Here is a 283,738-nt window from a genome sequence, read left to right as displayed (position 1 = left end):
TGAATATACCTTGCGTAGTACGACGTAGTGAAACTAGTTGGGATGTGTGTATCCGGGCCGCAAAATTAGGCTGAAAGGGAGGTCCCTGGGGACGTTCCATTAACTTTAAGGTTTTCGGAATATTGTTATTGTTATTAATATCAAGTGAGAAGGATGAAGGTTATTTAAATTACAAAACGCCTGCCCTATTAGAGCCTATGGTTTTGGTAATTGTCCAGTGTTGTGGGTGGTTTTGTTTCAAATCGTTCGAATCGTTGGTTTTTTTAATATTAAATAGTGGATTCACGAGAAACTGACTGTTTTATAGTTCAATTGGGTAAGTAACTTTAGTAACCTTTCTTGACTTTGATTACCCTTACCAGGATAGTCAGTCCTACATACGGGAGTTTAGCCCAAATGGGATTTGATTCTCCGACTCTGTCATATAGAGACCGGTACCACCATCTTCTCCACCACTGGCTTTTAGTGCGTAATACTCACAAATTTCATTTTTAAATTATGGCTTAACTAAATTATGGCTTTGAAGATTAACTAAAAATATTTGACGATTGTTAATGGAGTTCATAGGAGATGAAATGTTAAGATGATAGTAGCAAGTCGGCATGGAATGCTGTTAATGAGCTTCTTTTGTCTTCTTTCATGGTGCTACAATCTCCAGAGGTCTTGGTTTACCATTTCTGACCTTCCTTGAATTTAATTTATTTATTACTATTTTCTAACTTTCCCGGTCCTGCCGCGGAAAACACCCTGTTCAAAACGATGGTTTTGAGAACTTTAAGTATCAATTCTAGAGACAAGAGCTGGTAACAAAACTCAATCATTCGCTCAATATAACACAACGATTTCCGTGCCATGATTAAATTAATCTGTTTCATTTACTTCACCTATCATCATTACTGCGTCTTCACCATTTCCATCACATTATACCAACAAACTCTCGCCTAATGAAACGGTACGGTTTGCTAAGAAACACTTACTTACCTACCATTCAATAACACATTTACCTACCGTTCCACGTCCAAAATAGCTGGAACACTAACAAACAAACAGATTGCAGAACACAGCTTCATTTCGGCAAATGATAATGGGTTCGATATCGTTTCGCTAGTATCTAGTGTGATGGTACGCTTGTTTGCATCAACATTGACCTCCATTTACCGGATGATGCTAAATAATGCTTATTGCGTTGGTGACCTGAAACCTCAACCGTTGGCAAATCAGGCGTGGGATTTGCACGAAACGGGATGGGTTGAACTTCCCGGGCCATAGATGAAGTATGTTCTATGCCGCGCTAACATAAACAGCGGCAAACAATGAGTTCTTATAGAAAGACGGTTTTATAATTGTTATTTTAAGAATGAGAAAAAAAGCCTTAATGCGTTAAATTGCTCAGCTTTTCTACAGTCTGTAATAAAGACTAGAATAAAAATGAAAACTTACGCAGATTACAGTCTTTTTTTTGTAATGAAATTGTTTATTTTCTTTTGGTAATATTTTGCTTCGTTAACCAAAAAAGAGAAAAAAATGTAATAAGCTACGCGACTTATATCAACTTTGCCTGCATCTGCTCATCTCAATCAAAATCCAGTGCTCCATTTCGATCTTTCTGACAGGGTTGGAACATTTATTTTCACTGTCCGGAAAATATGACCCGAGCGTTCAATTTTTGGATGGATGAAATAAGTAAAAAAAAACAAACCATCGCTTGCTTTTAGTACACACCGGTCTGCCTGTCATGGCTGCAAGAGCAATTTACGCACACTTGACGCTAAATTTGGCCATCCCGTACCCGGCGTCAGCTGTTTCGAGATTCTTTGGAACGGCATACTAACACTACCGCAACCGTTCCGTAACGTACGCTGTAACGTTCACTCCGTTTGCCGTCAACCTGATGCGCACCGTGTAGCGACGCAAGCGCAATGCGCTTTCAACGGGCAAACGAAACGCAAACAAAATGCAACGATCCAACCAGACGGACGTCATAGGGATGGAAATGATCACCTACTGCCCCGTACTGCGGTACGCATCATAATGTTCACGGGGCAGTATTTTCGTACACCGCACACGAAATGCGAAATGCGAGAAAGTCTAACAGTCGGTCAGCAGTCCGGTTGGGCATTCGTCCGGCTTGGTAGTGCGTGTTCTAACCGTGCAAGTAAAGGTGAGCAGTGTGAAAGGATTTTTTATTGAAAATTTTTGTGAAAATTTGTGCTATTTCGGGACAGAAGATAGGGTTTTTTTCTGGTAGCGAAAAACTGGAAAATTATTTAAATTATAAAACAGTGATGGGAAGAAGAGGTTTAGTGATAGAACAAAAAAAAGGCCAAGTGTTATGCAACTACTGTCTAATCGTGTGTGCGTAAGATAATGCACCAACTTCGTTTGTGTTACTTTGCCTTGGATAAATTGCAAGAAAAACATTAATTCTACTGGAATTAAACAACACAACACAAGTTGAGCCTGTGGGTATTCTTTTCGCCCTGTGATTGAAACGAAATATTACATATCTTCTAATAAAAGAATTAAATTACTTTTTATGACTTCGCAGGAAAATATTTTAAAAAAATCATAAGATCATGCATACTCCGCACTGGATGCTCTACGTAAAATATACGCACGAACAGGAAAAAAATCGAGCAGAGATATTTGCAATTTGCGCACTTAGTGTTTGCCTCCTTCTTCCTTCCTACTAGCTCTATTTTTCCTCCTTTGCTAAACTGCCGGCAGTTTCTATTTCCATCATCCACATTTTAACCGCTGACAGGCTTTAAGTTGTGAATTGAAAGCCGCCAAACGGTATCTTTTCCTCCCTCCCCCCGTAAATCCGTTTGCGGTCGCTGTTTCCATTTTGCCCTTGTGTGGCCCACAGTTGGGTGCATCAACAAATCCGTTCCCAAAACAGTAGCATTTCCGTTGAAACGTCATGCCTGTATGCGTGATGCGAATGAAGGTCGTTCGTTAGGCCGTTTTTAGGTAGAGAAATAAAACTTTCCTTCTTTTGGGTGGAAAGTTTTAATTGCGTGTCACACGGGTGGCGCTGTGCGCGTACGTTTTTTTTTTGTCCACGCACAGGGAAAGGTGTTTCCGATAGCCCGATGGAAAGGTTGTGTCGTTAACAGAAACTTTTTGCGAAGTAAGAAAAATATGTGTATGGAACAGAAGGTTGACACAACAGGATAACAAATCCTGTACTACCAAGCGTACGAGATCATTTTTGAGGAAACATTATAATATTTAGCATAATTTCAGGCTTTATTCTTATCAGTAATTGTGACGTGCAAGAAGCAAAAGACGTGCAGCCATGCAGCCCAACTTAACGAACAAGGTAAGAATTATCGAAGGGAAAATTAGTTTAAAGTTTTGTATTACATTTCTTCGCCCCTTTGTGGAACGATGAAAAAAGAAGAAAAGAGCTGAAAAGGAAAACAAAACAAATCTGTCTTTTTTATATAGTCGAGTTTCGGTGTGAGAGGAATAGTATTTACCATTTTTATCTCGTATGAAGAGATTAAATAGTTATTAACACGTCACGAAAAAAAAACATTGATTTTCCATATTGACGCCCATATATGCAGCTGTTAATTAGTAAATTATGTATTTCATTTCGAGCTTAAATTCAAATTTATTTCTTCTATTATTTAAACAGATTGAAGCAATGCAATCAATTATCAATTATAAATTATAGCAGGATTCATTTAAAAAAAAATTTCTATTGATTTCATTTTCAAAATATAACGTGTTGTTCGTAATATTTGACAAAATTTATCAAAAATGACAACGTAATTCTTTACATCTTCAAATCCATTCAATAAGAGCTGGTTAGGAACCTTCAAATAAACTGGTTAGGAACTATTTATTTGACCATGTTTTTGCTATCAATATTAAATAAGAATTTTTAATACGAATTATGAATAAAAACGAAGGACAACTGGTAATCTATTTACGTTACTCTACTATCATTAGTATTCAATACGTTTTCATTAGTACAAACTCAGTTTTGCTTAAATTTTTTATGTCATCTTAACCGTTTGTCTCACCCCCCGTTTCAGCGTTTGTCCATCTGCGGATGGAAAAAAAGTGGCAACGAAAAATCGAAGCTGGTACCGTGGGACGTGATCGATCGATTGGTAGTACCGATTATTTGCTGTCACGCTGCGGCAATTCTCATTTCCGGTGCGCTGAATCTGCTACGAATTTCCCAAGTGTCCGCATTGGTCCTGTTCATCCTGTTCACCATCCTGACCGTTAGCGGTGTGTTCTTCTACCACAGCCTTACGGTAAGTACAACGACCCTTACCAAGAAATACAATTTGCTCCGGTTGCTTCTGCTTATTGAAGCATGCGTTGGGAGTTTACCACCGTTGCATTTGCGCCTCCCTTGGGGGGGAATGGGTGGTTGCAAGAATATATTCACCTGCTGGCAATTGCACTAAAGCTACTTCCAGAAATTAGCGACTCGAAGGTGTGCTGGGGTGTAGACAATGGAAGCCATGTGAATTCTAGCAGAAAACAAAGTCATGCATAAAACTCAAACTTTTAAACTCGTGCTACGGTGCAGCTTCTTTCCCGAAAGCATATCTTCAGGTGGGAATTATATGAGCTAGAAAGAAAACAAGAAGAAGAGTGTACATACAAACAAGTCAAGCACTGTAACTGCTTCGTTACATCAAAGTGTACAGTTGTTTGCAGTGAGTTTTCCAGGATCTGTGCAACATTCGCCAAACGTTGACTAACATACTGCTTTGTGCTGTTAAAACAAAGCATTAGTACATGGAACAGAAGTTAAAAAGCGTGTATGCTTTTTTTAACGTTATAAACTTTTTCTTCACGAACAAAAGGATTCATCAAGGATTTCAGTTGTGCTAGCTGCATCTTGAGATCATTGTAGTTGTGTTTTGTTCTAACCTCAACAATTTCTCACAAGCTTTAAACAACCTTGTAAAGGGCCTTCGGTATGTACTTGGTGTGTTTTTGCCTTCATTGACGTCAAATTGTTTCAAAGTTTTGTAACATTCGCTGTGCTGAGGAGTTTTTGTGTTTAGCACTTTGAATACCTCACGTTTACTGTGCGTAATCGTCTTTGTGTTCGCATGATTTGCTTCAGGGAGATATACAATTTTATGACTCAAGAATTGAGATGGTATTAGTAATTAAGGGAAGGTATTTTTGTTTCTTAAGTGCAATGTTTTTCTTTCTTAAACGTAAACGCTACATTTGTATCGCATAATTATCTATGCGTTTTATTCAAAGTGCTAATGATTTAATTCTCTTACAAGTACTTAGTATTGACGGATAAAATAGTTATAGAAAATTTATGCTCTTTCGTAATTTCGGTTCGAATCGTCTTTAATTCACATAAAAACAACTCAGCTACATTAAAAATAAAATCAAATTATGAGCTCGCATGCGTTTATGTATCTGTCTAGTAACCCTGCAATGGTTTCCCGTGCAAAGCGTGTTACATACTTTTAGGCTGATTTTATCGACGCGAGTCGATGCATTTGAGGTCACTATAATTTTGTTGACGGAACTACAATCATGCTAACAAGCTGTTGATAAGGTTTAGCAGTAGAACGTCGATCAGAAAAAGTATTTAATTTAAATTTAATTTCTATATTTGTAATGGGTTATATTCTTCACGAAACATTATCGATATTCATAACCTATACTTGAGTAATTTTTTTATAATTCGTTAAGAAAGAATAATTCCAACCATTGAAATAGAGAAGAAAACGTTTAAAATGCCTAAAACAACAGTCTTTAACCGCTGGAACGACAGCCACGCGAACACGCATCAGAAAACAAATGAAAAAAAAACATCTCCCAACTCGAATGTAACGGTCCGTAACGCTTCTTTTTCTGTCTTAACGATCAATCTGAAAACACAGCTGTGATTCGCTAGCAGGTGAAGGTGCTACGTGGCATACTAATTGTTTTGGTGATGTTATGTTTATATATCTTGCAATAGTTAGGTATCTTAAACATATTCTAGCAATTAGTTCAAAAAAAAAATCAAAAAACAGTAACCCATTTCGGATGCTACTTGAAAGTTTTCCCAAAAAGACAACAAAAACACCGCTTTCGTACCGTTTCTCATTTCCGTGTTTAAATTAAATAATCTAGCAAAAAAAATTAATAATGTACATCGCACGCGTCGGTTTTAGCTAAACATAGTATATAAAAACAATACACTGCTCCCGGAAGGACTAAACTTCGGTTTGAATGGAGGCTTCGATTTCGACCATCTTTGCTAGTACCCAACTGTAACGCTGTAACGCACAACGATGGTGCAATCATAACGTTGACGACCTAACACGTGTTCGGACATACGTGCGTCTCACAACTGCAAATACCAGTCCGTCGAAGGGTTCACATCAAGATCTTGCTTGAGATCATGAAAGGCATGGACCGTGATGGAGTGAATGTGTATGATGGTGCTGTTTCTGATTTACTTCCCTAAGTGATATGCTTCCCAGCTATTAAGCTACAGATTTTCTTTTTTTGTTTTAGTCCTACACTCTAGCAAACTCCTGCGAGCTGTGTGGAGCTTGCAGAATTAGGCCGTGGTGGGAAGATATCTGTTGACTTTGAGCTAGCCCTTTCATTCGTTTTTTTTTTGCTTCTCCCCATCATTCTTTGGATCCCTTTCATGTATCCACGATCTGTTCCGAACTCCTACTCCAGTTCAATTTTGCCACAACCCACCCTCCTGAGCCAGCGTGAGTATACTCGCGCACGCAAGAAGAAGAGAGATTATCTTACGCATAAAACTAGCCTACAGCTCCTTCTTAATCTCGCCCGTCGCCATTACGGCTGTCCGCGTGTTCACCTCGACGGCGTCCTTTGGTTTGCACTCCAACTGGTTGTTGTTTTCCTCGCCGGGCTTTGCGGTGCGCTTCGCGGCCGCATTCGTTTTGCGGATGTACGAGTGCACGTAGAACGAGCTGAACATGTAGATGAACAGGCCGGCGTTCAGTGTGAGCAGGGCGGCGATTGATTTCGGATAGGAACAGTTGGGCTGGAACTGTACCTGAACAGTGTGGAAGAACACGATAATGAACTGAACCTGTAAAGTGAAATCGGAAGCAAAAATGCAGAATCAGCATTAGCAAACCACGGCACGGTAATGACAGCATAGGGCGAAAAGCCTGGTAGACAAGAACCCGTTTCGAGTGTTACACCATTCAGGGAGAAAGCCTAAATGGATCAATATCCGAACATTTTCATGTGGAATTCCTTTCAAAAAAAAGGTACGTTTAACACTCGAAACAAATACTTTCCACCAAAAGAATGCTCAGTCTACTTACGATCTGCATTACGGTCAGATAACGTTTCCACCACAGATACTTTTGGACCTAGTGTTGTGAAAAGAAAGTTGTTTAAGTGGTTCAGTTATTAAATGTCTGACCCTTGTCTAACTTGTAACCGTAACAAGGAGCACAACATACCTTAGGGCCCATTGCGGCCAGCATATAGTACGCATACATGCAGACATGGATGAACGAGTTGATGACGCCCAACAGCGTACCGTGGCCCCCTGCAAAGAAAAATAAAAGACGACAGAAGACACATTTATAGTCAGAACTTTCCAGCAGATTAATGACATTAGAGACAAGGTAATTGTGTTGGCTGTCCATTACATCCAGGAAACGGCATTAATGTTTTGGTACGATTATTCCGTAATTTATTTTATTTTTAAATCACTTCACAGTTTGCCAGCGGAACATCCTGCACGTGTCATTCATATCGGATGTGCTAATCAAACGTTTGTAATGGCATTCACAACGTTCCTTTCAAAAAACAAAACAAGTGAAAAGGAAGTCTCGATAGTTCTGAACATAAATAACATGTTTTGAAGAAGGTAGAGAAAAAACAGCCACACACCATTCATTTATTAGATTATTCTGCACCTCGGAGGCCAACAAAACATGTGTGCCGTTTGTTTTGGTGTTCATGCTACAGTCAGTCGCTTCAATCGAGGCCCAAATGGTGGGGACTAAACTACGCGTTTTGTGTTATTTCCACCAAACGTCTTGATGACGTTCGATTCCACCCGTTTGGCGTATTTCTCTTTTATTCGCTTGGTTAAGAGCACAACTAATCACCTGCCGCACGAAACCGTTCGCAGGCTGGAGGTCGTCGGGAGGATTTTAGTCACCGATTCGATCGCGAGCCGCAACGCAAGCGGGCAGATTTGCAAGCGACGCTGATTGCGTTACAAAGATTAAGGTAGCGTTAGTTTAAGTTGGAGCTGAAGCGTTGAGCAACTGTTGCTGATCCTGTCAGCTGTGTCACTATAAACCGTTCGATAGCATTATTGACTAAGATTAACCCGTAATGACAAACAACAAAAAAAAAAGCTTTGAAGAAGAAAGCTTGACCAGCATGGTGTTTTTGTTTGTGTAACTTTGCCGCATCATTCATCGAGACGCTTTGCCAGTGACAGATGCATTTAACTAAAACATGAAACTAACGAAGTGTTGAATGATTAATTGATATTATAATACCTCAACAAAAGCCTTGATTTACAAACATTACGGTATATAAAAAGAGAGTAAAACTAAATATTTTAATTGGGCAACAATCAAGAAAACATATTTGTAATTTGAATCAATTAACTACTGGCATCTGTATAATATTATACTTTTCACGTTTCACTTAATCAATTTGGACACTTTAGAAATAATAATTTAAAAGCTTATCAAAATTTTATTAAAAACACTTCTAGCAAATTTTAGGTGAAAACGTTGTCTTCCTCTAGCTCTCTTTTTGCATACCATGGAGACTTTTGTAATAGTTTCACTTCCTTTTTAAATACAAAACAGGTGGGTAAATAGTAAAACATTAAAATCATTACAAAAACCTGTCTTATTACAAAAATTATTACAAAAAATAAAACATAAGAGGTTATAAATAGATAAGAACAACAATTTAGCAACTTTGTGAACACTATTAAGCAAGAACAGTGCAAATCTTACCCAATAGGAGGGTTTTTCTCGTTAAAAAACGCCTTCCCATCTGCAAACAATTAAACACTCTTACAAAAAGATGATAATAAAAATGCACCTGCTTTCCAGCAAGCTACTTTTCAGCAGACCCCGATTTTGTGACGAAACCGAATGCCGGTGGAAACCGAAATAATGATTCAATCTGTTACGTCGTCGTCGCCGTCGTCGTTGGCATCCACGATGATAATAAACTGAATTAAATTGTAGTCACTTGTATGGAACTGTGGCATGAAAGCGGTGAGCTAACAGCAAGCATTAAGTACCTGTACTGCCAATTAATTATTGATTTTGGGAGATAAATCTTTTATTCATCCCTCAGCATTATGGGGTCGCGTTTCCGATAAGCTCTGCACGATTGTATTGGCATGATGGGAGTTTATTATTTGTTTGTGACGTTCCGTTTAATGCCCATGTGAAGTAGAGTACGATGAATGTACTGTTGACATTCTGGTTCCAACGGACAACAACTCTACTAACCTCCAACAATCATGCATGAAGTGGCCTTCGAAAACGCGAACGCATTTTTGACTAACTTCATTCACGCAAAGTGTCAATGCATCCAAGCGAATCCCCAGTAGAGGAGACAACAATTAGCACGACGACACTATGTTGACCATCAAAAGCACTTCACTGACGCCAGCTGATCACCGGCAGGAAGGACAATCCTTGTGCTTGATGTTTGTGTTTTAAATGTTTCTAAGGTACATCTAACATTGGTCACAAGTTTTATAGTTGCTACCGGTCAATGCTATTTGTTTTTCACACCACGGCGTGAAAAATGCACCCATTTGGGGTGAGTTTTTTTGGGAAGATATGATTGACACTGACCGCTTCCTTGATGACCTTCTACCAGTACCGGGTCAGTGTGGAGCAGTGTGATATGTTCCTAAGCTATTCCGGCGAAATGACACTTACCGGCAAAGTACTTGACGCCAATGAAGCCACAGATTGGCATCAAGGTGTGGTGGTAGACGTGCAGGAACGAAACCTGGTTCTGTTTCTTCCGCAGTACGAAGAACACCGTATCGAGCAGCTCCACGACCTTGCACATGTAGTACATCCAAACGGCACGAGCCATCTGGAAGATGAGAATGCGACGGAATGGGTTAACGGTTAGGTCGGATGCATTAGATGCAATCGGAAGTTTGTACGAAAAGGCATACACACCCTCATTGCTACCGGGTTTCGACTGTAGTCCACAGGTTGACACGAGTAATTGTAATGTTTCCTCCAACCGCCTTCAATACCCTGAAGAAAACAAAGCTTATTAGACATCTCAAGAAGAAAATTGTTCTATAATATTTAGCGAAGTTATATTATATATTAGAAATACATTTTAATTGTTTGATATATTGCCATTGGAGTTAACTATAAAGAAGAATAGAACGGATGGTCTATACACAAAAAGAGGCGAATCAAACCGATCAGCAAGAGTTGTTAATTGCTAGACAAACAACTCGTCTCCTTCAAAACGTACCTTGGAATCATCTGATCATCTTAAAATGAAGATGTCAAACTTTTTTTTTCACAAAAGTCCTACCAAAACACATTTTTTTCCAAACAATCATTGGCGCCTTTTTTCGACCAATTTACGATCAAATTACCTCGAAAGTGTTGTGCGTTGTGATTTTATTGACCTCAGTCCACTTGATTCTAACCATCGTAAAAAGAAGATTTATTAACAGAAAATCATCTTCAGATTCAGATGGAAGGAACAGATTTTTGAATAATATACTAATTAGCGTTTCTCACACATTCCTGCATTCCTGCCTTTTTTTTTTGTATCATTATGGTTGACCCCAAAAAACATAAAGCAAAATCAGCATCCATTTGCATAAACGTTAAAATTTGTTTCACCTGTCGTCTGCTTACTGTTCTTTAGCTCTCTTCCTACTCTGTTAAAAGATACACGAAAAGTTCATCAAAAGAACGAACGTTCGCACATATCACCGAGCCAACGAACCGAAATTAAATTTCCTGATCGAAATGTTACCCCACCAGACCGAAACAACATTTAAGTCACATTTTAAACTATTCCGTTTTACTGGTCGCTTGTTTGTTTGAAAACACTAGAGCGTCAACAAGCTACTAATGCTGGTAGGGTAACCTGTTGGTAGGGTTAAGACATGCAGACATAAGACGCGAGTCACTCTTAATTTTGACTAGAAATTGTAAGCTGGATGGATTTGGTGACGCCACTACTGGTCGGTTGTGGTTGTGATGAAACGTATCAAAGAGATTGGGCAGTGTTTGGACAGTGATTTCGATTATATAAGCACGACATACTAAAACAAACGAGGAGAGAGAAGCGAATTTAAGCAACAAAAAAAGACCAAACCCATTCGTTAACACAAAATCAACTGAAAAAAAAAACAATTTTTTATATGTTTGTAACAATTGCTATCAATTTGCTGATTTGAATATTTCGTTCTTTCGCACACACTGAGAAGATAAAACGAAAAGAATGGGACAGTAAAAAAACGAAGCTATTCACTCACTTCATACACTAACACGATGCTGAGCAACACCTGGACCGCATTGTACGCAATCAGCACATTCTCCAGCTTGAAGGGCTTTCGCTTCGCCATATAGCGGGGACCAGCGTACAGGCAGAAGTACAGGTACGTCACAAGGATCATGATCAGGGGGGTGATCGATCCAGACAGGAACCACTCCTTCGTGCGCTCATCTACAAAGGAAACAACACAAACGCACAGTTATTGATGGAATTTTGCATGCACTTTAACTAAATGTGAAACCAAAAAAAAAATAACCACACCAACACACGCACACACACACCTTGATTATCAACGAAAAACCTCATCACACGGTCCAGGATGCCGTTGCTGGGTTCACTTATCTGCACGTCTGGATTCATTTTGGTGAAGCTGGTTTGCTCGTTTTTTTGGTGTTTCACTCACCACGTTTCACCTGCACTTACGGCTTTATCTTGTGCTTGCTTTGTGAACTCTTCACTGGACGCTCTTTTCAAAGGCAAGTGACAGAACAGAACGCTTGTTTATTGATTCTTTTTCTCTAGTGAGAAAATCTGCAAATACGAAATGAATTTAGAAATTATTATTTATTTTATTCACACAGTTGTCTTTTATATTTATTAGCTATTGATTAGCACGCTTTTGCAACTGAGCATAAATTCTTCCTTTTTATATGTCGCACTATCACTTATGCTTGGTACGCTACTTCTTTCTAGTGGTTAAAAGGTAAATTTTGTTTTCGTCGAGAATGATCGAAAATACGAAGAGCAAACTATTGGGAATATCTTTAAATTCCTATTACCACTCGTGATCGCGTCAGGCGTTGTCGAAGTAGCAGCAGGTACTGTCGAGTCCTGCCACACCGTTCAGTGCGCGTGTCCGAATCGAACTGATCGTTTCTGGCCAACAAACGCCGGAGAAGCTCCGACAGTCTAAAACCTAATCTATGTACCAAACAAGCGGACAGCGGAGCCAAAAACTCTACTGAAAACTGGATGAGCTTTATTGCAGCGATCACCCCACTACCATCATTCTTCACAACCGTTGTCTTTTACGATGGTGCGAAGAGTCTTCCTTCCCCTACCAACCTCTTACGATCAAGCACGCACACACACACACATATCCACGCACGCACCAATACACGTTTATTATCAACGAACGTGAATGATTTTCGCGCCGCCAAAGCGAGACAGATTCCAACGAAACAGACAAAAGACCGCAACAGTGGCATAAGCGACGAACCGGCAAAATCCCAACCCGAAAGGCTCGCTCAGTGCCATTTGGCCTGCAGTTAATCAACATGCAGACGACTTAGGGTGGGTTTCGTACAGCTCGCCAGAGTGTGACGAGGGTAGCCCCGGCGATGTAGGGAAGTGGTCGGCTTTTCGTTGGTGATAAAAGCGGAGCGATCTCTCCCCCTGTAGCGGAACAATGCCGACCAGTCTACTTCTTCTCAGGCGTACTTCTACATTTTATCTCACTTACCATGGGGTGACTAGGGGGTTTGCTTATACCTAGTACTATATCACTATCGTCACACGCTGAACTTCCCTTTCATGGCTGGTTGTGCGGTGCACAACGGACACCAAACCCCAACTATACCGTGTCGAGGATAACACCGTATGGTCACGCTAAAAGAGGTCAATCTTCTTCATCTTCATCTGGTAGTGTTGCGGTTGTACGCTAGCATCCGGGGATATGCGGGGACGAACAAGTCCATCGGTCGCTGTGTGTGTGAGAGTTTTGTGGCCATTACATAAGGAGTGACCCTCCCCATCTACCGGTTGCTATATAGCGATATGCGACACCAGTTTTTGAAGGTCGCGACCCGGTCCACGTAGGCCCACTTTTGCTTGCGGTGAGGTCGTCTGCACTAGCGTATGTGCACGCGCCCACTTATGTGCGTGTATTTCCGAGGTTAAATCGCAGAAAATCCCAAACACTATCTACTGCCAACCCTTTTCCGTCCGAACCGGAATGCGTTTTTCCTTGCACGACACGGAACGTCCGTTTGGGCGTGAAGTTCAACCAGACAGGGTTTTTCGTTTGCATTGCGACTCATCATCAGCTGACCAACGGGTTTCACTTTCCGTGAACAAAACAATCGATGCCATTGAGGAGTTGTTGGGTAGATTTTATCTATTTTCACGGAAATAAGTGGTATTTTTCATGATTGTTTGGCTTAAACTTTGGCGACCTGTTCAACGGTTTCTTGCAGCTTGCATTCGTTGGAAAGTACACCAAAACCTCCATTCCAACTGTTTGAACTGTCTTTCTCACTCGCCAGAGTTGCGTAAGATCTAAACGCTTTGCCCACGATAGTTACTGTTGTTCCAATTTCTATTTCTAGTCTGTCAAGCGAAAGGTTGACAAGGGAAACTTTAACCTCGAACACGAACCACAGCAGATTATCTATTCTTTCAGCTGACAAACAGAACGACGATTACCTCGTGCTATGCATCGAATTATTAACAAAGGTTGGCATGTTTTTTTCTTACAGATTGATAAACTGGTTTCATTGGGATTGATTTGTTTATATCTGTTGCTTTTTTCACCTCATAATCCACACTCTATTTTGCTACTCGTCTGGACAAGACTAGGCTAGTGTGAGCTGCGGAAGTGTAAATTAGATTTCAAATTCATTTTTCTAGTTTTTTTTTCTTCAATGCTATCCACCTAGTGTGCGTGTCTGTCAGCTAAATGCGTCAACAAAACCTTAGTAAGGCGCGAGACGTATTTATTTAACGCATGACTCTATCAGCTATTGGGATTGGGTTATGAACCATTCACCAAGTAATGTTGCCTTCAAAATATGTCAAAAAAATTCATAGAGAAACATGATCGAACGATCTTTAGGTACCAGCTATCGGATTTTAAATTAAATCATACTTTAAATTTAAGTAGATTTATCAAGTTACGATTTTTTTGCGAAAACTTTGAAAATAATTGAATTGAATAATGAATGAAAATTTTCAAACATATTTTTGTTAATTATATTACAATTTCTGTTATTGATTTTTTTTACCTTACCTTATCAAACGACATGAAAACGTATCAAAACCTATCAAAATGTAATGTTAAGATCGTTTATTCATCTCACAACATTAGATATGTTGAGTCGCATTTTTTAAATATAATTTTATGCAAAAATTATTATCCATATGCAATTCTAAATATATTTCTTGAAATTCTTGAAAAATGTCCTCTATCATGCATGCCTCCATGACAAGCTGTTCAAAACCAGCAGGTTTTTTTTGTTCAAGGTCTTCTTCTTCTTCGGAAGGTTATGCTAAATATCACTTCACGCACAAAGCTTCTGTAAACAAACATTCGGACGAATGATATCGTTATGATTCAGCTGGCCTCATGCACCACTGTCGGCAAGCAACAACAACCAGCCACAGTTCAACAACCCAGACTGACCCGTACCCGTAGCGTGTGACGAAAGTGCATTCGATGCACGATGCTTCAAATGGTGCGACGTTGCAAAGTTCAACTAGTCAGCACATCGGTGATTTGCCCTCGATTTTGCGGTGTTTTTTTTTTTTATTAAGCCACGACAGTAGGTCGGACAGTAGAAATAAAACGCCAAACACCAAACAGCGGCTCGATCTTCCATTTGCGTGGAGGAGGATGACTTAAAGACATTTACCCAAGTGCAACTCGTTTCGTACCAACATGAGGGTGGAGTTGCATTGAAGTCCTCTGCCTGTCGACTGATCTCTTGTTGCAGTGCTTACCTCAACGAACAAAACTCTTCAAGATTTCTTGAGCTACAGACGGTTGTGCTGGGTTATTGATATGCAGGGGGAGGAAAATATTTTATTTTATTACAACATCTCCATCTATCGACACTGCCTTCGGAAGGATCTGTTGCGAAATGTTCACACAAATCGCCCGCAGCTAGTAACTACTGCTATGCGTCTACTACCACTCAGTCAAACCGCAACCAAGTGCAGTGTAAAATAGAATGCAGCGGACAGTTGTTGTTTTGTTTTTCCATTACCGCCGATTAATGAACAACCTGTCGGCGATCGCATCCACGAGCACCACCAACAAAGCGCTGATCGGACGTCTCGTGGTAATAACAATTTCACGCTTCTTGCTTGCATGCAAAGCACGCGCCGTTTATGATCCGTTGATTAGTTCGCATATCTTTTCGATCATGCTCTGCTGCTCGGTAAAGTTATTAGAACTTTAAACGTTATATCGACCAATTTTATCATGCCAGTTGCAATACATAATCAATTTTCCTTCATCACGAACAGGATACCGATCGCATCAAATTTAACCTAAAATCGTTTTATGATTTTGTGAAATATTTTTCGCAACAACAAAAAAACACACACACGATTGCAAACAATACGCTTCCAGCACACGAATTTAGCGAACAAAAACTGGATTGACTGGATTTTTTTTGCATTGTGATAATGTCATAAATCCAATGCTAAAAACACAACAAGATCAGGAGAAAATTTGGCACAACCTCGATCGAAAGGTGCTCCGAATGATGATCTAGGACTTGAAGCATATCTATCGGTCAATATATGCAGATCTGATGCATAACGATATGCGATTGGCGATGATTGGAAAATGAGCTTGTTACGTGAACGTTTGGAAGCATTACAAAACATAGTTTAACTAAAGATGATGCATTTGATATTAGCAGATAACTATACCCTTTATATGTGCCTCTATTAACCTTGTTTAAACCTTTTCAGCTACTAGAAAAAATGTAGCTTCTCTTTTTTCTTTAAGTAAAGTGTAGAACATTAAGTTTACAACATTCTTAAAATAGTGTTTAGTTCCTACTACATTAAACATGGTGCTAAGTTTCACTCACTGTTCGTCGACTGCTACATTTGATATTGTTTTATAGTTAACTTTTATTGCGTTATCCATAAAAAGTGTCCGCACTGTTGACATTATGACAGGCAAGTACACGCTCAATTAACCTTGGTTGTCCTTTATAATATCATTCATTTCTTTTAAAACTGAGCTTTTGAGCTAGAGTGTTTAGTAATGTTTTCTGTTAGATTTTCTTTTATAGCATTATGGCATTCTTTGAATGGAATCGTCTCATTCTTCAGTATGATGCACTAAAAAAAATAGCTAAAAGTGAAGAATAAGTATAACAAACGAATGTATTACATTAAAATTCGCAATTGTTCTGCGCATGAGACAAAAGTATCCAAAAGTAGCACAAGTTTGGTACTACAAACATTCGCATATTTGAAAAAATTGAATATATTGCATTGTATTTTCACAATTCTTAGAGATTTATTTATTTTTATTTTATTGAATTTCGAGTCTGATACATTGCTAGGGTTTCAATTACATTCGGTTAAAAATTTAAACCAAATAATCGATAATTAACCTGAGGATCACATCCCATTCGGACCGTCTCCCCGAAGCATACATTGACTGTCCTGCTACGTGGTAAAATAAATCTTAATACGGCCAGGCCTTCCTAACCGAGCAACAAAAAAAAATCGATAACTAACGAAGTTTGAACGAGACGTCGTTGAACTTTAAACGAAAGACAATTTTACATTTACCCAAAAAACTCAGATGTATAAAGTATTAGATTTATGTCTCTTCTTATGAATAATTTTTGAAATTTAATATTTTGATGACTGTATATTTAATGTTATAAGAGCGCTAAAAGCTTTGAAATGTTTTTTTTTAATTAAACTGTAAATGGTTTTGAATTTGTATACCTTTAAAGGGAAAAATATCTCATCTGGTAAAAAAGATAGTTTTTCATTATAAAATCACAAAATGATTCTTTTATGAGCTTCTAAATTTGTAGATCGACGGGATGTGTATTTTTTAAAAGAGAAACATTGGCCTTTATGTATACATAAGTCCATCACAAGTGCTATAAATTTATAAAACACACATCTGTCTAAGAAAGAATTTCATTCATCTTGAGGCAACATCAGGAATAGACAAGGGCTGAATACATTTTCCTACGACCTTGCAAAGGCTGTGCACCTGTCCGTGACTCTAGCGCACTCGCAAACCACAGCTTCCATGACAAACAAGCGTGTATTGTGCCGCACAGTACGAAGAAATAATTTCCACTCATATTTGTTCATGCGGCATGCGGTTAATGGCCCGATTTCCCACCCATTTTTTTCTTCTTCTCCGTATCATTCACCAAACATTCCCTAGCAAGACCCTTTCGTTTACATTTCTACTAATTCCCTTTGTTGCATTTGTTTGTCTCTCAATTGCCGTGTCGCGGTTGAGATTGTGGCCGGTGTGGTTTCAGTAGTGAAGAAAAAGAGCTACGAAAAGGTAATTAATGAGCTTTGCGTAAGGTGTCTGGGCGAGACACTGCTCTATGGCCCGGACTGCGGGTGTGTAAGCGCCACCGACCGGCAGCATTCGGCAGCACATCGTGAGCGTTACGCGTTCACGATCGTTGAAGCACGCGAATGCCACTAAGGGGAACTGATCGAATTTCGGGAGGTCTGTAGTTAGTTAGCTCTTGGGGGAGGAAAGTGAAAAACTGTCCCGTGAACAATGCTTTCTATATATTCAATCTCGGTTGGAATCGTGACGGAAGCCTAGCTGAATCTACCTTTTTGCCGCCACGTGTCGGGGATTGGTGAAGAGTCGTTTGCTGGAAGCGATCCCGCTGGGTGGTCAGGCGTGGCATGATGGCACAAGTGGCAGATGAAAGTAAAATTAAACCACCGAAAAGCCACAATGATGCGAGACGAACTATTTAAAGGGTTTTTTTTGTTGTTGTTGTTATTGTGGTTTGTTTAGCAATCGTGTTTGTAGGCCAGCGTTTAAATAGATACGGTTGCTTGTAGGTGATGAATTCATTGCGTTTCTAATAACCATTTTTTTTTCTTGTCTTGCATTCCGTAAGCAATTGCATCATTCGCTCTTTAGTAAAATGCCATCTGTTTGTTCTTAAAGGGCGGACAAGGTTTTATGTGGGATAAAACTAACATAGCGCTCATGAAGTAACTTTATGAAATTGTGAGACATTGTATTCCATGTGAAATTGTTTTGAAAACTGTACTACAAATTATGAAGATCATATGTAAATAAAATTCACTCTTGGAAAGAGATCATCCTACCGAAAAAAAAAATACTTTAAAGTGCTCAGTTTGAGGTTAGGTAAGATTTGCTGTCTTTAAAAAGACATTTGTGAATGTTGAAATGATTAAAGCTCAATATCTGCTATTAATCAGAACTTCATGATAGGTAATAGATACACTGAACAATGATCAATTACCAAGCAGATGAGATAAGACAGCAATTGCGATGCTGGTAAATGGCCACGAAATAGGTTGTAGCAGCACTACACATCAATTCCCTTTCAATTCATTCCCTTGCCAGTGATAGACAACGTCCATTCACTTGTCGCGGAAGTAAGAATCGAATTATTTGTCAAGCACGGTTTCACCTCGGTACGATCGCCGGCATATGGGAAGATGATCGCTCGTGACTGCGTGCGAAACATCAGCAGCCGACCCGCAATCTAGCAAATTCAATATCGCCACACTTTATATGCGCATATACACGATTGCACCCCGAACGGATGTCCTTCGGGGAGGGTGCAGCTTACGGAAGGCGTTACGCGTTAGATAATAAATATTTCCATCCAGCCGCACAGTTTGCGCTCGTAATGTCACCCGCTCGAGCCGCGGCGATGTGTGCGAGCATGAGATGTATTGCACGGCAGTTTGACGTCATTCACCTGCATCTGCAAGGGTTTTGAGTTACCACCAGCAAAAGGTTCTGCTGGTGGCGGGCCATCATCGGTACCGCGGTGGACGGTGGATTTAATATCATGCAATTTCTCGAGGTGCGTTATTTGCATAACGTCTAGCTGCAACACTCCAACATCGAGCGAGCGCAATCAATGCGCCTCCGAACTTGATCGGAGCGCAAAGCGGGATACTGACACTTCGTACCGGTTCCGAAAAACCTGACCTTAACCGAAGCGTTCCAGAGCGTGTTCCGATATCGGTACTCGATGGGCCGTGCCTTCAATTGCTCGGTAAGCTCGGATAGCTCGGCTGTACGACCTTCATCGAAAGAAGCAAAACAAAACACACACAAAAAAAGAGCAAACCTAGCTTCAAGGTTACTTGCCAGCCGCCCATTCAAGTTCTCCCAGTACCGACCATATTGACACACGTGCGGCTCCGTAAGCGACCATGAGATGCGTGTACTTGATTTTCATGTACACACCGGTTCCATGCTCCACATCTTTAGGTGGGTGATTTGAAGGGGGCAAGGTGGGCTTTTCGAATCACATTTCACTCTTCAAAACTTTCACACACCAACAAAAACCGGCGAGAGCACACATACCACCATATGCAACGCACGCAAACGAATGCGTCGTATTATGCGCGTGTGCCCATTTCGAAGCGTCTCCTCATCTCGGCAGGGATGATGTAACTGGCAGGCCTTTTAGTCACTGTGACTCCGAAAACGCAAAGCATCACGCAAACACCCAGTTTCCCATCTTGCGTACCGGTTGCGGCTCGGTTGCGGCGCACCAGATTACGGAATCGCCGAGGTCTCCGAGGGTCTCCCAAGTCCGTTGCAGTATCTGGTCAAAAGCCGCTGCAGAAAAACTTTCACACACCCCGAGGGTGCTCAGATAAACGGAAGATAAATAATCCTTCTTTAGATGAGGTGTGATGAAGGGGGTAAAAAAAATTGTTGTTCAGTTTTTAATAGGGGAATGACCTCAAATATTCAAAAGGCAATCATGAATTTACCATTCGATCGTACCCTCGGTTGGTGTGCTTTATGCAATCATGAGGGAGCTGTTTGCTTTGCCTTGGCTTTGGTACATGACCGTCTGCAATTACTCGATCATACAGCAATTTAACATTTTTAGTGACCATCGAATTTCTTTCATGGTCAATAACCGAAAACTGGCGTAAAAGAAGGTTCCGTGATCGGGATCGGGAATAGTAACCATCCCGAAGACGTCCCCAAAACTGGTTTGCGTGCCAGATTATGGACCGGTTTTCTCAATGTTTCGTTCTAAATCAACCCACGGTGTAGGTAAAGGGTAGATCATTGAAACATTCTCCTCAGCGTCCTGTTCAATAAGGTCCAATAATACCAAGATCGCTTGATGCAGGTGTACGATCGATGCGGATGTTTGGCGCGAACAAATAAACTGAAAATCGAACATCATTTGATCGCTTCATCGTAACTTGCGTCACTCCAATATACTGCCTATGAATCATTTAATCAGAGGTAGGAAAATTTGTCAAGTTTCAACTTTCCCCGATTATGTTTTTGAATAGAATAAAAAACATGTTTTTTTGCTTGCCACGTAAGATGGTTTGAAATTTTGTTTGTTTCTCTTATTTCAAAATGTTTTTAACGCTTTTTTTTAAATAATTTCTAGGTAATTTTTCATAACCCATAAATTTAAAATTAACTACGTTTATTGTATTATACCATTAATAGTTAATTATTTTTTCTCTGAATTTTCTAATAGTTGCAATTTTTGTAAAACTTCCTAAAGCTAAACTAGATTTCGCAAATGCGAATGTCACAAACGATCGAGATCGAGAAGGATCTACAATCAAACATATTTGAAGCAATATTTCAAATGCTCAAAGCACACAAAATCAGACTTCCAAATGAGCTTATTTCATATGTTGGCAATTCATTTTCTTGCATTCATCATTAGTTCCGCTCGGCAGACTGAGTTGATCCATCATTAGCACACACCAATGCCCTAAGCATTTCTTTGCTACGGTAGGGGGGTACGGGGTACACCCAAACTATAGAACCGCTACCGTCGTGCATAAAATGATGAGCTTAATGTAATGGTCGTTTTTGGGCGTAAAATGTATTAACTTCCAATTAGCCTTCCGGGTGACGCACAATATGTATGATTACATTTCATCATCCAGCTGCTGACGGTTTGGCATCGCAAAACAAACGTCCGGAAGCCGAATTTTGCCCGTAATACTCTTGTCGTCGCTTAGAACAAAGCGCAATATATTCATATGTCGGCAAACAAATCAATTGCCTTAATTGAAATTGGCACGTTGGGCAAACATGGCTGGATGGTTCTGTCCGGCATTGAACCGGATTTTGTTTCGGTGAGAAAATCGTTTAATCAATCACCGTGAGTTGGCTGATTGTGAAGTTGATTTGAACGTTTTTGGGGGTAATGGACAAACATTATGATTCTAATGGTTGGGTGTAGTTTATTTGCTTTTAATATCTTTTTTAAATCACTGTTTTTACTTTAAATTGATATAGATTTTCGTTCCACAGTTTAAATAAATTGTTTGTTTGATTTTATGTTTAATAATATAGAACTACCAAGCGTTTTAAGCGTTTTTTTGTTGGTGGTTAATTTTTAAAAAAGTTCAAAGAATTGGAATATATGTTATTTATTCCATTATTGGAGATCATACTATAGATAATAGATGAAAAAATATGGTTCAACTACCATAGGATTGTTGAAATCCTAATGAAGTAATGAAATGAAAATGAAGCGTTCTAGTCAAAATGACTGGTGCGGTAGTTCTAGTGTTAATGCCTTTTTTTGTTAATAAAACATGTTTTTAACATTTTAAAATTATGTTTTAAATTGACAATTTTAAACGATGATTTTTCACCAATATTGAAACATTTTCTTTTTCAAACAATTTATGCTTCTTACCCTGTTATGACATTCAAAATTAGGCGACCAATTGTCTCGGAAGATCAATGTTCGCAACAGCAATACATCGTTCTTCGAAAAAAACATGCAAACTCATTAGTAATGGAACCATTAAATTGCCGACAAATCTTTCAATTACGCTGCATGCTCCCTTGCGCAACCCGGCTACCTTGTTCTTGCAAAGAAAAAAATCTAATACATTGAGCGTTACGCCGCAATTATCCTACACCTTCGTACGTGTGCCGATGCGTGAAGTCGCGTGGGAAGTAGTTGCTAGTATCTTTACTTAGCTCACCGCACCACCGGACCCTGTAAAACCGGCAAACAATCATTGAAGCGGTTCAATTGCAGGAGAGAAAAATTGAACAACAAAAAAAAAGGAAAACACCGAGAGTAATACTAAAGCTAACTACCAATGTTAAACAAAACCGAAAGCCCTAAGTGTGGCAAAGTGGTAAAAAACAAGTGTAAACAAACAGTACAAACAGCAAAACAAGCCGGAACGAACAGTGGACGGATCGCGTTTTAAGGCACGATCATAAAATTCAATCATCTTTCAGGCACTTGTTTCGGTTGTTGACCATAAGTGTTTATGAGTGGATTTTTTTTTTTTGGTATCATTTATCACCATTGATTGGCGCCACTTTACCCGCTTCAATAGCTCATTTTAAGAGCTGTGAAGAAAAAGATAAACGAAGTGATGGGAAAATGGAACTCATTACGGTCATTATGTGTACATGGTGCACCGTAAAGCCACCTTCTCACCTACACTCTCACACAGGCGAATGCACAAATGGAAATAGTTGTTCCGTACCTGAAGTGACACTAACGACACTATCCGGCTGGGTGAATACATTTTCTCTGCGCAAAAATGGCAAACCCCGTATAATCGACTGCAAACCCGAGTGTAGAAACGATTTGCATTGATTTCCGGCAAAGTTACATACCTTCGCGCTTTTCTGATGGGTTTTATGTTACTTTAAATTCATTCATTCTTCCGCCGACTGTTCCGTACCGAGTTGATTTCCGACCGCATTGGCAGAGAAAACGCACGGCAAACGACGCCCAGGGTCAACCAGTTTACGGTACGATGCACTGACGGAACCGACACCGGCTAGACCGCCCAAATTGCGCTCATCGGATTGTCTTCCGGGCTGAAGGTCGGACACAAGTTTTGCACCCATCATTCCACAGTACGTCGCCGAAAGTAGTAATGATCACGCGTGTGTCTCGCGAGTCAACTTTTCGGTGCATTCGAAGTGCAATGGAATGCAACCCGGAACCGCTGATGACCGTGACTGGATAGGGGAAATTATTTTTATCTTTGCTTTTTGTACTTCATAAATACAGGTTTGCTGCAGTCCGTTCAGGATTATTGGAAGTGAATGTCATTGCAATAATATGGCTGTTAAAAGATCGTGCTATTGGAATTATTGACACGGGTTTTATTTTCTCTTACATATTCTTATACGCTTTTGAGCTTTACTTGGTGAATATAAAGATACAAACTATATGCAATTTTCAAGATTTCACTTCTCTCCACAACTAAAGAAGGTAGCTCAAATTTCATTCGTTTACATTTGACAGAATATTTGATCATTTTTTTATTTATTATTATTTCAATTTATTATTATTCAAAACTTCTTAAAATTTAAATAAACAAATTATAATAATAGCCCCTTCTGCTTTCATAAAAATATATCCTAAAAATACCACTTTCCGGGTGTTAACTAACAAACCGGAATGGATTTGCGTCAAATGGAAGAACTTTACTGTTCTAGGAAGGTGTCAATTAGCACAGCACTATAATAAAACAGAACCAGTGACAGCTAAACATACTGTGAATACAAAGTTCTGCATTGTTGTCTTTCCTTTAATTCGAAAATATGACGCAAAACGGTCCGGAAAGTTGCGAAAATTCCATGGGAAGCTAAAAGAACTCAGTCAAATATTGTCTTCAGAGTTAGCAACTGAGTAATCGAAATGATTCTAATTTACTTTAGAATAAGTTGTAGTATAGAGTTACGGTTGATACAAAATTGTGAAGAAAAAAAATATGTTCAATTCCTAAAAAAAATAATTTTTCATCAAATGTACATTCCAACCCTTCGCGAATGACCTTAAATCCATATCTGAGTTCAATATCTTTTCGGGTTGATAATCTGGAACCCGTGACTTTACCTCTCACTTTCGTTTATTTAATGTGTGACTCGATCAAACATTTTGAGGATAATCGAAAGTCCGATGTTTGATCGTAACTCAACTTCCATTCCTGCAACTTCATCATACATGCATTAATTCTTTCACCATATTGCAGCAGCGTACAATCTAAAAACTTAATCACTAACGGATCAATCTAATTAACCTAATCATTCCGAAGATTTTAGTTTTTCCTTTAAGCAACGTACACAATCATAACCTTCACTTTTTCCAACGACGCCTTTTTCGCTGCCGATCAACAATTAACCCTGATCTTCATCGAATGCTCATTAGCACAAATATTGATCTCAGTGGAATATATTACTTCATTGAGCAAAGAAAAAAAAACGTCAGAAAAAAGCACATTACGATATGTCGTCGTATCAAGCGTGCAATCGTGCAATCAAAAAATCATCCACTGCACGTGTCTATCAATCATGCCCTCACATTACTCACATTCCCGTTTACCTGGGATGCCTCTACATCGTTACTGTAACGATAAAAAGGAAGCCATATCCCGAAAGCTGCACAATCAAAACATCCTTCTCTCAGGCCCGTTCACAATTCGTTTTCGGCAAGACGCGTTCACGAAATGGGGGCCTATAAAATCGCTTACCTAAGACAACGCGTGCTATCGTGCGCACTTCACGGCAAATCATTTCTCTCTCACACAACCGTACCTTTGCACACCGTTGAGATGGATGCAACAGGTCGCCAACAGGTTACATAAGCACTCGAAAAAAAAGGTTTTTTGGTGGTGCGTTAGTCACGTTAGTACGCTTGTTTTTCACAGGGTTTCCTTGTTAAAACTGTGGCACTCTGTGCATCGTGCAATGGTTGGGTGTGTGTGTGTGCGTGTATTTCTTTTTCCACGTCGCTTTTAGGGTCGCTTGCTAAATATCTTAGTCACACCGTTTTTGTTTTCTTCAACACCAGAGCCCTTGGCGCATCAGCGTATCTCACCATTTTGTGGGTCATGTTTGAAAGACACTACAAGATGCTTAATTCCTTCTCGATTGTAGTAAAGGAGCTCAAATCGGCAGAGAAGGAACGGATCGCAAATTAATCGCTTCCTCGGACGCTCGGAATCGCTTGCTTATCTCCAAGAAGCTTTGAATTAGAAAGTTCATCCCGAGGTCGACGATGAGTGCATTTAGATTGTTTTGTATTAGTGTGCGGATCACTAGTAACACAATTTCGAGCTTTAAATGTGATCTTGCACAATGCTATCGTTACAAAACCGGATGCTGCCCCTAATTCAACATGTTTGAATATTTGCTACCAATCAATTGATAAAATGAATCCCCCACTTAAACCTTGACAAACAACACGTGGGATAGAACAACAACAAGAAAACAAGTTGTTTTTCAAATGTTTAGCTTTCTAAAACATTGACATTGGCTCGATTTGGTCCCTAATTTAAATTGTATGGTAATGTAGTATACAAAACCCGAAATGTTCGAAATTCACGTTTGATATGAATACATTTGGTAAAAATATATATATCTGCACATTTGAATATAACGGTACGGATGTTTTAAAAAGAAGCTTACCATACTCACAAACACCACTCATTTGGTTTTCTTTGCGGCTGATAAAACTATGCCAAACTTGACCAAAAGTAATCCAAACCAGTATCACTCTTTGAACCGGTTTTTAAGCATCCCTTCGATAAGGGGCAATACTGGTGAGATTTTAGCGTTTTTGAATTGATTTCTTCTGAATTGAATTTTAGCCAAGGGATAGTTCGGATCATTGAACTGACGATTCATCACCGGACAGGCTTTCTAACGCGATCAGCAAACGTTGGTGTTCCGAGCTCTCCCAGTGTTCCATTAGCATTCGCCAGTTTCATCTGCTAATTTCCCATGTAAATTTGGAACGATTGTTGTTTTGCATATATATATATGTATTTACACATTCTTCCTCTGGAAGAAGCTTTACGCGTGGGATTTTATTTGATGATCCACAAGCGAAATCCAGACCCTTAGCTAGAGAAATTTGAGTTCCAATGTTTTAGGGAATATTTCCATATATTGCTGTCGTTATTCTGGTTGCCTTCATTTAAATTTTATAATTAATGTGTCTTTATAGGTTTGAATAAAAGATTTTTGTTTTTACATAATGCCCTCTTACAAGAAACTTCTCGAATCACCACCTAAGGTGGTGCGATCGCTTTTCCCTTTTAGAAATTGTTAAGAAAAATATCAATAGCTGGTGTGTGAAAACCGTTGCCCTCGAGCGTCAAGACATGAAACCAGAAATCAAATCCCCTGAGGTAGTTGTGCGATTTTGGGAATTTCCATTGATTTTGAAGAATCTTATCCGGTGATCGACCGATCGAACGCCGAATGACATTGCAACATTTGCTCCGGTTTGACGCACATTTTTCCGGATTAGTTATGGGGGTCATCCACATTTAGCGAACGATCGATGGAGGCGTGTTAAAGACGTCTTACATTTTTCTTGCTTTTTTTCCTGTGAAGTGAAATTTTAGCCAGATGCAGTAAGAAACGTCGAGAAAATGAGTGTATCTGCTATTGGAAGCGTCATGGTCATAACGAAACAGGTGACGATTTCTTTCCCAATTGCTTTTTTAGCGATTTCCGGGTTATTAACCTGCCCACCATTTTGAACAATCTGACGTCCAGATCTCAACAGATCAACTAAGAAGGTAGCATTTGGGGTAGGCGAGATATATCGGGAGAAGGTACTGGAAATCGCATGGTTACGAGGGCCTTCAAGGTTACAACGTAAATATTGGGCTTTCCGGCCAGATTCAAAGCACATGCGATCGATCGCTTGCTCGATCGGTGCAGTACCGTCTCACACGTACACGTAGCTGACTTTAATCATAGGAATTATGCATCCGACTCCTCCGAGACAGTGTGTGTCATCAACTGCACACCATAAGTGGGCGATTCAAAACCTTGAGGGCTCGATGCTTGGTGACGCCATTCCGCGCCTTTTTACTGCCCGACTGACTTTGCCCGCACGTTCTACAACGGGAAGATTCGGAAAAGTAAACAAACGACAAACTGTCCACAAATCGGTAACGAATGGAACCGAGTGGGAAAAAATACGATACAAGCATCTTCATCCAGTCCGCGAGACCCGTGATTACCTCGATGACAGTTCCGTTCAGCGGTAATTATCGGGTTTTCATGATTACGGTGCCGGTGACCACGGCCCAAGAATGTATGCCCCGGTTGAATAACTTCTTTCCAGCGTGCGCACTCAGTGCATTTTGTGTGATGTAAAAAAAAAAAAAAAACAGTGTGACGTATTATGTGATGTGATCGGTAACGGAACTGCCGCGAATTGCGAACCGTTTCAATGAAAATGGGAAGTAAGGTGTTGATGATACTTTGTGTATTTTGCCATTGTAACGGGGGTTTTCTTAAAGAGGAAATTCCCGATTCCAATTACAATTCCAGGTGATGTAATTTAATTAGTAGTGACGATAATAATTCATTGTTTAATGTATTTGTTTTGCTCTGAGACGCTTGTCTAAACTATTATTCATGTTATTATGCCTAATAAAAAAAGTTTAATTTTTTTTTTGAAAATTTTTTACGACCTTCCTTTTTCGTTTCAATTTAAGATACTACGGAAGGGAAATTCTCCTAATGTTAATATCTGTTTTTGTTCTTAATATAATATGTAATAATTTATAATTTCAACCAAATGGTTAGTGTAATAGGATTGATTCAATGCGCGCCACTAGAACTTCATTTGTAGAAACATTCACTTGAAATTCTTGATTTTTCACCCTAGTATTGTCAATAGTGCGTGTGCTAAAATCTTGAACATTCCATTGTTGATTTGCGTTTAATCCACATAAATTATTCGATATAATTCACTCGTATTCAAAAATCAATTCACACTAAAACCGGTGCACTAGAATTAATTAAAATGCTTGTACTCGGCACTCAGTATCACTGTGACTACTTTTGAATTATTGTTATCATTTATGTAACAATGAATATTCCATGGTAGATCTCTCTAGAAAACCCGATTTGTTGAAGAGTAATAGCCCTAGATCACAGCTCTAGCTCTGGACATCTTAACAGTAAATACTTGCAATTCCAAATTTTAGCAGCTTCACTTCAGTGGCCACTCGATTCACGAAACACACTTACACTTTCCAGTGTGACTTATGACACCTTGCGTCGGATGGATTTTCTTTAAAGTGAATTGAATGCTTCCTCCAGCTTCTGGGACTAAACAGCCACACTAGTGTCGAAACACTCTGCAGTCAGTCTGTCTGTTCTCCTGGACAGTCGGGTGTAAACTAACTCGATGCGATCGCCACAACCCGCTATCAAAACCCTCCACTGTATCGCGACATTACCCTTCGACAGGCGTACAATTTGCAAGTACAGAAACCGCAACGACAACGACACCTTCACGTTCACCGGGAATCTTGTGAAGGTTGAGCCGTTTCGTAAGCGCACAGAGAGTTGAACGAATTGCGAAGGCAGATCATTCGAATATGTTTTATCTTCTTGCAATATATCCTTGCCCTTGACGTTGAAAAGCCGTTCACAATCGATAGTGCGAGAGCTGGATCTAAAAAAAAACTGTTCATACGATAGGAAAAACCTGGACCATAGCCTCCGATATGAAACTTCCTGGATGCCATTACCTTGAAAATGGAGGTCAAAAATAAGCCAAAAACAAAATGCAAGTGGCTGGCATCTTGTTCGAGGAACAACAGATCTGGAACAAATTGTAGGACAATTAACATCTTCCTCAAGCAATCGCTTAGGGAAAGTAATGTCAATGATCACCGGTACCATCAATGTCATGCAACAGAATGGCCTTAGCTATTCAGAGCAGCAAGGAAATATATTCTTTGTTTAAATATTTATTCATACCACACTATCAGGAAGCTTTGATAGTGTCTGGACGTATGTAGTTTTACGCACAGCGCACCTTAACTGTAGAAGTGTTGCTTTAATTACACAGCAAATAAGATTTGCACACTTTCGATACGTTTTTGTTTTGCTTACAAATCATTGCCGTCATCCTCTTTCTGCCTTATCTACAATGTCATTAAAATTCCTGCTCCCGAATAACACTGCCCAATTTGGATTCATGAGATAGCATTTCGTAGGCAATAGATAGAAGGATAAAAAATAAACAGAAACACATCTTCAATCAAATCTTCCCCGTTGGCTTCTACTAGCTACTGCGCCAATTTTTCTCTTCACTGAATTGCCGAGTCGAGGACACTTGACGCGTATTCCTCCAGGTGCGTTGGTCAGCATAAAACTGTGTCTGGGTTTGTGACGTCACATCCACACAATCAGGTCAAATCTGATTGACATTCGATAGCGCAGGAAGTTTCAAGTTGAACACCACTTGCAAGTGGATGTGCTCTTCACAAATTGTATTATTATATTCAATCTCCACCTTCACATTGAACGATGAATTCCATTCCCATTCGGTGCTAAGGCATGGAAATTGTTTTTTTTTTATTATAGGTATTTTTGTACAGCTAGACGAACGCCTAAAGTTATACTATTCGAAGCACACACGCATTGGTGTTATATTCAGTTACAGCACAATGGTTCGCTTTCATGGAAAATAATTTTTTGAAAACAGTTTTATGAAAATGTTCTTTATACTCACTCTGCAAATTGTTAATTAATTATTATTAAAGTTAAAATTATTATTAAAGTTAGCAGAACTTCTACAGGCAACTTGTTTATTTAGTTTTGAAAGATGTTTTTCTCATTTAACTTTATAAAACTCTGATGTTTGTGAATTAGTTCTCTCTTTGACTTACAAAACTTCCTTGATCTCTTTAAAACTTCAAATCTTTTGAAATTGTGAATGAACTCGCTCTAAAATTTGCCCAAAAATAGGAGAAAAAATTAAAAAAAATAAATAAAAATATATAAGGGCAAAAATTTATCTAATTTTAAAAATGTGATTTTTCTTACCGTAATTCCAATTTAAATATTTTCTAAAGTAGAGAATAAAAAAACATATTACAGTCAACCCTACAATCTTACTAACCTTTCCATCCCATCCGTGGCTCATTTTGCATAAAGCCGTATTATTAATCCTTTAAATATTCGATAATGGTTCAAAACCCCTGCGGGCAAAACCCAACCTTAACGGATAGCTCTCGAGCATCCTCAAAACGGATTCTCATTACATTTACATATCGATAGTGCGCAATCGTTCGTACATAATGGAAATACCCGTAAAACATGAATGATAAGCAGTGCGGCACTAGCACAATGCTCACGCGCGCTAAGGGAGGGGCCGACCAAAAAAAAACCAACAACAACAAAAAAAACGAAAGGATTTTCCAAACAGTACACCCACGTACATCCCAAAAAACTAAGAAAGGCCCCCACCAGCATGCATAATGTCCCGGCACGTGGGTGTGCAGCTACCCGAAAAGTAAAGCGCATGGATAGAAACTTTCGATCGCCAGACGCCAGATAGAGTGGCGAATGACAGAAAATAGAATCATTTGGTAACGGTCGAGCATCCGACATCGAAGTGGATGGAACAGACGGCCGGGAAAAGGGAAGAAAAATAGAAGCTGAATACACACACACAAAAAAAACACACAGCAATTCTTTAGTCTGACAATGTTGTATCGACCCATCGCGAAATGTTAGCGCGTCATGTGTCTGCCATTTCCAAAGCGATCTAAAAGCTTGCCTCAATTAGAAGTGCAAACGGAATGAAACTCCTTATTTTTTGTCGGATCTCGAATCTCAAGTAGTTTGTTTCGTATTCATGCAAAAGGGTAGATTCGGATCAGGGTGTGCTACGTGCCACAAAGATGACTACAGGACGTGCATAGTTTCACACGTCGTAAAGTTCTTGTTGTTCTTTAGATTTACAAAGATTGTCGTGTGTTGTTCCAATATACAACAGGCGTGATTGGAAGGCAAGGAATTTGGCAAAGGCATCGTTCGTATCGTCGTACTGATTTGCCACTTCCTGCTCGGTCGAAACTCATTCAAGACGCCGGTCACATTATGGCGCAGAGTGAAAATGCCAACCAGATCCCTCTTTTCTTTAGTATGCACTAGCCTCACACAGCCTCACAACGGCCCACACACACACACCAGGCAGTGCTTTGATTTTTCATTCCAGGGAGGTTTCGGCGTGGGAAATCTGAATACTGATTGCCAACACTGCTGACGATGTTTCGTGCGCTTGGGATGGATTTTATGTTGCTTCTTTAACTCCCTCAATGGTGTCCACCGCTTCGGCCACAAACATGTGTTTCATTTCCGTGCCCACTCCACTCCAACGAGAATGGTTGTTAAAATTGTGGCCATTTTTGTCGATCATTTCGGCAGTACTCCATCCAGTTGTCATCGTTGATAAACGGTTCACTCCTTGCGGCAAATATCCGCTAGATACGATGAGTCACCGCCCGTTTTCGGGGACATCATTGGCATTCATTGATGCGGCCTGTGCTGTGCGCACTGGTTGGCGCGTTGTTTTTCCCACGGGCGCGCACTTTTCATTCATTCATTCTGCGGAATACTCTGGGGCCAGAGAAAATGGAAGCTGCTGAGCCCAGAACTCTAGTGCAGAGAAGAAACGGAAAGCAAAATGGAAGATACCATAACCCGGGCATAGTTATGGCATCGCTAGTGGTGTGATTTTTATTCAATGAAATAGTGGAACCCATCACCCTCGAAGGGGGAGACCGGAATGGCTGTAGGAAGAAGGCAGGATGCCGTGGGTGATACCCGGAAAGCCCGAAAAACCCACGTCGGAATCTTTCTTCCGGCACCGGATATGAATGCTAGACAAGGTCATCACGCACGGTAGCAGATTCGGCAGACTATTCTTACCCGCACTGTCCGGCTTTATAATCCGTCATGCCACCGTTTATGCCGTTGAGTGAGCTCCTTTCCCTGTACACCGGTTGCCGGAAGGTTTGCCCGGAAAGATGGCGTCTGTTACGCACGCAACCCTGCTCGTAACGCTAACGTCCTGCCATTTGTCACGGTGTCCCAAAGTGTCTCGCTGCGAACAGAACAGACAAGAAGCAGCATCCAATGCTGTCACGTTTTTTTTTTTTTTCATGCGATTGTGACGTAGTACTCAGTGGAAGAAAGCCATGATCAAAGAGAAGCATCGGAAACGGGGTGAAGGAATGTTGTATCGGGAAGATCAAGAAGCAGCAAAGAGTGCTAAAATTGATTTGCCTCCTTTCCAAGATTATGCTCCATTTTTTTTTGTGGCACGTCTCAATACAGTGTGAAATAAAGATGAACTAACCAGAAGGACGGGGGAAAGCGACAGCGACGCTTGTCCGTTTCGATGAAGACAAGCGATTTTCACATAAAGAAGAGCAGTCTGTACAGTGAAAAAAAAAACACACAGAAGACCAAAAAAAAAGGACAGAAATAAAACGCGCGCGCGTATCATAAAACGCAATGTGGGAAGATTTGTGTAATGGCTTTCTGGTCGATATAGCGCCTGAATGTATGTGACGCATTCGCTTGTAGCAGGGATGATGATGTTTCTTACGTCGCCCGAAAGTTCTAAAGTTTGTATCTATTTTTTTTGTTTTCGTTGGTTGGAATTTTCTCGTTTTTTCCCAAACCGCCCCGCTTCAGGCAGGTCGCTATTGGCAGGTCGTCTGAAAAGGGTCTGATTCATCGTTCAACTCGTTCGCGTTGGCGTACTTAGAAGCATGCTCAGCACATCAAATCGGACCATTATTTCTTGCACGTTGCCTACAAACGGTGGCCAAGCAAAAAGGACCAAAAACAAATATGTCCACAGCCACACCGATGCAGTTGGTTGCACGGATATATTAATTTCGTCCTTTTCAATAGAATGATTCATATGCCTTCGATGAGGTAGCATTTCGAGATGGGACCAGTTTTTTTGCACCTTTCTTCAAACTGTCTTCATTCCGGGAGCACTCCCTTTCGGCTAGAAAAAGGGTGGGCAGTTCTTTCTCGCATTCGGTTTGGCATCGCTTCAAAAGCGTACCGGTTGGGTTTTTGGGAGGGGACAGTAGCTTGGGTTGAATGAATTATGCTTCCACTTCGGCCACCATTATCAAGGTTACGGAACATTGTGCCCATGATAATCACAATAAATTATCCCGTTTTGCAAAAGGATGGGTGGCGGCCTGGGGTTTAAACGAGTGCGTGTGAGTGTGCGTCCACTTTTGCTTACCGTTCAAGCAAAGGATCAGTCGGTCTCCTCGGCGTGGACCTTTAGCAGACATTTAGCGCGAAAGGAAGCGAAAGCGGTTTTAAGGCAAAGATTTCGGCCGTCCGTTTCGTTTCGTTGCATCTTTGATGCGACTCATTTCACTTAACCTTAACCGTGAAAGATGTAAGACAATGGGATAATTTCCCATCCCATTGTTGTTTTAGCTTTAAACTTTAATCATAATCAAATATAGTTTTTAGTGATCCATTACTTAGAGTAGACTAACATGTTTATTGCGAATTCAGAATACAGTGGAACGCCGATTATCCGTTTATCTTTTATCCGGCTGTCCCATTATCCGTGCAGCTCGGAAATGACAGTTCCAAAGGTGAATTGACATATTAAATGCAAAACCGATGATGTCAGGTAATAAAAGCTTCAATAGGGAATGATATAATTTGCTCAAATTCGAAAAAAACATTAACAGATTTACTTACAAAGTGTAAATAAAAAAAAAATCATCTAGCTTTATGAAAAATAGTCTACCCATTACACACTAAACACTAATGTTTATCAATAAAAAGAGTTGTGGCTAGTATCCGTGATATTCGCTTATCCGATCAGGACTGAGTCCCGATAAACACGGATAACCTGTATAAAGTACTGATAATAATCATTCAAATAATTTATAAGAAATATGTTTGTTATACTTCAATTTTATCTCGGCCAAAGACTGGCTGAAATTGGCTTTTAAAAATCAATTTATCCTGCTAGTAAAAAAAAACCAAACACCTATTATGCGAAGCCAAAAAATTAAATCGAATTACCCTGTAAGTCTAAAGTTTTGGTTTTAAGGCAAGTTATTATAAAATTTTCATCAAATTATCCCTAATAACAATGTTGCCATTTCCACCTGATGTTGTATGAGGTGCATCGATCAACTTTGCTCATTTTCTTTAAGTAAAAACGCGCTTCGCACAAAACTTTCCCAAAAGCATTTCCAAGAATGCACCAAACACAAACACCCCCACTGTAATTTAAGTACACAAAAAAGTTGGACATGTTTGCCGTACTTTATCTTCTCTAAAAAACATTAAACATTTCCCTTCGGATCACCATGCCCGATGGGCCGATACCCGATCACATCACGGCAACATCAAATGCTTCAAATTTGCCAAACATTCATGCCACCCATTTGGGGCTGTTTACTTTTGCTGCCTCTGCAAACCCACACACCCACCAAACATTAAACGATCGAAGCAAATTTTCCACCTACCGGGCGCTGGCAAGATTTGTTCATCGTTTCCAGTCCGAACATCCGGCATGCTGCCTGCTCATCGGCGTCATCGTCTTCGTTTTTGGCAAGCTCGCGGGAAAATTCGCGAAAGATAATAATAGCGTTTGAATAAAATATGAAACACGTTGCCACGAGACCGCCCAAACCGATGAACTCCTGGCAAAACCAACAAAGGCCTTGGTAGGTGCACACCTTCAAAGACAATCTGATGCTGCGTGCGTCTGCAGCATCATGAAGTATGTGTACCTGTGGGGAATATCAAGGCACGAGCCATGTTGCTTTTGCCCCCTCATTTTCAGATAACTACTTAATTGACATTGAAACAACGTGAAACGTTACGAAGCCAACAATGAAAAGCCCCTTTTTGGTATGCGTTCCTAGCATTTGAGCATTTATCTTTGCAGTGACTGTCGTAACTTTGTAAAGATGATTCCGATATGAGTGGTGCAGACAAAACAAATGAAAATTCTACATTCAAACAACGTACACAAATGTTGAAGCAATTTATACACGCATGTGTTACATGTGTTGTACGTTAGAAGTGCAAAAATGTCAGTGTTCTAAATAGACAAATGTTGAAATAATTAATTAATTGCGAAACTTGTCAACGCACATCTTCAAACTCACAAATTTTCTACAATACATAAAACCTTCAACAAAATACGCCTAAAGTTATGCTTTGCATGAATAAAATCTCTAACAAAATGCGCCTAAAGTAATGCTGTCTAGTAGCATTTAGTATCAAAAAGAGTAAAAATCGATTTATTTTGTACGAATTATCGACTTACACGGGTTTCGAACCCTATTTGCACATGTTTCAAGATTGATTTCAAGTATTTGGCCCACAGTTTCAGGTTAATTTTTACTGTCTGGCCCTTTTGGAGAAAACTCTGCCGATCCCTGCCCTAATCAATATCAACCGCTGCCATTTCATCATACAAATTACATCAAATGCTAAAGACAACATTCTGCACACATCCGCTGCATATAAGTAAAGCGTAATGAAAAGCGTCATTTTAATTGCTCGAAGCGTTCGTCGTGGCAAAAAGTTCGTTTTTTTCGTACCGCAAATGTGCGTGTTTATTTTCACAAATTAGTAGAAATCCAACCATCAAAACATTCCTTTTATGAAGGGCAAATACATTATGCAAAAAAGCGTCTCCCTGTTAAAACATACAATACGCATCGCTTTGGTTTTTTCTTTGTGTGTAAGAAAATGATTTTCATGAAATAAAATTCTGGTTTCATCAGAACCGACGATGGTTTTCCAAGATTTCACAAGGCGCATGAAAATAGATCGGTCTAGAATGATTGTACCATCCGGTAGAAAGGACTCTAGACAAGTTCGGCCACTCGAAGTTGAGTTCGTTTTTTGTAATTAAAAAAACTAACACCAAAATCGTACTTTCTCACCTTTCAAGCAATTTCATTGACTCAAGTTCATCAACCTTCTGACATTTATCGCACATTTCGAAGGATAAGAAGGACCACCAACCAACCAAGGTATATATTTGACCTTTTGGTAATGCTATACTCTTTTTCATCGGAAACTGCTTGAAGTTTTTTTTTTAATTGAATTGGAGAGAAAGTAATTATTGGAAATTGTTAAAGTGCTAAAACACATAAAATTATGTCCAGGAGTTCCTTAATATCCGAATGCTAAATATGCCCCCTATCGATTCGAATCATTACAGATTTCGCCGCTTGGAAAAGCTGTCCTCATTACCGGTTGTGAGTCACCGCTGGCTCGTGCCCTTGTCAAGTATCTGGATGACCTTGGGTTCACCGTATTTGCGGGTTTCAAGAAGCTGCAGGACAGTGACGATGCGATCACAATGAAGGAAACTTCCTCCGGGCGTCTCAAGCTACTTCAACTGGACGTGACCAGCGAGGTCGAGGTAAGTGGAGATTTCCCTGTACTATGCACTTTGTACAGTAGGTGCGCTTGATTTGAATATGATAATGAACGCTTCTGGGTGCCGGGTGTTGGAAAACATGCTTGCCACGGTTCACTGCTTGGTTTTATTTTTGTTCTACTCTCGGGAGAAAAAACACTTCAAAATTTCCAAAAACGAACAATCCGATATCGTGTGACCGGGAGTTCGCTTTCGTTGCATGCTTTTGTTACAAATTGTGCCATTGACTTTGTGGAAATTGCTTTGCAGAACAGCTGCAAATGCAAATTAATTTAATCTTCAAATGACACTGCACGTTATGACCTCTGGATTCAAAATGCGTTAGAAAATGAAAGCATCATTCCATTTACAATAATTGCATAGGTTTTTTTTTCTTTTTTTATTCATAAAGAACGGCCTGGCCGTATTGCTAATTGCATAGGTTATGGGTTAGAAAAATCCCGATGAAAAATATTACAAATCCAATCAATATTACATGCAATAAAAGTTTTCTGTTTTTTTAAGTGTTTTGTATATCCTTACAAAATTATTTTCCTTTGAATGATTTGAAACCGAAAGATTTGAAAATTGATCAGTAAGATCGATTTCACGATCGTCTTCATAACATGTATTTTACACAACCTTACTGGATGCAACTGGCAGCTTACCTCAGCTCCCTTTCAATTCTACAATATGTTTTATTTTATTGATTTAACATTAAAACATTTACACTTCACTACACTCAGGTGATTATAGAACAATTATCGATGTAGTATACTTTTAGATTTGCGCCTAAAACTTCCTACAATGTACGTAAAATTTAATATTATTCTACCATTAACATATGCGTTCTCTCGCATTCGTATTCATCTGATGAATAGTTGAACGTATTTTTTTTTTTACTCTGTACTATCCTACTAAAACGATCCATATCAAAAGCGTCACTTTTATGTTCTGAAATGCTAGCACATCAGTGGTATTATTTTTTCCCGAACACAAAAAAAAACACAACCAATCCTCCGTACCCGGCGATACGAATTCGTTTACCATAAATTGCTTTAAATTCATTCCACCCGTTCCTTTCGGTTTTTCTCCGGTACTCGGGTACCAGTCCATGATTATCAATTCCAATTTTCGGAAGGAACATTCCATAAACGAATACGACGAAATGCTTCCTGCCCTGGATTTATCACGCTCTTCCCACTACTGTGCGCTATCAAACATCCCCACTCCCAGTATTGCTTGCTGACCTAGTTTCAAGCTTTCGACCCATTGCGAAGATGCGTTCGTTTTCGTGGCAGTGAAATCAAACCATCCCAGAGATGGGTCATTTTTCAATTCCTCACTCCTCGTTCCGTTTTAGTGTCTCACCGGTCCGAGCACCGGTCAGCGTTGAAATGGGCAGGATCAAACGATAGAGCTGCGTAGGTGAGAATGGTTTATTATCAAGCAATTTCAGTTTGTTTCCAATTAAATTATGATATATCCTTTCCCTCCAGCTTGTTCTACTTTGTGTTTTATAAAGTGGAAGGATGTTATTGAAAGAAATTCACTGGGGAGACTAGTTTCCTCCAATCTGTGTAGGAGTTGTATTCCTTTCACGCTCCAAAAACTCAGAAACCGAAGTGAAATCGTTTCGTTACAGCATCAGCCAACCAACCTGGCCAAACAGCACTGGCACTGGTTGTCGTTGATGTGTACTATTCCTTTTTTATAGCAAGTATGTATATGTATGTATGGCAAAAAAAATTCTCTCACGGTACAGCAAGTAAAATGTGCAACTAGCTGTTGGCTCGTTTATTCAATCCCACAAATCGTGTCAAATCTTTAAAACACCCACAATGTCAATGTAAAGCTCCTATGTTCCTTCACTGCTTATATGCACGTTCGTCGCACAATGTTTTCCCTGCAGCAAGTAACCAAACAATGGTGTTCAAAATTTTGAATTCGTCCTGTGAATTGGAACCTGTCCAGCAACATCTTCTGACATTTCGCTATGGAGATTGTTTGCCTTTTCAAGGTCACCGATGTGCAGTACGCCGGATAGAGCATTCTTGGAAAATAATGCTCAAAACAGGCAACAATCAAAAGTAACACAAAACAAAAGTTTGCTCAAAAACATAATCCAGTGGTGTGCAAAAGAGGAATTTCAAATTTGGTTCAATGTGAACAAGATTGTGTCATATTGTAATTGTTTACTACTTAGATGTTCTTCTCTTAGAACTAGAACTATGAAGCGTTTTAAACGGTGATAGTTACTGTAGCAGCAAGTTGAATTATGTTTAGTAATCGTTTGATAGTAGATGGTACTATCAAAAAAGTCTGTTCAAGTCATACAATAATAATGAAAGTATTACTTAATCCCAAAAATTAATGTAACGAAAATGAGACGGTGAACGACCTGTGAAAATGACGGTAATTGTAGTTTTAATTTGATCTACAAGGTTGTTCTTGACAAAAAAAAACAACGTCGATATGACTATTAAGATCATTCGCCCAAGAGACCAAGAGATCAATTCTCTTAAATCATGATTCGTTCCATAAAATCCGTTTCTGTTTGAGTGCCATAACTTTAACGCTGGTAGTGATGTGTTTGATTCGTATGATTGTTTAAATATTTCGATAACGACAGCTGAATCGGTCTATAGTATAATTATTCTGTAGTTTATATTAAATAAAAATAACAAACAAATTGTATATCTTTAAAACTAAAATCAATTCATCCATCATAACTTGCAAATAAGTCTTGAACACATCAACACATAACGATCTCCATTCTTGCCCATCATTTATGTGATTGATCAGTTGTTAATACCAGGACTAAACAACTTCTTCTGCTCTCGTCGTTTAGTCTTTCTTCTGTAATATTGGGAAAAAGATTGCCAACCACTGTATAGTGAGCATGGAGATAGTTCCAACCATTGCATGACTTGAGCCATATTCTTGTTGTGGAAAACATTTGACGAGCTATCTTTCTCGGTATGCATATTTGTGGCTCCGGATCCGCTTTGTGCGGAATGTTCCTAATTTAGTAACTCAATTCAGTATAGAAGATTCCTGGAAATGCTTTGTTTTGTCCGCAGTTGCACGGTTTTCTGCCACATCCTATTAGTGCCAATGGAAAGTTGATTTGTGATGGTTTGTTTTTCGTGGAAAACCAAATGCATCACTAAAGAAACCGTAACCTGAACTCGTTCCCATTTTCCACCCTGCGTTTTTTTTTTGTTTTTCGTTGCAGATGTTGGAAGCTTCGCTTTACATCACCCAACATCTACCAGCCGGCGAGGCAGGTCTGTGGGCGTTGGTGCATTGCGACCTCTGGAATGCACTTGGCGAACTGGAATGGGTTCCATTTCCCGTCCTGCGAAAATCGTTTGACGTTAACGTTCTCGGTGGGTATCCCAATCGCACAAAAAACCAAGTGTGTTCAGCTAACACTGTCAGACGTTCTTTTGCCTTTGTCGCACAGGTGCCTCACGGTTGACACAGCTCATGTTGCCGCTCATCCGCAACGGAAAGGGTAGAATCGTGTTTCTGTCGTCGGCTCTCGCCCATCTGCCATCGCCGGTGCGAGGTGTGCTCTGTGCGACCCAGGCCGCTATTGAAGGATTTGCCGTTTGTCTGCGTAAGGAGCTAACGCCCCGTCAGGTTGGTGTGTCGATTGTTTGCGCTAGCGAACTGACGGCCGGTGATGCTTGGCTGGACGATAAGGATATGCGCGATCAGGCCAAAACCATGTGGGGCCTACTGAGCGAGGAGCAAAAGAATACGTACGGGGAAGATTACTTCGAACAGGCAATTCGTTCGCTAGAACCTTTCTGCTATGGAGTGAGTATTACTACACGAAAATTACCATCTGCCGTACTTTATTACAATTAAACACAAATTCTTATTTCCAGGATGGAGATTTTCAAGCCACCGTTCGTGCATTGTCCGATGCAATTCTGCGCACGTTTCCGGTGTTTCGTTACACACCATTAACGTGCAAGGAAAAGTTCCAAATCATTGCTGCCGAGTATATGCCAAGCTTGCTGTATGACATTCTGTTTAAAGCTTAGTCGCGCACAGGGTGTGTAGTTGGCATAGAGCTGTTTGTATTCGTTTCATTAGTCCTTTCGTGTTTCCTTCTAGAATGTGATGTAGCATTGCTAATTAAATAGAAAACAATCCACTGTAATGAACATGATTATCTTTATTTGCTTAGAAACTAGTAAAAATATAAGTGTACACTAAATTTGGTGGATGTTTTTCTATCTTCGTTTAGGAGGAAAGAAATTGTATAGATTATGAGTAGTCGAGGTAAGAGGCAGAAAGCGAAAGATTAACCAACTTAAAATTAAGTTTTAAATGAATCACCACGTGCTACCGTTTGGAATTTAAATCAAAAATCGTCCAAAAAGCTCTCAATCGTATTCGAAATTAAAAGCTTAAGCGTTCTAACGAATAGCTGTGCCCACCCGATGTGCGAAATATTTGGATAAATGAATGGATGATATAAATTTCTTCAAAAATGTTTAGAAATATTCATCATTGAATGATCGAAACATTTAATATATTATAGATTAACTGTTTATTCATTCAAAATTCATTTTGTGTGATATCTACACTAGCTAACCCTGTATTTTATTCGACAGCGCCATCTGTTGGATTATTTAAGACACTTTTCGCAACTTTCACATCATCGAATGTTTATAGTTGGTATTTTAATAGGATCAAAATCAATTGCATGATATTTACAATAATTTCAGTTCATGAAATAATGTACAATTCACTAGGAAGCACATATTTTTTTGCAAAACATTCTTCTTTCTTCCCCACAATTTCTGACCAATTTGTTTCGTTAAAAATCGTGTGGTGAAGAATGTGACATTTGTTTCGTTAAAAATTTCTCGCTTGTGTTCTTTTCGTTCATTCCAAAACAGCTGTTTTTGTTTGGATTTTATGCGTGTTTGTTCTTTTATTCAACACCCGGCTTCGGATTGCGGATGAATTAAACAAGCGCAATTAAACCTGAACGATGTAGTGTAAAAGGTGCGTAAAGAAGGTTCGAAAAAGTGGAATATATTTCTACACGGTACGATGATTTGATGAAAATGGTGCAAAGGCAAGCATCTTCCGTTCAAGTGAAATTTGAACGCGTTGTGTTAAAAAAGTTATTTGTGGAGATGTAAACGAAGGGAAGAAAATCACATGTAACCAGGCGGCACTGTTATCAGCCAGCTAGTGCAATAGCAAAAGCAAACTCGCAGTCGACTTTTAAGTGAATAATCCTGTGTCGTCATGTGTTTTCGTTGATCGTTTATGGGATAACATCGTGCATTTCTTTAAACGTATTGCTCATTTTCATCAGTTCCCAAATAAGTTTAGTTTCTTCGAAGGTATGCTGCACGAAACAAAGTTACTCTCAACAAGATCCCATGGCTATCGAAACGGAACATAGAAGTTGCAACGTCACCATGCAATCTCATCATCCAAGATACGTAAACCACGTTGCCTATACCCATAGAAATGAAGCCCACCGGTATAAAAACGGTTGTCTGGTTCGATGAACATACACCACCAGCGATGGAATGAGATTTTGATGTCAGTGCACAGCAAAAACAAAGTAGGCACACGGCTAAAAGTTAACCACCGTGAGTGCCGCAACTGACAAGCGATAAGACCGCACCATGACGCACCCCCCAGTTTCCTGACGTTTTGTTGCGTTTTAGCGATTTAAGCAAATCCACGTATAGAAACAGAAACTTAATCCAATGTAATGTATCACCGTCATCCATCTTCATGTGCTGTTGATCGTTTTAAGAAGTGATTTCGGTACTGTAATTGGCTTTCCGGCTGGATATACATTAGTGTGCGTGTGGTTGGTTTTTGGTTTGTTACGGTGAGATCTATGAAGGTAGGAGGTAAACCAAAATCCGTCCACCTACATCGGTTTCTTCGAATCGGGGGCCGCAGCTACCGGTAAATCGAGTACCACCACTGTACCATTACAATATTTCAACATGGGGGGAAATGATTCACGAGACATGGTTTCTCCAAACAGTTTTTAATCTATGATTTAAATGGTTTTGTAATGTAATTTTAGATAGCGAAAGGATAAAGGACAAATTTACCACAAACAATATGCATCCCAGTGGCTATCACAAGGCCGAACGTAATGGCCCACAATTCAATTCGATCGTACTGGACAGTCGATTCGATGGTAGCAGGAACATGATTACGGACGTAGTCGATTAAAGGTGTAAATCCAATTAATTGAATCCCTCGTACAAGCGGTAGCTGACGTCAAAGGTGAACAGAAAATGTCCAACAATTTGCTCAATATTCTGCTCAGTAATGATGATGCTAAGGCGCACCGAAAAGTATGAGGTTCGCGAATTGTATGTCTTTAAAGCCATGTACAACCCGTAAGCTTAATCCTCGTTAGTGGTTAATTTCATCAAAACATTCGCATTACATTTAATCGATATGGTTTATTGAACGCTTCCTTAAAGCCAGATTTGTATCGCTGGAATGTAACAAGCTGCAAAATATGTTACAATTAGGAATTTTGCTTTGTTTTCAATGTACAATTTACGTTAACTCTAATTTATGTACATTGCGTAACGACGGCAAGATTACAACCTCAAAGACCGCTTTGTGAATTTCAAATCTACCTGCATAGCGTAGCCGTTTCTTATCGGGGCTCTTTTAACGGCTTATCTGCTTTCACAAAATCGAACCAAAAGCCTTAACCCACCGTTTTGTGAGGATTGCGTGTGAAGATCACGGTCCGTCACCAGTCACCCAGCACGGTTACATCAGCGCACCAGCTTGGTATTGTTTATCTGGCACTGAAAACAGGTTCCAACGGTGCGTATGCAGCAGGTTATGGTAAATACAACAAATAGAAAACAAAAGAAAGAAAAAAAACGTCGTAACACACACGAAAAGACAGTAAAGTGCGCTCGAAAGTGTTTTGTTTATTGTTTAACTTATAGCTGTGTCTTTTATTTCCGTACGATAGCAAGCTAGTTGATTGATATATTTGTGAATCCCCAGGGAACGAATTTTGGAAGCCCAACAAGAATTGGCAAATGTTTGAAACTTTTGCCCGCAAGAAAACTGGCCCAAACAGGGTTGGGGGAAGTGAAAAAAGAAGCAGCAAGAAACTGTGTACCTCTATTGAATGTCGGCAACTCGCAGCTAATGACTTTAACCTTCACGCGGACGCGTGCACCTGAAAATCTCTCAGACAATAATTGTTCAATTGCGCTCCAAGCGCTGGGAAGGTTGCGTGAACCATGTTTCGTTTTGCGTTAATACAGAGTACAAGCAGAACTTCATACCGATCTCATCTACAGCTTCTTTGAGCTCCGTAAGGTGTGAGTGCCTTCTTCGCTGCTGATCTTCAAACGCGTGTGAAGTGTCTGAAGTAATAAGACGTTGGCCATGTAAAGCAAAAAATCAACCACGGTTTCGCACCTGATGAAGCCCGGGGTGTTCAGTATGATGCAAAGCTTTGTGAGAAGAGCTTTTTTTATTGGGACATAGTTCAAGGTTTTAGGTAAAAGATTTTCTGCACCAATGAAATGTATAATTTTCTAAATTAAAGTACAATTTACAATTGTTTGTATTAATTTGTTTTTGTAAACTTCTTCCATTGCTAAAGGGTAATATTCTCTCTCTCTGACGTCAAGTGTAGCACATTTATTTATTTACTACCCTCAAGACCCTGCCCAAATTGCGTGCTTTTAAGTTCATGTTCGTTTGCTTCCTGTTTGCTATTTTGTCAGACAGAAAACTCTTCTCATCATTCTCACCAAGTCCAAAGCTCATTTTCCATTCCTTGTTGCAAGAGACATCCATTTTTTTTTGTTGCTTTCATCGCCATTGTCTTCCGTCTCCGTTGTCGCGATCACGTTCGTCATTTGCGTCACGTTGAAGTCACCGTAGACGTGAGGGCAAACAAGAAGCAAAAAAAACACACACTACAAACGAACCGAGCCGTTGATGCTGTCCGAAAATCGAATTTATTCATCCCCACCACGACGGTTCGGAGCTCGATGTGCGATTTTTCATTCCCGCGTTCGGTTGTGGATCGCGCCATGTCGCGATCATATGGCGTTGAAACTTCGACCGCAACGGAGCACCTTAGATGCTTCTGCGTAGTGCAGCCAAGTGGGAACGTGTGAACTATTTCTTTGCACGTGTTCTTGCCGGTGGCGAATGGAAGTGGTGAGCGAATGTGGAAGTGTACCATTGTGTGTGTGGTTGTGTGTCTGATAAATTCAAACCATATTTCGGCAGGGAGTGAAAGTCAGAAGTGAAAGAAGAATTCAATCGTGCGCTAGTCGCGATCGCGGTCAAGCTAACGGGAACGTGAAATTTTTGAAACCAAACGAAGTGTTCCCTTTTTTGTTTCCAGCGTTGGTGGTTGTAGGAAGTGACCGAGTTTTGTGGTTTTTTTTTTGGTTTGTGCCCAGCTTAACGTAGTGTAAAATCAGCTACGATCATCACCGGTGAAACGTTAACCGTAGTTAAAAAGTGTTCCACTAAAATAAATCACAGCACAGCACAAAGATGAGCCTCGTGTTGATGATCGGTCTGCCCGTTGGGCTACTGTTGGCCATCTTTTTCTTCATGAAATCATCGAAGGAAATGCCAAAGAACTGGACACAGTTCGTGTGTGAGGTGCGGATGCAGATCTGCGGTTTCCAGGCCCTGCTGGACGATTTCATCATGCGGCCACGGAATAAAGTCGGTAAGTTAGTTGCCACCGAGATGGGAAATATTTGTTGTAGGTTCTATGCAGCTAAAGGTGGGTACGAGATACTAGACACTGCAGAAGAAACGGGTTTGGTATCTAAGAGTTGGTGGCCGACAGTGTGGCAATCGATCGATACTCGAAACTTCCATGCGCAGAAGTCGCAGAAGGTTGGAAACCTGTATTAGGCAATCGTATGCGTCCATGCTGCAGCATGAGCATTTGGGAATTTAAAATTAAATGTGCTTCATCGTCGCATATTTCGCAATGGTTGGACGTTGGGGGTTGGAAAAGTGAAAGGACCGATGACCTCCTGCAACGATCAGCAATGAGGTTAAACAGAAGAAAACTTATTGTTTTCTTTCCCCCAAGCACTAGATGATCGTATGTTATGACCTTTTGTCAGGGTCATAAAGTTGATGATGGTGTCGCTCTGCAATAATCTTCTCGTTCGTGTAATTCTTGTTGCAGTTTATTTATTGGTTGAAAGTTGTTAATTAATGTGTAAAAGTAATCGTACGTTATTGATCATTTATTGTTTTATTGCTCAATAATGGGCCATTTCAAGCGCATAAAACTGGTTTCCGTTGTCATGTGCTTTTGATATTGGAATTATTGAACGTGAACTGATTATATTTGGTCTTTACAACGTCTTTAGAGCAACTTGTCATATTAATATTTTGTGGTTAATCATTGAATGTTTTATGATTTCTTTCACATATACAAGTTTTATTACCTTCGAACATAGTTATCTGCTGTCATAATGCATGTGTCCAGATATGTGGAATGATTCCCCATCCATGATTTTCTAAAAGTGTATTTGTATATATACATAGGAAGATAGATTGATATTTATTTCATTGCTGATGCTAATTTACATTTTTGAAATTCATATTCATACCGGTTTTTACTTCTCTCACTTTAAGACAATACTCATTAATCTTTTTACCATTGACATTTTTTAAACATTGACTATGAAATTATGAGATTTACCAAATTGTCAAAAAATCCAGGATTTAAAAGTTCGCAATATATCGTCTAAACCTAAGTTTGGAAACCACACAAACAGGTTTCCAGTTTGACCACAAACAGGCCAAATTGCCGGCAATCTCTAGTGGAATGTAAAGACATTTTTTAATTATTTGTGCATCTCAAGCTTCAGTTTTTTAAAGCAAATAGAATATATTCGAAGCATTGAGAGATAACATTAAAAACGGATCATGTATATTATTGTCAAACCGACGACATTAGGCCGTTCAAGCTGTTGTTGTAAGCATCAATTCTCTGCTCCAACTGTCCACTAATTCTCTGCGCTGCTGTTTTTGGTTTAATTATTTATTTTATTAATTTAATATTTATTAATTATTGATTTAGTTAAGTTTTTGTTGATATATAAAGGTTTTTTAATGCTTTGTTTGAACTTATTCGAACTTGAAGGAAAGCATTTTTAATTATTCGATGTATTTGATCTGTTTTATACTGATATGTCTGGAGAAAGGCTAGATCCTTCCAATAGCACTCACATGCGGCGAACTCTAAACTCTATAGAGCAAACCTTTCATTTCAACACTTTACGTTTACCATTTCAAGCGATTTTACGTGACAATTTCATTCTACGCTTCTCGATGCGTCACAATGTGTATAGATATTGTACATTACCGGTTTTATAGTTCAAAATTTAGACATATAAGTAGTAAAAATGGGCTTAAATATTTTTTAATTGAATCGAATAAAGTTATTTAATATTTGCTAATGTTTGCTTTAGAAAATCGCCTTAACAGCGGTATAAATACATTACCAGTCGGTCCATAGTAGGGCCGCGATATAGATATGTTGAACATAATGTAGTCGAACATAATGTACTAAAAAGGTTAAGGAGTACTGTTTCTCAACTTTTAAAGAATTAAACCAAAAGCCCAACCATGAAAATGTTACTGTTAATATTTGTTAATGTTAATATTTAATCTAAAATGCATTTTAATATCAGACACTTACTCATCAGCCTCTACGCTTGAAATTCAAAATCTGTTTTCCCACACACTAAATGAAATATCGAAATCGCATTTTCTTATACACTCTACTTCAAATTACTGTGAAAACGCTAACTAACCATATGGAAAACGTTTCATAGTTTCATAGGTTTTTGTGGTCAAATTGTCAAGTGGTTTCAATTTGTAAAGCTGAGAATTCAATCGAATCTATCGTCGCGTTTTCCAGCGTATCAACGGATAGATAGTAGCATACACACACACACGCAGTACAGTACACCGAGTGAGAAGATAATTTGATGAACAATTGTAAACCCCAGCGAAGATTCACAATCACCATAAATTATCACCGTACTAAACCGTGTCCCGCGTGTGCCGGATCGGACAACAATCGGTCTCTATAATGATCTCACTCTCTTTCTCTCTCTCGCTCTCTCCCGTGCCCGTTGCATGTGGGCTGGTTTGGAAAACGGCCACGGGGAAAATGCATTGTTGCTAACTACCGGTTGCGATTGCATTTTCCGATAGTGTGCTAATGTCACAAAGGAGAACGTTTTAGTTACATGCGTTACGTGCGTGGCAAATGCATCAGGCGTCCGATCGTCATTTTGTAGCTGCAGTTGGTGGTACGGATTAAGTTTCCCATCACGAACCGTTGACATACGCTACCGTGGTAGGAACGGCTAGTGTTAATAGCTTTTTAATTAGCTGCTGTTCACAGCTAAAGCTGTGTATGGAGGCAGCACAATCGGGGAACTGATTTTACCCAATCACTTTCGCCGTGCGGGACATGAGTGCATTGAAAGCTTTTAGTGCATTTCCCCGTAACCTTTTAGCCGATACATTTAAAGCATTGCATTGCGAGTGGAGTGCGCACTTTAGGACACGATTTGCACGATGCACGATTTTCACCTTCAAATCGAACGATCTCAATCGGACGCATCCGGCATTGATGAACTCGGTAAATTCTTCCCGCACGTGGGTGCATAATGCATTCGGTTGAATGGGGGAAAGATGTGTATTTGCAAAAAGCCAACCAGCAGACCTAATCAGCGTCGATCCGAGATGCAGACGATGCGACACCCCACACAACACTCACTTTGTTTGTCGAATGCAATGGCCGAAGGTAAAACCGGGTCCGTGGAAAAGGTGAACGATGCCAGGTGAAGAAGTGCGCTGTTGAGAGCATTCTTGTTTGCTGTCGGTCAATAAGTATTGGCCGGTGTGTTTGCCTTCGAAGATGCACAAACAATCCATCCATTACCAATGGCCAACCAAAGCCCTTAACTCCATCTTGAATGGGTGTTTGGGGGGTTGTGTGTGTTTTGTATGTATGAGTGTAGAAGATACGCTATATACACGAGTGGCAAACAGCCATTGGGTTCGAAGGCCACATTGCCGTAAACGTCAATCGCAACGTACGTATCGTGTACCAAACTCAAATGCAATACATTCAATGCATTAACCTGTTCTTGTAGAAATTGTATTTCTACCACCACAGAATAAATGCATCTAGCATTGAATAACTTCAGGAACATAACAAACAGTGTTCAATGTACAAAATGAGAAAAAATACTCCAATCTATTACACAATTTCTAATTGAATATTTGAGAGATTTTTTGAAAATATTTTTCTTTTTTTTGTCTTTTCTGTCTGCTCCTTTAAGAGTTTTCGAGTCCTACTTACAAACTTGAAACTTTTTCGTGATTCTGTTCAAGTTGAACTAGAATGTGCTGAGGTTCATCTCAATTCTCAACTGATCTATGAAGGTTTGGATCAAGAAATAGTTATGATTTTATCAATTGGAATCGAAAAACCCTGTGAATGTCCTATGATTCTTCGTTAAAGAACTAAAGGGAGCTGTACTTAGCAAACTGGTCAATTGGATGTGACAGTTGTAGAGAAAAAGTATAATAAATACTAGTATAATAGATACTAGATACTAGTATAATAGATAGAAAATAGATGAGGAACAGATAGAAAAATACAGAGTTTCCGGGTTCATGGAGCAAAGTTTCATTTCTGGATTCTGTTCAATTTGAACTACACTAGATAGTTCTGGAACTCTTCGCACGTTCTTAACCTTTTTCAAAAGTAAGCTGATACTGTACTAATCTTTATCAATTAACAATATGGAATATTTGAAAATGTTTCAATGTGAACCTTTCGTTGTGTTGTTTTTCGTTGTGTCATACGAGACAACATTAAAGAGAATCCATTGCATATTAAAGAAGCTTCAGGAAGTGCAAAGGATTACAAATTAACATCTTCATTTTCATCCAAATTAACAACTCGGCACATTCTAATTAAATATGAACAGCTTCCAGAATTACCTTCAACTTCCTTAGTTTAGCTTAGAAATCCTCTGCAGCATAGGCTTGTGGATAATTTGGTGAAAATAACGAACCGACTAAACATATATGGTCCTCAAATAGAAAAACAAAAGTAATATTTTTTTTGTCAAATTTCATAGAAAAAAGTCGAAAAATAATTTTAGACATTAAACCACTAACAAATGAAAGTAAATGACAATAAATATTAATTTAATGAAACGAACTAGTAAAATTCACTAGTAGTAGAACTAAATAGTAGTAAACGAACTAGTAGAAATTTTGTTAAAAGTGTGTTTTAACTAAAGAATGTAGGTAGAATGTAGATATCTATATATATCCATAGTTATGTCTAAACATCCAGTACACTACCACACGATGTAAACCCGCTGCGTAGTGTATGAAAATGCGTGTATGTAGTAGATGCATGTCGCCCTCTTCTGTTCCAAGCATCAGCGAATAAAGTGTGCTTTGCAAGCCCAACTCATTATGCTATATTAAACTAATTTTTCAAACGTCGATCGGCATGACTGGTCAGTCTGGTTTAATTTGTACCATCTAACAGAAGGAAGGAGGAAAATAACTAAATATTTTCCATTGAAGTCACATGATTAGCGAATATATCGTAAAGTTCCAGGATGTATGAGATTGGATGTACAAATTTAGGCTATGATCCTGGAGTAGAATGATTCGTGTAATTCCTATGTTCTAAATATTTATTTCCTGGTGAAAAGTGTTGTTTGCTCTCGCAAAAAACGAGGTAAAGTCTTCTGTAATTATTTTTCAGATTATTGGAAATTATTGGACATTGGATTTGCACGATTCAGTATTGGCAGTTGATACCTAATATTGTATTGAAGTTTACCAATCGATGTTTTTGAATTACCTGTTCCGAAGAACTTAATTTCATCTTCAGAAATCAACGTGGCCTAATAATGTACCTTTTTTAAGTTGTGCTTATTTTTCACTCAACGAAAACTACGCCATAAGAACCGATGGATTCAATTCGTCTATATTTCATATCTGCAGTATAATCAAGTATACCCGCAGGCAATTGCAAACTCGGTAGCGTTTATCAGCAGCTGCTATTGGTCAAACAATTTACCCAGGATGGTTCCCACTATCATCCTCCGCACAAACACATCCCAATTATAGCCGTAACGTTCCTCTGTAACCGCAAATCTGATCCCGGGGTCCGAAATCTTCAGATAGGGGTGAAAATGCAGTCCTTATTGGGCCATTATTGGGTGACGATAGCCTCGATAAACACTAAGGGGAAACAATTTTCCGCCCTAGCTGGCGCACCGGCAAAGGTGCATGGGTAGGTATGGCGCTTCCTTTTCAATATACACACCCACACCCATATTCCCCCCATTCCGTGTGCCAGCGAAACCAGAAAATCTTGCACAGTTGGGCTCTGAATTATGACCGGCGCAACCAACAAAACCCGTACCCGTCAAGGGTGGTAAAAGAGCGTGATTTATCATTTTCCCGGGCCATCCACCCAATTGCGAAGCGTGCAGAAGCAAAGCGTACCCTTATCGGCGACGCAATCGACACGGTTATGCTAAATTGGGTTTTGCAAATGAGGTTAAGTCCATCGAACGATGCGTTCCGGTGCGATTGGGTGGAAATTTCCACCATCCCGTGGGTAGGGCACACACACACAGACACATGTGGGGCCTTACCAGTCCACGTACGTACAGGCCAAGATTCAACCGAAAAAGCACAACCAGGTTTTTTGGGGTTTGAGGAGGAAAAGGCAGGTTTGTTGGGTTCGATTTGCTGCCAATTCTATATCTAGCGGCGTGTGCATATCGTCGAAATGCAATTTGTGGAATGTTTTAGCATCGGTGGTTTTTCGACGGAAAAGCGCTCCGGTTTCCGAAGACCGGTGAGGCTGTGCAGTCAAGCGGTCAAAAAACCATCTCACCACTTCAATTGGCAGCAAAGAGCGGACAGAATCCACCCGCTGTGTGTGTATTTGAATGTGTTCAACTTTTGCGGGCAAATTTCTCTTTCATCCAAAAGGTGGAAACATTTGAATTGGACGTTTAACAGTTTTTTTCCTGTTTCACTTGCACCGGAAATTCTAGTTTGTGTTCAGGGAGTTGAACGTTGCATCACTTGAATGGCAAATCATCACAGTTTATTCGATGGCGCAAAGAAAGCTCTTTGATAGTTGATTGTATTTTTAGAAGGAAGTGACGAAAGAATGCATTTCATAAATTCGATATTATTGTTTTTTCTATACATCCTTTTTAAAAATTTAAGATAAATATACTGAGTATTATATTTTTGAGTATAGCTCAAAAAGTCAACTCGTTTCCATACCAATACGTGTATGTTAAATTATCCAAATTCATTTTTTTCTCAAAATAAATATTTATAATCCAGAAATCCTCAAATATGCAGTTAATTTGTAACAGCCACTGCGAAAAGAGTCAGGCAACAATTTTCGGATTTATGTTAACATGGCAGTAATCAGGCCGAGATGCAGCAATTTTACATGTTGTGATATTTCTTGTCGGCTTGAAACAGTCAATTTGATATTTATCTTATATTCACCTATCTGAAGAAAGGTCAGATAGTCAAACAGTAGCCTAGTTCAACGCCCAGACATTACCGAAAAGTACAGCAATATCTAAAGTTGAACATCGATGACCATAGGGTTACCATATTTGCTTTTTTTCTTGTCATGTAGCGGGTTTTTTTATAAGAAAAAAATTCCCGCCCAACAAAATTGCAAAGCTCAAATATTCAACAAAAATTATATATTGAGTAACTCAAATATCATTAAGATTATCCCTTAAAAAATATAACATTTTGATGTTGTAAATAACGTTATTACACTCAAGGGGAAATATTTCACTCAAGGAAGGGCGCCCCGCTGGTATGTGATAAACGGTGTCGCTTTCACACGACAGGACCGCGTTTCAAATCCCACCCGGACCGTCTCCCAGTAGCAAATACTGAGCATCCGACTGCGTGGTAAAAAGAAGTCTAATAAGGCCGGCGTAAACTTACAGGTCGTTAAGCCAAGAAGAGAGACATAGAGAGAGAGAGAGAGAGAGAGAGAGAGAGAGAGAGAGAGAGAGAAAGAGAAACAGAGACTGAAATATATTTTTCGATTATTGTTTTACCTTCTCAGAAACACATTTCAAATCCAATAATGGAAGTATTTGTGATTTTCACTCATTTTTGAGGTGACACGAATAAAAAAGTTTTATTTTTTTAACATCTGAAACTTGTTTCTAATTTACATTCATTCGTAACAAGTGTAAGGCAGGCCGTTCCTTACGAATAAAAAAAAGTTTAAGGCTTTATACAATTGTTGACTTGAAATATTCGCTTTCTGTGCTTGAAAGTAAATAATTTATTCATACTTTTGCAACATAAATTTAACGTTTCAATTATGTATTTTATCATTTTTAACAACATAACTCCTCAAAGCTCAATTTTAAAATCTGTTGTGAGTAAATTTTAAACCACAACAACCGATAAGCCAATATATAATATATATAAGCCAATAATGTTTAATAGGGTAAAGCCGATAAGCCAATATAAGCCAATATACATATTTTGGGGCGGCCCGGTGGTGCATATGAAAAACGGCGCCCGTCCACACGGCAGGGACCGGGTTCAAATCCCATCCGGACCGTCCCCCCGTAGCATGGACTGACTATCCTGCTACGTGGTAAATTAAGTCTTGATACGGCCAGGCCGTTATAACCGAACAAAAAAAAAAAAAAAAAAAAAAAAAAAAACGATAAAATAATATTTTTATTTTAATAATTAACAATAATAATTAAAAAAAATCATAATAAATTTAAGTAATAATAAATTAAATCTGTACTTAAAAGCTTATTAAAATTCTTCTTCTTAAATTTGACTTACATTTAAACAAACACATTTAATCGATGTAGATTGAATGTTAAAAGAATTTAGATATAACACACAATGCACATTTATTTCCAATAACAAAGCTTTGTTTTGTTTGTGATTGCTTGGCTAAGATTTAACTTACACCCTGTGCAATCGAATACAAATCGAACAGCAAGAATTGTATATTTTTTAATTCCAGTTTTTTCTTTAATTACACAAACAGGACAATAAAAAATAAAACTACTCCCTTTTTCTTTCCCATTTGCGGAGCTAAAGAAAAACGTTTGAAAAGCTAAACATACAAAGGGATGCACCTGGAGTAGATTTAATTATTCGATAGCGGTGGAGAGTAAATTCATTGGAATGCACGATTTGTTTAGTTCTTGGGTCGTTTCCGTCGCGCAGCTCGCGAGTTTATTTTGTAATTCCACCTCATTCCTTCGCCAAAAAGGTTCGACGATGTGCACAGCTACTGCATTTGCATCCTCTAATCGAAAGACTCATCGTCATTTTGTTTTGCTTACTGTTGCCGGAGTGCTTCTTCGGAGTCAGTTAAGTTTATTGTGCGATGCAAAAACCCTTACCGTTTGTTGGAATGTTTGTACATTTTAGCTGCATTTTACGGAATGCCTTCATTGTAAAAACCTTCGGTACACAGTCATTTATCGGATCGCGCAAATGCAAATGAAAGATCGTTCGGATGGTTCTTGATGAGATTTTTTTTTCTTTTGCTTTATTTTAATAGAATTGATTTCTCCTACACTGGTTTTCTGCTCATCAGTGTTGGAAACGATTAAAATTTTTTTTTTCGATTACCGAGAATCTTTTTTTCCCTCGCACAACCAGGTACTTACGATACCTCGCTCATAATTGATTGAATCAATTTTTCATCTCTATTCCGAATCGTAGGTCGTGTCTCACACCCTTCCTGGATTGTGCACATGTTGCCATGGATAAAGGCAAAAATCAAGAGAAAGAGAGAGAGCAAAAAAATCCCCCCGTCAGTTCCGAAATAATGACCAAAAACCTCAGTGTAAATCAGTTCCGTTCCCTACGGGGGGTGACATTCGAAACACGATCCCTTTTTCCGATTGGCGAGTTTCCGTTTCAGTGTGAGACATGAATTCCGATGATTAAACAATCATTTGGCGGACGCCGAGCATGAGCTTTTCCTGTACAAGCGCACGTTTGGGTGTGTGTGTCCTGTTAAATGCAAAATTAATTGTGCAATTTTCTCCCGTGGTTTACGGAATATGTGTGTGTGCCTGTGTGTTTTTATGTTGCGTTCAATTTGAAGCCAGAATATGGAACTGACTTTTGCCTTCATGTCATTCAGCGTGTGTACATGTTGGCGAATTGTTCAACCTGCCCAAGAGAGAAGGAGAACAGGATGCACGGGTTCATTAAGAGACGAGGTCACAACGCTCACACCCACACACCTGCACACGGGCGTACAGGAATGTCGAGCCAATTCCAAACGCGACAGCTCCAGGGCACATAACGAGCGACCGGGAACAACTGTACAGCACCAACCAGTATCGAAGGGAGAAAAAAAGTAGCAAGAAACGGAACGGAACCGAACCCTCTTTCGCTTTCCACAGCGGAACCGGAAACCAATGAAATGATCCTCCGCTCCACACACAATACCACAATCCCATGGCAATTTCCACGGTCGTCCGGATTTTCCTGTCCGGGGCAGGCTCTCCGATAGCAGAAATTATATGTATCTGTGCTGCGGAGGCAGCACTTTCTAAAGCAAATTAAAGCACTGCCAGCGTTGGCTTCCGACTCGTTGGTCGTTGGTCATAAATGGATGGACACAATTTGCCTCTTTTAAATACTTTGGTATGTGTGCATGTGTTTTTTTTTATATCCACCATGGTATGTCTACATTCGGGCTTATCTGGATATTTATTTTTTGCACTAGCATAGCCGTTAGGTGCAGTGCCGGAAATTGCAACCCAGCATCATCCAGGCGTCAACGGCAAGGATATTACTTTTCATCCAACCGTAGGCTGCTAATGCGGTACAGCCGATGCACAGGGATTTTCCCATTTCGGAAGCGGCTAATCTTAATCGAGAAGTGATTGGGAATTCTTTGCCATCGTTTTAATTCGTATGCAACCAGTTTTTTTGGTTTGTTTTTTTTTTACGTTCAAACTTCAAAGCCGTCCAATGATTACGCGAAATTTAGCTTTCAAAGGCAAAAGCAATTTTAGCTGCATAGATACTTCATCGGGCGGGATTTGCTATTTAATTGTGGTTGTATGCTGCTTTTGCCAATCTTTTTTTTTTTGTGCTACACATACGTGAGTGATTAGTGATAGGGCTTGATTGATGATATTCAATCGATCTAATGCCAGTGTGATATAGTACGGTGCAATCATTTTGAAATTTTCCCTTTTTTAAAAATTTATATAATTTTTTTTTATTTAAAGATTTTAATAATGACTAATTTTGGTAGTGCTACAAAAATTGCACTACATACATTTTTGTAAAAGAATTAGCTAAAATTTTTAGTCGCTTGAATTACTACTTTAAGTGATTAATAGATCCATTTTTCTTTTTTCAAAATATAAATAGCTTACAATTTAGTATATACATATACAATAGTAGCACGATTTGAAAATATAAAATGCATCAAACCAGAAACGTTTTTTTTTTTTCAACTCGCATGCTCCATCCGGGTCAACATCAAAAGCGCCCAATGTGGCCTGTGGCGGATCAAGCTTCTCGGAGGCCCTACGAGGAATGGTAGTTGGGATCTCAAAACTAAAGATGATCACACTGTCGAAAAACTTAAATCAGGCGGTGGTTTATTTTGCGTTGGTCCACTATGACTGATCGCGAGAAGACACCGAGCAGTGAACTGATTTCAAATGTGTTGACCGACAGGAGAGTCAGTTTTGAAGGCCCCCCTTTACGGCCGCCAAAAATACACTGACAATGACTGGTGGGAGGCTGGAAGATGGGACGAGGGAAGGGGAACTCAAATATATTAACGTATCGCTTAATCCACCCCTGGCCAGAACCGATTCGTTTGGTGCTTGAGCTCGAGGCCTCTTCAAGACGGGGGCTCCACGCGGCCGTTTAGTCTGCTTTTAGGAACATCCGCGTCTGCTCGTGGCACACTTCATGTCAGCCGGATATGATCGCGGAAACTTTTTAAAGATTCTGGCACCTCGGATATTGGGGAATCCATCGTTTGGAGACCTGGTTTCGGCCATCCGATCGTGTTAAGCGACTAGAGGAATCAACAGAGCTTCAGACGGAGAACTGATGTCAATATGGGCACCTCCTTGGTATGGTGGACACTTCTTTGGTAAAGTGGCTTTACATTAGGTCGCAAGGGTCGGTATAATCGACCAAACGCTAAAAAAATATTTGGCCAAAATAAATATTCGCCGCTGCCCGATGTGTTAACGGCGCCAGTTCCACACGACAGGACCGGGTATCAAATCCCATCACACGTAGCAAGGACTGACTATCCGTCTATGTGGTAAAACAAATCTAGTAAGCCAGAAATGGCCAACGTGACCTTAGAGGTCGTTAAAGCCAACAAGAAAGAGAAAGAGAGAGAATAGGCACATCATGGGAAGTATTAATATTTAGTAGCTGTAGTGTGCTTATTACACTTTTTTACATTGTTCTTTAGTATTCTGTATATCATATATTATTATTTTGAAAGTTATAATACTCCTAATTTTCTATTTTTAATATTACATATTTATCAACTTAGGCCTGCCATGTCTGATCTTCTAGGGATATCCGTTTCTGCAATTACTTATTTTGTGCACTGCTGTTCAATATTATAACGTGTTTTATTTGTTTTCGATCATGAAAAAGCATCATATTTTGAAAAAACAAGCTTTTCCTAAAAAAATTATTCCATAAATAATAATTGTTGTTTTGGGGCGGCCCCCCGGTGGTGCATTTGATAAACGGCGCCCGTCCACACGGCAGGACCGGGTTCAAATCCTATCCGGACCGTCCCCCCGTAGCATGGACTGAATATCCTGCTACGTGGTAAAATAAGTCTTGATACGGCCAGGCCGTTCTAACCTAAAAAAAAAATAATTGTGAGAACTCGAATGGGTAAAACCTGCAACGGGGCGAAACTGTGTCTTCTGTAGCTTAGTGTTACCCGCTTCGACAGAAAGGTTTTATACGCGGGTTAATACAGTAGTCACGATCGTTTATCTGACAATTTGATCAATTTAAAAACAAATAAAGAATATTAAGATAACTTCAAGCTTAGCTTTTGTAAATTCTTGTGCTGTTATTCATCTTCATAGAACTCTTTCCCTTGTATTGGTCCCAAACATTATCTTTAATATTAGCTTTTAAACTTCGATATGCATCTGTTGGAAATATGTCTACATGATCGTTAGAAATAAAATAAAAGTGTTTATTTTAAAATCCATAACCATTGCGAAAAAATATAATAAAAATTGGAAATTCAACCTCCTGCAATACAAAACAAGTAAAAAGGTTTTACAATGCACAACATTAAAGAGAATATTTTAAGAGCATTATACGCACTGGGAAAAGTATAGTTCGGACAATATTATTTTTCACTCCATTCTTCTACCTCCTCACGGTTTCATCTCTAGCAGACACCAAAAAGAAAATAGAATGAACACCTGCAACGCGGTGAAAATAATCACACCTTCGTGAGGCGATAAAGTTAATAAAGAGCCGCCATTTCCCAAACGGTAAAGTGGTATATTTTCATCCGAAAAAAAATTATCGTTGTTTTCGTTTCTTAATGCCATTCGCTTCTTTCTGCTTCGCTTGTATTGTTATGCAGCAGCAGCAGAAACAACAAAAAAGAAAGGAATATTAAGTTTCAAATAATGCAATATTTTCCTGTTTTTCACTCATTGCACGGCGATCACAACGAGCCTTCAAATAGGAACTTATTTTCACCGCACGCACACATCAACGATGAATGAAGCGAAATTGACACTGTGGTGCTATTTTTTTCATGATGTTGAAGGCAAAAACTCATAGGAGAAAAAGAGGAGAGAAAAAATTAACACTTTAAACCATCAGCAGATTATTTATCGAATGAATGAATGGACATTTCATTTTAGATTCGAAAGGTTTCCCGTCCATAGGTTTTCCATCGCACATATAGAAAAAAAGAACTCTTCCGTCACGCATGTGGTATTTTATTTCGTTCCGTAAAATCATCCCAAAAGTGACCATTGCAATTCACCAGCTCAGGCGCATCCCTCCCTTCATTTTTTCGCAATGCATTTTCAAAGCGATAAAACCCCAACACCTTTAATTTTTTAACATGATGGCTACCCTTCACCACTACCATTGGCCATACTGGCATTTCTGCTTTCGATTATTTGGTTCAATTACCATTTTCTCGACCAAAAACAAAAAAAAACTGTTCGGTGCAAATCTGTCGCCTGGTTCCATCGCCTTTCATTTGCACGTGGTTCTACTTTCACCCGATGCCACGTGTGCGCACACACTCTCTCTCTCTCTCCCTCGAACTCCCTCTTTGTGTATTATGGAATTAAAATTTTAATTTTCCTCGCTTCGTATCGATTGGGGTAGCGCTTTCAGGATGCTCGCACGATAAAGCATTGGTGGATGATAACAAACGACAGAAGAAACAAAAAAAAAAACTCCCCAAGAAAAAACGACACGAAAAACCATCACTCCAATTGCCAGCCGATTCGAGCGGGTGTTCGAATTTTTGGAAGCATTTATTTGGATTCAATTATAAAATGGTAGATAGCGTCGGTGACATCAGTTTTAGCACCATCTGGTTCTTGTTTTGTGGTTGCGTATCATCCCGTTTTGCCATCGTATGCTCGTGACGCTGTCGAACAAGGTGGAAGGTGGCAGTGAAGGCGTTGCTATTTTTAATCAGTGCCAGCAGCTGTTGCTATCTATATATGTCCTTCCTATCCTTACCTTGACGGGCAAATAAAGAATTAAAAAAACACACACAATACCGGTAACCCCCCCGACAGATAAAGACATTCTCGGGAATGATATAAATCCAAGCATCTTCTTTCGTACTCATAGTGGAATGTGTGATAAAACATTCGAGCAGTGTACTGCTCCGTATCAAAGACATATTTGTTGCTGTCGTTTAAAAGCTAAATCTCATCACACTTGTGTATTTTCTTCGTTTCATTTCGCAGAACTTTATAAGCAGCCGGGCAAGATTGCGCTCATCACCGGTGGTAATCGTGGGATCGGACTTCGCATCGTCAAGAAGCTGGTGGAGTGTGAAATCGAAGTCATTCTTGGTATGGCATCATGCAAACTGATCCTGACAAAGTTGTGCGCGTGTTCTAAACTGTTTGTTTGCTTTTGTTTGCTTCTAATCTTGCCCAGGTGTTCGCAATCCGATCGATTCCCGTAAGGCGGTGGAAGCCTATCTGGAACATGCGAAGATCCCGGTCGCCAGCTGTAAGCTACACTACGAACAGCTTGACATCGGAAACATGAAGTCGGTGCGGGAGTTTGCCGGCAAGATTAGGACCAAGTTTGAGAAAATACATCTCCTCATCAACAATGGTGGGTTTGGGTTGTGGTAGAAACCTCAAAACGGAACCATTAACCCTTTTGCATGTGCTTTGTCTTTACAGCCGGTGTTATGAGCGTACCGTTCAAGCTGACTGGCGAAGGTTACGAATCGCACATGGCCATCAACTATTACGGCCATTTCCTGCTGACACATTTGCTACTGCCACAGCTGAAGGCAGCCGGTACCGCTGAATGTAAAGCGCGCGTTGTGAATGTATCGTCCTGTGTGCACAAAATTGGTGAAATCGATTACAAGGACATTAACAAAGTGTAGGTGTTTTCTACCAGCAATCCAATCCAGTGTATGATTTGTCTGGCTTAAACGTACTAATTGCATTTCATTTCATCCTTCGGCAGCAAAAACTACTACCCGGCGGATGCGTACAATCAGAGCAAGCTGGCCCAGGTCCTGTTCGCAAAGTACATCAACTTAATTTTCGAAGAGGAAGGAATGCCGATCCTGTCCAACTCGCTGCATCCCGGTGTCGTTAATACGGATCTCTTCGAGCATTCCAGTACGAACTATATCCCGTGGGTACGGGCACTGCTGTTCAAGAATCCGGAGGAAGGTTCACGTACCGTCGTCCATGCGGCCATCTCACCGAAGCTGGAAACACGCGGTGGATGCTATTTGAGCAACTGTCGCGAAGCGAGCAGTCACCGCTATTGGAACAATTCTGTCCAGTGTGAAAAATTGTTCAACTTCACCTGTGATACGCTGCGTATCGAAGATTTCTTCTACAAGCGTAACTAACTTAACTCACCATTGTGCGATTGTTGACACATTCCCTCCATTTTTCCTCTCTCGCTCATTGCATAGCACTTACTACACCATCACAATACTGCTAAATGGGATGATTGTTTATTTCTTTTCTACAAATGAAAACTTTAACTAGAAGATGTAGCTGTAATGCAGCGATTATTCTTCGGCAGATGTTATATCCGATTGTGATCCGAAGCGCATGATGACAAACTTTTGCATAGATGTGAAGGAAAGTTGCTAGAGGAAGGATGAAGTAATTATCCAATTAGAGGTTTTGTAAAGGTGTAAAGATAAAAGACTATTTAATGGGAATCCTTTTCCCCTTGATTGCCAAATGGGATAAGGACTGTGGGTGTCAGAAAAACACCCTTCAAAGGAAATACCAATATTGAGCATTTAGCATTAAAGCGGTTTTAGAAAAATACATAATACCCCCAAGCAAATGTATTTTTCTAAATGGGAACTCCCTTCTTTAAAGTGATGGGACCCTTGAGGGGCTTACCTGGTTAGCGTGTTTGCATAGGACGTGTTCGGATTAGGGTTGTTGTTGTGAAGTTCGTTATTCGGTTTCATCTTACCTTTCACCAGCAAGCGCAACAAAGCTCGCAACCATCCCGAGAACTTGTCGATTTTCTTTCAAAAAAATATTTTAACAAATCCATATGGTTACGGTTTCGGTGCACATTCGCTATATTTTAACATCATCATCAGCATCGTTATTATTATCATCTTTCGTTTTGGCTTACCGACAAGCGTACGGTTTTAGTGTTTTGTTTTAGTTCTATAGACACGTTTTCTTTAAACTCTTCGTGAGCTTTCCAGTGTCCCGATTTGGCATCGTTCGTATTTATTTGTGTCTTAATAAGTCCGCACAGCTGTTTTGTTTTTTATTATTTACAAAATACTCAACATGATGCATTGTCAAGAAAGGAATGTCCAATTAGGAAAGCTTAGTGAAAGCTTCCATCATAAAGTTTGATTGACGAACAATATATAAATGGAGGATAGAAAACATGTTACAAAAAAAATTGTGCCGCTTTTCTTTATTCTTTATTGTGTTGTTCTTATACTTTAGGACTCGGTAATCTTGTTTTCTTTTTCATGCACACTCGAATACTACAGCAGAATGTGTGTTAATTATTTAGTGTTTTTGATTCCGAAACAACACCGTATTGTCTTTAGTTCTTATCGCTTTACAGTGCCAATCATTTGTAAAACATAAATGTAGACAAAATTATACAAATATAAACCTTACCCGATAGTTAATCAAATCATTATGAAAAGCCTTTCCGTTGCTGCTCCACTTTTTACACTTTTTGTCGTGTAAATTGATTACTATCTATCTGTACTGTTTGCTGTAATTTATCGAATGGGAAGAATTCACTACAATTCATTTCGACACCTAGTATGCTGCCCATGCGTCGGAATCGTTCTCCTTCATGGGGTTTTGTTATTTGGCAAAATAGAGTGAACGTTCCTGTCGATTTCCTTTGCTGCTTATCTATTTTTTTTTGGCAAAAGCACACACCTGCACTATTACACCCTTTTTTTCTTTTGGACTGTTTTGCATTGTCAGTAACACATCCCTAACAAACGAACAAACAAAAAAGTCGATCACATCCAGTGTATACGCATTCATGCTCCTTTCTTTATATGGGTCAAAGGGAGCATCTATGCACCTGTCCCTACATATTCGAGGCATCCAATTAAGACCGCTTGTTGATCGTAACGAGAAATAGAGGGATATAAATAGAAGGGGATAGATATTAGAAATAGAGTGAAAAGAAAAGAAGCGGCTCGAAGGGACTTTCAGCCGTCCAATCGGTTTACTCATGGGCTGTTAGTCTTTCGTTTTTTTTTTTAATAATAATAATACACCACCTCACTCGGAACTGATGTTTCCTTTTGTCTTTTCTTAGAACGTTCGAAACGGTACCATCATAAAGTGACTGCTAGCGTAATAAAGAAGCGTTCGGTTTCCGGGCTTTTGTGCTGCCTCACTCTGCTCTAGGCCGTCGTCATAAGTTTGTAGAGCCTTACCTACTTGCTGCTCCGGTTGGTCGGCAAAGGGCAGGATTACGAGCCATGCATCTGCCATCGTCGTAGCATTACCATTAGGTGGCCAGTAAGCAGCAACGGTATGCTTAAAACCAAAACCACAAACCGCAACCGGTGAAGTTCTGCGCATCAGTGAAAGAGCAAATGGAAAGAACAAGATGGTTGTTGTTAGTTTGAAAGAAACGGTGGTGACGTACGGTATGGCACAATACCCGGTAAAGATGGTAGCAATGGCTGCCACGTGAACGGTGTTGGAAGCGAATTATGTTACACCGTACCCATCGTTTCGAAATGAAGTGGAGATGGCTTTATTGGATTGGCAAGTAGCTTCGGATTGTTGCATGATACGGAACCACAGATGCGGGATGGTTAATATTATGTAACACGAGACGATGTGGCATAGAAGCTGCTTTTCACCGTTCGGAGGGTGGCCTGCAGTTTGGCTTACTACTTTTGAGGTGAACACCATGGTTCGTTGGATGCGTCTTTAGAAGCTTCGAATTTGTTGGTGCTAATTTCTTGGTCTTTTATTTAGCTATACCAACCATATCGAGTGCCATGTTAGTGCTAGAGTGCTAGATTGAAAGCCTCTTTTATTGTAACATGACTAAAAATGAACCCTTCAACGGCGCTACTTCATTAAGGTACGCATTCCTTCCGCATTCTGCAGGGCAATTCATTCGAAGCTTTACAGTCGACGTCCATCATTCATAGCAGAAACCACGTCTTGCACATAGCGTCGATTCCTTTACGCAAATTGAAGCACCTACAAATTACTAACGTGATGAATTTTTCACTACCATTTTGTGGACTACCCTAAGGACACATCATATAATGGGGGGTGTATCGAGATAGATGGCATGTTTTAATCAATTATTACCATCCACCGGTCGGTATGGTCAACGAGCTTTTGTGGCATCATTTTCCATTCCATAACAAAAACCAGGTTTTGCTGGTTTTGCGTCTGCTGTGTCCTCCCAAGAGTCCAAACAAATGTTGTCCCCGCAACAAAAGGGAAGGCGCTCTCCAGAAACCTGAAGGGCAATTAGGTCGATTGGTATGCAATTACCTTTTGCGTTTGGAGTGAAGAGATCGGTACAATATCCCAACGGGCATCATCGTGTCCACCGTGACGTGGTACGATTGATCCCCATCCCGGGGGTAGCTTATAAACTGTGCGGCCGCACACAAGTAGCCGTTTAATAATTCCCTGGAGAATCGTAAAGCCAGCCAGGTCCAGCAACAACAAAAAAAACAACTGCGACGTATCGAGCAATCAATCGTGGGTCCAGTGTCAACGTTTCAGCGGTACGTTCAATATTTGATCAACGGATCAGTTTTAAGGCTTACCTAACCGGTCGGCTCCACTGTTGTAGAGCAAGTTCTCGTTAAGCAGCTCCTTGAAGTCCAGCACATTCATTATCTCGTCCGAGTCGACCGAATTGGACTGCTGCACGGTCAGCACCCGGGTAGAGCTGGCCGTCGGCCGCAAACGTATGACGGACGGAATCTGTGGCCGGACGGTGTCCTTCGGGCTGGCAGTTCCCGCAACAGCGGAAGAGCTTGGCCGTTGGCTCACCGTTACTTTCGTGCTCGATGATGGTTCCGGCGTGGTCGTTGCCTCGGACGTCGTTGGTGTTGTGCTGGTCGATGGCGATATCGGAACTTTCGCCGTGCTGCTGTAGGACACCGTTCCAAACGGGTCCAGGATGGAGTTTGACTCCCCGTACGGTCTGTTATTTACAACTGCGTCAAGAAAAATGGAAAATCAATATTAACTCATTAAATTTCTTCATCTTTTCAGCGCTGGTCGTGTGGGGGGAGGGGACACACACCTACAAACACGGTCTCCTTCGTCCGTCGATACTCCGTGCCGGGTATGGTGAGCATACATTTGATCACATCGTCCGGTTGAAGCGACTCGTACAGGACCAACTGTACGGTGATGGAGCTATCGTACAGACCCTCGGTCACCGGGATCTCGTTGATGGTTCCGTTCTCCAGCCGGTAGTCGTTGATCCACAGTGACAGCTCGGGCGCTGGGAAAATACCGTACACGCTACAGATGACCGTCACCAGGTCGTTTAAGTTTTGATAGTTCTTCAGCACAAACCCATACTCGGGAACTGTGGGAGGGAGTGATACGAAAGAGAAAAAAAAATACACACGCACCCCCAACGTTAAATGATGTGCTGTACCGAGTGAAGCCCGGTCCACTCGTAGCCTTCGGTGGCACCTTACCGATGATGAACAGATCGGCCGACTTGATGTCGAACGATTGGAACGTCTGTACGGAGCAGCTGTACTTGCCGGCAAAGTCCTGGCTCGGATGCATCAGTGCCAACGCCCGGTGCTTGTGCATTGCCTCGTTGCCCACGGTGAACGTTCGGTTGACGTGGTCCCGCATGCGATTCAAGCTGGACGGACTACGGTGCGGTGGTATCCACTGGTAAATCGGTACATCGTTGTGTAGCCACTTCAGCACGAATCCCGTCTCGTGCGGTTCGATAACGTACTCACAGTCCAGCACTAGATGTTCGGCCGGATCGGGCACTCGCAGCTCCAGCGACAGTGGGTCCGGTTCCGCCGGATCAAACGGTATGTCCGGGTCATCGCGAGCTTTTAGTTGGCTTTGAGCGTAATGCTGGTGCTGATCGTGCCGCTGACGATGGTAATTATCTAACACGTGCACCCGTGGCACTGAAAGATGTGTTATGTGTACGGAATCGACATCTGCGAAAAAAACAAAATTAAAAAACACACAAAACAGGAAGAATGTATCAATTTTACTGAAAGCAATGAAGTGGAAATCATTTTAATAGGCTCCGTAACTTCGTTTCTGGTGGGAAATGAAAATTGAAAATGCTTATTGGTGTTTCGTATCTGTTTTTTTGGTATGTTTTATGAAAAAAGATGGAGAATCATCATACAATTGTGTTTATATTCTTTCATTTTAATTTGTTCTTCCATTTTCATGCATTTTACCACAAATAATTGTCTTTTATTTATAGTTTCAATATTCCCTCTGAAGTTTACTTACAGAAGTCGAATCGAGTTTATTTCCTGATAATTTTGGAAATGCGTCTGACTCAGTGCAAACTTCATTATATTTAGATATATCTTAACAGTTGCTGAACCATGTGGCTGAGCCAATTCTTTAGAAAGCTTTGCCTTGTTTTGTCACTGTTTTCCGTCTGTGACTGTTTACCTTCTGTAAATTTTTCATTTGGTTTTGGTAGCTCATAATAGAACACATCTTGTGCGTCCCACCGAAAACATACAACACGTCGTTCGCTTTTTTCTATTTGAGTAGTTTTTCACCCTCTTAAACCGTTTTAGCAATCAAACCACTTCCGGCAAAGTTTTGTTTCAACTAGTGCTAGGTTAACAAAAACTTCAACAACGATATTTAAACTTATTTCCACTTTAAAACAGCTTTAAAAGATGGTTTAAAATATTTTTTTCTTTCAAAAGCAATTAATCCAAGTTTGGAAACATTTTTAAACAATCGATGCCAATTTCTTATAGTATCTACGAGCATTTTTTTTTGCTCCTTCACTTACGCTTTCCGTAAGATACGCTTGTAATCCATTACAAGCTTAAGCACTTAGATTCCAATGATGAATGGTGCCTGAAAAATGTCTCCCCCCGGCGCGCAAATGAAGATCGTATTAACACGCGCCAGAAACTGCCAGAAACCTTATGGTGGTGAAATAATAATTCAATATAAACTCACACCTTTGCAGGCGGGGTCGGCTGCTGCTGCTGCAGAACCCTGGGACACACATAATTCAATCGACTCCGGTCGTAACCTGGTAACAGGTGAGTTTTATTATACTTCCTTCCTTTCAACTGTTTTTTTTACGCTCCTTATTTTTGTAAGCCACACCAAATTAAAAGTGAAAAAAGAACATACTTGTTAACGATTACGTTGCACAGCAGTAGTAACGGTAGTACCTTTACCAGAACCAGCGTCACATAGCGCCACTCACTTAACGACTTTTTCTCAACTGCACCAGTCCCATTTGTATCTGCTTGGCGGTAAGGTTAGCAGAACGGAAGAAGGTGTGTGTGTGTGTGTAACAAAAAAAAATAAACTCGACAAATTTTCACTTTCGTTACGCTCGTAATTTTTTTAATCACCTTTCTTTTACTTTCAATTTTAGCTCACCGTCACCATCGTCTTTAGGAAACGTACCCAATGGTTGGCACTGTACACAGACCAACAGTCTTCCCTTTGAAGGTGTGTATCATAAGAATTTGTATCACGCTTGTAAAATGAATAAAGCCACAAAACCACTCCGAAAGTGACAAACAAAAGTTCCGGACAAACGGAAACACTGTTCCGGTGCGGGAAAGCGTGGAAAAGCACCGTTTTCCTGTTTGGTCTTGCCTTTACTTCTGTTGTCCAAACGGTGTTGAACGAACCGGCGGAGGAGAATTGTGAAGTGTTCAACGAAAACAACACCCGACAGTCAGTGGTACATCCGGTAAAGTACTAGGGACATAAAAAAATACCACCCGAATGAAGCTACATGCCAACGTCAAGCGATGTTACCTTACCTTACATGCCGGTAACAGACGGCTACAAATAGGCTTCGTCAATTCATCGTCAAACGAGGAAAAACACGAGCAAAACAAGCCCATTTGACTGGCTCATTCATTTGTGGACAGCGCAATGGTTTCATGTACGCGATTGCCGGAATTGAATTGAATGGATATTGCTCGGCGAGTCGAAAAACAAGGGATTACAATTCGGACACAACAGCTTGAAACCGTTGGCAACAAGTAATTGCGTGCGAAATAACGGCATTGATTTAATAATAGCATCGGAATCGATTTGATGAATTCTGCCAACGAGCGCTACTTAAGAATGTAAAGTGAAGTCAAGTTTGTTTTGGTCTGTTTTATCGGTAGCTTGGGTTTTTTGCATGTTTTGTAAAATTTCAAAATAATCATTGACAGAATCTTATTTACAACAACAAAAAATTAGGAATTTTAAAAAACTGAAGAATGTTATTTCAGCTATGTATGAAATGAATGTATATGTTAAAAACTACATTTACTTAAAAACGGTGCCGGACCTCTTGAAATTGTATCAAAAGTACCACCAAAGTATGAACATATCTGTTTCATACATTCCGTATGATAATCTACTTCAAAAATCGTATTCCTTTCTATTATGGAATGATATGGAATTTGCATTTATAATAAGGAAAATTTAATCTAATTTTTTTTACAAATTTTATAACAAAAAAAATGTTCTAGAATTTTAAATATTATATAATAAGAATATTTAAATATATTCTAAAACTTGTTAGCACAAAATAATTACGGAACAAATAATGAACAATAGATATACAATTTAACTAAAATTTAAATATTAATAATAATGTTAAAGTAGCCGGCCAAAAACCGTTATCATCGAATATAAAACAAACATTGTTATAAAGTTCGTTTATTTTCTTACATACTAAAGGAAAAGAAGTCTGATTTCTGCATCTTATGTGCTTACCGCAATTGTAGTACTCTCCATACCAGAAATAATGTACAACCCACACTGTGGTCAATAACTTGCAATTGATATTGAACCCAAATTAGCCACAAGATGAAAATATCTGCTACTAACGAGATCAGCCACAAAGAGAATGGACAAATGAAACGATTCAGGCCCGTTCCGTAGTTGAGCAGCTCACATTGCCGCCACATTTTTACACCATCATTAGCAGATCACCAGCTGGTGGCAGTAAATAAGGTAACAAAGCAAAATGGCACTTTCTGGACCAAATTTTTACCTTGGTCGTTTGGTTTCTCTTTTTCCCATTGATGATGACATCATTAGCAGCAAATGTAGTTGGCCACATTTCACTTTCTTACGATGGCGCAGGGGAAACAAAATGGAAATTTCCTCTTTTCCTGTTAGTTCAATTTGTTCGATAATTGCGAACGAAAAATCAGTATAAAAAGAAGCACAAAAAAAAACATGAAAACAAAATTCAAAGTTTATGTATCGTTTGTAATAAGCAAAACAAAACTACCGCGAGTTCCGCGCCTAATTTATGGACCTACCAGTAATGACATAAAGTTTTTTTCCTCCTCCTTTTATTTCTTCTTCACTGAAGCCTTCCAAACGTTCGATCACTGGCGCTTACCAATGGGAAATGTAAAGTTATTGCTTTTATCGCGTCCTGAAGGCGGTAAGTTCGATCACGTTTGGGACGATGGGAAAGATGACATAAAAAAATAATCATTTCCCCATCATTTCGTGATCACTGCTGGGAAATAAATCTTATTTAAGTTTTAACAAACTCTACCTAAATCGGGCTGCGCGTGACGAATTGTTACGGTTCGTTAGCATTATTTGGGAGGCGGAGTGTGACCACGTCCATAACGCGTATGGACGACCTTTAACCATTGAGGGGAGAAATAACAGTAATGAAATTATAATATTTTCAAAGTTTTCCCCAATGGTTTGCATGGTTCTTTTGTTTTTTTTGTTCGCTGGAAACACTCGTTTGGGAATTTGGAAAATGGACCAACATGGCATAACATGTTTTGTTTAAAGTTTTCGATTGCAGATTCCGCCCTTTTGCACAAGATTGATTATTAAGTCATTCAATTTGTTTATTTAGGACATATTCAAAACATTGAAAATGGAAGGAAAAATTAAATCATCCTTAGGTTAAAAATTTTCTATTCCTGTTCGTAGTACAATTCGTTAGTTACAGAAACGCCAAAGTGGACAAAAAACGTTTTGCACCGGTTTTTAAAAACTTTTGAAACCATGTCTGAATATAACTTCATTTTTTTTTTGCATTAGACGTTTGAACGCAAGCAAGAATGGGCCACCAATCGAAAAAGGCATCGAAAACTCAATTTCCTGCACTATTGAATCCACACGAATGCAATCGGGACGGAAAGGTTCACGGGTCGTACCGCAACGTACCGTCCTCCGGAGCTAATGTTTCGAAAAATTGCACCCATTCATAGTGGAATTGGGACACGCTGTCCAATGTTGTCAAACGCATCGGGAAGGATACGAAATTCAGCACTATGACCGTGCCACTGTATGTGTGAGTACACGATGCGAAAAGTTTGCTGATTTTGTTAATGGCGAAACTTTGCTATCGTTGCAAACAGATGCGAAAATAGCCACAAAAGCATCGAGTGTCCTCGGGCAAAAAAAGGAGTGAAAATCATTGACATTGGTTCAGTGCCATGTATTACGTGCTGTAAGTGTTGTAAAGTAGTTTTTGCGGAACCATACCTTAGTACGTACTAGCTTGATGAGATGTTAATGAATTGTATTAATTTAAGGAATACATTGTTTGGTAGTTGAGAAGGTTTATTCAATTAAATTAATACTTCTCTGGTGAAATAGAACACCCCTTATGGTATGTGTTTGCACGTATCTAAATCGGTACTTTGGTCGGTACAGTTTTAATTGAATTCCTCACATCCAGTTCTATTGTAATAGACCACATACGAGTGGGGAAAAAAACTCTTATCTTCTGTAGAGTGCATTACGCAAATGCGTTAAAATTATCACCTTCAATCTTGTTTCCCATTATACTGCTTACATTTTTGAAGGCATGAATGCACTTCTCATCAGTCGCAAAAACACTCTGCACTACGGAATTCTACTCTCCATACAATCGATATGATGCAACAATTATAACATAAAAAACCTTCTTTTCAGCTGGGTTTAGAATTAATTGAATCTATTGAAGTTTGGCAGTGCGTGAAATTAAACACGTGCGGTGCGTTTCCGTCTTAGAAGTGAAGATTTTGCGTTTCGTTCATTTTAAACACAGACACTGTAGGGAATTGATGGAAGGTTGAAGCAATTATCCCTCACCAAAGATAATTTATTTTCATGAGTAAGATTTCTTCACATACAATCTGATTAAAAATCTGTACCCAACCTCTGGGAATGGAAAAACTAGGAAAAAATATAAAAAAATATGATTTTGCATGTAATACTATGTCCATCTGCATCATAAAATAAAAAGAATTATTATTTTTAATAATAAAATAATGAGTAATAAAAATACCTATATAATGAACTATTCATTTTCTATTCAAAAATGAGGCACGTTATAATATGCAATAAACAAACCATTAAAAAAAATTATGAAAACTAAAATCTAAAACGACATTTTCAAAACTTTCCAATGTAACCGCCATGGTGTAGAAGAAATGTCCCAAAGAATTGGCCATTTAGTCATGAAAAAACAATAACAATTAAGTTTTAGTGAGCTGATCACGACATTAATATGACACACGTTGATGCAGTCGGTCGGATAAGTCTTTGCGTCCAAGCGAAGAAAATAAATTTGACATATTAAAAAGAACTTATGCAGGTAATGAGTCATTTTCTTAACATTAAGGTCAAAATATGTAACATGTGATATCAATTGGGAAGATCTAAGAAGGTTTGCTGCTGATGTTTGTGAACACTAGTCTTACGTAGTAAACCTGTAACAACTCCTCTTTATCGAATTGATAGACCTAAATACGGTTCTTCATCGATTAATAAGGCCTGAAAGTGCGTAAATGCGTTTGGGGGCGGCCCGGTTGTGTATGTGATAAAGGACGCCGGTCCACACGGCAGGACCGGGGATCAAATCCCATCCGGACCGTCCTCCTGTAGCAAGGATTGAATATCCGGCTACGCGGTAAAAATAAGTCTACTACGACAGAAATGGCCGGGGAAGTGACCTTAGAGATCGTTAAAAGAGAGAGCGAGAGAAAGAGAGAGATAGAGCGTAAATTGGTTTTGATTGTACCGAATTTATCATATCAGCACTAAAGGCGTTCCACAAGGAAGGAAAAGCGATTTTTTTTCTGTGTTCTACCATGTGTTCTGTATTCTGACCGTAACTAACTAGTGTATACAGAAGACGTAAACAATTTTACAAATATACGTAAAATCCTAATCTACATAATATTCTCAACGTGTTTAGCAAATTGTGCATTAATAACAGGTGAGCCCTACGCGCCCAAAAACGTATTGGGTGGCATTCATAAATAACGTAACGCTCAGAGGGACAGAGGGGATTGCGTCTGGCGTTGCGATTTATTACAATGGAGAGGCGGTGGGTTAACTTTGTGTTGCGTCTTTCACCATGTCGTGTGACCACTTAATCGGATAGGTCATACATTTTGTAGTCGAGTTAGCTATTTTTGGATTGTAAAGCTTATATATTTTGATTTACTCGTCATCTTCTCCTTCTTGGCTTAGCGACCTACTATTTTACGCTGGCCATCGAATGGCTTACTAGAGTTGTTAATTTCCGGTCCTACCTTGTGAAGACCGGCTCCGATGTGAAGGAAGAAACCCCCTCTCTTCCAACGTTACGTTTTGTTACAATTGTTAAAATACGAGAAGAGGAGATCAAAAAATCCCAATTTTAGCGTTACTTAATTTATGGACAGCCCCTTGTCGTATCTTTCTCAGGCATTCGTACATCCATAAAAGTTAATTACACACTAACTGACCATGTCATCCAGAGAAATGTTGATGTTCGCTAATTAAGAACTCGACTCGAAGCATACTTTCGTGAACCACGATGTAACTGTCATTTCCTTAGTTAACAGAACATTAAGAATGTTATCCATAATCATCAGAGACTTCGACTATCCTATATGTATGCATAAAAGGTTGCGATAGTTTCATCAACTATTGAATTCACGTCAGTATGTAATTTCATGTTCTTCTAAATTAAAAAAATCAAAGAAAAATTACGTGTTAGGCTATAAGAAAATTACCTTCGATCGTAATTCATTGCCACCTTACAGATTGGGCTGTTATTTGCTACGTTTTGAAACATTGGAACACCATAAAAAAATTCATTTCTTTTCGTCGCTGGACTTCTAAATGGAACAAATAATGGTCAACAAATTAAAAAAATCTATACACCTATGTCCATACGATACGAAATGTCTGGCGAATTCAACGTCTGCATTCTACGATGCACATAATTTCAATCAATCGATTTCATCCTTCAATTCCCTGAAATATACCATTCATACGTGGTGAGCCATTCATAGTAGCTGGATGAGTACATTAGCATATAAATAAATAAATACGCATAAATAAAAAAAAGAACACCTTTACAAATCGCAATATTTTTTATTTCTAGAAATGAAGCACTATGCTCTTAAAGTGAAAATATTTATGTGCGAATACTAAGTTTCACACTATCCTGCATTCAGGGTTAAAACGAACGGAACTAAAAATTAAAAGCTTCAGCAAATCAGTTGAACACTACTCTTTCTCTGGGTAGTTCATTATTTATCACTTATAGCAAGGATGAAGTGAGGAGTACCTGCTGGGGTGTGAATTGAATTTACATTTTTGATTTATGGAATACCAATCACTAGAATCCTTGCTATTCATATACTTTCTCAAGCAATTTGAGCAATGTCGCATGAGAATGTTTTATAATTCTTTATCTACTTTAGTCTCTCTTTTTTTGGTATGTGTTCCTGGTTTTCGAATAAAAAGTTTTCTAAATAAGAATTGATTTTGCAAAAGTTACGAACAATTTGTTCATCAAGCTTGATAACAAAGATTTTTTTTCTAAAATTAAATATAGAATTAATGTGTAACAGAAACTAAAATGTTTACCATACCGGAAGCATTCCTTATCAGCACCATTAGCACACACACCTGAGCTCCATGACATTGTAGCAATTTAAAATGTTCCTTCAAGCAAGGCAAGGACTCTTATCGTGGAAATGAGATCACTAACGATGGATCATTGATAGTGTGCTACAGCTCGAGAGCGTACCTGAAACGTTTTGCCCTCATTTTCAAACCCTTCCTGTGCACCATTTGCATTCCATTTTTCATGAGCTTACACTCGGCATTTTTATGCTACAAGCCGTTTTCAATCTTGATCTTGGGTTCGCCGAAGAAAGATGCATATCGTCATGAAAACCTGATGATGCGTGGGTACAAGTGTGTACGATAATCTTCCGCTTGAACATACCGGGCCAGCAACATGCAAATTGTGATGCAGAAAAATGCAAATCCTCACAAACGCTTCGTTTGAGTGTCATGAACATTTCAATCCTTCGAAATGTAGTGGCCCACGTTTACTACATGCTTTCGAGGAAATAACTAACCAATTCCAAGGCAGCAACTTGAACAAATATGAGCTCCAGTTTTGGAATGTTTCCGTGCAACATGAAAGGCACTGATGCTTTTTTGTGTGTATTTTCATTTCACATTCTTTTCCAGGTTCAAGGCTGATGCAGAGTATTTCCCATTTTTGCCGTAAAGATTAAAACAAGAAATAAACCAACGAAGGAGAAAATGTTAGTGCACCTCAGTTGATCTTCATGATCGATGTAGGATACTTTGTTCGTTCTAAAAAGTTTATCGCTAATCATTGCATCACTTCTACAAAATGTAAACTAAAAGCAAATCACTCATATTTAAATTAACGTTAATTAAGCACTTATTACCGATTGTAAAATATTGAAACGCAAAGAGTTTTAAACCCATTTTATAATTAAAACGATCAACGTCTTCCGCGTGGCGCGTTAAATGGATTTCTGCAGCCCGGAAGCTTACGCTATAAATCCGGTAAATTAATCACTTAAAAACTAATCTCTGCTCTTAGTTGTGTCTACACCGCGCTTTCTGCTCAAGCATAATGCATTGTTCGCTAAACTTTGGTTGAATTTTCTGCAAGTTACTTGAATTTTTCCATGGTAAAATTATGCCCGCTAATGGAAGCTTGGGTCGGAGACAACCCTTCACTTCGTGATGAAGCAGTCCGTTGTAAAGGTAAAAGGATTAGTGTTTCGTAAGTTTTGGTGAATCTTGCCAACAAGTTAAACCATCACGAGTGCCCTTTTCCGACGAAACTTACAGCATAATTCTTGATAATCCTTTTAGCACAAGTGAGAAAGTTTAGCGTTTGTTCCTTATCAAAGCAAACAGTTGGAAGTAAACTTTTCCGTCGTTGCGATTCATCGAATGGTCTTGATACATAATGTCAAGATCCAATCTGTGCTGAGCGGTTAATCAACATGTGTACTGTGCATTTACTTATCAAACATTTATGGCTTTCGACTTTCAAAGTGTCAACTAATTCACTGCCCTGAGGATATTCGTAAGTAAGCGGTTTTATGTATTCATTTTTTTTTTTTGCTCGGTTAGAACGGCCTGGCCGTATCAAGACTTATTTTACCACGTAGCAGGATAGTCAGTCCATGCTACGGGGAGACGGTCCGGATGGGATTTGAACCCGGTCCCTGCCGTGTGGACGGGCGCCGTTTTTCACATGCACCACCGGGCCGCCCCATTATGTATTCATTTAATGTATGTACTTTTCACAATTGTTTACGTGTTTTTCAACGATTATTTTTTTATTTTAATCAATGTATGATTAGCTTTCATTCAAAACTACGCTCAGAAATATGAATCAAAATTTTGAGAACTTCCGTATTTTAAAATAAAAAATCTAAAATTCCAAAATAAAAGTTTAAACAACTTAAATTGGAGTAATAAGTTATAATTATTAAGGTTTCATTAATATAAAAGAACTTCCTTAAAAAGTATTTTCTAATTGAGCCTGCCACACTCCTTATGGTCAACATAAAATCTGTCCTATCGCGAATTTCACGAACGTTTCACGCAGTCACATTTTTTCTTGTAAATTAAAGATAAAAATTACGACCTGCCGTCGTATCTATTAGACGGCATGTATTGCGCAATTTATATGATGCTGAATATTAGTTTTCTACACCTTCTTCCGGGATCATCCATTTGCTGTAAGCTATCGGGTAGACCAGATAAAGATAACACGTTCCTGCTCTTGTTGGTATGATGATAAGTTTCTTCCGCTTCGCACCGATGCCTTTGCTCACGAACCGACAATAAAGTCAGATTTTATCGTCGTTATATCGTTACCCACCACCTGTCTGGGGAAACGTGGAAGGAAAGGTAGGTGCCTTCTTCAGTGAGGGATGGAAATAAGTGGCTAATAGAAGGAAATTCTTCAACGACTGATAATACCGCACATAGAGCAGCAGAGCCGTGAAAATGGATCGTTCGTGGAGAAAACTAAAGCGGTAAAAGTACGATTGCCTAGCTTTTGGGGCTTTCATCGGTCTCAATAATCCTTACGCTCAAGTGCTACTTTCACTATCATTTTGGTGGCTTTTCCATTCACACCGATTCCGCCGACAGGTTGCTGGAGACCTGCTAATTGTGGCATCTCCAACCCTAGACCCGTTTAGCAGCTCGTAAATCACGATCACTTTGTGAGCGAAAGCGTGTGGAACGATAAACGAAGGTGAATTAGTCAACCGGAAAGATGCCGGACCACCGGAATGGCAAGGAACACCGTTTTAGGGGGGGTTTGGTACTTGCAATCGTAAGAGTGATATTTTTTCTTTGTTTGAGTATTATTTTTCTTTCATCAGTCTTGTATAATTATTATATGTACTTATAATAATGCATGACCTTAGTTTTTAGTTCAGGGTTAAACACGTAATTACAAAAAAAAATTTTTTTATTATAATACTATTATTACTTATGCATTTAATTATGAATGAGAATTAAAAACAATGAATAAAATAGAAAAAATTGTTCTTCACATTATAATTCTCGTAGCAGTTTAAGCAAATCCTAGGCATCCCGGTAGAGATGGTAGAAGCAATGGTCTTTACTAGAGATGTGCAAAGTGAGTAAGAGTGAGATAGTGACTTGAAACGTTGTATTGAACGAGTTTCGTTCACTCACCACGAGGAGTTTTAGTGACTCTTTTTTCACTTACTCACTCATGAGCGTAAGTATGTAGCCGTGGTGAGACGAGTCGTAAAAAGAGTAAATAAGTGAGTTGAAACGAAAATGTGCGAGTGAGTTGAAATGAAACGTTTGAAACATATGAGTTAAAACGGAATACATGTGTAAAATACGAAAACTAGCCAAATTAATATACTGCTCGCTCTGTATAGAAAAAAAATCAAAAAATTTAAAAATTTCATAAGGCTATAAACTAAGCTTTTTTTTTGGGAAATTTAGCAAAATTTATAAATTGATTTATTCTAATGCAAATTTGTTGCAATAAGTTTCTTTTCACTCAAATATTGCTTTAAATTAAAAAAGAATAAAAAATCAGAAAAAAAATTAAAAAAAATTTTCAACTCGAAAATTTCATAAGGCTTACCCCTTACGATTTTTTTGGGAAATTTTGCAAAAAAATTTAAATTGTTTAGTTTTAATGCAAATTGGTTGCAATAAGTTTCTTTTCACTCAAATAATGTTTTAAACAAAAAAAAATAATAAAAAATAATAAAAAATTTAAAAAAATATAAAAATTTGAAAATTTCATAAGGCTCATTTTTGCACCAATTTTTGCCTATAACTCGGTCGCTATTCAACGGATCGCCAATCTTTAACCTGTGGTCGATAGATGGCACCAATGGCTACATTTTCTTCTTGGACGGCCATACCCGTAGATGTCTGTGCCAGAAGTTATTCGAGGAACCAAGTTCCATACCCTGTTTGAGAAAATGTAAAATTTTCCTCATTTTTGAGCAATGTAGCAAAATTTATAAATGTGATATATTTTAATGCCAATTGGTTGAAATAAGTTTCTTTTCACTCAAATAATGCTTTAAAGAAAAAAAATGAAAAAAAATATTTAAAAAATCTAAAAAAAATGAAAATCTGCTTGTTCGCTTATACAGGTTTGATAGTAAGGCAGAGCGAGCAGTATATTCAATTGGCTAATTTATTGTTTAGATGTATTCCGTTTCAACTCATGTGTACTCATGTACATGTGTATGTGTATGTAGGTTTTTTTATGACTCCGAAATGAGTCGTTAAACGATCTGACTCCTAATAACGACTCATTCACACTGAGTTGATTCACTAAAAAGAGTTGTTATTCTCATCGCTAGTCTCTACATCACAGGACGGTGTGTCGAATCCCATCTAGACCGATCCTGCTACAGATAGAGAAAGTCAAGTAAATATTTCTCAATACTTTTCGCTCTATAATTTTTTCTTCTATTCTGTGGAAATATTATATCGTTAAAGCTTGAATAGACGAGTGTGAAGGAATCTCAACTTCAACACTTTCAAAACGGCCCTCCAGTTTTCTTGGGACAAGTTGTACCAATATTTCTTCAAGAAGAACACTCAAACTCACGAGAAAGTGAAGAAAACTTTCGATGGCTTATTCAAATGTTTTAGTATTAATTTATCAATTCTTGTTACAATAATTCCCTAAAGCGCCCAATGTAACAGACAAGACAACATGATACAACCGCACGTAAGCCGACAGCAGCTCATATCATACGTACCAATCTCTGTTGATGACTTACATATCCCAGAAGTCTTGTTTTCGACGCCAGATAATCGACTGTCTCCCATGCTTTCTGCGTATGGAAATTTCTACACAATCTTCGCGTTGAGCAAAACCGTCCCCGGTTTGTAACGAAAGCAAGCGAAATCGCCGACAAAACACTACGAACCGATTACAAGATGAGCAAACCGGCAAGCAGACACAGGCAGGCGTCGTTCTCAGGTTTTGCATCCACAGTTCAAATGCAATTTGCGAAAATGGACATTCGGGGAAAACCAACAAAACATCCGACTAAATCATCATCATCATCGTCGCCGTCGTTCTACATATCACGCTCGGAAGCATTTCGACCAATCGCAACGAAACGGTGCCGCGCGACTCTTGACTGACGGGAAAAGAGCAATCGAGTTAAGTGGTTGTGTTAGGGTGTGCTTTTTGAGGACTCGAGGATGCCAAACAACAATTCCCGCCAGGGAATGATAAGAAGCAAAGCTTTGGTTACACGTATGAAACCCTTCGTACCTTCGAAAACAGCGACCCGATGGGCTTGGCAAACGATGATATGCAAATCGTTCATGGCAGGTGGCATTTGATGGAGGAAAATACGAAACAAAACAAAACAAAAAAATCGAGCCAAAAAAAATGCTCATTTCATCGTGACGAAGAAGAAGAAAAAAACAGTTGTAGCCTCAATGGAGCTGTGGATGGAAGGGTTGTCTGTTAATGCGCTTGTATCGTTGCTTCACACTCTATCCATTTCGGAAGGGCAATAAAAACACTCCTCACCTACTGGCGGCGTACGGTAATGGTCCACTTAGGATCAGCCGGCTCACTTTGAATGATAATCTTCAAAGGGAGAAATAATACTTGAGCTGATTGATAATTCACCACAACAGACAGAAATCCTTTTCAATCATATGTTAGAGATGAAAATGTTAAGCGGATCTTTTAGAAATGGACAATGTAGTTTAGTGTGCTAATAAAACAGCTTTCCGGTGTGTGTTATTTTTTCAAGCATATCTTAAAAACCCCCCCCAAAAAACCTGAAGCAATTTGGTACGATCAATGAACTAGTGAATGTCAGTTTTAAAATGTAAGTGAAATGCTTTTTCTGCGACAAAATGTCAAAAGATGGTAATTAAGTAAATAAATGCCTGTGTTAAAAACCTGAATAATTAGATTAATATCTTCACTGCAATATTTTTTGTTGGAAAATTGGAGACAATGCAAAAAGATTATCAGTTTTTATTAAAAACAAAATCTTTTTCTTACCGAAATTTTTAAACTTTATAACGTCCATCTTTACTTCCAACGAGCGGCTCAAAGATATGTGCAAGCAATATGAAGAATTTAAACAAATTGAAAAGGCTTTGAAATCAGTAACCTCCATGTTTTGTTTTCATACAAAACATAAAAGGAAACATCAAATTAAAACATACCTTGCATCTTGTTGCACGTTGTTTCTACTTTCAGCTATCCTTTTTATTAACCCACGTCGTACTAAAACAAGTCAGATACATTCCATGTTACGTGTTTTTCACAGTGAAATGTTTTCTTTCGCATAACCTTAGTACCTCAGGCTACGTAACAAACCGTAAGCTTTGTTTCTTGCACCTTACTTTGTAAGCAATACATTTGTAAGCCCCCGTCCTTAGGTTAAACAGCAAGCAAGCAAAAAGGCACAGAACACAAATCGGTGCTCCGATTTCTTTACCAATTTCTTCCAACTTCAATAGCGTTGTTTTAAAAGCAGACCCGACGCAAAAAAAGTATATGCTGCTGAGATAAGTTGTGGGTACCATTTTGACAGCCTGGTAAAATTAATTAGTTCTCTGCGAAAGTACTGAAACATCCGGCTGGTAAAGCGCTAGGTGTAATTCATTAACCAACGGCACACCACGAAGATGATAAGACTGCGGAAAGCAAATGTATATGCTTAACCGTTTCCAGCTTGTTGTGCCAGTCTTGAAAACATAGCTAAGGTATATTTTCACAAAGAGGCTCGCAAAAACACGAAAATGAACAGCGATAGAAGCAGAAGCAGTATATGGAACCAGAAAACTAGGGTATTACTTGTCTATTTGTATTGTCTATTCATAAACAGAGCAAATTGTGTAAACATTTATTTTACTTAATGAGGGAAAATAGCCCATGAAAGATATTTGAATGAAATTAACTAAATATAACAAGTTGCAAAACAAACATACGCTTCATAGTCTGTCAAGATATATTTAACAAGTATTTATAGAAACAGCGTCAAAATTTTCTGTTTAACTTTTAAGACAAATTGGAAAAAAGAGTTTGGTCCGATGGTAAAAATGATTTTTTTTTGTGCCACTACAAGGTCAAGAGGTCAACGTTTGCCTACCGTTTCAAGCTTTTCTTTATTTAATGGATTTTTTCCTTTACTCAAAGGACGATTGTCTGTCCTGCGTACAGCAGTATGGTCGGGGTGAGATTTGATACCCGATTGAACCGTGTAAGACAGGCGTCATTACCATTTAAGCCATCGAGCCAGCCACATATATAAAGATGACAATATCGCTGTACTATTATACTGTACTTGTCCTGTAGAAGACGATAATTTGTTTTCATAGAAAAAAAACCTTACCTTACGTTGAATATTTTCCTACTATCACTAATATAAATTTAAAAAATTGAGCATATGTTTGGCAATTGAAACATAGTTAATCTGATTGTAACATACTTTTCGCAGAAAAAGAGAGCTTGTTAAGAATACACAACAAATAAATGAGTTTATTTTTCGATACCTAGATGATCAAGAGTCGAAAAAACTGAAAAATTTTGTAAGATACTTAAGACGATAAGACGATAAATTATTATAAGACTTTTTAAGAAAACTGTACAATATAAAATTTCATTATTTTTATTTTTATTTTTTACATTAACAAATAAGTAGAATATAACAAATTTATTCGTCATTTCATAATTATTACCTTATATGCAATGGATTTGTTTGAATAAATATTTTTATGTTTTTTTTATAATATGCTGCTGCAGACTAGTTAGACAAATATATAAACAAACACTTTTTCATGGTTTATATTTAATTTTTTTTTTTATTTCTGTTAGGATGCCAAAATTTCTTTGAATCTATTTAATATGTGAAATTTTGTTAGAAATATTAATTTCAACTAGTTTCAAGTTACTAAAAATATCATATTCTTAGACCGTTTGGTGGTTTGTTTAAATTAAGTCAAAATCACACATAGAAAACCGTTCTACATTTTAAATCCAACAACGGATGTAGACCGAAATACGTAGATTAAAAATAATTGCAATCTAAACTATTCAAACTCTGTACACGCAGCAATGAAAGCAATGCAAACAAAAATTAGTACAGTGTACCACAAGTTTTCTTCACGTCAAAGCAAGATATTATACAAAACCACATGTGTACAACATGCAAAAAACTAAGATTCACCAGCACTGGTATGAATAAATTTCGAGCACAAACTTTCTACGTTCGCAAAATTGCAACCCAGCTGCAGCTCCGAAGGAAGGTAAAAAAAACACACCCAAAATTTGATATTTCGTTTCGTTCGCTACTCTTTACCGTCTCAAACGAGATGCATGGTAAGATTTGTTTCAATAAAAACGGGTCCAGAGCCACACAAAAAACACCTCTGTTCAGCCGCGACATCTGGTAAAACGACAACAATCTTGATCAACATTTTGCACACCGACGATGCACACGGATGCTGCCGTGAAGAGAAGGACGACACGGAAAGCGATATGAAAGTTTTTAAGTTTTGATAAATAAAATTTTCCTGCAACTATTCGCCACAGAGGTTCAAGGGCTACAGAGGAAAGGGGTAAAAAAGTTTATTCCGATAAAAAAGCAATGGCGATGCCGGTAAGGCACGGTTTGTAAGGTAAAAAGACGTCACAAAAGCGCTTGTTAGTTTGCTACCAGTATTGAAGACTGTTTCGTTATTGGTTTGTTAAGGTGAAGCTGCTGCATAATTAGAGGAAAATGGTAAACTTCCTATTTAAAAAAAGAGAAAAAAAATATTCTAACCATTTTAAAACTCTTAATCAAAATTTAAAACTTTAAAATCCTACAAAAATATTAAATAACAAAGTCGCCACATTTATGCCACATTATGCAGTGTCATAAAATAAATTTAAATTATTGTTACTAAATTTATTTATGAACCATTTACATTCCGTTGTTTATGTACGATGAAACAAACGAAAGATATAATCTGTATTAAACAAACAGATCACCCCTTCTAATGAGTCACTGTTTGATTGGTGCCAAACTGTCTGATGCTGGCCAAAACTTTCTCAAGGCGCCACACATTCGGCCAACATTCAAAGTCATTCAAACAGCCGGCAATGGTCTACAAAAAGGGAAAAACCCATCTTTGCTTGAGATGCTGCGTCTCGTTGGACCGAATCCAGGTCACGGCAGCACGAATTGTTTGTTGCAAAAATGTTTCATAACTCAACATAATTTCTTGTGTACTCCGCACTGATTCCAGCACGTGCCATCAGAACAGGCTTTCTATGGGTGATTAAATGTAGTGCTAGGATGAAACACACAAAACATAGAAAGCAAAAAACACACATAGTTTAACTTCCTTTCTTTATTGCCTCCCGACAGAATAAAAACCCGGCGCCAATAAACATTCATGGCGCCAAGGCGTTGGTATTGTCATGCCATCATGCGTCAAGCAATGGTGTACCGTAGCATCTTTTCAGCTGGAACAGATTTCTAGATTCGTTCTCTTCCCCCATCTTCATTTCGCATACTAACAACGGTCGGATGGTTAAGAAATGTTGATGGCAAGTTGTGCCAGACAGTCAGCATGGCGCCACCGAACAGACTAAAACCCGGAGACAGAATGGCTCTAAGCGAATGCTAAGACAACTATCGTCGTTTGCCGACAATTTGCGAATGAGGTGGCATAAATTAGGATTTTTCTTTGCGGTTTGCTATTTGTTTTCTTCAACTTTAGCTTATGTTTGCTAAGTTACGTATAATAATCTTTTGGTGTTGTTCTATATTGTTCATAATGCCTATAATGAAGTATGCCAACAAAATAATGAATTAAAAATTGTTTAATTGATCTTAAAAATAAAATATAGAAAATTAATTAATGAATTCTTCCAACAATAGAAGCTTCAAATATGGTTCAGAATAAGCGCTAAAAGTCATCAGATAGGTACTGTTGTAAATAACAAGGTGTCGTTGTCTGCATGATGACAGATAAATGCAGAATCAAGCTTGATAGCAAATTAGAAAAAAGCGCTCATCACCACATGAGCTTAAGTCGGAACATCGTCGAACAGGAGTCGACATAATGGCCGCAGAAAAACAGTGTAAATAAATGCGAAAGGCGCGTTTTCGGACCTCTGCGACCTCGGACGACCAGGAAATAGAGTCCAATTTGTGACTTCTTTCGTTATAGCAGATCAACAAAATCTTATGTCGTTTTCTTCACAACAAATACTAAAGAATTCTTATTTGGATTCTTATGTTCTATCGTGAAGATATAAGGAAATATTACACGTAATATCAATAACAATTAATAATATCACCTTTATTTTTTTCCTCTTGAATGTTTTTTATTGAACAATCCAGACCAACATCACCACCAAAACCCTTCGGCAGATTATGGTTGAGAGACTTCCGGATGCAAAAGTAACCATGGAGTCACCTTCCGTTACTTCGGTCATTCCGTAAATGATGGATCGAGCGTCTTCAGCTTGCTCAGTATGCTCCCAGCTAGAGACCCTGGAGCACAAATTTGCCAAGTGTCCTAGGATATATTATCTTTGGAGCATACTGTTGGAAAAAATGGCAGTCATAGTTCCGGACAATTCCCTAAACTTTCTTTCCCTCCTCTTACCTGTCCTAAGTAACATTAGTCCAAGTAAGATGACTCTCATCCTACGTTTGTTTGCAAATTATGTCATCCACATTGCTGAAAACAACAATGCTGTGATTGATGTAACAATCCTTAAATATTCTTTGTAATCCCTGTACGTCATAGCTTCATGTTTTCCATGCATTGTCAAAACTACTATTTATGTTGTTTTTTATAAACATTAAAAAAAACAACGGCAAACCAAGTCATATTGCTTAATTGTTACGAATTTAATATGTTTTATATGGCTTAAAAACCAAACCTTAAGTTTAGTAAAGAGTAGTAAAGTAAAGATCGCAACATTTTGTCTTGAATAATTTAAAGTACTTTAAATAAAGAATGATGGAGGACGATTTGTGGTATCTGTAGAAACGACGGCGATTTCAACGGACGGGACACTTACAAAATTCTATTCGAATTGGTCCTGTAACAAAAATTGACTATTCGGTCACAGTCAATTAGAAAGCTGTATAATTTTAGAACCCAACCTCGTTCTTTAAAATAAATGGACCAGGTTTCCAACATGGCCACAAACAAACCCTTTCTTGCTTACATTTATTATCACTCAAGGAGTTAGTACTTCCAATTAATGTACATAAATGTTGTGCTATACGTTAAAACCCCAAATCTAGAACATTGTGTTCTTTTCTCTTCCATTTTACAAATAAACAAAGCTAACGTTTGACGCAAACCTTTCACCTTTAAAATGTGACAAACGCATAATGGAACGGGCAAGCTACATTCGCAAAGATATTTCCAAAACTCAATTACGGTATGAAAATGAAAACATCAAAAACCAACATCCATTTTCCATTAAAACGAGTACCATGTGTGCTGACCAAGCGAAGGGAAAGTAAAAAAAACAAAACGCTATGATTTACTAACCATGTACAACGATAAAATATCGTAGCTAAAACAAAAGCTACCAATATCATCTGCTCCAGAAGCCCTAGTAGGAACCGGGAATTAATTTCAAATGTAACGGAGCACCGCACTGTGGGCGCGGTAGGGTAAGAAAAGATAAAGCAACAAACGAACAATTTGTTTCTATATCCTGTGTGGGTGCGTTTTACCACCCGTGCAATAGACAGTTTTCCATTCCGGAAAATGATTCACTGTCTGGTGAACCGGAAACCCCTGTACCTTTCGTACCATTTCCCACCGGTAACCGGTAACAGACACAGTGCTGGGAACTACCGGCAACAACAAGGGTAGGAAGAAAAAAAACCTCACACCTTGTCTAAAACGGTTGGCCCGAGACAGAAAAGAAAATGCTTTTCAAATAACATACGACTCGTTGGACCAATCCCAAGGGAATGTGAATTCTTGCTATTTTTTTGTTGTTGTGTTTTTACTTATTTTCCGCTAACCGCTCATAGAACAGTCGAAAAACAAATCTATCTTTTGATGATATATTTGTTTGTTGTTTTTTTTTCTTCGTCCCTTTGTGTTGTGTATTTGCTTGTTCCGTGACACTGCCGGGAAGTAGAACAAACCGATGACAACAAAAGTGATGCCAACGAATGAGGTCATGCACAAACAAACGGACGAAAACGAGTGTTTAATAACTACAGCCACATGTTGTCTGCGTGGTGGATGAAATTTGTTAGTCGTACAGTCGAAATTTTCCTGCTCAACGTATCTGGGGATCAATAGTACTGTCACTAACGCAACAGCACTTATCTAACGTAAGCAAAACAAAACCAGATGGATTTGGATTTTTTTTTATTTCGTTAAATTATTCACAAGAATAGATAGTACTTTCGACGTTCACTTTACTCAACAGATCTAACTGAGCAATGCGTAATTGTCATGAACAGTAACTAATTGGCTTTCAAGTTTAATGTTCAAACCGAACCCGCAAAGTTTCTATTTAATTTATTTCCTTATTCCACACCCGGGCGTAAACGAGTTCCTGTCAACCCGCTTTGAATTAAATTAATTTTGGCTACGAGTAACAAATGAGCCATCAATCGATGCCTATGCCAGCCTGGAATCGAATCACCTTCTTCCTACATCATCGCGTCGAAACACCGAATCCGAAATAGCTGCAAATAGGATGGAAATAGCTCTTCCCACTAGGCGTCTTAGTTGAAGCAACCAAAGATCAAGCCCTCGTTGCGCACGAAACCACTGAACGACGTGCAACGAATATATCGCGTCTTCGCACGTCTGTTTTTAAAAATCGATCCATCACCCAATACCTCCAGCGAACCCGAGGCAATGGGTTTGCGATCGAACCACAGGTACTCCTTTTACACAACATCGGATCTTTCGATATTTTGATGATACCCACGATAACCGGAGCGGGTGAAACTTTGGAAAAGTTAAATTTATTTTTGCAATTCTAATTTCCATGAAAGTGAAATGAAATCAATTTTCTGTTTTAGATTTTGTTTGGGGAAACTGGCGTAAGCGATATTGTAAACAGAACGCTCATTTAATCAAGTGCGATATTGCGAGCTAAGATTGATGAGCCGGTTAATTCAATCAGAAGGTTCTTTTGAATCGTTTTTATGTTTTCTGGTTGTTATGGGAGTTGTAGATTGTATGACTGATAATGTTTTGGCACAATTTTTAGAAATTATTTTTGAGTATAAAAATCTTAATTTAATTATTAAAATTAATAACTTCATAAATAAGTCACAAAAACCGAACACAATTATTGTTAGCAGATTTTTAAGTGAGGTGAAAATACTTCATACTGAAATTTGGAAATAAATTATAATTTTTGTGCTAAAACAAATAACTAACGTGCTTATCGTCAACAAAAACCAGCGTTCCTACAGCTGAGCTCTATACACAGTTGGTATTTGTATGTGCGCGCCTTTCAATCCAGATTGATGGCCGCAGCAGATTTCGTCCAGTCAAATATTCAATATATCACGCGATTAAATGGTACACAGCTGTGTGAATAACGAAAAAAAAAAATCTAGCCATTTACAAAAAAGGGAAGAAAATGAAATAAATTTACTTAAGCTTATCATTGTTTCAGTAATATGTTTTAACCTTTTTTTTTGTCTTAACTGAACCAATGCTAATAAATATAATACCCCGAAATGTTCCTTACCTTTTACTATTATCAGTACCAGCATCACTGTAATTGTTGCGCCTATCATGCTTTGCCTAGCGTTGGTAATACGTTGTCGAATCTCCATGGCAATGGATTTGGGTGTTTGTTTATTTTTGTACATTCACTAACACAATCACAGCTTTTGCAAATCTTTCTCGTGCTTCTTATTTATCCCACATGCACACTTACACCCCCGTACCCAACATAATCCACCAGCATAATCTTGTTCTTTGGAAAGCATACCCCATCCACACGATGCTTAGAAAACGATTAACCTTCTTCATCCATTTACCCGGTGGCACTTTCCATTCAAACACACCCGCTGTGTGTCATAAAATATTTAAACGCACTTTACCCGAATTTTCCACAACATTCCATAATCTATTTTTCACACATTAGTCTCATCATCACCATTGAGACCTGCTGCGAAGCAAGAGCGACACATTTAGGAACACATTTTAAGTTTGACTTATAGGGAGGCTGGGAAAGATTTAGGTTAAAAATTTACACTCCTAACAGGATTCACAAACCGGTGCAAAAAAAACCCCCCGATGATGACGTCAATGACTTTCTGGCTTCTTTGACAAATGTATGTCACCTTCTGTGCACTTTATTTATTAAGTGCTAATACACAATTACCATACAGCATCACACTAATCTACTTCGCTATTTCGCTATTGAACATTGCTTTCGATTTATCTTTTCACGTTTTTTTCACTAACGCTTTCTGCTTGATACGCACACAACAGCTGCACTGTCGTCCTTTCGGAACGAGCTCACGACAAGAACTGGCTGAAAACACGTTGCATTTTGTTCAGCTACACTCGAACCCGACACTAATCAGCTGTTCGTACAGCCGAACGACCAAACGTTTCACGAATGAACCAATCCGATATGCTGCCACGTTCGGGTTTCATTCGGGCTTTCCTGTATGAATGAATGTCCTTAACCCGGTTTTTTATGTGTGTGTATGCACATGGATAGTTGATGCCTATGTTTTTATGGCATTTTGTCTTACCTCGATTTTTTTTATGGCAGTACCAAATTATTTTTCTTTAATCATGCAAAATTACAATCCCAAGTTTTAGGGATAGATAAACAAGTTCTTTATTTGTAATTAGTTCTTAGTGGCATACATGAAATGATTAATTTATTAATACATTAGTACAGAGTACAACACCTGTTTAAGAGTCTCTTTAAGAAATGATTCACTTTATAATGATTTAAAATAATTAAGCGCTAATTAAAGAACATTGTATCATTTGAAATTATGGTACCAAAAAGGCTTGCAATTAATCGTAAAATCCGGTTTAAATTGTTACAAACAAATAACAATAGATAACAAAAGAGTAACAAAGAAAAGAATATTTGAATATATAAATGTTTAAAACAATCTCTAGAAATAGGCATTATAAAGTTTATATGAATGTCATCTTGAGATTATTAGTCCTGTCATGCACAATTCATGTGACAGGTACTAGGCGTCTCCATTAGCTATTAATAATTTTTCCATGATGCTTTGATCTTTTCAGCCAATGAAGCAAGCTCAAACTATTTCGTTTGAAATGTTTTGTTTGTTTAGTGAAATTATTTCCAACTATAGTTATATTAGTAATATGAGTGTTTCGCTTTTAATTATTAACATTAGCAATACGGCCAAGCCGTTCCTTATGAATGAAAAATAATTAATAATAATAACAATAATTACTTTAATAACATTAAAGGAAAAACAGTGAATTTATCGTTTTGTCGTAATTTGCCTAACAATTATAATGTCAAATACGAAACATCTTTAATGAAACTTTCTTTAACCTTTTTGTAATAAGTACCATGCGTCTCCACCGTTTGTTGAAAATTACTGCAAGATGCTACTGCAAGAAGTTCTACTGTATTCTAGAAATATGTTTACGAGAATCAGAGCTCTATTTTACGGAGTATTTGTCGATACTCGTGCTGATTTACAGTATAGTTAATATTTATTCTTCCTTATCTCATTAAGAAGCGTGTAGTTCAAAAACTATAATCGTCTTACCTCAGCTTGAGAACAGAAAAATATTTGGGGAAAGCCTAATTCAGTACACATATGGGACGAAACGTGCAGCTTCAATACATTGCGAAGCTTGAGAAAATAATTCCCCCGTATCGATAAATCTAATCTAAATACTATTCGCAGACCAAACTCTCTCAGTTTATTTTGTACCGACCAGTTTCATTCCAATTTGAATATTTGTAGGATAATCCACGCCTGTGCAAGACGAACGGTAAGAAGTAAAAGTGTTGGATTGATAAAATATTACAGTCGAATAGTGGTACGCTTTGCTTGAACCATTCCATTGCAATTGTCCCTTATGTCCCTTACATTTCAAATCCACATTGCCTCTGTATCATTCCAAAGGTGAGATGAAGTCTTGCTACTTCCGTAACTTCAGTGCTTATCTCTGTTGACGACTACAATATTTCTACAATAGAAAAAAAACTCCTCCCATCACTAATAAAACAAGTGCATTATTTATTCGATGTATAAATACATTACCAATATTAATAGTTCCTAATGATAAAACAACCCTTTACGTTTTAGAAACATATCTTGGCATTCAACCACAAACAATGAAGAGTATTGTTGTGAAAAAATGAATAAATTGAAACAACAAACAACTTTTCTAAGGGAAATACAAGGTTCATATCACCAGGCTAATTTTAATTAATAGAAGAATTCAATTGATCCTTTTCCTGGTAAGAGTCTTTATTGTTATTCAGTGTTATTTGCTTATAAAAATCAAGTTGATAGCACTGTAACCACATAGCAAATATAGAGGAATAAAGATAGAGTAAACAACACATGACCTGGGTGGTAACAACCAAACACACCAACTCATCAAACGTCACTAGAAAAACCCCACAAATAATCTAACCAACGACCACAACGGAACACCGCCACTCACTTATCCACACTTCCCGAGAAGTCTTGAGCCAGGATGAATGCCAGCTTACACAACTAACAAAGCGATGACAAAGTTGACTGCTTGCGGTACGGAAAAACTGTTGCTTTTACCACATACGGCGCGTACAGGTTGCTGAAATAGGGAGAATAGTAAGGGGAATGCTTACAGTAACAAACCACTACCTTCAGCTGACAACAGAGCTTTCCAACTTTTCGCTCATTTTAAAGCTTCTCTATCGTACGGTAGTGTGCTGGGAGAAGGTTAATTTGTTCGAAATGTACCATTCAACTATTCGCAATGTTGATGCAGAGACTTCCAACTTTATTACTCATTTTCTGAGCATCAAAACTTCGGGCTTAGCGTGGAGCACTCTCCCAACAATAGGTAGTACGTTCAAAACATGGAACAAACATTGCTGACAATCGAAAGTCCCAGTGCAAGGATTTAGGAAGCAAGTTTTCTGTCATGACAATTGTAATGTGGTGTTTTCTATCTTTTGCAATAGTACTTGGTGTTGTAGAAATATGTGAGAGTTTTTAATGAAAAAATATTAGTTTTGGTGTACTCAATGACATCTGAAAGTAAAAGTTATTATTTTATATATTTGTTTAATTCTATAAACAATATTTATAAAAACTTATGTTCTTTTAAGATTTTTCTAACTTTTGGAAGAATGACTTCGTTAAATGACTACAAATTATCATGCAAATTATTCCAGTCGACAAATAGACTCAAAAACACCACTGTCAGTGGTCACCAGTGTTGCCAATGCGAACAATCATTTATATGATACAATTTATTATTAAAAAATAAAATATAAATTTTCTCATCTTAAGGTGTCAAGTCTCTACTTGATGCATTTTTAATTAGTTTGATTTTCATAAAGACTTCCGTGGGTTAGGTCACGAGTAAGGCGAGTTGAATTGTATCACAACACTCATGTCGCTGGCCCAATTCGAAAAAGGAATCTTTTAGCACACTTCCACCAACATCAACCTCTTGCTGAAAGTGTGACCCGTGATCGGTTTTTCGTGTAGATTAAATTAAACAAATGTGAGCAGTCTGTGGGACGGGTTTCTACGGCACAGTGCAGCAACACACGGAACATAAAATATCGATTAGCAAAGCTTTTAGAGTTGCATACAAAACCTGGACCGGCTGACCGACCTTAATCTATCTTACACTTTATCCATGCTCTAGACCAGGTTTGGCAATGTCCCAAGCATCCAGCAACGGTTTCACCAGCTGAGATCGAATAATATATGTTTGCATCAGAATGCGTGGACGACGAGGCGACTACATTGGCCGATCGCAATGTCTAACATTAAGGAAGGCTTTGCGACATTGTTTGCTACCATGTTGCAATCTAGTAAAATGAAAACGACAGTACTGTACAATTGTGTAAGACGTCAATTCTACACACAATAGGACGATCAGAAAACTAGCAAACAGCGTTGAAAATGAAACAGATGCACTACGATAATGTTAGATGTAAATAAAAAACAACACAAAACATTCGTTAATTCGTTAATAATTTCAGTAGTATTAAATTTGAAATATCCATACACTAGGTAAATGCAAATGCAAATGAAGAAACACAACAGTATAACATAAAGCTGGGGATTAACTGAAATATTCTGACTTCCAAACAAAAGGCTTAGTTTTGCTAACAATTGTTTTATATGTTTCCTATATATATGGAAAATGCACAAATTAAATCAATCACCAAACTAGACAAAGATTTGACCAATCCCGAAAGGCCAATTAACTTATCAATCTGTATAGGAAATTTTCATACTCATAACTGCTTATAGCTACTCATAAAAATTCATACTGATAGGAAAAGTATGATCTCAAAATATTAATTCGGTTTCCAACTTGTGATGGGCACTCGGAATCGGAACCACCTTGTTCCGATTCCGTTTTCGTAATCGTTTCTAGTTCCAGAACCGATTCCGGAATCGATTACTGACCAAACTCTAAGTCAAAGAACTGTTTCTGTTTCCGTCAGATTTTTGCCAATGTAATAGCTTAAATACATGCATTAGCTTTGAAGTTACCTGAAAAAAATTTCCTGCATAATGGTGAAGAGTATAACACATAAACATAATCTAGGATCGTCAATATAATTGTCTAAACTGTTTCAAAACTGATTAACCGTCATATCCATTAGTGATAAGCACTCTAAATAGGAACCAGCTGGTTCCGATTCCACTTTCGAAATCGTTTCTGGTTCCGGATCCGATACCGGAACCGATTTTGAATCCGATTCCGAAACCTACTCTCCGGAAAATTTGGAAGAATTCGGAATCGATTCCGACCAAAACATTATCAACTTCCCACCAACTAGACAGGCTAACCAAAATTATTAAGAACAATAGAAGAACTCAAAATTCACTGGATTGCTACTACTAGACGGAGAAAAGCATTCGATACTATCTGGCACGAAGAATTAATATATAAATTTATCACCTTAAAATTTCCCCCTCTTTTCACGCAAATCGACAGAATAATGTGTAGCTTGGACAAACAAAGACAAAACTTTTGTTCCTGTAGCTGGCGTTCCTCAAGAAAGTACACTATTCCCATTATGGTTGAGTATTTATACATCTAATATGCCAGCAATGCGTAACTGTGAAAAAATGTATATACGCAGATGATTTTGCTATTTCATAATGGTAAATCCTAAAAGATATGAAAAGGTCACTGAATAGTTGTTTAAAAGCATACAGTAGTTAATGAGTGAAATGGAAAATGAAAATTAACGGGTACAAATCTTAAGCTATATGTTTCACGCGATACACAAGCACTCGCACTCTTCCACGAAATAATTTAATGATTAAGTCTACATCTATACCGTGCAATGGTTCACTCAAATATCTCGGTTTAACTTTCGACAAAAGGTTGACCTATATTTTTATTTATTTATTTATTTAACATGATGACGGCTTTAGCCGTATTATCAGCCACAGAGGGCTGAAGTAAAGATTGACCTATAAAACAAATATTGAAAATGCATCCATTACACGATCGAAATACACAGGAAAAATGCTAAAAATACTTTACTGTGTACGAAAAACAAATTTCTCTTATAGTGCGCCTGTTTCAGACCAATGCTCACAAATGCTGCAGCTATTTTTAAAAGCTGCGGTACAACCTACATTAAAAGCTCCAAATTATTCAAAACAAACTGCAGAAAATTATATTTACCCATATGGTACAGCACGAGAGCATTACATAAACCTGCAAATATATCTATGTTTGAAAATTTATGGCTAATGTAAGCATGAAATTTTATAATAACAGCCTGACGAACGAAAATCCGAAACTAAAAAGATTTTTGTAAATTTAAATCATTAAACATCTTTTTACTACCACTACTGAAATAGTTTACTTAAAGCTACGCTCATGTCTCAACAAAATAATGTTTCACATAAAGAAGACAAGAATAGAATGGAAATCATTATCAGTGTCTCACTTTTCATGTTACGGCCAAGAAAATATGCTAAACGACTACATAACTTAACAGGTACACTGCGGTCCGTCGCGTTACGAAAACTATCCGATCATGGATGTGATCTTCATAAATAAAGCACAAGCTTTAACTACTCTTCTTTCCCGATCTGTAGCACCCACGGATGTAAAGAAACCCCGTCTTTGACCGCAACCGACATCACGTTCTTCGATGCAATGGCACGTATACGAATTTATTTTCAATTGTTTTGCATTTACCAGGAACATTTCAAACACCGAGGACAACATTTTCAACCCCAATGCACTCGCACTGCTTCGCGAACCTATTATGTGCAGCAGCACTTACTTTCTTGCCGGTGTTCGTGTTCGCCCAAGTGTTCGCGGTAGGTGTTGAAAATGAATCGACGTCATTTTTTATTCTTTTCAACACTGCTTCAGTGCGGTACGTGCGATGAATGCAACTGCAACAATCATTAATGGTGTCGGTAGTGGTGGGTTGCAGACAACAACAACAACAACAAAAAACGAGAATAATATGCCATAGCAACAGCATATCGTAACCGGTGTGGACAAAAACCTTCCGCGCAGTAAATCTTTACAATGGTTCAAAATTACTTCCTTAAAAACCGGCTGCAAACGAACACTTGCGAGAAGATGAATAGGTAAGTTGAATGGGCAAGCTAGTACAGGGTAGTTTTTGCATTGCAATAACAATTTTTATTATTTTCCTTTACTGGATGCTGACACTTAGGTACTAAGATAATAAACAAATTACACATGCGAATTAGAAACGAATCTATTGCACTAAAATAAATTTTTAAAAGGCTGTAAGAAAAAAATCATTATTTTGTAAACCTAAAGCTTCAACTTCAATCCACAGTTCCTAGAAATCCTTAAATCCACAATCCACAAATCCTTGAATTTCTTACAAAACATTACGTTAAAAGTTTACCACTGTAGATAAAAAAGTTTCAAAAGTAGTTTATTGATATTCCTTCAATAAAACTGTATTAAAACTGAGTTCGTTTAGTTCTTCGCTTCATTAAGTTTCAAAACATGTCGCATTATGTAGTTCCTTTACAGGTAGCAAGGTTCCAACTCTCAGGGTGACATAGTACCAAGGTTTACGATTATAAGACTTATTCAATTGGTTTATAAATTGCTTTTATCACCGAACGAATTTTTATTCCTTCCACAAACTGTGATAGTTTGCAACAATTGAATAAAACAGAACTTCAATGTGAATGGCTTACTCTAAAGTTAAGATAAAGCCTAAAATTGGCGTAGCATCATGAAGAGCATATGAGACTTGCATTGCAGTTGGACAAAACAAATATTAAAGTTTTTAGTATTATTACACTTATCCTTAGTTCTTGGAGCAAAATGCTGTTTAAAAGAAGAACAAAAAGAAAATTTCAATTGTTCTTGTCTTAACGATTTTAGAGGCCAGAGTTTCTGTTTTATTAAAGTCTTTAATAAAGTGATATTTTGAGGGCTAAACGAAGTTTCGTATGAAATAATAATGGTGTAACTATTGACTACAAAAAAGTCTGATTTATTTCCTTTATTGCCCTAAGTTCTTTTTACTCGATTGTCTCTCTCTTTCTTTCTTTCTCTCAGTCTCTCTCTCTTTCTCTCTCTCCCTCTGTCTCTCTCTTTCTCTTCATATCTTTATCTCTCTATCTCTTCTTGGCCTTCTCAAGATTGACAATACCAATCCTTTTCCAGGAATCTTGATCTAGGACTGCAATTCTTCATCAAGGGTAGCATCCGATCTTCAACAGGCTCGACTCCATCTGACGAGGGAATGTGGGACATGTGTCCGGCATTACTCAATTATTTCAATCAAATGCTACCAACAATTATTCTAATGTATAATATATGTCTGAAGTAGTATAAATCAGTTCCATTAGTACCAGTATTTGCAAATTATATCCACCGGGCATGTACCTATTTGAACAAATTTTTTATTATACTAATTACAACTTTGATGTGACGGATTACAGTGAAAGAAAATCAAAAATAACTTTCAAAAAATGAAGATTACAGAATTGTTTTATACAAATTTTGTATTAAGCTAACCTTAATGGTTATACGCATTCCTACATAAATCTATTTCAACTTTAAGCAAATGGAACAGCGCATTCACTTGCTGTGATTAATTAAATAATTTTGTTCATCAACAAATTCGAATGTCAGCAAACTGCAACAGCATCTCTGGCCATTTTGCATCTAGAAAAAAAACATGTCGCGATATTTAGATGAAACACACTCAAAAAACATGCGGTGAATGTTTGCTTTTAATTAAAAGGTTTTGATATTAATGAGCCAACAATGTTGCGACCGTCATTTTAACGTTTGCCTCGGGGCTAATTAGCAAATTCGCTAATTGACGCGTACGATACCAAGAAGCAATCTGTTGCGCCATTTTTGCTACTGTTTTGTGTATAATTATACACCACATACCTTGCTTTGTGGAATACCTAGGGCAAATTTATGAAAAATCTGTATTCTGTATTCTGTATTCTGTATTAAAAATCTGTATGTAAATCTGTAAAGATTCAATTTTATTTATGAGACAAATACATCAAAACAACATACATTCCGGTAATAATTTCATCACTAAAAGTGAGAAAAAACATCTCTTCTATGGGTTAAAGTACCCTACTAAATGTAAATTTAAACAAACCACACTCTATTAACCGTCAAATAATGTCGCCTTTCATGTACGATCGCTTTTTATATCGAAACACTCCAACACCAATTTGTTTGTGGTGCTCTAGTGGTTTGTTTAATATTTATTTGCATCACAAATAACCATTTGCTCGGTGATAAATCACGGTACTTCAGATCGCAAAAAAAACTCACAGTTCCGATAAATTTTTAATGCAGCTATTGGACTGCAAACAAAAAAAAACATTCACGATGGGTGCGTAATACAACATTGTTAACAAAATTTCTGTTTTCATGTGTTTTCCATGAATTCTGATTAATGTGGATCCATTAAGGTTATGCTGCAGGGAAGGTATTTTTAACATTATTTACTCATATCTACTCACAACGTCAACCGCGACATATGTTAACGTGTGCATAACGGCAGGCAAATTGATTTAAGGTTAGAGACATATCCTAAAGCTAAGTGCCTGTAATTTTATGGAATGGTGGAAAGCTAAGTTTAGTGGTGCAATAGTTAATTTCTCATAAAGCTTTGCATGATAATCTAAACAAACATCATGCTATTCTTGGAAGAACACGCTTTAGATCTTAGCTTGGTGTATTTTTTTTTATGAAGCTATCAATCAATTGCTGTCAGAATCAGATACGAAAGATACGATTTCTGAGAAAGAATTGAATCAATTTTGCATAAGATTATCTACATTGCTTGTTGGTCACACTCATTGTGACCCAGTATGATTTTATACCGTTAAAGTTACATAATCGGTGATGTGTTGTTTAATTTAACAAATTATAAATTATAAAATAGTGTAATATAATACTATAAATATAAATCAATTTCTTTTGCACGGTAATACACTCCAACTGATTTTTGCTTCGTAATAAAATAACTTTTTAATCAAATCAGTACTTCCATTCATTTCAGTGTTTGTTCCCTATCTTCTTTTGCACACGTTAAATCGCTATACTAGCTCTTGTTTCAATTAAGAGTCGTTAGACGAGCCACTGGATTTACATAATTGATCACGTTATCGATTATGGCAATACACCGAACCGAATGGCAGAAAATTTCTAAAAAGACCTTGGTTTTATGTACCAGAAGATCATGTCATACCAGGAAGATTCTCGATGAAGACATGTAACAACTATTTAAATTAAACCTCTTAGAGCAAATAAAATAACGCTCTTATCGGTAGCATGATGTTTTGTGGGTATACATACATAGGTACTATTAAGAATTTAATTTTAAATGTAATAAAACAAATTCGCAAGAATTTCAGCGGTTGCATGGTTTTAAATAACAGCGTTCGTGCTGTTACCAACAAATGCTCGACATTTTTATATTTTTTTATCGAAATAAAATCAAGCGTTACAAATTATGCGGATATAATTTAATGATAATTCAAACCGAAAAAAAGGATATTATTATAAAGGATAAAAAGAATACATTGAAAAACAGATACATTGAGCATATACAAGTTATAGTTGTTGCAAGAGATGCTGTCGCTTCCAGGTGTAAAACTCGACTGCCTGTTTTATTCTTACTTGCAATAGTAGTACAAACAGTACAAACACAAATACCTAAACCTAGCGTTACGCACAAATAACTAATCCTAGCGTTACGTACACATACATTCAAACTTTTCAAGAGAAAGGTGAATAAGAAAATGGTAAATTTTACCTCTATCAAGCATTTGAAATATTGTTGAACGACAGACCAATTGATGTCAACTGCTTCGTACTAATTAACAACATACATCGTTTGGCTTTTAAGTACACTACCTTCCGGTACTGTACTTGCTTAAATGAAACAACGAAAAAACATTTTTACCTTTAACATCTGTACAGCCTGGTTAAAAGTCAAGGACTCCAAAAAACTAATTTTATTCCAAAATTCTGACCCGAAGTGCAATGTTATGAACATCAAAGAAGAATATCATGAATTTCGAGATTCCAATTTCGTTTTAGGTATTTTACGTTACCATTATAATCGAGAGATGCTTTTTATCAATAAATCAATCCATTCTATAGCAAACATGTTCTTATATCTTAATGGGCATGAGGTGCCCAAAATAAGCGCTACAGTTGTCACGAATCAATTGACTACATAAATTATTCAACAAATTTCCACATCTAGATTTTGTACACTGATTTTATGCACTGTTCTATAGTTTTATATCAACTCTTATATAAATTCAACACAGATTGATAAACTTTTCATGTAGCTCTCTCGCTCTCTCACTTTGAAAATTACAACATTATTCACAAACGATACGTAAGTGATTCAGTACTCACATACGTTTCTGACGTATGGACCTTTTCCAAATCTTACGAATGTTTCTTATCAGCCTTCGAGAAGAAGATGCTCAGAAGGATTTCTGGCTCCGTATGTGTAAAAGGACAATGTGTGGAGGGCTGCTGAAATTATAGCTAAAATAAAATAAATATTCACACAAATGCAATGCAAAGTCGTTGTCGAAATTGAACATATCTGTTGCTGCAGTTTATGCTCCATTAAAAAGAAAACAAATGATAAAATTGATAATTTTAGCACATCACATCATGTGAGACTGCTTCTCTTATAAATTTACCTTAAAATATATCGTTGACACCCGAAATATACGACAAACGAATAATAACATCCCAATGTCCTCCACAAACTTCTACTCTCTTCAATACTATTGATGTTTTTTTACCAGCAACCACCATATACTACCATCTTCAACTTGTCTCATTTTGTGGGTGTCATTATGGACAGCCTGGTCAAATTAATTAGCTCTCTCAGCAAGTACTAGAGCATCCGGTTGAAAAGCGCAAGGTGTAATTCATTTGCAAACTACACAAAAAGCTCACCGCTGCGTAGCTCCGTAAAAGGTACAACAGCGGAAGGCAAATGTATATGTTCATCTGGTTTTAAGCAGCATCTTTCCTGTTAGAAGGCTCGAAATTAAACAACTCGGTATGTAAAGTATTTGCTGCTTATTACTCATACTGACAAGTAATGTTCTTGTGCACTCTTGTGTAAGAGAAAAACTTAAGAAGAGGTGTTTCTCTGAGTTGAAATAAAAGTTGAAGCGAATGCACTTATATTAATAGAGAATATTTTCTTTTTACAAAAATCTTACGTCTTACAAAAATTAAAAATTCTGGCACAATTGCAAAGTTGGATTTTTAAGTGAAAATATGATGTTGAAAATAGATTCGGAGTTCCAGGAATTATAGGAAATCTTTCATGAAATGTTTCACGGACGAACTGAAAGGGAATTAGTTCATTGGACCATTCATCTAGGGCAGTAAGTGAACTTTAGGATTAGCAAATGAACTATGTAATAATGAACTTGACAGACGAATACACAGTCACAAACAGAACGGCGCGCGACGATTACGGCTTTCTCGGCTTGGTGGAAAAAACTCCGAAAATTTACAGCCAGCACTCCGTGAGAATTTCTCACATATGAAAAGAATGTTTATGAACAATACCTTTATTTTGGAAAAGTGAAATATATTATTTTACATTAACATTACAACGGAAGAAGCAAGCAAACACACATATCGATTGTAGATAATGTTCGAAAAATATTCATTCGTTAATTATCATTACACATTTTCACACACATTCATGTCTATTAAATGCGTCTATAAAGCTCTTTCACATACAGCGATTTCTCATTCCATGTTTTCATACCAATCTCGACGTACTCAGTGAAAGCAAAATGCGACAAAAAGAACTACAGGGACAGTAAATATAATTTATCATTTAATTAAACTATGCTTATTGTCATGTTGCTCTGTGCAAATCATTGCATTTCAGCCTGGATTATTAAATACTTATTATCCATTATTCAAACTCTCGGTTTGGTGAACGAATATGATTTCAAAATACATTGTTTTCCTTTTCCGATTAATATTTTCGTTCATAATTCGAACAACAGTATCACTTTATTATGTATTGTTCAACGCATTGTAACATTATTGGATCTCAAAATAGTGGTTCCATTTTTCATCATTTTTTCAAATTTTACTAGACAATAAATTCATTTAACGTTTTGCGCTAAACTTTCCGCAACGATACCGATCAGTACCGAATTTTAATTCAACTCGGTCCAAAATGCTGCACTCGACTGGAGCCAAATAGTCTCTCGATGATGAGAACCGATTTTGTGGCGCCTACTCACTATGTAGGCCAAGAACTAATAGCATCGTTGTGCCGAAATATATCCAGCAAAACAGCCAATGCTCGTTGGATGTCATCCAAAGCGTGACATCAGCTTTTTCTTGCCAATACCATACATTTACGGTTGATCTACCATGCGTTGATCTACCATAAAAAAGATGTTTAGAAAAAAAATAAAATAATGCAGATTACTGTATTATGGCGTAGTATGGCGCCAACCGACGCTTTGGCGATATTATTATACAACATTTCAATTGGCGCTGTATGTATGCTGATTGTCGTTGTGCGAATGAAATGCTTTCTTGTCTCAGTGCTAATAATAAAAAAGAATCTATGGAATGTCAGACGATTTAACGTCAGCCTGATTGGAAGACACTCGTTATGTTTGAACGAATGCTGTGTATTTACTTCTCGTGCCTTAATCGTTGCATAATTTATTATCAACTTTGATTCATTCCAGCCATTGAATCATCGATTTAGAACACCAAACAAATACATCATTGGAGTTTACGCGAAAATCAAGTTTCGAAAAATAAATTCCATGTTTGTTACAGGCATCGTTATGATAAATGGCGTTCCAGTTCAGTTTTACTTGAGTAATAAATCTAAATAAGCTGAACATAACTTACCCAAAACAAGGAAGATACTGCTTATTATCATATTGAGCATATTTATCTTCAAATTAACGAAGGCTGCAGCATATTCTGGATATTCCTTCTGAATGTTTAAAGTTACAGGGAAATACCGGTAAATATATTGCTCGAATGATGAATGTATTTGCCTGAGATAAAGTAAGCAAAACTCAACCTTTCACTTATTGTACTACACTTTTTTATCAACTTTTACTCAACAGTTGGTCTAATTTTAATCATGCTGTAGACAAGGGTTCTATCTTCATACTCCATTAATAAATATCGTGGCCCGCTGATAGTTGGCATTTCATGAGTTTTATATTACTCGTAACAGGGAAGTTAGGCCGGCCCTGTGGTGTATGTGTTAAACGGCGTCAGTCCCACACGACAGAACCGTGTATCAAATCCGAACCGCGTCCCCCGTAGCAAGTACTGACTATCCGGCTCTGTGGTAACACAAGTCTAGTAAGCAAGAAATTTCCGGTGTGATCTTTTAGAAGTTGTTAGATAAAAAAAGATGAAGAAGAAGAAGCAGAAAGAAGAAGAAGCTAAGAAGTTCGGCTTGGTGAATTCAAAATAAAAATAAATATGATTCATTTTTATCTGCCTGTCACGGATGCCTAACAACAATAAATAAACCAATATAACAATAAAAACAGAAATATTTGTTATACCTTTACGATTGTTATAAATTAGAAACGGAAATTGTTGGCTAAGAAAGTAAAAATATTCTATTCTTTTTTCATTCTTATCAGAGCGAAGTTCGTGTTACAAATCATTCTACCTATCAAACAATCAATGCATATATGACATAGATAATACACCACGTCATAGGACAATAACCGAGCTTTCAATAGATTGTTTCTTGCTAAACATTTTCGCACAACACCGTTACCTACATCCGCATGCTTACAAAAGGACTTTAATATTACAACTAGAAACCAATGACACATATTCATCCGAAATTTCACATTTATCAGCTGTTCGTACCTCGAATCTTCGGAAAATTCATCTGTCGGATTTTCTTCCGAAGCTTTCGATGAATTCACGTTTTTATTGAGCTCGTTTATGTTGGTGCAACTGATGCTAACAGGGCTAATGCTTTTTTTGGCCCGTCTTCTTCTGTTTGTTGACTTTGCTGCTACATTGAGCTTGATAATCGGTTCCCGATGTGTGAGAATGATGTTTTACATCTTCATTATTTTTGTTCGGTGAGTTGAGCTGCTGTTGTTGTACAGGGCGCCTAAACATTTATTTTTGTATTGTTTGAGTTAAAAATTAAAATTAAATAATTTTATGTCAGTTTTACAAAGGTGCAAAACTTATGGTAAAGCCGCTATTATTAATTTCTTCGTATTTTTTGGTTGGTTTAGTTTTGTGTTACTCTGATCTCTCTTCAAAAGTCGAATATCGAAGGAGTCTTTCACATGAATTTGGAGTTAATTTCCTTTTTTAGTACCTAATTATTTTTAATACGATTAAATGCTTTAGATTAAAATCGTTTGATTTTTTAATTAATTTTACAACTGAATGCTTCATAAACTTATTTATGATTTGCTTACAAACACTGTCCTAGATGAAAAAATCACATATTAGTTCACATTCAAAGTAAATTGTTGTAAGTTATATTTTTTATACTTCGTTTAAATGCAATCAAAGAAAATAACGCGTACTCAAACATAATGCACGACGGTGTGGGCATACGAAAACTTCTACTCCAAACCTTTTGCTGCTGTATTAAAATGGCAAATGGGAGTTATAGAAACTCATTAAAATAAACTACAAACTATCGTCTTAACTCAACAACATTAAACCAGCAATTCACTTCTTCCGTTGCTGGTTCGCGGTTCTTCGCACAAATGAGAATGAATATGAATATATTTATTAGTTTTTACGCAACATGCAAACAATTCGCTCTATTGTACCTCGTTCGAATTGCTACAAAACTCGACGTCTTGTGGAAGTATGGACTGTGCCGTTCGCTAAGTTGTGCTTTCCTAAAAGTTCAAAATAGCTTCCTAGCATAGCAACTTGCGCTGGGTGTCTTTATGCCAACGGAAATTCGTTCCAAAAATCTTTCGCCCATTCGGTATCTCCTCGGCACAAACGTAAGTTCAATATGTCCACGAATACTTGCAAAACTCTTAGAAAGGTAAAGAAAACTTTACCTCTTGATCCTTTGCATCTACCATTGCAATCCCACACATCCGTGCACAATATCATTTGCCGTACTGGATTCAATGTAGACATTATTGGTTCATGCAAATGTGTGACAACAGGTTGAAGCATCGTTATTTGTTTGCTGGCAGTTGAGCCCAAATAGAAAAAAATTCAAATTTGAAAAATGGCGTTCAAATCAGCTAAAAATGTCGCTATCTAATATTTTAGCTTTTTTGTTTGCATCACAAATATTTTAGGTACGTTACATTTGTCTTATATTTATAAAGCACTGTGCATTTATAAAATCATCTTCAGAAGTATTAATTTTCATGGTCACCGAAGCAATTATGTCATTCAAAGCAAAATACCCACAGCTTTTGCATGCTGGTTGCGCACCTTTCTTAATTCGTTAAGATCTGCTGACGTCAGTAATCCCAAACAGAAAGGCAAAAATAATATCGAAGCATTTAAAGAGAAAGCACTTTTCGTAGCATTCATAACTGTATTTAGCATTTTTCCAATGAAAATGACGCACATCAACTTTCACTTTCTGTTATTAGCTGCGTACTAGAAGACATTATTTGCAATTATAAGGCATTTACTATAGTTCTTCAAAAAGAATGTACCGTATTTTATCGCCTCTCAGGACATTAAGCTTCACCTGAGCGTTGAGCACTGTAGCTTAAATGAGTGCACTGAGAACTTGAGTTAGAACGGCTTGACGTAGCACTGTAATAGGATTCCATTGAATAATGGCGCGTGTTCGGCGCTAACATTCGTTTGGTTACATACTTTTGTTTCAACATACTTCTGTTGGTCAATCACAGTAAAACGATCACTACAAATATATACATAGTTACAGGACTGGACCTCATAGTATAAATATGCAAAACGCATAAGTACGACAATTTTACATAAGAAATACTTGACGTTTCTATATCTAGCTATCTAATTTGAATATAAAATAAAATAATTTATTTTTCCTATGAGTGTATAATAATATTTTCGCCAATCTTTTTTTTCCGAAATATTCTCTAACTCTTTTTGTAACTCGCAGTACGAGTAATGCTTCTTATAAATACTTACTAACTATCGATTTATGACGACGTTTAAATACGACTATATTTCCGTACGGTCCGATAGCTAATGTCCCGTCTCTTAGCTCATTTTCCTTAGTTATCGGCACCCTTTGCATGCTGCCCATATGCTGCTCCAGTTGGTTCTACGATTAGTCCTTTTATTCCCACTTACTATTTTTCTCCTAACAGACGATCATTAACCAAACGACTGTGCTCTCTGGTGGCTGCTATATCGTACTCCTCCTAAAGGATTGTCGAACCCGTCTATTTATTGTCGACACCCTTCCTATTGTTTCTATTTTACTCATAGCTTGAAAACTATAACATGCCCTCGAAAGAGCCATAATCATGCAACTTTTAATTAAAGCAACTACAAACATAAAAGACGAATGTTTTGCTTTGAACAAAACAAAACCTGTAGCAACAGCCATTTATTCTAAAGCACTGTTTGCTGCTTAATTTGATTATTGCTTAATTAACGTTTGCGAATGTTTCCGACGCTCGTTGTCATTATCGTCTCCATTTTTTGTTTCATGTTTGGATGAATCAATAATGATCTGTTCGAATGTATTTATACATTCATACAATATTCATACAAAAGTAAAAAAAAAGTAAGGTAAAGAAAAACTTAAAAGAGGTAATCAAAATTTTCACCCAGTCATTTTTCTTTCATCAAAGGTGACAAGTTATTCAGATGACACGATCATTTTGTTTTTACTTGCTCTACGATGGAATGACGTATGTCTTCTATATATTCAATTACTCGTAACATAAAAAGTAAAGATTACAATTTTTCTAGGGCCCTTACACACTTCACAATTAATGAAATTGCATTTCATCCGTTTGCAAAGCGTATGAGCACCTTCATCCACGATAAATCTGTCGGTGGTGGCACAATCGAGAAGAACTGATTGTTTTTCTTCTCGATTGTGCTTCCGCCTTATGAAGCCTGCGTCTATCGGAGACTGAAAGGAAGGCCCATTTAATCAAATGTAATGAACAATTTAATTAAACATCGCTTCAGGGTTAAAAACGCTTCAAATGATTCAAGGTCCTTTCGATTCGTTAGCTGGCTAGCAAAATAAATGAAATATGGATTCTTTGCAAATAATTACGAGTTACCTTCTTTTCGCTGAACAAAATTATTATTTTAATTATTTCCATGGCTGCGTTTGTAACAGTCGACCATAACTTGTCTTTGAGTTTCTATTATGTTTACTTATAAATTATTAACAACTGTCTCGAACGTTTTTTATTCACGATAGATTTGTCATTTTCAATAACGTTCAATAAATGAACTAGAACGGCCCAGTTTTTCTAAGAAAATTGTTTTTTCTTTAGCTCCTTTTTGTATTTGTACAAATTTTTACTTAGAAAAAATGCAATTTAGCAACAAGGCCGTTCCTTATGAATAAAAAAGGCAATTTTTCAAAAACACAAAATATATAAAATGAGACACTGTTCTTGGAGCACACTGGCTCAATTTTTTATAGCAGGGCCTTAACAGCTTTCTTTGGATTTCAGATCGAGCAATTTGAAAAGAAGTCCCCAATCTGTTTTTCACAAACGCAAATCAGTCATTCTTATCGTAAGACTTACACGTTTTTAGTTTGTTTGTCTAGGTGTCTAGGAAAAGTTTATTAACAAAAATAATCAAGTCTTTTTTCAAACATAAAAAGAAAATAAAATAATTTTAAATATCGGACAATTTTTTATCTGACCAAACAAATTATCGACGATAGAGAATTCACACCAACGATGAAATAATTTCGCGAACGGTGAAGGTGGTTTTGCTAATATTGATTACCTTGTGTAGCGCAAAACATGAAACCGTTCTTTCCATTGTTTTTTATACCATTAATAAATTGACAAAAAGTGCTACCACGACTCGAACTTTCTGCAGAAATATGAGACGCTGCTTGTTGTATAGTGGAATAAAATTCAATTATTGCTCGCGTTAAACTATTCCGACCACGGAAGCGATTGTTGATGGTTTTCCGCGAATCAGATACCTTCAACGAATATTGCATCGTACCGTACCGTAAAGGAAGTTTTATGTTATTCATCTATTTATGGCCAAAATACAATTTGATATCTTTACGGTTGGTTTGAAAAATATTGTTCAGGAAGCACCAAGAACGATGGTTGTATTATATTTCTTTTCGAACCGGCTAACCAACGCATCAGGCTTCCTGGGATAGACAGTGAAATATGCAGCTTATCAGGAGTTTTTTGTTAAACATACCAACAATTTGTTCAACTATCAAAAGTAGTTTTGTCGTTCAAGTTTATTTTACAAAAAATCTCTACATAGATGTAATCGCTTTGTTTAAATTTAATTTAAAACTTGGCATATGAACCTTCGCTATAAAACAGAAACCACAATTCCAGGTGTGAGAACAACGCAGGCAAGTATAAAAACAAATACATTGGATGAACAAGTGTATGACACGAGTTTATACATTATTGTTACCATCTAACAGACTTCATACTATCATATGCCATAATTTGTTATCATCTGCTAACATTATGTTATACTTTATGCTATAATCGTGGCGGCTTTGATCGTTGAGCTGTCAGCTCCTGCGGTTGTGTTTTTTAATTGCTTGCGATGCGTTGCTCTAACACCCGGAAAGCTTTGGAAAATTATTTACTTTCGTTTTAATAGACATTAAACACTAAAAAATGATATAAAACACATTTTATTCTTTTATAACATTGATTAAAACATATAATGCGTTTCAATTCTTAATGAAACATTTTATTTCGTACTCTAACCGTTAATACACCATGTTGAAAATGCTCTACACATGTAAAGTGAAACAGTTTGTGAATCAATAAAATGTCTTTTGTTTCCAAAACCATTGAAGCAGATCATTTAACAACCATTCAACAAATAAAAACAAAACTTGCGTTGTCAAGCGCATTTAAATTTATCAAATATCATTCGCTTTTTGATGTTTCGTTGAATGCGACCTAATGAAAAACATTTCACAAAGAGAAAAAACCGAAGACCAACGATTTAACGCTTCACTACATTTCTTTATTACATCAAGCATTGAAGAAACATAGTATACAAATAATGTAAGCAAATAAATAATGGACAAGGGAACAAAATATTAATTTACACTCTTTAAAAAATATTTTTCTGGTTGTATGCAAATATTATTTATTAGATTACCAATATTATCTAAACATGTAAAGTAACGTCATGGAAACTAAAAACTTGATCTATTTTCTAAAAAGAAAATCCCCATGTGCCACGATTTTGTTTATTGGTTTTAACCATTTCTTTTCTATTATTTTTGTGTTATGGTTATAGTTTTAAAGGCAAAAAAAAATAAATAAACCGCGACCGTCGTTCGCATTTTTCAAGCCGAGTACGAAAGCTCGCTATTAACACATACAAAAACACATAAAGACTGCAGCTCGTGATGCGGTGGAATGCAAATGCGCACAAACGTTCGGGACATTCGGCGGCTTGTTTGATGAAGAATTGCAAAACCGCAGAATACTTTACCGTGGACCATCTTACCCTTTTGCACGGCGATAACACTAACCAGCAGAATGGAGGCGACCACGGTACATACCATTTTCATCACCGTAATGTACCCGGGACGCAGATGGCAAAATGTGACGTCGATTGGTGTGAACACATTTCTTACCATCATATTTCACTACCCTTAACGTGGATGCATCCGATACCTGTGTATCCAGCGGAATACCTTCCAACCGTATCGCATCACAGTACAGTGAAAAACGGTTTACATTTCCACTTTTTTTTAACGAAAGTGATGTTGGGTTAGCTGAAAAACAACACAACAAGAGCTCCGGACACTTGTTGAAACAATTAAAGGGATATTTTCAACGCACCGATAGGCACGAAACTAATCAACAAACAAACATCCAATATGTACAACAGAATCAATAGCAGGTGTTTGTCTCACAGGCGAAGTACGGTTTGATAAATTGAGTCCTTTGAATGGCAGAGGACAATCCAACGGTTTCGTACATGAGTGTTTGGTTTATATTTTGGATCAAACTATCGCTCCTGGACAGTGCTTTTATGATATTCCACATATTTTGAATCGATTACCAATGAAAAAAAGGGTTTCAAAGAGTACAAAGTAGTGGTAACAATTAGCTTTGTGCAACAATTAAATTCAACCTTTTTTCAATACATCTGCGATCGATCGGATGCATTAATCACTTGCTGTTTTGTACAGTCCAATTAACTTCATTCCTTTACACGAAATGATACGGACCTTGTAAATGTCATCGTTTTTAAACACTTAACCAACCCATGAGTGGGATGTTACATTCCAACGTCTGACAGCAATAACAATGCTTGGCATCGGAACAATAGCGTGTCAATCGTACTGCATTTCATTGAATTGTGTTTATTGATGCGGTCTTAGTGAATGCGCTCCGGTGTATGTGATGAAGCAATTACATATCGTTCTATAAAGCAGTGAAGTCGATTGTGAAAACATGCAGAACACGAATACTGAGAAATTTTGCAGATATTTCATTGTATAATTGAAGGAAGTTAAAAGCAATCATATTAAGCAATCGAACATTACACAACATTATTATTATTTATTGAGTATTACGGTCTATGCCGTATTGTCGAGATAATTTTCTACTAGAGTTTTACATTCTATCGTTTTTTATATTAGGAATTTCGATTTCGTCATAAATCATTATCGTCTCGTTAAGCAAAACTAAAATAAAAAAAATAGTTAAATTCACAAGATTGAATAGAAGATAAAAAACAAAAAAAAAGTCTGCAGACTAAACATTCACCAAGCAAAAAACGGCAAAAAAAATTCGTGTTCGTTTTTGGCGAACAAACAATCTTCGTTGTCAAGTTTTCTTTCTTTAGACAACGACTTTCATCACGTTACAAACCCAAATAACGTTACAAATTTAACTTTTTTGTCAAGCTATCATCCAAGAAAAACCGAACCGTGAATGGTAGAAGAACTATCTTTCAAAGAATTTATTGAACACGTCAAACTTCTTCCGTTCTTTACAGACAAAACGCTTTACAATGCTATTGATATTGATTGATATTTTTTTTACAGTTAAATTATGTTCTCATTTTTTTCAAAAGTTATTCGTCGCAATCGGGATTCCAAATTTAAAAAAGATTCTAGAAAATGAATGTGCTAAAACTATCAAAACGGTGTATTTACTTACGTTTATAACGAGGTGACAAAATTTCCTTAAAAGAATTTTTAATTAGCAGCTACGGCGGTAGTTTTACAGTAAAACAAAACGTTAAAAATCCCGGATGGATTATAATAGCATACAAGTATATAGTATTCTAGTACCATGGTTTGTGAAAGCTTATCTTTTTTTCACTTGATTATCCTGCAGTCTTCCGTTCCCTTACTTTTGTACCCGTTGGTTGATGAAATATTTATGCATCACACTGTTTTCGTTTCCCGCAAATAACGCCTCACTGTTCTCACATTAACACCAATCCCATGAAGCAAACATTTTATAAGCACGAACAACACATCAAACACATTCGAGGGTAGCATTTTCTTTCCCGGAACACAGTAGCAAAGAAACAAAAATGAAATAAAACAAAAACAAAATCTTTGCTAAGCTGGAAATGCTTTAAAAAGGATTTTTCTCTCGGTTTCAAAAACAAGAAACTTTCTCAGTTTTTTTTTTGTACCTAGATATAATGGTAAACCGTACTTGGAATATCAAAGGGATGCATTCTTTTCACTTTGAAACACGCAAAACAGCTTAAATGATCAGCAAACGTAAAGAAATATAGCAATGCGGAAAGCTTTACACCATTGCTATTCATTTGCACATATTTGCAAGTGGGAAGTTCACTGTGCTTTCAACAAACGAAATACAAATACAGTTTCACATACTTAATGGATTACAATTCCTTTCACTTGCATAACACACCTTGATAATACAAAATGTATTTATAAAAACATTTTGAAAATATTTCATAGTATTCATATTCTTAAAATGAAATACTATAGCATAACGTCAGGCTACACAAATAATTATCTGTGAAAGTGGATTTCGCATTCGCTGTCAAAGAAGAAAGCACTTTAACTCGAAAAACACGATAAATTACATTGTTTTTTCGTGTTATTACGAAGCAAACTAACCACTTTACCGACATCTACTCCGTACGGCTTCACTGAGATAACTGACAAGAATGGCAACGAAGTCATCCGAAATTTGACGCTAATCAGCTGTTCGTACAACCGAATGTGTCCGAGCACAACGAAACAACATCGATGAACGTGTTCAGTGAATATTGTAAGTGAATTCATTTAAAACGGATGCGTGGGAATTTTACTTTGCTAACTTTTTATTTTATTTTTCCACGTGTTATGTTTTCATTCTCTTTGCCTCATTTATGGTCAGTTATAGCTGTTACGACTTAGGTCGTTAACCCATAAAGAAGAATAATATCGTTTCTAATATTGCTATCGGTAAATCATCCTTTGATTAATTTTATTTTTCCCTGGGTAGTTAGTGTTTTGATAAAAAAAACTCGTAATAAATTATGAGTCTCTTTCAATTCAAACCGTTACTTATCATCCTTAGGCCTTTGTCTTCGGCTCATAAATAATACAGATCAACACGTATAAAGTTCTATGGTGAACATGTAATCAAAAATCCAAATTTATGAAGCACTAGAAAATAATCTAAAAAAAGTAATTGTTTTCTCAATGACCTAAGTAATGGTTTTGGCCAACAGGGCAGCAAGATAAAACCGTTTTGTTTCGACACCTGTAATAACTTGATGCGTGCTCGATGGTTTAACTTAGACTAACTTTATTTTCATTAACACTAACAGTAACCTAGTGCATAGTGCCTATCTTATTACAAATACATATGCCCTAGTAATCCTATCACACTTTAATTCATTATTGCATATATTTAAGGCGCAAACACGTTTTGTATGTAATCACATATATCTACTCCTTATAGCTCGCCAAAAGATACATCATTCAACAATTATTTTCTATTCAAGCAGTAATGATTTTTTTACAATTAATTTAACAATTACAATTAAATTACAAGAAGACTCGTACGTGAAAGGATCCAATTACTATTACACTTAACGAAGTACTAAATAGTAGGAAATTAGCTCTTTCACTTGGAATATACTAACTCATTTTTAGGTTTTAATTTTAAAATGCTGTGGCTTTGACAAACGTTCCAGATCCCCCGTTGCAGTGCTTCAACCGTGTACTGGCTGCTTGGTCATATTTATCTCAAAAGAATAGTGCTCAACCCTTGTGCTCAATCTAATCCCGATCGGTTTGAACCAACGTATAGCAAACATTCAATAGTACCACGCTACAATGTCGTTCCTTCTTATTGGAAAAACATTTCCGTGCCATAAGTCAACAGCAGAAAAGAATGTTTGTTTTTCAGCACGACTTCCTAGCGAATCATGCCGTACTGTCCATCGGCAGCATCCAGTGTGTGTCTCGTCTCGAGTTGGAAAGATTGTATGTATCCAAGAAACTGAGAAAAAAAGCAAAATATGGCATATTTCGTATTCATGTATGATTTTGTCCGTAAAGAAATATTTACTCTCATTGTTTTGAAGCATAAAAACATGATATGAACGCAAATTTAACGTTGAAATATTGCTGCACGTTAGACATGTGTTTCAGTTATGTCAAATCAGAACATATAGAGTATGTAGATAATACACGTTTTCCATAAACAATTAATGTAGAATTTACTAAGTTTGTATGCTTAGGATGTGGCACATTCATGAGTAAAAATTTTATTTTTTATAAAAACATTTAACAATGAATTATAATAATAAAATCCTTTAATTGCTTAATGTACAGGAATACTTCCCCATAAGGACATAATCCTTATGTTTGTCTTCTACCTATACGTATTGCTAACTAGAAACTACAAATAAGCACATATCATACTGCAATTGAACCGTTTCGATACAATTCATTCAAACACGCCCCTTGCATCGTTTTAAATCGCATGAAACACCATTTTGATGGCAGATTAGATTTAATTGCATCAAATTCAGGGTTAGTGATGCGTGAAATTAAATGTTTTATCTAAACTGCTATATCGCTTGCAGTCAATCCATTTCGTTTCAAATCGCATTGAAAAGGAAAACGTGTTATGATAGTGTTGCAAATTTCACTTTGATCAGCTGTGAAAACAAATATAAATAGCTTGAGGGAGAAGCTGAGTAAAGGAGTTTTTGTCGGAATTTTTTTGCTACATATGCGGTAATATTAATGGATCCTTGTTGGTTACTGTAAACTCTTTACTATGCCGATTACCGACCTTGTCACATTCAATACATGCGTCAATACGTGAAATCAAAATGACATGAACAATATTTTTTGATAAAGATAGAAAAAGTACAAAAAGAGTTCAATCGATTTGATTATTGAAGGGCAACATTAACTTCCGAATATTTTAAATACAATTTAAACAAGAACGACTAAGCGTCTCCATTACAAAGCCATACCATTAGCATTTATTCAAATCCTTAGAATCAAATATCGAATTAATATTAATTAACGTTCAACTAATTATTTCTTCAAAAGAGTCGTGGAAAAAAAAATTTAGACTTCAATCTATAGTGTTCTTATTTTATATCTAATTCATAGGTAGTCACATGAAATAGTCCTTTTCCTTTAATATCCCATCACATTTTCAAGCAAATGGTAAGAAATCGCAAAGAAACGCAAACCATACACTGTTAGATCAAAGTGAAGCTTCCAGCCTTATTGACATTGCTTTGGTATACGTTGGCGAAACGGTGATATGCTCTATGTTTACTTTTAGGCAAGCAAAGATACCACAAACCACTACCATCAAGTAAATAGCGAAGCTCATCAGATTTTACCGATCGAATAATACCACCACCAAGGACCAATCGATTTGAACGATTGATTGGCTTTAATTTTATCAGCGCAAATGAATACATGTAACAACGAAAGAATGTAACTAAGTTTGTGTGCGAAGTGCTCGTGGCAGTGGTTGGCAAATAAAAGCCTTGAAATATTTTTTTGTAACATAATATAGTATGTTCGGTTCATAAAAAACTAACAATTTCTTAAAGGTGATAGATGAAAGTTAATTTTATATCAGGAATTTAATTCAATGAAGCCCATAAACCAGTTTTATCTTTATTTGGTATTATTTTTGATATAAAAAAATTTTGTAATTAAAAATGCAACACAAGTGCAAAGTTCGTGCAATGTGCATCATTGTAAAACTACGCATCAAAAGCTATTGAACAATTCGCTGCGAACATTTAATCGTCTGATCGATCCTTTGATCTCTTTCATAAGTTGCACTTCTGTTATGAATTTAATTATCCCTGAACAATAAGTATAATTAACTCACGAAGCGTTCGTTAAACGAATACATTATTGCATTATGTTACACATGCAATGGGTGCATTAGTTCTACTTCGCTGGCGCATGAAGTATGAAACATTGCAAAGCTTCATCATTCGCAACGAATCTATCGTACCATATTTCAAACGTTCCATTGAACATTGCAAATGACAAACATTTCTCATAACGTTATCAACAAGAGTTTTATGGCAATCTACCGTCCATTTCCAGCAACGGATTTTTAAAAGCTAGCAGTGGATGGAAAATTACACAGCTTTAAGGGGAAATCATATCTGCCACGATGCCATTTAATCGTCCGTGCCTTAAACTCTTCACTTTTGCCACAGACAGCGAGGCAGCGAGAACATTCGTCCAGCCGGAAATAGACAAATGCCGGAAACATCTTTGCCTGATATCAATGCTGCACGAGCGTGACCGTACCATAAAAATAAACCGAAACCCATGAGAAAAAAAAATGGCGCGAAAGTAGAACTCAAAACGAAACAGTCTGTGTTTTTCTTTTTGCTTTCAGTTTCGAGCCCGTTTACGACTTGAAAATCAACCACAAAAGAAGCAAATAAAAGGGAATGACCCTTGAACGGATGCTAAAATTGTGATAACGGGTGCGGCATGTATGTGGTCGTTGCCTTGTGAAAATAAAATACATTCTCACAAGAATTACAGCAAAACACACATACTTTAATCTCAGAACAATTTTTATAGTGTCTTTCTTTTATTAATTTTGATGCTGCTTACAGCTTGCGTATTATATATTTACAACAAAAAAACAAACTATCATACGTTCATTTTAACAAAAGGATGGATATATAGTTTTATTTATTTTATAATATAATATTTATTAACTTTTTTATTTTACTACATGATTACGGCTTTTGCCGTATTGTCAGCCACAGAGGGCTGAAGTAATTACAATTTTATAAATAAAATTTAATATTTACCTTACTGCAAAACCAACTTGTTTCCATTCCTGTGATGCCTTTTACGGTGATGTTTTTTTTTGTTCTTAAAAAAGCGCATTTTTATCCATTCTTTTTTATGATTGTCACATTGTCGTAAGCCTAATTACTAATTTATTTTAAGTAAATAATTTATCACACCCAGTAGAATAATATTTTCCTCTGGAAATATTCAAATTGTGTCCAGTCGACTCTAAAAACCATTCGGTTTATAGGTACCAAATTGTAAAAAAAAACTTTTACTAATAACACGGGATTGCTTGTTGTAATGTTGTGAAGTTGTTACACTAACGAAAAAATAATATGATCATAAAAATATATCAACTTTTGGTAACTTCAGATTAAAAAAAATATATTTTAAATGCATTTTAAATATATAAAGAAATAAATATTTAAATAAATGCATTTAAAATCAAACAGCAAATTTTTATTTTAAAAAGATGTACTCACAATTGCCGGTATTGTGCAAGTAAGGTTTGGACTTACGGTGTGTTCAATGTTACGAAGTGTGTTACCTGCTCATCCTGCGGCATGCCATATAGCCTTACCATAGCACGATAATGGCACATCGTTTTTGTTATTTTCTCAGCTACTGCTGATAGTAAGATCCATCCCACAATTCATTTCATCCCGACGACCTACACCTTTCACGTATGAAGAACAAAGGCCTAAGGTTAGGTGCTCGAGTAACGAACGAAATTAATCACACCTTAAGCTGTGGGCTTCAAAAGCCACACCGTGCCACACCGTAACATCATCGGTGATTAATGACTTTGAAAGTACTGGAGACAAATTGGCTTTTAGATTCGTTTCTGGTGGATGAAAGAAATCAAGATAGGAAGTGCGAGCGGTTGGTGTCGGTGCGGACTGTAAACATGCGTAGATGCACCAGCGGAACAAATAGGTTTTCTCTTATTTTTTTCGCAATGTTGTTGTTTTACATTTCGTGCATCTTTGAAAATAATAAAGATTGATGTTAATATAGGGCGTTTGCTTAGAAAGATACTATCGTATCGCTTAAGTCCTTCTGAAATATTTAAGGTGGTAAATAGGTTTTAACTGTAGAATAATATTAAAAACAAAACACTAACGTAAGGAAGTACATATGCAAAAGAATGTAATGAAACTTGTTATAAATGTCTTAGTTCAGGTCAAAAATGCATTAAATGAACAACTTTTGGTAAATAAATTTACTTAAAATGTAAAAAAAATACAAACCAAATAAAAATGTAAACGCTTCCATTAGCAACCTACTAAAGGACAACAATTTGCGAGTAAGTTGTTACACTGGCAAGCTAAAAGTAACAAAACCATAGTACGGAGACATATTATTTTTCCTAATTGCTTCGATTAAATCCCGTAAAGTATACCACCCAGTACGAAAAGGTAGGTATCCGTTTATTGCCCACTTCGCTTTACTGGCCATAATACTCGTAACCCATTTTCTGCCCACCTCGCATCTGGGTCAAGAACGAACCTTTAATATTACGCTTAAGAAGAAACGTTCTAATCCCATAGGCAACGGAAGAAATGGCAAAGGCTTTCGAGATAATCCTTGCAAACGAGTTTGGTGAATTGGCCGGTTGCTTGGGGTTCTCAAATGACTTGCTTCTTCCCACACTGGATGCGATACTTAAGCGCGGGCGTTAAATTGTCTTTAAAAATTTAATTTCAACTTCCGGTTGCTTTTGGTTCATTGTGTCTTTTTTTTCATTCATTTAAGTCTTTTTCATTTCATGTTTTAATTTAGAAAAGATTGTCCCATTTGTACTTTCAGGCACCGTTGGTAAAAGAAAAAAAAAGAAAATTGGAGCACCCTTCAACATTGGAAAACATCAACAGTTGGAAAGAAATCGTTTTCGCTTTTCTTGAAGTGTAGCAACGACTTGTTACGCTATCCTTCGTTTTCCTAGATCTTATAGTTTATAGATAGATAGTTTCTTATAGATAGTTTCTAGATCTCTAACGGTCTACCCCAAAATTATCAATAAAAGGTTGTGAAAGGAAATCATTTTCACGTGTCATTTTAAATCCGATATTTCGGCAATTCAATGATGATTTGACAATACAACATCTGCGTTTTGTTTTCTGCAAGTAAATTATCTTTTATTATTTGTAATCGTTACTAGTTATTTGGTCCAGACCAAACTCTGGCGACGCAAGCAATTTTCAACGATAAAGCAATAAAGGAACGTTGCAAATTTCGAAATACCAATGTAAAAAGTTTAAAGCAAAAAAAGTGATAGTCAATCGTGGTCTGTGTTTGCCATATTTGGTTTGATGCCTTATTTTTGATAACTGAAATAGAAATAATTCACAAAATTATAATAAACTACACATATCCTCTGAATATTCCTTTGCGACTCACACCACTCACTCTCTTTGCCAAATAGCGATTCACTCCCTCTAAATGCTTCAAATCATTCGATAAGAGAGAGTAAATGCGTTTTAGAAAGAAAGAGAAGCGAAATAAACAACTAATCACCTCAGAAGAGTGATTTAAACCCGAAGAGAATGTTTAAACAATTCTAGTCACTCTTATTATTAGTTACAAAACACGTTTACTCGCTCTTATTCAGTGATTCGAAGTACTAAAGAGTGAGTCTCTAGTCGTCGCAAGGAGTGATTGAGTTGAAACACAAAAAAGTGAGTCGCAAATCGGTGCAGGGGATGAGTGAGTTGAAATGTTAATAAGTAATGAAAAGATTGAGAATATTCCTGCACCAAACAAAGCAATAAATTGTTGTTGAAGTAGTATTAGCTACTGTTCTTCCGACGGGTGGTTGGGGCGGTCCGGTGATAGAGAAGGTAATGGCACCAGTTTCTACACGAAAGGACCGGGAATCAAAACCCATCCGGGCCAAACAACCCGTAGGCAGGGTTAATCGCACTAAAGATAATTTAGGTCAATCAAAGCAAGTAATAGCAGGCCAAAAACCTCTTCAGTGCCACCAACGAAAAATAATTTCTACTGCTTCACCATGGCCGGAGATGCCTTTTGCTGATTTTGCTGAAGATTTCCGTTGCTGCCTTGAGGTGCCTCAATAGTTCCTACTAAGTATTACGTTTTTATTCTATTATGTTCTCGTTCTTACAGGAATAAAAAAAATATAGAAAATATATTGATAACTTTTAAAAACAATTTATTTCAAAAACTTAACTCTTTGAACTCTTTGAACACAAAGTCCACCATGTCCCTAAGGAGCGTATAATTTAATTTGTATTTTGGTGAGTCAGTTATTATTCAAACTTAATATAATCACAAATCATTACAATGAACATAAATTACCAAAATTATTGTTAGTAAAATTTTTAATTACCTTAAAATACTGTCAACATAAATAAAATGACTGAAAAAAGACTTTGAATATCAAAACTAAAACCATTCGGTGCAGTTAATTTTCAACACTAACTCTAGTTTCTTTTCATTTGATGAAACCAACCAACTTTACTTTCTCGGAAGCAATATATTTTAACTGACCGGTTTGATGCGGACAGAAAGTATTTTTAGACGCTCGTTCTCACATAATAGAGTCACTTTACCGTCTCATTGCTTTAGGGAAAACTTCTCCGTTGAGAAATTTAATGCTTTCACTCTCCTCTTGCACAACTCAACGGCTTCGGAGGAAAGTTTTTTATGTGATTTGCATTTTCACTTCATAGTGAATGGTATCGTCACTTTCCACTGCAATTGTAAAAATAAACACTTTTAATTGGGTGGCTTTATAAAGAGATCAAAACCGATGCATTTCTTTAAATGGCTTTTCAATGAATGAAAGTAAGCTGGAAGTGACTAAATATAATACTACAGCAATGCAGTTCATGTGTTCAAACATTTTTATCTTTGATTGGACGAGGTATTACCCATCTAAGTTGACCTTGTCTAATTCAGCACTACAGTATTTTGTTACACGAAACCCGATACGGAAAACACTTACAACCGTTCACACTAACCAGAGTTATTTGTTCGTTACACAGACTGCGTTTAATCGATGGGTTTGCATTGATTGGCTGCAAAATGCAAACACAAAATCACACATCAAGCGAGCAACCAGTTTAGCAAACCAGCTGCCAGCGGGAAAGCATGATCAATTATTTATTTTGCCATCATTTACTATGCAAATGAAAGTACCCTTTACCGTACCAATGATCCACAATCGCACGACCAGGCTTGATGCTAGGCACCGGAAATGGATATTCAATGTTTGAACGTAATCACCGTAATTATTGGCAATGAGCTATCTCACTCTCTCTTTTTTGTCTCTTATAACATCGGAACAGTCAAATTCGTTCTAATAACAAGTGTTTAAATGCTAATTTGCCAGGAATATTGATTATCCTTGCTCAAATAGCATTTTAGCAGACGTGAGCTACTAGGCGCCTTCATTAAGCGATCGAGTTTAATGCTTCCATTTCGTCCATTTTTTTAATCATTTTTAGTTTCTCAATTCTTATAGTAAAATACAGCCAGATTAACTTTTTTAATCAATTATTTGATGCAATAAAATTTTCCTAACATTTTTGTCATTTTACATCAGAGATCAACCTTAAAGATGACATAAAAATAAACATCAAAGTGATTATTTGATTATCGTAAACATTTTCAATTACCGTCTTGTTTACTCTTATCATTCAACAGCTAAGATCAAAAGTGCGAAGGAGAATATTTACTCACTTATCGTAAATACTTGACCAGTCGGACCATGACTATTCGCCATGCGATGTAACACATCCCTGTCCTTATTATGCCATTATGTGATTATTACACGGTGTCTCTCCTTGTAATTGGTATAAATGTAAATAAGTGCTAAGAAATGAGAATTTATAATTTCCAGCCACCCTGTGTTAACGTCCTAAGGACTACAATTATAAAGACACTAAGGAGGACGCGAGCTGTCATGAGCCTTCATACCATGAGGAACAATTTATTGAATTCGAACACTTATTAAGTGTAAATCGATGCACCTAATATAATATAAATTTGAACTTTTCCTTTTAATTTCCTTTTAAGTATTATTTAAGTATTATTATTATTATTTTCGTATTATTTCCTTCTTCAAACATATTTACATCTAAAAAGTCAAAGACGAAAAAACATACTGAGGGACAATAAATTGACTGCTACTCCACATAAGATTTTTTAAACAGATCTTAAATCGATGCTGACAACAACAATAAAAGTAAACCGACCAACGGGAACAGAAACCGTGCTGTAAAAGCTAAGCAATCGTAACCGATGACAACACTGTGATAAAAAGGCGTGAAAATCTGCACCACCAACAGTCAGCACACATACATTCAACGGGACGTAAAAATCTAAGGTGTGTAAAGCTCATCTTCCAAAGGTAAAGAAAAATGCGATTCTAAACTAAAAACTTACGATACCGCGCCTCATCACAATCTGCGTATAGCAGTCATGCACGATTAACACGAAAAGTTGGTGTTTCTTGTTCTCCCAGAACGGTGCTATAAACATACCTTGTCGAACGAGGCTTGCAAAAAAAAGGGAAGCAAATAAAGCACCAGAGTATTGAAGCGGCTCCACCAGTAAAGTCAGAAATGGTTGATTTTTTTTGTATTCTGCAATATTCCACAAAACCCGGAAGCTTGTGGATGAGTGGCCACGTGAAGTAGCGCTCGAAACGGGGTAGGAAATCAAGTTTCCCTACCGTTCTACCGTGCTTGGCGGTAAAGTTTTGCTTCGATGAAAATAAGTACCCAATAAGGGAGAAACTTTTGCCGAAGAAAACGGAAGCCGTGAATCTTCCGCAACACATTCCCAGTTCGGCACACTCGGCAAGGTGAGGAGCACTGCGGTCTATAGACGACCACGATGAGTATGAGAAAGTTTCTTAGTCTTTACCGTGTTGCAGGATCTATACCTGCTGTACGGTTAGTTTGATTGGAGCATCGTCGCTCTGTAGGAAGTCCATCCAACCTAACAGCGTCGTCTGATCTGATTCTTGAATTTAAAAAAGCATCTCATCTGATAGATAGCGCCGTCCCGCGAATAGCTGCTCTTTTATTTATAATTTTTAATGAGGTTTTAAAAAAATATGTCATTGACATTTTTTCTTCGGCATTTTGCAAGTAGCGCTAAAGTCTTACTTTCGTCATTTCCAGTAAAGTTCCATTATCTTACTGGGCACTCTTGCATTACCTTCTTATCCACCGCAAGAAAACATAAACGATGCCGTTGGTACATTCTTCTCATTTTATCGTTTAACGAGAACCAGACGGTTTAATTAAATGTTTCACGAAACTATTCGCTAACAGCGATAAATCAGATAAATTGGTCCAAAACTTTACCTCATCGCTTGAGAACGAACCTCTTTGACGGTGAGCTAGATCGACTCGGGAAGTCTTTTTTTATTTTACTCTTAATTTAATTTAAAAAAAATGGGGCGGCCCGGTGGTGCATGTGAAAAACGGCGCCCGTCCGCACGGCAGGGACCGGGTTCAAATCCCATCCGGACCGTCTCCCCGTAGCATGGACTGACTATCCTGCTACGTGGTAAAATAAGTCTTGATACGGCCAGGCCGTTCTAACCGAGCAAAAAAAAAAAAAAAAAAAAAAATTTAAAAAAAAACGTCATTTCTCAGACCTGTAATAGTTGAAAAACAAATTAAAAATCTTAAATTAAAAAAATTAAAATTAAATTTAAATTTAATTAAAAAAATAAAAATTATATTTTCTAAAGAAAGAAAAACCGAAAAACGGCGCAAAAGCAAATAACAAGCTGTGAGGCAAATTGAATTGAGTGCTAAACGTGAGAAATATATTACAAAATTATATTTCCTCGTAAAAAACGATCATAAGATAATCACTAACGGATGAGGAAGACCATCACAAGACGCAACCAATTTATGCGTCGCAAAATATCGAAACCAAACTTTCAAGTTGAACAAGTTAACAGAAAAAAATCCGATAAAAAAAACTTTTGACCCACTGTTTCGATTAAAGTTTCTTTCAAAAGTTTGAGGTTTTTTTTTTGCTCTTGTATGAAATCATGCGAACGGGAAAAATCAACCACACGTAAAAAATGTACGTGAGCGCACCATTTCCCCTAGGCGTACACGCGCAAGGCGACGAACATTTCCGGATCCAGTTTTCCCATACAGAGCGGCAACGAAACTTTCCCTTAAAGTGAACGAAATTATTCACTTGCAAGCCAAACAAAAAAAAAAAGTAGACAGGAAGATATTCAAAGTTTTGCGCCAAATGGAATGCTTTACTAGACTTCGGTAAAATTTGCCCGAGGTGAACGTTTTCCGTTCGAGTATGTGTTACGTGTGTTACGAAAGTCCAGGCTTACCATGAAGATAAGGTGCGAAACCATTACTTTGCCACTTCAATAATGTCGGATAATGTCGGAGACGGAAGCGGAACACTTCAAAGTAAAATTGTTTCACAGTGCATGGTTAATTGAAATTTAAACGATAGCTACAACAGGTTCAAATCCATCGTTCGAATGAACATTTCTGGGGGGTTTGGTATCTGTTTTCTTGAGAGTTTCTTAAAAGACAGTATTGCGCAAAGAACGAAAAAAAAATCATGTGGCTTAGTCTCTTGCTATTTAGCACGAAGTGCACGAGCTCAAATATTCTCAAGAACTTAGACAAAATTCCCGACAATATATGCTTCCCCGTAATAGACCTCACCCAGTCGGGCACGTATCACAATTATCGCGGAACAGAAATTAAAACCACATTGGATGTTTGCGCACGATGCTGTACAGCATAATTTTCACACAACCGTGCTGCCGTGGCATTACGTGCTGCTCCAATTGATCATAACTTTTTAACAACAACGTGTATTGAGATTTAAATTTAATAATTGTTCAGGTTTAGTAACACTAAATAAATAATAAATAAAGCGTGGATTCGCTCGACTATTTTTCTTGCGGAATTACGTTAATCAATTATTTTAGATAAAAATTAAATTAAAATTAGTTTCATAAAAATGTATAATTTCGTGCAATTATAAAGGAGTAGCTACGATCATAAATTTATTTTAATAAAACTTTGACCTGCAACCACCCATAGTGCCACCCATAAATGCATTACCGAAAGGCCAACATGCTGCACGTTCAACACGTAGTCGCCACCCTCCGGTAAATGCACAGTGAATGTTTTCATTTAATTTAAAGGTTTGCTTTTAATGAACCAACAATTTTGTAGATCCTCGTTCTTGAGCACGTCCCGTTGCTAATTACCTAATTTTCTAATTGCCGCTGTATGTTTCTAATGTGTGCACTGGTGCCACGAGTTGTACCCACTGATACCGACAGGTTGCCGGCAGGTTGAAAAGGAAATGGTACTCATTATATTTCGTAGCAAACAAGAGCTAACAAAAAAAAAATCACTGCCACAAATACAGGTAGCCGTTTTCAGACTTATGCTTATACATTCCAGCTTTCTTATTTCAACAGGCGAAGAATAAAAAAAAACATTCTCGGGAAACGTTTTTGCCTCGTAAGCTGTCCTACGTACTTTATGCCTTGTGCTTCATTTGACTTGTTTTTCTTCGTTTCAGTGTTGATAAACAAGAATTTCGCTCTTGCTTTACGGTTTTTATTTGCCAATACAATTTTCTTTGTCCACTAAGGATGACTTTTCTCGTTACGCTTAAGACGATCAGTTTTCGCTTTTGAAAAATGAAACAAGCACAACCATAACAAATCTCTGGTAAAATGTGACCATGGTTACTGCACTATCCGCAACTTCCTTAACGGTATGTCGATATTTTGATGTAGTTTTTTTCTTAACAACATATTTTCATTCCATTTGCTCGATTTTTATTCCACAGAGCAAAGTCTAAAGTGTCTTTACGCAAAATATTATATTTTCTACGAAAATGTTAACACTCATCAAATGCCACTTTGTGGATAACTTTTGTTTTACACAAAAAATAATTTAAAATATTCAAAAATAGTTACGATATTAATAAGAAGCATAGGTTTAATGTGACATGATATGAATATGACGTTCTAAAGCAAAATTTCTAACATTCGTCGAAACACCTTCAATTATTTTAAATGAAAAATATCCTCCGACACCAATTTTGAAATCACACTCCTTTATTCCCATTGTTCTAACAAGCATAACACACATCAACACATCCTTCAAGCATTTGTTCAAGCATTGTTCTATTCGTGACCAAAACGTGAACGTGCTTTAATGGAAAGCTGTTTCCTACAAATGTTACCTTTAATCGACTCATCTTCTAAAACACCCCGTTCCCCGTATGTAACCCCTTTTGCTGCAGCATGAAACGCAATAACCGGAAATGGAAAAATGCCGGAAACATCCCACCAATACATATGCTACAACCGCAACCAACCCCGTGACCGTGCGATAAAAATAAACTGATTTCCTAGCAAAAGGAAAGACGCATACGATTCGACCCCCGAAAAATGGACGCTCCCACACACAATCATCGGTCACGGATTCCACAAAAGCAGCTAATAAAAATGAATGACCCTTGAACAGATGCTAAAATTGTGATAACGGCAGCGAGATGAACGCGCTGGAGCATTTTATGTAGAGCACAAGAAAAAAAAAACGCAACGTAAAAGTAAAGCTTAAAATGGAAGCGAAATGCGCGATTTTCGTTTTTTTGGTGGATGGTTTTCATCCTTTGTCGTTTGGTTTTAACATTGAGGTACTTTCTTAATTTCTATATCATTTTTAGAGCCATTTTCATTCGTTCTGTGCTGCATTGTTATAAACAATTAGATCTAAAGCGACATCCTCAAAGCGACGAATCTCAAATTCAATGTAATTTTTGAGGTCTTTTCAATAAAACAGCAAAACTGTCACACCAGCTTGAAATATAAATAAAATCACAATACAATTCACAATAAATGATATTCACTTAAGCTTATATATAACCAAAACAAATAAGCTGACAATTATGAGGTCTTCGTAGGATTGTAAAAAGAAGAGTTTATAGTAACTACAAGCGTTTCGTAAAAAATAATCGAAAAGCTTAAACTCCATGTTCTAAGAATATCAGTTCAACTTTGAGGAACGTTTGAAGTCCTAAACGCAATTTTTCAACAATCACCATCCATCAGTTTACCGAAGTTTGAGAATTTCTTTTAATTTTTCATCAGTTATTTAGGAGAAATCATCAAAAAAAAATAGCAGAAAAATATAAAAGCTTCATTTTAACAATTCAGAATGAAAATTTTCAGGTTTGACCATTTTCAGCTGCAACGTTATCAAATTAAGTCACAAATTTTTATATTTATCAAAATTTTCTTTTTTCCAGGGTTAACAAAAAACCACGCAATTGGATTTGTGTGCAAACGTAATGTAATTTAATTTACACATTCAATTTTTATTTTTTGCTCTTCACGTTAATGCTGTTCCGCAATCGAAGCGGAAACAAGTCATGAGCTTGAAGAAGAATGCAACAATTTTGTATGAAAACTCCCTGACGTGGTTTTTTTCAAGTACAAAGAATTATGCATACGTTACAGTGCAAACGCTAATACCGGATTGTGGACTCTTTTCCACACCTGTACGACATTGAATATTTATTCAAATGTAATGGCAGTTTGCTTTTTTTGCTCGAAACAGTTCATGGATGTTGAAAAAGGCGCTTTTTTATCTTATTTACAAATGCCAATAACCTATCCTTTATTATGCTGTGATGTTTTCCATATTAAATACAGGTGTCAGGTGGTTGTCGTTCACAGATTGTTCAAGAATATTCATTTACAATTTTTTTTCATCAATTCTAAGTCTTTACTCGTTCTTATTTTCCTCCTCCTTCCTAGCTATTGGTTACTAAAAAATAAATAAAAATTTAATTAAATCAAATGAAACAATCAATATGAACTTATTATGTATTTGCCAAAGACATATCGCACTTTTATTTTGTTTAATAACTTTAATTACTTAACAAACTATTGAGAACTAAATTGATAACTATTCTTTTCCATTGAAAAGGTAAAAGAAACGCAAACGATCAACTAATTCAACATATTTCTCAGTTGCGGTTGACACTCAAGCCTACTAAGCGCCTTCTGTCAATGGGCCTTCAACAACTTCAAGTCTCTCCAAAACTTTAATACTCTTGAACACAACCGAAACGAGCATCAAGTCGTCGCACGGACATTTACATTCCTATGGTCGATATAACCTCCACACATCACCACAGGCTATTATTCGTCCACTGTAAACCACCACAGACAATACATTCCAAATGAGAGTGTTCTGCCCATGCCAGCTGTTTCAGCACTGATCAGCGCGCGTACAATGCTGATGATTCACCAAACGCATGAATGCAGACATGTCGTTTTACATCCGACCAGCTATTGCTCGCTACATTTTCACCCAGCACTGCCAAAAGACAACCACAAAGCACTAAATCAAACTGAGCTCAGCAAGAACGAAACAGCACCGCTTGATTTACGGTCGGTCACTGTCGCATTTTGATGAGTGATCCAGTGAACCATCGGTACGGTTCGTAGGAGATGGCCCAAGTAAAAATTGCTCAAATATGCATATCAGACCTGGAGTGAATGCTGTGCCTTAAATATTGCGACACTGTTCACAAAAAGGCTTACACTACAATCAAAATTCTTCTTACGAATTTTACTTAAACAAGCAAAGGTGAGTTTTTGTAATAAAACACAACTTTTTTCCAAATCTTTAAACCACTTTACACTTTACCATAAGCTTTAGAATCGTGCTAAACCTAGGGTTGACTTTTGTAGTGTTATAAGTTACGATTTAAACCTTAAACCGTACACAAAAACAGAAGCAGAACACAGCAAAAACTGTACCGAAATTCGGTAAACGAAACTTTCGCATTGTTTCGGTTAAATATAAGTCACAATAGTTTCCTTCTTTTTGCAAGCGAACTGAAGTACCGTGCTTGAGATTGAGAACAAGTTTTACACACAAAAAGCACCCGATAGCAATCGACAAAAAGTAGGATTTTGTCTTCGATCTGATGTTTTACTACGCCATTGTGTCAACTGCCGGAAACAACCGTTCGTACGATAGAAAACCAGAGACGCATACTAAAAACTATACAAAGATGAGGAAAAGTTGCTCTCTTTTTTGTGTAATCCTTCTGTAGTTTGAATGTTTTTCTCTGGAACATGGTATTTGTGGTTTGGTTGGAAATAAAGTTCATTTAACTTGAATAAAAAATCAGTATTAAAATACTTGAAGATTAAATTAAGTATACGTCAATAAATTGTGTGCTTTCGAAAGCAATTACCACTTTACTTTCCAACTTTCTGTAAATGGCTGCTCACTATTAGAAGGATTTCTCATCCTCACATCGTTAAGCAATTTAAGCGTTTTACTAGCTTAGGATCTGTTTGTAGTTATAATAAATTATTAGATATTATTTCCAACTATTGTAAACTTTTGCATGTTTGGATGAAAACATAACAATAAAGATGATTGATGTAAAACCACCGGACAGTGCAACATCTGCACTTACATATGTTTAATATCCCCTCCGGCAGTAATTTTATTGATTGATTGAAACTCGTCGATTCAAGCGGAAAATAAAATAAAACTTCTTCGTGTAAAAAAAGCCTTTGTTTTATTATTCGTCTGCTGTATCGCAAATGTATGAATGTATCGCAAACAACATAGATGAAAGTAATTTTTTAAAGTGAAATTGTAATAAAAAAAATCCCCCTGGAACGGAGCCGGTTTGGTGAGGTAGTAATTGAATTTATGTTACAGTTGAACCTTCAATGGGGAAAAATATATATACAAAAAAAAACATTATACAAAACGAATAGAAACACAAAACCTATATAATAATCGGTTGTAGATTCTTGAACGTCTTATTACGAACTGCTCTTTAACACTGAAAACAATAGGAACCCGAGAAAACGCTTACTTAAATTGTGAACAATTATATTTAAATATGTTAAATCTCCACTTATAACGCTCTCAGCCACTTTAACTCTTCAGAAGAAGCTGTTGAATAAGCTTAACGTAAATCGCAATAGGAAACCATCCATTTGTAAACTTCCGAGCTCTCTTCATGGCGTGTTATTCACAGCCTCACTAACCTCACCAAAGAATACATCCTTCACCAACTTAATTATCTGTATTATTCACCACTCAATAAACGCACGAAAAGAATCGAACGTTCATTATCAGCCATTTTCCAGAAGGCGGTTTGGTTCGCTGAACTGTGTGATTGGCATTTACATGTTCGACGCCAGACTGTGGCATCGCCTTAAGACATAATGAAACAACCAAACGAATCGATTTCACGTGGCTTAAGGAGAAAACAATGGTTCGAAGAATAGTTTGACTTGCAAACTAGCAACATTTAACATGCAACATCGCTGAATTGATGGATCCGACCGAATTGATGGTAATTACAATCGCCCACGAGGATCCCATGTTTTGGACTTTGTTATTGAAGGCATTTTCTGCAACTGGTTTTGTATCAGCTGGGCATAAAGCTTGAATAATAAAAATGTGTTCCTACACGCAAATGAATTCAGCAAATTTAAGTAGAAGAGCTTGAAATATACGTTTTCTTTTGCTGGAAATGCTGTGCATTCTCATCTTTAAACAGGGCTACACATTTATAGATTATGACACATTTTGTTCAAAATATTTGTGCCACGAGTAATGAATCTAAAATATCTAATAAATATACACAAAGATTAATAGCTGTTCAAGGAGATATTACCTAAATATTGCAGAAACATAAATGCGAATTTACTAAGAAAATGTTTAGAAAACAGTTAAAGCTTTTGTATCAAAATAACAGTTGAGTTGGTAGGCTCACTGTTTGACAAGGCGTTCCGAATTCCGAATATTGGCCCTTCTGATTGTGGAAGTCCCGGCTATGAGCAAGCAGACTCACTGGTCAAAACATATATCAGTTAAGGCGTTTTTACGATCGACTCGGCTCTACCCAAGGGTTCCTCACAGCTACTTTTTCTTGTCTCGATGGCATAGTAGGTGGGAATCGGACGAACTAAGCCGATTAAAATACTCCATCTCTCCACAAGTGTCTTTGCGGCCTTGGTTTGTTGGGGTCTCTGTGGATCGCGCACTCATCAAAATGTCTTCTCAATTCTTGTCAAATTATTTTGCTCTGGATGGACATCTGCAGTGCGTTATTGTGGATTTTTCGAAAATGTTTGGCTGAGGAGTATGATTTCACGATGTGGACCATCTTCTATGGTCCTGCATGAAGTTTGAAATCGCTAGGTCTTTCCTCTTTGGATGCGGTGGTGTTGATCGAGAGGCTCTCGGGTATTCCGATCTACGATGTATTGTATTGTAGAGATCAAGATCTCGTGAGACTCAGTCACGTGAGAGAACGGTGCGTTTCACCCTCCAGTCACACCCGAAGGTGATTGTGATTGAGAGGGAGTTAGTGCGTCGACCTCTGGGTATATAGTCGCTCGTTGCCGCTGCATCCTAGATCCTTCCGTTTCTCTTCTCCTTATCAGACGAAGTTCCATCTCCTCTTCCGACAGTGGTTGCCTTTTACGCCATTGAGCCTCGGGTGGAACTGATGTTAGTGATCCTGTCCTTTTATGCTCACTGTACCGCTGCCATGAAACGCATTTCGCCCTTCTCGTCCCACTCGTCCGCATCCGGAAAGAGATGTCCTCGTGGAGGAATAGGTGAAGTACTGACCGAAGATTCCCCAACAGCGCTCCACGTTGCAGTAATCTCGAATATTGCCGAAGGTAGCTCTTCACTATTACGTGCGATTCCTCTGCCGTTGTTCATGCGATGGTTCTACTCCTCGTTCGGTTTCAGCTGATATCCTTCTGTTATTTGTTGTGTTTGTTTTTGTGTAATTTGTTTCGAGTGTCATATTTAAACCTGTAAAGTAGTAGTAGCCTCCGAAGACAGCATCATAGCAGTAAAAAGGGAGGCAGACATGACCACCATCAACAAACTATAATACCAACATGGGTAATTCAAAATACAACTATAAAACAGGATAGATTGATGCACACAAAACAATAGGAGATGTTAAAGCCACAATAACAATAGCACCATCGACCACAAAACACACAAGCACAACCCATTTGTCCGGGATAAAGGGAAATACCACAGGAAGAAATGCTCAGCGAATATTGTAACCATCAGCACAAACGATGCTAATAATACTACTACTATTCTTCTAAATAAATGCAACCTAAACATAGCTTAAAAGCTTCTGCTTACACTTTCGGTTCTGAAGGCATGCTTTAAAACTGTTAGAATTGATATAATATTCCAGCATGTCCATCGGACAGCAAGCACAGAAGAAGAATTGCAATAAAATTATAATATTTACACATTAAGTTTTCCCTGCAGAATCGTACTGATACATTTCTCAGAAGATTAACAATAGGGGCAGAAAAGGTACCTTAACCAAACACGGCCAGTATAATACTTCTTCTTGGCTTAACGACCTTACAGGTCACGCCTGCCATTTCTGGCTTACTAGACTTTATTTTACCACGTAGCCGGATAGTCAGTCCTTGCTACGGGGGGACGGTCCGGATGGGATTTGAACCCGGTCCGGCCGTGTGGACTGGCGCCGTTTATCACATGCACCACCGGGCCGCCCCCACTATTTTACCACATAGTATAATACTATGTGGTAAAATAATTCAACCATGCAGCACATTTATATTCACCGACCAGTTTAATCGCTTTTGGATCCTCCTAAAGGATTTAAATGGCGAAGAATGTTTTCTCTTTAGTCTCTTGGTACTGGTAGATAAATATGACTTTAGTTTCTATTTCTTGCTCAATCTATTTCTTGCTAAACGGAATTTAAAAGCGAACATTTTTATATTTCATATCATCTGTAGTATTTTTAATTCATCCAATTCATGATTATTTTCAATTTTCGAATTCCAAGTTTTATACGAATAAGTCGATGATGACGTTTGAAATCCGAAATTCAATTTTCCAAACTATTGATTTCACACTGCAGTTGGAACAAAACTTGAACCCAAACTTAAGTGTTGAAAAATTGCATCCATTCATTCTGAAGCTGGGACAACTAAAGTCGACTAAAGTGGTAAATGTTGTCATTGATCAAAACTTCGCCAGCACAACTGAGAGATGAACGAAATACATTTTGTAATAAAGGACGATAAAAGGAGTTTAATGAATTGTTGGTAGCTTAAAATTGTTCCCTTAAATTATTATACACTTAAGAAACTCTTATAAATTTGTAACACATAAATATCGTTCTTAAAATCTATCAGCTATTCACATTACATACCATTTTTTCATCAAGCGATTCTACATTGAAAAAATATCTTACGCTTTCCACATTCCAACCACGAAACGGGGGAAAAAGCATTACTAAAAACGGAATTCCGAATTTATCGTTTACATAATTTGTGAGTCTTTCCGTTTATTGCTCGACGTCGTGCTGCAGCTCACTACAGCTGCTTTAATCCAACGAACGGAAAGTGCATCAACTTCCAGAAGCAATCGATGAAGAATAAATTTGTTACTGACCCTTTTACTACACCTACATTTATTTTCTTCCTTTGTAACCTATGCAACCAGCGACATTGAAAGCTGGCTAAAGTCTGGCCAAGCTTTCTATGTTTTCTTTCAGCATCTTTATGGAATTTTTGTCTGCACCTTTCGGGAGGGGAAGTGGAAATTTATTAAAGTGCTCCTTTCGTCTTTGGCTGGTGGTGGCCAACTACTAGACAACCAAACCCTTCGGAGAATCGATAGTTTGAAATATGAATTTTCAATGTCCAAATGGTAAAAATGGAATAAATTGCACACTCGTTAGATGCTTTCGAGCTAGAAGAAAAGCACAGCAACTGCATCATCAGAAAGGGATTTGATTTATAATGCATTTCTGCCCCCAGGTACGAATGGAGGCATTCATATTTATGATACCTAATTGCATCCACAAACGAGACTAGTTGTTACTGCTAAACTAATATGACCTCTGAAACTGGTTTGATTTGAAAAAGTTTTTTGTTTACCTTTTAAATCATTGCCGATTGGGATCGTCCCAAAGTAGCGAGGACTTGCTACGTGGTAAAAATAACTCGAGTAATCCAGAAATAGCCGGCATGAGCCGTAAGGTCGTTAATCCAAGAAAAAGAAGAAGAAAATGGCTTTAAAAACTAGATCGTCTAGTGGTATTTTAATGCTATGGTCATACCTTTTTATTCTGATTAGGATTGAGCACGTGGTAATGGCATGGCAAAGTCGCCAATCAGTTTCCAGGAAACTCGATCTAGGGCTGCAGCCCTCCATCCACGGGTTCATCCGATCTCCGACAGGTTTGACTCCACCTGATCCTGCCAACGAGCTCGCTATGCTCCTCTCCGCCTCGTGCCGAACGGATCGCTGACGAACACCTTCCTGGTGAGGCATGAGTCCGGTATCCTCATCACGTGCCCCAGCCATCGTATCCTTCCGGCTTTGACCACCGTCAGGATACCTGCATCGCCAAACAGCTCAACTAGCTCGTGGTTCATTCTCCTTCCCCTCACGCCCTGCTCTCAAACACAGCCAAAGATAGTCCTTAGCACCCGCCTTTGGAAAATAGCGAGTGCATTGGCATCCTACGTTAGCGAAGTCCAGGACTCGTACCCTTAGAGACCTACTGGACGTATCAGTGTGCGATATATCGTATATTTCGTGTGTTGCTGGAATCTTCTGGACCGCAGGAGTTTGTGGAGCCCGTAGTAGGCCTTATTTCCCCGAAAAATGCGCCTTTGGATTTCGCTCCTCATGTTGTTGTCCGAAGTTTTAATCGTACCAAGGTATCAGAACTCCTCTACCCCCTCGAGAGCGTCGCCGGTAACTGATATTCGGGATTTAACACAGTCAGAGCCTCCGGCAAGCAGGACTTTGTCTTCGTCGCATTTATCCGATCCTCTCGGGCAATAATTTTGTTCAATAATTCAATGCCTTGAAATGTTATTCCGATTTAGGCAACCGACATTCACATCATTACACCACTGTGACTGTTAACGATCAAACCCAGGCCAGGCCACGCGAAGGAGAGGCCTTCCGAGTCCCTAGTCTAACCGTAAAACAGGATAGTTGAGTTCATTAAGCTTCCCGCCGAGAACACTCGGTACGTGGGAACCTTTGCTGCGAAAGTGGAACAATTCAGTAACAGTAACTTTTCGGATGGTGTCAGAAAACTCGGATGAGATTCAAAGCAAAGCATAAGGGGAGGTCAAAGAAATTCAACTGAAAGCCGAGACGTTCTCCAATTCTGAAGTTCTGAAGTAAATCTAATTTTATTAACAAACTTCTTGAGCTTATATACTAACAATGTTTGAAAGTGTTTGTGTATGATTTGTGCGTATACGCCTATGCATTGTGGTGGCATTAGTAAGTTAGATCGCGTTGGTCTTTTCCTATTTTCTTCTAAGTTCATCCTAAATAAACACATGGCTAGGGGTCTGTTTTGGTGCCTTGTCCTAAAAATTTTAGTTTTATTGCATCCAAGTAATTGAATGTTGACACTATTGAAAGCAGCTCATTGTGATGCACATGCATTCCTTTCTCAAGCTGTTTATTGCACTTTAATCAGATGTTTTAGTTTTCCATCTTAGACCTCCTTTGAATGACCTACGCGATGCATGATTTATTTACCAATTCTTATCAATGGTATCGTGAAACAGACCTTTCCAAAATTCTCTGTTTATTTCGGTCTAGCTCAACGATCCCATGCGATAAGTTACAGTTTTTAAACAAAATTTAAACTAACGTTGCGACCGCAACAATGACTGTCAATTTTTATTTTTACCATCACACCACAAAGGTATGGTACGCCGTCAAAAATGTTAGGAACAACCTGAAATATAAACCTTTACTTATTTAGTTTCTTTTATTTTTTTCGGTACATCAAGCAATGTCTGAAGTATCATTACTTTGTTTGTCCCATAATATCCTAACGCGTATCGTTTGTTTATGGTTTTTACGGTTCTAAGCCGTGGCTCAACTACGAACCGATAGTAATATATCCAATATTTATTTACTCTGGTTTGTAGGTAATACGGTAGGCCAAACTAACCATAGGTCATTGGATCGATACAATTACTCTCCGGTTATGTGGCAAAAACACAGGTCGAACAAGCCGATGTAGGTCATTGCGAGAGTCGTAGTTAACAAAAATGTGTTGCAGTGTCTCCCATTAGGTATAACACAATTTATATCAAAAAAATCTCTCTTACCTTTGCTTGCTAGAACCATTATTTTGCTGCAAATGTCCATTCTCTTACAAACTAACAATAAATTTGGCAATTTTATCACCTTCTAAGAAAAGAAAAATGATAGAAAATCCCCATGTTCTATGGCAAGTCTCGGAAAAAGAACAGAAATATGGATGGAAAATCAACAACCTTTGTCATAATAAAGTACACGGTTGTGTACTGGTTAAACACCAGCAAAAGATATTGTTACAATATCGACTTTTTGTTTTCGCCCAAAAGCTAGCAATTTCACCGTCACTGGTGTGCTTCCTACGATTTTTATTAGTTGATTGAAGAGTTGCTAATTGCCACAACTGAACCCTGCACCAATGCTCGACAGATCGTAAATCAGTTCGGAAAGACAACAGCAAGCAGAAGAAGCTGTGTGGGAGTGAACTCCCAAAAAAGAAAAGCCATTCAGAAACTTTCGCGAATGCAAAAAAAATAAAAATATTATCTTGGTAGCATTTGACCTTCAACGGATAGCATTACAAACACATCTACTTTGAGCACGAATTCCAAGGTATTGTTTGTTTAATATGCATCCTACTGATTATTGTATCGATTAGAATAAATTAATTCGAATAATAAGCCAAATAACGGCTGTTATGGGTCTAATTGAATGGATAATTCATCAAGCTGCATTAGGACAATTAATTATACATTGGATAGATCAATACGAATCTTAATTAAATATTACTACCATTACTTTTATCAACTGTAATCAGATCGTATCTTCAATATCATTCAAAGTGATGTGCGCAAAAATTATGGCTCACATTTGAAAACAAAAAAAGCCTATTTTGTATTTCAATCCAATAAACAACGATTTCTTCGATGCTCTTACACTCAGACACGCAAGACGAATGTCAAATCAATAAATCAATCGAGCTTTACCATTTGGCTGTTATTGGCAAATGGAAATGGGAAATCACAACCAATCTTCATCGATTTTCAATTCGAAGATTACCATACTTAAGTCTACGTAAACAGCTTTCGCAGCGAGCAGTCTTTGCTGCTTCTCACGGGTGTAGCTACATTTCGTTCAAGTTGGCTCATTTCCATCTCAGAGCCTTTTTGCTTTATAAATAGCTGTGGGTTGAACGATAGGCAGAAATAAATAAAATTTTGCACAAAACAATAAATAGCTTTCACTTATATTAACAAATACAAAGTGGAAGACGGTGAAATAGGAAATCGTTTTTGGTATTCAGTATTCAAGGTTTTGACTGAATCGAGTTAACCATACGCCAGCAAGGCTTTTCTTCCATTTAGTCATAACCACGTTCGTTAAGGTTCGTTCCGTTAAAGCTAGCTGTTACTTAAACAAAACCAAAGTTTCGGTGTGATGCAGCATAAATTGAATCAAGATATCCCATGCTTTATTTTATATTTTGTTTCGCTGTACGAAATTTAAAAAAAAACTACAAGAACTTTTACTTGCAACTTTGTTTTTTTAGCCACCTTTCCCTTCTCATTCTTTTAGTTCAATAGTGTGTTAAACAGCTAGAGCGGTTCAAAATTATACATTTTAGTTTAGTAACTGCCGAAATATTAACTACCGTTTCTTCTGTTTACTGAATGCTGTTTCCACAGTTTAAAAACACTCAAAACTATCAGCTTTTAAATATCAAAATGTGCTAAAAGTTATTGACGTTGTTTTGGGCACCGTTGTTAGCAGAATGATCTGTTATTATTATTATTATTAAAACTTTATTATATTATTTTATTTTATTATTTTCACACCCTAAGCAGTGAATCTGTAAAAAGTTGAATAACCCAACAAGCGTTAACTCTTTTTATTTAACTGTTTTAATTAACACTGCTCATCTGTAATTAACATTGTGCAAGCCATAAATAAAATTAAACAATATTTTTTTCACAATTAATAGTTATCTCTTTACTAAAATGACAAAGGCAGATACATTTACACTAACTAGTTTGATTTACAACAAGTATAACGCTCAGTTATTAAAAACCGCGTCGCGTCAGAAAATAAAATTACACTGGCCACACCTGCAGCTGACATTTCTGCGACCGAAAACGGATATTATTTTTTGTTTCTCCAAAAACCTAAGTGCCACTTTTTACGCGTTACACTCATGTCTTTCCCCTCACTCAGTGTCCATTGCCAGGATTTCCCTAAGCTACTGGGAACTATTTCAATATTAAGCACACAGCAGTGTTTCGTCTGCCTTCCGTGGTTGCAGGGTGAGCAGAAAACACATTCAACTGCAAACATTCGTCATCGAGAGAAAGTCACCATCGTGGCCATTTGGATGTAAATTTTAAAAAACTTTACACATACCGTCAAAAAGCTACTTCTTGCACACAAGCACACAAGAGCAAAAAAAAACAAAAAAAGAACAAAACCGCATTTACACATTCGCACAGCACTACGCTAAAATAAACAACTCGTCGGCGGTGTGGCTAATTTTCAACCCAGACAGACGACGGCAGAAGAAGAAGAAAAAACAATACAGCATGAAGCTATAAAAATAATTTATCGTTTAATTAAATTCAGCTTCGCTCGTACTCCTTGCTCCGGCTGGCTCATGTTACCATTTTCCGGTTTTATTTCATACTTTCTTCTAAAAACGCAGCCGGTTACATTGGTCAGAAGAACGAAAAACGTATGCTTTCGTGAGTGTCAGGTTGAATGTCTTTCGCGCTTGAGTAGAATGCATCCAAGTTTTTTTATTTTACATGTGGTCATAAAAAAGTATATTAAATAAACCTGAGCGTACAAATTTTTGAAACAAGTAAGTATAAAACTGTTCAAATTTAAATAAAGTACATGAGTACATTCAAAATCATTTATTACACAAACAATAAAAGCATAACATAACAACATAAAGTAATCATAAATTCCTAAAAAAATATCCTTCGTATAAATAAAATGCATAACTATTAAAAACAATAATGAACAATGTTGATCGCTCCTTGAACAATCATTTGGATGTGTTTAAGAGAGAACATATGTTGTTCAAAAAATAAAAAAAAATTGTATTGTAATTGTAGATGGATGGATCTATCCCGTGTCTATGCAGTAAACTTTACAACTTACATGATATTTTTTCATTCAGGTATTTCATTCTCATCTTTCAGCATTTTCACAACTGGACATCATTTATTAACGCAAAATAATGACAATCCCTTGTTTCTCTGTCTTCAACACATTTCGCTACCACATCAAATTAGTCAAATCGTATCAAAATAGTTTTTAATTGCTCATCGTGATGCACTGAATTCAGCAGTTTTAGTTCGTTTAATGTATATTTTTGATAGTCATACTTCCGTTAACCTATAAAATTCACTAAATAAAAAGCACATATCCAACCATAAAGTGCATACATAATTGAAAAACAAAAAAAGAGATTACAACCATATGAATACCACAACACCATAAGCACCACAGAAACACGAATACTAAAATTAAGCAACCGTTTAAAAATGGAACAACCAATAACCTGGTATGGTTACCCGACAAAACCACGATGCTAATAAACTGAACATGATAGCAAGAGTCCATTCATTCAATTTTCCGATAACGATGGTAACATTAAATCATTATTCTAATTTCCATACAATTTATTTGTCACGTCAATACATATAGTTCCGAAAAAAACATTACTACAACAAACCCAGAATGTCACTAGAAACGAAATATTAGGTCATATGTGTCATGTACATATTGATTACTTTTATGTCAGACGAGATTCCATCAAATATGATATTCAATAAACGATTTCTGTTTAAATTAACCCCTATTCGAATCACTGCCTAATTGGAATGTTTTGATTATCAAGTTATGATATAAAATTCATTTTAATTGTTATTTAAATTTGGTATTAAGTAAACAATAAAGCATATTTGTGAATTTTAAACAGTGTAAAACTTTTTTTTTTAAATTACTCAGAACGCTCCAAAACAATCATTCTTTTCAACATTAAGCATATCATCAACAAGATCACATCGATAACGATCTGAAATGAAGTTATTGGTGATTTTATTGTCGAATCGATCCAATGCGAAACCGCCACACAAAAAAAAAGCAACAAACACATCAACCACTAACGTAACGACCCATTTCAATCACATCTAACCGTCCGTTACCAAAAGCGATTACAATGACATCGAAGGGTGGCCAACATTGATTCGGTTGATGTTTCCATCAACCTTTATTTTATTAACTGTTTTGTACGGCCACGAATGCACCTAACCCACCGTTCGTTCCATTGGACCTCGGTAGTAGATTCTTCGCACTGATCTATGGCAATTGATTTATAGCGACCGTTGCTGACATTGATATATTGCTGATTATCGTTCCATGATTTGTTCATAATTAATTTCTTATTTTATAATCTTAAAAACAATTATACTAATTTTAAAAAAATCGAAAAGGTTAGATGTACCTATATATGAGTACTCACAAGTAATTCTAAATTATGAATTTTTAAAAGATTTATGCAATGTTGAGTTGTTCGTAACAACAAATTATGGAATTATGAAATTATGAAATATCCTGTAATATAAAACAGCAAATTTAATATTAGAATTACACATTGGAACGTCGGAATGATTTGTACTCGTTTGTCCCCTTCAAGTGCATGACGATCCAATCGTTGTCGTCGCCCAGTCGATTCTGAGTCGATGTTCGCTTTATTTTTTCATATTGTTAGATTTCTTGATTTTTTGTTTCATAAATCAAAGACTAGCTTACACTACCGCCAAGACGGTCAAATTCTTTTTCACAGTTAATAAGGATATTTAAAATTGACATCATCTAAAGCCAACGTTAGTTCCCTTATCAGTTATTGCTGCAATTATAAATCCCATTTTAATAGCTCATACTAAGACGTATAATGCTATGAATGTAAACAATTATTTACATTTGTTCTTGCATCTTTGGAAGGACAAAACAATAGACAAAGAGCAGAAATTTCCCATAATATCCTGAACTATTGACAAGGTAAAGCACTCTCTTTATGTGCCTACGCGAAACAAGCCAGAATAAAGTGCTTTTAGTAACAAAGATCAAAGGTCATTTTAGACAATGTTAGCATAAAGCACATGTTCTCTCATCGGTATGTCTCACGGAGCTACGATAAGCAACTGCGTTCGATGAAAGCAGCAACGAAATACCTTTGATTTTCCGATGAATTATTTAAATGACCTACAAATCTATCGTACTATCAAAACCTTCGCCGATTACAAAGAACCTTCGCGGATGAACAAAAGCTTTGCCAACTCGAACTCATCACATCAATGGATAGGTTTTGGAATGTACTTCAACAACAGTGTGTTGTTTCCAGTATTTACTCTATTAGAGTATATTGCAGGCCAACTCTAAAAGGATTGATATTTCAGTTCGACACACGACAGTTTTGTAGAATGTTTCCTTATGAAAACAGGGATTTAAACATCAAAAGTTTTTCATAGATTAACATCAACCTTAACGTGAACAGAATGATTTCCCTCTTGGGAAGTTTTGAATCTTTTCAGGTTTTACGTTATAACTTAAAAGTCATATTTTGGAAAAAGAAACACAAAACATGAAAAATAGTTTTAAAATTTAATTTTTCTGTTTTCTTCCAAAGACGGTTGCTTACATTTTTAAATTATCTCTTTATTATTGTAAATACTGTTGAACTAATATCAAAACAATAAAAATAATTTTTTTTTTACTTGATTTACTTTCAAAACTTTGTTTAATACCCACATGTATAAAGAGATGGTACCAAAGCTGGTTAATATGGAGGAAGAGACAACCCATTATTTTTCTAAAAACTAATTGCATTTCAATTGTTCGATTTAAAACATGATTTAAAACGATTCAAAACCCAAAAGTAGTTCAAAACCTCAAACTGTCTTCATGTGGTCAATCTACCCCAAGATTCAACAGCAAATCAAAGAACAATTTACTGCTGCAATTGAACACAAAACCTAAGAGAAATGAAACTAACCAACAGCTCTGCACAACTTCACCGATAAGTCATAACAAAACCAAAGCCAACCAGATAAAGCGGATGCTATAGAAAAAGCCACAAATAAACTCACATCTTCTCCGAATGAGCCGTAGACGATGGCCTTGCCTTTCGCCCACTTGACTACTTTTACACGAAGGATACCAATTCATGATGGCTGCCAGCTTACACCGACAAACTGTTGCTACCATCGAACCGTGGTGCGGGTTGCAGGAAACAGGACAGTAGTTTGGAGAAACTCATAATAACAAACTACCGTTTCCGCTCCACTACAAAACTTTACCACTTTGCCTGCCTTTTTCCTTCGGGCCAATACGAATGTTTGTACGTATCTCTTCACCCAAACCCTTATCTTTTGCAAACGTTCCCAGATTACAGCTGTTCGACGCTTTCCTCCACCTCTGCTCCACGTCTTTCAGCGCCTTTCTTGTTGCTGCACCGTTTGCGGAAGAAGGTTAATATGTTTGAGCTTCAATCTGTCATCCTTCCTGTCCTTGCTGTTTTGTTGGGGATTTTACAGAGCTTATTACTCGCATCCTGATTTCTAGTTTGTGCTTAGTGGGTTAGAATTGAAAACCTCCCTCATCATTAAGCCAAGACTTTGGACATACATGTCATCGGAAATCCTATCGTAAACTTGTACATTTCCTGTGCTACAAAAACTTTTGCAATAAAGTCCAATTTGCTTTTGGTACAAATTTGTCTGCATTTTGCAAGTAAGTAAGTATTCAAATATGACAATTTCTGTAGATGTATTGCTGCTTTTTTTAGTGTAATCTCGAAATAGTCAAAATCGTTCAAGTAATCACACATTTTTCCAAACATCATATCACATATTTTTATAATATGATTTGCTTTTAGCAATTTGATTATAAATATTCAAAACAAATAGTTTTCATCTATCTGTCTTCATTTAAAAAAAAAACAAAAATGCTGCAGTTCAAATTATAATTCCCAAACATGAGCTGGTTGTTCATCATAGTTTTATGAGATTCAGAATAGTATTTCTGATTTCGCGATATTTTCGGCTTCGCATCGTCCGTGCATCTTATGTTGGATTTTCTAAGCTTAATATCATAAGCATGCGACACGTGTGCATTCAAAGACCGCGTAACACGTCTTCAAAACACGATGTAGTTTTAATGAGTTTCTCTCTCTACGTTCCTTTCGCGCAAATATTTCCCACAAACTAATTAAGGAAACTTCTAATAAGTTCTTGAAGAAGCTACACTCGATAAATATTTGCAAGTTTGATATGTGTTCATATTATACAACGTAAATTAAAATGAAGCTTTTGCAACTTTTATTTCAGTCGATCTAAGACCAATAGACAAATTAATATTTGTTTGTATCCCGTTCAGATGATTTGATTAAATTTTCATCTGAAATAATTTTTACTTATTTCGTTAAAATGTGTATTTCTTCTTACGTAAAAAATCGTATTAAAAAGTTTAGATCTGCTATCTAAACTCACTTTATTATCTAAAAAAAGTAATATACTGTATACTGACAGACATTTCTGTGAGAAACACTTGACCAGGTCATTGACCTTAACTGACCGATCACGTTCAACGGTCCATAAGCACGTCCACCAATTCATTTCCAAATATTTTGTTTTGTTTCAATTCTGCTACTGCAACATTCCTACATAAGAAAAATATTTTCAAAATCGTTGAACCTTTTCCCTGAAATATCAGTTTGCTCTTTGAGCATGTCAAATGACCGAAGTGAAAAATATCTCTATCACTTACGATGTTATACCTTAGTAATTGGATTATTTTTTTAATAAAAATAAAATAATAATTTTTAATAAGAAAAAAGTCAGAAATCAAATTGTACTATTCCACTAACTTCACCATTAAAAGCGTACGAACGTTGGACCCAGTACTGTATGTAGTTGCGTAAAACAACGACCGAGCATCAGGACCGATACCAAAATCCCATCCGTATCTGCCCGATATTTAGGCAACCTGATAAAAATAGATCTAGTAAACCAGAAATGGCTGGCATGACCTTAGCTGGTCGTTGCGCCTAGCGTTTTTAAAGGTCTTAATATTATTGAACGCCTGAAAGGTAGGCAATGTAAATGTACCAAGCCTTGAAATCATTGAACCGGTTAAAGGAGTTCAGTGGCATTTCAAACCTTTCTTTTTGATGATACATTGAATGGGTCCATGGAAAATAAAATCATGAAATGATCAAAAAATGAAATATTATTTTTATCTAGCAATTCGTAACATCTTAATGTTACGGGTGAGAGGGCCAAAAACGTTGATTGGTCGAAATGCTGAAACGTTGCCCGAAATGTTTTGGAAAAGTAGATGAGCATGCACGAAGGTATAAATAATGTATAGATAAGTCTAGTTTAAAATTAATTTTAGGACCGAAACAAAATAGATTCTGAATTGCTACCAAGTTTTTTGTGTTTTGTGTATTATATTATATATATATTAACCATCCATATCAATAAAAAGTTCCAAAAGGGTTAAATTATCTAAAAAAAACTAAAAATAATGAATATGGCATTAAACAAAGAAAACTTTTGGTTGGATGATTCTTTCAAAAAATGTTTGTCATTCGATTTATCTGACCAAAATCGCAATTGTAAAATATCTTCCAAAACAAACATTCAATATCTTCTTATGCTTGTATTGAATTTTATTCAATTTTAAACAATTTTTTTTATTAATTGAAGAATATTTTGGTTGGGTTGTTCAGTGCTTTATTTGGAGTTCATCTAGTTTACGACCGCATTGTCTTACCGCTCAAATCCGACTATCTTCGTGCACCTTCTTAGCTCTATTTTTTATATTCGTGCTATAAACAATTATAGCACGTGGCAGTGTGATACCTATACTATTACACTCCTTCGTCATTCTCTCCCTGTCTCCTACATAAATAGGCTACTACTGGAAACTTTCAAATATGATACGAGTGGTGCGCCAAAGTGTCAAAAAAACAAAATGATGCCAGAGAAGAATTTTCAGATTGACATACTAATTTCACACACACGGCAGATTCGAAACACAAACCACAAAGGAGTAAAGGTTGATAATGCAAATGACCCATGCACAAATGTTAAAATAGTGATAATGAGTGTGGTATATGCTTTTTATATGGATGTGGTTTGATCATACGAATGGAAAAAAATCAAAATGACACTGAAAGCAAATTGAAAGCGCTGCTTTGCTTGAAAATTAAAGATTCCATTGTACCTCTTTAAAAACAATCTTTCTAACGACCTGTTCATCTCATATTTAAAGCAGAATACACCATTTTAATTCATCTTTTTTGGGTTACATTAAATTATATTTTTATTCTCATTTTGTTTCGCAAGATCCCGGTTTCCTATTAATTTCCATAATGATGGCCAGATCTGAGCAAAAGGTATACTCTTGAAATTAGATTCATCTTCACAATTTTGCTGCGTTGAGATACATGTTAAGGTCGATAAAGGGACGAAACCTTTCAGTAATGTATTGTTGTCTTTCTATCAGGTCAGTTTTATTTTAAATATTAATGATTTCAAATATGTTTCATGGATAGAGAAACGTTTGTTTTTTACATTTTTTTATGATAATATGTTTGACACAACCGACTAAATCAGTGCATTTTCTGTAAGCGATACTTTTTTGTACTTCCCCTGAACAGATTGTGCCTTTTCAAAAGCTATGGGGAGTGATGTTTATATTGAATAATGTACAACAAACGCTTCAAATGTCCTTTAAGAAACCAGTTTTTGGCAAAATCATCACCGATGTCGACCTAACGCTCGCCCCACCGACATTCAATTTTGTAACCCATGTCGAGATCTTGCCCTTTTTCGTTTGGGACTGGTCTGTCTGCATTTTTTTCTCTTTGTATAAATTCTATCATTTTATTTACCGGTATCGTTTTTCTTCCTTGTACCATTCGGCCATTTTCCTGCCTTTAAAAATGCCGTCTAGATGTCGTATTAGGTTTCGTCAAAATCAAACGAGCACCGTCTTCCTTTTTGCACCATGCAAAGTATCTTATCATGCCCACCAGGGTGCAACATAAAAAATATATAAATACCAAATAGAAACACATCTAGAGCTGCGTCATTCACGAAGAATCAAGTCCACAAAAATGTTACCCACAATCATGCCACTTAGCTCGATTGCCATCATCCGTCATGTTTCCATCATGTGAATATGTAGCACTTTTTTTTTTGCTTTCTAAATGAACTTACCTTTTTTGCCCCCATTTCGTATGAGTTCTCGCATGTCGTGTCTGATCCCATAACCGATGACATTGAGGGCTTTTATCCTTTCTCCATCACGTGCAAAACGTCTCACAACACTTCGTACAAAATAAGTACAAATCTCGATTCTATTCAAGAGCTGCCGCGCTTCATTTCGATGCGACATTCAAACAAACTTCTTTTGCTGCCTGCTTTCATATTGTATGATTTTTTTGATTTCACAAAAAAAAATGTCAAATTATGTTTTCATACACAAACTCTTATCATTTTCTGATGTTTTTTTTTTTAATGTGCGGTAACCATAAACAGGATTAAAGCACATATAAAAGTCGTTGACATAGAATGATTTCCATGGTTTGATATGCAAATCAACTTCGATATTTGTTTAAAAACATTTTCAATAAATATTTTTAATGCAGTAATACGTTAAAAAATATGTTAAAGGTATAAAGTCATATCAGTTATAAGGTGATAAATTGTGTTTTGCATTGAATTTTCAACATTTTTTTTCTTTTTAATCCACAGCTAAAAACCGAAGTATATCAAAAACAAGCAATATAATACATTTCATATGAAATAGACTTATTCAACGCATATATTCATTCACAGTGAAATGTCATTGAAAAAAAAGCATTTCACTTTAAAACTAAACTTTAGCGATAAAATAAAAAAAAATATCCCACTTGAATTGACTTCAAACTTACCTGAAAATTCTTTATCTTTAATATTTGTTTGTATTTCGGCCTATATCGGCAGTTCTAAATATCCGTAATACTAAAGTGTGTATTATGACAGACAAAAAATATCATTACCACCACCATCGTGCTCCATAAGTCTCCAAAACCACTAATAAACATTATGCCATCGGTGATTGATTACCTTCCGGATGAATCAGACAAAGTGATAACAAAATTAAATTTGTCAGAAATTGTGTAATTGAAGGTAAGAGAAAACTGAATTAAATGCGTACAGAAATTAGAAGCAACAACAACATTCGGTTAGATAATGATAAAATTAGCTTTATTATTATTTAACGCAAAACTCATGAAATGGAAGAAAATATTCAGAATATAGAAATAACCTTGTGTTTGCTATATACTTCCATTTAAAATGAATAGGTATAATTAAATTGATTTTAAATTAAAGAAAGTGCTGGTTTTGTTATCTGCTAATAAAGTGTGTCACTTGGACCAGTTACACAAAAGCTGTAATTATAAGATTGCTTTATAGTCCTGCTTTACTTCTAATGACAATAAATCTTACCGAATCTTACGCCTCCAGTCCCGAAGGTGTCAAAGATGTGTACTAAATTATTCATCGTTAAAATATGATAAACCTTCGGGAGTGATCTCCGTCAAGGCGCAACAAAGCTACAGCAAACAAAAAAACTGCCCCTAGAAATGGTTCCGTGCGCGACAGATTACTTTCTAAAACATGCAAATTTTGCCACGCGACGGTGACCTTCCACGAATGGACAGAAGGTGGTAACTTTTTCGACCATCGCGACCAGATAAGCGTACCGAGGCGTTGGGGAAGGGTTCTTATCACACTTTAGTGCGCCGAACAATGGAACCTTGAACTGGAACACCTTCTTACCCGCTTTTTGCCATTTGTCGTCACGGATGTTTCAACTAGTAAATGTTTGCTTTGTTTTCATTCCATCCTTTTGAGCATATTTCGAAAGGTCGGTGCAACAATTCATCCCTTTCTTTATGCAAAAAAAACACACTCCATCTTTCTGTCGCTAGAAGCATGTTTTGTTTCTTTTTATTTCTAAAACTGAAGCATCCATTTCATCATGTTCGGTAAAGAATGGATACATAATGGTCACATACAGAGCTTTCAGATTCTTGCCAAGCTCCGTGTACTAATGTAATGAAAATTTTAAACCTTTCATTCGACTAACCACAACGCTTGGTTGGGAACGTACTTCAATCCAATCCATGTATCCTTTCAAGGGATTATTGAAGTAATTATTAGAAGTGGCATGATGCTTGTACATCTCAAAAGAGAAATTTTGTGTAAATATTTTTGATAACATATTTTGATCAGATTGCTCCAAGGGTAATGCCGTGCAACTTACAGCTCAGTAGCAACAAATATTAAAGGGAATAGACCTCCTTTCTAGCGTGTCGTAGTGGAGCAATTTCACTACTTTAATTATATCCTTTTTATGATGCTATGAATATACTTTTAACTTCTTTCTTAACTTTCTTTTATTCGCATATACCAATTGAACGCATTGTTAAGTAATGAATAATCAATTTTTGTTCTTTCCTCAAAGTTATCGAAGACTTACCGTGCGTTTCTTTAAGAACATATTAATGATAACAATTTGAAAGACCTAAACATTAAAAAGTTAAATTCTAATTTCAAAAACTCGTAAACAGACACTTTCGGAAAAAAATTTGTAAAGCTTTCTCCGTGTATCAGCTTCTAAACTTGTTGCAACGAAAAATGTGTTTTGTAAACAAAATGGTTTACCTTGGTAAAAAAAAAATCCTTTCATGAAACTCACAAGCTGTGTTCGTTCCAATAAAAATTTCAAATTTCCAAAAAACCTATCCAACTCACGCGTTTACAAGAGAGAAAAAATACCTAAAGATACCAAAGTAAATATCCAACATCACCGTCGAGACGAGCAAGTGAACATCCACACGTTTCCGTAGGCATGAAAACTGCATCCACAACTAAATGCAACGCCTGCAGAAATGCAAAACGACCCTAACTAGATCGTTACCATCTCGTGCGTGTAAAATTCAATTACTTTCACACTTAACCGCACTGACAACGCTGACAACGGCACTTCACGGCAAAACGCGATATTCACGAAAGCCTTCCGTAGCCTTCCACCGTGGATCAAGTGGTTATAGTACATAGCAAAACCATCCCGCAGCGGTACAGGACGGAAGCTGTAAATATGGGGATGTTTTTTTTCGGGTTAAATTACAAATTAATACCTTAACAGGCATCGTCAGACGGGAAACCCGGATGTCTATGGGTACGGTGCTGTGTTTGGTTTCGCCGCGTTTCTGCACACTGCAACCGACGGAACACACCGCAGACGGAAAGTGGCAAACTTGACGGCAAAGGAAAAATGTGCACCACACAACCACCACCTAAGCTGTACCGCGAAATGCCAAACAGACGGTACACAGTTTCATAAGTTTCGTAATTTAATCATCTTTGCACCGTATAGCCAGCCGTATCATCTTCGCCTGCCACAGCTGTCTAGTTCGCGTCGGCACGTCGTAAGTGAGCAGACGTAAACTAAACAGAAACTCCAGTAAACAGTGCTGGTGTCATATTCACCGGTTTATTTATAGTGTTTTTTATTTTTTTCTTCTTTCTCGGAGATAAATATTTGTAATCTACATTTTTAAGCAACACCTCTCCGACAGTACGTAGAACGAAATACATAGTTTGCTGCAGAATGTTTGAGCAACGTTCCGGTCGCGCTTCATATTTGATATCCTGCGAGGAAACGCAAATGCAACGAAACTAAGTACACACACTAAACCATTTTAAAGTTCAGGAAAATCTTTCCGCAAAACTTGGAATTTATGTGTTTGAGATGTATAACACAGAAGAAAACTGGTTGTGCAACCTTTGCACGACGATTATCCACTATTAACACGCAGCAATGTAAACATTTTTCTTTGCAATAAATGAATGTTAACCGCTGTGATAAAAATGGCACGAGTTTCCGGTATTATAGTGCAGAGAAATTCTGCATAAAAACCAAGTGATAATACCCAGAGGTACACATGTATAAAATATAAATTCTGTTAAAAATTCTTGAAACTAATGGAACTTATGAAGACACTTGTGCTATACGGTAACGACCGTACCTTATGCACCATGTCAAACGATTTAATTGATTTTGATTGATTTATTCAATGTTTCACAAGATGTCCAACAAATCAAATATAATGTTTTTTTCTCCACTCTTTCCTTTATTTTATCTTATATAAGAAAGTGTTGTATTATCAAGATAGTGATTTTATAGTACATACTATGAAAAATGGTTTTTAATGTGTATAATTGAGTTAAATTAAACGGATTGGCGAAATTAATCTTCGCGACGTGCTCGACCGTGAGCAGGCCAGGAAAGAAGAATTCAGTCTAATATATTTTTAAAATAGTTTCTTTCAAAAAGTCACCTTAAAAGCGGAATATATGAGAAAAATATTAATGAAAGAGAAAGAGAGAGAAAGAGAGAGAGAGAGAGAGAAAACGAGAGAGGAGGTAAGATTAAAATTTTGGGAGTAGTTCACTTTATTCGTATGATCCTCACGGCGGATAGGTAATAACTGATCACTCGCGTTCTGCCGATCGTCTTTACGACTGTCATTAGGACGCCAGCACAGGGTGTTTAAAAACTTAGTATTTAAGCCAGCCTTAAAGTAAGTTGACCATAACTTCCAAGTACATATATAGACGATAAATATAAAAAATAAATAAATAAGTATAGACGATTTAATTTAATCAAATTTTTCGGACAACACGGAAAAGACAGTTCTATAAGCGATTCGATTTATTAATTGCAAAACCGATGACGGCAAAAAAAGCAATTAAATAGAAGTTCAGCTAGAACAATAGCATTTTAATAAAAAAAATAAAAAATAAAATAAAATAAATTCGATAAAATGAACACAACATTTGGAAATAAGATATATGTATCCTTAAATTTTGAATGTATATCAAACAAACCAGGAAAACACTAAAAATTTTACCATTTTTTCGTCCCCTAGGCTTATTTCTACAGTCTTTATGTTTTAGTTAGAAAGGTTTTTAAAACTTTCACCAATAATGCTAAAACAATAAAAGCTCAACATAAAATCAAACAGATAGAAAATTTGTTATAAAAGTACAATTCAAATCAATAACTCATATCTTACTCACCAATGTCTTTATAAAATTTTCCTGTTCCAAGAACCAACGAGTTATGTGGCGCAGGTTAGTGCATTAAATAATCTCATATTGTGACTATGTAAATCTCCGATTACAAACCTGAAAGATTCCCATGATTGACTAGATACTCATGACAAACCAATGTTGTTTCGAGCTGAACATTCCAAGTCAAACGATATCGATCATTCAGGCGCCACCACTTCCAGTAACCATGAATCGAAGGATACGATGTCAACCGACCGTATCACTTTGCTCTCCTACGCTACGGTTCGATTCAGGAATCGGAAATACGAACATTTGATTTCCAGGAACCTATCGCGACACCTGCACGAACCGACACGTACAGACAGAGACCGGGTACCAGGTGCGAAAATTACCCTTCCCCGGATGTCACAGGAATCACATAACGAGATCCCCATCCATCCATCCAGTAAGTGACAAAATGGGGTAAAGCATGCTCCAGCTCAACCGGATGCGCTGGGCGGGGAAGATGGAAAAGGCGTTGACGAAAATGGAATGCCGAATGATTCGTCGGGCACATTCATCGGGCACGAAAATCCCAAAGCAAAAAAGGGAGACGAAATAGGAAATAGGATATCATAGCTTAACCGTGGTGCTTGCCTCACGGGAACCAATGTCAGATTCTTCCGTCGTGAATTGCTTCGACGATCCGATACATTCGCCCTGTGAACAGAAAGGTAAGCAAAACTGAACAACCGTACAATTCTTCATGATTTCTATTCTTCTCTCACCCTTTCGTGAATGTGTCGTAAACTGTATTCAAGCACTTTCAATCTTTCTCCAAAAATTTAACTTCCTTCAGGATATTCCTTGCAATGGCCCCAGGTAGTCGCTTCGTTCGTTACCTCTCTCGACCACACACACACAGACAGTTGACATCTGTGCCCTCCGATATCTAACCCATGCCACATATCTGACACTATCGCTACCAGTATGGTGGCAATGCATTTCCTGTTTACCATCCTTTTGTACCAGCGACTGTCCTCCGGTAGTGTACGATGGCATGAAACATCAATTCTCGATGCATATGCAACTTCCTGCCACGACGACATAAATCCCTTGTCACTCGGATCGTCGACAGTGGAAGGAACCTACGATGGAAAGGCATCTTGTCGACCAATAAAATGATGCATACGACGAATTGCACCCGGATTATGGGCTGAACACACCCAGACGGTTCTCTTTCACAATTGACACTCACAATGCTTGTCGCAAATCGTACGATGCCAGATCTATCCGAACGGTGGCAGTGTATGGCTTCCTAGCATCTAGACCGAACGTCAATGTCATGTGTCGAACCAAGGGGTTCCTTCACTTCGGGATGCATGTGTCTCGTCTTGTTTACGTTCAGCATACCATCGCAAAACTCCCTTCTAGTGGCACATGCCGTCCCGCACCCATTGGACACGAAAAATTTGTGCATTTATTTATCGAAACACTTTGCCACACATTCCAAGCGCTCGCCACTGGGGATAATAGAACAACTAAAGAAGACAAGGTTTGTTTTTTGGTCTTCAAACCCAACGATGTTTCCAGTCGGCCTCGGTTGGTGACATTTTTCACATATTTTCGCTAGATTTATTGCTGGTGTGATTTGATTAGATTTTACTGAATTGTGTTGATTTTTAGATTCGAAGACCAGCAAAGCTTTAACACGTTTTGGGGTTTTAATTATATCAACAATAATTTTTCTGGGCGGCCCGGTGGTGCATGTGAAAAACGGCGCCCGTCCACACGGCAGGACCGGGTTCAAATCCCATCCGGACCGTCCCCCGTAGACTAACTATCCTGCTACGTGGTAAAATAAGTCTTGATACGGCCAGGCCGTTCTAACCGAGCAAAAAAAAAACAACAATTTTTCTCATTATTTTTAATTATTTTAAAATGCATAACTGCATAATTTAATTTAAAAAAAATACTACAAACGTGTCTTGTTCTATTTTGTGAAAGACTTTTCCCTAACTCTTACAGTTAAAGAACAAAAAAAGATATCATTGAACAACGAATAAAGAACTTGTAATGTAAATGCAAAGAAATAAATACCAAAAAATAATGCATGAAATGAAACACAAAACCTCCGAAAAACAGTAGATAATTTGTTGAGTTACAGATAAAAAAAAATCAAACACAAACAAACATTTTTAAAACGCAAATTTTTCCATTTCTAATTACTACTCCCATACCAAGTAATCATAGTTTAAGTATTGTTTCGAGTATTGTTTTTTTATCTTCCGTATAAATTATGCTAAAATTTATACTCTTTAAAGAACAATTATTTTGTTTATTATTTCTTCTAAAACTTGTTACTTCTTCTAAAACAAATTATAATAATTTCAAACAGCGACATAGCGTTCAAGTTTATAAAAGAAATCAAACCCATCAAAACACCGACCACACGCCCTCTATCAAATCAAAAATATATCTATTCATCGAAACTTCATACTTTTCCAAAATGCCGCCTCCATTTATTGCATGTTGTAAATTTGTTTTTTTCTTTAACTCCGAATAACCATATGTTATTCACAAAAGGTTGATGTTGTTCAAAATGAACGAAAATAAATTGAAAAGCAAAAGATTGTTCAGGTGATATACCTTTGTAGACTTTTTTTTATTCGTGTAGAACGACCTGGCCATATTGGTGCTTTGTAAACTTTAGGTATATAAATTCAATTTTTTAAAAAGAGGTATTTTTTCCTATCGCGCGATAACCAACGTTCTGAAGGCGCCTTGTACATCAAACAATTTTTGTTCAGGATTAATTCTTTTTTACACCACAAACGATCAGAGAAACGTCTGTAAAATTTGTAACGTGTAACAAAATCAATTATTTATTTGCCAAGGTACACTTTGTACAAAGGTTATTTGACGCACGTTTTTGTCTTGTTGTATTTTTTCCATCCACAACAGTCAGTGTTATATTTTTATCGTTCACTATTGAACCTTTGTTATTTTGTGCTTTGCATATTTATTATTGAAATTTTTGCCCTAGTTTTTTGTATGACACCGTATTTGCACAAAAAAGCATTGAATAACCTTCCCGCCACGCAGTCGGACTAGCAGTATTTGGCTTTCATACACATCTGATCGTCCCGGACCAGACCGTATATATTCTCATAAAATCCTTTTCAAAATAAAAACAACTACAATCTAAAACCAACAACCCGCAAAACCGATCGCTGGTATTGGACAGCTTAGATTGAGACAAAATAAAAACAACAACTATACTTGATTTAACGCTCAGCAGTGCAACTCCACAAATTGACTACAATTGCAGTTGGGGTTTGTTTTTGTTTTTTCACCGTTGAATGTAGCAAATAATTTGAATATTTTCTATATTGCTCAATTTACGCGAACATACTTTACTGGTTCATTTTCCAGTGCATTCTTTCCCAAACGAACTAACAAACTATTTACTAGCAACGTGCACACGCTGTGGTCGGTCATCGGTGTTTTTTCATGATTCATTTATGCTTTTCCATATTTACTTTGTATAAGTTTTTTATCGCCTGTGTGTTTGATAGATTATGCATCCCTGTAAATCGAACCAGGTGGTTGAACGAACCGTTAATTATTTAATATATTTTATGCCGCAACATTGAAACTTCCAGTCAGGGAAAAAACACCATTAATGTACAGTGGGTTTGAAAAAAATAGCATTCATGAACACCGATAAGAATGTTCCTACTACTTTAAAAAAAACTTTTAGAAGAACAGTATTTCCTAATTTTATCCTGTAATACAAATTTTAATACATTCGATTTCATCGTTTTTTGACAAATATAGATTGGTTTTAATTGAAAATGATTTTGTAACTATATATGTTTTCTAATATTTTCAGCCATTTTTAGTAGTCTTCTATAGGCTTATTCATTGATTTTATATAATTTAAATATTCTGTAACTGTTAATCTCCTACTGATGGAAATTCGATTTCATTGTAACACGTGACACTGAGGACACCGTCGTGATACCCAGGTCGCTCTCAGTTATATTGTCGTTTTATCATATATTTCCATACCCAATATAAAATGGTTACCACTTAAATAAAAATCTCTTAATGCAGCCCCGTTTACTCAATCTAAAGCGAATTATCGATAACTCCAACTTTAAGCTGTAGTTAATACATCTTATGAGACTTTCAGAAGGTTTAATTGCTTGACCTTGTATCGGAATAAAGTGTTCGTACTAATCTAACTTCACAGTATGCTAATAGGTTAAACCGGTGCAAGACTCAACTTAATACATTTGTAACATTTATGCAAAGCATAAGAAATTGATGAATTGCGCACGCGATAAGCAGGTAATTGAATCAATCAATCCTATCCCACCGATAGGCTGACTTTGTTCTTTTCTGGTGTTATGAAGATATACATCCCGGAAGCAGATGGTATTAAGTCTGCTCTTATCCCTTAGACGGTCTGGAATAATGATTATCCGTTCGTCCATCGTTAACTCAATCGTCTGACTCGGTGAAGGTTCTGCAAACAGATATTTAATTAGCATCATTCCATCACTTTAACTTGTTCAGAATATAGAACACACAGAACAAAACCAAAAAAAAGTTCGCAAGTGTGTTCGTATACCAACCTCCCTGTGAGGACCGAAGTTCAATTTCATTTCATTGACTTGGGAAATTAATCTAACCAATATTACAAATGATCCATCAATCGACCCGATCCACGGTCAAGTTTCTCTTTCTAGGCTTCCATTTAATCAGTACGGCCTAATAGCGTGTTTCGATTAATCGATACTCTGCTCAGCAGGAAACGTGCGAAGAATTAAAGAGACAAGCACTTTCCACTCCCGTTTCCCGACACTGCTTGCTAATCGAGTTGGTCGAAAGCAAACCCACAACGGAGTAAAAGACCATCGACAGTTGCACTGTACGAATGCAAATCAGTTTCGCTTTTTTGGGGTTATCACTTTAGAGTTCACATTGATAAATATTAAAATGCCTTTTTTTGATCCTACGATAACAACATTTGGCAATTAGCATTAATTGTTTGTAGGAAAGGATAAAGGGGAAAGATTGATGAGAAAACTGTTATTTCTAAAGCTTAACAGCAGATGCCATTTTGTTGAAACAGAACCATTTAAAACGTACCATTTTATATTTTATAACATTTAGCATTTCGCCATTTTTAATGCACCTATGAACCACGAATAGATGGGAAGAGATTAAAGTAAAATCTTAACCTAATAAAATTACATCCTAAATACTTTTGAATTTTTTACCTATTTTGTTCATCAATGATAACTTATGTCAAGCTTTACTACATTGCCACACATTATTATATTACATTAAATTATGTAAAATGTTTGCCTGAAACCCTTTCTACAGTATGTTAACGCACTTTTATCGTAGCTTTTTGTCCAGACTTTGAAAGCCAAAGTGTGTCTAAAGCAACAAAAAAACGTGTTAGTACACATTTTGTTTTAACAGGCAACAGGTTAGTATATACATATTTTAAACACAACGTTTTAATCTCACCATGTGTGTGTTGGTATCGTGTAAAAAATACGTTCTAGTTCGAACGAACAATCGATTCGAATGAATATTTGGAATGAACACAGATGAACTTGTTTTTCACAATGGTTGATTTCCTACGAAAAGTGGACATTTTGATCCGCTAAATGTTATTTTGATGTTTGTCTTCTAATTTAGGACTATTTGGTAGCTATTTTAGCGAACAAATTCACAAATTTGTATCACAGAGTAAATTTCTGTTTTACTTCAAATAAATAAAGTCAACTTTCTCCTTTTTTCTCGTAATATATTCAATATTTCATACTAGTTACATTAACAAGGAAAACATTAACAAAAGTAAAAGAAATGTTATTTATACACTATTCAAAAAATTCATATATTTTTTTTCTTGATTTTGAACTATAAATTATTTCAAACAATTTCTGTGTAATTAATAAAACTGCGTGTTATATCTCGAATTTAATGTAACAATAATTAAATAGAAATTTATTTTCCTCTCATTCTAACAGAAACTTTCCAAAAACAAATTTTAGGTGATTACCCTTTGAATGATATCTTCTTTTTGTCCTTTTGAAAAGGGTTGCCTGGTTTTCCTGGGTTTTCCTTGACTAATAGGATAGTCAGTCCAGCATACATCTAAAAGATGTGCGAAGAAGTGTATAAGATAGATAAAAAGTTTGAAAGTGTGAGCCTTGACCTCTTCTGGTTGAACTCTCAACCTTCAATAGTCTCGCCATATCAAGGTCATAAGATATCAATATCAATAGGTATGCATGTTGCATAAATTAATTTTTCAAGATCGTCTGCGTATCAAGGTCATAAGGTGACTTTTGAACATATCGTATACATTAGCTTTCCAAGATCGTCTGCGTCTCACACACACACACACAGTCAACACACAGTCGATGAAAAAAGTCGAAGATAATCAACCAGTCCGAACCAAATCTCTCCGCAGTCCAGTTAATTGTTGCAGCACTTTTGCTACAAATCAATTTCCCGTCAAATGAATGCACTCACTGATGTATGAATAATGTGAAAATTGTGCCCTTTTCGCTACACTTGTTATCCATTCATAACATTCCTTACCACTCATCAGCTAATGAATGGAGCATTTGAATGCTATTGTACTTTTTTTTTGCACTGGCTATGTAAACAAACGATTAGCACACTTAACTTTCCATGCATTTGCTACGATGCACGTGACAGTGCACGTGTTTATACAGTTGCCGGGCGCCATTTTTCGGAATATTGTTCAATCACCTTAATACAATGTAGTCAAACGTTTTACGAACAATGGTTTTTACTCATTATATGTTCTCATACCGTGCGGCGGAAGACTGATTTTATTATCTGTATTATTACATCACTAACGGCTAAAATTAATTCTTGGAAGAACATTTAACTCTACCTGTCACAGGGCAAATAATCGATGATTTTACATTTACAACTTTAACTAACACAGTTACACACAGATCGCTTTCCACGCTCATGCTCATCCACGCGCTGCTTTGACCGCGGCCGCACACATATAATTAAGCGTTGCCCTCGTTAGGCACACCTTCACGCTGGTCGGTGTAAAACCATTATGTCCCCTGCCCAGTAGCTTTCCGTACGCGCCTTTGTTAGGGAAAATGAGACAATCGCCTATCTCATGCTCGGGCAGGAAAATTTCCTCACGAATTACATCATGCTCGCACATGGTCCGACCGTAGATCACCGATCGTACGTACACCGAGTCACGTTTATCCTCCTGTACTACTGGCATGTTGGTATGAGCATCACACCAATCGAACGAGTCATACAGACCGTCATCAACGTAGTATCTCACCCGCTCCAAAGCGCCAGTGGTGTTTTTTTCGTACGATTTGGCAACGACATTCACCAGCGCAGTTACAGCAGATTCTACATAATATCTCCCCGGTTCGGCTATTACTGTTATCGATCCATCCCGTGAGCAGACAAACTCTTCCAGAGCTTTTCTAATGTGATGTGCACACTGAAGGAAATGTTCCCTGTCCGCTCCAGGGTATCCGCCACCAATGTCCAACAAGCACATCTCCATCCCCACCAACTTGCCTACGTCGAAGATGTCGATCGCCTTTTTGATGCCTTCGTAAAAACACTCTGCATCCATGCTGCCCGACCCGACATGGAAACTGACACCAATCACACACAATCCAAGTGCCTTTGCATGGCACAACAGTGATCTTGCATCTCGATCCGGATCACAACCAAACTTTCGACCCAGGGACAGTTGAGCCACACGTGCATCGTGCCGAATCCGCAGTATAAGCTCAGCCTCTGGGAAATACTTCGAAATTTTGTCCAACTCATCAGAACCGTCGAACGTCATCCGCTTTACCGCAGTCTGCTTTGCGTACAGGATGGAACCGATGGATTTGTTAGGATTAGCGTACACGATACGGTCAGGCGTTACACCCAGTCCGAGAACAGTTTCCAGTTCAACTTTCGATGCACAATCAAATCCACAACCGAGCGCCACGAGCAACCGTAAGATGGCCGGATGGCTGTTACATTTCACCGCATAGAAAGGGGCCACGGTCGGAAGATGTTGCTGCCAGTTACGATGCTTGCGCACGATGTCATCCAGATTTAGCACGTTCAACGGTTCACTGATCGTTGCCCGTTTCGAGATGAGTCGGATCAAATCTTCGACCGAGCTGTGATCGTCAATGAGAACGTACCCGGGATCCATCACGCTTACCGAACTGGCACGCAGGGCCGATCGACGAAAACTGTCTAACCGGCCGGCATTTTTGCCCACTCTACCGCCATGCCATGAGAACATTTCCTTGCTCCGGTTTGGGAAGACTGGATCGAGTTTACCATATTTCAAAGCACTTTTTCAACGTTTACCTGTAAAAGTGCATTATTTCTCACGAATGGGGAGCAGCTAAGTCGTCGGACCTGAACACCAGATTCCCATTCATTACCTCGGTTAACAACCTCGGACCTGACCCACTACTAGAGACTAGATGTTGCTAGGCGTTTTGGAATGAAAAAATCTTAGCATGTAACGTTTACACTCATCACATCACACCCGCATCTAATCGATCGATCTCATCTTGAACCGATCGATGTATGATAGAAGGCTAAGTACGTTGTTGAAATTATCGGCTCATTACCTGTATAAAACCGACTTCAAGAGAATGCCCAGTGTTTAGTCTAATGTGCAGTGCTTTTCACGATGGATTCAACTCCAAAACTGTCCGCAGTGTTTGCCTCATCAACAACAGAATTGGTGCAACGTTTCATCCATTCAGGTGCGACCGAATCACCCATTAATATACTTGATCTAGACGAGATCGTTCACAACTACGACCGATGGAAGAAAAGCTATCCCAATGCGATCGCTTTCTTCTTACCCAGCGTTAACAATCATGCCACGGTGTTGGCACTGCTTAGTAAACTTGGGCTTGGTTTCAGCTGTGCTTCCATAATGGAGATGCGTTCCGTGTTAAAGAATGGTGTTCCTCCTGATCGAATCATTCTAGCTCATCCTGCTAAAACACCAGAAACGATACTCTACGCAAAACAGAAAGATATCGAACGAATTGTGTGTGATAGTGTGCAGGAGATAGGCAAAGTACATCGCCTATATCCAGCGGCCCAGATTATTCTCAGAATTAGAGTATTCACTGGACAAAAGTTTGGTTGCTGTCCAATCGAAGGCGTGCGGGAAATATTCAACTACGCCGCATCCACTGGAACAGTCTCCATCGTGGGTATTTATATTGCCGTACCGCAGAAAAGTGCGTTCGATGAGGTTGAAACACTGCGACGTGCTCTGCTGATTGCCAAGGATGCAATTGATCAAGCCAGTACAGCTGGGCTAAGTGACATACGGCAATTGATACTCTCCGGTATAGAAACCGTATCATCGGATCAATTGCAACAAACACTAACCGAGTTACAGTTTGATCACACCTTGCTCATAATCATCGAAACTGAGCGCCAGCTGGTACAGTCCGCCGTTACGCTCATCACTTCCGTCCAGTCCAAGCGGGTAATCCGTCAAGCCGGAACATCGGGACCTGTGCAGGAGATAATGTATTTCATCAATGACGGTCGATATGGGTCATTCGAGTGGTGGAACGCTATTGATAAGCATCCAGTCGTATTTCGCACCAGCGAAACCGTGTCAACTGCTACTACGACGCACCCTTCATCGCTCTGGGGACCGTCCTGTGACTCAGCTGATATTGTCTGCGAACGGCTCGAACTGCCGGAGCTTGAGATTGGGGATTTCTTGGTTTTCCCAGGAATGGGAGCATACGGGGTGACGCTTGCTTCGTGCTTCAATGGGTTCCCCATTCCGAATACCGTTGTCTGTGCAAGGTTAGAAACAACAAGGGCACTTGTTGAAGACTCGTTGAACGATGTTTAATCCGCAATTCTGTCCGCAAAAAAAAAATATTTTCATTTGCTGCAGGCAATGCATCGAAGTTTTTTTTTTTATATCACAATATTAAAAAAAACGCTGTCTGTTGAAAAATTTAAAAGAATTTTCATAGCATTCGAACTTAAGGATAACAATTTTTATACTGACTCCCTTTTATTGTGTAAAATTCTCGAACGTATATATACAGCAGGACTCAAAATTGATTATCTTTTGAATATAAATGTATACGATAGCAGGATCTGCTAAGGAATGGGTGTTGCTCATTGGTGTCTATTTGCTTGTTGTCCGTGTCAAAGCCATCCTGCATCGATTCAACTGAGCCTCGTGCCAGGTTTTGTAACGTTTTCCTGTTAAATTATTAAACAAAGATAAAAAGGACACAATATTTTCTTTTTTTTAATCATTTCGTTCGAAAGATCTTACCAAGTACCTTCGCGAACATATCCAATTATTTTGGGTATGGCGAATCCATTAAACCTATTTGCAAGCACCTCTCCGTATGCTCCCACATTTTCGAACACGACATTATCGCCAATATTCAGTTCTGGCAAATTTTCAAGAGCTATTTGATCCAACACATGACACGTTGGACCCCACAGTATCGAATCATAAAGCTTTACGTTTAGTTTAGTCTCTACAATCGGGACAGCTTTTTGCCCTTCCAGAGCGGTACAGTAGAACGTACCGAACACTCCATCATTCAGATAGTAATACATCCGTAGTTTCTCTGTCCCATCTGGCTGCTTTTCCTTCAGCACACGTTTTGAGTCTACGAACGAAACCAGCGTCACAGCCGATGCAACGTAATAGCGCCCCGGCTCGGCAATGATGCGAATGTCCAACTCCGCCGGGAAGTAATGATCAATTGCGACATTCACCGCTTTCGCGTACCGATCAATCGGTTTGTTATTATCTCCCGGGAATCCTCCTCCGATGTCCAGCAAGCTGAACTCGTACCCGAGTGTCTTGGCGTAGTCGAACAGATCCTTTGCAATCTTTACCGCATCGTAGTACACCTGATGTTCGTCACAATCGGATCCCACGTGGAAGCTGATACCGATCACATTCATGCGAAGGGTGGCGGCATATCGTAACAGTTCCGGAGCCTCCACAATCGGATCGCAGCCAAACTTCTTGCCCAACGAGCAACGTACCTGGAGCGAGTCGTGGCGCATACGCAACACCAACCGTGCCTCCGGGTAGTACTGGTGAATCTTTTCCAACTCGACCGCTCCATCGAACGTCATCACGGACACCTGTTTCGAGCGAGCGTACAACAGCGACGGGATCGATTTGGCCGGTTGCGCAAAGATGATGTTCTCCGGCTTCACACCGTACCCGATCATGCGTTCCATCTCACCCTTGGACGCACAGTCAAAGCCCGTCCCGAGCGTCATCAACGTCTGCAGGATGCGCGGATCATCATTACACTTGACCGCGTAGTACGGTTTCACCCGTGGCATCTTCGCACACCAGCCGTAATGCTTGCGGACCACATCGTCCAAATCGAGCACATGGAGCGGATCCTCATGCGGTCCCATCCGGATGATATCCTGGATAACGTCTCCGATGGACATTTCATCGCTGATGAGCGTCAAATCGGACGTCGAGTTGAATATCTTCATCTGTGCAAACGAGTTTGAAAACTTCGACAAAGTTTTAGAACTGCACTCCATCGGCCAGTGTTACTATTATGGCCTACGATGCTTATTGTCGAAGCTTTAAACATGCTCAAAATTGAATCGTTTAAAGCAGAACAAAGAAAACAACAATAGGTTACAAATATAGTAACAATGGAATTTTTTAACAGTTTCCTTTGACTTTTATTTACTCGTAGCTGGTACGGATATAACAGCGAGTGTTTGTGCAGTTGGTTGTAAATTCCGGCGAAAACATTCCATACATTCAATAATACTAAACTAGAATATGTAAATGGTGGACTTACAAACAGTTACACGATCGTCATCGATATTTTTAGTTTAAAAATATTCAAACAAATTGTAGTCTGTTCTCTAAACCACCGCGCATTCATCGGCAACAGATCTTGGAAGCAGAACAAACGTTAGGTCGATTGGTTATTTTGGTTGTATTTCATCTATAGAAAATTTAAACAATGATTAGAGATGTTTTGAGAATAATTGTAACAGTGTATTTCATATTATACGTAATACAAACACACATGCTTTGGATAAACGAAGTCAAAGAAAGTCTGAAATGGCAGGCCAAGGTTTACTATCACAAAGAACTAAACATACACAATACAGCACTTAAGGCACATTTTCCCCCAACTGTAAAAGAGGGTTTCCAATCAATCTTCATCTTCAGCCAACTTCTTGCTTTTACTTCAATTTACATCGTCCGTACACTCATCTCTCATCCCACTCTTACCGCTTATCAGAAGAAACGTTTATCTCTTTTAAATATAAATGTCATGCTGCATAGGTAGGCGAAATGAAATGGCACATTAACTTGGCCTTCAAATTTGCAACAATGTGAATCGACCTTCAATTGGAGGATGATGTTAAAAAATCACCAAGATTATTCATTCTGCATGAGTTGTCATATAAGACTGAACCAACTTATGTGCCTAATTCGACATGATCAGCTGTCTGATCCAGATTGACTGACGATTCAGTGGTGGATTTACGTATTCGATTGAAAATAAATGGGTTACAGCTATTCGGATTATAAACAAACAAATAAATAAACGATAGACTTGATGATCATAAAATCAGTCTTTTAAAATGATCCTCATCTAACAAATGCTGGGAAGATCCTACTGCTTCTTGCTATCCTTTACCGTGTCATAAGCATCTGTTCTGGTAAACGAACATCCACAAAAAGAGTAACTAAACTAATTTAAACACATGTTTATCCTTCCGAGCCTTACAAGGACACTCACAAGCTTCAACGCTTAACGCGTCAATTGATGTGACTCAAGGTAGAGCATTACCTTATTCCATGCTCAGGGTTGAGACATGCCCAGGTCGCCAATCCGTTTCTAGGAAACTTGGTCTAGGGCTGCAATCCTCCATCCACGGGTTCATGCGATCTCCGACAAGTTTGACTCCACCTGATCCTGCCAACGAGCTCTTTGTGCTCCTCTACCCCTCGTTCCGAACGGGTCGTTGACGAGTACCTTCCTGGTGGGGCATGAGTCCGGTATCCTCATCACGTGCCCCAACTATCGTATCCTTCCGGCTTTGACAACCGTCAGAGCTCGTGGTTCATCGTACTTCTCCACACGCCCTGCTAGCACACAGCGCCGCCGTACTATATTCCTCAGTAACCGCCGTTCGAAAATGACGAGAGCATTGGTGTCCTCCGTTAGCATAGTCCAGGACTCGTAGCCGTAGAGGGCTACCGAAAGTTTCAGTGTGAGATATACCGTGCATTTCGTGTGTTGTTGAAGTTTTCTGGATCGCAGGATTTTTTGTGGAGCCCGTAGTATTCTCGATTTCCCTGAACAATCTCTGTCCGATGATGTCGATGTTATCCGCGAAGCCGAAAAATTGGAGAGAACGGGTGAAAATCGTGCTGCGGATGTTGAAACTCACGTGTCTCATGACACCTTCCAGAGATATGTTGAACAGCAAACAGGAGAGTGCTTCTCCTTGCCTCAGAGTCCCTGGTGAGATTCAAACAGTTCCGACATCATGTTCGATGCTCTCACGTTGCATTGCACCCCATCCTTAGCGGCCTTCAACAGCCGTACCAGCTTCTCTGGAAATCCGTACTACTGCATGGTGTTCCATAGTTCGGTCCGATCTATAGTATCGTCAGTCGTGAAGTCAAAAAAAACAAATCTTCAAATTGTTACATATATTACTAAAGTAGCAGCAAAAAATAGGAACGACTGCATTTTTATAATATTATTACCGTTAACTATTTAGTTAATTATTTAGAAAAAATCAATAATTTAAATTAAGCTGCATAAGCGTCTAAATTGGACTACAACTTTAATCAAATTTTTTAATCAAATTCATACAAAAAGAAACATTATTGCTTTTTTAGAAAAAAAATATCAAAATATCTATCTAACGATCGAGGATATTTATTTTTTCGAATACTTTTATCAAACGTTCTCTTATGATTTTCGAACCACAATCTTCCGAATATCAGACCGAACGCTAAGGCGTGATACCACGGGTACACGTTCAACAAAATACATGACATTGGAATATAATAGTTACATTAATGAAATAAGTAAGTATCATCTGAATTAATATCTTTGCCCAAGTTTTGTATAACACGTAAGATCTTGCTAGAATCAGTTCCACGTATTGAGCAATAAAAACACATCTAATCACACAGTTTCATGAAATGACGAATTATAATTATTATAGTATAGTAAAGTATAGTATAAATTATAGTGTTATAAACAATTTTGATAAATACATTTTTATTTTTATTTTGCTCTGTCTGTTTTGGACTATCGTGCTGAATAACATATCCTGTACATGAGCACAGTGCAGTGTACAAATTAATATAGTAATTATATTTTCAGAAAAAGCATAAAAAAATTTCGGTTTTCTTGGATATAATGTCTAATTGTTTCATTTATTTCTATTACCAAAAGTGACCTCTTTGTATTTCTTGCTATTATATAAAATATTGTTTACAGAGTTGAAAACTGTTTCAAGAATCAATTCCGCTTTTTTCTCGAATGTCCTAACCCTATCGTAAATGTGTCTTATCTTCCAAGCTGAATAACAGCAAAACTAAAGCTACAGAAAACTGACAAAACATTAGTACTTTCAGTGGTTAAATATAACATAAAACATATTTTATTGGTACATAATTTAAGCGCTCCAACAATATCCTATTAAACCAAGTATGTTGCCTCAGCGATGGGAGTGTAGCTTTCGTGAGTAACCAGCAACTTGCCATCCGAACTATCGATGGAACGGGCCGAGATAGCGGCGGACGCTGCATTCAACTCTTGCAGTATTTTCCTATTGAATGGAGAGAAAACATTGCCATTAGTATCCATTCGTTTTTAGTACTGCAAACAGAGCACTAAGTTGTAAATACCCACCAGGTACTTTCGCGCAAGTATGCCACCACCTTGGGTATGGCGAATCCGTTGAAACGGCAGGAAAGCACCTGCCCGTAGGCTCCGACATTTTCGAACACCACACTATCGCCAATATCCAGCTCGGGCAGAAGTACATCGGGTAATATCAGATCCATCACATCACACGTTGGACCCCAAACGGATGTGCTGTACTCCTTGGCTCCTACTTTTCGCTCTACGATCGGTATTGCTGGCTGTGCTTCGTGGGCAGTGCAGTAGAACGTACCGAACACTCCATCATTCAGATAGTAATACATCCGTAGTTTCTCTGTCCCATCTGGCTGCTTTTCCTTCAGAACACGTTTCGAGTCTACGAACGAAACCAGCGTCACAGCCGATGCAACGTAATAGCGCCCCGGCTCGGCAATGATGCGAATGTCCAACTCCGCCGGGAAGTAATGATCAATTGCGACATTCACCGCTTTCGCGTACCGATCAATCGGTTTGTTATTATCTCCCGGGAATCCTCCTCCAATGTCCAGCAAGCTGAACTCGTACCCGAGTGTCTTGGCGTAGTCGAACAGATCCTTTGCAATCTTTACCGCATCGTAGTACACCTGATGTTCGTCACAATCGGATCCCACGTGGAAGCTGATACCGATCACATTCATGCGAAGGGTGGCGGCATATCGTAACAGTTCCGGAGCCTCCACAATCGGATCACAGCCAAACTTCTTGCCCAACGAGCAACGTACCTTGAGCGAGTCGTGGCGCATACGCAACACCAATCGTGCCTCCGGGTAGTACTGGTGAATCTTTTCCAACTCGACCGCACCATCGAACGTCATCACGGACACCTGTTTCGAGCGAGCGTACAACAGCGACGGGATCGATTTGGCCGGTTGCGCAAAGATTATGTTCTCCGGCTTCACACCGTACCCGATCATGCGTTCCATCTCACCCTTGGACGCACAGTCAAAGCCCGTCCCGAGCGTCATGAGAGTCTGCAGGATGCGCGGATCATCATTACACTTGACCGCGTAGTATGGCTTCACCCGTGGCATCTTCGCACACCAGCCGTAATGCTTGCGGACCACATCGTCCAAATCGAGCACATGGAGCGGATCCTCATGCGGTCCCATCCGGATGATATCCTGGATAACGTCTCCGATGGACATTTCATCGCTGATGAGCGTCAAATCGGACGGGCACTCTAATACACTCATTTTTGGTTACTTTTTTGTGTGTGTGTGTGTGGATGAAACTGCAGACAGATTCTTGCTGGGGGGTCTTCCACTATTGATAAGTTTTCGTTTGTTCCTGCTGTACTACGTTCAATACACGAGCCCACACAATGGTTACGATCGCAATGAGTACGGTGAGAGTGATGCTACACGCTGATGCTGTCTGTACGACACTGATAAACGTGAATGTTTGGTAAAGGGTTCTTATAGTCGCCACTCGTAATCGGCCGTACTATGCGCAATGGCCATACGGTTGCTAAGATTGATTCCCTGCACTCCACCGTACCGTGATGCCATCAATCGATCATGATACTGTCCAATCGGAACCGTCGCTGCTCATCATACGCTCTTCACGTTAGGAATGTCAACCCTTACCGTTTAATCGTTCCACGATACTGGACCCCACTTTCTCCGTCTTAATTTGCGTACCATCACCATTCGGAAGTGACAGAGAGGGAGTAAAAATTGAAGGAAGTGGAGTGGTGTGAGTACGGTATTGTTTGGTGTTTCCACCTACCTCCACCGTAAATCTATCCGTTTTATTTTTGTACTTTATTTTACTATCTGGACTTTGCTTTTTCGCATGTCTTTGATACTGAACCGCACCAGATAACGTATCATTGTATGTGATAATGATTCGTTACAGTGATCCTCTGCCGAAAACAATACGCTGTACGATAGCATCGAATTTCGTTCCCTGAAGGCGTCCCTGGAACGTACTTATCTACGGTGAATGTTCCCATGTCAAATCCTTTATCAACAGCATTTGGTTGCAGCAAGTTTCGGGTACGATGGATGAACTTTCCCGGATCTGCAGCAATGGAGTCGCCCAGTCCATCATCATATACCTATGTATACCGGTTTGGAGAGGTTTTCATCAATATTGCCCCTTTTTATTTTTTTTGCTTATGCCGCCTGATGTCAAACTTTGAACGATCGCTGTTATTGAATATGTCTATAATTTGGGAGAGCGCCTTTACACTAAGAAAACAGATAGTATAATCAGCGACAAAGGTGCTTTGATCGATCTCGGAACAATTTCTTCTGGAATAGGAAATAAATTAGAGATTTGATAATGGTTATCACCGTGCACACAGTGCGTGATGAATTGGTTGCATGCATATCTATAGCACACTGACCTTAAACACATATGAAAAGCATTTTTCAAGGCCATTAATTTACGTTCAAAAATTGCGTCGGGCCGCAATATTATATTAATTAATATTTTAAAGAAAATAAAAAAAATACTACGGCAAGAAAATTATGTTAGCTCGTCTTCCTTATTCTGGCTAGAAGGAAAACCCCATTCAATAAACAATAAAACATTTTTAAGAAACAATGTGTTGCAAGATAATTCAATAAATAATAAAATACAAATACTTAATAATAAAATTAATATACCAAACAAGACAACAAATAAATCAATCGAGCAAGGAAACCCGCCTGAAGGTATGCAACCGGCATGACAACGTAATGGGGAACAGATTAGCTTACACATTTCGTACCCATTGTACGAAACTATTTTTGTGACCCTTACGAGGTAATAAATTTATTTCCATAAATCAATGAGTGCCATTTTTAGCATCCATAAACTGCCGGGTTGGGAGGGTGGGCTTCACTTTAAGCTCCAAACAACTTCAAGTGTCTCGACGGTACATATGACACATCTCATCGCATAGTAGCAGCACAATGGCGGATGAAGACTTACCGTCGCCCGTAAGTTCCCGAGCACTTGGCGCGTGACGGATTTTCCGCCGGATGTTTGTTACCATCAGCTTCGAATGTTTCCAGCAAAGCTGTTTTGCTTAAAACCTCGCACACGGTAGACGCCAAATCCGACTCCACTAAATACCTGACGTAATCCCTACGGTTCCTACGGCTGCAAGCGGGCCACTTCAGAGCCACGATAAAGCGCTACACTGTAGACGGTGATCATCGAGTGCCGTGTGGCTCATGGTACACTGTCGTGAAGAGTAACCTTGCTTTACTGTGGCGGGGGAAAAAATCAAATCATTTTCCTCGTGATGGCATGCTATAGCTCTAGATAGCTCCTTGCAGCGGAAGCTACCCTCGGTGGTTATCGCCATGGATGCGTCCAACGACTAAACAAAAATGCTGACTAATGGAGCGCATCCAACAATTGACAAGCGTGTACCTCTTTTCGTGATCGCTGTGTGACGCTCAATATTCGGGTGTTTCGTGATCGGTTTGTTCTCGATTGTCCATGAATTGCAGCATCACTACAGCAACCATTTATGTCAACAACGTGAAGTACAACAACAAAAAATAGAACTTGACAACAAGAAACAAGTTTATTTGAGGAATTGTGTAGATTGTGTTGCTTATGTTATGTCTTTTCCGACATCCGATCGATCGGAAAGGTTCAAAAATGTTAATTATATCTGATGCAATCACATCGTCATCATCATACCACCTTCCTGGTTGCGAACCATGAACTAACCATGTGAACAAATGTAGCAAATCATCATGAAGCGCGAACCAAGAACCATAAGAAAATGTAACCATATTGATAAGAATGTGTATCGCAACAACATCCGTGTGAGCGGGCCACGGAAAGAAATTGAGTCAAATTTCCACGAAATTGCTATCTGTAATCAGCTTAAGGAATCTTTAGGGTTGTACGATTATTCTGGACCGCGCGGTCTTTTCATGGACCCGTGATTGTATCGTGATAATGGGGAAAGGGACCAAACCACGAATGGGTTTCGTTCAGCGTGATCTTTTGCGCTTGTAACGACGACGTGTAAACGCTGCGTAATGTATTTCAAACGGGAGCAAAACAATACCTTTATCAAACTATCGGTAACCACTTTAATTTACTTTTTAACAAATAAAATTGAATTATTTATTTAAATTGAATTGAATTAAATTTATTTAAAATCTAAAGATTGCTTTTTAAAAATGCATACTAATATAATTAAAAATTCCACGAAATATTTGCGCGCTGAATACTTTTAATACAATTTAACAAATTTCTGTTAAGCGTAAACAAGTCGATGGGGCTTATTGTTTTTTTTTTTTTAATATTAATTTATTAAAATTATAAACATAGAAAATCGGGTCCTTGACACGTTACCTGAATTTAAATCTCGACCATATTACAGGGCTTTCAAGGTTATCTGATAAAATTTAGGTCATTTGTGGATTCTAGTGATGTACAAACTGGGTGAGAATGAATGAATTAAATTTTTCTGATGAGTGAGTTAATTCCAATAATTAATTTGTAATGTAACTCACTTTACAGAAACTTAGCACTGGAATAATTAAAAAAAATCACGAAAGGGGTATTTCGCTCATGAAAGAGTGATGTTACCCATGAAAGAGTTATTTGACTCGTAAAAGTGTCATTTGACTATTGACAGATTCATGACTCTTTGTGGCGATCTTTAACTCACTCATGAACTTGTAAAAATGTCATTTGACTGATAATAATTATAAAGACATAAAACAATTTTTTACATGAACATTTTACTTTTAATTTATTTCAATCAGTTTTATTCGCAATATTTTTTGTTTCTTTTTTGCTTATGTGATATCGAGGATTATAAACAAATACTTCCAGCAGAATCTAAATGTTTATTTATTTAAAAAAATCAAAATAGAAATTTATAAATTTTACATCCGCAAATACTCTCCGTTGTACATGCGCGGGTTAAAGCTATTGGGACTTTACCGCATCGTTAAGCCTTCGCGCACATTGGGCTCGGTATGGTAGGGCTGCGAGTCTTAACAGCTGGCTGTGTAACAAGTGGTCTCCGGAGCATAAGCACGCGCATAATGTAAACAAACGGCCTAACCGCCTTGATCTGCACTTTAAGCCGGGTGGCCCAGAACAAGAGCGCCCGCTGAGACGAGCGGCGGGAAACGCGCGTAAGAAAAAAAGAGCACACGTGCTTTTATGTTCGAGGAGAGTCTCGACTCGCTCTCGTTCGTGAGATTTAGCGTCACTCCGCACTGTTATCGTACATATGCCACGTTTCTGGTTTGATCCTGTTTCATGGAAATGCGAACGTGAAATTCGCTTCCCAAAAATAACAATGCACAACATCTCGTCAATCATACGTACCGATTTTACATTATCAGATGCATTCATCTTACCGTGGGATGCAGATAATTTTTTGGAATATTCACGTTACGGTAGCGTGACTGGTGGACTTAAGAAATAAAAACTCCATTTACCACAATTGGAAATGGGTTCTAAACATACCTTAAGCGGCCAATTTGAGATGAAAATAAATTAACAACATCCAAATAAAATCTTTCGAATGAAAAAACATCCAAAAATGAAATATTTATGATACATACTTTCGTATCTAAATCTATTTGTTAAATATGTGATATTTCGAATAGTTTGACCGCTTCCACAAATTTCCCCGCCATTCGCACAACTGTTGGAGAAAGCGAGAGCGGCAAGAATATTCGCTCTCATCTCACGTTTGTTTTCGCTCTCACGCTCCCATCATTTCTTGTTTCGCTCTCGCGTCTTCGAGACGGTATATAAATCGATTGCCATGCATTCTGCTTTCAGCCTAACTAGCCGAACAGTGAACCGTGCGTGTCTGGTGCCCGTCTGCCACACAAGTGTCCTTTTTCTGTTTTTCAATCCTATCCGTTCCTAATTAACCACCCAAGTGAGTGGTGTGTGTGTGTGTGCGTGTGGTGACTCATCTCGCATCAGGTTTTTCCCCGTATCGGCCAGTTACGGCTGCTGTAAAGTGTGCGTTTGCTGGCAAGAACGAAGCAGGTTCTTGTCTGGTGGTGAAACCGAATCAGTTTGTCCTACCCTGTGCATGTGCATCGAATAACAGAAAGCCAACGTAGCCCAACACATCCGTGCCCTTATTTTTCACCTTTGTTGGAAAATTTCGAGAATTTCACAACAGGTAAGTGTGAACGACGGTGTGGGCTTCGAATCGCCATTGCATCAGCTAGCAAAACCAATTTGTTTGTGCTTTTTCTGGCATGATAATGTTTAATTTTGTGATAATAATCGCTCGAGAGTGTATGCGGGGGTTCGTCGACCATTTGCAAGGTAAAAACGGTACCAAGAGAAAAAAAACGTAATGGCCAAACGTTTGTTCGCCTTCGCTTCCCAATACACACGCAGGAGAAGCAGCATAAAAATAGCCGAAATTCAGCATCGCAACACAAGCGTTTTGTTATTTGTCCCTGCCAGCAGCGCTATCGTCGTTTTTTTCACCTTCGCAAAGATGCCTTCTAGATTAAGGTAGAAGCAAATACCACACATTCATAGTTTTTTTTTCCCTTTTTTCGTCTTTATAGCTGTGTCACAATAGGCACGGGAATCGGTAAAACCTTCGTTGCTATATACCTACAAAACACCAAGAAAAAAAGAGGAAAAATACCCTTTCCCTAAACACAAGCCCTACATCAGCAAATTTTGAACCAAGTGCTCCTCAGGTGGTGCTGTAGTGTTGCTTAGGAAGCAGCCCAATACCTACTTTGTTAGCCGCATTGTGTAATTGTCATGGGACACCGGAGCTGTTTCCCCTCTTGTCAAACGTTATTCACATGATCGATCGATCATGACGTCCGATTTGGTGTCATTGCATTGCATCTTCCACTATGCCACGCATACCGGAACGAACTAACCGCGTGCTAGAATGTGCTGCCCACAAATTTACTCAAACACACACACACGCACACACATATACTATCAACTCCTTTTCTAATCAAATACATTCGGGCTCAGCAACAGTGATGCCGCCCGAACGAAGCCCGCTTGTGGGGTATTATATTAGGTCATACATTTTGTAAGCGGATGCACAATTCAGCTGATCGGCGGCACTGTCTTACAAAGCGAAACATTCCCCTAGTTTGTGATGAAAGTGAGTCTTCTCGAGCATAGAATATGCTTTCTTTGCATCCCTTATCAACCAACAATGATAAGGTCTCAAAATTTTGTTGTTTTATTTTTTTTTTTTCGTTTTTCTTGTTCCGGAACCACAAAACATGGAATTGGTTCAGATTGGAAACAGTCAATTCGATTGTCAAATGTCGGTAGAGGACGGGCGATAGCCTTTCGAGGTGAACGAAGACACACACAAAATAAAAAATCTCACGGTCGTTTCTCTTAATGAGCAATTGGCATAGGTTAGGATTTGTTCCGCCTTGATGTAAACATCCATTAGTGACAAAAAAAAAGTCAGTGATTCACTGATTCCACAAACAGTGATTCGCGTGGTCATTGGTCATTCCACCCACCGAAAACCAAACACACGCTCAAACCTTAATTAGGATGATGGATCGGGGTACTTCTGTTTTCCTGACCATTCGAGATGCTTACAGCACGGAACACTTGATAATAGTAAGCATATGGAGCGATAGCGGCTCAATTGGATTCGGAGTGCTGTCATATTTACTCTTTGTTCGCACTAAGCGTGTCTGTCGGTCAAGTATTAGGCCATTAGTCATGTAATCTTTCAAGCACCTTTGCTAATCTGCACCACCCAATCACCACCTTCTTCTTCAAATGGATGTTTTGAATTTTCGATGTAATGTACTGATGTGTACGGATGGTTTGTGTATGAAGATCAACAACAGCTTAACATTCTCTGTGTTTTCTTTCCATTTTCCCCCCTACAGGACGTTGTTAGCGGTCAGTTAGCCCAGCTGTCGGGCACTGACCATAACCATCGACACCTGCTGGTACTGACAGATACCAACGGCAAACCGCCCTGGTGACATTTGCCTCTGCAACGGCTTCCGTTACCATTCTGCGCATTCTAAAGGCTGCCTCGTAAGTTGTCTTTTATAGCTTCAAAATACCCAACGAAACCCTTAATTCATAAACTATCTGTCTTCACTTTTATTTTAGTTTGTTTGAGTGAAGTTGAGCATCGATACGCGAAAGCTTTCTTACGGTGGTGACATCCCCAAAAGCACTCACACATTCCAATCGTACGCGTGTAGCGTGTCTTCGTTATCCCAAAAAAAAACAAAACAAAAACAAAAAACTAAAAGATGAAATTCCTCGAGAATGAATCGGACAAGATTGAGATCGTCGACGGTACGGTCGACGTGCCGGCCATCATTGACTCGATGGTCGAACAGCTACCCACCGACAATCCGTTCTACGTGATGGACATCGGCGATATCGTGCGCAAGCACCAGCAGTGGATCGAAAAGATGCCACGCGTGGTGCCGCACTACGCGGTAAAGTGTAATGATGCGGACATCGTGTGCGCCACGCTGGCCGCACTCGGTGCATCGTTCGACTGTGCGTCGAAGGGTGAGATAGCGAAGGTACTTGCGCTTGGCGTCGCCCCGGAACGTATCATCTTTGCAAATCCGATGAAACCGGCATCGCATCTGCGCTACGCTAACAGTAACGCGGTCAAAACGATGACCTACGATAGCGATACCGAGCTGCACAAGATCAAGCAGTACTGTCCGGATGCTAAGTGCGTACATTTGTTTGCTCGTTGCGAAATAATTTGCCATGCTAAATTACTCCTTTTGTCCTTTGTCTTTCCTTCAGACTTGTTATTCGCATCCGGTGCGAAGCGGAGAAAGCCCAATGTCCGCTGGGGAAGAAGTTCGGATGCGATCCGGTAGAGGAAGCACCACGTCTCATTAAGATCGCCCGCAGCCTTGGACTTGAGGTGGTCGGTGTTAGCTTTCACGTTGGTTCTGGATGTGCCGATTTCCCGATCTACTATAAGGCCATTTCGTACGCTCGTGACTTGTTCGACTATGCCGCCCAGCTTGGCTATACATTCAATCTGTTGGACATTGGCGGAGGTTTCCCCGGTGACACCGGTACCTCCATCGACGAGGTGGCAATGATTGTGAACGCAGCGCTCGATACATTCTTCCCGGATAAGGCGGTTCGTGTTATTTCCGAACCGGGCCGTTACTACGTGTCATCCGCGTTCACGCTCGTCACCAACGTGCAGTCGAAGCGCATTTGCCTCAACGCCAAGACGGGCGCCATCGATCGGATGATGTACTATCTGAACGATGGTGTGTACGCTTCGTTCAATTGCGTTCTGTACGATCATCAGGTACCACGGCCAAAGCTTATCGGAGGCCAAAGCGGCAAACTATACAAGAGCACCATCTGGGGTCCGACGTGCGATGCACTCGATCAGCTGATCGAAACAATCGCACTGCCCGAACTGCAGATCGATGATTGGGTCGTGTTTGAGAACATGGGCGCTTACACCATTCCCGTCGCCAGTCCGTTTAATGGCTTTGAGCTACCGAAAATCTACTGCTACATCAGCAAAAGTCATTGGTAGGTCACTGTTAAAACAGCAAGAAGGATTGTTTACAATTTCACTAACGCGATGCTCTTTTCACCACAGGGAAATGCTCGAGACACTGTTTCCACAGCAAAACGAATGCTCAAGCTGCACCGATTGCTTGCCGAACAGCTACGAAACTGTTGCCTGTGCTTGAGGCTGCCGGACCTGCAGCTCACGTACCACGGCCTTGCTGATCCCGACGCCAATCGCATATTCCATCGGTCATCGGACCCGCTTTTATTATTTGATGATATCCAACGGAAAGTCTACAAATTTAACATTTCAAACGCTATTTACAACGTTGCCTTTCCTTCCATTATTACTTCAAAGACATACTTCAATAAACGAAGAGGCAGCCTTTTTTATACAGCCTAGCAAAACGGAAACCAACAAGTGTTGTGCCTGTTGTTTTGCTTATTTATTACACTTTAGATCGATTGCTTTCGTGTCCGAACTCCTCGCTCACTGCACGCCGACCACTTTTTTAACCTTCTCGTACAGCAGCTCCAGCCGGCCCTGCATTACCGGCTGTCCTTTGCGCGTTTTCTGCGTCATCATTTTGTGCTTCTGCTGGCGATCGTGCTTCTTTCGTTCGAACTCCTGCTCGCGTTCCTGCCGTTCGAAATGCTTCATCGCTCGCGATTGAGCTTCCAGGCGCTCCGGTGCTAGGCAATAGTTTACCTTTTCCGGTTTGCTTTCGTATCGGATCTCGGTTGCTGCTGCAGCCGGTTTCCCCGGTGCAGATGAATGTTGTTTTTTATAACCACCCTGCTGCTTGCCGTTTTGTGGTCGACCTTTATTCCTGTTACCGTTCGTCGCATATTTACCGTCCTTGCCAGGTTGTTGATTATGTTTTGGCTTAAATGCTACCGTTTTACGTACGCCTGGGGGGCCATGCTTTCCGGGTGGCCGATTAGCACCGGCACTTTTGTCCTTATTGTGATGTTGAAATGTATTCGTTTCTGACTTGGAAACTTCACGGAAAAATTTATCCTTTCGTTTGCCTTGACCGCGATTACTTTTATTTCGATGGTCACTCGCTGCACCACCCTTTGGTTGATGAAAATGCGTTTTATCGTTCGTTTTCATTTTCTATTTGCAAGTCCTATGAACTTATTCTACAAAACAAACATAAACACCGATACTTGACAGCTGTTGGGGTAAAATGTTTGTGGGCTTACATCACTCACAAACCTTTTCTATGGGCTTACTTCACGCTACGCTTTTTTTTTCAAAAAGGTCGTTTGTATTGTGTTTCCTTAAATATTTCAAAATAAAATAAAAGTGCAGTACACTTTTTTTAAGGTCTACTTCCGCAAAATTTTATCATTTTATTTTCATCGTAAAACGTCCAGACCGGGTCGGGTTGAGTAAACTTATTTCTTCTTTTTCTTTTTCTGTTCCTTGGCAAACTCTAACCCCGTTATGCAAGCTTTCGGCACTTGGTACGTTGTGGTAAGCAATTCAAATACAAACTTTACATGATTGCCCTGTACCATTAGCTGCTCACCCTTCGAGCCGGGCACTTCGGTCATTGTCGTACTGGCCGCCGCACCGAGCTTTACGGCTTTCGCAAAATCGTTCACATTAATACCATAATCCGCGAGGTTGCTAATGAGCGTGACCTTCTTGTTTCCACTGCGTGTTGCCGTCGTCAAGTGTATGACGGCCCGCTTGCCACCCTTCATTACAGCTCCTTTCTGACTTCGCATTTCGAACGTGCTAGTTAGACTGTTTAGCACCGTTTCGGTGAGATCCGACAGGGCAACAAGTTCTTCGCTGGTACCGCAAATGCCCTGCAACGTTTCATCTAATTGCACTAACTTGGTGGATGGGTTTATCAGTTTGTTCCGTCCCACGTAGTCTCGCATGTAGTTGCGTACTTGCGTTACATCTAGTGCGGTACCGAGGGCCACATTGAAACAACCAAACAGCTTCGCCGTCCGTTCGTTTACGGCATACATGGCCGTCATTTTAGTCAACAGCAAAGGGTTCGATGCGGCGCCCGCCGAACCTGTACCAATCGCTTCCTGCTCGGTAGAAGCCTTTGTCACCTTGTACGGATAAAATGATAATACAGCCGGATGTTCCAGATTTAGTGCGGTCACTTTTTCGATACCCTTTTTCTCTTCCTTTATCTCGATTATTCCTTCTTCGGCCATTCGCTTGAAAAAGGTGCCCACCTTCTTGAACGAGCTTTTCTTCATTTCGATTCCTTCCGGTATTTCCGGCTGGACGTACTGAGGATAGAACGTACTCGTAAGCAGCGGAAGCGTTATTTTCTTGCCGTGGAGTTTCAGAGCGTTCAGGAACGCACCCTTTATTAGATCGTCGGGATTGGGGGGCTTTTCTTCCTCTTCCGGTTCTTCGATTTCTTCGTCCGAAGTGTCACCTTCGCTTCCAGATTCATCGTTGCCAGTGATGGCCGTTTTTGCTAGTGTTTTTGCAACCTACAAATGATATCACGTTTAAAAAATAGTCTTGCAAACAATAAACCTTCTAAAACATACTTCTTTTACAGAATCACCCACTGGTTTCACTTTTTCGCTTCCTAGTGGAGGAAAATCGGAATCCGTCGGTACGGACACAACCGATCCTTGCAGTGGCACCTGCTGACACACCGATGGTTCCATACCCCACAGCTTATCACCGAACACGTGCATCATTTTCACGCAAACTCCATGCCCACCGCACATGTACAGATCGCTACTAGAGTGTGCCAGCAATCCAACTCCGACTGCGGCCCGATTGGATGTTAGATTAACCGCCACAACGTCATCCCGCTGATGCCGTCCCCAAGAGGCAAGATTCGTTCCTTGTTTCACCACGCCTGGAATCATCAGATCGGCTCCGTTCGCCAGCTTCGGCAGTACTGTTGCATGGGTAGTAAAAGCTGGCACCAGATCCGAACAGCTCCACAGTGTATAAACGGTCGGCAGAAGCTTCCCATCGACCTCGAAAAATATTGGCCGTTTATCGCTGGTGTACACCGTGATCGGTTCCTCGTGATAGGTAATGATTTTAACCGTGCACACCTTGGCGCGGTTCCCAAACAGCTCAGCCAGCGGTGATGTTGCCGTTTCTTCATCCGCCCGGTTAAACTGTGCCATTACGCGCTGCCTTAGCCGTTTCTTCTCGGACCCCGTCACGAGAATGTTAGACTTGATCTTAAATGGCTTAATGAACATATTGTATCCTTTTTGGGGGCAATAAATTCGTACAATAACTTTCACACAAATGTGCGCACGTAGCGCGTAAATATTACGATCGAAGAGATAAATGTTTACAGTACTGTTTTGACAGTTTGCGAAAAGTCATTTTGCCGGATTCAACCGTCAAACATTTGCATAACTTCGGTACGATTTTTGCACATTTCTGTTGGCCACAAATTCAATCAGAAGCTGTTACTTTAGCGCTAATTCAATCATTGTGATTTTCTAACAATAGGGAATTAAAATGCTTGAACCAAAAGGAAGATAATTTTTTCACTTACCCACCGAGTAGAGTTCCTTTATAATACTAATTTTTCCATTCCCTTCTATGAAACGATACAACTTTCGGTTTCTTCAACGTCTCTGGTTTTCCAAACGTTTAAGCAGTTCTACTTCAAGCGTTTTCTATCCTTATTTATTTTACGCTACACTTTACTTAACTGGTGCGGTTCTACAGATTAGTTACGCTGCCGCACTTCTGGTGGTACGTAGTCAACGTCAACCGTACGTGGCTTCTTTTTCTTGCCGAACCACCGTTTAGGATAGTACACCCGTTTACTGTCAATCTCTAGATCGATCTTATCCTCGTTCTCAAAGAACCAAAGCTTTTGCTCTTCCTTCTCCATATCAATAGCCAGCTGTTCCATATCCTTCAGTCGCTTAGCACGCTGCATTCGGTTCAGTTCCTCGTCCAGTCGTTGCTGTCGAAGATTGCACCAGTCCGTGTAGAGCTAAAAACGTAATACATTTACCATAAGTATCTTGTGCACCATCGATGTATATTACGATTACCTTGGCTTGTGACTCTATTTGTTGTTTTTCCAGCGCTCCAACACTTTTGTTTACTTGCTCAAGGATCAGTTTTTCGAAACTGTCCTTGCTCAGCTTCACACTAGCCTCTATCTTATCAACCATCGCGCAGAAGTTCATATACTTTTCGTCCTCTTTGTTCGATTCCTTCTCCAGTGCACTTCGCATCATTTGCAGCACTTCCTCATTTAATTCCTTGCCTTCGAGTTGCTTTACGAAAGCCATTGCTTGATCATACTTTTTGTACATTGTAAGACCCAACAGTCTACAGTTCGTACCGATTATGCTACTGGCACCATCGTAGTTGCGACCAAGCTCTACGAACGTTTTACCGAGCAACAGCTGGCTATCGGTCAGATCAAAGTGATCGTCGAAAAATTCGTTTCGCAAGAACTTTACCCTCACTTTGATTTCTTCTTTCTTTTTCTTCTTGTTTTGTCCCTCAACTTCGCCTGCCTGCGGTTCTGCTGGTGTAAGATCCTCAAAATGCTCCGCATCCGGTGCCTTAGCGTACCGATAGCAACTGTACAACGCAAGTGCTCTTGTGATGGGATTAGAAAAGTCCTCCTGTAACGCTAGCAGGGTGGCGACACGTGCCGCATAACGGAACTCTTTCTCCTTGATCAGTTGATCGAGCGTTAGGTTGGCGCTGTAATCATCCAAATAAACGCCGTATCCAATGCGATTGTTCAACACGTCGATTAGCTGTCCATAGCACTTGTTGTCGAGATAGTTCCGCACTAGAGCATGGTGCGTTGAGTCCAGTGTATTTGATGTTTCCTCTGTGAGCCGAAATTTGTACAGAAAATCTGCTACCTCCTCGATGTGCGTATCATCCACTAGCTTGTTGGCGTAGATGTCGATATCGATGGCAGAAATTTTCTGTTTCTGCTGGAACCGCTGTTCCAAATCGTAGTACAGCGTTTCCAGATTGATCTTCTCCAGGATCGGAGTGGCCAAACGTGCATTCCAAGCATCGCGACACTGGTACGCGTCGGAAAGGAACGTCCGCTTTGCCAACGAAAGACCACCCGCAACGTACCGGTTACGGTGTGTGAAAATTTTCAACATTTTGCTGGAAAATTACTCAACCAGCGCAGCTATCGGAACGCACACACAAAACCCGGTGAATGAAGAAAAGAAAACAATCCATTATTATGACATAAGCTGCATGACAATCATGACAGGCGTGCGTTTTTCACCGAACGCATGTCAAAAGCGTGCGTTTACAGCGTAGAGTCCAACCTGCGTTCGTTCGCTTCCGACAAGCTGACGGTCTCTTTTCCGTCATTGGTCTCGAAGAAGACACACTTGATCGAAATGGTAAGTTGTAAATTCACTCGAAAACGTTGAAAAACCTGTAGAAAACATCATGAAACCGGCGAATGACGAACTTTATAACATCGTTCTCGTTTACAGGCGTCCCACAAAACGTTCCGCATCAAGCAAAAGCTTGCCAAGAAGCTGAAGCAAAACAGACCCATTCCGCAATGGATTCGTATGCGCACGGGTAACACCATCCGGTAAGTACCGCATCAACCAGTGCAAAACATTGCAAGGATGCATTTGGTCTTGTGAAACATGAACTAACAGGGCGTTTTATCACGCATCCCATCTCGCATCGCTCTTTTAGGTACAACGCCAAGCGCCGTCACTGGAGACGCACCAAGCTGAAGCTGTAAGCGGCTCGCATCTCGTATTGTTTACCATCGAGTTCTGCGCGCGACCGTTGTGAAGGTGAAACGGCAATACCGTTTCAACCTCTGTAACCGCGCGAGAGTTTGGTGCATTTTCAATATTAATTCATTTGGTGGATGTTCCGCGTAATAATGAATAAATAATTCATACCAAGCAAAACACCTCCAACAAAAACCAAGCGCGTAAGTGTTTCTAGTGCCACCGGTGCAACGAACCATCGATGTAGCCAACGTTGTTGCTCCCCCCGCACTAACATACGTACAGCGTTAATCCTGCTTGAGGAATATATCACATTTTATTATCCCTATTTGCGTGCAATCGTCTTAGTCGAAAAGACATTGATTTAAAGTCTTACTTCGTTCCGTTCGATGCCGCGGACATTTCCATCTGCCGTATGGCTTCCTCCAACCGTCGGCTTTCCTGCTGCATTTCCTCCAGATCTTGTCCGATCTGAGTCAAATTTGCCGCTACGTTACGATCCTTCTCATGCTCGATCTGATCTTCTAGCTCGCGAATCTCCCGCTTCACGGTGCCGGTATCTTGCACCAGCGCGATCAGCTCGCTACACTCGGTATGCAGGGCGACGAGCAAGATGTAGGCACGCTTACAGTACTCATCTCGCTTTGCATTCCGAAAGATCAAATCATCCGTTACGGTAAACTGACGATCGAGCTGACCAGTGATTGAGTTGATCTCCTTCTGAAGACTACGCGTATCGTGCAGAATCTTGTCGATGTCAGTCTTCTGCTTGCGTATGTTGCCCACGATCTCCAGAATTCGGCTCGTGTATGCCGTGCGACTAACCGTTTTACCCATTCGCTCATACTCTTGCACCAGTCTGGCGTGTAGGGCGCTCTTCGTTTGCAGGTCAACGATGACGTCTTCCGATTTGTGCCGGGCGGACTCAATCTGGTCGACCACTTTCTGAGATTTACTCTACAATAGGGAACAGAAATAGAATGGTTAACACGAAACAAATATTTTCGGTCGCCATGCTGCACGTACGACTTGATCCGAATTTTTGGCTTGATGTTCCTGCAGGGTGGCCATCAATGGTGCACGATGTGACTCCCATTGGCTTTGTAACTTTTTCATCTTCTCACCGGCAGCGGCAATGATTGACTCCAGTTTGGCCACGTTCACCTCAGGATTTTCCAACAAGATGTGCGTTCGTTCTTTGATCTTTTTTTCCTCTTTCAACTTTTCAGTTACTTTTTCCATAGCTTTCACATTCTCACCCACAGCCGTGTGTTTCGACTGGAGATCGCGCTGTTCGCCTTCAGTCTCTTTAATGGCCGTATTAATTTTTCCTATTTCTTGCTGAAGCGTATCAAGCTGATCGAAACTATTTGGCGATTCATGTTGCTCCAGTTCCTCGGTGAGAGGAGATTTCGATTTATGTTCCGCGTAATACGCTTGTAGCTTTAAAATAGATTCATCCGCCTTAACAGCACTTTCCGGCAGCTGGCGATCGACTTCGTCTTTGTCCTCCTCCCAAAATCCACTGCGACGCAGCCAGTATTCTTTAATTTCTACGCAACAATCAATATAATTCTGTAACGGTCATCTATTCCGATCGCTTATTTTATCGCAACTTACCGGCCGTAACATCGCTTTGCGTTACGAAGGGAATGTTAGCTCGACTACGGTTCGGCCAACCTAGTGTCGAGTTTCGAAGATCTAACGGAGACGGATCAGTACGCCACGATCCGCGCAACTGCTGCCGCATGTTCTCCAAGATACGGTTCTCTAAATCCGTCACCCGATCGAAGGGTGCTTCCGGATCCGCCGTATCGGTTGTGTCTTTGGGCAGTTGCTCGATGAGAAACATAAAAACACGTCGCACTTCGGCCACATTTGGATACAGGAACGTTTGATAGCCGATGTCTCGCCGGTATCCGACGGTCTGCAAGGAGAAAGGAAAAGGACCATTAGAGTATGAAACGGGACGGAACACGGTTTAGTTACGAAAAACGTACCGAACAAGCTTCCGCTAGTCGTGCGGTAACGGTGAACCTTTGTGCCATTCCGGGCGGAAGTGTGTGCGGCAAATCCAGCGATGGATCGATTAGTAGCAAACATTTTGAAACGGTTCGCACTAATATAGAAGGCGTAAACGGTTCCAAACCCTGTATATCTTCATCGAGATCGCTAAAACAATTAATATACATACAGTTAATCGATTGTTTTCGCTTAACTTTCCACAGCCACTTACCAATCGATCTGACGCAATGAGTGCAGAATAATATTGTCTATATCATCCATAATGGTCCGGAAGCACCTAAGAACGATCGTTATTTCCGGTGCAATAGACAAGAAATTATGATGGACCTTAGTTCTTCTTATCAAAATCCTACCAACTCCTCTAGCCCTGTCTTCTTCGGCAATCAGCAACAATTCGGATGATTGTTCAACGATGACGAAGACGGCAGTGATAATAAATTCTCTTGACCGTCCAGTCCGGATTAATTTCACACGGTACACATCTTTCACGGAAAGCGGATCAAGCTGAACACGACGACAGTACGGTGCAGGGATCACTTTTTCGGAGTTACCGCACGCATACCAGATATCCCGTATCAGTTCGGCCCATAAATTAATTTCCCCGTCGCGAAGTCGTACAAAAGACTAGCGCAACTTTCGTTTTGACGGCTTACGTTTGTAAACATACACACCAACACACAGACAGACCATGTTTGACAGCAATGCACGCAAATGCAGTCGATTGGCGGAAAAGCATAAATTTTGAATTTTCGGACCACGAATTCATTTTAATTGTGCAGTTCTAGTTCAGTTTTATTTTCTTTAAATGACAATATAATTCGTTTGTACACATTACTGTGTACATTTTTCCAGGCCATTTCCGGATAAAAATAGAGTAATGTACCGTATGTCCATAGGTTGCTTTGCTCGTTATATTTCAAAAGGCTGTTCGCCTTCACTTCAGTTATCCCTTCAAACATCCCTACCAGCATTCTTCTCCCTTTGCATAAATACTTCAAGCTGCGACACTGGACAAATCACACTCACACAGATAAGCTAGAACTATGTTTTATACTAATATACGATTCTTATCACCAGTACGGTTTGGTAGCATATCGTTTTATCGTATTATATAAATTTAACGCAAAACACTTTGCCCGGACTTTGGTTTCAATTCTTTACACATTACAGCCAACGTAACTATTGCCTTCTCCAGCGCAAACTCCTAGGTGGATTAGATAGAGCAAAACGCAAGTGTATGCGAATCCACTTCTACTTGCACAGCGAAAAAAAACAACCTTTCAGGCTCGTCATCAGGCGACACGCTTCACCGGTCTCTCATTGCCGAAAGGGAACGGAAGGAAACGCCAGTGCTTACTTCGGACGTAGCGTTACGCGACCCACCAATCTCTTCCCCACTCTTGCCGCCTTCTGTGTACGCAATCACGCGTCTTCAGCTTCCCGATTTCGTGCCTAACCACGCCAGTAGACAATGAGCAGTGCTGAACCACAGACGAAGAAAACGAAAATGGCTTCAAGCTTGGAACAACTGAAACAGCTCACCACGATCGTGGCCGACACCGGCGACTTCGAGGGTATGTACAGTGAAAGCACATTAGCCGAAAATGATTTACTACTGGTTTTTGGAACATCTAGCAACCATGTTGTCATGTAAACGATCGATACATGCTGAAAACGTGTTTCATTTCTATTAAACAAAAGCAATGGCTGCTGAATGATTGTGTTTTTGCATTGTTCATCACCGAGCGAGTCGATCAAGGTGACCGCTTAAAGGTCATACTCTCCAGTTCCAAAGCTTGCTTAGAGCCTTGCGTACACAATCGCGCTTCTGGAGCCGTTTTATTTCTGTCTCCACAAACAGTCAGCCGATGAGTTGTCATTACATTATCTCTAGCGTGGTCAATAAGTGCATAAACAACAAAAAATAAACCAGCATGATAATAGTTCGTTTCGCTAGCTGTACTGCACATTATGCAGGTCCCAAAAGCTATTATTTGTCGAAAAGCAGCGTGATTTAGTTGCTCCATTTAACCAACTGGTCACATGAGCATTGCCGTCACGATCCCTCGCTGCGTTCGAACTCTGGCGATCGAGCTTGTAGAGGTCAAACGGTTATTTCCTTTCACCGCGTGTACGAGCTACAAGCCTACCTATGAACCACATCGAGCGGAATGAAACGAACCCTCGAAGGACGGACAGTTCGATTGGGGGACGGTTGTGTTGATCTAATTAGATATTTATTTATTACGGAACGATGTTTTTTCCTTTCCCAATTTATTTACAGCGATGAAAACGTACAAGCCGACCGATGCTACGACGAATCCGTCGCTAATTTTGTCTGCGGCCGGTATGGAACAGTATCAGCATCTGATCGATAAAGCCATCAAGCATGGACAAAAGGCGGGAACGTGAGTTGATAAAGAAACCACGATAAAGGAACATTATCTTAACGCTAACTCCTTGCTTTTTTTTAGTTCCATGGAGGAGAAGGTCTCCGAGGCGGCTGACATGCTGTTCGTGTTGTTTGGCTGCGAAATCCTGAAGCTGGTACCGGGTCGTGTATCGACCGAGATTGACGCACGCCTTTCCTTCAACAAGGAAGCATCCATCGCCAAAGCACTGAAGCTGATCGCACTGTACGAGGAGCTAGGTGTAAAGCGGGACCGCGTGCTGATCAAGTTAGCCTCCACTTGGGAGGGTATTCAGGCGGCCAGCGTACTAGAAAAGGAACACAACATTCACTGCAACCTGACACTGTTGTTCTCGTTCGCCCAAGCCGTGGCCTGTGCGGAAGCAGGTGTCACCTTGATTTCTCCATTCGTTGGCCGTATTCTCGACTGGTACGTGGCTAACACCGACAAGAAGGCGTTCGAGCCTGAACAGGACCCGGGCGTAGTCTCGGTGACAAAGATCTACAATTACTACAAGAAGTTTGGCTACAAAACCGTCGTAATGGGTGCTTCATTCCGCAATGTGGGCGAAATTATGGCACTGGCTGGGTGCGATCTGCTCACCATCAGCCCGAAACTGTTGGGTGATCTGGAGAAGAGCGCCGAACCTGTCAAACCTTATCTCGACGCGGATAAAGCCAAATCAGTGAGCCTCGAAAAGATACACATGGATGAAGCAACGTTCCGCTGGATGTTAAACGAGGATCAGATGTCTACCGATAAGCTTTCGGACGGTATTCGCAAGTTTGCTGCCGATGGCCGTAAGCTCGAAACGATGCTGCGTGGCTTACTGCAGGCTGCTGAGTAAAAACAATTTCGGGAGCGAGGAGAAAAGCTAACACATTGGTGCGAGCTGAAATAATATCGGGAATGAGGGAAATTGTTAACATTAAACATATGCTGCGTGCTGCTTTGTAAAGTCTACCGTTTCTTTTGCGTTTTGTTCTTGTTTGGAATAAATTCGAGTTGTTTAAATATTTTGATAATTAACACGTGGTTACATTTAAAACTAGTTTTTTGTCCACCGCACACTAACGTATCGTGCGAAACTGAGAAAATTCTAACGTGCTAAACTTTCCGTGATGTTCCAACGGGTATTGAGAGCCTTCGGTTGGCGAATGGATCCGTATCTGGCGCATATGCGTATCCCTGCCATTCTGATGATTGCTAATGACCGCTATCTGTATCATGAACGTGCACATCAGCATCTCCTCGTACTCCTTGATAGGAATGCATACCCAGCCGGATGGTTCGCACAGATCGACCACTTCAACTTCCTGCAGATCGTTAAAATGCATACCACAGCGGATCGATATTCGGCTCGGCGTGTAACTTTCGTCCAGCTTATAATCGGAGTAGATGTAAATCTGGCTGACTGTTGTCTTCCGGTGAAATTGGATGTTTACCAGATGTGGTAGCTGTCCGTCCGACTGCCAGTACGTTTCCATCGAGTTATCTCGCAACTGATCGACACCGAAACCTGTACGCACAAGAGAACACACAGACATGAGTGCAGGAAGTAAAGGAAGTGGTAATAATGTGCGAAATACCTGGTTTACATGATGAAAGACTCCAGACTGCTTGTCCGCCAACCTCGCGCACGGTGCCCGATCGTTCCTCGGTAATCGGGCACACATTAACTTTCATTTTAACACTCATTATGGTTGGTACAACGTTTAGAAACAGCAGCAGTTCCACAAATCAGCCAACTTTTGAAACAGCGCTTGCTTTGTTTACACTTTTGTTTTAACCGGCATAACCTGCGTGCGAAATGTCAGCTGTCACAGTACGCAGCCAGTGTATGCTGTCAGTTCAAAACGCAGCCAAAAATTGGGCACTTGAGAAGCGCTGCCCATCGATCGTGAAGATTATTGATCGTGCAATTCGTGCGTAGTGAAAATAAACTTAAGTTGAAAAGGAACGAATACGACTGAAATGAACACGATTGCAGATTAAGTGAACGATATTGGATAGAAAATATGTAGCTACTTTTATTTTTGTCATAATTTTTAATAGTACGAAAAAAGCCAAGGGTGAAATGTATGTTTTTGATTGATCATATGTTTTTTGTTTGTGCATATTGCACAAAGTGCGCTGCAGTAGCTGCATCGAACGTCTTCTGGATGTGTGATGCAATGAAAAGGCGTTACTAGGCAACGAGACATTTATCTTCACTTGCGTCCATTTATCTTTCGGTGCATCGGTATAAAACGGAACGGTGCAATAAATGTGCGTGGCCCGCACGGTGCAAAGTCCTGCGTCGCTGTCGTTATCTGATAAGGGTGGGTATGTTGGGGTTAAGCGGAAAGAGATAGCATACACTTCACGAGCCAATGATTGCCTATGAACTCGAGGGGGCTGGTTCGCATAAACCAGTCGCGCAATTTTTAGTTTACGGAAGCACGTCAACCAACGTGGATGCGTATCGTCGACCGGTCTGGTGTGTTTATTCATACGCCTATCACGCAGGGTCATTGGCATAAGTCAACGCGATCAGAGCTGCATCGAGTGCCAGTGTGCGTACGCTAAGCGTATGTAAATATCTTTTTTGCGTGCCTTCTAGAAGTAAATTAACACATCCGTTTGCAAAGATGCCGGCATCCACGGTGAACAAGGATCTGCAGGGCGAACGGAATAAGGGTAGCTTCGATAAGGACGAATTCACCCTCTGGTGGGTTGGTGGCAAGGAAAAGCTGAAGGAAAAGCAAGATCTAGGTAAATATGTAGCAGCAAATGGAATAGAATTAATCCTCCAAAAACACACTGCGCATCAGACTGTACGCTTTCGAGATTGTTCGCATTGCAAGATTTGAACGTTGTTTTGCTTATCTTGTCAGCCCGAAAATACGATTGCTGGCAAGATAGACCCGTACAAATAATGTTATCGGCTTCCTGCCACTATAGCATTCCTGCTGGAGTAGCTTGGCGCATAGACATGGCAAAATTTCATCTCAAAATTTGACGACTCATTACGCAGATAAATCGGACAAACAAACAAAAAAAAGTCGCACAACACATTACCTTCACGAAGGTCATCCAAATTCAAGGTTTAAGAAGGAGCAAAAAAAGGTTGTTGATGATCTTGTTTTTCGCTTTCAGTTCACCATTTTTTTTATTTAAAAAACACTAAAACCTTTTAATTTGTCTTTCCAGAAACGTTTCTCGCCAACGATCCGGACTTCCATAACGAAACGCCGATCCATTTTCTATCACATAAGGAGCTGTACGAGGAAACGATAAGACAGGCAACGGCCATCTTCCGCAAGGTGCGCAAATTCCACGAAGATCGTGGAAATGGTGACCCATCCAACTACATGTAAGCGAAGAAGAAGATCCGGTCGACTGGCTTAAGCAAATAATTTTACTAACAAAATGTGGATTTCTTTATTTTTAGGCAAAATCTCAGCGGACTGCTTGGCAATGGAATCATTCGGCAGGGCAATCCGTTGGGCATCCATTTTGCGATGTTTGTACCGGCATTGTTGGGCCATGGTTCACCGGAACAGCAAGCCGAATGGTTACCGCGTGCCCTGAAATGCCAAATGCTGGGCACGTATGCACAAACCGAGCTCGGCCATGGTACGTTTCTGCGCGGACTAGAAACGACCGCTACGTACGATGAGCGTACGCAAGAATTTGTCCTGGAAAGTCCAACGCTAAGCTCGTACAAATGGTGGCCGGGAGGATGTAAGTTAAACAGACAAACTCTTTTTTTCTCGGAGCAATGTTTGTGAACAATTTTTGGTGTGTACATTTCAGTGGCCCACACTGTCAACTACTGCGTGGTGATGGCGCAATTGTTCTCCCAAGGGAAATGTCACGGTATTCAACCGTTCATCGTACAGCTACGCGATGAGGAAACGCATATGCCAATGAAAGGCATAATAATAGGCGAAATCGGCAACAAGCTGGGCATGAATGGCGTGAACAATGGTTTTCTGGGATTTGAAAAGGTGCGCATTCCACGCAAAAACATGCTGATGAAGAACGCCAAACTGCTTGCGGACGGTACGTTCGTGAAGCCCCCATCGCAAGCACTCACCTACGGCACGATGATGTTCGTGCGCGTAATAATTGTGCGCGATATGGCATATCTTCTGGCAAAGGTGGCCACCATAGCCGTACGCTATTCATGCGTCCGTCGCCAAAGTCATATTAATCCGGAGTACGTAAGCTTTCACACAACCCAACAGTCGGCTCTTGTTTGTCGCGATTCAATGTTAAATGTATTTGACCACTTTCAGCCAACCGGAAGTGCAGGTGATCGATCACTTGACGCAGCAGTATAAATTGTTCCCGGCCATTGCGAGAAGTATCGTATTTAAGCTGACTTCGGACAACCTGTGGGAGATGTACAATCAGGTGACGTCCGAGCTGGATCAGGGTAATCTTGAGCGTCTTCCAGAATTGCACGCAATTGCTTGCTGCCTAAAGGCGGTCACGACAGCCGATTCCGCCAAAGCCGTGGAAACGCTTCGTATGGCTTGCGGTGGTCATGGATATATGACCTGTGCCAACTTCTACAATACGTACGGATTTGTCACTGCGGCGTGTACGTACGAGGGTGAAAATACGGTCCTTTTGTTACAGACGGCCAGGTAAGAGAGACAAACTGGGTGAAAATTGTCGTGTACTAAGTTGTATTTTATATTCTAGATATCTTATCAAGGCCTGGAACCAAGCACTTAAAGGACAGCCGCTTGGTCCGACGGTGCAATATTTGAACAGCTTTATCCAGAGTCGAAACAATCGTCATCCCTGGCTTGATACGGTGCCGGGAATTGTAAAAGCATTGCAAACTGTTGCAGCTGGGTAAATATTTCATTTTTTTTTAATTTTAAATTACATATCATTAACTTTCTTTCTTCATGGTTAATTTTTAAAGCAAACTTCGCCTAGCCAACGAACACATTGAGCAGCGCAAGAAAGCAGGCTACACGCATGAAGAAGCGGTCAATCTTACGTCCCTGGAGTTGGCACAGGCCGCAGAAGCACACTGCCGTGCGTTTTTGGTGCAATCCGGTTACGATATGATCGAAAAGCTCTGCCAAAAGGTTTCACCGACGCTGGCAAAGGTTATGCGAACTATTGGTGAACTGTACGCCTATAACGAGGCGCTTGATTCGATTGGTAGTCTTGTGCGGGTAAGCATTCCGGCTTTATGGTTACTCCCTTTCAGCTACCTTTAATTATTTCCTTCCTATTTCTTTACCCCCTCAGTTTACATCGATCAGCGAGAGTGATATTAATCGGCTTCAGGCTAAATTAGAAACGGCGCTTTTGGCCGTTCGACCGAATGCGGTCAACATTGTAGATGGATTTGCTATACCGGACGTTTTGCTCGGCTCACCACTTGGAGCTTACGACGGGAACGTTTACGAGCGGCTTTATGAAGAAGCACAAAAAAGTCCCCTTAATAAGGTGAGTAAAGTAAAGTTACATTAAGTTCATCGTGCCGTACCGAAACTATCAATCTTTCTATACCCGTTTCAGGAACCGGTTAACAAATCATTTCATCTGTATCTGAAACCATTCATGCGTTCGAGCTTGTAAGAAGCGATTCCACCGCATGAGTGTGTCCTTTGGTGCTATGAATTATTATTTTATATTGGGGTTACGGGAATTGTTATTCAGTTTGGTGAAATAAACATGTTACGTTTCAATATGTAGTAGCTTCCCCATTGCTTTTCTCATATAAGAGCTGAAACGCATTTTTCGTCTACTGCAAACAACAAAATTAAAAGAAAATGTATCGATATTGAATTGTTTGTCTGTTGGGTGCATCATCCGGAGTAAAGAAAGGTTTTGAGGGACCAAAGAATATGAAATTGGAGAACTGTTTCTCATTGCGGTGCTCATCACGTGTTCCTATCCTAATTAGAGTACACAGCGTACAGGTATAAACGGTGCTCCACATAGGTTTGACGTTTGGCTACGATGGTGGAAAGATGTGTAAATAAACAACAGGAAGGAGGTAAAGCAAAAAACTGCAATGCTGCGAACTGATTACGCATTACTTAACGGCCCCAAGCTGGGAGGTGGGATGCTCGTCCGATGTATTTGTGAGGCACAAGCGCTTAGAAAGCTGTAAGCATCATCCATAGGCTAAGCCCCACCGGAGGATGATAGTTCGTTTTCTGCTAGGTGTAGTGAATGTTCCGACGTGGTGTACGGTTCGCGGGAGAGCTTGCGCCGTGTTTGATAAGTGCTTATCTGTATCCTTTACACTGAAATCATTCTGCCAATGCCGATAAATGTGTCCGTTGGTAAATTCTGATAACCATTGATTACGATCGAACGCAAGGGTGGAATAAGAAAAATAAGCGCTCCGCACTCATCGGGCTCGTGGTGTTTTGGCCGTTTTTTTTTCATGATGAATTTGCGTTCTGGAAGCAGGACGTGATACATTGCAGGACATCACAGTTGGTACAGTTACCACGTTTCAAAGGTCAATTAATGATTCGAACGTAAGCGACAACACACAAGAAGAAGGCAACGCTATCTCGTCGTTGCGTACCCGCGCGCAAGCTCTAATCGCAAGGAAGGCGCAAGACACCACCCATCGGAACACGTTCCCACTCGGTCTGGTGGCGCGCAGTTTCAGTTCATCGATAGCATTCACTGAACTCGGCCATCCGTTTCTTTTGCTCTCGTCTCACGGTCAGCCCAAAACTTGAGCCCTTTGCGCAAAGGCAACACAATCCCGTACGCAAGTGAAGGTGAAAGTACGTGCACGTGCACATTACGCCACAGTTAAATATTCGACAAAACGGCAACATAAAAAGGCCACGAAAATGCCTTCGAACGGTGGAACCATCAACAAAGACTTACAGGCGGAGCGGGACAAGTGTACGTTCAACAATGAAGAGTTTACCCTCTGGTGGGTCGGTGGCGAAACAAAGCTGAAAGAGAAGCGATTCCGTGGTAAGTAGCTGGTAAGGGAGGGAGGGATAAGGGGAGTTTCCAACCGCAGAGGAAATCGAAGAGAGGGAGGCACAACGTTTTTAGCTTCCTTTATGAAGGCCATCGTCGGAAAGTGGAACAAGGGGGCAATTTTGCAGCTTCGCCATACAGCATAGAGGAGTTGGACATAATGTTGCTCTAGGTTTTGTGTTTGCTTCACGCATCTCCGAACCGGTCTAGGATGATGCAAGCACCTAGTGCAAGGTGCACTCCTCTTGTCTTTGTCCACTATGAAGTGTAAATGGACGTGTTCTAGTGGGAAATTAATTAAAAGGTGTTACATGCGCAAAAGCGGGAGACTTATAGCCTGTTGTTGCCCTCTCGAGATTTAATCAGTAAATCCGCAATTAAGCTGCAAAGACTCGAAATGCTTTTTTTCTCAAAATGCTCTGTAAAAGCTTCTTTCTTTGTTCATGTACAGGGCATTAATGAGTAATACAGTTGATAACCATTCTAGTGACAATTATAAATGACGCATTTCATGTTAATATCCTAATTCTAAATTAAAATTATTTATCTATTTGAAAACACAACCAATTAAACATACTCCACAAAGTGTCCAGCTATCCCTAACCAGCTTTTAAGCATCGCAAAACGTACTTAAGGTACTTAATAAGCTGTTAAGGTCCATGAAGCATTGTGGCACTTTTAAATTCCTTTTGGTTGAACTAATATTCATTTTTTTCTCAAACCGTAAAGAACGGTGGTCATTTCATAATTCCGGTAACACGGTTTTTTTGTCCCTCCTACCTCTTCCCAATCGGTCAAGGGCTGAAGTTCAATTTTGCCTTCAATCGTTATCGTACGCGGCTAAATCTGCCTCAGTAAGATACCTTTAATTGCGCTAATCGCCGACCCCCGGCGTATTGTTGCTTGTTACTTACTGCAAGTCATCATTATTGTGCGTTCTCTGGCAGTAGAGATTGCGTTGTGCCACACAAGATAATCTTTAAAGTGGATCGATTCCGCGTGGCATAACCCCGATGTAACGCAGGGGAACCGAAACCACTCCGTTGAATAATTGCTTACAGAATCGCTTATCAATACGGTCAAGGGGAATTGTTTTCTTACATGAACAAAACAATAGCTTTAATTTCTTTTCTTTTATTCATCCTTCCCCACCAGAGGACTTCTTTCTGAATGATCCCGAGCTGCAGGAGAAAGTGCCTCTGCATTTCCTTTCCCACAAGGAGCTGTACGAGGAATCGGTACGCAAGGCTACAGTGGCGTTCCGCAAGGTACGCAAACTACAGGAAATGGGACAAGACGGTGTGGACAATTACTCGTAAGTAATGCACAAACGCTCCAGAAGCATACAATGGTTAAATTGGTTACCTCTTGCAGTGCCTTGTTAGGTGGACTCCTTGGTACGGGTATTCTGAAGCAGGGCAACCCACTAACGGTTCACTACGTAATGTTTCTGCCGGCAATCCTTGGCCACGGTACACCGGAACAGCAAGCTGAATGGTTCGGACGGGCTTGGAACTGTGAAGTTATTGGAACGTACGCACAAACCGAACTCGGCCACGGTACGTTCCTGCGTGGGTTGGAAACGACGGCCACGTATGATGAGCGTACGAAGGAGTTCGTACTACATAGTCCTACACTAACCGCGTACAAATGGTGGCCGGGAGGATGTAAGTATGCTGCAAACGTACTCTCGTTGGCAACTCTTTTACTAATGCTTCCTTCCACTTGCAGTGGCACACACGGCTAACTATTGCGTGGTAATGGCGCAACTTTACTCCAAAGGAAACTGTCACGGCATTCAACCGTTCATCGTGCAGCTGCGAGATGAGGAAACGCATATGCCACTGAAAGGCATCACGATCGGTGAGATCGGCAACAAGCTCGGCATGAACGGTGTTAACAATGGGTTCCTTGGGTTCGATCATGTGCGCATACCGCGCAAAAACATGCTGATGAAGAACGCCAAACTGCTGGAGGACGGTACGTTCGTGAAGCCCCCATCGCAAGCACTCACCTACGGCACGATGATGTTCGTGCGCGTGGTAATATGTCGCGATATGGCGGCCTACCTTTCCAAAGCGGTAACCATCGCGGTACGCTATTCGGCGGTGCGACGCCAGAGTCACATCAATCCGGAGTAAGCATTTGATGATCGTGTGTAACGTTCCCATAATTTACTTATGATTGATTTTAAATTTTTGGTTTCTAGCCAAGCAGAAGTGCAGGTGATCGATCACTTGACGCAACAGTACAAACTGTTCCCGGCCATTGCTAAGAGTATTATCTTCAAGCTAACCTCGGACAATCTGTGGGAGATGTACAACCAGGTAACGTCCGAGCTGGATAAGGGTGATCTGGAACGCTTGCCCGAACTGCACGCGATTGCCTGCTGCCTGAAGGCGATAACGACGGCGGATGCCGCCACCGGTGTCGAGGTTTGTCGGCTGGCGTGCGGTGGCCACGGTTACATGACGTGCTCCAACTTTTACGGCACGTACGGCATGGTTACGGCCGCCTGTACGTACGAGGGCGAAAATACGGTGCTGCTGCTCCAAACCGCACGGTAAAACCGCTTTATAACCTATTAGAATGATAACGATATTAAGAGTTTTTCCCCCCCCCCCAATCTGCCAACAGCTACTTGATGAAAGCGTGGCAACAAGCACTCCGTGGACAGGAATTGGTACCAACCGTACAGTATCTCGGTCGGTTTCTGAGCAGCAAAAATCGTCGCGTCGATTGGGACGATTCGATTGGCGGCATTATTCGCGCACTTCAAACCGTTGCCGCCGGGTAAGCGGTTGCCGACCGGTGTTTGAATGTATGATCGTTCAACCTTTGCTTGTTTGCAGCAAATTGCGCCTAGCCGCAGAACATATTGACCAGCGTCAGAAGGCTGGTGCTACGCTGGAGGAAGCAACAAATCAAACGTCGATCGAGCTGGCACGTACAGCCGATGCACATTGTCGCGCATTCTTGGTACAGTCCGGGTACGAGATGATCGAAAAGGGTTGCGAAACGGTTTCGCCCGAGGTGGCCAAGGTGCTGCGCACCATTTACCATCTTTACGCGTACGATGAAGCACTGAAGGCACTCGGAGATTTGCTACGAGTAAGTAATAATTTGTAAAAAGCTTTCTTTTTTTTCTTCATTCTATCTGACCTTATCTGATGTTCGGTTTTTTTTTCCCGTACAGTTTACCACTATTTCCGAGAGCGACATTAACCGGCTGCAGGTAAAGCTGGAAGCGGCCCTGGCCGAACTGCGCCCGAATGCGGTCGGCATTGTCGATTCGTTCGACATCCCGGATGATGTGCTGGGATCACCGCTCGGTGCGTACGACGGTAACGTTTACGAGCGGCTCTACGAGGAAGCTAAAAAGAGCCCTCTGAATCAGGTAAGTGACGCACAGCACAGGTTGCTGATGTGCATATGTATTCGATGGTAATATTTCTCTCTCTCTCTTTATTTAAGGAACCGGTCAATCAATCATTCCACATGTACTTGAAACCATTCATGAAGTCCAGTCTGTAGCTTTTACAAAACAACAAACAACCGGTGATAGAGATGCAAATTTTGATTAACGATTTACGAACTATTTTACAACTGCTACGGAAGGTGGAATCCTGTTTTTATAGCTATATTTTACCACAAATACCAAGGGGACCGCAAACCGGTGCGTGTGCATGCTTTATTATGCAATTGTTAAATATAATTATATCCAAAAAATAATAATAACGACTTCAAACGCTACTCTGTGATATGTGCAGCGAACTGAACCCGATTTCTGAACCGAAACAACACCAACAGCATGTTTGCGTTAGCATATAAGATACAGGTTATTTATTATTCGAATACAATTTTACAAAGTTGTGTGGTTTATAAACATACAGCAAATTTGGACATTCACACACGAGACGCACGCGAGAAAAGGATTAAACTGTGCCCATATGCCCGTTGCACAGGAATGCTTGAATGGCAAATAATTGCGGGGCCGGGGGTGCAGACAAGTGATCGACCCTCGTATATGACGACGTGTTAACGGCGATTGTTTGCGGCAGCAACAGAAAACGACGATAAAATCTAAACAGTGACAAAACAATTTATGCAACCCTTACCACACACACATTGTCCCTCTCTCTCTCTCTCTCTCTTTTCGTTCTCCCAAAAATCGGAAACATCTATAAATGTGGGAGTTGTTGGGATCCATGGTTAACTCCACCGGTGAAGGTGTTTTATAGCAGAAGGCAAACACAACAATACAGGGAAACACACATGATAAGCTGCGGAGAGCCCACTTTTGGAAATCGCGCAAGCGAATATGAAAGTAGGGAAGGTTGATACGGAAACACCCAATATGTTAGCAAATCGCCCAATATAGATTGGAAATCGCGTGCAATTGATATAAAATGTCAGATTGGCGAAGCGCTTTGAATGCTGGGTATATATTTGTCGGTTCAAGAGTTGAAAAATGTAAACAAATATTTTTAAAATAATTTTTAATTAAATTACGTAGTTTGTGCTTTCGAAAATCGAATCAAAATTATTGTTTAATAATATTATTGTAATATTATCTCACTCAAACTGAAATTGCGAACTATAACTGTAAACTGTATTTCAAAAACATGCTAAAATTCAAATTGGAGATTTAAACCAGTGCCTATATACACCCGTGTTCAAAACTGTTCTGACGAGAAAGGTAAAATTCGTTAGGATACAGAAAATATTTCATATTGGTCTACAAGCGAAGCGTCTACAGTTTTACGGATTAATCTTTGGCGAATTTTCTGTGCTTTGTGAATATTTACATAATAGCATGACGTGCGTTACTTTTTGGTGTATACAATCATCCTCGGAAGGTACGTATTCGTTTAAAATAGTTCAATAGTTCATTTAAAATAGTGTAAAAGTTTAAAATTTCCGTGCCTTTTCATGTCTTGCAGGCGCTTGAGTACGAAAGGAGTAATTTCTTTGCCGATGAATTTTTGCTTCAAGAACGTACCGTGTAAGAGTAAAGTAGGTTACAATCGAGCAAAGTACTGAGACAAACCAACTTAACTAAAATCGGCAATTTTTCATTTATATAAGCAAACATGAGCTCTAGCCAAAGCTCTGAACTAGCTCAAAGTGCAAACGGGGCAGTGCAGGCACCTCGACGTCGAAAGACTACGAGCAACGAAGATAGAGAGCGCGTGGTAACGGCGTATGAAAATGGAGCAACTCATGCTGCCATTAGCCAAATGCTAAATATAAAACTAGCGACAGTTTACGGTATTGTCAAAAAATACCAAACGGCATTTCAGGTCGAAGCCAAGAAACGTGGTGGCAACGGGCAGAAAATATTAGCGCAGCAAGCCATAAGCGATATTCAATGCTGGATCAACGACGATTGTACGGTGACGCTAAAATCACTCGCTCAAAAATTGTTGCAGGAACACGGTGTGCGAGTTTCCACTACCACCATAGCGAGGGAAATAAAAGGCTTCAACTACCCCTTGAAGATGGTGAAGCTAATACCGGAGCGGCGTAACGCACCGACGACCATCGAGGATCGGTAAATGTACGCCACACAATTTTATGGCGTGGCGCGCGAAGTTGGATTTAATGTCAGCATGCACACGCTTAAAGAACGATCTCGCAAAGGTACGCCGGCCACCGCCACCGTACCACAAACTACGTAATTTAATTAAAAATTATTTTTAAATATTTGTTTACATTTTTCAACTCTCGAACCGACAAGTATATACCCAGCATTCAAACCGCCTCGCCAATCTGACATTTTATATCAATTGCACGCGATTTCCTATCTATATTGGGCGATTTGCTAACATATTGGGTGTTTCCGTATCAACCTTCCCTACTTTCATATTCGCTTGCGCGATTTCCAAAAGTGGGCTCTCCGCAGCTTATCATGTGTGTTTCCCTGTAAACGTTCCTTCCCATGCTTCACTGTTCCTTCTTGTTGAGCGAGCTGTAGCTTGGTGGCGGTTCCTGCAAATGAAGCATTATATCATTCATTAAGAGACTTTTCTCTGTTTTTTTCTTCGGGGCCGCAAGATCGATTTCGAACAGTTGCGAAACTCACGTAATATGCCGGAGGTGGAACGTAAGCTGTTTGTGGTCTGTTCGGATCGTAGTATGCACTTTGAGCTGCTTCCGCTTCCTTTGAGTCTGCGCCAGAGAAAGAAAGGGAATTATTAATTTTTCATCTTTGTAGCACGACCACTTCGACGGCGGTCGTATTTCCCTTGCCATTTTTTGGTAAATATAATTTATTGAAACATTTTTTTTTGTTGATTCTAATTCTGTCCCGACAGGCGGTTCATTAGCATTTGGTTCACTTTTCCCCGTGGCATTGAGAATCGGCTCTCTTTCGTTTTGGCGACGAAATGATTGATTAAGATCCTCCATTTAAGATTTATAAAAAAAGGTTTTACCGGGCGCCTCTGAGAACCATTGAGAGATTTAAGCGATTTTTTCCGATTCCACGAAAGGAATCGGATTATTTATCAATCACTTCACAATTGGAAGTCAAGGATTAAAAATTGACCAACTTCAAGAAGACTCAACAATGTCCATTTTGTGCAAGTACTTAAATTTCGATTGACCAGTTGCTCCTGTGGAGCAAACCTCGCCCTCAATAGTCATTTTAAGATTTGGCTTCTGTTAATCATCTGTTCAAAATTCAAGTCGCCTTTCTCCAGAAAGGAAAATATATTATAAATATCACATTCGGTTATATTCGGCAAACAGAACGTGCCTCGCGATGTATAACTTCTTCCCTCTTGTGTGGAGTAATTGTGTATGCTACTATAGACGATGCATAGATGAAAACACCATAAAATGATAAGGAACTCGTATGAAAAATCGCGAATCATTTTTTTTAACATATGTACCTCAAGCAAAGCAGTTCAATTCGACTCAACTTTCTTATTACTGTGGCCTATGTGAACAGAGGAGATGCTTCATCAGATTTCTACTTACTTGCCGGTGGTGGCGGAGGCGCTGTAAAGCCCATCGCACCGCTCGACGGTCCCGGTTGCGGATAGCCACCCTGTGCGACGTTCCCATTTGGATAGCCTGCACCCGGTCCGGTAGCAAACCCGGCCTGCACCGGATAACCGCCCGTTGCCGGTGGGTGTGGATAGCCACCGGCAAACTGCTGTTGCTGCTGCGCCGGCGGGTAACTGTATCCGGGTGGACCCTGCATTCCACCCATTACTACGCCAGGGTACGGCGGTGGACTGTCGTGCATGTAGATCGAGTTGGGTTGCGGCTGTTCGGGGAATACGGTCGCACCCGGTACCCAACCGTAACCGTACGGGTTCGGGGTGTATGCGGGCGGTGGTGCCGCATACCATTCGCCACCGGGCGGGGTATACGGTGGTGGCGGAGCGTTGCCCGCGTTTCGTTGAGCGATAGAGGCGGCCCTCAGCATCGCCTGGCCAAAATCGATGGCACCGCCGTGCTTGAAAACGATCTTGAACTTCGCTTCGCCCTCCCAGTTGCCGTGCTGCTGTGCCTGCACCTTACCCTTGATGTAGTTCGCCCCGAAGACCGGTTGCTCTACCTCGACCTCGCGCATCGAGACGAACGGCATGCTGAAGGAACGGAGCGCATCGGTTTCGCTCTTGCTGTTGTAGATGACCCGGTGCGTCGTCAGGTAGACGCGACCCTGCTTGCTACCCTTCATCGCACCATTGTTGTGGCCCGAGAACTCAATCGTCACATGATCGCTAAAGATTAGTATTCTGCAAAGAGAAGGAAAAGCATTAATTGCAATACATGTTGTAATAGGCATTAGACGTTTTTAGTCTCTTATCGCGATTAGCGTCCGTACAAACATCCGGAAAATTCTCCCGGAGTAGTACGCATATGTTGTGTGTTTACGTTTTTGGGTGAAAATGGGCAGAAAAAATAACCAAACATCGTGGCACAACTTACCCTTCGGCGGCATGTATCAGTACGCCGTTGTTGGCGTGTGCAGTGTTTAGCGACATTTTTACTCTTCACACTGCACCCAAGCAAAACAGACACGATTTCCAAATGTTATGGCCTCGAAAACAACACGAACAATCTACCGTCAGCTGCTAATTTTCTCGCTTATCGCGGTGCTGATGTTCGACTAGGTTGATGAGTCACTCGTTGCAATATCTACAATCTTTTTATTCTTGCTGCTGATGATGATGCTTCTGTTTGTTTGTATTTCTTCTCGTGCGCTAGATCTCACTCGCAAACACAGTTGAACAATATCTCGTTCGTTGTTCACTGCGATTCCATGCAATTTAACAGTGCACTGGTGCTTATTTCGGAACCGAAATGACCGATTGTACGAAATCTGCACGGAAATTTAACTTTTACTTCCCTACGCACTTAATTGTGGCGAGAGGAATGCGATGAGATGAGTAAACCTAAATAAACGACAAAAACACGTCAGTTGCACAGAAGGTGGGCAAACGGTAAGAACGATTGACAACGGTGAGATTTTTTCTTATTTTTATTATAAATAAAAGCTAAAATTGTAAAGTTTTTTCATCAATGATCTGTCCATCAATGGTGAGTCTTGTTTGTTCTTTGAAATATTATAAACATTTCAAACTTCCATGAAAAAAGCATTAAAAAAATAAAGAGACAGTCAAATTTAGCAACATTTCCAGACCAGTGTGATGGAAGTACCAGAACAATCAACTGTCAAATGAAGGCGGCCCATTTTTAAAGTGCAGCGGATGCGGCTAATTTCTGCTTGCAGCGGCGGCTCATTAGCAAATCGTTCGATATGAAAAATCTTTGTTTGATTGTACTTTCGTACAAATTTGTAGACACTTACCTAACAGATTTATAATATTTACATTTTGTTCCATTTTTCTAGCTTGTATAAAAGTTTAACTTTTTTTTATTCAGATATAAATAAAATAAATCCTGATATTCATTCGCAAAACAATTCATAACATACACAAACATTGTAAATGATACGCAAAAAGCTAAACTTAACAGTCTACATGTATTATATTTTCTTGTAATACGTTACAGGCACGATGATTCCAATGGAGCAGCATGGTTGTTTTGAAACTGACAATCCAGCACTTTCCAGTCGCGGCTTTCAAATTGAGCAAAAGAGAGCAAACTAGTTTGTCGACCAACGAAAGACCGAGACAAACGATGGTTTAATAATGAAAAACATTCCGTTTCTGAAGGAGATAGAATGGCACAGGGAAAACGTTTTTTCACACGCTCTCCGTCACCGTCAACACCGCGCGTTCATGCGCAGGACGTATTTTGCGAGCTGCTGCGTGTGTGCTCGGAAAACAGAAACATAAATATATCTTGTCATAGCACTTTTTTCCCTACAACCCGACGGTGCGCTGGATGTTCCATTTTCCCAACGTTCCCATTTCTCATCTGTAGGTAAGGACGGTGAAATAGTACGGATTTGCTAAACATTCCTTCACTATTACCGGGTTTTTGGTAGTTGGTGAGTTTTCACCGTGTGTCGGTGGTGAGCGTGCTTGTGTTAAAGCAAAAAAAAAGTGTACAAAAAGAGTGCAAAACACCATTCCAAAATGTCCTGTGCAAAGGATTGCTTTTGCCCCAAAGTTTCGTGTTTGGTGTTACTGTGGTGTTCTACCACTGAATGGTGTTCGTTCGATGTCCGATGTTACTGAAGAAAAAAAAAAGTTGTTCCATTCGCGTGCCAAACAGTGATTGACCAGCACACACAGAAGGTGGAAAAAATGCTATCGATTACGTGCGGTGGTGACCTTTGCGGCGGCGGAGTGGTGCGTACGGGATAAACAGAGTTTCGCTGGTTGTTCGCACTCGGTGCAAAATTTCACACACAGCAGGCGACGCCAACGTGAAGAAAGGATGAACGTAAAGAATCGAAACGAACGTAACGATTTCAGTTTGTGCGACAACCCAGTGAAAGGGGCCGACCCCCGGCCGGGTATCCGGCAGTTCCGACACTGTGCATCATCCGAAGCAATTTAAATCGATCTCCCACAGCCCAACCGTTTCCGCTCTAGTGTAGAAACACTTGACTAGTACACCGTCTTTGGTTTAACCCGTGGGAGGGTTAACCGTTCCGAAACAGCTGCGGGCGGCTAAGCTCTGTTGGGCGTTTGGGAAAAGGTCACGCGCGGCTACACGCCGTACCGGAACGACGATGATGGAAGCATCGGAAAATGGGAGCAGCACCGGTGGAGCAGGTGGAGGAGGCGGTGGAAGTAATGGGGGCGGACACACCTCATCCTACGAACCGTTGGAAGGACGTCGTACCTTCGACACATCCGACAGTCCCGATCTGGACGGTGGCGGTCCTCCCAAGGATCGCCGACGACTTGTGTTTTTTGCCCTCATGACGGCCGGTGTCGGTTTCGTGCTTCCTTATAACAGGTGCGTACATATCCATCGATGCGCCTGTGTGCGTGGTGAGTAAGGGTTTGGAAGGATGTAAAATATACGCGTGCGTGCGTGTGTGTGTATGTCTGTTTTAAATCAGTGGAATCCTTAGTACATCTGCACTTGTTACACGGTTACGGCATAACTTTCGGTTGAGTGCAGGCGTACTAAGGCGTCCGGTCGATTATCTTCCTTTTCCTTCCTAAACACTCATGGCTTGCTTTCTCATCTCGATTACATAGCTTTATAATTGCCGCTGACTACTGGCAGTCACGGTTTCCTGGGCAATCGGTTGCACTGGACATGTCGATGACTTACATCATCGTTGCACTAGCGACGGTGCTGCTGAACAACGTGTTTCTCACACTGGCACCCTTCCGGGTACGGGTAGCATTCGGTAGGTATCGTCCATTCCATTCGGCACCGTAATATGGATCCCGACAGCGTGTAATCAACAATCGCATTCCCTCTGTTTAACGCAACAGGCTACGCCGTGTCCTTCACGACGCTCGTGTTTGTGGCACTGTGCGAAGTGGCGTGGCACATGTTCACCGCCAAAACAGCCTACTCGGTTAATCTGGCCGCCGTTTCGCTTGTTGCTATGGGATGCACAATCCAGCAGTCCAGCTTCTACGGTTTTGCGAGCATGCTGCCCAAACAGTACACGCAAGCAGTGATGGCGGGTGAAAGTAAGGTCCACGCAGTTCCATCTCTCGCTCAAATGCTGACCACTTTTACAATGCTTGTAGGTTTGGCTGGGTTTCTGGTATCTTCCAATCGGGTCGTCACGAAGCTGCTGATCAAGAGTGACCGTGCCTCGACGGCTATCTTCTTTCTAACCTCGACCGTGTACATTGCGTTCAGCTACGTGCTGCACTCGATCACGACACACTCACCGTTCGTGCGGTACTACATGAAGGCTTGTGCCAAAATCGTCCTACGCCCGGACGATGATCACACACTGGTAAGAAACTTCCGTTCACTGGCTCTTTTGGCGCTGTAATGCACGTTTTTCCCCGCCCTTCTATCTGTAGAGTGAAACGCTTGATGGAGACATATCGAGCACGAGATATGGTGTGCTCACACTAGACTCTAGCCCACCCGTTCATATGCCACCGGGATCAACGGCATTAAGCTTTAGGTACGTGACAGTCGTCGTCTGATTGTTTATCCGTCTGCTTACCCACTGAATCTTTTCTCTTTGCAGCAATCCAGTGTACGACCTATCGAATCCCACGGCCGGTGAGACGGTGCTGGAAACAAACATGACGAATCTATCGTCGACCGGCGATGTAACGACACGCTCCATCACGGTAACAACCGCACCGAGCTCAGATGTACCGAACGTCGCGTTCAAGGTGGAACACGTGATGACACCGGACATTTGCAGTTCTGGCCGATTGGGCAGCTTTCGCAGTGGGCTCGAATCCAGGTGGAAAGTGGCACGAGCCATCTACCCATACATGGCCTGCATCGCCATGGCGTACTGTGTGACGTTGTCTCTCTATCCCGGCATCGAGTCGGAAATAATTTCCTGCAACCTCGGCACCTGGATGCCGGTACTGCTGATGTTCACGTTCAATGCATCCGATGTGGCCGGCAAGCTGCTTGCCGCCATACCGTACAGTTGGTCTCGACGGCAGCTTATTCTCATGTCCGGTTTGCGGGCGCTTCTTGTCCCACTGATACTGCTCTGCTGTTCACCGCGCGAACAACCGGTCATTGCGGGCGAAGCGGCCGCATTCATATTCACCGCTGCGCTCGGCATCACAAACGGGCTGGCCGGCAGTCTGCCGATGATGCTTGCCCCGGACAAGGTGTCCGCGACGCTACGCGAAGTGACCGGCAACATGATGACACTGTCGTACAACATTGGGCTCACGGCCGGTTCGCTCGTGGGGTACGTGTTCGATGCCATGCTCGGACCGCAGCTTCCTAACCCGTGTCCGCAGTACCCGTTTGTACCACCGAAGCCCAATCAACCTCCGGGCGGGATCGGCATTAATGGCAGCCATCCACTGGCCGGCAGTGGTGGCATTAGCAGCACCGGCACTAGCACCACCGTAGCAACGCTGCTCACAACGCTAACGGTGGCCGTGCTGCGCAGTACGGCTAGCAGTCCAGTGGAGACGAGTACCATATCATCAATGCCCTCTACCGTTGCCGCTACGACGGCCAGTTTAACGACGCTCCGGAGCGGTGTGGACGTGGTCGGTACGGCAACATCATCCTTCCCTGCTACGTCCACTACGTCCCAACCATTTGACGGTGCGCAACTTGCTACGGTAGCGGCAACCTTCCTCTACAACGCAACCAGCTCTCTACTTGATCCAAGCTCAGCCCTAGACTAGAAGTAAAGACAAATGGAAGCGTTTCCAACAAATCTCCGCTTCGTGTAGATTCTCCATCCAGCAGGATGTATCCTCCATGCAGTAGTGCTCAACGCAAGTTCGCGTGTGTGTGTATGTTTGAGAAGCAAACTCCTTACTCTTCTATTCATAATTTTTCACATTCTCGATCTCAACAGGAACTCTTAAACGCTAGCATTTGAGTAACAAGATTACACCGTAGTTGGATGCGTTCTTGAGGAACCGGTAGGCGGGTGTGTTGTATGAAGGATTAATTCTAATCAAAATCATGTGTTGTGGGGGAGGGTATTCTAAAGGCTTGCAGTAAGACATTTTGTGCGCTACAAGTTGTACAGTGTGTGTTTAAATGGGGATATAATAGAATCGGACATCACAGGATCATGGAATGGGGATTAGAATATAGGAATATAGATCGTTTTTTTGTGGTCCGGTTGGTGGTTATGTGTCTGCTTCGCTGTAGACTTACCTACACAGAGCTAGCTAATGATCCTTTCGGTGCAAGAGATAGGTTTGTGACTAGATACCAAAGAGAAGAAACTTATTTCTACCGGTTACCGGCGCGATGTATAAATGGATAGGAAATGGAAAATACATACACACACTCACACACATTCAATAACAAACTTGTGACCGATAAAACACGATGTAAAATAAATGATAATAATTAATGTACTAGATCACGTTTCCAATGTTCACTGTCGCGTGTGTTGATGGGAAGGAAAAAAAGGATTGGTTGAGGAAGGGGAAGCAGAAACGAAAATTCCAAGGACAATCATTCCCTACAGCGACTCATCATGATGCCGGATGCAAAACAAGCTGGCGAGCTTTTGCTTACGCGATTTGCGCTTCTTTTTCCTTCGCCGGCAGTCGTGACACGTTGGGCTAGTTGCGAAGTCCTGTGCCTGAGCCGACTCGGACCGCCGACCGGTCGGTGAACGGATGGACGGTGTACGTCGTATATCTCGATGGCGGATTTCAGCCCCAAACGCGGACGATCCACCGCTGTCGCGATCAAGCATTGGCAGTAGCTGCTCGTAGTCGGGTGAAAACTCGCACCCCCCCACCACTACGGGTTTGATTGTCGAGGAGCACGTTTGTGGCGGTGGACTAGCGAGCAAAAACTCAAACTGTGACTCATGATCATCCGCTAGGGTTGGACTGGTTTGGGTGCCAACCGTGCAGGTACTACCGACGGATGCCTTACAGAGCGATGACTGGCTACCGTAGCAGGAGCCGGCCGTTTGCTGTTCACGTAGCAGCTGCCGGCGCTGCTCGCGAGCACGCTCCTGCTCGAGCAGATGATCGTTCTCCATGCGCAGTGCACTGTTCTTGCATTTCAGTGTAGCCAGCTCGTTGAACAAGTCCGTACGGTAGACGCTATGCTGCTGTTCCAGGCTGCCCATGTGTAGTCGCATCTCGCGCACAACTGACCGTAGAACTTCAACATCATTTTCCTGCTCGAGTGTTTCATCCTCCTAAAAGAGTAACACACACACACATTACCACCTCATACTTAAGCTGTTCTGTCGAACGGCTTGCTCCTGCACGTTACTCCCATACCTCATCTTTCAATTCGACGGTTTGCGACGTTTCCGGCATCGATTTGTGGCGCACGAGCGTCTTCCGATCCCGGTTGGTTGGTGGTTTCATTTCATCGATCATCTGCTTAACCTTGCTCTGTACGTGCGCGTACTTCGATCGGTGACGATGATAGTGCTGATGCTGCTGCTGTGTGGTAGCACCAATACTGCCCACACTAACACTACCAGCACTTCCGCCTCCCAATCCTTTGCCACCCATCGTAAGACCGGTTCCACTGTGCAAAGGAGATGCCGTCTTTATACGTCCCACCGCTCCCTGGTTCTGGAGCAAACTCTCCATCGAGCGGCGAATTTTTCGCACCTTCAGCATCGATTTGTCTGTCCGCTGATCGCCAAGCAGCAGCAACGCCCCGGGACCGACGTCTATCGACTGTCTTTTGCTTAAATCGCGGCTTGTATCGCGATCACTCGAGGCACTTCGGTTTTCCCCTTCGGTCGACAGTGATGAATGACCGCTGGACGTGTTCGACGAACCCGATATCACCATGTGCGATCCGTTACGATCGTCTACCGTATGTTCGGGACAAAAAGAAAGGTAATAGTAACGCTAACGAACTGGATCACATTTGTCCACACTTGCTTACCGTTGATCTTATCAGTTACGATACCTTTACCGCCGGATAGCGTTGTTCGATCCCGCAAGAAGCTTTCCGGTGGATGACGTTTTGGAAGTTCCGGACTGATGGGAATCTCATCGTCCAGCTCGTCGAACTCGATCAGCAAGCTGACGGGAAATGTTTCGTCCCACAGATTGTGGCTCATTGTTGTCGATTTGGGTTGCTAATTTGTTGTGCCACTTGTGTTGTTCGCTTCGAAATTAGTAAGATAGTTACACACTTTGCCGATACCAGGGACTTGTCCAGCTGTTCCGATCTGCATAATGATCTGTCAAGGACGTTTCATTGTGTGTGCGTATAGCGGTACTTTTCGTATACGCCATCATCATTATGAGTAATCGTGAGGATGAGGAACAAATGATTGTCAACCGACGAATAGTTTATTATTGTGCTATTATAATCAAACTTCTATGTATAGGTGTAGAATTTTTTTCTTCATGAATATGCAAATAATTAAAGCCAAAATAAGTGGCATTTTTAGATGATGTATTACTCTGTTGGAGAAAAAAAAATTGAGTGTTTGGGATGTTTCTGTAACAAGTTTTTGCGTGGAGACATGAAACAAAAACTCATCGATACTTGTTTCAGTACCGTTTGCAGTGATGAAAAGACACCCATACACCCAGTTAGCCAAAAACCGATATCCGACCCTATCATGACCTATAAACGACGGTCTTCAACCATCACTTACAGCAGTTACATTAAGACTTCGTGGATAACATAAAACGGCAAATTAAGGCAAATATACCATACAACTCGGCAGGACCGAGTTCAAATCCCATCCGGACCGTTTCTCCGTAGCAAGGACTGACTATCCGACTATATGGTTAAACAAGTCTAGTAAGCCAGAAATGGCCGGCGTGACCTCAAAGGTCGTTAAAGCCAAGAAGAGAGAGAGAGAGAGGTGCTTTAATTTATGAATAACATTTATGTTCAAAAGACTTATTTTTACCACGTAGCCGGATAGTCAGTCCTTGGAACGGAGGGGACGACGGTCCGGATAGGATTGGATACCCGGTGCTGTCGTGTGGAAGCGGCGCCATTTACCACATACACCATCGGTCCGCCGCTAGTGTAAAAGTCGTAGTGTTGTAGGACAAATAAAAATTTTGCGATCCATATCAGACTTTGTGGTGGTAGTGAGGTTATCTGGGTACAGGTTATCAAAGTCCTTCCGAAGAACTTTGAGTTTTCGTATATTTTTACAAAATTGTGTTTGATGATAGTCATTTTGCGATCGGCCGAATCAGTTCCGTTGGAAACGTTCAATTAAACAGTACCTCAATTGTATCCGTACAGAAATACCGGGTTAGTTTCCATTCGTGTTGTATTATACTAGATCAAGCTGATATTGTGAAACATAGAAATTCGGTCTCTTGATCATACGTAAACAGTTTTTAACCTAACCGTTAGGTGACGTTGAACCAAAGCCGGATTTGTGTGGCAATGTGAAGCCCCGAATTAGCAAAATACAATACCGGACAGACAAAATTAAGAGGCGTTGTGATCGATAAATGTATTCGTAATACCGTCTGATCGTGTGTTGCTTTTTCTATTTCGTTAATAGAAATCATCGCTTCGAAAAATGGTGCCATTTCGTAGCGGATTAATCTTGGTTTTGTGCCTAGTCGTAGCACAATGTGAGGAGGACAAAGTTATTGTAAGTAGTAAACAATGTCCTTAAGAAATATTTCCGAACGGTAGTACCTACACGTTGATCGTTCAAAATGTGTGTCTTTTCATCATTCCTCAGAAATGTCCCGGTGGAGAGTGTGTGAAACCGATCGACTTCCTCAATGGTGAGCTAGAGAACAATGCACAGTAGTGGACAGTTTCGAACAAATTTTGCTGTTTTCGATAACATTATTTTGAGGGAAATTTTAAGTTTTTATTGATTGTTATCATTCATTGTTTGGTTCTGTTCAGACCTAAGCCACCAGGTGGCGCTCAATCAAATTGTGTTTTTGTTCTTCTAACAATAATATTTTTTTCAATTGTAAGGGGTTCTAGTTTCGGTTTTTTTTTGTTTTTAATATTTTATTGAATTGTCGCGCACTGGCTGACCCCGTCACCAAATGCTTAGCAATTGTCGCGTTTGCGAACGCGATTCAAACAATTTTTGCGAAGGTTCATATAATAAAAATTGCAAAAAGTCGCTATAAGTGTATTTTCAGCGAAAAATCGCTATTCGAAGCACGGCTTGACGCCATATAAATGTAATGTAAGAAGAATGGCTGTTATTTCTAAAAAAATCTCATCTCGTGGACATTTTTCAAAAAAAATCTATAAATTTGCCAATCTCCTAAGGCTATAGCATTAGCTTTTTTTTTGGAAGTTTAGCAAAATTTATAAATTGATGTATTTTAATGCGAATTTGTCGAAAAAAGATTCTTTTCACTCAAATAACGCTTTAAATAGAAAAAGAATAAAACATAATAAAAAATTTAAAAAAATCTATAAATTTGCCAATCTCCTAAGGCTATAGCATTAGTTTTTTTTGAGTAATTTAGCAAAATTTATAATTGATGTATTTTAATGCAAATTTGTTGAAATAGGTTTCTTTTCACTCACATAATTGCTGCATAGTTAATAAATTTATTACTTGTATTTTGAACTTGCTTCAACAATGTCGGCGTTTGGCCATCTTGCTAGATAAATATAGCCCACTACATGCAAGTGTTCGATCTGTCTCGGAAACTGTGTCGGAATCGTAGTTATGATTATCTGAGCATTGATGGCACGGTGACGGTCATGAAATGAGAAAAAAAAACCGAACAAGTTCAATTACCCGGTTGCAAAGGTTTTTTATCTTTGTGCTACTCGAAGCTGCTTCTAATTGGTGCTATCCGACTTCTAATATTCGATCCCGATTATATTTTGCCCGGTGTATGACGCGGTGGGCAAAAACATCTTCATTCACCTATTTACCTTGTTACAATTGTGTCTGGCTACCGGAAAATTTAAAACAAGATTTTCCAGCTCCAAACACACAAGAAAACAAAAGGGACAAATCTGCCATACTGTTAGTAGCATCCGGCGACGAGCTTTCTTGATGGTCCGTTTTTTTGAAATATCGTCACTGTGCTTAAAAAATTTGCCTTTCTCATCGACTTCATCAAAACAATAAATTTATTACTGATTATAATTTTCTTTGTTTAAATTAATAAAATTCAAGATTATTTTCTCGCTACCGGCTCGATTAAAAACGTACAACCTTGCAAAACTTGCACAAGAAAAGCATGTAGTGGAGGTGCCTGGTCCTTAGAGCGAGGTATTGTAACGACATTTAGAAATGTTCATTGATATTATCGATCAATTGTGTAGATTGGATGAAGATGAAGACCAATTCTTAGTAAAGGTTTTGATATCACTCGCAAAACTTGTATTTAGTGTATCTCATACAGCAATAACTTTTCCAAGCCCTGCACTGTTCTATGAACCGGTATCAGAACTTTTTTCTTTAATATTTGTTTTAGCAACAAAAAACGTTTAAAACAACATCTGGAAAGTCAGACTCGTTCTTCGTTTTTAACCTTATACGTAGCTTTACTTCCCGAATTCATATTTCATATTATCAAAACCAGTTGTTTACCAGCAGCTAATCGACACCATCTTAACACTTCAAAGAAAACTGTGAGATAATATTGCATTTAAAAAGAAAAGACGAAGCAAATGTAAATGTAAATACCTAAACATCTTCTGATCAAATCGCTGTATCAGAATCAATGGCTTATGGCAGGCATGAGCAACCTGCGGCCCGCGGGCCGCATGCGGCCCTCGAAGTGGTTTTATGCGGCCCGCGAAGCAAATTTTATAGCAAATGATATTAAGAATTAAAAGTGCAAATTACCCGGTTAATGCAACACGCAAAACTAAAAAAAATGATTTTTAATCCTAATTCATTTTTAAAAAATACAACAATGCATCTAGTCCGAAAAAGTCCGGATAAAAGCAGCTTTACTACATTCATTATTATATCAATGCATCCTGCAATGTGGCCCGCCAACCAGTTTTTGATTTTGAATGTGGCCCGAAGCTTCAAAAGGTTGCTCATCCCTGGCTTATGGTATGGGGACGCCCAGTACTTTATGCACTGTTCAGAAAAAAGTTTGTAAAAACTGTCATAAAAATCAGGTTTGCAAAATTTTTGCTCAATATCTCTTCACCACATTAAACTACCAATGGTACACTGTTACGTGGCACTAACGAGACGACGCAACTCGACAAAAGTCCCAAAGTGGTTTCAAGTCAAAGTTTAAAAATATTAATATAACAACATTCAAAAATATCAAAACCGATTCGGTTATTAATGAATTACATTGATTCAAAATTTATTTAAAATCAGATCATACGATTTGACACCTATACGCTCTTAACAAAGTGTAAAACTTAATGTTTTGCATGAGAATGTTTTTTTTTTCTTTAATATGTTGCTACAGACATCAGCATAAAAAATAGATCTAAAAAATCATTAGATCAAACAGCCAGCGAATCACAACAATGTGGTCTGCGCAATGTAGATGGCATTGGCTTTCGCATTACCGGTGATATTGATGGAGAGTCGGAGTACGGAGAGTTCCCGTGGATGGCGGCCATATTCAAAGAACAAAAGGCGCTTGATCGAGTGATCATCGTATATATTTGCGGAGGCTCGCTGATCCATCCATCGGTCGTCCTTACGGCGGCACACTGTGTTCGAAAAGAAAATCCAGCTGAGATGAAAGTACGTTTGGGTGAATGGGATACACAGAAGGATGAAATTTTTCCACCACAGGTATGTATGCAGGCAGCGATGTAACTTCATCTAGAATATCAATTTTATCGACAGTGATGTTTTTGATTCATTTAGGACCGCGATGTTGTGGATGTCGTGTCCCATGGAGAATTCTACCGGATAGGCGTTTTCAATGACGTAGCGCTGTTGTTCCTGAACCATCCCGTAGAACTAATGGAGACGGTCAACACGATCTGTCTTCCACCAGCAAACCATAACTTTGACCTGTCCCGGTGCTTTGCCTCCGGCTGGGGTAAGGATGTGTTTGGAAAGCAGGGCACTTATCAGGTGATTCTGAAGAAGATCGAGCTACCGATCATGCCATACGAGCAGTGCCAAACGGCGTTGCGTACGACACGTCTTGGGCGACGGTTTAAACTACACAAGAGCTTTATCTGCGCCGGCGGTGAGAAGGGACGGGACACGTGCAAGGGTGACGGAGGTTCACCATTGGTCTGTCCAATTCCTGGCACGGTCAACCAATACTATCAGGCCGGTATGGTAGCGTGGGGTATCGGATGTGGTGAAGATGGAATCCCCGGTGTGTACGTGAATGTGCCAATGTTCCGCGAATGGATCGATGATCATCTGTGGCAGAGAAATATTACTGACAGCTTCTACCTCCATTCGTAAACAGATGTAAAAAACCGACAAGTCTGGTGACACGAAGTGTTTTTTTAAGGATAATAGGATGAGACAATAAATTAAATAGAAGTTATCCAGCATATTCTGTTGCATAATTCAATAGAACTATATTCTGTTCTTCCATGGTTCACTCCACCAGATCCTCATGCATGTAAATCGGATGACATGCTTGCTAATTTCCTGCTGCTAATGAGCATACTAGGATCGTCAGAATTACCACAAACACTAACCATCGCTTGTTATCCTAATCTATGCCCCCTTCTCTCATCTTCAATCCAAAAACATAAACAACAAGCGTTAATGATACTGCCGCGTAAATTATAACAGTCTCGCCAATTGAATTGCTGATCAATTGAATTCTTTTATCATTTGCGTTGTTTAATCGATACTAGAACATTCTATATAGACTCTTGAGTCTCGATCGCTACTTCCATCTTTTCTCTCTGATTAAATTGTGATTTTCGGTTCAATAAGAATCGTTTTATCTGCATGTCCTGTCCTGCATGTCCTCGGTTAAATTGGCTCAATTAACATATCTTGCCCTACTGTACGATTTGTTTTGATTATCTACTTTTGGAGTTTTTTTCTGTCATCATGTGATATTACAAATTTCCCGTACAAACCCACTAACGTACCCAACCACGTACTTAGTGTACTAGTTAGACGGGCCGGGTTTGCGAGTTTCAGGAGAACTGATCGCATTGCTATCTGTGTGGAAGTCTGACTTAGACTCTCAGGGCCATGTGACAGCTGCACCAGGACGATGTGATTGCTGTAATATAAGCTACAATAAGTTGAAATATTATATAAATAGATAGATATATATATAGATATAAATAGAGAACATCATAACACACGGTCCGGTGATGTTTGTGTTAAACGGTCCCGGTTTTACACGACAAGACTGGGTATCGAATCCCATCCGGACAAACCGTAGCAAGGACTGACTAGCCAGTTGCGTGATAAATCTAGTAAGCCATAAATGGCCGGCATGACCTCTAAGGTTATTAAACCAAGAAGAGAGTTAGAGAAAGAGATAATGTTGGGGAGTAGGGTGGGGTCGGGGGTGCTAGCATACCGAGAAGCTTCCGAGTTGTTTGATAGAGAGTGTTCGACTTCCGAGAAACTTGATTAGGACTAATGTTTGCGATTGCGAAAGGAAACGAAGCACATAGAAATCGCTCAAGAACTTTACGGTCACGATCATAAAGAGAATAACACAAGTAACGGCCTAATTATCATAAACAAACATTAGGCCACTCCTCGGGGTCGCTAAAACCACGCTGACGATGGAGGAAGGGGGGCGGGATAAGCACAAGGCCCCAAGCATATCCTTAGTTTTGGGTAACGCTTAATCCGTTCCTGGCCGTCCTGGGAATTGGTTCTTGAGCTCGGGAGCCCTACGCGACCACTTTGTCCACTTATAGGAAAATCCGTCTCTGTTATTGGCTATAAAGTTTTAAAGATTTACAACAACAACTTGATAGCACGGAACTAGTTGTATGTGCTGGTGGGAAAAACCAGGCATCATTATCGTTTCCCCAATGATATGTTTAAACATGCTGCAGTTCCCATTTGCTATGTTAATGAGGTTTTTCCATCGACACACACACACACACACTTATTGCAGTTATCATTTTGTAACGATGTCTATATACCAATGATTAAAGTGGTTGAAACGTGCTCCACTCTCCCAAGAAGGCAGTTTAGCTTCTTTCAATTGTGTCCGCAATATTATCAACGTATAAACAGTCAACAAAATGTTTAATAATACATAATCCAGCCGGAGATCATCGGCGAAGGTCAGCGGTGTGAAAACATACAAAGAAACCACTCGGAGAACCCCACAAATCTACAGATTACGGATGTTCATTCGATTACCGTCCATCTATTCCAATTCTGTCAGGCGCCGTAGAATGATTGGTGGAGCGAGTATTGAAAACAGTAGAAAGCAATATGTGTTTATCCATTTTAAAAATAACAAATTTTTATCGCGAATTTTGAGCATTTAATTAATTTTTTTTTTGCTTTATGTTTTGAAATGTTGCTTAAAATTTCAGACCAGAGTAACAGTAACAGAGAGATTTTATTATTTAGAAAGCTAATCGTGGACAATATTATCTGATGCTTATTGGTTTTTAGAAACCTTTTTCTTATTTTAATATTGTTTGCTTTGAATGGTTGGGAATCCCAATAAATCTCCCAAATGGAATCCCAAATGGATATGCCCTAATATTCTGTTTCTCGTAGACTTGGCGTCAGGCCTCCCATCTTTATCCCAAACCGCTGTTTGCCTTTTGACCAGAATGATCCCGGGTTAAGAGCATGCGCCTGTTGAATGCAACAGAGATCATCATCTGTTCGATTTCAACTTATCCATTTCACACATCCACACTCGCTTTCTTGACTCATTTACTCATTCCTTTTAACTATCTCAGCCTCCTTATTCCACATCCTAACTTATCCTTAGATATTAAGAAGACATTGTGTAACCCATGTGGCAGACAGTTTGACAAAATAAGTAATAATAAATAATAAGTGAAAAATAAAGTTTCCAATATGGCTATTTCGCCAAAAGTAGGTATTCTTATTATGGCTTTAGGCTGTAAACCGTACATAGCATCATAGTAAAAACTTGTTTTATTATATAAAACTAACACAGATAACTGTGAAAATTTTACTGTTTTATTGCAATACAAGCAGAACACAAGGAAACCTTGAACAGTTAGTATACAAAATATACGACTCCTGTTCTACGAGTTTTGTTTTTTAATTTTGACAGCTTGGTAATTTAATATTTCAAAAATTGGTCGATAAAGTCTTCTAACTTAAACCATTTTTTAATGGTTTAACATAATTTTTGTCAATCTTTTCCTTCAAAGCTCAGAACACATAACGATCAAAAAAGGAAGTTGATTTTTTAACGGTAAATTTTTAACCGAAATTGCACCACGAAATTGTCACTCTTGCAAAAAATTGAGATAAGCGGAGTTTTGTGGATCATCAAGATCAAGATCAAGATTTAATAGGTTATCTTGAGGCCTACCAGTTATCTTCATATTATGACAAAAAAAAACAAGATACAAAACTCCCAACCTGCCATAATTGGATCGTCAAAGTTAAGTTGTACCGAGAATGGCCATACGGGAAAACAATGCGCTTTTTTCGATTATATATGTAAATGTATATTATACTCTGAAGTCATAAAATACACAATGCATATATTCATTTGTATTGCTGTAAGCAAAACAAAAATTGTCAGCCTTTTAGCAACATATTTTAAAACTGATTTAAACTATTTTCGAAGTTACAGGAGGATAATAAAAATGACTCCATTCTCTTGGAGTGAATTTGAAAAATAAAAAATGAATAAACTACACAATTTATCAATTGGATGGGATGCAAAAATGGATATAAAATCATGTCGAAATAACAATTTCAGCTTACTATCCTTTAAGCCAATGATCAATGAGACACAATCGACATCGACAAAAGTCACACCCAATATCAATAAAATGGCTGTTTTTGCATGCATCTTCAAATTAGATTTTGGACCTTTTCTGTTTTATTCCACAGGTACATCCAGACCTCTTATCACACTGATTTGATTGTAGAAAAGCTACTTCACCAGCGTGCCGCTGAATGTTTGTTTTTGACCGCGTTTTACACATCAAACACATCGAAATTCAAACGAAGCAGTGGAAGACACGCTAAAACCCCGCAAACCCTCCGGCTAGCACAAGTCTGGGAGGCTAATTAGCTACTCGGGTCCGACCCGAACTGGTCTCGCGAATGGGTGGGGATAACCGCGACAGGTCCCGTATGCTGCGTGCGTTAAGTTTTCTTTCCAATCCCCCGGATTGTGTCGGTTTCGAGGAAGTGGCTGAGCGCACCGTAGAATCAGTTCGAGCCGAACCGCACTAGGAAGCGGTTTGGACAGTTCATTCCACACAGTCCAATCCGCTGTAGTACGGTTTATAGCGAGTGTTTGTGTGCGTGTAGCAACATTTGCTGCGATCAGTTACTTCCCATCAAAAAAAAAGGGTGCCATCAGAATCGTTGATCGTCAGCAGCTTTTGATTAAGGTAAGTGAAGCTGAAGCGATTTTTGTGCTTATGTGTGTGCGATGTGAAGTGTGATTGTTTTAAAAGATACATTCCTCATTAGCACATTATAAAGCGTTTCACATGAATGAATGTAGCGATCGTTTGTTTCTCCACGAGTATTTGCGATAAAAGGTGTTTTCATTAGTGTGATTTTAATTTCTCTCTATTCCTCAGTTCTCGTGACAGTGGTTGAGTTCCTGCTGGTTAAAGATGCTGTGGCGCCTTGGGCTACTATTCGGTGTGTGCCTAGTTCTGGCGCGATGTGAAGATGAGGAGGTTATCGTAAGTAGCACAGCGCTTTCGCTACCGACCAAAAAACCTATATTCAACATATTTTAGCACACTCTTATCAGTTGGTGGTCTTGCTAATGTTTTCTTTTCTCGCATCGTTTCCTTAGAAATGTGCCGGTGGTGAGTGTGTGAAGCTTCACCTTTGTCCTAATAATGAATATAACATCGATGGTGCAAATATCATTGACATTCGCTTCAACCCCGACAACGAGTGCGAGGACTATCTGCTAAAGTGTTGCCCTTATCCCGAAGATGATGATGAAATTGTGATCCCTCCTCCAACATCAAATCCGGGAACGGGACCGGTTACGGGTCCAGGAACGAATGCGGGCCCAGTAACAGGAACGGTGGAACCTGGCGCGGGTTCAGGAACAGGATCCGTTCCTCCCGTTCAAGGAACTGGCCCTGTACAGCCGGTCCCTGGCGGTGCAGGCCAGTTGGGAACTGGTAATAAGCCAACGGGTGGTGCTGGTGGTGGTAAACCTTATGGACATGGTCCGGGGCAGGGTCAAGGACATGGTTATGGAAGTTGTGAAGGTTCATGCTCGAAACCTGACTCATCTTCTGCAAGCGATGAACAAACGGTTTTGGTTGGTGCTAATCAGCTTTCCGGTGGCGGTATAGGAAATTCTGCTAATCAGGTCAAAGACCAGTCGCAAATATCACAGGTACAGCAGGGTGGTGGACCACCTGTTGGTGGAACTAGCGCGAAACCTGGCTCTCCTGGAACGGGTACATCTGGTCCTAATCAACCTTCAGTTGGCAGTGGTACCGTCAATCCCACCGGGGCAGGAACTGGCCAGCAACCGGGTGGCACAGGTGGATCTCCCGGATCGCAGAAACCAAACCAAGGACGACCAGGTGCATCTGGAGAAGCTGGAAACCAGGCCCAACAAAGTGTTGAAAAACCTGGTGGAGCTGGAACAACTGGAGGTGCTCCTAATCAGCAATCTGGTCAACAAGGTTCTGGTGGGAGCCCTGGAGTAGGCGGAGCGGGTCCTACTCACAATCCTAATCAACAAGGCACTGGAGGAACAGGTGGTCCTGGAGTAGGTGGAGGTAGTCCTACTACTGGTGGTTCTGGTGGTTATGGAATAACTGGAGCTACTCCTACACCAAAACCCAACCAACAAGGTGTTCCTGGAGCTGGTGGCAACACATCACCTAGCCAGTCTGGAGTGATCGGTCCCAATAATCCTGGCACGGGAATTCCACCGGGAAAACAACAGGAAGGAGGAGCTGGCCAACCTCATCCGGGTTTGGGAGGTGTTAAGAATCCTGGTGCTGGTGGTAATCATAACAGTGGCGTTCTGGGTACTAAACCAGGTAGCTTTGCATACTAACCTTAACTAACAGCCAACATGCTTTTGAAACATTTCGTTTTTCCAGCATTACTACAAACATGTTTTTTTATCACCCACACAGATAAACTAGGCGCGGTAACGCAGAATCCTTTGGACAAAACCGTCGACGTACCACAGCAATGTGGTCTGCGCAATGCGGACGGTGTCGGATTCCGCATCACCGGTGACAACGATGGTGAATCAGAGTACGGAGAGTTCCCGTGGATGGTAGCTATTCTTAAGGAGGAGAAAGCTCTTGACCAGGTAATCAACGTTTACCAGTGTGGTGGTTCTTTGATTCACCCGTCGGTCGTCCTGACGGCGGCGCACTGTGTTCAGAATAGAAAAACGGAAGAGCTGAAAGCACGACTCGGCGAGTGGGATACGCAGACTAAGAACGAGATGTTTGACTATCAGGTAACGGATACACCATTGTCGAACCTTTGTGTTCATTGCTAAGAAGAAGGTTTGTTTCCCCTTTTGCCATAGGATCGTAACGTTGTGGAGGTCGTATCCCATGCCGAATTCTACAAGGGAGGCCTTTTCAATGACGTAGCGCTGTTGTTCCTGGACCATCCCGCAGAAATAATGGAGACGGTCAACACGATCTGTCTTCCACCAGCAAACCATAACTTTGACCTGTCCCGGTGCTTTGCCTCCGGCTGGGGTAAGGATGTGTTTGGAAAACAGGGCACTTATCAGGTGATTCTGAAGAAGATCGAGCTACCGATCATGCCATACGAGCAGTGCCAAACGGCGTTGCGTACGACACGTCTTGGGCGACGGTTTAAACTACACAAGAGCTTTATCTGCGCCGGCGGTGAGAAGGGACGGGACACGTGCAAGGGTGACGGAGGTTCACCATTGGTCTGTCCAATTCCTGGCACGGTCAACCAATACTATCAGGCCGGTATGGTAGCGTGGGGTATCGGATGTGGTGAAGATGGAATCCCCGGTGTGTACGTGAATGTGCCAATGTTCCGCGAATGGATCGATGATCATCTGCGGCAGAGAAATATTACTGACAGCTTCTACCTCCATTCGTAAACAGATGTAAAAAACCAACAAGTCTGCTTTCGGCCTGTATCCTGCATTATTGTGTTCCCGATCGTGACACGAAGTGTTTTTTAAGGATAATAGGATGAGACAATAAATTAAATAGAACTTTTAACACTTCTACATTCCATGAGTTATCTCGTTACTGCAGTGTTGGCCAGGTGAAAATTTTCAAGAAAGCAAAATGAACCGCATTTGATCACCAGAATATTGAAGCAATTGCACGAAGATTTGACAATTTTTAAATTGCTGAGTGGGAACTACTTCATAGAACCGACGATCAAATCCCATACAGGCCAAACCCTCGTACGCAGGTCTGACTGTCTTGGCAGGCCAAAACCTCTTGAGGTTGTAGTGCCACAAAGAAAAAAAGGAGATTGAAATCAATACCACATTATGCCTGTCCGGAAGAAAGCAATAACTGGTGAAGATAGTGACAATATTACGAGGACCATTGAGCTCTGCCAACTTTGTAAAATAGTGAAATCAATTCAAGGAATTGTGGAATTTGCTTAAACATTTAATTCAACAAGTTACTATTTTTTTATTGCAGAAAATGCAATACATGTCTTGCACTCCGAAATTATTCCTTCCCAGTGATTGATCCTATAATGGCACATCATGAAACCAGCATTCTATCAAAATTTTCCATGTTTGAGTTTTCCCTATTTTGGCGATTATAGTAGAATTATTGTCCTCAATTCTGACGAAGCTAAGTCCGTTGCGCAATAGGATAGTAAGATAGAAATTTTAGTTGGTTGAAAAGAAGTAATTCCAAACCACGACGGCCGGGCTGACATTGACCATGATCAACTTTCGAATCGGCAAAAAGAACGAACGAATCTCAAATCAGATCTCAAATTGGATCGATTCCTTTGGTTATAGCAGATGAAATACACCTGATGTTCGAAGCAAATTGGCATATGCTGGCATTAACATTAAAATGCATGTCACTTTATATAGCCCGTATCGATGTCTGTAAGGATGGATTTTACTGTAAGTACCGTACCATCGTCAAAGTTTGACACAACACTAATAAGTATTGAAAACGCTTCGCTTGATGGATAGTACTGCGTTTGGCAAGCGCGTTTGAGGTTACAACCCAGATGAATCCATGGCGATAACAAGATGCAATGATATATGATATAGAAAAAAATCTTCTAATACAGAAAACTCCATAGAGTATACTTCGGCATTAGGTAGATATGATGCGTAGCCCTGTAACCGGGCCTATTAACTAGTTAAGACAGAAATTGAAGTTAAATCACCCTTACATGCATATACTGAAAAGGCTCGATATGATATGGGAAAATTGTGCAACTATTTCCTTGCATTTTATTTAACTCACTTTCCACTTTCACCTGTTCTACGTTTCATCGAAACTGGTCGGTTCGGGTCGATAGAAACTTTTTTCCCGTTGTTTGTTCACCACATGGCCGTCGACCCACGCTACGTAGTCAGGTATGTTCAAAAACACATCAGGTACCCGGAATTGATTACAGTTGCGCACCGAGAACGATGCAATGCCCACCAAAAAGTATTGTCCTTCGGTGGTGGTAGACTCACAGAACAATCCGGTTCCCGGTGCTCTCTCACAGGGTGTAGCAGCGTCCAGGTAAGTTACGCAGATGTTTTCCTTTACCATCTTATATTTCATGGACGTGGTTGCACGCTGAATAGAACTCGAACATTCCGGCTCACTGAGAAACGACGACCGAAGCTTAAGTTGGCGATTGATGTCAGGATACTCGAGGAGCCTCCACCCTACCACGTGGCACAGTGAATCAGCATACAATTTTTGGCTACCCTCCGCAAGGCACACGCGATTTGCTGATCGTCCTAGTTGTGCTCCGGTTTTTAGATACAGCAGAGCTATGTTGTTGACCAAACTGGATGCCACAAAGTTTTGGTGAACAAACACCTCATCGACGGATAATTCCTAAAGCAGATAAGTTTGTGAAATTAGTCATTGTTAAGTGATGTATCCAGAATGTTCACATTGCTAAATGAAATGTTATTACTACCTGTGTTTGAGATTCTTTTGTAACATCCAAATCCCACTTGCCCAGTTCGACCCTAAGGTTGTCTCGTTTCTCCTGTTGAACGAATCGGGCCGCAGTTATCACAAAGTACTCGTCAATTAAAATTCCCCCGCCTATGAACTTTTTGGTAAGCCTTGGCCCTGTTTGCGTCACGCTAAATATGGCCACATTCCATGGGAACTCGAACCGATTCGTTTCATTTTCCGAATCGGTTCTTTCTGAAACATTGGTTCGCTGACCACACTGACGACTCCAGTTCGGATCATATTGTACGTTCGGTTCTTCCGATGACATTGTCGGAGTGATAGTATCCTCACTACTATCAGACTCGCTTTCCGGAGCACGGCAACAAACCTCGTCGAACTTGTCACACCCACCGTTAAATCTCGGCCCGATTATATCACCTCCAGTGGTATCAATCACCTCATTTTCGCACAGTTCGCGCTTAACGCAGAAACCTCGATCCGTTTTACCGATCGTGCAGTTTGTGTAGTTGACAGTGGTGTTTCCTGCCACTGACCAACATGCGAGGATTGTCTGGATCACCAGAAACACTAACCATCGCCCGATCACGACTCTAATTCTTTGAGAAAAATCCATCAAAAAGCAAATTTAACCGATTCGAACTGAAGTGCAGTATGTGAATAATTCAGTTCACCATTTTCCTGTTCTCTATGCACAAATTCACTCACACAATCAATGTTAATCGGTTTACGAAATGGTTTTTTTTTTCCAGGCGGCCTCATCCAGCCTTCAGTACGAACGTAAACAGCGCTCCTTTGAAGGCGATAGCACATTATCAGTTAGACGACTACAACCTAACATTGGCTGAACATGAATGTCTGTATGTTTGACAGGTTCTAGTGTACATGCAAATATTAACGATGCGGGGATTTCCCATTACGGCCTAGGTCAAAACTTATCAACAACCTTTATACCGCCGTCGAGCGAGAACACGTAGAAAGAAGGACTTTCGCTGTGTGTGAAATCGACCACCATGCCTTTGTTACCATTTTAATAATCTTCAATACAGCTAGACACATTTTCGCAAGATCATATTTGCATATTGGTTTTATGCCGAAAACGCTTGCTAAATAGAGAATATTACATTTCGAAAAGTTTCCCTTGTTAAATATTAATACACGCACACACATTGGGATAACCGGGAATCCCAATGTCACTTTGCCTGTCGGATGATGCGCCGACCGTCAGAGATGAGGGAAGGCCACACATGCAGGTCATGGTGTCTTGATAATGAAAATCATGCACTGCTAGTTGTGCTTCCAGCGCTACAGCAACCAATCATTATTCGTGTTATTTGAGCCTTACGAAAAGGAAGCTCGACAAAAAACAATATGGTGTCCCTGGAGTGGTGGATAATTTCTTTTGGAATACTTTGCTCCGGAATTGTAGCGGAAAACATTGTTATAAGCTCCGACATCCAGCAGGTAAGATTGTTTACCAGCGAGCTTTAGCTAGCCTAAAACTGTGATTCGCTATTGTAGTTCTGTACAACACGATACGGTGAACAAGGCATCTGCGTGCTTGAATTTCAATGCAGGAACGGAACGATTATTCAGTATGGAGAACATATTATAGACATCAGGCAATTGGATGATTGTAATGATTATTTGATGGAGTGTTGTGCGGAACCACCTGTGGAGTTATCCACTCCCACCACTACGACTTCTGCACCCATACTAGATCCAGTAGATGAAGGAGCGAATGAAACTGTCGACGTGTCGGCATCTTCGACAACTCCTCGCAGTACCCCCGGATCCAATCGACCAACGGTAAACATACCGCTCTACGATCTCGAAGGTTGTGGTCATCGTAATCCAAATGGAGTAATCTTCACCATCGAAAACAACCAATTCAGTGAGTCCGAGTACGGTGAATATCCTTGGGCGGTAGCAATTTTTGCCCGCATTCAAGACAATTCTTTGAAGTATCTGTGCGGAGGCGCCCTAATCGATCGAGCAGCTATTCTCACTACGGCCACCTGTTTGCATCCGCATCGGCTTGACGTATCATCGCTGGTGGTCAGACTCGGTGAATGGGACATGAGTACAATTCGCGAGCCCATACCGCATATTGACAGTGCAGTAGAAAAGATCTACCTACACCCACAGTACGGTATGACGAGTAAGATCAGCGACATCGCGATCATCATATTGCGCGATACGATCGAGCTTAATCACACGATTGGGGTAGTTTGCCTACCTCCGAGCGGCAGTTATCCTGGCGGTACAGAGGTGATTGGTGTCGGGTGGGGTGATGTACCAAACTTTGTTGAACCCAAAAAGCTGCCTCAGACAATACTAAAGAAGGCACACTTGCGCCATCTCCCGCACGATTTGTGTCAAGAGACTTTGCGCAAACTAATGGGCCGTCGATACCATCTCGATCTTAGTTTTCTCTGCGTCGAAACACTGGCCCCGGAGATGCTACCCTGCAGGGGAGACTCTGGTTCACCATACATGACGGAGATCGCACACGGTATGGATCGTTACTATTTGGTGGGTCTCAGCTCGTGGGGCTATGACTGCAATAAGCGAAACGCACCAACTGTCCTTACCAATGTGGCGTATCATCGCAAATGGATCGATGAGACGATAAAGAGTGAAGATCTCAACACGTGGAGTTACACGTATGAACAACCGATGAACAATGATGAAGAATAAATGACTTTCGAGATTTCGTATGTTATGTCCATTACCCAAAAAACGGTTTTATTCGTTTTGTGAAATGTGTTTTTTTGTTCAGAAGATCATACTACAGCATATAGTGGAGTATATTACTGCCATTTCTGTCTAACTATTTATTGCTTTTGAATTAGTGTTTGTTACTGCCGTTACTGTCTCACTTTTTGCGTTCCTTTTGGAATTCCTTTGCGGTTTTTCGCTTTATTTATTTTGACTTGAAGTGTGTTATCTATCCAGTCTCGGAAAAGGCCCACATCCGTTAGTACGGTGTACGTATTCCGCTTCTGATTACAACTATAACCCCACGACACCAAACCGTACAGATAGTAAGCCTCATCCGTGTTGGGAATCTGCACAACAACCGGCGATCCAGCATCCCTTTCGCATGGTCTTTCCTTATCCCGATGATTGATATCGGCACATACGAAACTCTGATGTAGATTAAACTTAAACGGCGATTGTATTTTTTTCAGCTTCTCGTCGCAAGTACTTCTCGCCACGTGTTGCAGATCAAGCCGTTTTAATATTTTGTTAGACGACGCATTCCCTGCAACCATATCACCCCATCCGGTAGCGATCAGGTTCTCATAGTTATTTAACGTATACTCCGCGGATGGCAGACACACCGGCTGTATCGTTGGTTGGTATTCTACCGATTCTTTTAGTTCCAGCACGGCAATGTTGTTGGTCAGGTCGGATTTAAAGTCGGAATGCATGTGCTTTTGTTTTACTTCAATATCCTTCCGTGGAATCACCATATCAGCTGTTGAGCTCATGTTCCATTCACCGACTCGTATCGCTACTTTTTCTCCACAATGTTGTGCACAGTGAGCTGTTGTCAAGATGGCGTTTTTGTCGATGAGCGCACCATTACAGCAATAGCGCTTTTCCGGTAGCTCCAACAGTGCGACCATCCAAGGAAATTCTCCATATTCAGCGAGATAATCTTGGGAGATCGTGTGCTTCACAACACCGTTCGGGTTTCGTTTTCCACATGTTTTATAGGAGAAGTTATCGGGGTCGAAATTCGGCAGTAGGGGGGACATGGTGTTTGACGTGACAGTAGCAGAGGGTGTTGAAGCGCTAGGGGTATCAATTGTATTTTCGAGAAAATCATTTTTATCCAAGCTCGTTGGAAGGACAGTTTCTGTGATGTTTTCCTGTTTATAAGATTGAGTTGTTGCCAAAGGGATCGGATCGGTTGTCGTCGCTGTGGTTCTTTCAGATTCTGTGGAAACTGTTGAAGCACTGTCAGATGATATCAATGCCTGACACTGAATACAATCCTCATTTGTCTGTTCTGGTTGACGTGTCATAGCGGCAGAATCGACCTTTTCAATGATATTCGTTGATGAAACCACCTGTTTTGGAGTTGTAGTGATAGTAACAGTACTAGCTGGAGTAGTAGCAGTGGTAGTTGCAATGTTAATGGTAGTAGCATCTGTTGTAGCTACAGCGCTAGTTGTAGATACACTGCTCGTAGCGGTGCTACTAATAGTTGTACTAGGAATGCTAGCAGTAACAGCGATTTCAGTTTGCTGTGGAGCTTCTTCCTGGAACGCACTTTTGGGACAGCAAACTTCCTCGATCGTAGGGCATCTGTTCGAACGTAATCGGAATGTACGAACTTTGCACATGTCACTTTTTACACAATATCCTCTATTACTGTCGCATTCGGTGTATTGCTGCTTTCTGCTCCACGATGGCACAGTGACTATTGGGCAGCAGTGTAGAGAGGGATTAGTGCAGGTTGTACTCCGCAGATCAATCTTTTCCGACTCATCGCAGTGTTCCGCTAGCATACAATAACCTGCCTTATTGTTACTCGTAATACATTGCTGTGGAGAAATAGAAATAAAGTTGGAAGAACTTATTAAAGTACACCTGCTGCTTCGACAATTCCGTACCTCTTGTTGGCGATCGCCCACTGTTGCCTGTGTTGTACGTGTCGGGAAATATCCGACTAGCAGCATAACCACAAAGGCACAATTAACAACGAAACACCACCTTTCACTCATTATGTTCAATAAGACACTGAAGCGATACAGTGGCAGATTCATTCGTCCATGTGCCGGGGTTTTTACCAGCACGTTATTGATAACAGTATCTACACAGTATTTCAAACAGAATCTACATATTACGTACTGCTGGCGGGGAACTTTTGTCTTGGTATTGTTTATAGTTTTTATAATTGATGAAGATCGGCCTGGGTTGATATTGTTTATAGTTATACCACTAAATATTTCAACAGCTCGGAGCAGTGCTAGTGTATCGCAAATTGTTCATACTCTGTTCTTGAAAACTCGAAGCTTTTGCTTAGAGCTTTTCCCAGGCATAGACATGGAAATTTTAGAAATACGTTGCTAGAATACACAACGTAACTTAATGTGATCTCTTATATGTGTCTCATTTGTGTTTGCCCGGTGGTATATTTGATAACCACCGCCGATCCACACGGCAAGACTGGGAATCATATCCCATCCGGGCCGTTCCCCTGTAGCAAGGACTGATTATCCGGCTACGCGGTAAAAGTCCAGTAAACCGACGTGACCTTAAAGGTCGTTAAAGCCAACAAGAGAGAGAGAGAGAGAGAGAGAGAGAGAGAGAGAGATGTGTTACCTGTATTAGGATGGATGCATGGCCTCGTACTGTAACATTTGGTCCAATACCCCAATTAGTATCGTATTTAGAATTGGATATTCGGCATGGTGGCATACATTCCTGGTTGTATGCGCCACCTCGCATGGAACTTTCCCACTATGTACTACATGTACTACAAACTACATCTGCACCGTATTGTACAAATGAATATTTTAATAAGTAATTTTGAAGTTTATAAAACAAATCGAAATATAGTGAATACAAATAACTCACACGTTACTATCGGGGTGCGGGACGTAATTGATGGAAATAATGATTTGTGCGACCTTTGGTAAAGAAGTAAAGAACTCATCTGCAATGGAAATTGGCAAAATGAACGGCTGTAATGCGTAGATTATTCAACAAGTGATTGAGTTGAATATTTTGCATACAGATTTTATGTGTGCGAAAGATGATTTGATGGATAAAATATCCATGGATCGTTTCCAAAACTGAAGTAATAAAAAATAATAATTTAACAATAGCTTCCAATAATAGAGGCAAAACTTTCGATCGTTAAAATGATACTAAAATTTACAAAAAACATGTTCAAATGGAGTTTCTATAGAAAAACTGTGTAGATTGCAAGATTAATCACCACCATTACCAGTAATATAGTGTATAAATAAAGTCAATACCTTTCCACGCTATGCGATAGGTTACCAGCGTGCTACGAACGGCTTTATTTATTCTGAATACCATTACCACTTGCTCATAATACTGGAATAAATCTGCCCATTACTCTCTTCTCCCAATCTCCCAAATACATGATCACAATCTGACGATTGCTCCCGCTTATCTACCATGCTAATTCCTACCATGATCGTCAAGTATTGAACTGTTGGTGTGCGTTACCGATCATGGCCACAAGCTTCTCCTGTTCGTAGCTTTATTATGGCACACTGAGGCGACAATCGCTACCAATTAATCAACTACAGCTTTTGATGGTGGATACGAAGAATGTGTACTACAAAGGAACGGCTGCAGTAAGTATGTGTATTGAGTCAAAAGGATACAACTACATGCCAAATGTACCTTCATCCCACAACTGATGGTTGATGCCTGTCGCGAAGAAGCGGTAGTTGCTTGACCAGTTTGCTAGTCGAAACCGCTTCTGTGTTCCGCTGATTGCAGCCGCATTAAAATGTTGGGTTTTTTCGTAATTCAAAACCAACTAAACCAGTTCTCCGGGTCCAGCGCACCGCTACCAAACCATTCTTAAATTACCCGTTTGGCCCTTCAACCTCCCCCCTTTTTCAGCTGATGACATTGAACATTTATCGACTATGGGTCAAGCGATCAATGCGATCCGATCGCGCATCGTACATGCCGGACATGATCGTGCTTGTGTCATTGGACACCATACAGTGATTCTGGTGAAAGCCATTTTGCTTTAAAAAAAAATCCCCAAAACCAGCTCCACCTCAGAATTGCGTTCGGTTCCATGGATTAGTTTCGCAGTTCGTCATGCCAACATTCGAATATTTGGCATCAACAAATCAAACACATTGCTCCCACACCTGTGTGCTTGCGTATGTCCAGCAGGTTTTTGGCCGTTCCAACAAACAGCATAAATAAAGTTGGCAGCGCATACCCTTCCGCTTCGGTGCGTCTCAAACCGGTTTGAATTTCGGGGCACTCGTGAGCATTCCCCTCCCTATCGCTCGGGGCCATTTATTGGCAGGATGAGAGTGTGCATCCATCCCCCGGAGGGGTTTGTTTTCTTGTTTGTTTTATTTCGTTATCGATGTTCCCCGCAGACCTGTAGTGCCGATCCGGCTCGAAAGGTGTGCGTGTCGTCGTAGTTCTAACTGCTTTGCGCGACACGACGACTATCGCACGGTCGCACAATCGTACAGTTGCGCTGAAGTCCGGCACCGTTAAAACATACTAACGCATCTACGGACTACTTCATTCTCCTCAGAGCCTAGCGTTCGAGAGCACAACTACCCCGGGGACTTAGTCATTTATTGTTGTTGCGATGCAGCGGTTCCGTGCGGCATTGACGCTACTGGCGCTGGTGGCCATTTCCTTCCGGCCAACAGTTGCTGACGATCTCAGCCTAGACGATCTGATCAATTCGGTATTTACGACGTCCTCACCGGGTAAGGATGCACCACCAGCAACAAGTGCTCCACCACCACCACCGACTCCATCGATTGGCGTGAAGGTAAGTCAGGCTCGAAGATCGGTGCTAAATCGAAGATCGGTGCTCGGAGATCTAAATGAGAATCCTTTGTTGCCGTTCCAGGGTGGACCGTGTGGAAATGAGGCTGTCTGTATCCAAAAGTACCTCTGTTCCAACGGCAGCACGTCCGGTGAGGGGTTGATCGATATTCGCTTCTCGGACGATAATCCGTGCGTCGACTATCTGCTGCAGTGTTGCTACGACGAGGATATCGTAAGTGTTGAACGGGTCGTTTCGTAACTTGTCCGGTGATGCAATGTGTGCTAGTTTCATGTGATCTTTTCTGTTTCCCCTCCGGTCAGATTCAACCTCCACCACCGGTACCCCCGGTTCCGAACCCAGGCCCGAACCCTGTGCCGAATCCGAATCCTGATCAGAACCCTGGTCCGAAGCCTGGTCCAGGTCCAGTTCATGATTCGCGTTGTGGTCTACGCAATGTGGATGGTATCGGATTTCGCATCACTGGATCAAAGAACAACGAGGCCGAGTATGGCGAGTTCCCGTGGATGGTGGCTATCCTGAAGACGGAGGAGGTGCTCGGACAGCTGCGTGAGAACGTTTACACGTGCGGAGGTTCGCTTATTCACAGACAGGTTGTGCTGACCGGTGCACACTGCGTGCATAACAAAGCACCGTCCCAGCTGAAGGTACGCGCCGGCGAGTGGGACACGCAGACGAAAAATGAAATCTACATGCACCAGGACCGCTCGGTTGTGGAAATCGTCGTCCATCCGGACTACTACAAGGGTGGACTGCATAATGATGTGGCACTCCTGTTCCTGGACTCACCGGTCGAACCGAACGAGAGCATTCAGACGGTGTGTCTTCCACCGCAGGACATGGTGTTCAATCATGAGACTTGCTTCGCCAGCGGTTGGGGTAAGGATGTGTTTGGCAAGGCCGGTACCTACCAGGTAATTCTGAAGAAGATCGATCTACCGGTGGTTCCGAACGATCAGTGCCAAACGGCACTCCGCACCACCAGACTCGGTGCCAAATTTAATTTACACAAGAGCTTCATCTGTGCCGGTGGTGTGCCCGGTAAGGACACGTGCAAGGGTGACGGTGGATCGCCGCTCGTTTGTCCGATTCCCAACTCGCCGCATCACTACTACCAGACTGGACTGGTCGCGTGGGGAATCGGGTGCGGTGAGAATGGCATCCCGGGCGTATACGCCAACGTGGCTAAGTTCCGTGGCTGGGTCGATCAGCACATGGTGCAGCGTAACTTCGGTACCGACAGCTACACGCCCTAGAGCTCGAGTGTGACGGCTTGCTTCTCACCATCACAACCACACACACAGGGAGAGATATGTGCGGATTTTGGCGAACTTGAACAAATGCTAAACAACGCTTCTGACGATGCACGATGCTTATCAACGGCAAACGACGGCAGTGACCCATGCAGCACCGATGTTCCCTTAATCCTCCTTACGAGCCCCCTTTACGTGATTATGCTAACTTTTAAACAATGTGTAAGCAATAAATTTTCTTTACCATAGAACGAAACTTATGACGCGTTATTTGTTTGAGATGTAATTAAATATTTGTCCATTCTTATGGTTGAACGACAACTGCAAAGAGCAGACACATCTTGACTCAGAGAATCGAGAATCTAATTTATTCGCTTTATCTTGTTTATTGCCGGCTATTCAGGGGGGGTAGTAAACAAATAAAAAACAAAAAAAAAACAGTAGAAACAGAAACGTGTTTAGCTTCTTTACACCAACCGGTCAAGGTGAGCTCGCTGACGGCATTCTTCAGGGTCAGTGTTTTCTCCCTTTTCGGTGCATCTTCCGCAAACGCTCAGCATTGGAAGATATCGACATCGAAGGTGCAATAAATGCTTTGGAGGATCTTTTTCACCCATTAGCGCCTTACTCGGTTCAGTCTGAAGGTGTCAATGTCACCCTGGGCCTTGGACTGCAGACACCAAAAATGGGAAAGAACATCGCGGCACAAAAACTGAACGATTATTATTCCGCCATTTATCCATCCGGGATGTTTTGAGTCGGTTGTTGTTTGGTTGCTCGACGCTCGTCGAACACGTATACACACACCTTCTACTTGAGAATTGATTTTTGATCGTGACATTAAATAAACGTAAAATATAATGCGTATGTTAGACTGGTTCCTTGCCAGCTAATGAAGACCGATCTAGAAAAATAAGTAAACAAAGTTGTTTTCAGCCTAAACCAAAACGATTGTTTTCGTACAACTTATTTTCCATGCTGTTTAAGGATTTTCCACATATTTGTAAAACCCCCCACAAAACAACCTCTTGCTGTCTGGGAAGGTTTGTCCTGGCAGTATAATACGAGGGATTTCCACAACGCTGAAGGTTTAATTTTGCATGTTTACAACCGTTTATATCAAGCGAAAAGTTGATTCATTTTGCCTTTTACAGTATGGTTGTTAACAATACCAAACTGTTTAATAAAATCGCCCAAACCATTATTTTGTTCGAGCTGGTTGTGAAAGTTTTTGAGATTTCGAATCTGGGTTAAGTGACACGATCACGGGGTTATCGGCAGGGGTACTTGTTTTGTTTCTAAGTCTTGAAATTCGTAAAGCAAGATTACGAATTAATGAAACGATTTTCTGTTGTGCGCTACTGCTTCTTCATCCACGGAACCGGTCCCATCGGAGTTGCATCGGCAGGGAACAGAGGTCACGAGCGGGGATTGTGGACGAAGGTTTGCAGGAAACTGATCGCTTCACCCTGTACAGGAAGGCAGGTTTGAGTGTCTGGCTGCGGGATTCACCGCACACGCCGAGAACAGCATCACAGGGGCGGGGCGGTAAGCGATGTGTTATCTCAATCCGGTTCTCAAGTCGATGGGAGCTCCCCTTTCCAGGCAACACTGCTTCCAGTCCTACCTAGTCCGGCTGACCGTACGCACACTATGATCGGTCGGTTGTCGGTGCCTTAAATCCATACGATCGCGCGGCGGCATAGCTCAATCTTCTCCTGACCGCGAACGGTGTCGCACGCTCGCGGCCGAACATTGCTTATTCGCAACTTTGCTGCTTACTGTCCAGTTGCGGGAGAAGTCGCCGGGTTTCGGTTACCGGGTGTCATTGAACGTGAACGTGAACAGTGTGTTTGTGTAGTTTCTAGCCCGAAGGTGAGTATTGGTGGCAGGACAGAGGAGTAAAGAATTAGTTGGGGAAACACGGAAAAGAGACCTAACATATGTTAGCTCCCTCTCCTACATCAACTTTGAATGCCTGCGTACCTCTGCAGACGCATCAGTAAAGGTTATCATACGATCACCCGCTGTGATTGTGTTTTTGCTTCGTCTTTTGGTATTTTCCCAACGGGTTGGTGTAGAAATCAATACAAACAACTGCCGGAATGTCCCCGATCAATTAAGTGTTAATAACATAAATCAACATCCAGTTTGCTTTCTACCAAGACGATATTTGTGTTTGCAAGGTGGAATGGATTGTTTCACATCTTGCTGCCAAACTGTGTACCGTGTACGTTGTACGGTTAAAGCTGAGGCAATACTTTAAGCCTAATTTAAATTCTTCGTTCGTGTGTTTACTTTCCACAATGGTTCACATTTCATTGTGTTTCATTTCTAAACGAACAGCTCGCAAACGCATACCAACACACAAGATCTGCCTAGCATAAACGAATTAACGTTCTATTCTTTCATTCTATATTCCCCCTCTAGATATTACCTAGTGTTAGACAACAACATGGCATCACGAACCATCGCGCTACTTGCCGCAGTAGCACTTATGGGCGGTTTGGTAACAGCCCAGGATACGCTCGACGACTTATATCTGTCGCTGTACAATCTGACTGAAAACAAAAACACTGTTACGGAAGCACCCAAACCAACTGTTGTGGCTCCCGTCACACAGGCACCTATACCTCCTCAGCAACGCTATGTAAGCAAAACATTCGAAAAGCGATCTACAGGATTAAGCTGATCGTGTCCAATCTGCTGCCTCTTTTCAGACCTGCACCGGGGAATGTGTGCAGTATTATCTGTGCAGCGACAACCAGATCATTACGGACGGTGCCGGCATTATCGACATTCGTGTCGGAGAAGATGCGACGGAGGAGTCTGAGTGTCCCCACTTCCTAAACACCTGTTGCGAGAAGGATTCGGTGCTTGTTGAACCGCCACCAACCGCAACCAAGGCTCCACCAACGAATGATGGTGGCCCTGGACCACGCCGACCAACCTGTGGATTCCGTAATGCCGATGGGTTGGGTTTCCGCATTACCGGAAACAAGAACGGTGAGTCGGAATACGGTGAGTTCCCATGGATGTTGGCCGTATTGCGCGAGGAACGCGTTGCTGATAACAATCTCAACGTGTACGAGTGTGGTGGTTCCCTGATTGCCCCGAACGTCGTTCTGACTGCGGCTCACTGCGTGTTCAACAAGCAAAAGGAGCAACTGTTGATTCGTGCCGGTGAATGGGATACACAGACTCGCGATGAATTGTACTCACATCAAGACAGACGTGTGGCTGAGGTCATCACCCATGAAGCCTTCAACAAAGGTTCGCTAGCAAACGATGTGGCTCTACTCATCCTGAACGAACCTTTCCAACTGGCGGAGAACGTACAACCGATCTGTCTTCCACCGAAGGGAACCTTGTTCGATCACAGCAAATGTTTTGCTTCTGGTTGGGGTAAAAATGTGTTCGGCAAGGAGGGAAAATATCAGGTGATCCTGAAGAAGGTGGAGCTTCCGGTTGTGCCACAAGGCGACTGCCAAAAGTCACTGCGTACCACTCGTCTGGGCAAGAGATTCATACTTCACCCGAGCTTCCTGTGTGCCGGAGGTGTTGCCGGACAGGATACGTGTCGCGGTGACGGTGGTTCTCCGCTCGTCTGTCCGATTCAAGGTTCATCGACGCACTACTACCAGGCCGGTATTGTTGCGTGGGGCATCGGATGTGGTGAAAACGGTATCCCCGGAGTGTACGGTAATGTGGCCTTCTTCCGTGATTGGATCGATCAACAATTGGTAGAACGTAGTATCTTAGCTCGAGAATACGTCTACACACCATAAGCTCACATGACTAGACGGACTGTAACGTATCAGAGACAAACTTTTGATTAATGTGCAGCAGGTACTAATGTATTAGGATTATAATAAAAAAAAACAGCTGTAGTACATACAAACTGTTGCATTACGTTGATTTTACTTTAACTGTTTCAATTGTATTGAGAATGTTGAGGACTACGGAAAGGTACCCCCAGTCATATGATAACATGTTCCTTGCGTAAAGCAACTGAATCTCTTATATTGGCACTCCTCAGTATTCTGACGAGATCGTTTGATAAATTGAAATCGATCCTATTCCATCCACGATCAAACAACAGACAAATCATGTCCACTAGTTTATCTTCTTCACCTCTATGCTAAAAATCTGAACTTCTAATGACCTTGCCTCATCTGTTCTATATACCACCCTTACACACAGCCTCAATTTCAAGGAAAAGAGCACTCGAAACATTGAACTATCACGAACAAATTTGCATTTCGACGTTCCACTCTCACTGCAACTTAAAGTCTTATCTTTCGAACCTCGAATTTTTCGGGATACATTAAATATCATACGAGAAGTTGACGAACATTCGATCGATACTTTCAGGTTTCATTACCCGTTGGTCTATCTTTGTTGCCAATCATGCAACCTAGCTCGTAATTCTTGTTTTTTCTCCATAAGCTCTGCTGGCACACATCGTTCATTCTGATCTGCATGCATCTGGAACATAGGAGTTGGTGAAGTAATGCAATACGTCTCAGTGTCTACTGTGAAGAATGTCATAAAATTTCCAAGATGTCTAATGGACATGGGTTTAATAAAGACAAGATCTCGAAGATCTGATGCATAATTCTATTCCAACAGTGAAATCTGAATGCGCAAGACGACACCGCGGCTATTATCTGTAGCGCCCTGCAAATAGGGATTCAAACTTGAGACACAATATTTTCAATAGTTAGTTCTACTTATACTGGCCAAGTTTCTTGAAACGAAAGAGAATTCAGTAATAGCTAAAGAATCTAACCTTATGTAGAGTTTTGATTCAAAATAACATTTGTGTAGAACCTTTAAAAATTTACAATTTCATTGTAATTAAAAGATCAATCTAACATTTAAAACCAAAACAATATAACACTAAACAACTAAACTAAACACTAACACTAACTCTTTTGAATGAACAGTCAAATAACACGTATGCTAAAGTAAATCAAAATGTAAATTTAAGTAAATTAATCTCATTAAAAAAAGCAAAAAACACCACCTAAAATGATAATGATCGCAGTTTTTTTTACAAACCGGATCATCGACCGGTTTGAACATCATCAATAAGCGTGAAGGAGCTGTTAGCGAAGTTTCTCGTTATAACAGGACTAAGGCTTTACGTTTGACCTTCCGATTTAAATAATACTTAGGAATATTTCAAGCAAAACGAAACATATTCACGTTTTTTAAAGTACTGCAAGACAGCAAATGGAAGTTAAGAAGAAGTTGCATAAATGTTTGGATTACTTTTTTGGAGTATTGAATTATCATCTATTTGTGTTTCATGTTACATTTAAACGAATCTTTAATATCATGGATACAAATCAAACCGCTTTCGCAGTTCAACAAATCTAACACTAATGAATGAGGACTATTATGAGATAAACCTGAACCGAAGTTCAGTTCCGAAATTTGAATGTTCCAGAAAGTGCTAACGGACCGCGCTAAACTGAACTTATGGTTTGATCAATCTTGTACGGAACGTGGACGACGTTGTACGTGTATTCGGATCGTTGGTACCATCGGCATCTGCCTATGCGTAGATCGTTCTATCGGCGTGTAGCCAAAACTCAGTGATCTTCAAGTTTTCATCAACGAGAAATCATTACTACAACCGTTAGCCATAATGCAATTGAAAAGTTGTGTGTGCGTACTGCTAGTTGTTGGAATCGTTGGGCTTGCAAGTGCGCAAGAATTATACGATCCTATCGCAAGTCAATCTGATGTGAGTGATCCGTGTATTAAAAACAATTACCTAATCTAACGTGTTGTAAATTTATTTGGCTATAATGCTATTATTTTCAGACCTGTACCGGCGAATGCGTGCAGTATTACTTGTGCAGCGACAATAAAATCGTCACGGACGGTACGGGCATTATTGATATTCGTGTTGGAGAAGAATCGGAGTGCTCAAACTATTTGCACGTTTGTTGCGAGAAGGACTCAGTGCTTGCTGCATCGACAATAGCCGAAACCAAGTTAATGACTGGTGGTGGCTCGGAACCACGCCGACCAACCTGTGGATTGCGTAACAGCAATGGTATAGGGTTCCGTATAAGTGGTAATCAGAACGGTGAGTCGGAATACGGTGAGTTCCCGTGGATGTTGGCGTTACTGACCGAGAAATCTGCCATTGGTAGTAACCTAACCGTATATCAGTGTGGTGGTTCCCTGATCGCCCCGAATGTCGTTCTGACTGCGGCTCACTGCGTGTTCAACAAGCAAAAGGAGCAACTGTTAATTCGTGCCGGTGAATGGGATACACAGACTCGCGATGAATTGTACCCACATCAAGACAGACGTGTGGCTGAGATCATAACACACGAAGCCTTCAACACAGGTTCGCTAGCAAACGATGTGGCTCTACTCATCCTGAACGAACCTTTCCAACTGGCGGAAAATGTACAACCGATCTGTCTTCCACCGAAGGGAACCTTGTTCGATCACAGCAAATGTTTTGCTTCTGGTTGGGGAAAACATGTGTTCGGCAAGGAGGGCAAATATCAGGTGATCCTGAAGAAGGTGGAGCTTCCGGTTGTGCCACAAGGCGACTGCCAAAAGTCACTGAGTACCACTCGTCTAGGCAAGAGATTCGTACTTCACCCGAGCTTCCTGTGTGCTGGAGGTGTTGCCGGACAGGATACGTGTCGCGGTGATGGTGGCTCTCCGCTCGTCTGTCCGATTCAAGGTTCATCGAAGCATTACTACCAGGCCGGTATTGTTGCGTGGGGCATCGGATGTGGTGAAAACGGCATCCCAGGAGTGTACGGTACTGTGGCCTTCTTCCGTGATTGGATCGATCAGCAACTACTGGATCGTAGTATTCTTTCGACGGACTATGTGTATACACCCTAAAGCGACACTCCATTTTATTCTATTCTATTCTATTCTATTGCATTCTATTTTAATAAATGAAAGCTAATTTGGAAAAGAATCTTAATTTTTTTTAATTCAAACGTGATATGACGTACAGATGGGTGACTGCAATATTACAATTATAAAAAAATCCGCCTATCTTGGGTCAAAGTTAAGCACCATTGATATCGAAATATGTGCTAGGTTGTGGGCAGCCACCCTATCTTTATATAGTCTCAAGTTCTCCAGTTCTTACATACCTGGCGCGGATGAAGGGGAGAGCGGGGTAAGTAAGTAAGTAAGTAAGTAAGTAAGTAAGTAAGTAAGTAAGTAAGTAAGTAAGTAAGTAAGTAAGTAAGTAAGTAAGTAAGTAAGTAAGTAAGTAAGTAAGTAAGTAAGTAAGTAAGTAAGTAAGTAAGTAAGTAAGTAAGTAAGTAAGTAAGTAAGTAAGTAAGTAAGTAAGTAAGTAAGTAAGTAAGTAAGTAAGTAAGTAAGTAAGTAAGTAAGTAAGTAAGTAAGTAAGTAAGTAAGTAAGTAAGTAAGTAAGTAAGTAAGTAAGTAAGTAAGTAAGTAAGTAAGTAAGTAAGTAAGTAAGTAAGTAAGTAAGTAAGTAAGTAAGTAAGTAAGTAAGTAAGTAAGTAAGTAAGTAAGTAAGTAAGTACTGAATAAGTCAAATTAATATAATTTTATATTATTTTATAGTTATGCTCAAATTTTCAAACAGTTGTGGAAAGGTTATAATGGTAAAACAAAAATCGGCTAAAGTCTGAAACACGACCCCCCCCCCACTCACGGGCACTCATTTGAGTGACTTTTTTTCGTGCAGGGTGGTTCGAAATCGGTTGCGTGTTTTTTAATTATGTTTCGAGACACAGACACCTGAGGGCATGGCCGTCGAAGAAGAAAATGTAGCAATTGATGCCATCTATCGACCACAGGTCAAAGATTGGCGATCCGTTGGAGCTTTCGCGAATAGCTCCGGCCACAGACATGGTAGCGATTAGTGGTGCATGGACGAAATCTAGCCACAAGTGCCATCTAGCCATGGCCAGAAGAAATTGTGGCGATATCTTGGATACCGGCGGAGCTATGGGGCAAAGTTGGGCCAAAAATGAGGAAAATTTTACGGTTTCACAAACAGCGTATGGAACTTGGTCCCTCGATGAATAAATCACTTTTCACTATGCGAAAACCTCTTTACAATTTAATAGTAATTGTAAAAAAAATCAAATTCAGGCCACATTGCATAGTCTCCGAACCACCCTGTACGAAAAATTGACAAGCAGATGAGTGACCGTGAGTGGGGGGGGGGTCGTGTTTCAGACTTTAGCCCAAAAATCATTGCACTATATGTATGTAAAGAATTAAAAGAAAAACAATATGTAAAAGGAAATATTATATTTTGTAAACACCCTGTGCTGGCGTCCTGATGGCAGTTAAAAAGACAATCAGCAGGACGCGAGGCAACAGTGTTAAGCCATCCATCGTGAACTTCGGACCGAATAAAAGTGAACTGTTACTCAAAACCAATTCTTATTCTTCTCATGTATGCAGCCAAATTTTATTAATCAAATTTCATTCACATGTTTCAAAGTGGCAAGGAATATAACAGAACAAAAACCAACAGAACATAAATGTATTTCCTGCATGATGCTACACCAGTTATAACACAGGCAAATACTGTCGGGATGGATCTGCTGGTTTAGGTTGCTGCACGAATCCGGGATCCCTCTGATGATTAAACCACGCAGTAACACGGACAATGTCCACACCAGTACAGTTGCTTACCAGTAATCCTCTTAGATTCCACTCATCTTTCAATTCCCCTCCTTTACACACGATAGCCGATCCATTTAGAGAATCCTCATTGCATTGTTGTTTGTCATGATCGATACAAATCGTTCCGGGTTTGCAAAATAAATTGTCCTGAAAGCTGGTCACCTGTACCGGATACCGTTTGGGATGTCCGGAGCCCTGCTCAAGCAATGTACGGTTCCAACCGATTGTGTAGCAGCTACTGTCTGTCTGCTTTTCAACTGAGGCAGCAAGCGAGGCAACACATTGTCCGTTGCGTACCGTGTCTGTGAGACGCAAAAGTGCCACATCGTTATGTACTGGATCGGATGTATTGTAGTCTTCGTGGATGATCTTTTCCTTGAGGGTGTATATCTGAATGGATGAAATGAGCAGTTTTTGAAAGCTGTCTTTCTGATCCATGATATACTTTTGGTAGTATAATAAAATTGGTGTTGTATATTTGTTATTGGCAGTGTGCAATGTTTATTTATGATATATAAATGTCGTGGCAAGGAAGTGACGATTAGTACGATTAGGATACGTAATGACGTTATGCATACCGGTCCGATATTAATTTCTCCAGCTAATCTTCTGCCCCATAAATAGCGCGGCCCGACGTGTTTTTGGTTATATAAATAAATGTAACAGAAAGTATACTGGGGCACAGATCGATAACGGATGTTGAGTCTTTGGAAAGAAAGATGATCGTTTGCTAATCGTTTGGAAAAACCCAAGGAATCGCTTCATTGTGCTGTCATTCGATTTATATATTTAAGTATAAAACATTTTTTCAAATCACTAAATGATTTCTAATCTGCGTAGAGTATGAAAAATGCTGTGAATACTATTCTTCTTGTATGTATTTTTATATGATTATAAATGTTTTTTGTTTTACACAAAAACCACATAATACGATTGTTTGCAACAGAAATACAAATTTGATGTGATTTTAGTTTATGATTTCGGTACACTGTTTGACACCATTGCACACAAATTCCTCTTCCCAAGGATCAACAGCATCGGGTATTTAATAGTATCCAATATGGCGGACCCATGTATTTGTACACCATGATTGCTTAAGCAATGTAGCAACGGGTAACCAATTTTCATCAATTTGTCTAACACTTTTTTTTCTTCTTGATTGGTTCGGCAAACTTGTTCGCAAGGTTAATTTTGGGTGTAAAACTATCCCTTAATCAGTCGTAACATATGAATTTGTATTTTAAATCTCTGACTTTTTATAAACCATTTAAGGTTGACTGGTGACTGTTGGGCATTTTTAAAGGTGATTATTGTCGAAATCACCGGGGCGGCCCGGTGGTGCATGTGATAAACGGCGCCAGTCCACACGGCCGGACCGGGTTCAAATCCTATCCGGACCATCCCCCCGTAGCAAGGACTGACTATCCGGCTACGTGGTAAAAATAAGTCTAGTAAGCCAAAAAAATGGCCGGCGTGACCTGTAAGGTCGTTAAAAGCCAAGAAGAAAGAGAGATTGTCGAAATGTTACAACTAAAAAAATATCACCATGATGGCCAAACAGCTGTCCATGTGCTGTGACTTATTTTCAGGCAGTTTGATGATAAAGATATTTTTTTTAATTGTGTTAGATTGTTTTTTTTTTAAATACTTATTTAGACCAGTATACAATCGGTTAAACAGATCATTAAAATTAAAAAAAAAAACAACTTATGCTGTATTAAAAAAAAAACTTTGAATGCTCATGATGTTATACCCTAAAATAAGCATTTCGCTACAAGGCTACATTTTACGATCTACACGAATGTTCCATCCCACATTAATTGTCCAACAGCCATAAAATTTAGCATGAAACTCACGTTTGCCATTCGTAGCCCGGATCGGCTAGAAATATCGTAATCGCCAACATTAACAAACATTTCCTCCGTAGGCAGATTTTGCACGTAACTCGCAGTCGTAAGTACTAACGACTGGTCCACTAGTACGCCAGCACAAATGAATTGATCGGTCTGAAGACCGGGTATGATTTCAACCCTTGTCCAGACCGAAACCAGCCACGACGGGAAACGTGTACCATCTGCACCCAATCCACCCCACTCGCACGGGCGCCGACGTTCGTCGTAGGAATCCGGTCCATCCATTCCATTGATATCGTTGATCATATTCACCCACGATGTTCGATCCATGCGGCAGCAAACATTCCCTTCGGCACAGTCTGCTCCAGGTTCGAACATTGTGCAGAGTGATCGCGGTAAACACGTTCCATCACATGTTGCAGGTTTTCCCAAGATTGTCGTACAACAATACTGACCGGCTGGACAACGTTTGCCATCATTCGCTCGGATGTTGATTACACCCACACCGTACTCATCGTACTCTACATCGGCACATTCTGCTCGATCAGCTACACACTTTCCATCGCAAGATGCTACATCCAAATCGTCCGTCAAACGGGTAGGATTATCATTCACCGGCATATCACAACACAACATTCCCGCTGGACATACGCCGTCCACATCCAAAAGTCGCAAATCCACTTCCGGCGCTGGGCAAAGGTTTTCCGGTACACAGTTACAACCTAACGTATTTCCGACGTTGTTTAAACATATAGCAATGAGCAATAATACCCATACGGTTAATTTTTTCCTTCCCATACGGCACATTGTACTTTCCAGCGCGAGTATTTACACGTCCACTCACTGAACAACAACTGAATCTTACGTTCCGCGATCTGACTGTAGCCGATGAACAGGCTGCGATGTACTAGCTGCTACCTACCGCCTGAAACTTTTGTGAGAATTCCACCCTAATTGCAGAAGAAGCGCCAAGGTTCAACTCCGGTGGGGAGTATTGCTTGCGTAACAAACGTGGTCCCGATTGGATGATGCGCAACGTATCCAAACGATCGCGCGATCGTAACGAACGCTGCTTCGTGCGGGAATAAACACCGGCAAATGTCTAACATTTGAGCATCGAAGATTGTTAAGAAAGCATTGGGTTATCATTAGTTGCAGTGGTACATAAAACCTTCGTCGGTTTGTGATGCTTAACCAACGATCATATCACTAGAAATTACATTCTCCAAAAGGTTATGTAGGTTTTTTCACTCAATGTTGAAATCGTCCCTGAAGCGGTGACGGGTAGATCTTTTTTTACTACACATAAAAGTCGTTGAAACAATTCACTTTCGTTAAACGAAAGGACCCCAAACACATGCTCCGCGAATGGAGGATCGTTACGTTCAAAACTTGTTTTGTGAAACCCTGAATAGAGTGTGACAGGTTGGCAGTGATCATACTGTGCTAGTAAATTAGGAATAGCCAAGATTTTTGCCACGAATCGTAATATACACGTATCGAATGTTTTAAGCAGGTAAAATATTAATCATACGTGAGGGATATAATTCACCAATAATTTTGATTATTTATCACAGACCTGCTCACCTTGATGATTTTGCTTACGAACAATAAATTTTTATTTTATTTATAATTAATGATTACGGCTTCGGCCGTATTGTCAGCCTCCGAAGCTGACGAACAATAAATAATATTATTTTTTTTTTTTGAAAAACAGTTAAAATTGTATGTCATTCTTCTTCCGCACGGGATTGATTGGAAGTGGATGTGTAGGAAACCATCACGTGCGCCTTTTTGGTAGTTTGGCAAGGTGACAAAGGAATTCACACCGCACAATAAATGGCCACTACCGGCAATAATAAAATGGATAATAATGAACCGGTCTTTTAATTCACACGTCGTCGCATGAAATGCATGCGATCTTTCGGATGGAATACCGAATGAAGTGAAATCATTTCTGCACAACGGAACTGGGAAAATAATCCTTACGATTTCTGGAATGTTCAAAAAACGGGTTAGCTAATTTCACAACTGATTTATGTTTTGGACGCTTTCACAACGTTTACCTGTTAAAAGAATCTAGTAGAGTATAAATGTCTTCATTTGCTAAATTAGTTTTCCCTATATACATTTGCAAAGCTTTTTGCAAAGCTTTTTTTAAAATTTTTGAACATCTTCCCATAAACATCTGTGTGGCTTTCACTTCCAGTGAATTTAGGCAACTCTAACTAGAAGAAGTTCTCGTTACTGTGGCATCGGAATCGCGTTCGTTAGCGATCAGTGTATAAAAAAAAACCAGTTCCAATGCTACCTACAGAAAAGGCAAAGTTTCACCGTCAGCACGGTCGACGCAAAGTGGTTGTCGTGCGGGCGCAGCACTCGTAGTCGTCGGGTCATCGCCGTCTTCAACGGGTCATCATTGCTACCGGTCCGGTACAGCGTGCTATTGTAGCAGCTTGAGATTACAGTGAAACTCAGTTTGTTGTGATATTGTAACGCGAAGAAGGCGCAAACGCAATCCATCACCGAGGCAGTATTGATTGGGCTGCACGATCGAACGTCCACACGACGAAAGTAAAAGACAGGAAACCATAGGAACGTATCTTCTTGGACACGTGCGCAATGAATCTGGTAGCAGCACTCACAGTGACGTGTTTGGCGGTGCTGTTAGTCGAACTACCGGCCGCTCATGGACAGGTAATGGAAACGACCAAGGAGTATGAAGTCAAAAACCTAACCCATTCCGTTTTGTGTCTTGCAGTCTTGCGAAGGAAAATGTGTTCCCCAGAAAAACTGTCTACGCCATGTAACAGATGAAGAGGATGCAATACCGGAGGTGGATTTGCGCATCGGTCAGGAAGATTCGGACATTGTAGGCCAGTGTCCTCACTATCTTGATGTGTGTTGTGCCCCGGACGATCTAATTGAAGAACCGATATCATTGCACACGACAACGGAGGAAAGTGACAGCTTCCAGTCGTGTGGGCAGCGGAACAGTAACGGTGTTGGTTTTCGTATCGGTGCAGGAAAGGTGGAAGAATCCGAGTTTGGTATGTAGGTTTTTGGGCGAGAATGTTTGGGACAGTGAACATTTTAACCTTCATCCTACCCACAACAGGTGAATTCCCATGGACGCTGCTTGTCCTACAGCTGCAACAGCTGTTCGATTTCGAGGAGAAGGAGGTGTATGCATGTGTCGCCTCACTTCTGGCACCGAATGTTGCACTGACGGTGGCCCATTGTGTGGTTAACAAAACATCTAGCAATTTGGTAGTTCGGGCCGGTGAATGGGACACACGGACCGAGTCCGAACTATTGCCCTATCAGGTAACATTCTGCTCAAAACAAAACCACGTAAAACCAAGTATCCGTTTGTAATTGCTTTGGTTCGATTTCTGCTTTTCACAGGATGCTAAAGTGAAGGAAGTGGTGATACACGAGCGTTACAACAAGCAGCACCACTTTGACGTGGCTCTGCTCGTGCTGGAAAAACCGTTACAGGCGGCGGAAAACATACAGACAATCTGTTTACCACCGCCCGGTGTACGACCGTCTGTTGGTACGGAATGTTTCACCGGTGGCTGGGGTAAGGATCAGTTCGGCCAGTCCGGTGTGTATCAGCAGATACTGAAGCGAGTAGCGTTACCGATCGTCGATTCAGCCCAGTGCCAGCAGTCCCTCCGAAAAACACGGCTCGGAGCGAATTACAAGCTGCACAGTTCGTTCCTCTGTGCTGGTGGCAAAAAGGATGCGGACGTATGTTCCGGCGATGGTGGTGCCGCCCTAGTATGCCTTCTGCCAGGTTCGCAGGTCCAGTATTATCAGGCGGGTGTAGTGGCTTGGGGTATTGGATGCGGCGATGAGAACATACCCGGAGTGTATGCGGACATGGAAAGCTCACGATCCTGGATCGTAAGCAAACTGAACGCGTTGAAGGTCGACCCGACGTACTACACAGCTTCGTAAGCGAACAAAGGCACGCCATTAAAAGTCTCTTAACTTATAACCTATTGCCGTACTAGGAATAAACTATGAACGATTTCCAAAAACATAACACGAGATTTTACGAGCATACAACAAACGTTTGGTACTCATACAATTGCAATGATATACCTAATATAAATATTCCAGTGACGTTTAAATAAAAGAAAACCTTGAAGACCATCTTGCGTAACTTTCATATACTGCGCAATTTGAAAGAAGCGCTCTCAGATCTACCAAAAAAACTCATTTTTTCGAGCAACATAATCTATGCCTAAAATTATCAAAAACAACCTATATTGGAAGGTTATCAAGGTCTCAAAAGTTCGGGGTTTTGTGTTACTTTTACTGTTTCCTATCATCTCATGGTTTTATGTGTCATGGCCTTTTATGATGATGAAACATCATCATCAGTATTGAGCTAAATTCTTTCATATTACAATGATTGTTTGACCCCAAAAAGGTTGTGGATCCTGATCTGATTCTGATTAATCTCTGAATTTGTATATTCTTCATTTCCTCTCTAAATGTTACAATAGAGTTCCGCATCAGTTCAGTTGATTTAAGTAGTTGTTACTTTATTTAGTGTAGTCTTTAAAAAAAAGGAACCATGCTTGGGACAGGTAACTGACTTCAAAACCGGTTTCGTACAATCTTCATGTACGAATGATTCACTTGAGATAAAACCGAGTTGATGCTTTGCGCATAAAATACAATAGCTTCAATATGCAGCAATAATAACAATTAACTTCTGCCTTTGCTAACTTGCTTCATTCCTATGTGTGCTGCTAGGGGTTTTTATTCCCAGCTCAAAAACCCGTTCCACTATAACAAACCTAGCGGGAAAAGCCCCAATGCTAGACGGAAACGTTCCTGCCGGTTTGTAAACAAAAGCAAAACATCAACGTAAAACCCTGACAGCGCTAATCGGGGTTTGTTTGCTTGATCGAATGATCACTATCACACTTATCATGTCGAATTGCTCCAGTTACTAGTGTACGGGGCCATTGCCAAGGTTCACCTTCTCTCTCGCAGATTATATACACGCAGCATGCCTTCATCTGGGAATCCGGTTAGGTAAGTTTAAGGGGAATTCCCCTATCAATTTGTATTACGTTACGTTGGTATTACGTTAAATCATCTCAACAAATGCACTACAATACAATATAATATTTTTTCCTATTTACGAAGGTAAACTTGTTTTAGTATTTCATCTTTTTTTAAATCAACATCCACTTGGGATGTAATCCAGCACAATTCTCAGCTAGTCTTTTGTAGCTTTTAGCACTCACACGCGCGCCACTCTGGACAGACACACAATGGTGGTCGTTTCGGCGAGAAGCCAAAAACGACGAACACCTCCTCACGATCATTCTCGTTCGCCGCTTGATCGGTTTTGATCAGTGTGTCTCCCCCACCTGCGTCTGTTCCAAAACACACGCAACGCACACGAACGCTGCTGTACCACGCGAAGCGCTGTATTGAGCTAGCGACTTAAACGATCTCGCGCCCAGTTTCTTACCGGCAGTGTAGCGACTCAGTCGAGTGAGTGTGTTTCCCAGCGTACACCCAGATCGTACCACACACCGCTGGATCTCGACACTGCCTTCCGATCGTGATCCTCTGCGTGTTACTGTGTCTGCGCGTGTGTGTGTGTGTTGGTTTGCGTTTTTTATTTACCCAATCTTTCAATCCGGTACGGTTTTACGCTTGACCGAGCGTCGTCGAAAAGGTGCAAGAAGTGCGAAAATTTCTGTACCATTTTCGGTTTGTCTGACTTTAAGTTTTCGCAGGTAAGTTGTTTTGTTCGATTTATGATCCTTTAACGTTCGTAATATAATAGCCACCGATATATCGGGCCGCTATGTACTTGGTTCTGTTGCGACACCGTCCCAATCCGTCCGATGGCAACGTCTGCTATGTTTTTGTTTGATTTTTGCAACAAAGTTAAATAACCTCTAAAGCCACCAAGCACAACCGAAGCGAAACCACAGCGAGCCACTTTGAAGGACGATTCGCCTCTAATCGGAAGGTTTCGTCGAAGGTTTCTTCATAGCTTATCCTATTAGCTTCAATTTCAGACCCTTCTCATGATGCTCAGTTCCACCAGTTCTGGAACATCAACCATTCTGGTATAGAAATTGGAGGGTGTTTAAGATGGGAAGATTTGAAGAAACAGGTTCGTGTACCACCGAAAAGTTTATGGGTGATCACCAACACACAGAGTTCGGTTCAATGCAAGCCTTGTGTGGGGCAGCATAACATCTTATCGCAAGGTCATGCATGCCGGCGCGTTCGACTGGTATGATGGGTGTTGTTTGATTGTGCGAAATGTAACAAGAAAACGAAAGTTGAAAAATGTATCACAAAAAAAAAATAACATAATGGCCTCCCGACATCTTGGGTAATGTTGACGCAATCAATCATACCTCCACACTTGGCTGAGGGAACCATCTAAACGTATGATTTTAAAGTTTAATCTTGTTAAAAGTGGAATAACATTGCACGTAATGTGACCTGTCGATGACATCTGACCTGTTTGTTACGTTTATTAGTCCCACAAGTAAATAGTAGGACGATCGTCTAGTGTCTAAGGCATTAAAGAGATGGCTATTCACATTAATCTGTCTACGTTATTGGGGTCTTGGACCGATAACTTGAATTTCCGTTAATTGAATTGTGGAAGACATTCGAAGACACAATGGATTGAGATGAATGGCTATAAAAATTACTATTTGGAACAAATATCTTTGGGCTTAATTCAAAGTTCGAATAAACAACTGCCTTTACTACTAATCTCGAGAATCTCTACTGAAATTAAATGATTTGTCAAATTATTTAAAATTGAAAAGTAAATCAATTGCATTGGACACTACAAATTCTTAGACATAATTGTCCAAATAAAACCTTCATCTTAAAACATCTTTCCCTTCAAAAAGTTTCCTAATTCTAGCTCAATCCTTGAAAAGTTTACTGAACCGTGCGCTAGAGCGATCGGGTTAGATTTATGTTAATTTATAATTCTCAAGAACAGTGCTGTTAACTCTTCAACCAGTAAGCAAATATTAACGAAGACAGATTTACATTTGCTACTGCATCAGCGCTGTTAACTCCGTTTATACCGAATTTTGACCATGCATTCCATTAATTTGGCAAATATTTGTTTTGCCACCAATTTATTCCGCTGTTCTTCTTCCTTTTTGTTTTTTGACCGAATGGCTCTTCTCGGTCATGCTTGTCTTATGTTAGCTTACTAGAATAATATTTGCCACCAAGGCGATCAGCAACTCCTTGTTATGGATGCTTCCGATTAGAATCGATTAATATTAAAGACGCACACTATTATCATAATAACATCATAAACAACTTACCATTTCTGTCCGTCTCTGCTTTCAGTACAAAAATGACACCTTTCCGTATAGCACTGGTCGCATGCGCGATCGTTGGCCTCGCACAAGCACAACAACCGATCGATAAAATTTTCTTCCCCGAAAATGATACCATCCTTAATTTTGCCAATCGTGTTGGCGAGGGCGATAGCACCGGCTTCCAGGCAGGTCAAGTAGATCCACTGGACGCCATTACGCCAACCGTACGGCCACAAACACTACTGACGGCACAAGGTGAACGGTGCACTTGCGTACCGTACTTTACCTGCACGCCACAGCCCGAGTTTGCTGAGCAGAACAAGTTCAACGAAATCAATGTGAAGTAAGTGATCGGTATCTGTAGATCGAATACTTTTGGAGTTGTGAAAGTAATTTCCCAACCCCCCCTATTATAGCTACAATCCCGAAAGCTGTCAGGATGTGCTGGATGTTTGCTGCCGGGATATGGATTCGTTGGTGGTACCGATGAACAATACACCCGGTGAACTTCCGGTTGGACGGCCACGTGGCTGTGGACTTCGCAATATTGGTGGAATCGATTTCACGTTGACTGGAAACTTTGTAAGTGCAAAACATCTTAAAAGAAAGGTACAGAATTACTAAAATCATCTGTTTCTTGCAGAACAATGAAGCCGGATTCGGCGAGTTCCCGTGGACGGTGGCCATCGTTAAAACGCAGGATGGAAGCAGTAGCTGCGGTGGCTCCCTTATTCACCCGAATCTCGTTCTCACCGGAGCGCACTGTGTTCAGGGCTTCCGGCAGGGCCAGCTGAAGGTACGCGCCGGTGAGTGGGACACACAGACAACCAAGGAACGTTTGCCGTACCAGGAGCGTATGGTGACGCGTGTCAACAGTCATCCCGACTTTAATCCACGCAGTCTCGCCAATGATATCGCTGTGCTGGAGCTCGATCAGCCTATCCAGCTGGCGGAACACATCAATGTTGTCTGTTTGCCACCGGTTAACTTCGATACGCGCCGTACGGATTGCTTCGCCACCGGTTGGGGCAAACAGCAGTTTGGTAAGGCGGGTCGCTACAGTGTGATCATGAAGAAGGTTCCACTGCCGCTGGTGCCTTCCTCGACCTGTGAACGGCAGCTTCAAGCTACGCGACTCACGTCACGCTTCCGGCTGCATCAAACATTCATCTGTGCCGGTGGTGAGCGCGGTGTCGATACGTGCGAAGGCGATGGCGGTGCACCACTCGTCTGTCCGATCGGTGCGGCCAACGAAAACCGGTACGCACAGGTTGGAAGTGTTGCCTGGGGCATTGGCTGCCATGATGCCGTACCAGGCGTCTACACAAACATTATTCTCTTCCGTTCCTGGATCGACAACGTAGTACGTACGCTTGGTTTCGACACGACCGCGTACGACGCAACGCAGTCCGTGTTTTCGAGTCTCTTTGCCTGATTTTCACAATTCATTGCTCGCTTATAAAATCACCCTTATAATTGAAGTTTATAAGAAACTAGAAATAAACATGAATGTACGTCAAAATGCTTCGTACGAGCATACTTTTTCTTTCTCCATTTTTATTCTTTCATTTGGAAAATTATTTCATTTCACGCTTTCACAGCACTCGTTCAAGGAAGACAGCTGTAGAACTCTACTCTTCAAGGTGAAAAGCGCCGTCAGGGCGATTTCCTGCCGTCAGTCACGTTATAACAAATTGTGTAAGACGCAGACGCGTCCTGCATTCCTTCATAAAACTTAAACTTCCATTTTTTTATTCTGCTTGCCATGCAAATTCCGTCTGCGACATTAATTTTGAGCATGTTATTGCTCTCAATAAGTACTAACTTTAATTAACACGATGCACTGTGTACATTTTCACATACGGCTGCACCACGCACGGGTGCTTTTGCTGCTTGCAGTACCTACACTTCCGAGTTTCGAAATTCAGTCTGACGTGCCGGCAACGATGACTAGATTCCCATATGGTTTGCAATATGGGATACTTTGTGTATCATTTTTGGCATCTATTATTGTTGTGTAAGTTTGTGTGTGTGTGTGCGTTGGTTTATCTGTCTATTTCTCTCCATTTCCGGTAACGTGGCGATCGGTGGATCCAGAAGCCTTGCTGACGGTAACTACGATACGATCCACGAATGAATAATCTCTGAAAGCAAGGGAACAATGTTAGTGAACTAATGGCTGCCGGTGAATAGCATGCCGGTGATTGTAACCTACTATTCTGTCCCGGCGACAGATAAATCAATATATCCTGACCCGATGCAACTACTGAAACGAAAAAAAAATGTGGAAAAATAAACGCGAATGATTATTAAAATAATTTACTAGCGGAACGGATCCACACGTTTAAAGGAAATGAGTTGTGACAGTGATGAGAAGCAGCTCGAGAACATCTGATTAAGGAACGAATATCAAAACATCAACCAACTAATGCTATTAAAAGGGTAACTGTAACGAAATTTCATTAGTAGTCACACACAAGTTATCGAACCACTCAAAGCGCCATATTAGCATCATATTCGGACCTTTAATATCGGAAAAAAATACTATAAACATACTTGCAATTATGCAATGCTTTTCTATTTTACCTCAATATAAATTATAGTCATACATAATTATAGAGGTGGCGTCCTTACAAGCTAACGAAAGCAAATATCTAGGAATGGTTTATGTTTAACTGTTTTTATGTACCTTTTTTCACAACTGGTAAGTAAACATGCAAAGCAAATCAAAATCAATTGCCCTTGTTTTCTCATTGTATTTTAACCGCTTCATACATCACTGACTACGGCCTAGGTGATGCAGGATGTTTTCCTTTGGCAGAGAAAAATGACACTAAAGCAAACCAACATCAAACCGTTGACAAACCGGCCATTCAAGTACGGCACACAATTTGGCCGGTAAACAAAAGTTCGAAACTTCTAAGGCGATGCCGGCACAAGGTGTAAGAAATCGGTATCACACTTTGCACATTTGATGTGCAGCAGCAACAGCAGCATCAAAGCGCCAGACACCGCACGATACAAATGCATTCGATGCACACAACAACGCAGCGGCGTCTGTGGCGGAACAACGCATTGCGTAGGGTATGGGCAAAAAACGATCGGTATGCTTAATGAAACGCGCGAAGCGCACAAATCACGCGTCACAGACCGTCGCCTGTCACCTTCGATGCTTTCGTTTTGCTACCATTCGTAAGATACGTGCGCTTGTACGCGACTCCGGCCGCTGATCCAAGCGGTGATAATCTATTTTTAATCGTAACGCGCCGTGATAACGCACCTTTTGCGACAAAAATGCTCATCATTTGCGTGCTAAAGAATCGCGGTCGGTGTGTTTCTCCTTTACGTCGTTTGATGATATACAGCCATGTTTCAGTACCGCAACGGCACGCAACGACATACCGGCAACGTAACAACTCCATCAACGTCGGCTGATCTGGTTATACGATCGATTATTATTATACGATAAACTGTGGGTATAGTTAACATAAGTTATTGATAAAGTTATGCTGTAGCTTGCGTAGTAATATAACTATGTAAAATAGTTATTTATTTTTATATAATGGTTCTTCTACTGTTCTTTTATTTTCTCTCTCTAACTCACTCACTCACCTACTAAACTAAACACTATCCTACTCGTTGCTCCCTGAAAAGCAGCTGGCTTGTTTGTGAGGTATGTGAAACAGCACAATGCACACCTAACCCTGTACAATTTAATTTTATTATAATACGACGAATAACTAGCCATACTATCTCGCCTGTTCAGGTATCGATTATTTAATTTATCACAAAAACAACTAATGCTTGCGCATTAGCCATCTTAGTAAAGATTTAAATTATAAGAAGCACTAAAATACAGTCTTACAGACTTAAATTTGAAGCATGTGGTGAAAAGCCGGGAACCGGTCGCAGACTTTAACGATCAAATGCAAATAACGTTAAGGAAAGCCAAGGAAAATGGCAAACCAAACACTACCGGAAGTGTTGAACGTCTCAAAACAGAAGAAATTGCAAAGTAGATTGAAATATTGAACACTTGAACATGAAAGATACAAAAGTATCGATGTGAGGAAAACAGACAAAATCAAGAACGAAGTTAATCAAAGAAATAATTAACAGAAAGGTGCCTTCGGGCCATTTTGCAAACATTCATTTGCATACGGGGCGGAAGGTATTAAAAAATCAGTTAAACGCAGCTACGCAAACAAACACACACACACACACTCATGCAATTCACACGCAATAACACACATGACAAAGACACACCCTACCGTGGCCAAAGAAAAATGTCACGCACTATTCGGCGATGCATGCAAAAGGCTACTATTCTGCGGTCTTTTCTTATGCTACGTGTTTCCTCTTGTAGGGAGGGTGAACGAGCAGCAATGTCCCAGCTCCACTTGTTCTGCACGCTGTCTCGCTATTGAATGCTTGTTTTGTTTGTTAGTACGGCTGTGATTCGTCAGTGGCGATGGCTGTTGAGCAGTTTTAGCATTCGATGGATGATTTCTGATACTGGGCATTTTGCAACGGTGGCGGATTGGATTGCTGGGTTTGTTGCTGCATGGATTGCGTTTGTTGCTGCTGCTGTGGCTGCTGCTGATTCGCTAGCGGTTGTTGCTGACCGTGGGAGGAAATGGTTTGCAACGGCATCACCGTGGAGGTGTGTCCCGTCAACGAAGCAAACGACGGTGGAGGCATATCCGCAATGCCCGGATACGGTGGCGCTGTTGATGGGCCTGCAACGGACGCACCGACGACGGCAGCCGCAGCAGCAGCAGCGGCAGCAGCTGCCGCGACGCCAGTATCGACCGATAGATGATGCTGGCGTCGTAGCAACGCACCGGCAGCATGGGGTCCTACTCCGCCACCATCGTTCATATCGCCCGCGACCATGAAGGCCGCACTATTGTTGTTGGTCGGTGCAGCAGTAGCCGCCGTTCTACTACCGGATGCTTTCGGCAGCGAGCAGACTTCGCACGCGGGCATTAGTTCGTGGTTTTGGAATGTACAGAGACTGCAGGTCCAGGGTTGATTGGGCCCTGTGGCGGATGGTTGCAGGCGACTCGCAGCCATCGGATCACCGACACCTCCACCTCCATTCGACACAAACGACGATGAGGTTGAGCAGGGCGAGGACGAAGATGATGATAGTGTCGGTACTGGCGACGTGCCACCCAGTCCAGCTAGAGACGGAGCAAGGAGCGGTGTGTTTGGAGTAATGCTTCCAGAACTGCCACGAGAAGGTGATTGGGTCGGAGCCCTGGGTGGAGGTGGCCGGGGTGGTCGTGGAGGACGATTCACAACGGTTCCACCAGTTCCGGATACCATGCTTGGCGGAAGCATCAATGGTGAGCCTTAAAGAAAAAAAGAGATTCATATTAACAAGGTACTTCAACTACAATTTAGTAATTTAGCGAGGTTTCTTACCACCTTCAACACTCAGCGCACTCAGCCCATCCGTTATCGATGAACCAATGGCTGTTGCGGCAGCTGCAGCCTGCACCCGTGCTTCTTCGTCGTCGCACGAATCCACCTCTTTCTGCAATTGCTCTACTTCAGCCGCCAGCACAAGGACCTCACGATCAAGCAGTTCCGCATCGATAAATCGCAACGGTTGCTGCAAAACGAAGATCTCACGACAGATCGATTCGAACTGTGTCCGCTTCCGTTCAACCTCCAAGCTAAGGCGCTGCTTTTGCTCCAGCTGCTGCGACACGGCCATCTCTGCAAAAGACACCCGTGTGTGAGAAACAAAACTCGAAGAATGCGATAGGAGGGAGCTAAAATGTCGGTACGGAGTAACTAAGCTGGGAATCGTTAATAAATCTTGCACGACGACCGTTTTGTGCTTATCAACCTTATGCCAGTACGATCGCCTACGCCCCAAGAAACTGGAGGGGCTGGATTATTTTCCTTTTCTTATTCAGTTCCTGTAATTGTTTTGCGCAATCCTGCCGTACGCGGAAACATAATCTTGTGTGCAATACTCAGTAACTCGCAAAAACATTCCAAGCTTATCAGCGTTATTAATAAAAGTGTATTATGTGCGTTTTTCATTCGATTGAATAAAAGGTACCCTCTGCTAAGGTTATATGATTTGCTACGATTCTTAAAAACTGATAACGATGCTCTGTAATATGACGAAATATTACAATTGATACTATCACAGATAGAAGAGTGTTAGTATAGTCACTAAACATATTCAACAACCAATAACAACAAGCAACTCTAATCAAATATTATCTATTTTATACAATGTAATTAGCTACAACTTTACTTTCACTTTCTATTCTTCACTTTCTACGTATAAAATTATCGAGTTCAAGTGGCAACGTTGAAACCATTTATTGATACTTGTTCAAGTTGAACTGGAATATGAAGTAGAAATTATGAAATCCTTCTCAAGCACATTTTTCAAGATCTTTCGTGATAAATTTGGCGTTGTACAAAGCTTTACGACGAGACGGATATGTTACGAACGAGCTACTTTAGTACGCAATCAATTTCATTTTAAACATCGATCGAAAACATGGGAAATTTTCACGTTAACTTCAACACAATTTAGCTCAACTTGACAACGATTCATGATTGTCCATGAAAAAGGCCTTTCCATTTGAACCTAGCTCTGAGACCCTGTACACATCGAAACAAAACTTTCGAAACCAATAGAACATCCATTACTCCGAACCGAGTGCATCGGAATGCCTAGAATATGTAACCATTATTCTTCGAAACACCAATATTACCTGCGACAACGAAGTTCTGGTAGCGTATTTCCTTCGTCAGTCCATCGTTCTCTAGCTGACCGTCGGCAAACAACGGTTGCCCATTAATCCCCCGATTGGGCACCATCTGATGGGCCGCCAGGTGGGGCAATGGCGATGAAGATGACAACGGTGGTGGGAAACCTGAATACACGTACGGAGACCTGCTAGCAGCAGAAGGAGCCTGGTACCACCCGCTGTGACCTTCTGGCAAAGCAACAGCGCATGGTTCTCGTTCCTGGTAATGTGAGGTTGTCAACTCCTGCTGAGGTTCATAACCCGGTACCTGGGCACGCATCGCACGGAACGTACCGCACCCATCGCGAAACGTAACCTCCAACTTCGACTGGATGCCGGACTGGGCGTTAAAGTTTTTGGCGGTATACTTAAGTGGACTGGCATGGATGTGTATCGGTGTGCGTGGTCCACCGTCAGTCGGTTGTCGAAGGGTTAGATTAACCGAGGTAGAGCTACGGACACCGTTCCCATTTGTACCGGTTCCGACCCCACCAGATGATCCCGTCCGTGAAGATCCACCGGGTGTGCCAGCTGATGTAGTGGGGGGTACTCCCATAACCAGTTGATTTCCACCACTAAAGGTACTGCTGACTTGGGCCAGCTCGCGGGTATATGGCGGTTCCGGCTGAAGCGAGATCGTCGATGTGTGCCGTTGGCCAGCGATCAGTGGCCCACCGGCTTTGGGCGATACGGTAACATTCACCTGCACGTTCATCGTTTCGCCGAACTCAGCACTACCACTCGTCATTGTCGTGGCCGTGATGGAGGACGTCGCTAACGGTCCATTGCTCGGTGGACATGGTGGAGCGGTCCGATTCGGGCGCATCGGAGGTGCTGGTGGCGGTGTTGCCCCGAAGTATCCCATCCCGGTAGTCGCTGGACGCACGGCCAATGTGGTAGGCCGGTTTGCGCACGTTCGGCTCTCACCTATAAGTCTACTATCACTGTAGCCAATGTTGCTGGCCGTCGAAACGGCCTGCTGTTGCTGTTGTGTGCTAGGGCACGCAGTACCCTGCAATCTACTGCTATCGACGCTACTCTCGCGGCTACTATTGCTACTGCTATTGCTACTATAGCTGTTGCTTCCATCCGATCGATTACCGACAGGCTTCCGTTCACCACTGCGCCGTTTCAGGCTGCCACTGTGAATGGATTGCGACGGGTAGGTAGTTTGGCCGGGTGTACCGAGCACCGCCTCCTCCAGCTTGCCGATACACGCCGGCCGATCGTGACAATTCTGCGTCACGAGCTCCGACACAACCGTGTCTGGTACGGTTGGATACTTCTGTTTCATTTCGTGAAACAACTGCATAATGCTGATGTTCGAGCAGGCACACGGTGCCCGTTGCTTCAGGATATTAGTACTGTCGGCTGCGCTGGTACCGCTGCCACTTGTTGAAGTTGTCGCGCCGGAAGTGTTTGAGGTAAGCACCGGTGTTGGTGCTTCATCGTAATAGTGCTGTGTGTTGCTGCTTTGGGTCGTGCTGGGTATTGCTGGCGTTTGCTTGAAAGGATTAGTCGCCATACTCTGCCATCCTCGATGGGCTCATGAGGTCTAGAAGCATAGAATGAAAAACAGAAATATGAAGGAATTAGATTAATTTACGAAACGAAAGACAAGCATTGATCATAAAGTATTTGGGTCACTATTTCGTATCAGATTCTACGGAAGCTTCTATGTTTTATTATAGGTCACGCCCTTGCCATAGACAAGTAATAAACCTATTCCGAGCACAAAAAACATTCTTCTTTTTTTTATTTACTACGAATTGCTATCACCGAATAACAAATTATTTTCACCGAACCATAACCTAGTATACAGATTTGAACCATTTTTTAAATAGACTACACGCACCGTTGTTATACTTATTGCGTACGATTGCACATTCTGCTTCAAACTTTGCACAGCACTCAAACAACCAACAACCACCATTAATCAGGAATGTGCTCAAATGTCAGAGAAGCAAACGGCTATCCCACGATCCAGGGCATATGGCCATACATATCGCGATCCATACCTTTACCGATAAACTCGTATCATGTGCGCTGTCATGTGAATGCGCTATTGCGCTGGCACCGGACGCGGTAGCTAAATATTACCAAACGGACAAAAAAAATCATATGCTCACACCATTCTGATAAGCGATAAGACAAAGTCAACATGTGCCCGATACAAACGCGATCCCAGATTGCGACATCAAATTTACCCGGGTAGGGAGTAGCGTGTTTTTGTGTTCTTACTGTGCTGATTTAGTGGTATTTTTTTATTACAAAACAACGGAAGTGATGCAGTGATAAGCGTTGCGAACATTTAACAGCATTGCACGCAACATGATACTGCCATACTGACCAATATAACTTCACACATCCGTTGGAGATTGATGATGTTCAACACGGTTTTTCTATTCAGTTTAGGCTAGCCGCACACTTTTTCCTGCTCTGCCCACTTAATTCTTAGTAAACAGCATGTCTTTTTGCCTACCCGCGTCAAAAATCAATAATACAATAATACAGTAATACGAAACATTGTCACTGTTTTTGTGAATTTTTATGTATCTATCATTTGGAAAAAAAAATATATAAAATGATCAAAAGTATCGAAATGTAAATCTATGAGATAACAAAACGACTCAAAAGGTGATTATCGTTACCAAAAAAAAAAAAACAATTCTGCTTTAAGCGAGCATTTAACAGAACATTTGATAGTTTGTTGGTTTGTAAAAGAAATAAAATTAACTTTTTTAAGCACTTCTTCGGCGTAAAAAGATTTTAAGGCACTCCTTGGCGTTTGGTAAAAATATTATCATAATCTAAAAGTTATCTGATCTGGTAAAATATCTGATGAAAATTATTGGTCAATCAATTAATAGGTCTCTTCTCTCTCTCTTCTTGGCTTTTAACGACCTTACAGGTCACGCCGGCCATTTCTGGCTTACTAGACTTATTTTTACCACGTAGCCGGATAGTCAGTCCTTGCTACGGGGGGACGGTCCGGATGGGATTTGAACCCGGTCCGGCCGTGTGGACGGGCGCCGTTTATCACATGCAACACCGGGCCGCCCCTCTCTAGGTCTCTTAGACATGCTGATTTAAGTCATTAAGTCCTCTGTATCATAAATGAGTTAAATCTTAGATTGACTCTTTGAAGAGATATGCTTAAAAATAAAATTGTTACTGTAGGGGGAGGGCGCTCACTCGCGAAAGAGTGATATCAAGCAAGAAAAAGCCATATTTGACTTGTATTTGACTGAGTATTTTTTGACTCTTGAAAGAGCCATAAATCTATGTGGCAAACTCATTAACGAATCCAAATCACTCTTGAGTTAAGTAACTCTTAACAGAGTTAACTAACTTTCAATGAGTAAGTTACTTACTTCAAATGAGTAAGTTATATCGCAAAGGATAGTATATAATAATAAGCTGTTCGTAGATATTCGAACAGGGACGGCTCGATGGTGGAAATGGTAGCGATGCCAGTCTTTACACCACAGGATCGGGTATCAAATCGCATCCGGGACCAACTTATATTTATATTAGTTACATGTTATATTTACATGTACAAATTACGTACATGTACCTGTTTAAATTTAACTGTTGTAAATATGTTTGATTCGATGCCTTTTACGTTATGAAATCTTTCCAGTTCAGACGTTGTAGCTAAACATCTACGAAAGACCTTTTTTAACTGGAAAAAACTAAAACCACGGTGGTAATCCAGTAAGCCAGTAAAATCCAACCAGTTTTCGGTCAATGAAAGGAACTGGTTTTATCTGCTTTAATCATCCCCCTAAAGGGGGATCCCAAATGTCAATCCGTGGACCTATTGTTTCATGAGAATCGCACCCTTTATCTGGAAAGATAAGGCAACCGCCCAACGATAACGGGGTGGAATTTCAAGTCATAAGCTAACATGCACATCTTGTGCTAAAAATAAAAACTCACCCTGACTGTGCCTGTTTGTGTGCGTGCGTGTGTGTGTATGTGTGTTTGGGTAAACAACAACGTCGTATGTTTACCATGCAATTTCAAAGTCCACTATTCCACCAACATTGGAACAGGGACACACGGTTTTTGTATCTTTTTTTCCAGCGATGAGAGTTGACGGTTTATTTTTAAAACAGTCATCATCTATCTCTAGTGCGAAATCCGTTGCAGGAAGAAATGGAATCTAAAAATACATCCATCGTCCGTTATCAGTTGTACGAGTTAACGTTCAAAAATCTGTCACACGACGCTTGTCACATGTTTTACGAAGTGTTTTTTTTAAATTGCCTTATCTATGATACGACGCTATAAATGCTCTTTATGCACTCTACTTTACTGCGTATCTATTACAAAGAAACTTGTTTTCCCCCCAAAATAATAACAAACATTCTTATTAACTTAATCAAATACATATAAATAGTTCCTACCTAAAGGAACATAATTTTGATTTAAAAATTAAACATTCGCAACATCGGTAACAACCCACGGCCAGTTTCGGGTTCAAGGCCGGGAATGCCAACAACTTGGTTGGAACGGTATAATCGTTCACACATAACAAATCCATCACGCTAGCAATGCAACCCGCCCCATAAACGTTCAAACACGGTACCGACCCTAAAAGAGGGTCCCCTCAAAAATCCTATCGAACGTTCACAATCCTCAATGGGGTCCACCAGGAATCCGAGGCCCAATAAATCCTGCACAGTAACGCACCCGCCTTGCGACTATTTTCGCTCCCGATGCGTCTAGCGTTATGACGACAAACAGTGCCTTCCTCATCGTGCCCTGTCCACCCCCACCAATCCATTCCCTAAAGGGGATTTTTTTAATCGGCAACGCCATCCCTCCTACCAAACACCGGGCGTCTCCATCCGGGAACAGCCGGAAGAATGTCACACGATCGGAAAGCATCTTGCGACCACAACCGACACCATCCGTTCCCGTACATCATCTCTCCCGTACGGACGGACCCTGGGCATCGCATTCCACAGCTACCCACGGGATAATGAGAAGGTCGAGAAAGAGAAAAAAAATGTTAAAATTTACCAAACACAACGTTTCGTACCGCGCACGATAGCTTCTTTCGCAAAATGGCAGTAGATATGGTAAGGAATTTCGACCGGTGGAACGGTGCGGGGGGATGGACGAAATGAAAATGACCAATAAGTGAAAGTCAAACCGTGGACCAAAATTCTCGTACCCGCCCCATGTTGAAAGACGAAGTTACTACACGCCATTTGTATTTGGACGGGATGGGTGCATGGGTGGTGGTGGTCGGGGGTGCAGTTTTATTTATAAAAAGAAAGCCGTCTTAGAGGTCAGACGGATCGGGTGAATGAGAGCGAACGGTCAAAGGCAAATAAAAAAGAGAAGATAGAACGCGGGACGGAAGAAACTTCAATCTGAACACATCCGACCGAACCAGCTGAGGCGGTGGATCTGTGTGTTGCAATAAAAATGCAATCGCCATAAACATAATTCGCATCATTAAATCACACAACCCATTCAAACTGTCGGCAGCGATGCGACGCTTACGTTGTATTTTATGCAGTGTGTGCCATAAAATTTGGCTTTTCCCCCTCATCCCCCAAAAACATCTGACCACAGCTTTGCACCACTTAATGCTACGCAGTTTTGTGTCGATTTACAACAAATGTTAAATACTAATTGATGCGCTTCTAACTGAAATGAAACGAGGGCAACAGTGGCATGGGACGGTATTTAAAATGTTGTTGAATGCTATTAAAATTTAAATTTTCAAGGAAGTTAATAAAAACTAAACATACGATACACGCAATAAAGTCATTGATAGGTCAACACATTGCAATGAAACATTTAAACATACAGGGTGTTCACTAAGTTCGAATACACTTTCAAAATGTTAAAACAAGATAGACTTTTTGGAGTCAATTCATGTGGAAGCTATGTTTATTGAGAACTTTTAGGGAATAATAGTCGGGAGCACCTTCCTTTTGTTCTTTATGACGAGCTTAAGACGTTTCTCGAAAAAATCGCACGCGGTACGTACCTAGTTCATCGGTATTTCGTCCCAGATCTTGGCAATGAGCTTATGAAATTGGTCTATAGTGGTCACTTAATGTTCGCTATGCTTGGCCAGCATGTGTTACCAAACAAAAAAGTCCGGTGGGTTAATGTCTGGAAAGCTGGGAGGCCACAAACACATATCGAGAAAATCTATCAAAATCTCTCGACACCACGCTTGGACGATATTCGTCGTGTGGGCCGATGTACCGTCCAGTTTAAAGACGTAATTATCCTTCCCGTAGAGTTACCGAAGTGCTAGGGCCACAACCTTCTACAGAACTTCGATCTTACAATACCTTGCGTTGCTGGGTAAAAAAAATCTGTAGTTTTTATTTGAACATGCACGGACAATCCGACATACAGGTACAGAGTAACCCAACAGTTTTTCGGACTTTCCCAGATATTTTTTAAATTAGTTCGAAAGTTTTGATTTTCGTCTTTATGAAGTAAACTTTTGCACAAACAAATTATCACAACATGGATTGTCTGTAAAGTACTGTAATATTTTCATATTTAAAATTAATAACAAAGAAGAAAAAAGAAGTCAAAAATTCTCGGGACGGATTCAAATATATCTGGGAAGTTATAGAACAAAACCCCCTGGGAAACCGTAAAAAACTTCGGAATACCCTGTATTAATGTGTGAATACTTGATTCATTTGCAAGTTATTAGTTTTGAGTCGGTTTATGAACCGTAATTTCTGGATTCTTTTCAAGTGCAAGGAGAATAGTTATAAGTACATATATGTTCGTAGCTCTAAAGGGTGCTTGTTAGGGACGCGTGTGGTTTCAATGATTGCTCTACTCGGACTGGTTTATTCTCTCTAAATTTTGTTCTTATTCTAGTTCTTCTTTGTTATTCGTTAATTCAAAGTTCATTATAGCATCTCCCATAACTTAGCATAAATGTAAACATCCAACATTCCGACCACCTAAAATCCGTTATTTTACTTAAGTGGTAATTTTACTTAATCTTGAGTTCAATTCATTATTTCGTAACGGCGTTATAACAACTAGTATTCCGAGTTGTAACTTAAAGTAAGTAATCAATTTCATATTTTACTGCAACCTAATTCCCTTTCCGATATTTTAAATTCACTCAGATTCCTCTTACGAGACGCTCTAGTTCCTGCTATCTGCCCTTTACCCCCTAATTTTCCGTTGGTAATATGCTTAATTTAACCACAGGACGCTTTACGTTCGACGCTTGTGCAGTGCGCAACGTGACCACTCTGACGACTCCATCCTTGCCTGGATGTACTTCAGTTATGCGTGCTAGCGGCCACTTCATCGGAGGCATGTTGTCTTCATGGAGTATTACAAGCATTCCAGGCTTGATCGGAACAGCGGGGTTGTGCCATTTTGTCCTTGCTCTTAGCTGTTGCAAGTACTCGCGCTGCCACCGCGACCAGAAGTGCTGAAGCCTTTGTTGCATCACACGCCAATGATTCAATCGATTTTCTGGTATGTCCTTCAAGTCAATTTCTGAAATATATTTCAAATGAGAACCGGTTAGAAAATGACCTGGAGTAAGGGCTTCTAAATCAGTCGAATCCGCAGATAACTCAGTGAGTGGGCGTGAATTGAGGCACGCCTCAATTTCCGTCAGGTCAGTGTTGTCAGGTCTTCGTAGCTTGCCGCAGCTGTACCCAGGACTCTGATTAGATGATATTTCATGGAACGTACAGCTGCTTCCCACAAGCCTCCAAAGTGCGGGGCTCGTGGAGGGATGAACTTCCATTTTATTCCTCTTTCCGCCGTCCAGTTGGTGATTGCCTCCTTATGGTTTGACGACTGGAGTAACTCATGCAGCCGCTGAAGTTCATTCGCGGCACCCTTGAAGTTTGTTCCGTTGTCAGAGTTGATCTCTGATACTGCTCCTCGCCGTGAAACAAATCTTCTAAGAGCCGCTAAAAACGCTGCAGTACTTAAGTCAGAAACTAACTCTAGATGCACGGCACGTGTAACAAAGCATACGAACACTGCTATGAACGCCTTGGTTGGTGCTGCTCGTCGGTGATGTGCCTTTATCATTACCGGTCCGCAATAATCAACTCCTGATATCGCGAAAGGTCGCGCCTTATTCACACGTGTAGTCGGAAGAGGAGCCATGGGTTGTATAATTAACTTCGGTTTGGACTTGAAGCACCTTATACATTGATGGTAAGCTCGCCTCACTACTGATCTTGCTCCCATGATCCAAAATCGCTGTCTGATGGTCGTTATCATTAATTGTGGTCCAGCGTGCAATAATTCGGCATGATAATGTTCGGCTAACAGTTTCGCTAACGCATGACGTTTGGCGATTACTATTGGATACTTAACGTCTTCTGAAAGCTTTGCATTTCCAATACGGGTCTGCACTCTCAGGATACCCTTGTCGTCTACTGTAACATTGCATCCTTTCAGCAACGATGTTGTAGCTATGTTCTTTCCCGTACCTAGTGTCTTCAGTTCTTCGGCGAAACTATCTCGTTGAGCGATACGACAAATTGCGTCTTCTGCATGCCTTAGCTCTTCAGACGTCAGCGCTGTTGATTCCCCTTGATGATTTTGTTTCCGCAAAGCAGCAATGTAACGCAAGCAATATGCAATCACTCTTCTCAATTCCGCGTATGTTGAATATCGCGAAAATATTCGATCTGAGAAACTCTCTTCTTTCTCGGACATTACTAACAGCGTGGTTGCACGCTGTTCCTCTACAATTGTCAGTTTACCCACAGGAGGTTCTGGCCACTGATCTTCAGATTGGGAAAGCCAACCAGGCCCCGACCACCATAGTGCACTCTGCTGCAAGAATTCTTCCGGATCACATCCTCTCGATGCCAAATCGCTTGGATTTTCCTTACCAGGAACATGTCTCCACTCTACCCCTCTGGTTAACGCCTGAATCTTTGCAGTCCTGTTGGCAACAAAAGTTTTCCAACGAGAGTGTGGCGATTGAATCCAATGCCATGTCGTGAGAGAATCAGTCCACATGTAGCAAGACACATCGGTTACCAACGCCTCCTTCACCACACTATACAATCTACTTCCAAGTAATGCTCCACACAATTCAAGTCTAGCAATGGTCATTCTCTGCGATAAAGGTGCTACTTTAGACTTCGAAATTAATAGATGAACCACAACTGTTCCTGTCGCTGCCAGACTACGAACATAACAGCACGCACCGTATCCCTTTTCGGATGCATCGCAGAATATGTGCAACTGATATTGCTCGGCGGAATTGGATACTGCTAATCGTGGTATTTTCACATCTTCTAACAGCTTCAGTTGGGTAACAAATGATGACCATTCTTGACTTATTGGTTTTGGCAGCTCCTTATCCCAACTCCAAGGTTTTCCTTCCGCATCTTTCAATGCCCATATCGTCTGCATAATGAGCTTCGCTCTCATCTTGACCGGGTCCAAGAATCCCAACGGATCATACAATCGAGCGATACATGATAAAACATGTGTTTTTGTTTTGACTTCTACTTCGCTTGGTACCCGTACCTGGACCTTTAAAGTATCTTTGCTTGGAGTCCAAACCAATCCTAGTGTTGAAATTGAGTCTTGTTCAGTGGCAAGTTCTAACTGACTGCCGGTTGCATGCTGCTCACTGGGAATACCGATTAACGCTCCATGATGATTTGATGCCCATTTCCGTAAGCAGAACTGACCTTCGTTCATTAACTTATTTAACTGATCCGCCATTTCTCGAGCCTCTTGAACGGAATCTGCACCTGACAACAAATCATCAACGTAAAAATCCCTTTTGCATGCTAACGCCTTTGGGTACTTGCTTCCGTGGTCTTCAAAAATACGCTGTAGCGTACGTACAGCTAGGAAAGGTGCACATGCTGTGCCATACGTCACGGTTTTAAGCTCGTACACTCTTAGCTGTTCTCCAGAATGATCTCTCCACAGGATTCTCTGCAATGCCTTATCGTTGTCATCTACTAGCACCTGCCGGTACATTTTCGCCACATCCGCCACCACAGCAATCTTCTTCATCCGGAACCTCAACTGTATGCATATGATGTTTTCTTGTATCTGAGGTCCGGTGATCAGGACATCGTTCAGTGATCGCCCTGAGCTCGTCTTGCAAGATGCATCGAAGACTACCCTGCATCTCGTCGTTGAACTTCCAGCCTTCCACACAGCGTGATGTGGAAGATAATATGCCACCTCCGAACTCTTCCCCTCGAACTCCGAGTATGTGCCTATACAGGACATATGGCCCAAGCTTATATATTCCTGCATGAACTCCTTATAAGCATCGTTAAGTTCCTTTTCTCTTCTCATTCTTCGCTCTATTGCCAAAAACCGTCTCAAGGCAATCTCCCGTGACTCACCAAGCAATGTTGAAAACTGTGGTAATTTAGGAAGAGTTACAATGTACCTGCCATCTCTACTACGCCGAGTTGTCTCCTCATAATGTTTCATACATGCGATGTCATCTTCTGACGGAATCCTTTCTTCTGGCAAATTTTCGAGCGATACGAGACGATCCATCGAGTTGTTAAAGCGTTCTTCCATCACGCTACAGCAGGCAAGATCATATTGGTTCGTGTCTTCGGGGTTCGTAATCATTTTTCCACTTACAATCCACCCAAGCTTGGTTTTCAATAACCTTGGAAGGTTCGGCGCTAAACTTAATTGTCCTTGCTCCAACAGCTCAGCAAATATCTCTGCACCAAGGAGTAGATCAATCTTCTCACGTTTATTAAAACCTGGATCAGCCAATACAAACCCTGATGGTATGTTCCATTGCTGTACATCTATTGACCTTGGAGGAAAGTCTGCGGTGACACTTGTTAGCACGAGGAACTCTAATGTGGCCGCATGTGAGGAGTTTACTGATTTGACCGTAGTTGTAACTGTACTGCTTGAGGTCAAGGCCACCGTTCCTACTCCAAACAGAGGTTTCTGTACTCGCGTCTTCCGCAACTTTAACTGTTGAGCTAAACGTTCGGTTATGAAGTTAGATTGAGCGCCCATATCCAATAACGCTCGCGCCGGCACAGGTTCACCATTCCAGTTCGACACCAACACTTGTGCCGTAGATAACCAAATCATTTTCCTTTCCTGCTTACTGCCGTCCTGTAATGTTGCACTAATGGGGACGACTTGCGTTTCACTGACAGCAGATGCATTCTTATCACACAGTAACGAATGGTGTCTTCTTTTACAATGTTCACACCTCGAATGCGATCGACAAAACCTAATACTGTGACCACTCCTCAGACAGTTAAAACACAGCCTATGTTCCTTAACCTGTTCTTGTCGCTGCGAACGGTCCATAGTTGAAAACGAACTACACTTTGATAACACATGATCAGCCTTGCACACCGGGCACACAATTACTGATGGGTTCGTCGTTTGAACGGAACACGCTAACGATGTTGCATTGTCTTTCTTCGACCGAGGAATTTGATTTCGCACACCACTGACTGTTTTTGCTGGTTTAGTATCAATTGACGTTTTGTTTCGCATAGTACAACTATTAAGGATCTTGATTTGCTTCTCACAAAAAATCATTAATTCCTTATACGAATCAGCTTCTTGGTCAGCCGAGTGTTGCTCCCATGCTAGAAGCGTTTTAGGATCAAACTTATAAATCACGAGCGACGTTAACGGTGTGTCCCAATGCTTTACCGGTTCACTTGTTCGTTCCATGCCTCTCACTAATCTCTTTGTCTCGTTCACTAAACGCGATAATTCTTCGACCGACGATCCATTCATTGGTTCCAACTGATATAATGCCTTAAAATGTTCCCTTTTTATACGCTTGGAATCATCATAGCGTTCGTGTAATGATTTCCACGTAATATCGTAATTCTCAGCTATGAGTTGAGTGTGATCGTATAAAGTAGCTGCGTCTCCCTTCAAGGCTGTTAACAAATATTGCAGCTTGGTTACGTCTGAAAGTTCAACCACCTCATGAACCATGGATGTGAAACGGTCCTTAAAGGTTAGCCATTTTGTGACGTCACCATCGAACGAAGGCAAATTTATTTCCGGTAGCCGTACTTTAGGGCGATACGTAGATGTTTGCAATATTGTGCTACTAGCTGCTGGCATCATTATAGCTTCCGGATGCAAGTTACTCTTAAGAAATCCCTTTACTTCGATAAAGGTTTTATTAAATTGTTTATATTCCTCCACTAAGGCATCTTCATCACAATCGTCTTCATGCAGTAATTGTCTTCGCGCACTAATGAACTCGCTTCTCACGTCCTCCAGCTGCTCCAATTGCACTTGTACTTGCACGCTGTGCCTTTCTGCATTGTAATCATCCACAAATTCTTTAAATTGATCGATACTACGCAAACAGTCACTGTAAATTCTCTTCAACCTGCGAAACTGTCGATCCGTTATGGGGGCAGGTTGAACCACTACCTTATCCCCAGTGGACGCTGTGGAACCAGTCGGCTGGTCCGTGGTAGGCATATTGGTGAATTAAATTATTCCGGTCCGACACTATCGTTCCTTTAATCACCAGAACTTATAATGAGCTTAAAGCCACTAGTTTGTCTCCGATAAACGATGGATTTAATTCGGGTATTGAAAGTACGCATAAACTTATTACCCACACTGTAACCATGTGACGCGCTTCTACGATACCGAAATGGCTGCACTGATATGGCAGTATCGTTTCTATACAGTCTCAACACGCACTACGCGTAAACGTTACACACACATTGCACCTGACGCGCACAGTCTGAGCCAATCAACCACGATGCCGTTGACCTCACAAATCGCCAAAAGTGTCTGCGAATCAATTCACTTCGCTTCACACTAATACGTCCAATCACTTATCAGTGATCATCGGGTTAGAGATCGCTCGCTCTCGTATTAATGTTTCACACGCAGCACAACCACTTTAAGAAATGAACCTTTTACACGTTCAAAGTTCCTTTGCTGCACACGAATGCGTATACCGACGCATCACTAGTACTCTTACAAGTGCGCAGAAAGTATGGTTAATAAGAATTCACTTATTATCCCACAGTGTAATCACTTCTAACTGTTGGCAATGATATATTTTCAACTGTAAGCCCTGTCCCTAATCCAGCGATCCGGTTCGAAGGACCAATGTTCGTAGCTCTAAAGGGTGCTTGTTAGGGACGCGTGTGGTTTCAATGATTGCTCTACTCGGACTGGTTTATTCTCTCTAAATTTTGTTCTTATTCTAGTTCTTCTTTGTTATTCGTTAATTCAAAGTTCATTATAGCATCTCCCATAACTTAGTATAAATGTAAACATCCAACAATATATGTGGAATCTCTACTCTTCATACATTAGCAAAGCTTTATTACAAGACATGAATCTCATGAGGGAGTCGCAATGCCCTCAGTGTCCGAAAGTGACGTAGGCATCACATTGCTTTTCGTCATCGCACGTACAAACAAGTTAATGCAGAGGTGACTGTTACAAATATCATCACCCTGATGCTTTTCAGTCATGAAAATTGGACCAATATTTCTGAAGCGATCAAGTCCTTCTGGAGTACTCCTACAAGCAATACGTCAACAAAATAACTTGAATCACAAAAAACAAACGAAAGTGACCGTAAACTGACACGGTAGACGCCCTAACCGGGTTGTCGTCTTCTAGGCGCGGCTAGAAGTGTCTTTTTGATTTATAAGTATATAACAACACTCTGAAGGTAATATCGCAGTTCTTGGTGATCTTGGTGTGGTGGTGAAGGCACGAGTTGGTTATAACCGGTAAGAACCATGTCTACCGTCTATCGTGTCAGACAGTATCCAAGGGATGTTCCGGTTGTATTGGGAGTACTCGTGATACTGAGTCCCTATGAAAGGTTTCCACCAGGGTATATGAAAAAAGAAAGAAAGATTTCCAATCTAACTGTGAATATTTCACATCAAATCCAAAATGAAATGATCGATACCTTATTTAAAATTTATTTTATTATTATTTCAGTGTATAAAAAAGGGATTTGAGGATTGAGTACAATAAATAGCTGAAGTAACAATCGCTATCCATCTTCCAAAGAATTTCATTTGTCTGTACTATCTTCAATCACCAATCGAGATGGTAGCAGGAGGCATCTAATAAAATAATTCACGCATAAACAAAATGTATACTATTGAAAGACATGAACGCGGAAATAAGAATCATTTCCCATCATTTCAAACTGCCAAATACTTCACAGTTTTCAATGAATTCTAAGAAATGGCATTCAGCCACCAATCCAATCCGTGATCCAATTTTCCACGCACCGCCGAACAATTCAGCAATAATGACCACGGGCGTAGAACAGCTGAAAGGCGCAACGTCACATTTGCTGCATTTGTTCCTGCACAGAATTGTCAATAATAAAATGAATAAAAAAAAACATCCATACCTACACACTCTGTCCCCGTGCTCCTTCACAATGCTGCGAATCATTTCATTTGCGCAATTTTTCGCTCGAAAAAGGCGAGCCGACGCGTTCGAGCTTCGTTTCTCGCTCCCTTTTCTACCGCCTGAGGAATCACTATGTACTGTTTAAACAAATTCACACTACTAGCAGCAGCTGCTACATCAGAACGATATTTTATTCCACTATACCTTTGGGGGGAGGGGAGGTTTTTTAGGTGTTACTACATCACGATAGCGCCCCGTTTTATGGTGGCAAGTTCATTACTTTGGATGTCCATTAGACGCGCGAGTTGGCGAACGCAAGGCGAGCCAAGTTCCAAGTGGGGAACAGCTCCTGGTGCAATCTTTTTCCGCAAGATCAACAAATTTACATTGTTGCATTTGCAGTGATCGTGAAGATGTAGAATGTTTTATTTCTTTTTATTCTTTTTTTATCTTGACGTATTACATCGTAACATTGAACTTCATTCTTTATAACCTTGCAAAATTTGATTTATTTATATTAAAAACCGTTGTTGAGTTTTTTACGTGAAACTTTATAAGTTGGTTGCATAACATCTTATCGATAATTTTTGTTTTGAAGTTTTATGTTCGAGTTACGACGAATTTTTTAAATCATTAAAATATTTTTTTTTCGTCCTTTACATATGACGATTATGTCAAAAAAACCTAAGAATACCATACAGTGCGTAACATGACTATACGCTCACTTTTTTGAGAACTTTTTGAGAAACAAAATTGTAACGAAATGAATCATAATTTAGTAAGTTCACTAAGAAAACAAATATTTGTTTTCATTATTTTTGCATAAATTTTACCAATTTTTATTATTACTATATTAACCAGATTCTGTATGATTCGTCCAGTATGAAAACTTACGAAATATCTTTTGGTTTGAAGCAAATATTATTCAAATTTTTATTTCAGTAAGATTTTTATTTTATTTATTAGCGTAGGGACGGCCACGCCGTAGATGATTTTATATAAAATTTTGAAAAACTTTTTTAAAGTTCTTTGATTTATATTTACTATTTTGCATAAATTTGTTTGCCAGAATGCTTAATGTACAATTTTTCAAAATATGTGACCATGCATTACTAAAAAAAATATCTACAAGATACATAATCCACCCTCTGAAAGCGAGTTTTATCTACTTCAGTGCTTTATATGTAGTAATTTATACGAAAAGAGAAAAAAATCCCATAAAGTTATTATCAATCTACTACAATGGAAAACGTTGTGAAAATATATTCGCTTAATTTATTCTTCTTGAATTTATGTTTTAGTTATTTGAAACGATATCTAATATTTTGAACAACTTTCAGAAGGGCAAAGATTCTTATTCGACTCGACCCGATGATAAGAGCCGCAAAAATAGAAAGAGTTCCCAGAAGTCAAATGATCATTATGCAAGATTTATAAGCTATGCGTAAAAGAATCAATGCGATCTTCCATTTCTTTGATACTGATCATAATTAGCGACATTTAAGGAGCGATTCCATATTCTTGTTTATTAATATTAATATGTTATTAATAGATTTAAGTACTCAATTAGACCACCACAAACCCGCTTGACTTATTATTTATAAATATAGAAAAAAAATACATAGAGAAATTGCCCTAAACTCCATTTCAATAGTTTATTACTAGAACTGTTGGACCAATCATTGCAGTTGGTCACAATCACAATCAATTTTTGGAGTTGAAGTATTCGAGCGAAGTTAATGCGAAGTTTTATACACATACCTATTCGAAAATGTGAACTACAAAAAAGGAGAATCAAAAACTCAATCTTCCTACCTTTTTTATAATAATAGGGGCCACTACAATATGAGAATATTAAATAAATCGACAAATGCGATGAGCACCAATTCGAAATAACGTTCAAAATAGACTTCCACTTCTCGTTATGTATTACAAAATGAATATAAAATTTCAATCTCTCAATTCGTTCAACACATGTCAGCATTTTATAGCGAAACAATTAAAAAATATTCTATTTTTTCAAACACAAACTTTGCATGAAATTATTACATTCTTGTAAACATCATCACATAATGTAGTGTTCATTCCACTCCTATTCAAAAAGATGTTTACAAAACATTAAGGAAGTGGAAACCTAATGCCTTTTAACAGCTGTCAACTCAAGCGTGGTACAACATCCTTTGGCAAAAAATGTTTTCGAGACATTTCAAATCAATAAGCTACATAAGGCTAGGATGTGTGGGACAACAAATTTTCAAAGGATTATTTCGGTATAATTTATTCACCGTAGACAAATCAAGCGCCGTGGAATTATGGGCAGCAAAAGTAGGGAAATGCGTTTTACCTGATTTTCACAGGTCTAATAGCAATACGATCTGGTATAAATTATGGGAAATTGTTGACATGTTTTGGTAACAAATGGTACCACTTATGCGTTACAAAGGCAGCTGCAACATGCGCAAATCATCAAAAGGTGAGGGAATTTTTTATACGAAAAATTTCCAATTAAAATGTAGTTTTTATAAACACCATTACACACGCCATAAACAACCGCTTAAGGTTGTTAAAAGAACGAAACAAAAAAAAACATGATTTTAATAAAATCAATAATGCTGTGACACGGCACGGATTCGTATCAAACCCAATCGGTTATGTCTAATTTGGTAAAGCTGTTTACGTGCGATCGTATGTGTAAGTGAGCGTATCTCTTTTTCCCACCGATCGTCCTGTGCTCTTGCGTTTGTTGTCGTCACCTTACAACCACCAACTCCCGGCCGAACATGGAGCCGCCTGGTTGTCATTAATGACGCAAAAACCTACTACCCACTCTTGCTGATCGGCTCATTCGCACCGATTTTCTTTCCCTGTTCCAAACCGTCCATTTAGGTGTAAGGCAGTCCAAAAACAGAGTGACACCCACTCGTTTTTGGTTCGTACCTTCATTTCCCATACCCCCGACGACCATCTCTTGCTCTCTCGCTCTTTCCTCTCCCCCGTCCATTTACCGTTTACTTTTCACTGTCAACTGGGCACAGAAGTTCGTACAGGGGGGAAACGAAAAACACGACCAAAAATTAAACAAAACCGGGAAACAGCCAGAGGGACCGCAAGGAATGAAAGCCGACTTTTCTCCGCCTGGGGTGTGTGGAATTTTCTAAATAAAGAAGACAGATTCTCACCTTAAAATAAGCTGAACGGAAAAGCATACCCCGCCAACGCCAACGACACCCGCGTGATGGCGGCTACCAGTTCCACAGCCACCACCTGTTGGTTTCTTCACTTCACCGTGAAGAACCGTCCGCTTGGGTATGACGGGTTTTTGTCGTATAAAGCCACGAGGTGTACAGTTTCCAGTGGCAAACCAAAAGAAGAAGAAAAAAATAGACAACCAATTGAAACAGGGGTAAAGGAAAATCTGGTCACATGTGACACGAAGATCGTCGATCAGGAAAACAAGCTGAATTAAGGTGCCGAAAAAAAAGCCGTTGCAGAAAAGCAGAACATAGAAAATACTTTTCTCATGCGCTTTATTTTGCTTCAATTTTCTTCGGATCTTTGTTCGGAAGGGAAAAGGGAGGTAAAGTTGTGGACAGAGGAAGAAGCGCAATAGCAACCATAACAAAAAAAAACTAATTCCAAGCCTCATTTCGTAAAAACTCAATTAAACCAATTTGCGTCAGGTGAGAGTGGATGCGCACGTGCAGGTGTGTCCTGTAAAATTATAGAGAATATATTTCGAGCCAGGCCGGACCAAACCAGACGGAAGACATTTTTATTCAATTAAGGGAAAGAATGCGCAAAACGCCTACATTAAAGAAGAAAAAAAACACACACATCACACCAAAAAACACACAAGGGAGTAGTAGGTCAGCATGTGAAAAATTCTGCGCATTTTGCAAAAAAACAGTGTGCTGCTTGATTTATGAAACACACCAAGCCGGTGGCAATCGTATCTGAAAGACGTAGCAAAAAAAATGTATATCGAAATTACGCAACGCTACACAAAACAGCTGCTAACATAAAATTAGGTTGGGGAAAAAGAAATCCTTTTTTTTCGTCGAAAATCTCGATAAAATAACACAAATAATCGAATTTGATTGATATGATCGTAGCATCGTACAGAGGATCAAAATCTAAAACAAAATTGTTTTAAATCATTAGAGCAAATTCAAATTCAAAAATACGCTGACACGAGAAGTGTAAGAGATCAAATACGATTATATTGTGTTAAAACGCGGTCTAAACTAGGACTACCGGCCAACTTGACCGGTGATATGATGTGTAATCCGGAGTGGAATCGTGTATCTACTCCGACTCCGCGTATGAAAAATTGATTCCGATTCTGAGTAAAAACCAAAATTGACTCCGGCGAGTCCGATCGATTCCGGATGAATCCGGATGGGTCCAGATGAGTCCGATCGAGTCCGATTAGTGATGGACAAATTAAAAAATTTGCAGGAGTCGATCCATCCCTTCCGCGCTCCTCGCTCACTTCGGCCGGAGTCATTCCGACTCCGACTCCAGCCGGCGGCGGAGTCGGACTGATCCGACTGCGGCAAAATTTATAATTTACCCATCACTACGGCCAAAAAGATTGTTTGGTGGGACTGAAAGGAAGTCGTTTATTATGAGTCGGTCCACGATGTGTACTGTTTAATTTAACCGTTTGAAGCTAGTGATTGATCGGAAATTTTTGATCGGAAGAAATTGAGATCAATAGAAAGTAGTGAAAAAAGTCTTTTTGACAAAACGAAGACATCAAGACATAACTTAAAACAAGACATAAGAGAAGCATAATTCATGTAATATAATTAATCTTCATTAATTTCACCCAAAAATTATTTCTTTTTCCACAACCTAATAAAAATGTATGCATACTTGTGTAAGCTATGTTCAAAATCATTCTTTCGAATCGTAACAATCGCTTCTGACTGATGTAGCATTTAATAATAAAATTTTAAAAACAAAAATTAAACATAATTACTTCCCTGAGGAATGCCTAGAATTGCACGGGAAGAGAATAATTCCATCCACTTCACTAGCAGCACTATTAGCAAAACGTGCCAAAATGCAGATTAAATTGTTCACGGTTCGGTGAGTAAGACGACCGTTTGCGGAAAATGATTCGGAACATGTGAAAAATTCGCTGCACGACTAGGATAGCTGCAGGCAGAGTGTACAGGATAAAAAATAAATGCTAAACATCAACATTCCACACGAAACGCCAAAGATGGGACTTTATTTACTGGTTCTTCACGTCTCTATCTCACTCTCTTTTTCTCTCTCTCTCTCTCAGGTCTTACTTACTTGGCTCTCGATCATCCATTGATCCTCAATCATCCGTAACGATAATCCAATTTTCCGCAACGTTCTCATCCCAACATCATCATCATCATCATCCTTCGCCATTGCCAAATTTTTCTCACATTTTAAGTATCGTTTACCTGCCAAAGGGAAAACGTTTTGCCAGTAGCGTAAGCATCCGATAAAATATGCCCTTTTTTATCAACTTTCCTCTTCGGTTGACTACTCGCACTGATCCACAGCTATTTTCGCCATCCGACGCATATACACTTCCACCCGCGCATTCTGCTTCAGTGTAACGGTGAGAGGAATTTTATTTATAAACAGAAACTCCTAAACCCCGCGCGCAACGGTTCATTCATGAAAAATACCGATACCGAAAAACCGCTAAACCGTCGGCGGGTCGAAACCGTTTACTTCGCCCGGTGGTGCTAGTCGTAATAATATCGAAGCATTAACTATCCCACGAGTTCATCGTTATACCTATCCAAGTTCCCAACAACGCCTGCCCATTCCCCGCCGATCTCCTCCTACCCATCGCTGATACACTACTTCCTCCCATTTAAGGGCATTAGCGGACCGGAAAAGGGATTCGACGGGGTCACGAGGGATGGGCAACCACCATACGTGCTGATGAAATTGCCCACCGAGCGCGACGACCACGACGGCATAACCGTGGAATGTGGCATGGCGAAAGGGGTTCAAGTGAAAAGTGGTTAAAGTAAATTCACGACTGAACAAACCGAGACGAAACGACTACCGCGTAACGCCAGTGTGTTTTCAATGCTAAGCACCATAGGAAGGGAAGTGCCAGGCAAGTGCAGCGTGCAGGACGGGGAACACGTTGCTCGCAGATCGAGTAAACAGATACTAAGCTTCCCACACTAATGCGATGATCTGCAGTACGCGCCAACTGCAACATTTCAAACCATGCGAGCAGGGCGTCGAGGAAAGGGCGCCAAGCGACGGGAATAAGCAACGAGTGACAACAATTCATGCTAATTTGTTTGTCTTCTTCTGGGTTCTCACCCGTTTTTTTAAGTTTATTCTTCTTTTTTATACGATTTTTTTAAATAAATTTTGACAACTAGATGTAACGCATGATAACGTTAGTAGCTGACGCTGTTGTGTCAGTAGTACGATACGTTTTTTTCGCTGAAATATTTAACGGTTATTTAATTTAAATTCAATTTAAGTCCATTTAATTCCATATTTGCTTCAAGCCGTAGACTGTTTTTAACACACGGTCCGGATGGGAGTTGAAAACCGCTCCTGTCGTGTGGAAGCGTCGCCTTTATCAAATATAAATTCTTTATGTAACAGTTTAAAAAAAAATTAAAATTGTAAATGTCAATTCTTGATTTTTTTCATATTCTTAATATCGCAAGAGAATGCAATTTTTTGCATAGTTTAGTTACACATTACTATGATGCTACTAAAAAATATTGTATATTTATTTGCTATCTAACAAATATTTTCCAATATCAATTTACTAATTTATTAAAACAAAACATCGCTAGCGCGCTTTTATTAATAATTAATCCACCAACCAAAATGAAGCAACCATATAAGCACACTGGAACATTTTACCGCATTAGTGACAGGAGATCGAGTGATTAAGTCACCAGAAACAGCAAAACGGCAATGTGTGGCTGTAGTCAAATGAACTGCTGGTTAGCGTTGGAAATTACCAACTACCAATAACCGGACGGCCTTGTCTTTCGTCCATGAGGTACGATAAAATTATAGTCGATCGGTTCACAGGTAGACTGCTGTCTAGACAGTTTTTTTTGTTCATAAAGACAGCAATATGGCAATATGATTACCAACATTTATACGTTTTTTAAGTAAAATTTACTAGTGACGTATCGCACTGCATTACAAAATTACTGTGAAAAGTGTTCGTGACACAAGTTGTGGCAAACAAAATATCATTAGCTTCAACGATCTCTGGATTTCAATGTGTTCGGCTCGATCGACCAGTGTTAATATGTCACGATTTTTATACTGCAATAGCTTTAGAATTGTAGGCGTATGCATGTAAATACTAGCGTGTTAGTATATCCGATCACTTCCAGTTTGATTTGATAAATATGCTACAGCTGTGATGCAGGTAAATGCAAATGATAGGGTGCGAGGAGCCTAATTCGGGGGATTCGCGCAAGCCAATATGAAGTACGCGACCATTGATATGGAAACACCCAATACGTTAGCGAATCACCCAAAACTGATATACAATCGCGTGCCATTGATATGGAATGTCAAATGAACAGTCTGTTTACAATATGTGAGGATTGAAGAGTATAGATATAATTTTTTCCCAAATTTTAAACAAAATAAAACAAAAACAATTAAATTATTGTTTAAAAACAATAATAAATCGCAAATAGCTTAGTTTTCATCAAATTCTAGCTGATATTTTTAAAAACTAACAGTGTAACGAACAAAATATCACACGAACACAACAACAACAATCGCATGAATCTGAAACTACAGTAGAACGTTGATTATCCGGGGGCGGATTAACCGTGCGCCGAAAATTGACAACTGTTCAACCGTGGTGAACATTTGTACTGATGTAAAGTTTTTTAAATTATTAAAATCGTCACCAAACGATATATTTGAAATGATTTTATTTTAGATTCTACATTTTAATTATTTTTTGATTATAATTTGCTTGATCCAGAATCACTTTTAGCATCAAAAGGACTACCACAGTGTAGTATATGAATACTATATACGCTTTATCTAGATCCTTGATATTTAAGGTACTATTATCCGTGGAAATCGATTAACCGGCATCAGTCCGGTCCCGAGCACCCCGGATAATCGACGTTCTACTGTATTGTCAAAATTTCAATTATACTTCATATCTTATAGCGACTTTTACTTAACATTTGGTATGCTTTGTGTAATTTGATAAAAGTAGCTGAACTCTAATCCAATTAAAAAAGCAATATGTTTTGTCTGATTTTTATACTCGAAAGGAAATGAGTTTTTTTATTCATCTTCTTCCTTCTCTCTATGTTGACCTTATATTTGCGAAATTTGTATGTCGATTGTATTGCTGGTGTGTTACAATATTTGCGCTACCAAATAAAGCATATTTGCTTTTCTTCTTGACCGGTTGATCTTTGTCAAGCAGCGGAAACAAAACAGAAATCAAAACGCAGCGAAAAGTCATAGGGATCACTCATATGTTTGTCTTTTTGGGAAGCATACAGCACAGTGAAAAAAAGGTAATTCCCCTCTAGAAACCCAATTGGATCACACAGTAACACTCTGCCTATCTTGGTCTCACACAGCACGCACTTTACTACACGTCACATAAAAATGCTCAATTCAGTTATAAAAAAACACACACACAAAGGAAATCGCAACACAGTTGCAAACCGCAAATGATCGCAATGTAGACGGGACGTGCCTCTTCTGCATCGATGCAAAGAAGCGGCGGCATGGTATGTAATTAAGAGATCGCGAATCGGTCACCATCAGACCGATTCACATCATCATCATCATCACGACTTTTCCGTGCACAGCTCTAGCACCGGTTGCAATGGGCGAGGAAATTGCAATGGTGATGCAATTTGGCACTAGAAAGCGCGGAAGATGACGGTGGTGATAAAGAGGATAGATCTAGATTTTTTTTTATTCGTGACGGATTATCGCATAGGTAGTGACAGTAAACGTCATTGTGGGGGCATCGTATTTTTCCGACTAGAACAAATTAGCTTTTTAGGTAACGCGATCGAGGTAGAATGGAGCGGAAACAGAGACGAATCATTTTCCGAGGACCTTGATCCTCAACTGCATGGAAGTCTCATCATGTGATGTTGCATAATTAGAAACGAAACGAATCGAACGGATACAAAAAAAGTTGTACGTAAAAAGTGACTCAGAACCGTTACATATTTGCATGAATTATGTGGGCAGAGGGGCTTGGATCACAGCAACTGGTTGTTGAAAGACATAATTATCGCATTACACTAGAACCATTTCTAGTAACGCTTCGTCATCAGTTTGATTTGGCCAAAACAAAAAAAAGGACCAATCTGGTGACCAACCCTCTGTGGTCATCGTTTTTGGCAACCAGACGCATCTCGTTTCCAAAAACCTGTATTCTTAGCTTGGGATTTATTTTTTACTTCTTTAGTAATCGTTGCTATTCACTCGCAGAATGTTATTAGTTGCGATGAGCGGGCAAATGCGTGGCAAATATTTGAACCAGCTATTTTAAATCATCTCGAAATACAACCATCGATCGTAAAAGGAAAAAAATCGATCCCATCGAAATGACGACGGCGAATCAGGTGAGTGACAAGGTGTGACCTCTGACCGGACAAGCAAAAATTAAAGGGACAGACGTTTCGTAGGTGCTTACGTGAGTCAGGAGCTAACAGACAAATATGAAGAGATGTGATCGTGCTTTTTAATAATCATTCTTAATCACTTCTGGTTTATGGTTGTTGTTGAAAGGACAAGAGTATAATATGTATTACATAATATTAATTTTTAACATGAACGAGAAGATTTGCACTGTTCGAAAAATTAAGCACATTGGAACGCCGATTATCCGTGCTCATCCGGACTCAGCCCTTGCCGGATAAGCGAATAACACGGATAATAGGCACAACTATTTTTATTGATAAATATTAGTGTTAATTGTGTAATGGTTGGAATTTTTTTCTAAAGCTTAATGTTATTATATTATTCTTAACAATACAATATTTTTTGGTGCACTTTACAAACTAAAACTGTTCTATTTGGTAGAATTTGAGCAAATTGTATCATTCCCTATTGAGGCTTTCATTTCTTGCCATCATCCGTGTTGAATTTCATAAGTCAATTCGCATTTGGAACTGTCATTTCAGAGTTGCACGGATAATGGGACAACCGGACAACCGGACAACCCGGATAATCAGCGCTCCACTGTATAAATAAATAGACAACGATAATACATCATTTGTCATGTGTATTTTTGTAGATTGCTTCTGCTTTGATTAATTATAATGTAACAACATTTTAACCCTGACCGTTCCGCGCAGATAATAAAAAAACAAAACCAACACTAATGTTTAATCCGTCACAATACGAAAAGAATTTAAGTAGCTTAAACAAAACGCTTCCAAGGCAAATGCACATAAATTTATTCCAACTTTACCATCAAATCGTCGTACAAAAAAGCGTGAAACCCCAACGCGGAATTACATCCGCCATGAAGAACAATAAACACATACATAGCAGTGTGTGTGTGTGCCGTGGTGGAAGAATAATGTGCAAATGACAAACAAGTATTCAACCACTTGCTTACACTTGGTTTCCCTTGGTTTCTTCATCCCGTGGTACCATTTTTAACAACACATCGCTTTGATAACATGTTTTCCAACCCCGTATATAAGTGGGATCGATCGATGCCCTTACGTGTGTGTGTGTGTGTGTGTTTGTGTTGCTTCTACATGCGCAACTATTGTTGTCACACACGCCCGCATACGCCTACGCAGTCCTATTTTGTGCGATAACCAATGTTAAAGATTGTCATTCCCGGTTGACTGGCCCAAACTAAGGGTGGCTTTCAAGTTGGAATTCGCATACATCGGGAAACGGCATTGGTAGTGAGTGTGTACTTAGTGTGTGCGTGTGTGAGGGTGGTTTTATTTATTTATTTCCTGCAGGGGTATTTACCACCAGCAAAATGTTAAACGCAAAAAAAATCAGAATAGATAAAAAACCATCGTATGCCAACAAAGAACGAATTACACTGCGAAAAATTGAGAGAAGACAAAATTAAAGGCTTAAAGGATAAATTTAACGATCAATAAATGATTAAACTTGATTGAAATTTATGTGCTTTATTTGCCAAGCTTTGTTTGGCCGTTTGAAGTTGTAACTTTTTTTATTCTTATCTAAAATGTTTGTCGCGCATTATTTAACTACACCAAAGTGAAGTAATCGTTTGGTTCGGAAAGAGCTAAAATAACCTTAGCGGTTGATGTACAGCAGTTTTAGCAAATTGTACATTTTTGATTTCTATTTCCGGATTCTATGATACTTTAATTAAGAAAGCTTAAATTTTTAGACGATGTATGTCAAACAATCGAACAAATGATCCAATGATGAATTGTTAGCAACACTAAATGCGAATAGACCTTCTGGATATTTTTAATCATCCGCTATGTCAAACGATCATATCAGAGTAATTAAGGACTAATTTATATATTTATAATAAATTTGAAATAAAAAAATTATGAAAAGTTCGTTAACATTTCCAAAATATAGGAAACATGGTCGTTAGACCTGCGAAGACTAATTAACTAACCTGTTTTTATGAAAAGCTAGGATTGGATAAGCCGCGAAATGTCAAAACGCATACAAAAAAAATTATCACAGACTCCAAGTCAAAGTCAATACCAATCCGGTAGTTGATTATAATCAGCCAAAACGTTACGCCATGTATCAGTAACTCCTAATGAATTATTTTTTTCCAGTCCCACCATCACATCTATTATTTCGGTGTCTTTGACGGTGTAGGTTATAAAGTTTACATCTTAACCACGTTTCGTTTTGTACCTGTAGAGAATAATAACTAAACACACGGTATTGCAAATCACATCTGATTCCGATTTCGCAACCCCTCCGCCTGACGATCATCTCGTTTCTTACCAAGTTCTACTGTTATTCTTCGCACAAAAAAACTTCATTTACAGCAAAAGATCGCCAACAAGATCGTGCTATAGAAAAACACTCCTATCCCATCCGGCCCTGACAGCATCATGCTGTGCGTGTTTTTCCGGCGCTAGAATGAGCGCCCGATCTACATCTTTGCACCGGGCGCCGTGAAAAAGGGCAACGGTACAGCGCATCCAGAACGGGTAAAAGCGAAAGCAGCGTAGATGGGTCGCAAAAAAACTGTTCCATCATCGGATAAAATTAAAACGCACCAACGTTGTGCCGCGAACACCGTTTGTATTTTCCACGCTGTTGTTTCCGCTTTTCGCCGTCCGAAAAACCGTTTGGCGTTTTCTTTTCCTTACTTCGGCAGTAACGAAATTCCGCGAACGCTTGTGCAGCAACCACGCATTCAATGATGTGCATGAGAGGAAAACGGTTGGCCATCAACTCTCCCGTACACGGGGGGTTTTTTTTGGGGAATTCGCAAATGATAGCTGTGTGTGCATGCAGTTGTTGCTGACAATAGTGTTGGGCGAATCTGATTCAGAATGAATCTGAATGAATCTTTGAACTGAACGAATGATTCTAAATCTTTATTGTGGATATTCATGAATCCACTTTGAATTATAAATCCTAAGAGTTTCGGGATAGGGCGATCATTTATGGTGATCTCTCAACTCCCCGATCAGTATTTTTTGGAAGAAATCTATCACCCCCCCGCCCCCCTCCGATTCCCCTTTCGCACATGATTTCTCGGGCTCATGATTTGAATGACTCTTCACTGAAGATTCATATGAATGACTCGTTTCAAAAGATTCAACAAGCACAACACTAGTTGCTGATCATGAAGCGCGTTCTCATGACAACTTTGGGGCAACGTTTTCACGATTTCGATACGCTTTTATCATGTGAATTCAATGCTGAAAAGGGGGGAAAAAGCTGTTTAATAAATTGTTCTTTTTTTATTCTAAACTTACTTATTGAAATTTGCAGCCAACCACGCGGTTCGCGGACGCTCTGGTGATGAAAAGCCCTTTTTGACACTGTAATGATGTTCCGATGTCAGGTTAGCACAGGAAAACTCTGTTCGATGTATTTGCTGACAACGTTGTGGGTAGTAGTGGTGATGGTTGTAGCTGGATAACAGAACGTTTCAAGAGGCTTTAGCTATCGCTCTTTCACACAATTTTCCTCTGATAAAATGCGTATATTGTGTGCGTGTATGTGTTTGGCTCTAAACCTTTTGCTCGCACACACGGCACATGTAATACAGCTTTGCGACTTTATCTTTCCAGAACTTTTTCACTTTTTCTTATTGACAAGACACCCTCACCAACACCGACAAACAGAAACGCACTGCAACTTCGATCAGGATTTACATCAGCTGACACGAGGACACTACGAGGCTAACAAAACACGTAAAATTGCTGTGCTACATGAAGCAACACTAAAATTGCGTTTTGAGTTGATTTTGCACATTCACACACTACTTGTGGACACACTTTATTCTTAGAAACACTGCGTAAAAAGCATCTGTAAAAAGCGAAATTATATGTAATTAAAATAATGCACTGCTGGTTTTGGTGGATATTCAGAAGAAAAAAATGCACTGGATTTACACTGCGTGCGGACGTGTTCCAATTGCCAACGACGGTACCAACACAAACGATCAAAACATCGTACCATACCGGGGCATTGAAGCGGACGAGCGTGCGCTAACGGTGGCGTTATCTTTTTGGTTTGCGATAATTGCATATAAAAAAAACGGAAACGGCAACAGCACACAGAGACTGCAGCAATTTGATTGTGTCTCACTTTTTCATTCTGTTTTAACTTCAATTCAACAATAATTGTACACTAATAGCTGCTCTAATTGTAATGGTAATTATTAAAAACGACAACGTTGCACAATTTTACTTCTCGATTCACCTGTTTTATTCACGCCGCTCACACCTGTATTGATAAACGAAACCTGTCAAAACCATTTCGATCAAAGGAGCAGAGGTTTTTGCACCAAAAAAAGAAAGATATCAAAACACTAGCCCTCACACAACATTTCATACGTTTGTATGTTTATACACCGTTAATTCGTTTATCATTTGATAACGAAGAGTAAATAATCCAAATTTTTTTTTTGTTATACCACACCAAAAAAAACTAAAAAATAACAAGATAAGCGATAACTCCAATGCCTACTTGCAGATTGTGCAAACACTAGCCGTAACCACGATTTGGGGCGTGTGTATAATCTTCGACACAAACTGACCGCAAGAATGAAATGTGCGGAAAACGTAGCAGGTCCACAACAACGAACGACGACGACACAAATAACAGAAAGAAGGAAAAAAGCAACCTTCGTCGCCGGTGGTGCGCACAGGTAGTGTACAAGGTACTACTGTGTTGGTGGATTACACCGAAAACGCTGTGCCGCTTCAATGACGTACATACACACGCACACCAATGCGAAATGGCTTATGGGCGATATACGCAGTGCGCTCGCGCGCAGGTAGTACGCAAAGCAAAATACCAATAGTTTCACCACAGCGTACACACACACGCGCGCGTGTAGAACACACGACACGCATGGAAGGTATTTTATTTTATTGTTAAATTTCCCTTTTCCTACCATCTTCTCTCGCTCTATCTTTCTGCAATACACGCACACACACGCAACCAAACAACCCCTACATTTTCCTTGTTATTTGTTTTTTCTTCTTTCTCACTCTGTTGCGCAAAGTGCGTGTGCATTACTTGTGTTGTTTGTGTTGGATGCAAGGGTGTCTTCCTTTTTGGGGTTTTCCCTACGTTGATTTCCTTCACACCGTTTTTCGAGCGAAAAGTGGTCCGAATTAGCTGCGATTTTAAATTCACCTTCGATGCTAAGCTTAGCAAGTCGTAGCACTAATCGGGTGCGTTCCAGTTTTACGCACTGCGGCGGGGCGATAATCTGCGCGCACACACTCAGCTGATTTAATTTTCTTTCACTTTCCCCAACCTGTTGCACTGTTGCCACCCCGGGCCTGTCTGCCAGCCTGCCCGTCCCTGGCCCTTCTGCTGTTGCCTATTTTAGCACGCACACCACAACTTCGGCATAAAGGCCCACCACTTGCGAAACCATTCTCGTGGATACGATTGGGACAACCCCAATTCACTTCCTTCTCCCAGGGTCACACACAACGAACGCACGCGACACGACGTGTCACGATGCGAGGGGCGGGAAATACCACAATTTCAGCTAGCCCCGCGCCGTTTTTCTTTACACCTACACCTTTTCTTACGGTAACGCAGATTCGGTAATTTCTGGCTACCGCCTACACGATCGACTCCACTTTACTGTACTCATTTCACTCACTGTTTCAATTGCTGCACAAAAGCAAACGACCCTGATGGGTGTTGTTCTCTAGCAAACGTTCCGTTCCGTTCTAGACAAACAGTACGCATGAAACCCCACTTACGAAGAGTACAAAATATTTTGAACGATTTCTAATGCGAATGGATGAAGAACTGCTCCGAACTTGACGAGGTGTCGTTTGACAGATGAAAACACAGTGTAAAGCTGTGGCCACACATCGGTTGTGTGAATATATGAGATATTTGAAAAACTGTAAATAAGCTGCGAAATAAAGGAATATTTTGAATGTTTTAAAACCGTTGATTTTAATAACAATTTTGGTAAAAGTTTTGGTTTGGTAAAATATCAACTCGTAGTGAATTATTGCTTTTATTGAACTAATATTAAATTTTTTATTGTGCACGAAATGCTACGTGTTTGCTACGACCACACCTTAACACACATGATCGATCTGAACCGCGCACAAGGTTGATAGACGCCAGGGTTTTGGTATCAGATCGCGCGATCGATCATGTAACGATCTTGTACGGTAGATTTAAATAAATTGTTTCTCAATTATG

At 40.0% G+C, this 283,738-nt stretch overlaps 31 protein-coding genes and 1 long non-coding RNA gene across 53 annotated transcripts; 16 read left to right on the top strand and 16 right to left on the bottom strand.

The window, feature by feature from the left end:
• Window positions 1–2,047: 2,047 nt before the first annotated feature.
• LOC125767984 (D-beta-hydroxybutyrate dehydrogenase, mitochondrial) lies at window positions 2,048–40,965 on the top strand. Its single transcript, XM_049435051.1, has 7 exons — window positions 2,048–2,161; window positions 3,250–3,325; window positions 4,050–4,277; window positions 36,531–36,734; window positions 39,970–40,123; window positions 40,201–40,559; window positions 40,631–40,965. The coding sequence occupies exons 2-7, from the start codon at window positions 3,302–3,304 to the stop codon at window positions 40,787–40,789; spliced, it is 1,128 nt and encodes a 375-aa protein (XP_049291008.1). The 5' UTR covers window positions 2,048–2,161; window positions 3,250–3,301; the 3' UTR covers window positions 40,790–40,965.
• On the bottom strand, window positions 6,080–28,726 carry LOC125767990 (elongation of very long chain fatty acids protein). 2 transcript variants are annotated; one of them, XM_049435061.1, is made up of 8 exons: window positions 28,520–28,726; window positions 11,808–12,057; window positions 11,507–11,697; window positions 10,176–10,256; window positions 9,924–10,086; window positions 7,449–7,537; window positions 7,308–7,355; window positions 6,080–7,066 (listed from the first exon to the last, which is right to left on the bottom strand). In XM_049435061.1, the coding sequence occupies exons 2-8, from the start codon at window positions 11,884–11,886 to the stop codon at window positions 6,776–6,778; spliced, it is 942 nt and encodes a 313-aa protein (XP_049291018.1). In that variant the 5' UTR covers window positions 11,887–12,057; window positions 28,520–28,726; the 3' UTR covers window positions 6,080–6,775. The 2 variants fall into 2 exon arrangements, with proteins under 2 accessions (XP_049291018.1, XP_049291019.1); XM_049435062.1 differs by lacking the exon at window positions 28,520–28,726 and adding an exon at window positions 12,306–12,755.
• A 669-nt stretch (window positions 40,966–41,634) lies between the features above and the next one.
• On the top strand, window positions 41,635–61,137 carry LOC125767985 (dehydrogenase/reductase SDR family member on chromosome X). 5 transcript variants are annotated; one of them, XM_049435055.1, is made up of 6 exons: window positions 41,635–41,762; window positions 45,139–45,474; window positions 59,852–59,959; window positions 60,048–60,230; window positions 60,302–60,509; window positions 60,597–61,137. In XM_049435055.1, exons 2-6 carry the CDS (start codon window positions 45,294–45,296, stop codon window positions 60,991–60,993), a joined length of 1,077 nt encoding a protein of 358 aa, XP_049291012.1. In that variant the 5' UTR covers window positions 41,635–41,762; window positions 45,139–45,293; the 3' UTR covers window positions 60,994–61,137. The 5 variants fall into 5 exon arrangements, with proteins under 5 accessions (XP_049291012.1, XP_049291013.1, XP_049291011.1 ...); XM_049435056.1 differs by having other exon boundaries at window positions 41,639–41,775; XM_049435054.1 differs by having other exon boundaries at window positions 41,639–41,805.
• Window positions 61,138–61,668: 531 nt separating this feature from the next.
• Window positions 61,669–88,497, bottom strand: LOC125767970 (uncharacterized). The gene is made up of 5 exons (XM_049435032.1): window positions 87,360–88,497; window positions 65,302–65,793; window positions 64,896–65,186; window positions 64,411–64,806; window positions 61,669–63,182 (listed from the first exon to the last, which is right to left on the bottom strand). The coding sequence occupies exons 1-5, from the start codon at window positions 87,481–87,483 to the stop codon at window positions 63,079–63,081; spliced, it is 1,407 nt and encodes a 468-aa protein (XP_049290989.1). The 5' UTR covers window positions 87,484–88,497; the 3' UTR covers window positions 61,669–63,078.
• Window positions 88,498–155,208: 66,711 nt separating this feature from the next.
• On the bottom strand, window positions 155,209–157,814 carry LOC125767974 (ornithine decarboxylase 1-like). Its single transcript, XM_049435037.1, has one exon. The coding sequence runs from the start codon at window positions 157,511–157,513 to the stop codon at window positions 156,197–156,199; it is 1,317 nt and encodes a 438-aa protein (XP_049290994.1). The 5' UTR covers window positions 157,514–157,814; the 3' UTR covers window positions 155,209–156,196.
• A 19-nt stretch (window positions 157,815–157,833) lies between these two features.
• LOC125767981 (ornithine decarboxylase 1-like) lies at window positions 157,834–159,194 on the top strand. Its single transcript, XM_049435048.1, has one exon. It carries the CDS (start codon window positions 157,913–157,915, stop codon window positions 159,110–159,112), a length of 1,200 nt encoding a protein of 399 aa, XP_049291005.1. The 5' UTR covers window positions 157,834–157,912; the 3' UTR covers window positions 159,113–159,194.
• A 44-nt stretch (window positions 159,195–159,238) lies between these two features.
• LOC125767971 (ornithine decarboxylase 1-like) lies at window positions 159,239–160,831 on the bottom strand. The gene is made up of 2 exons (XM_049435034.1): window positions 159,551–160,831; window positions 159,239–159,474 (listed from the first exon to the last, which is right to left on the bottom strand). Exons 1-2 carry the CDS (start codon window positions 160,801–160,803, stop codon window positions 159,321–159,323), a joined length of 1,407 nt encoding a protein of 468 aa, XP_049290991.1. The 5' UTR covers window positions 160,804–160,831; the 3' UTR covers window positions 159,239–159,320.
• Window positions 160,832–163,180: 2,349 nt separating this feature from the next.
• Window positions 163,181–166,590, bottom strand: LOC125767973 (ornithine decarboxylase 1-like). The gene is made up of 2 exons (XM_049435036.1): window positions 164,166–166,590; window positions 163,181–164,082 (listed from the first exon to the last, which is right to left on the bottom strand). Exons 1-2 carry the CDS (start codon window positions 165,368–165,370, stop codon window positions 163,953–163,955), a joined length of 1,335 nt encoding a protein of 444 aa, XP_049290993.1. The 5' UTR covers window positions 165,371–166,590; the 3' UTR covers window positions 163,181–163,952.
• A 3,330-nt stretch (window positions 166,591–169,920) lies between these two features.
• On the top strand, window positions 169,921–174,073 carry LOC125767976 (ornithine decarboxylase 1-like). Its single transcript, XM_049435039.1, has 5 exons — window positions 169,921–170,292; window positions 172,016–172,169; window positions 172,248–172,833; window positions 172,911–173,669; window positions 173,740–174,073. The coding sequence occupies exons 3-5, from the start codon at window positions 172,394–172,396 to the stop codon at window positions 173,831–173,833; spliced, it is 1,293 nt and encodes a 430-aa protein (XP_049290996.1). The 5' UTR covers window positions 169,921–170,292; window positions 172,016–172,169; window positions 172,248–172,393; the 3' UTR covers window positions 173,834–174,073.
• Window positions 174,035–174,903, bottom strand: LOC125767992 (uncharacterized). The gene has a single exon (XM_049435064.1). It carries the CDS (start codon window positions 174,766–174,768, stop codon window positions 174,142–174,144), a length of 627 nt encoding a protein of 208 aa, XP_049291021.1. The 5' UTR covers window positions 174,769–174,903; the 3' UTR covers window positions 174,035–174,141.
• An 82-nt stretch (window positions 174,904–174,985) lies between these two features.
• Window positions 174,986–177,007, bottom strand: LOC125767966 (eukaryotic translation initiation factor 2D). Its single transcript, XM_049435029.1, has 2 exons — window positions 176,190–177,007; window positions 174,986–176,129 (listed from the first exon to the last, which is right to left on the bottom strand). The coding sequence occupies exons 1-2, from the start codon at window positions 176,865–176,867 to the stop codon at window positions 175,056–175,058; spliced, it is 1,752 nt and encodes a 583-aa protein (XP_049290986.1). The 5' UTR covers window positions 176,868–177,007; the 3' UTR covers window positions 174,986–175,055.
• Window positions 177,008–177,284: 277 nt separating this feature from the next.
• LOC125767972 (uncharacterized) lies at window positions 177,285–178,855 on the bottom strand. The gene is made up of 2 exons (XM_049435035.1): window positions 177,684–178,855; window positions 177,285–177,622 (listed from the first exon to the last, which is right to left on the bottom strand). Exons 1-2 carry the CDS (start codon window positions 178,770–178,772, stop codon window positions 177,350–177,352), a joined length of 1,362 nt encoding a protein of 453 aa, XP_049290992.1. The 5' UTR covers window positions 178,773–178,855; the 3' UTR covers window positions 177,285–177,349.
• A 38-nt stretch (window positions 178,856–178,893) lies between these two features.
• On the top strand, window positions 178,894–179,573 carry LOC125767996 (60S ribosomal protein L39). Its single transcript, XM_049435068.1, has 3 exons — window positions 178,894–179,024; window positions 179,121–179,224; window positions 179,335–179,573. The coding sequence occupies exons 1-3, from the start codon at window positions 178,911–178,913 to the stop codon at window positions 179,381–179,383; spliced, it is 267 nt and encodes an 88-aa protein (XP_049291025.1). The 5' UTR covers window positions 178,894–178,910; the 3' UTR covers window positions 179,384–179,573.
• A 96-nt stretch (window positions 179,574–179,669) lies between these two features.
• On the bottom strand, window positions 179,670–182,542 carry LOC125767968 (coiled-coil domain-containing protein 22 homolog). Its single transcript, XM_049435030.1, has 5 exons — window positions 181,615–182,542; window positions 181,379–181,550; window positions 180,999–181,305; window positions 180,405–180,931; window positions 179,670–180,335 (listed from the first exon to the last, which is right to left on the bottom strand). The coding sequence occupies exons 1-5, from the start codon at window positions 181,662–181,664 to the stop codon at window positions 179,751–179,753; spliced, it is 1,641 nt and encodes a 546-aa protein (XP_049290987.1). The 5' UTR covers window positions 181,665–182,542; the 3' UTR covers window positions 179,670–179,750.
• Window positions 182,543–182,698: 156 nt separating this feature from the next.
• On the top strand, window positions 182,699–184,843 carry LOC125767988 (probable transaldolase). The gene is made up of 3 exons (XM_049435059.1): window positions 182,699–182,977; window positions 183,688–183,811; window positions 183,878–184,843. The coding sequence occupies exons 1-3, from the start codon at window positions 182,875–182,877 to the stop codon at window positions 184,659–184,661; spliced, it is 1,011 nt and encodes a 336-aa protein (XP_049291016.1). The 5' UTR covers window positions 182,699–182,874; the 3' UTR covers window positions 184,662–184,843.
• Window positions 184,762–185,606, bottom strand: LOC125767993 (anaphase-promoting complex subunit 10). Of its 2 annotated transcripts, XM_049435066.1 has the most exons (3): window positions 185,404–185,606; window positions 185,092–185,333; window positions 184,762–185,034 (listed from the first exon to the last, which is right to left on the bottom strand). In XM_049435066.1, exons 1-3 carry the CDS (start codon window positions 185,510–185,512, stop codon window positions 184,885–184,887), a joined length of 501 nt encoding a protein of 166 aa, XP_049291023.1. In that variant the 5' UTR covers window positions 185,513–185,606; the 3' UTR covers window positions 184,762–184,884. The 2 variants fall into 2 exon arrangements, with proteins under 2 accessions (XP_049291023.1, XP_049291022.1); XM_049435065.1 differs by having other exon boundaries at window positions 184,762–185,333; window positions 185,404–185,602.
• Window positions 185,607–185,671: 65 nt separating this feature from the next.
• On the top strand, window positions 185,672–189,518 carry LOC125767964 (probable peroxisomal acyl-coenzyme A oxidase 1). 3 transcript variants are annotated; one of them, XM_049435027.1, is made up of 10 exons: window positions 185,672–185,834; window positions 186,417–186,568; window positions 187,007–187,169; window positions 187,248–187,540; window positions 187,613–188,018; window positions 188,098–188,451; window positions 188,510–188,665; window positions 188,739–188,997; window positions 189,074–189,274; window positions 189,347–189,518. In XM_049435027.1, the coding sequence occupies exons 2-10, from the start codon at window positions 186,445–186,447 to the stop codon at window positions 189,404–189,406; spliced, it is 2,016 nt and encodes a 671-aa protein (XP_049290984.1). In that variant the 5' UTR covers window positions 185,672–185,834; window positions 186,417–186,444; the 3' UTR covers window positions 189,407–189,518. The 3 variants fall into 3 exon arrangements, with proteins under 3 accessions (XP_049290984.1, XP_049290983.1, XP_049290982.1); XM_049435026.1 differs by having other exon boundaries at window positions 185,672–186,135; XM_049435025.1 differs by having other exon boundaries at window positions 185,673–186,568.
• A 109-nt stretch (window positions 189,519–189,627) lies between these two features.
• On the top strand, window positions 189,628–194,524 carry LOC125767963 (probable peroxisomal acyl-coenzyme A oxidase 1). Its single transcript, XM_049435024.1, has 9 exons — window positions 189,628–190,777; window positions 191,942–192,101; window positions 192,161–192,453; window positions 192,518–192,923; window positions 192,996–193,349; window positions 193,424–193,579; window positions 193,639–193,897; window positions 193,983–194,183; window positions 194,261–194,524. Exons 1-9 carry the CDS (start codon window positions 190,648–190,650, stop codon window positions 194,318–194,320), a joined length of 2,019 nt encoding a protein of 672 aa, XP_049290981.1. The 5' UTR covers window positions 189,628–190,647; the 3' UTR covers window positions 194,321–194,524.
• Window positions 194,525–194,600: 76 nt separating this feature from the next.
• Window positions 194,601–199,250, bottom strand: LOC125767989 (WW domain-binding protein 2). The gene is made up of 5 exons (XM_049435060.1): window positions 198,731–199,250; window positions 197,771–198,537; window positions 196,872–196,957; window positions 196,715–196,777; window positions 194,601–195,048 (listed from the first exon to the last, which is right to left on the bottom strand). Exons 1-4 carry the CDS (start codon window positions 198,784–198,786, stop codon window positions 196,733–196,735), a joined length of 954 nt encoding a protein of 317 aa, XP_049291017.1. The 5' UTR covers window positions 198,787–199,250; the 3' UTR covers window positions 194,601–195,048; window positions 196,715–196,732.
• Window positions 199,251–200,034: 784 nt separating this feature from the next.
• On the top strand, window positions 200,035–204,225 carry LOC125767962 (equilibrative nucleoside transporter 4). 2 transcript variants are annotated; one of them, XM_049435023.1, is made up of 7 exons: window positions 200,035–200,191; window positions 200,256–201,178; window positions 201,427–201,581; window positions 201,670–201,873; window positions 201,934–202,148; window positions 202,219–202,325; window positions 202,392–204,225. In XM_049435023.1, exons 2-7 carry the CDS (start codon window positions 200,949–200,951, stop codon window positions 203,533–203,535), a joined length of 2,055 nt encoding a protein of 684 aa, XP_049290980.1. In that variant the 5' UTR covers window positions 200,035–200,191; window positions 200,256–200,948; the 3' UTR covers window positions 203,536–204,225. The 2 variants fall into 2 exon arrangements, with proteins under 2 accessions (XP_049290980.1, XP_049290979.1); XM_049435022.1 differs by having other exon boundaries at window positions 200,035–201,178.
• Window positions 204,226–204,274: 49 nt separating this feature from the next.
• Window positions 204,275–206,641, bottom strand: LOC125767969 (uncharacterized). Its single transcript, XM_049435031.1, has 3 exons — window positions 205,739–206,641; window positions 205,114–205,661; window positions 204,275–205,028 (listed from the first exon to the last, which is right to left on the bottom strand). The coding sequence occupies exons 1-3, from the start codon at window positions 205,914–205,916 to the stop codon at window positions 204,333–204,335; spliced, it is 1,422 nt and encodes a 473-aa protein (XP_049290988.1). The 5' UTR covers window positions 205,917–206,641; the 3' UTR covers window positions 204,275–204,332.
• A 335-nt stretch (window positions 206,642–206,976) lies between these two features.
• Window positions 206,977–211,204, top strand: LOC125767995 (phenoloxidase-activating factor 2-like). Its single transcript, XM_049435067.1, has 5 exons — window positions 206,977–207,079; window positions 207,339–207,431; window positions 207,525–207,570; window positions 210,211–210,545; window positions 210,621–211,204. The coding sequence occupies exons 2-5, from the start codon at window positions 207,357–207,359 to the stop codon at window positions 211,176–211,178; spliced, it is 1,014 nt and encodes a 337-aa protein (XP_049291024.1). The 5' UTR covers window positions 206,977–207,079; window positions 207,339–207,356; the 3' UTR covers window positions 211,179–211,204.
• A 3,880-nt stretch (window positions 211,205–215,084) lies between these two features.
• LOC125767961 (uncharacterized PE-PGRS family protein PE_PGRS54-like) lies at window positions 215,085–218,109 on the top strand. 2 transcript variants are annotated; one of them, XM_049435020.1, is made up of 5 exons: window positions 215,085–215,275; window positions 215,471–215,578; window positions 215,695–216,877; window positions 217,013–217,347; window positions 217,420–218,109. In XM_049435020.1, exons 2-5 carry the CDS (start codon window positions 215,507–215,509, stop codon window positions 217,975–217,977), a joined length of 2,148 nt encoding a protein of 715 aa, XP_049290977.1. In that variant the 5' UTR covers window positions 215,085–215,275; window positions 215,471–215,506; the 3' UTR covers window positions 217,978–218,109. The 2 variants fall into 2 exon arrangements, with proteins under 2 accessions (XP_049290977.1, XP_049290976.1); XM_049435019.1 differs by having other exon boundaries at window positions 215,695–216,913.
• A 1,176-nt stretch (window positions 218,110–219,285) lies between these two features.
• Window positions 219,286–221,252, bottom strand: LOC125767982 (phenoloxidase-activating factor 2-like). The gene is made up of 2 exons (XM_049435049.1): window positions 220,011–221,252; window positions 219,286–219,925 (listed from the first exon to the last, which is right to left on the bottom strand). The coding sequence occupies exons 1-2, from the start codon at window positions 220,626–220,628 to the stop codon at window positions 219,353–219,355; spliced, it is 1,191 nt and encodes a 396-aa protein (XP_049291006.1). The 5' UTR covers window positions 220,629–221,252; the 3' UTR covers window positions 219,286–219,352.
• Window positions 221,253–221,280: 28 nt separating this feature from the next.
• LOC125767977 (phenoloxidase-activating factor 2-like) lies at window positions 221,281–222,813 on the top strand. The gene is made up of 2 exons (XM_049435040.1): window positions 221,281–221,476; window positions 221,534–222,813. The coding sequence occupies exons 1-2, from the start codon at window positions 221,384–221,386 to the stop codon at window positions 222,710–222,712; spliced, it is 1,272 nt and encodes a 423-aa protein (XP_049290997.1). The 5' UTR covers window positions 221,281–221,383; the 3' UTR covers window positions 222,713–222,813.
• On the bottom strand, window positions 222,814–225,010 carry LOC125767965 (phenoloxidase-activating factor 2-like). Its single transcript, XM_049435028.1, has 2 exons — window positions 224,641–225,010; window positions 222,814–224,571 (listed from the first exon to the last, which is right to left on the bottom strand). The coding sequence occupies exons 1-2, from the start codon at window positions 224,791–224,793 to the stop codon at window positions 222,883–222,885; spliced, it is 1,842 nt and encodes a 613-aa protein (XP_049290985.1). The 5' UTR covers window positions 224,794–225,010; the 3' UTR covers window positions 222,814–222,882.
• Window positions 225,011–227,169: 2,159 nt separating this feature from the next.
• Window positions 227,170–248,219, top strand: LOC125769504 (uncharacterized). Its single transcript, XM_049438237.1, has 15 exons — window positions 227,170–227,543; window positions 227,625–227,774; window positions 227,864–228,814; window positions 230,604–230,665; window positions 231,245–231,464; window positions 231,535–232,557; window positions 234,408–234,569; window positions 234,650–235,684; window positions 242,093–242,381; window positions 242,450–242,658; window positions 242,740–243,243; window positions 244,846–245,105; window positions 246,709–247,023; window positions 247,097–247,262; window positions 247,324–248,219. The coding sequence occupies exons 1-15, from the start codon at window positions 227,355–227,357 to the stop codon at window positions 248,113–248,115; spliced, it is 6,327 nt and encodes a 2,108-aa protein (XP_049294194.1). The 5' UTR covers window positions 227,170–227,354; the 3' UTR covers window positions 248,116–248,219.
• LOC125767979 (phenoloxidase-activating factor 2-like) lies at window positions 230,505–232,715 on the top strand. The gene is made up of 3 exons (XM_049435041.1): window positions 230,505–230,689; window positions 231,245–231,464; window positions 231,535–232,715. The coding sequence occupies exons 2-3, from the start codon at window positions 231,270–231,272 to the stop codon at window positions 232,600–232,602; spliced, it is 1,263 nt and encodes a 420-aa protein (XP_049290998.1). The 5' UTR covers window positions 230,505–230,689; window positions 231,245–231,269; the 3' UTR covers window positions 232,603–232,715.
• On the bottom strand, window positions 236,250–241,426 carry LOC125767975 (uncharacterized). The gene is made up of 2 exons (XM_049435038.1): window positions 239,335–241,426; window positions 236,250–237,868 (listed from the first exon to the last, which is right to left on the bottom strand). The coding sequence occupies exons 1-2, from the start codon at window positions 240,136–240,138 to the stop codon at window positions 237,362–237,364; spliced, it is 1,311 nt and encodes a 436-aa protein (XP_049290995.1). The 5' UTR covers window positions 240,139–241,426; the 3' UTR covers window positions 236,250–237,361.
• Window positions 241,563–243,385, top strand: LOC125767983 (phenoloxidase-activating factor 2-like). Its single transcript, XM_049435050.1, has 4 exons — window positions 241,563–242,028; window positions 242,093–242,381; window positions 242,450–242,658; window positions 242,740–243,385. The coding sequence occupies exons 1-4, from the start codon at window positions 241,954–241,956 to the stop codon at window positions 243,295–243,297; spliced, it is 1,131 nt and encodes a 376-aa protein (XP_049291007.1). The 5' UTR covers window positions 241,563–241,953; the 3' UTR covers window positions 243,298–243,385.
• A 196-nt stretch (window positions 248,220–248,415) lies between the features above and the next one.
• Window positions 248,416–283,420, bottom strand: LOC125767959 (mucin-5AC). 12 transcript variants are annotated; one of them, XM_049435017.1, is made up of 7 exons: window positions 282,453–283,418; window positions 280,804–281,359; window positions 253,430–255,020; window positions 252,111–252,407; window positions 251,630–252,037; window positions 248,896–248,946; window positions 248,416–248,824 (listed from the first exon to the last, which is right to left on the bottom strand). In XM_049435017.1, the coding sequence occupies exons 3-7, from the start codon at window positions 254,988–254,990 to the stop codon at window positions 248,796–248,798; spliced, it is 2,346 nt and encodes a 781-aa protein (XP_049290974.1). In that variant the 5' UTR covers window positions 254,991–255,020; window positions 280,804–281,359; window positions 282,453–283,418; the 3' UTR covers window positions 248,416–248,795. The 12 variants fall into 12 exon arrangements, with proteins under 12 accessions (XP_049290974.1, XP_049290975.1, XP_049290972.1 ...); XM_049435018.1 differs by having other exon boundaries at window positions 248,896–248,943; XM_049435015.1 differs by having other exon boundaries at window positions 248,416–248,946; window positions 282,453–283,420.
• Window positions 256,113–257,578, top strand: LOC125767997 (uncharacterized). The gene is made up of 2 exons (XR_007418839.1): window positions 256,113–256,335; window positions 256,536–257,578. It is a non-coding gene; the product is annotated as an uncharacterized LOC125767997 (long non-coding RNA).
• Window positions 283,421–283,738: the final 318 nt, after the last annotated feature.

The sequence above is a fragment of the Anopheles funestus genome, chromosome 3RL (genome assembly GCF_943734845.2).
Source record: "Anopheles funestus chromosome 3RL, idAnoFuneDA-416_04, whole genome shotgun sequence".
In the NCBI taxonomy this organism is placed as follows: domain Eukaryota; kingdom Metazoa; phylum Arthropoda; class Insecta; order Diptera; family Culicidae; genus Anopheles; species Anopheles funestus.
Note: the sequence above shows the minus strand (reverse complement) of the source record. Positions and strands in the feature narration are given on the sequence as shown.

Coding starts and splice junctions, on each gene's coding strand:
- LOC125767969 (XM_049435031.1), bottom strand. CDS start 205,916: ATGAGCCACAATCTGTGGGACGAAACATTTCCCGTCAGCTTGCTGATC. Junction 205,662..205,738: donor CGTAACTGATAAGATCAACG/GTAAGCAAGTGT, acceptor AACATACGGTAG/ACGATCGTAACGGATCGCAC. Junction 205,029..205,113: donor CCGTCGAATTGAAAGATGAG/GTATGGGAGTAA, acceptor TTACTCTTTTAG/GAGGATGAAACACTCGAGCA.
- LOC125767988 (XM_049435059.1), top strand. CDS start 182,875: ATGAGCAGTGCTGAACCACAGACGAAGAAAACGAAAATGGCTTCAAGC. Junction 182,978..183,687: donor CGACACCGGCGACTTCGAGG/GTATGTACAGTG, acceptor ATTTATTTACAG/CGATGAAAACGTACAAGCCG. Junction 183,812..183,877: donor CATGGACAAAAGGCGGGAAC/GTGAGTTGATAA, acceptor GCTTTTTTTTAG/TTCCATGGAGGAGAAGGTCT.
- LOC125767990 (XM_049435061.1), bottom strand. CDS start 11,886: ATGAATCCAGACGTGCAGATAAGTGAACCCAGCAACGGCATCCTGGAC. Junction 11,698..11,807: donor GTTTTTCGTTGATAATCAAG/GTGTGTGTGTGC, acceptor TTTCCTTTGTAG/ATGAGCGCACGAAGGAGTGG. Junction 7,356..7,448: donor TGGCCGCAATGGGCCCTAAG/GTATGTTGTGCT, acceptor TCACAACACTAG/GTCCAAAAGTATCTGTGGTG.
- LOC125767983 (XM_049435050.1), top strand. CDS start 241,954: ATGAATCTGGTAGCAGCACTCACAGTGACGTGTTTGGCGGTGCTGTTA. Junction 242,029..242,092: donor TACCGGCCGCTCATGGACAG/GTAATGGAAACG, acceptor TGTGTCTTGCAG/TCTTGCGAAGGAAAATGTGT. Junction 242,659..242,739: donor CCGAACTATTGCCCTATCAG/GTAACATTCTGC, acceptor TGCTTTTCACAG/GATGCTAAAGTGAAGGAAGT.
- LOC125767993 (XM_049435065.1), bottom strand. CDS start 185,512: ATGAGTGTTAAAATGAAAGTTAATGTGTGCCCGATTACCGAGGAACGA. Junction 185,334..185,403: donor TCTTTCATCATGTAAACCAG/GTATTTCGCACA, acceptor TTGTGCGTACAG/GTTTCGGTGTCGATCAGTTG.
- LOC125767989 (XM_049435060.1), bottom strand. CDS start 198,786: ATGTCGCTAAACACTGCACACGCCAACAACGGCGTACTGATACATGCC. Junction 198,538..198,730: donor CTGATACATGCCGCCGAAGG/GTAAGTTGTGCC, acceptor TTCTCTTTGCAG/AATACTAATCTTTAGCGATC. Junction 196,778..196,871: donor TTCCACCTCCGGCATATTAC/GTGAGTTTCGCA, acceptor CTTCATTTGCAG/GAACCGCCACCAAGCTACAG.
- LOC125767984 (XM_049435051.1), top strand. CDS start 3,302: ATGCAGCCCAACTTAACGAACAAG. Junction 3,326..4,049: donor AGCCCAACTTAACGAACAAG/GTAAGAATTATC, acceptor CCCCCGTTTCAG/CGTTTGTCCATCTGCGGATG. Junction 36,735..39,969: donor ACGTGACCAGCGAGGTCGAG/GTAAGTGGAGAT, acceptor TTTTCGTTGCAG/ATGTTGGAAGCTTCGCTTTA.
- LOC125767968 (XM_049435030.1), bottom strand. CDS start 181,664: ATGGATGATATAGACAATATTATTCTGCACTCATTGCGTCAGATCGAT. Junction 180,932..180,998: donor GCAAAGCGATGTTACGGCCG/GTAAGTTGCGAT, acceptor ATTGTTGCGTAG/AAATTAAAGAATACTGGCTG. Junction 180,336..180,404: donor CCAAAAATTCGGATCAAGTC/GTACGTGCAGCA, acceptor TCCCTATTGTAG/AGTAAATCTCAGAAAGTGGT.
- LOC125767996 (XM_049435068.1), top strand. CDS start 178,911: ATGTCAAAAGCGTGCGTTTACAGCGTAGAGTCCAACCTGCGTTCGTTC. Junction 179,025..179,120: donor AGACACACTTGATCGAAATG/GTAAGTTGTAAA, acceptor TCTCGTTTACAG/GCGTCCCACAAAACGTTCCG. Junction 179,225..179,334: donor CGCACGGGTAACACCATCCG/GTAAGTACCGCA, acceptor TCGCTCTTTTAG/GTACAACGCCAAGCGCCGTC.
- LOC125767973 (XM_049435036.1), bottom strand. CDS start 165,370: ATGAGTGTATTAGAGTGCCCGTCCGATTTGACGCTCATCAGCGATGAA. Junction 164,083..164,165: donor TACTTGCGCGAAAGTACCTG/GTGGGTATTTAC, acceptor TCCATTCAATAG/GAAAATACTGCAAGAGTTGA.
- LOC125769504 (XM_049438237.1), top strand. CDS start 227,355: ATGCAGCGGTTCCGTGCGGCATTGACGCTACTGGCGCTGGTGGCCATT. Junction 242,659..242,739: donor CCGAACTATTGCCCTATCAG/GTAACATTCTGC, acceptor TGCTTTTCACAG/GATGCTAAAGTGAAGGAAGT. Junction 243,244..244,845: donor AAAGCTCACGATCCTGGATC/GTAAGCAAACTG, acceptor CCGGCAGTGTAG/CGACTCAGTCGAGTGAGTGT.
- LOC125767961 (XM_049435019.1), top strand. CDS start 215,507: ATGCTGTGGCGCCTTGGGCTACTATTCGGTGTGTGCCTAGTTCTGGCG. Junction 215,579..215,694: donor GTGAAGATGAGGAGGTTATC/GTAAGTAGCACA, acceptor TCGTTTCCTTAG/AAATGTGCCGGTGGTGAGTG. Junction 217,348..217,419: donor ACGAGATGTTTGACTATCAG/GTAACGGATACA, acceptor CTTTTGCCATAG/GATCGTAACGTTGTGGAGGT.
- LOC125767963 (XM_049435024.1), top strand. CDS start 190,648: ATGCCTTCGAACGGTGGAACCATCAACAAAGACTTACAGGCGGAGCGG. Junction 193,898..193,982: donor CACTCGGAGATTTGCTACGA/GTAAGTAATAAT, acceptor TTTCCCGTACAG/TTTACCACTATTTCCGAGAG. Junction 194,184..194,260: donor AAAAGAGCCCTCTGAATCAG/GTAAGTGACGCA, acceptor TCTTTATTTAAG/GAACCGGTCAATCAATCATT.
- LOC125767976 (XM_049435039.1), top strand. CDS start 172,394: ATGAAATTCCTCGAGAATGAATCGGACAAGATTGAGATCGTCGACGGT. Junction 172,834..172,910: donor CAGTACTGTCCGGATGCTAA/GTGCGTACATTT, acceptor TCTTTCCTTCAG/ACTTGTTATTCGCATCCGGT. Junction 173,670..173,739: donor TACATCAGCAAAAGTCATTG/GTAGGTCACTGT, acceptor TTTTCACCACAG/GGAAATGCTCGAGACACTGT.
- LOC125767982 (XM_049435049.1), bottom strand. CDS start 220,628: ATGGATTTTTCTCAAAGAATTAGAGTCGTGATCGGGCGATGGTTAGTG. Junction 219,926..220,010: donor CAAAAGAATCTCAAACACAG/GTAGTAATAACA, acceptor TATCTGCTTTAG/GAATTATCCGTCGATGAGGT.
- LOC125767977 (XM_049435040.1), top strand. CDS start 221,384: ATGGTGTCCCTGGAGTGGTGGATAATTTCTTTTGGAATACTTTGCTCC. Junction 221,477..221,533: donor TAAGCTCCGACATCCAGCAG/GTAAGATTGTTT, acceptor TCGCTATTGTAG/TTCTGTACAACACGATACGG.
- LOC125767971 (XM_049435034.1), bottom strand. CDS start 160,803: ATGGAGTGCAGTTCTAAAACTTTGTCGAAGTTTTCAAACTCGTTTGCA. Junction 159,475..159,550: donor TATGTTCGCGAAGGTACTTG/GTAAGATCTTTC, acceptor ATAATTTAACAG/GAAAACGTTACAAAACCTGG.
- LOC125767965 (XM_049435028.1), bottom strand. CDS start 224,793: ATGAATCTGCCACTGTATCGCTTCAGTGTCTTATTGAACATAATGAGT. Junction 224,572..224,640: donor TGGGCGATCGCCAACAAGAG/GTACGGAATTGT, acceptor ATTTCTCCACAG/CAATGTATTACGAGTAACAA.
- LOC125767979 (XM_049435041.1), top strand. CDS start 231,270: ATGGCATCACGAACCATCGCGCTACTTGCCGCAGTAGCACTTATGGGC. Junction 231,465..231,534: donor TACCTCCTCAGCAACGCTAT/GTAAGCAAAACA, acceptor GCCTCTTTTCAG/ACCTGCACCGGGGAATGTGT.
- LOC125767974 (XM_049435037.1), bottom strand. CDS start 157,513: ATGTTCTCATGGCATGGCGGTAGAGTGGGCAAAAATGCCGGCCGGTTA.
- LOC125767992 (XM_049435064.1), bottom strand. CDS start 174,768: ATGAAAACGAACGATAAAACGCATTTTCATCAACCAAAGGGTGGTGCA.
- LOC125767964 (XM_049435027.1), top strand. CDS start 186,445: ATGCCGGCATCCACGGTGAACAAGGATCTGCAGGGCGAACGGAATAAG. Junction 186,569..187,006: donor GAAGGAAAAGCAAGATCTAG/GTAAATATGTAG, acceptor TTGTCTTTCCAG/AAACGTTTCTCGCCAACGAT. Junction 187,541..187,612: donor CAAATGGTGGCCGGGAGGAT/GTAAGTTAAACA, acceptor TGTACATTTCAG/TGGCCCACACTGTCAACTAC.
- LOC125767970 (XM_049435032.1), bottom strand. CDS start 87,483: ATGTACAAAAATAAACAAACACCCAAATCCATTGCCATGGAGATTCGA. Junction 65,794..87,359: donor GGTACTGATAATAGTAAAAG/GTAAGGAACATT, acceptor TTTTTTTCGCAG/ATGTCGATTCCGTACACATA. Junction 65,187..65,301: donor GGCCGATCTGTTCATCATCG/GTAAGGTGCCAC, acceptor TCCCTCCCACAG/TTCCCGAGTATGGGTTTGTG.
- LOC125767962 (XM_049435023.1), top strand. CDS start 200,949: ATGATGGAAGCATCGGAAAATGGGAGCAGCACCGGTGGAGCAGGTGGA. Junction 201,874..201,933: donor AGCAGTGATGGCGGGTGAAA/GTAAGGTCCACG, acceptor CAATGCTTGTAG/GTTTGGCTGGGTTTCTGGTA. Junction 202,326..202,391: donor TCAACGGCATTAAGCTTTAG/GTACGTGACAGT, acceptor TTCTCTTTGCAG/CAATCCAGTGTACGACCTAT.
- LOC125767981 (XM_049435048.1), top strand. CDS start 157,913: ATGGATTCAACTCCAAAACTGTCCGCAGTGTTTGCCTCATCAACAACA.
- LOC125767995 (XM_049435067.1), top strand. CDS start 207,357: ATGGTGCCATTTCGTAGCGGATTAATCTTGGTTTTGTGCCTAGTCGTA. Junction 207,432..207,524: donor GTGAGGAGGACAAAGTTATT/GTAAGTAGTAAA, acceptor ATCATTCCTCAG/AAATGTCCCGGTGGAGAGTG. Junction 210,546..210,620: donor ATGAAATTTTTCCACCACAG/GTATGTATGCAG, acceptor TGATTCATTTAG/GACCGCGATGTTGTGGATGT.
- LOC125767985 (XM_049435055.1), top strand. CDS start 45,294: ATGAGCCTCGTGTTGATGATCGGTCTGCCCGTTGGGCTACTGTTGGCC. Junction 60,231..60,301: donor ACATCTCCTCATCAACAATG/GTGGGTTTGGGT, acceptor TTGTCTTTACAG/CCGGTGTTATGAGCGTACCG. Junction 60,510..60,596: donor TACAAGGACATTAACAAAGT/GTAGGTGTTTTC, acceptor ATCCTTCGGCAG/CAAAAACTACTACCCGGCGG.
- LOC125767966 (XM_049435029.1), bottom strand. CDS start 176,867: ATGTTCATTAAGCCATTTAAGATCAAGTCTAACATTCTCGTGACGGGG. Junction 176,130..176,189: donor TGGGTGATTCTGTAAAAGAA/GTATGTTTTAGA, acceptor TATCATTTGTAG/GTTGCAAAAACACTAGCAAA.
- LOC125767975 (XM_049435038.1), bottom strand. CDS start 240,138: ATGTGCCGTATGGGAAGGAAAAAATTAACCGTATGGGTATTATTGCTC. Junction 237,869..239,334: donor CCGGGCTACGAATGGCAAAC/GTGAGTTTCATG, acceptor TCATCCATTCAG/ATATACACCCTCAAGGAAAA.
- LOC125767959 (XM_049435007.1), bottom strand. CDS start 254,990: ATGGCGACTAATCCTTTCAAGCAAACGCCAGCAATACCCAGCACGACC. Junction 252,408..253,429: donor CCAGAACTTCGTTGTCGCAG/GTAATATTGGTG, acceptor TGTCTTTTGCAG/AGATGGCCGTGTCGCAGCAG. Junction 252,038..252,110: donor TGCGCTGAGTGTTGAAGGTG/GTAAGAAACCTC, acceptor TTTTTCTTTAAG/GCTCACCATTGATGCTTCCG.
- LOC125767972 (XM_049435035.1), bottom strand. CDS start 178,772: ATGTTGAAAATTTTCACACACCGTAACCGGTACGTTGCGGGTGGTCTT. Junction 177,623..177,683: donor AAATAGAGTCACAAGCCAAG/GTAATCGTAATA, acceptor TTACGTTTTTAG/CTCTACACGGACTGGTGCAA.